The sequence below is a fragment of the Gopherus evgoodei genome, chromosome 1 (assembly GCF_007399415.2).
Source record: "Gopherus evgoodei ecotype Sinaloan lineage chromosome 1, rGopEvg1_v1.p, whole genome shotgun sequence".
NCBI lineage: Eukaryota > Metazoa > Chordata > Testudines > Testudinidae > Gopherus > Gopherus evgoodei.
In genome coordinates this window covers 264,211,401-264,499,758 of record NC_044322.1, presented here as the reverse complement: position 1 = coordinate 264,499,758, position 288,358 = coordinate 264,211,401, and the positions used below count along the sequence as shown (strand labels likewise).

The 288,358-nt window shown below is 42.3% G+C and overlaps 2 protein-coding genes across 8 annotated transcripts; one reads left to right on the top strand and one right to left on the bottom strand.

The window, feature by feature from the left end:
- Positions 1–167,483: 167,483 nt before the first annotated feature.
- APPL2 (adaptor protein, phosphotyrosine interacting with PH domain and leucine zipper 2) lies at positions 167,484–227,737 on the top strand. Of its 3 annotated transcripts, none has more exons than XM_030544849.1 (21): positions 167,485–167,822; positions 174,930–175,028; positions 187,941–188,000; positions 188,618–188,689; positions 194,401–194,488; positions 199,286–199,327; positions 199,437–199,495; positions 200,890–201,036; positions 203,912–203,994; positions 212,831–212,989; positions 214,579–214,767; positions 216,082–216,124; positions 216,206–216,262; positions 216,367–216,455; positions 218,277–218,435; positions 218,603–218,652; positions 222,105–222,279; positions 223,556–223,592; positions 223,750–223,890; positions 225,743–225,790; positions 226,643–227,737. In XM_030544849.1, exons 1-21 carry the CDS (start codon positions 167,769–167,771, stop codon positions 226,772–226,774), a joined length of 1,983 nt encoding a protein of 660 aa, XP_030400709.1. In that variant the 5' UTR covers positions 167,485–167,768; the 3' UTR covers positions 226,775–227,737. The 3 variants fall into 3 exon arrangements, with proteins under 3 accessions (XP_030400718.1, XP_030400709.1, XP_030400726.1); XM_030544866.1 differs by lacking the exon at positions 167,485–167,822 and adding an exon at positions 176,077–176,159 and having other exon boundaries at positions 174,943–175,028; XM_030544858.1 differs by lacking the exon at positions 174,930–175,028 and having other exon boundaries at positions 167,484–167,822.
- A 1,136-nt stretch (positions 227,738–228,873) lies between these two features.
- Positions 228,874–286,590, bottom strand: WASHC4 (WASH complex subunit 4). Of its 5 annotated transcripts, XM_030544808.1 has the most exons (34): positions 286,497–286,590; positions 281,587–281,726; positions 279,348–279,401; positions 279,114–279,179; positions 278,891–278,936; positions 275,921–275,988; positions 271,635–271,717; positions 269,699–269,741; positions 269,150–269,253; positions 266,865–266,985; positions 264,487–264,610; positions 264,246–264,373; positions 263,213–263,373; positions 260,699–260,825; positions 258,822–258,947; positions 258,187–258,294; positions 255,134–255,280; positions 254,885–254,964; positions 253,444–253,549; positions 252,314–252,430; positions 250,646–250,814; positions 247,779–247,933; positions 247,019–247,093; positions 246,820–246,924; positions 245,866–246,000; positions 244,925–245,033; positions 244,087–244,153; positions 242,644–242,730; positions 237,618–237,765; positions 235,892–235,988; positions 235,158–235,354; positions 234,208–234,307; positions 232,153–232,228; positions 228,874–230,416 (listed from the first exon to the last, which is right to left on the bottom strand). In XM_030544808.1, exons 1-33 carry the CDS (start codon positions 286,555–286,557, stop codon positions 232,161–232,163), a joined length of 3,522 nt encoding a protein of 1,173 aa, XP_030400668.1. In that variant the 5' UTR covers positions 286,558–286,590; the 3' UTR covers positions 228,874–230,416; positions 232,153–232,160. The 5 variants fall into 5 exon arrangements, with proteins under 5 accessions (XP_030400668.1, XP_030400658.1, XP_030400687.1 ...); XM_030544798.1 differs by having other exon boundaries at positions 228,874–232,228; XM_030544817.1 differs by lacking the exons at positions 228,874–230,416; positions 232,153–232,228; positions 234,208–234,307 and having other exon boundaries at positions 235,164–235,289.
- Between the last annotated feature and the right edge of the window lie 1,768 nt (positions 286,591–288,358).

Sequence of the window (288,358 nt, the reverse complement as noted above, 5' to 3'; positions counted from 1 at the left end):
CGGGTATTGTAGTTTTGAGAATGCTTGGTGGAGATTTTGTAGGTGTTGGTCTCTGTCTGAGGGGTTAGAGCAGATGCGGTTGTACCTCAGTGCTTGGCTGTAGACAATGGATCGTGTGATGTGCCTGGGATGGAAGCTGGAGGCATGAAGGTAGGCATAGCGGTCAGTAGGTTTTCGGTATAGGGTGGTGGTAACGTGACCATCACTTATTTGCACTGTGGTGTCTAGGAAGTGGACCTCCCATGTAGATTGGTCCAGGCTGAGGTTGATGGTGGGGTGGAAGCTGTTGAAATCGTGGTGGAATTTTTCCAGAGTCACCTTCCCATGGGTCCAGATGTTGAAGATGTCATCAGTGTAGCATAGGTAGAGAAGGGGCGTGAGTGGACGAGAGCTGAGGAAGCGTTGTTCCAGGTCAGCCATAAAAATGTTGGCATATTGTGGGGCCATACGGGTGCCCATAGCAGTGCCACTGATCTGGAGATATATATTGTCATCAAATTTGAAATAGTTGTGTGTGAGGATAAAGGCACAGAGCTCAGCAACCAGTTGTGCTGTGGCATCATTAGGGATACAGTTCCTGACAGCTTGTATTCCATCTGTGTGGGGATGCTTGTGTAGAAAGCCTCCACATCCATGGTGGCTAGGATGGTGTTTTCTGGAAGGTCACCAATGCATTGTAGTTTCCTCAGGAAATCAGTGGTGTCACGGAGATAGCTGGGAGTGCTGGTGGCATAGGGTCTGAGCAGAGAGTCCACAAATCCAGACAGTCCTTCAGTGAGAGTGCCAATGCCCTAGACGATGGATTTCCGGGTTTGTGGATCTTGGGTAGTAGATAGAATAACCCTGGTCGGGGTTGTAAGGGTATGTTGATTTGTTCCGGTGTTAGTATAGGGAGTGTCCTGAGTAGATGTTGCAGTTTCTTAGTGTATTCCTCAGTGGGATCTGAGGGAAGTGGCCTGTAGAATTTGGTATTGGAGAGTTGTCTGGCGGCCTCCTTTTGGTAGTCAGACCTGTTCATGATGACAACAGCACCTCCTTTATCAGCCTCTTTGATGATAATGTCAGGGTGGTTTCTGAGGCTGTGGATGGCATTGCGTTCTGCATGACTTAAGTTATGAGGCAAACAATATTGTTTTTCCACAATTTCTGCCTGCACACGTTGGCGGAAGCATTCAATATATAGATCCAGACTGTCATTTCGTTATTCATTATAACCAAATGGCACAGCTACTCCACTTATAAACATTACTTGCAGAAGGGCTGTCAGATGCCAGCGATCTCTCAGACATATTGGGAGCTCATTCCCAGGAGCATAGGGCTGGTAGCCATTTTCTCAGTTTGCCAAGACTACTGCCCCAGGGAGAAAGCCTCTCTCCACCCCTTGGAGTGCTAACATTTAGTGATTGGGGCGTCCTCTGCGTGGGGAATGATCACAAACAAATTATGAGAAAATGCATATGCCACCTAACATTCATGACGCTGATTTCATCTCTGGTGGAAGACAATAGAAGCAAGTGGAGTTATGTACATACTGAAATTGGTTGTTGAAGTTCTGCATTTCTGGTTTCTTATTTTTTTTCTTTTTTGTTAGTTCTACTTAGGGGTGGAAATGGTGACTGATAGACAATTGCAATACTGTAATCCCAGAGCTTGATCCAAAGCTCAAGGAAGTCAATGGAAAGCCTCTATTTTAATATCATGGGCTTTGGATCAGGTCCCCGTTATACACTGTGCACAATTTATTATGCTGCATTCCGTTTGGAATATTTAAATGCAGCCAATAAAGAGGATAAAGAAGAAAAGAAAATTGGCCCTTTGAGGATATTTTCTGCATGTCCCTCTTGCATTGTCTTTGTTGGTTCACAGGTGAAACACTTTTTATAGCTAATCAGTTCTTCAAATGTATAGTTGGTTAGGATTAAAAAAATTGGACAGTGCAACCCTGTGGTGAATTAATAACATTTCTAGCCTTGGTTGACACAATTAAATGCTATGATTTTCAACCACCATGAAAAGCTGCATAGTTGACTAAGGGCATTTTGACAAATGAGAAATGTATATATGGCCAGGATGAGGTAGTGCCCTACATTTTAAACAGTTAGAGTCAGAGGAGAAAAATGCAAAATTGATTCCTAGATAATAGTGTCTAATCTTTATTTTGATGGCACACTGCTATGCAATTAAGGCTGGCTCATGAAAGCTGTGCGTGAACACACTCTAGTTGCTTAACTAACTCATGGATGTCAGGCAGGAAAATAAATATCCTTCTGTTTATACTTTATAAAGTAAAAGCATTGATCTAAAAAGTGTGAGTCTGACAGGTGGGACTTCCTTAGTCTTAGATTAATGTATTCCTCATCAGCATCTGTGGCTGATAGCACTAAACTGTTGATGGAAGAAAAACATTGTTCAGATACTGACAAGAGTATAAATGCCTGGGTCTTAGAAGGGGCTGACTTGTGAATGTAAAGAATTTCAGACATTTTGTTACATGGGCATGTGGAAGAGACTACATTTGGAATAAAGGAAAATCATTCTTTTGCACATCTCTTGCTCCATGGATTCTGCTCAGCCCAGCATTGGCTTAGGGAGGATCGTAATGTAGATGCACAAAAACAGATTTGTGTTGAATCAAACCATGCTGGAGGAGATAGCAGTGGCCTGAGATTGTCATCATGACAGATTCCATACCTAGTTTGTTCTGCCCTTTGTGCATATAGAGGAGCCGGTAAGACCTATTGAGAACTTGGGATCCTGCCTTGATTAATCTCTGGCCCACAGGATTCAGGTGGTGGATAGGATGTGTTTCTGTCAGATTTGTAATCTGTCTAGAACTCCTTCCCTGCTGTCTAGTTGCAATGCTGCATTGCCATCAAAACTATCCTTATTTTTCAGTTTGGCTATTTATCTTATATATTACATACTTATGTGCATATCACCATGGGGGCTGGTCTCCTTTACATAATTAAAAAATGCACAGTTATCCTTAAACTAGTAATTATCTGATTCTAAACTGTATTGTTCTGAAATGCACACTCTCTGAAAGCGCACCCACCTGAATACTCGGAAATTAAGAAAAAGCCAAACAGAAAGGACGTCTTGTGCTGCATCCTAAACGTGGCCAGACATGGGCTCTGATAGGCTCCCAAGAGTAAACACGTTCCAGAGCCAAGAACCCCCAATGAAAATACCCTACCACCTGCTCTCTGAAGTTTGACCTTGGAGACAGACAGCATTCCAACCAATTATGATTGCTATGAAAGGGCAGAAAGGCATTTATAAAGCCACTTAAAGCTTTATAAATGCTAACCAAGTTCAACAGTTCCAACCACAACCTGAAGCAGACTGGGAGCCAGGGGTGAACACAAAGCACAAATATTGCACACTCAAATGAATCTACCCCTACTAAAAGGCAAGACATCACATTTTGCACACACTAAAGTTTCTGAAAGGTTTGCAAGAGCAAGCCCTCTGTAGTGGGGTGGCCACCCGCTCCGGCCTTAAAGGGCTTAAAACAGCCCAGGAGAGGGCAGTGGCTGGGAGCAAGCAGTTTCCAGGCTGAGTGGGGGAGTAAGCTCAGCTGAGGCCATGCCCCAATCAGGGCTCAGCTGGCCCTTATAAGAGGGCAGTGGGCTAGGAGTACAGACAGACTCTGTCTCCAGCCTGTTGACAGGGAGGGACCAGGCTGCTGGGAGTGTACCAAGATACCAGAGTTGGAGCTGGGCTGGGAGAAGGCCCGGGGGGGCTCCGGTCTGGAAACCCCCAGGCTGTCGCCTAGCAGAAGGCCAAATAGGTACTGGGGTTGCAGGGGGCAGCCCAAAAGGGGTAGGCAGAGGCAGCAGGTCCAAATCCCCTTGATGTGATGAGTGGCATTTATACTGCAGTCTTCCGCAGTGAACGGGGGCTCTATGGAGACTGGGCAGTAGCCATATACTAAGGCAAGGTGGGGATAGGGGTTCCCCTGGACTGTGGGATTACTACCAGGGGGCAGCACCCCAGTGGAAAGGGGCACTGGAGTCCAGGAGGGACATGAAGGCCCAGTGGTAGCGGGACAGAGGGCACTCCAGAGGCTGGAAGCTAATTCCCTGAGAGACCAGCAGGAGGTGCCACAGTGGTGAATCCCACATTGTTACCCCCTCAGTAGAGTGCTTTACGCTAGTCCAGCCTGGGGTTGGGGATGACCATGACAGGGGAGGATCTGGGCAAGATAATGGAGTGGCTGAAGGATAATGGAGGACTCAATTACCACAGAATTAAAGGAGGGCAATGTAATTAATGCTAATTGACATGGGTATATGGAAAATAGATCCCATCAAACTACCTTGCTATCTTTTTTGATAAGATAGTAACTTTGGTTGATAAAGATAAGAGTGTTGGTGTAATATTAGTGTTAGACGTCTATGAGGCACTTGACTTGGTACTGCATGACATTTTGCTTAAAAAAACCTAGAATGATATAAATGAACATGGCACATATTAAATCGATTAAAAACTGGCTAATTTATAGGTGTCAAAATGTAAGTGTAAATGGGGAACATTGTCAAGAGAGTCTTTTCAGTGTGGTCCCACAGATATCAGTTCTGGAATGAACAAACAAAATCACTGACAAAGTTTGCAGCTTCAACAAAAATCAGGGGAGTGTTGAATAACACACAATTCAAAGCAATCTGGATCCCTTGGTAATCTGGGTGCAAAGAAACAGTATAGCATTTTAATACAGCTAAATGTAAATGCATACATCTAGGAACAAAGAACGTAGGCCATACTTACAGGATGGGGGACTCTATTCTGGGAAGCAATGACTCAAAAACATTTGGGTGTCACGGTGGATAATCAGCTGAACATGAGCTCTCAATGTGATTCTGTGGCCAAAAGATCTAATGCAATCCTGGGATGCATGAACAGCGGAATCCCAGTAGGAGTTACTGGTGCAACTGCTGTTGAAATACTGTGTCCAGTTCTGGTGCCTACAACTCAAGAAGGATGTTGATAAATTGCAAAGGGTTCAGAGAAGAGCCACTGGAATGGTTAAAGGATTAAAAAACATGCCTTATAGTGACTGATTCAAAGAGCTCAGTCTATTTAGATGAACAAGAAGGAGTTAGTTGATTAGTCTATAAGTATCTACATGGGGAACAAATAGTTAATAACAGGCCCTTCAATCTAGCAGAAAAAGCTGTAAAATGAGCCAATGGCTGAAAGTTAAAGCTAGATGTAGTAAGACTGGAAATAAGACACACTCTTACTGCCAAAAATGTAATTAACCGTTCAAACAATTTACCAAGAGTCATGGTGGATTCTCCATAACTGACCATTTTTAAATCAAGATTGGATGTTTTTCTAAAAGATCTGGTCTAGGAACTATTTTGGAGAAGTTCTATGGCTTGTGTTATAGGAGAGGACAGCCTAGATGATCACAATGGTCCCTTCTGGCCTTAGAATCTATGAATCTGTCATAGAAGAATGGTTGACTTGCAAATTGCAACCTAATAGGACCAATGCTATTACCTGGGAATCCAGAAACAACAAGGGGTCCAAAAAGACCTTGAGATCATGAACTATTAAGGAAGTGAGTGTTCATATTCTATTAAGAGGGAGCAGCCATAGATCCCATAAATTGCTCAAGATGCTCTCTGTCACCCACAGGGCCATTCTGGGGAGGGGGGGGCAAGTGGGGCAATTTGCCCCGGAGCCCCCATGAGAATATAGTATTCTATAGTATTGCAACTTTTTCTTATGGCAGGGGCCCCCACAATTGCTTTGCCCAGGTTCCCTGAATCCTCTGGGCAGCCCTGCTCACCTAGCAAAATCACCTCCATCTTGTTTGGATTGAATTTAATCCAGCCAGCTTTCATCCAGTCCTTAACTCAGGCACTAGAACATCAAGGAGACTAGAGAATCCAGGTGCAATGAGAAGCAGCAGTACAATTAAGCTTCCTCGGAACACTGCTGGTACTGCAGCCAATAACAGCACCCTCTCCTCTAGTGTTCTCATATCTACATTGAACAGGAGGGGGTAACATGACTGTACCTTAAAAGGCCCACAGGCAAGAGAGCTGGGGAAAGAAGAGCATCTCATAGATACTTCAGGTTTCCGCAGGACTGCCAAATTCTAGGACCATGGGTAGGCAAGCAACCAAGTTTCCATCCATGACCAGCTCCTACATACTATGCTACACTGATATATTGATTAGATAAAATAGTGCTGAGCCCCATGGACTGTTTGTGGTGAAGAGGACCTGTAAAAAGAAACAACAACTCAAACATCTTAACACTTCCCTTATGGAAAAAACTTTTCAGTACAGTTGAGTGGCCTTCCCAGATGTTCTGATTAGTTCAAGTTTTTATGAATAATCGTCTGCCTAATCTTTTTTTCTTGAGAAGCCAATTTATATAGTAGTGGCAAGAATGTGTTCCATCAGGTCTCCCAACAGTGAGGGGAAACTGAAAATTGGCTCTGGAAACCTTTATCATTTCAGTTAGTAAATTATAAACATCCCAGAGGGAGGGAGAGGAGACTGGAAAGCTTACTGCATTATTCACCATGCAGCATGATTTAAGTTTAAAACAATGGAAAAATCTGGCTTAGACTGTGACTAAATTGCACAGGAGTCTAGAGCGCTCGTGCATGCACACACACACACACACGCACGTACACACACACACACACACGCTAGAAAACTGAAGACCAAATATGGGCTCCTCTCACTCCCATACATGATAACTAAGAGGAACAACCCTCTCTCCTTAAAGTACAATTTTACTTGGAAAAGTGGCTGAATAAAAGATCTGCTTCCTGGGTGTGTTCAGCATTGTTTACATCAGTGACAAAAATTAGTGTTTATTACTTTTTACCTCTGTGAGCATGGAGGAACAAATAGAGTCCTAAGAGTAAACTGGATATCATTCCATCACACATCAGTAGACTTGTTAACTAAATTCCAATAGATAAGGTCAGCTGGTGTTAATGGGACTGCCTAGGTATAACTGAAGACAATGTGGTTGCACGGTGTAACCCCAAGCTGAATTTGAGTAGCAGAATCCTTGTTGTCAGTACTGAGGCTCAAGCAGGAAAGCAACCACCATGACTTTCAGGTCTCTGACTGATCACACAGGGCTAGCAATTGGGGGCAAATCCTTGTATTTCTCCATTTAGCAAATTTAATCTGGACTCAGCACAGCACAAACATAGACCTCCACATTGCCATTTTTAACGAGACACTTTTCAGAGAAGAGCTGCATTTCAAAGTCAATGGCAAACATCTGACTGCAGTGATAGCAGGATCAGTCTCAATGCAAACAATATTGCCAAAGGAAATACACTAATTAACAGTGGTCGATACGCAACACGAGTCATTGTTAGAAATGTATATATTTCATCAGTTCTTTTCAACAATAAGCTGTATTATCAGTTTCCTCTCTAAACGTTTTCCCACTTCCATGGTTAATATACAGTGTGATTTTACTTTCCTGAGTTACAAAATTCAATCTTTGTATAAATTATCAAAAGGAAAGATGTGCTTATTTCTGTAAGATTATTTGAACCACATGGTAGATCAACCAGGCTCCAATGATAACTTCCAGTAGAAGGCTGGCATTTAATTTCAAGGCCCATGATAAGCAAATGGAATCAAATATTTGTTACACTTCCAGAAATGAGAAAATGTTAGAGATGGGGGAAGCGAAGAACCACCGTTGTGCACCACTGAGCCACAAAGCACACAGCTGAGATGGATCAAGAGAGTAGAATGGCTCCCCAGCCTAATATAAGAGGCATGTGTAGCAATGCTGGAGTTTTGCTGTAGTCATAAGCCATAAGGGTGCTTCCAGAATGTCTGAACCCAGAACTTGGCATGAGATATAGGAGCAGAGGGGAAAGGGAGGCAAGACAGGAGGAATGATTGGGGATTCAAAATGATCCCTTTTCAAAAAATCCTCTTCTCTCTTGCATAACAAGATGCATTGGATACTAGTAAATATCAACAGTGACATGCTCCAACTTCCTCCCCCATTCATGTTGACTTTAGCTGGTTTCCACATCATTTATCAGAAGGAAAAGGCTGCAGAGCTTTATTTAGAAAACATTATAAGTAACAAACCTGAAATAAGGAACATGACATCAGAACTACAATAACGACAACAACAGCGCAGGCTGCCAGGCACGCTTCTCTAGCTGGTCACAGCGCAGCACTCCAGCCCAACCTTACCACATGTGGCTGCCACCCTCCACTGATTCAGGCAGGGAACACTGGCCTCTTTCTCCATAAATAACATCAGACTCCAACTGAGTGTTGTTATTGAATTCTCCACTGTGTAATGTAAGTGTTTCCTGAGAAAGGATAAATAGGCTGATACTCAGACATGGGTGATCTTATAGAGTTTCAGGCTGGAACGGACCACCAGATCATCCAAGGGACCACCCTTCCTTGATCAGATGACTCTTGTAAAATTCAGAGAAAACTGCATAAAATAGAAGAGTGGTTTTTAAAGCAGAAGGAGGAATACCATATAAAGAAGCTACTCATGTGCCATCAACTGAAGTTACGTAACTGCTAATCTTAGGTTCCAGCACTGAAAAGTATTCAAGGAGCCACATATCAAATATTAACACGTTCAACAACACATGAACTTCTAACCAGTTCTGGTTTTTCTGCAATATGAGCAGTCATAGTAAACACCTTCTGCAGTCCCATCAAAGCAACCCCAAGTATTGTTCTCACACAGCCTACAGAGTATCTGTTTGTCTTGGCTGCAAACTGAACATAGATTCTGACAAAAGCATTCTCGAGAGAGAGCTAAGGTTGAGAATGTTTCCCTTTAAAGCAATATTAACAGAATGTTGTTATAATAATAATGAAAACCATAGATCTTAAAAACTTAGGAAATTTCCAGCTAAGTGTTCTTCAGTCACCAAGTTCTCTTCCTCCCCAGGTCCCTACCCAGTCTCCACTTGCAGGTTGGAAATTTGCACCAGATGCCATATTAAACATAGATCTGTCCTATGGAGTATATTAATTCCAGCACTGGGCATTAACTGTATGAGGAGATAACCCATGCCCCATCTTGTCAGCTCACATGAGATACAAGGCAGTCTCTGTCCACAAATTGGAAGGATGTCAGGGCAGATCTTTGTATCTTTGGGATCTGGATTTCCTTCTTGAGATGCAGGTTACATCATCTAACTCAATGACTGACGTGCGGGGGGGAATGTAGGGAGATGGCCAGCAGGATCTTCTGAGAGAAACACAGTGCTGCTGCTAAGTGGGGCCTCCAGGCATTCCAGCTCCTTTCTTTCCTCCATGAGGAGCAGGACAGAGATAAAACCCTCACTTAGGTGTGTGGTGCACCCTGAGGCCTGTGGCCATTAAGTGTCGAGAGGATGAGGTGATGGTGAATCTCTAGAGCGTGGGTCCTCTGATCCTTATTTAGAGGATGAATAGGCCATATATGGAGGGCGAGTGAGGCAGAGCATGTTTTCTGGAACATAGCAGAATGGTAGTTGATACGGGAACGTATAGTTTCTGGGCAATTAGTGAAGTGCAGTGGTGCAAGTGAAATCCATTTCTTACTGGTACTTGGGGGCAGCAGCCCTGCCCCCCAGCCCAGGGCCTTCACGCTCTCCCCATCCCCTCCCCGTGATCCACCCCTCTTACCTGGGCTCTCCCAGGAACTGCATGAACACCAGTAGCTCCTCCAGTGGCTGTACCCTCCCCAGCCCTGTCGTCTAGCGGGGCTGCTGCTGTATAAATGGAACCAGAGGAGACACAACTCCCTGGAAGGGCAGGGAGCGAGGCTGGGGGTTCTGCTGCTTTCCCCACTGCAATTCCCAGGAGAGCCCTGAACCACAGGGCTCTTCCAGGAACTGCAGCGGGGAATGGAGCAGAACATGGGGCCACTGAGCAGCCCCACACTGTCAGCTCTTCTGCTGCAGCTCTACCACCCCCTGCCCTGCCCCCAGCCCCATCCTCTGGCAGGGCTGCTATACAAACAGAGGAGGCCCTGCATGGAAGGGCTGGGGACAGTACAACTGTGCTGGAAGAGCTGCCAGCATTGCTCCTCCTGTGTCTTTCTGGTATGTCATACCAGCTATAAATATCTTGCTGGTATGGTACACCATACCAGCTATAAATATCTTGCTGGTATGGTGTACCATACCATACCATACCACCCTATTCTCCAGATCAGTGGCACTGCTATGGGCTATGTCTCATACTGGAAATATAGATAGAAAAGTGTCCACAGAGTAAAGACACATCTTCAGTCTACATGCAGGAATAAAGGGGCACAGTTCAGGATGTCATTAGAACCTTCATTGCAACTTTCCCCAAGTTCCCATCATGTAGTTGCTTTTCAACTGTAACATTCAAACAACAGTGCTATTTAACATGCACTATAGTGTCCATACTTAGCTCTCTGAAAGATTTTGCCTGAGAAATTCTTCAGGTTTTTGGTGTTTGGTTGTTTTTGTTTTTGTTTTTTTACAGTCAATTTTTCCCCCCCTTCTCATATCTCTTTCACAGTGCTCATGAAAGTCACAGGACCTGATTCTCATTTGTGTTAAGGCAACTTTACACTACTCTCTGAGAGTGTAAACAAGCCTTAAGGGGGATGTAAATATAATTTACTCGCTCTTTAAGGTCCTTTAACACTGCCAGAGGAATGTCAAGTGGTTCTAGTGTAAATGAGATTCTGAGCCTCTAAATCCTCTGATTCCTGCACACCCATTTCGCTGCACATACAATTCTCTCCTTGGGGAGAAGCTGAGAGAGAATGAAGCACACATGAGAGATGTTAGCCATGTCACTTAATGTACTACTGGAAGGTGCTCAGATAGGTTCTTATGACCTTCCTCACCCTATGTAGACCAGCTGTATAGAAATATTTTGCCTCTGCATTCCCTCTAGCATTGAGAACGGTGATGGGTCTTTGAAGATTCCACTGTGGGAGAAGATATATGGGAGAATATATGTGGTAGCCCTGGTATCCTACCTGTGAAAAGGACTGTTCCTGAGGCAGAGGGGAAGCTGTTTTACATGCACATTATAACTGCAGTGTAAATAATGTAGAGGTTTTTCTGGTGAGCAAAAATGCATCAGAAATTATAACTGGAGTTTGAGCATTCTATAGTTAGTGTGTGTTCATTAATTCAAACTAGCATTGTAGGTATTTTCCAACCCAAAAATGTTTTTCCAGAGTCTCATAAAACCTTGAACCCCAATGGGTATGCCTGCCCGTAACATTCTGCTATGGAAAAGAATAAAGTTGTATAAAGAACAAATAATGCAAACGTCTAGATACCCATTTTTTTCCTGCTAGCATTTTGTTTATCCACAGACCTACTTTGTTTTATTGGTAATTTAGATCTGTGGGCCAATTTTCAGCTGGTCTGAATTTGCATAGCTTCTTCAGTGGACCTATTCTGATCTACACCACCTAAGAATCTGGCCTCGTACAGAGAGTAGAAATATTGTATATCCTGTAGTCCGGCCCTGGGTCTCTGGGTTATTATTCATCAGAGATTTGCCACCTATTTTGATATAGCCTGCTCTCCACATACCAACTCCGGGGTCAGACAGAATAATTGTACTTTACAGGAGATTATTTTTACACACATTTTTCTGGTCCTTCCCCTCTCCCACCAGCATCTGTTGCCTTATCAGCTGCCCAAAATCATTTGCATAAATCTCCAGTAATAAGTTCCCGCCTTTCAGCGCTAAACACTACAGAGGCATCTGGTCTCGCTCACGCAGTGGCAACGAACTGGCCAACCAATGACTGAAAAACAAGAAACACTCTTCACTTCCAGGGGCCTGCTGTTGCTTGTCAGCCACTGTGGAACAAAGTAGCAGAACAACAGTTGTCCTGCCAAGAGGCCAAAAGGTTTGTAGAGGGCAGTGTGACAATGAAATTGGCTCCTTATTTACCACAACCTCGTCACCACTATGACTTTCCTTCATCTTACAGATTTCCAGCCAAAGAGCGCCTGGCTTTCTTCAGAAAATAAACCACTCACAGTGTGTCTGCTGTCAAATGTTACCCTGCCCCCATGTTACAATCCTGCAAAGGACTTTGCCAACATGTTTTAACAAATTACACAAATCTTGTACTTTTCCTCACTGATATTTATAAAAACTCCTTGGAAGCCAGAAAGTGAATCTGTTTCCTTATCAAATGGTCATGTTTCCCATTGTGAACGCTCATTGGTGTGTTATTGTAGGGTTGCTCAAGGGTGGCTGCTGGCATTTATTTCTTTAAGTTTTTTTTAAAAGTATATAGACCCCCAATTCAGGGATTAGTCCTGTACTTAAAGCTAAGTACACACGAGTGATGTGCTGAATGAAAGCCTAAAGCATTTGTTTTGAGAGAAAACCACACAAAGTACTGCATGAACTTTCCAGATAAACATAAACAAAACATCCAAGATGGAGCAAATACATGCAAAGCTAGTGTTCTGAGGACATGTAAGGGAGTTTTAAATTACAATCAGTAAGTTGATGTGAATCTAAATAAGTAACTATAAGAGAGTCTAGAGGAAATCTAAATTCATGTAACTTACATATCGAAGCTGGCAAGGCGTGAAAGAAGGTGTATATTATACCGTTACATATCGAAGCTGGACAGGTGTGAAAGAAGGTGTATATTATACTGTTAGATTCCCACTTAGGACCTGATTGTGCAACCTATACTCTGCTTAGCGAACACTGAGTTAAAAATGAATAGTCCCAATGAGTTCAATGGGACTACTCCATCTCAAGTACTCCGTGATGTCACCTCTGAATTTGGCCGTAACAAATTACTTGGAATAGTAAAACAAACTTTCTGTAAAGTCTAATCAAGCTCCCATGGAAGTCAATAAGATTTTCCATTGACTTCCCTGGAAGAAGGACTGGGACAGTAGAGATTAGTCATTTATTTCCTCAGTGCTCAAGAAAATCAATCTGGAATTCAGATTATCACAGAGGCTGATGAATCTGATTGGCTATGTTCATCTTGTTTCCTATATATAAAAAATAACTCTCCAAGTTTCCTTTTATTTTCTCATTTTCTTCTAGCATTTCTGGAGGGTAATTTTCTAACACTAAAGAATTTTGGAAGCCATTCTCCAAATCATAAAGTTGGCTGGATGGGTCTCTTTGACACATCCTCCAATACTGGTACTCATAGAGGATAATCGAAGAATGCTTAGCTCTTATATGATGTGGTAATGCATCATCAACTCATCTCCCTCCAGATATTACACGATTGGCGGGTTGTGCCACTCAAGTTATCCTCTCCTTCAAAACTACACAGCTCTGAACTTCCCAGCATCCCTGCTTTAATTTCTTCCTGTATCACCATATGTTTGCTCCATTCCTCTCCCCTAACCTTATCTCCTTCTCTCACTTACAGCTTTTCACAAGCTTTCATACTACATTATTTTTTGAAGCCTAATTTCTCATGTACTAAGTGCCCTTCCTCCCCTACTACCAGACTTTAATTTTTTTTTTGCTAAATCCTCCCTATGTTAATCTTCTCACCTCACTGCCTCTATTCCAGGACTTTTGTCCTTGAACTGTTGTCCTATATATCACACAATGCTCTCTTATGAAGTCAGTGGAAAACCTCCCATTAACATTAAGATTTTAGATTGTAAGCTCTTCAGGGCTATTGCATCTTGTACAAAGTGCAATGTACACTTAATGTGTTCTCTAAGTAACAATAAGAATTCAGAGTTTATTGAATTTGGGTGCAATAATTCCAACAATCAAATGCATTGTATCAAAGCTGTGTTAATATTTTTGATATCTTTGCAAAAAGGCTGTAAAAGCAGAGGTGGGTATGTGACTTGTGCCTTTTCTACAGCAGCTATTCGGTTTTAAATAGTTCATCCTGGAAAAAAAAAAAATCATCCCAGGGATAATTTTTCCTCTGCACATAATTAATGGCTTGCTGCCATCCTTTATGGCACAAAATCTTAGAAATATTTCTTTCTCTCATTTATAAACTTTTCCTCCAAAATGAAACAAAACTCAAAAAGTTAACTTAAAAGTTCAGAACTATCCAAACTATCCATCAATTTCAATGTGCTGCAAAGGAAGACAAACAAACTCTGGAATGAAACAACAATGGAATCTTTAAAATGCACCCAGTTTCCCCTGACTAACTGATACACGTTAAGGGACCTTCTTGGTTCAAACTCAAGCTTGATTGTAAAACTTTGACAGATAACTGAGCTTTTTTTTATACTTAAAGATAGTGATTTTAGTGCTATTTCCTGCTATGATTAAATAAGATGTGTTAACTGTGCCAGCTTTAATCTGCAATGTACTAGCTCTTGGGTTTTCCTTGGGGATTTAAACAGGATTGTTCTCTTCCTGTCTATTTCTTAATGGTGGACTTTCCCTTTACCTCCTCCTTAAAAGCTCCAAATTACAACTAGTTTCCTTGGATCAGGAGGGCTGGAGGGAACCCCCTATGAAGTTCATCACTGCTGCACTTTGCCAGAGACATCACTGCAGAGTGACTCCAGGTGCTCTCTTCTCACTGCAGCATTCCCAGTCACTGCTGGCTCAAGCAGAGCAAGGCCAGCTCCAGGAACACAACCTGAGATCTTGCACAGCATGGCGGAGTGCTAACACACAAACACCAGGCCAGCCTTACATTTAGTTTCTTGACTTCCGTGGGAATCACACCTGCTTATACAAGGGCTAAATTTATTCCAGAATTTCTGATGAGATACTGACACAGCCATTTTTCAAATACTTCATTTTATCCTCCTATCAGTTTGCACAACAGGTTTCTAGAGTGCACTCATTAGTTTTGTTCACCTATAGATTAACTTGGCAGGTAGGCCTTACACAATGAATCCTATTCATCACTGTCAGACAAATCTGGAGTAAGCCAATTGAACTGTGCAATTGTTCCACATTTATACCACCGTATGTAACTGATATCAGAAACTAGCCCCCAAAATAGACAAGGTACAGCTTTTTCCCAACCATAGAATCCTGAGTATGGCAGAAACACAGATGTGGTTGGGGTGTGAATAGTCTCATATCCTCTTCTCCTTTAAAGGGTCCTGCAGTACAATGGCAGGGTCATTATAGAATTGTCCATTCCTTGTATGTTTTTCCATTAAAGAAGGCATCTAGAAATGGTCAGAAGATGGTCAGAGATGTTTTTTCCTCAGGACAGTATGAATTGGGAAGATATCTTCTCCCTTTACAAGGACATGTGAAGAAGTTAGCGGAAAACATTCCTGGCATACCAAGTGCGTTTTTTACCCCAGTGTGATGCTAGCAGACCAGGTGCCAGCTCATACTAAGGTACCTAGGCTTCACTGAACACTTAAGTGCCTAAATGGATACCAATCTTGCTTATCTGTGTATTAGCATTATCAAAATAGATATTGCCATTATAGCAATGTGTTTAGTATTTAAACCTTATGGAATGTTTATAGGATGCTGAATCTATTAATCCTACTTATAATACCTGTATCCTGTGTTATAAGGCGGTGGTTTTCAACCTGTGGTCCACAGAGTCCTGGGGGTCCACAGACTATGTCTAAGATTTCCAAAAGGGGCTGCGCCTCCATTTGAAATTTTTAGGGGGTCCTCAAATGACAAAAGGTTGAAAACCACTGTTATAAGGTAATGATTACATGTTTGTTCTGTAACTATAAAAATGTTTAGAAAGATTGTACAATCTGGGGAGAAGCATTACCAAATGTGAAATATGAATGGACCCCAGGAGGTGTTATCTCCTGCACACCAAGAAGGACTGTTGAATCCAAACTAGTCATTGTGAAATAGAGACTGTCAATTGCTCCCCCCACATGCTAACAAAGAGATTATGTGCAGGAGTGCTCATTCCATCAGCCTGGATTCTGGAGCAAGGAGCAATAAAAATCCCTGTCAATGAGACACTGGATCTTTTTGCTGTCTGAATTCTGAGGGGAAAAGATTTGTAGACATAAGCAAGAGACCCCCCCCAAGGTGTTTGGCTTGGGTTAGTCCCAAAGGACATAAAAGCATGCTTATTATAGAAGCTTCTATTACCTTTTTTATTTAATTTATTTTTAAAATTTATTTATTCTACCTTATTTGAGTATGCATGCCTACCAGCTTTAATCTTGTAAATAATTCTCATTTATTTTGTTAGTTAATAAACCTTTAGTTAGTTTATTACAAAATTGGCTACAGGCATAGTCTTTGGGTTCAGGTCTGAATACAACTGAGCTGGGATAAGAGACTGGTCTGTTGGGACTTGGAGTAACCTGAATATTATTGTGATTTTTTGGTGTAAGGTGACCTATCACATATCCAACTCACCTGGGTGGTAAGACAGACTGGAATGCTCAAGGAGACTGTTTGTGTCTCCATTGTCAGACTGTTGCAGTGCTTTAGGAGTTCATTTTTTACTGGATTGGTGAAACCCAATTATAGAACACACAACCAGTTTGGGGTTTCTGCCCTGCTTTGTGACACTCTGCCTTGAGGTTGGCTCCCATGGTCATGAGCCACTCCAGACAACATGACACCAAGTTCCTGATTGCAACCTTATTTTAAGATGATAAGTTTCCAGTGGATAGTCTCACAAGGGCTATGTTCATATTTGTCTTGTCTTTCCATACTGGAGCAACTAAATGTCATTACTATCCCAAACTATACCTCTTGCGGCTAACCTCACAGCCAAGATCTATCCATCAAGCAGGGGACTTAAACAATGTCCTGAAAAGCTACGAGCTACCTTGCATTGTAGAGATTATTTATGAAAACACTGGGACAGATCCTCAGTTGATATAAATTAGGACAGCTCCATTGAAGTCAACAGGGATTCATCAATTTCCATCAGCTGATGATGTGGGACAATGAGTTTTAGAGATGTTTAAATGTGTTCAGATTTTCAGATTGCAAAGTCTCATGACATAACTATGTATTTTTTCCCAGAGCAATTTCAACTGCATATATCTGGTCTGTCAAAAATTTTGAAATGAAATATTGGAAAATAAGGTGCGACCTGAGGTGTGACCCAAGGTGCGTACGGTAGCCCACACTGAAAGTGCCAAGGATAGGGCAGGCTGCAAAAAGAAGAGCAGATTCTCCCAAGACTGGTGGTTAACACTATAGATAGATTCACTAACTAGTCACAAACTGTGCTCCTGATCCCCCACCCTGGTTGTCAAGAAGCTGAAAAAAGAAAAAAAAATTCACACAGTCCCTTTTATGGCATTCCACTCTCTGGCTCCCAATCAGCAAATAAGTCCAGTAAAGTGAGAAGTCACTTAAAACTCTATTCACTAAGACCTTACATTTGCCAGGCCTCTTCACAGCTATGGCATCATTCTTTCCTCTGAACTCCCCCTTATTTCCAACCTCTCTTTTGTTTGTTCAGTTATTGGCCATCTGTTACCACCTCCAAAGCATTGCCCAGGTATATCAGTGTCCCACCTATACCTATAGGTGTGCTTTCATCTTCTCTTGTCTTAACTATTGCAGCTCACACATTAGTGGTCTCCCCAAATACCAGATGATGACACATATGGATCATCCCTACCCACAGTGTTAAAAGAAACAGGACCACATCACCTTCACTCTCAACTAACTTCACTAGATTCTTATTCACTGCAGGATCCAGTTCAAAATTACCCTCCTTGGGGCAGATTGCCCTTTTCTGCAGTAAAGCCCATGGGAAAGGGCTCACAATAATGGGATTTCTGTGAAGTCCGGTTGCAGATATTCCCCAACATTGCACCAACAGAAAGGCAGGAGGGTGAGGTGGAGCAGAGTTTGACCTCTGTCGAGTAACTGATGTACCAAAGGAAGACAAAATGTATTCCTCCCCAACTCATATACTGAGATGACTCTTCCTCCAGCCCACCCTAATCCATGCCTCTTTCCCCATACATAGATCCCCAGTCTATGCCCCAAGAGAAGGGGAGATGATTTTGTAGAGGCAGCAGAGTCCCTCTTCTACTCAGAATGGGGGCACTCCATATCCAAAGATCTAATTTACACTGGGCTTCTACACTAATGGGATGGGGGGCTGGAAACAGTCCTGAGAAACACTGACAGAGGGGCATCCTGATCACATTCCTTTAAGTAGGTGATGCCATGCAAGTGACTATACTGGAGGATCTGACTTTGTTTTTATGCTCATGCAAAAGGGGTTCTGGCTTTGCTGTTCATTTAGCATTCAGACGATTCTGAGCACTTTCCCTGGCAGCAATAAATAAACGTCAGCATTCAGACAAACACTTGATTCAACTGTTTGATAGCCCAGAAGTAACATGCTTTCTACCATGTAAACTCACCCAAAGGATGAAGTGTTAGGACATGCTAAACAAATGGCCACGTCCATGACTTGGACACAGGAGCATGTCTGATCAAGAGCACGATGAAGGGCTTGGAGAAGCCTGGTAAGAGGTGTCAGTGTAAATACAATATGGCACTCATTGATTTAAGAGCTTCTGAGATGAGTTCAAATATCCAGCACTTGCGTGATGCCTAGCCAGACACGCAGTCACCTAATGGGATATAATGAAAGTATATTCACCAAAATAGCCAGCACACTTACCATCAACATTCCCTAATGACAAGTTGATGAATAGTGTATCTTCTGTTCAGTGCAGCTGGCTGAATTGTTGACATTTATCTTTGGTCCATTTAACATACATGATTATGATGATGAACAAAGGCTTATTTGCAACCAGTCTTTAAGCCGCAAGGAGACAGACAGTAATTAAAGCTTGATACACCTCAGAGCTCCAGTGGAAGGGCTCATAAGCCCTTTTAACAAGTCTGTTATACCAGCATGCTTATTAAATGTTCATTTTTAAAAAAAGTGCTGACAGTTCCAATATACTGGATCAGAGCTTGACACTTTTAAGGACAGACTCACTCATAAGTCAGCCTTTTGGTTTGCATGGGTGACCACAGTTTAAATCTGAGCTTCTCCTAACTGTCCATATTTAACAAGCTAAACAGCAGACTGTGTCAGTGAATTCCAAGAGCCCAGTCATGTCAGGACAAGGGGCGTCACCCCGTCTCAGTAATCTGGAGTTAACCTCTCAGAAAGGCAGGGAAAATGGCATACTACTTGGCTTTCCTGTGGGTTTGCACTAGTTTCACCCTCTACTCTGTCATGGTGATTACCAAGCAAACTTGGCAGGCAGAGGCCATTATTATATTGGAGAGTGGTACACAACTTTTATTGGGACCAGGCGCATTCAGAGATCAAGCTGGGACACATTACAGGAATATAATCTGATTCTCAGTTCACCATTATACTCTACATTCTGTATTTAAGTTGGACAAATAATTGCAGATTTTGCTCAGATTGCTTAAGGTTTGTTAAGAGGACAGGCATAAATATCTGTCCTGGACAAAATAGACACCTCTTGTTGGTGACTGTTCTTGACAGCGTCCGCCCAGTAGAAGCTCCAGAAGGAGTCTTTCCTACACAGCCCTAACGGGGAATCTCCTACCAAAAATGACCCCATGTTTCCCTGTAGCATTGATTGTGTACTGTGGCAAGCCTGATGGTATAAAAACAGACTGGCAGACAAGTATGCTTTTATGTTTCATTTAGAGTCAGGCATGTGTCATTTACCAACAGCAGAGTGTAATTCTTTATGTAGCACCTATCTTTTAGGAGGCAATTTGGGTGAGGGGGATAGAGCACTGGACCGGGAATCAGGAGTTCTGTGGAAGAAATAGTATGTGATCATCAAGTTTGAGATTGTACTCGAATATAGATATGGGGGGGGATGAATTAAGGCTACAAAGGCAACTGATTCTGGCATTTCCTAACTTTTGAGTGCTTGACCTTACAACTATATAGGTGATTTCTTTGCTATTTTAGAAGCCTAACTGAAAAAAAAAAAAAACAGAAATTCTATCGTGTGGAATCATACTGATCCCAGAGATTGGTCTTCAACAGAGTTGGAACCTTTAGATCTCTGCACAGAGCATGGCCACTTTGGCTAATGGAGACTGTCAAGGTTCCTTCCCCACTCTGAACTTTAGGGTACAGATGTGGGAACCTGCATGGACACTTCTAAGATTAATTACTAACTTAGATTTGGTATCGCCATCACCATCCAGAATTTCAGTGTTTGGAGCACTCCCTGTCCCCCTAAAACTTTCCGCTCCCTGGGTAGCCTTGAGGGACTTCACCAATTCCCTGGTGAACACTGATCCAAACCCCTTGGATCTTAAAACAAGGAGAAATTAACCATCCCCCCTCTTCCCTGCCCCCCACAATCCCTGGTGAGTCCAGATCCAGTCCCTTTGGATCTAAAAAAAACAAGGAAAAAATAATCAGGTATTAAGAAAAAAGGCTTTTAAATTAAAGAAAAGAAAGGTAAAAGAAAAATCTCTGGGAGAGATTAGCATACCAGCTACTCTCACTGACAACAGATTTAAAACACAGAAGATGTTCCCCTGGGCACAAATTTAATTACACACAAAAAAACCACACTCAAATACCCAATTTGATTCTACCTCAATTTACATAAGACAGGTTACAAAGAAATAAACATAAACCTATTTATTCCCTTCTAAACTTATTATTCTGATAAGAGGCTGGTTCCTTGATCTTTTCACTCTGGCTGAAACTGAAAACTCTAAACAAAGGAAAAACTTCCCTCCTTCCTTTTGAAGCATCTTGTTCCCCCATTGGTTCCTCTGGTCAGGTGTTAGCTAGGCTAGGTGAACTTTTTAACCCTTTACAGGTAAAGGAGGCATTAACCCTTAACCATCTGTTTATAACAGAGACACAGAGCAATAGTAGGTTGTCACCCTCTATGTGGATCAGCCACTACAAAGGCAGGAGGTATGTGCACCATCTGCTGAAAGCAGGTGAATCTTGAGAGTCAGGAATCTTGGGTTCCATTCCAGGTTCTGTAGGGGAGTGTGATCTAGTGGGCTGTCACCAGGGTTCACTCCACTCACCATTGTGGTGCCTCCTTGTGACTCATCTGGGGATTAGCTCACTTCTGGTTTGATGCCACCTTCTCTTGAGGATTCTTAGCCTCCTTGTCCTAATCTCTCACTCAGCAACCTCTCACACTCCCCACTCTGCAGTACTTCCTCTTTGTGGATTGGCCTTCAGGCCAAGTTTCACCTTTTTGGGGGTATCCAAGTTTCTCTAAACCAGAGTTTCTCCAACAGGGGTCGCCGCTGCTGTTGGGAAAGCCCCTGGTGGGCCGGACCAATGTGTTTACCTGCCTCATCCGCAGGTCTGGCCAATCGCAGCTCCCACTGGCTGCGGATTGCTGCTCCGGGCCAATGGGAGCTGCTGGAAGTGGAGGCGCCATGATCCACCTCAGGCAGTCTTCAAAGACCATTGTCCCATCCATGCCACTTTCCCATTTGATTCTTCATGAAGTTTAGAGAAGGCTTGAAAGGTGCAGGGGAGAGGTTTTCAGGATTTTCTTCTGCACGTCTTTACATTTAGAAATGTAATATTTTAGAGTTGTCAAGTTCCCTGATTTGCAGAAGGAACTCTTGAAGGGAGTTGGGCTAAGTAGAAGAACCTGTTTATTGCCAGCACTTTCCACCTTAAAAGGTGCCATGTTGAATCATTAACAAGGGCTTATTTTATCTACAGTCACTCATATGTTTTAACAACTTTTTACCTTAAAAAACGGAATTGTAATAAAAATCCCTTTCTCAGGTGCTCAGGTTTTTTGCTTGACTCTCATGGCTGTTTTCTTAGTTCTCCAGTCACCATAGGCTACGTTTACATTAGTCTGTCTTTATATGTACAATTCCCCACCTTTGTAGCTGCACCAGCATTTTAACCACCACATCATCTAATCCTGCAGCTTGGAGGCCTAGAAGAAATTATGGTTAATACACTGGCAGTCAACTTACACTAGCACTCACCCTTTGCTGACACTGTGGAGCTTAACAAAGGGCTGCAACAATATAATGCAGACATGACCAAAGAGTTTTGCAAGCTAGGCAGGGCCTGCATGTCCAATGTAATAAACAAAACAGACCTCCCTTCATATTCCCTCCCCCACATTTTTTTTTAAATATAATAAAAAATCTCTATTCATGAAAGAGAAAAGCACAAGCCCAAATTCTCTTCTTTTTCCTTTGCAGGCCAACTTTAAGCCAAGCTGTGGATCAAGAAACAAGGACTTCTGCCTCAACTCAGCAAAGCACTTGAGCACATGCTTAACTTTAAGCAAACACTTATGTGGCAGGGTCTCTGCTCCTTAGTAGGTTGATCCAGACCCTTACAGCCTTGGAGGAGGCAGGAATCACTTCAATGTACAGATCTAGGACTGCAGTGTTATAACAAAGCCCAGTACTTCCGTGCAGGCATAACAAATCCAAATTATCTAAAAGCAGCTCGACCTCCATCAGTCAAACTGTCTCAACTGCCCCTCTGGCCTCAGCAATTTAGTCCCAGATTAAGAAACTGCCTTCCCTTTGGGCCCATCTTTACATGCAGTGCAAGTTTAAAGACCACATGCTTGGGTTCCTTCATAGACCCAAGCCTGTCCTCCAGCCCTGAGCTCAGACTCTCAACCTGCAGCAGCCATGTGCGCCCTATCCTCCCACCTGTACAGTCCTTTCCTCTATGGCAACCCCATTCTCAAGTCAAAGAAGAGCTGGCAGCAGAGGGTACGGCCTGGCTTTCCTACCAGCACCTCAGCCAAACAGGACTTTGTGTGAGGAAAGGACAGCTAGGAGGGCAGGACCTACCTTCTCGCTACTGTTGCTGTTCTGTACAATGGGAGCTCCAAGATTAAACCCCCTGGACTTCAATAAGATTTGAGTACATGTTTAATGTCAATCTGGTTCATAAATCCCTTACATTGGTTAATCCGGGCATTTAGCAGGGCAAGATGGAGAAGGATGAGAGAGGGAGAGACTCATTGAGAAGGGGACAAGTCTATAAGCAGAAAAGAGGGCCGGCTGTACTGTTTTTGCTGCCCCAAGCAGCGCACCAAATTGCCGCCGCGGACGGCGGGGGCAGTCCATGTGCTGTTAGGGCAGCACGCGTGTTTCTGCGGCGGTGGCAATTCGGCAGCAGCTTCTGTCTTCAGCCGGAAGACAGAAGCTGCGCCATTGTGGACAGCTGAACATAGAAGCTGCTGCTGAATTGCCCCACCGCGGAAACGCACGTGCCGCCCTAACAGCACACGGACTGCCCCTGCCGTCCACAGATGCAGTTTGGCACGCGCTGCTTGAGGGCACAAAAACACACGGACTGCCGCCCCTTGCAGATTGCTGCCCCAAGCACCTGCTTGGAATGCTGGTGCCTGGAGCAGGCCCTGGCAGAAAAGTGGGATTTTCCAATGGACAGGGAGTGCTAACTGCCAAGGAGCTCAACATGGGATCTGACCTGATGATCTCATTGCTGAATAATTTAGTGAGTCCTTTCAATAGTCTTCAGAAAGGATGAGCAATCTTCAAGGGTACCAATGCTTAGTTGCAACCCTATAATAGCATTGTCACAGGTGTGTGTGGGGGAAGTTTGCTGACTATACCCTTTTATGTGGAGAAATTAAAAAGAAATCCACATGTCTGAGGTCACTAAACCTACTCTTGGAGATCTTCCATTGAATTGCTCTCTGCTTTATATCAGAAAGCATGGCAGTCTGTTATACTGGGATGTGATATTACTACAATATTTTTTTTAAAAACAAAAAACAAAGGCAGGTTTCTCATTTCCATATTATTTTTCTCCATTTTGTTTAAATCTTAGAAGCTGTTTGATTGTTTCTTTTAGTTTCATTTTGGCATACCGCACATTTACATAAACAGCTGCAGAGAAATTACAAACTAATCTCCTCTGTCTTCTCTTATTCTCTGTTAAATTATGTTGAGAAAATAAATATGAAGGGCACAGATGTTCCATTTTTCTCTCTGCATAAAATAGTTTATGACATGCTGCAAATGTTGCAGAAATATCTCTTTATCATTAAACAAATTACGTATCCAAATTGGTTAAAGAGGCTTTGGCAGGTTAAAATCATGGGGAGTGGGGACGGGGAAGGGGCGGGGAGAGAAGGATTAAAATGTTTTACTAGTAGCACCTTAGTTTATTAAAACAAACATTTTTAAATTAATTTTATTTGTCACTATTTGTGTTGTAAGTGCTGTTGAAGTTTTCAGGGTTACTGATCAGCACATACTTTACTTGTACCTCTCTCCAGATCTCCAAAATAAAATAAGACTCACAGAGAAGATAGTGTTCAGAACCCAAATCTATTCTGTGTGTCATGATAGATAGAATCACACTGTACATCTTAAAACAATTATTAAAGAAAACAGCAACAATTACAGACAAATGAACAGACAGACCTGCATACAACATCAGTTCCAGCTTTATCTCCTTCATTTACCAAGGAATATACCCTACCAGGTGTTCTCTAGAGCACATAAAAGAAACCTACAGGCTGAAAAGTAGAACTAGTCGGAAAACCATTCCAATGGAAAATTGCTAACAGAAAATGCTCTTTCCGCAAAATTTCAATTTTCTGTCAGGAAAACCAAAAAGACAGCATCTGAGCTGCCCACCTGGAAACTCCTGCAGGGAGAAAGTGTAACTGACAAGAGCCTTCCAAGTGGCAGCAGCCCCTGGGCTGAGAGGAGGTAGAAAGGGCAAGGGCCCCTCACCTCTCCCCCTCCTCCCAAGGCCAGCTACTGGGGTGTGTTTAGACTTCAGCGTCCCTCTCAAAGGCTCTTGTAAATTTCACTTGGTCTGCAGGGAGAAGATGCTATTGATAAAACCTTCTAGGCAGCCAGCCAGCAAGCTGAAAAATTCTGTTTCAGGTCTTTCCAAACAAAGTTTTTTTGAATTTCTGTCCCATGACAAATTGAGGTTTTTAGTTTTCATCCTGAATTGGGATGAATTTTGTTTCAAACCTCAAAAATGTCCACAGGAACAGAAATTCTATTTTCCGGTCAGCAATACTGATTGGTAAACTACAAGTAATTTCATCAGATAAACCACAATTTCATCACATTAGGCTGGAAATATTCAGTACATAAATCAATAAAACCTTTAGTTAAGGGGGCCCTCTTTATGGGTTCCCTCAGCAAGCAACTCGCTTTGTCTCTCCCATCACATTCAGTAATTGGGCTGTTCCCTCTTAATGGATCCTAACACATTTTGCCCTCCTCTGAGCGCTCCTCACAGAGTGCCTCCCTGACAGAGAGTGATCTGGCCCAGTGACAGTGCCTTTAATTTTTTTTTTTCTGCATCCATTTACCAGATTTCAGCAGCTTCTTACTGCTACTTAATTTAAGTGAACTATTTGCAATTCCCAATATTTCCAGACAGCTACACGTTTACACTTGTATGGCTGATTCCAGACTGGCATGTCATGGTGTAGTTCTGTATGGACCTATAAGCAAGTAAAGATCTGAAAAAACTCCTTTGCTATCTTGAGTGTCTTCTTGACAATCTGAACTGTTCATTTTGCTTCTCCGTTTCCAAACAAGTTAGCTAACATTGTCAGCAAGAACAGAACCATTTGTAATGACATCTTCTAATCTTGTTTTAATGCTGTTTACACTAGCTCAGTGCAACCGTGTTGGGGTTGCAGTCCCTTCTGGGGAATAATCATTGTTTCCACATTTCTTTAAAAAATTCTATTAATATTAGGTATTGAGAAGTGTTCTATGTGCGTACATTTGTTTTCTGCCTACGCAGCTGCTTTGGGGGATTTTGTAGAATAGGTCAGCAGCACTCTTTCTTACCAAGGAAAGCAAGAAGTCTTCCTTGAAGTATTTCCATATTCTCAGTAGGATGAGCTTGACCGTCATGTGCTCTCTGGCATTTTCACACTATAAAGTTCCTTAGGAATATCAGCAGTATGAGTCAATGACAACTCATATTTGGTTTCATAATCAGCACTGTTTTATATTTTAAATCAAATCTGAATCAACCCTGATATCAGGGTATTACAACATTGCTGGGGGGTGAGACTCCATTTTGAGGTGTACTGTAGTCCTTTTTTGAGATCAGAATACAGGGCCTGAACCAAAGACTTCTGAAGCCAATGGGAGTCTTTCTACCAGCTTCAATGGGCTTTGGATCAGACCACTATCATAGCTCTAGCTACAATCACTGTGAATATGGGCCTGGTCCCGCAATGCAGGGGTGAAAGTAAGATAGAAGACTTTCTGGTAGAGGGGGCAGGCTCCAGGGCCCCAGAAGAGGCGGGGCCTCGGGAGGAAGGGATGGGGCCCTCAGACAGAAGGGTCAGGGCTGGGGGTGGGAGTGTCAGCCTCCTCCAGCCTGCCCTTTCACACTGCCCAGGGCTCTGGTGGCAATTTAAAGGGCCCAGAGCTCCAGCTGCTGCCATGGTAGCAGCTGCCAGGAGCCCCATGATGTTTTAAATCACCAGGCCCCAGGGCAGCTGCCCCCTTTGCCACCCCACCTCCTGTTGGCAGCCTGGAACGGGGGGCAAAAGGAGCAGCAGCACTTTAACGTCGGCTGTGTACAGGCCAGTACTGGCAGCCACTTCTTACCGGTATGCCATACCGGTCTGTACCGGCCCACTTTCACCTCTGCCGCACTGGCACAGTCACGTGAAGTTAACCTACAGAACCAGTGGTGAGTTTGGTAACGTATAAGGGGAAGTCGATAGCTTAAATAAGCAATGCTTTTCCAAAATGGGAAGGATGGACAAAGGATTTTTTTTTAAACAACCATTATAACCAGGGAGCAAACAGGAAGGCGGAAGAGCTTCTTAAGATAAAGGACAATGTTGGCACAAGAACAAATGGATATAAATTGGCCATGAGTAAATTTAGGCTGGGAATTAGAAGAAGGTTTCTAACTCTTAGAGAAGCGAGGCTCTGAAACAGCCTCCAAATAGCAGATGTGAAGGCAAATGACCAAGCTGGTTTTAAGATGGAGTTTGATACATTTATGAATGGGATTATGAGACAGGGTTTTCTGTTATAGCAGGAGACTAAACTGATGACTCATGAGGTCCCTTCCAGCTCTGTGTTCCCACTATAAACTCTTCTGCTAATCAGGGAGTGAATGTGCGGTTAGGAGAATGTGAAACTAGCCATTCAGAATCATGGTGCTATACACAAAGTTCATGTGTCTTAAAATAAATCCCTGGAAAGAATGTAATTATAAAGGAAGGTTAAGCAATCACTAGACAGTGAGCCTTGAAAGATCTCACAAATTTCTCATTTTACAGTCAGCTGTGAGTTGGAGTTCACCACCACTGCAGTGATTCACTAACAAACAATGGAGGCAAGAAAAAGGCAGGATAAAAAGTGGTCTAGTGGATTGAGGCCCAGACTGATTTCTATTTCTTGGTTCTGCCACTAAAATGAATCACTTCCCCCCCTGTGCCTCAGTTTCCCCATCTGTAAAATGGGGATAATAAGTCTGACCTCCTTCATGAAGGTCTATAAAAATGCTATGTAAGAGTTTGGTATTACTGATCTTTCAGCTATTGCACAGAGTGTGAAGTGGGTTCTATGATCTTTTCTTGGCTCTGCTATAGGCTTCCTATATGACCACTTAACTTCTCTATGCCTTAGTGTTCCTATTATACAGATGGGAAAATTATTATTAAGATACCTTGTGCTGTTTGACTTAATTCATGCTTGTAAAGCCATTAGAAATCCTTAGTGCTGTAAGTGCAAATTGTTATTTATTCTTATGTTTGAAATAATTTAGCTTTCGAAGATGCGATCAAGTAGTCTCAGGGAGTGCAGCAGTTATTCTTAGTTTGCTCATCTGCAAGAAGAAATGCCAAAGAGGCCTTGTCAATCATGAGACATCTGGATTAGTACATGTACCAGTTGTTTACATCTTAAAAGAAACACCTTGTTTTGCTATAGGTATATCCTAATACAATTAGCAGGAAATTGAGCAGCTCTGCTAGAACCTTACTATCCAGTAGCATACTAGCCCAAGTGATTTATTCACAACTCCTTAATTCCCTTAAGAATATCTCTATCTTTAAAGCTGGTGGTAGCATTTTTTTATGAAAGCTTTCTGGAGACTTTTGCAGGTAATTAGACAACTAGTGCTGTGCAAAACCTTTGACGCAAAACATAAAACCAGATACCACTGAGCAGTTTCAATTGAATTTTGATTTGTTCTATTCAAGCCCTCACAGTAAAATGCAGCTCAAAACAGATTGCAACAACACAAAACAGCCCTGTGAACTGAAAGCAAGTTTCCCCAAATACTAGTTTATTACAAGCCAATCTGAAAGAATCTCCCAGATATACAACTTTCAAAAGCACCTAATTCACTTAGGAGCCTACATTCATTAAAAATCAATGGGAGTTCAGAGCCTAAGAGATTTAGATGCGTTTGAAAATTTTAGCTCTACAACCAAATGCAAAAGATGCAAAAGCATTTTCAAATTTAACCTGAATAATCTTTTCTAAAATCCCTTCTGTTGCACAAGAGGCGGATTCAGCTGTCTAATACCTTGATGTTGTTGAGGAATATGAGGAAGGATAGTCTTGTGGTTTAAACACCAGTCTGGGACTCATTTTGTGATCACTTCCCAGTTCTGCCATACTCCCTGGGAGCAAATCACTTGGGCCTAAATACCTTTAAGAATCTGGCCTTGATCTCTTTGTGGCTCAGTTCCCCATCTGTAAAATGAGGTTAATAATATCCCTTTCTCCCACCCTTTGTCTGTCTTATCCTCTTAGTTTGTAAGCTCTTCAGGGCCGGGACTGTCTCTCACTATGTGTCTGTACAGCATCTAGCACAATGGGCCCTGATCTCAGTTGAAGCCTCTAGATGCTACCATAATATAAAAATAAGGGCTCCTCGTTCATAACTAGGGCTACTACGTTCTGTGGTAGTACAAATTAATAATAATGTTATGAGCTGGGTGAAACCTTGTTATGAGATTGAGGTTGATAGGTGAGAACTCACCCTTCAGTTAACATAATTGTAAGCATACGCCCCACCTAAAATACAAGAGGTGTGTGAACCTGCCCAGAAACTTCTGCTGCACATCGGCTGGGTAGGTACGTTCCTATGGGAGGAAGGCACAACACAAAAACTGAGAACAGACAGGAAAGGCAGAGCGAGAGAGAGAGAGACAGGATGAAAGAGCAGCTGACAGCCCTAGGGCTGACCCCAGGGAGAGGTTTTTGGGTCAGGGCTGCAGGCTGAAAAAAGTGCTCTTTGTGCTGTGAGCAAAGGAAGCTGTTTCCTGCTATTTGTCTACTTCTGTGTTCAGAGACACCTGAGTTCGTACATTCTTTGTAAACAAAACAGCATCAAAGAATTACCTATCACCAATTTCTACTCCTGTGACGTTCCCTGGGGTACAATCTGGACTGATGGTCAACTATGTCCCCTCAATTCCCCAGCCTGGGGTGCTTTCTTACACTGCTTCACTGTCAGAGCAACCACTTCTAGTCTGCCCACTGTGGCAAAGTTCCTCATATACCTTGGTGGGTCCTGCGCTTATTGGCAGATTTGCTCACCTCAGAGATTCACAATGTGGGTTGGGGAACAGCCCAGAGACCTTCCCCTCTAGTGGAACCCACAATCCAGGTCAACACCTCATGTGCCTGATCACAAATTGGGAGATTTTGGGGGGGGGACCCAGGCCCACCCTCTACTCCAGGTTCCAGCCCAGGGCCCTGTGTACTGTAGTTGTCTAGAGTGCCTCCTGGAACAGATGCAGGACAGCTACAACTCCCTGGGCTACTTCCCCATGGCCTCCTCCCAACACCTTCTTTATCCTCACCACAGGACCTTTCTCCTGGTGTCTGATAATGCTTTTACTCCTCAGTCATCCAGCAATCTGCTATCTGACTCTCAGCTCCTAGTGCTTCTTGCTCCCAGCTCCTCACATGCACATCACAAACTGAAGGGAGGTCCTTTTTAAACTCAGATGCCCTGATTAGCCAGCCTGTCCTAACTGATTCTAGCAGTTTCTTCTTAATTGGCTCCAGGTGTCCTAATTAGTCTGTCTGCCTTAACTGGTTCTAGCAAGTTCCTGCTTGTTCTGAAACTGCCTGTGTTACCTTACCCAGGGAAAAGGGATCTACTTAACCTGGGACTAACACATCTGCCTTCTGACACTCTCCCGTAAGCCCCAGGCCCTGTGGACATTTTCATCAGGCCCCTGCCCCGTGGACCCAATTGTCCCCCTCACCCTTTCACTGTGAGCCAGCTGCACGATCTGCAGCCGGTTCTGTTCCAGGCCGTGCCACGGAAACACCTGTATACACTCGTGCTCCACACTCTCCACTACCTCACCCTCGCATCCCACCCTGATACCAAATGGCGGGACCTCTGCTACCTCTCGAGAGTGAGAGGCCCCGGTGGGCCAGCTTATACTCTGCCCTGGTCCCGAAGCCCGCCGGGGATGTCAGTTGGCAGCTCCTTCATGGGGCCATGAGCACGGGCGTGTACTTGGCGTGGTTTACCCGTCCTCAACACCTGCCCTTTTTGTGGCATGAAAGAGACCCTGGCGCACATTTATTTAGAGTGCCCCAGATTGCAGCCCCTGTTCTGGCTCCTCTTGAACCTTTTATTGTGTTTTTGGTTGCATTTTTCCCTGACACTCTCCTGTAACCTGGATACCAATAGGACACTCTCCTGTAACCATCTGGCCTGACCCTGTCACACCATACACAGCCTTTCTAGCTATATTGTAAGAGTGCTATAGCCAGTCACCCAGGAACTACACTGCAGGGCAACACCAGCAAACTCCCAGTCCCAGATGTCCACCCAGAAATGTGTCTTGTACCACACTGCACCCTCCTGGACAACACAAGCTCATATAAAGTCCATCATTTCATGAATAGAAAATGAAATGCACAAGCCTTGTTATCTCAAATTGAAGTTCCCAAACACCTCAGTCCAAACACACTGATTTAGTAAAACAATAAAACAAGAAAGATAGATTTTAAATGGATTACAAGTAACGAGCAGAGTTCTGTGTCCATCATGGAGGTCACCACGGATTCCATGACTTTCTGCGACCTCCGTGACTTCTGCAGAGGGCGGTGTGGCTGACCCCAGGGTCCCACAAGCAGCAGGATCACCCAAGGGCCAGCTGCTCAGGCAACCCAGGGAATAGCCACACCAGCTGCTGCTGAAGCAGCTCCACAGACAGCTGCACCGTCACTGCTGGAGTAGCCCCAGAGCCAGCCACACCAACTGCTGCTTTAATGGCCCCAGACAGCTGGCCCTGGGGACTGCCTGAGCAATGGTCCTGGGGGTGGTGGGAGCAGCAGCGGGTGGGTGACCCCAGGGGCAACCAGAGCAGCAGTTGCTCGGTGGCCCCTGGCAGCTGGTGCCATTGGCCCCTGAGCCCCACCAAAGCAGTGGTCCACTGGCCTCCCCCTGCCGGAGCAGTGCCCCACCTCAGAGCAACAAGCCGCTGGCCTGCCAGAGCAGCATCCCCCCTCAGCTAAGATTTAGTCAGGGGTATATAGTACAGGTCATGGACAGGTCACGGGCATGAATTTTTGTGTATTGCCCATGACCTGTCCATGACTTTTACAAAAAATACCCATGACTCAATCATAGCCTATCCTTCAGGCATTCTGGATGTTGTGGGCAGAGAGAAATGGAAAAGAAAAAAACTGGGGAGTTTGCTCCCCTTTTTTATAGCAACTTTCTTCTTTGAGAATCATCTTCAGCTGGGGTTCTGGCAACAGGAAGTCTGTTTGCACAGGTACCTCAAGCTGTTCTAATGCCAAGGTGTAAATTTCTCGCTCACACCCTTCTTCCTGCCACAGAATGGCCATTTAACTAGGGAATATCCATTTGATTTTGTTGTTACTTGGTTCACGCATGAGTTTTCCTTTTGTCTCTGAGGAACTGGTTTGTGTGCCTGCGTTTCTAAACTTGGAGCATGTTTCAGCAATGTCATTATATATATATATATATATATATATATATATATATATATATATATATATATATATATATATATAAATGGAGCTATACCAATCTCCTAGAACTGGAAGGGACCTTGAAAGGTCATCGAGTCCAGCCCCCTGCCTTCACTAGCAGGACCAAATACTGATTTTTGCCTCAGATCCCTAAGTGGCCCCCTCAGGGATTGAACTCACAACCCTGGGTAGAACTTCATAATTTTACATACAATGGTTCCACATCTATTTTACCAGGACAATAATGATCAGCACATTATGAGTTTTCATATGATATCTCACAAGGCAAACTTGGTACAAAATCCATTATAGTTCGTAAAAAGGGTGAACATAAGAATACAGACTGTCACAACTCCCAACTGGAACATCCCCAGGACTCCAAATGTTCACTAGCTGCTCACTTCGAAAGGGTCAACAATAATTATAATGCTTATGAATACAGTAATAGGTCACTAACATGTTCTGTCTGAGTTTTATAATGAAATCTACTGCGCTTCTATCCCCCCAAATTAACTATGGCATTATGCACAGAGCTATATCTGCCCTCCCTTGCCATAGGGTAGGAACTAGCAAGTATCTCTAGAAGTAGGGGCATCCAGTTATGTCTCTGAAAAGAGAGAAAAGACAAAGCTCTGAAGCACATATTTCCACAAGCAAGGCGAAAGAAAGTAGATTCAATACATTCCATGTACTAATATAGAAACCCACTTGGGCAATGGTGCAGCTTTTTGAAGTCAAAAGCACGGTCAATGCTGAAATAGCTCAGCTTCCTATCAAACAACATTTTTATTGAAAATTCCACTTATGTTTTCACTTTCCCCACTGATATTACACAGGAAATGTCAGTAGCTGTACTAGTCTTTGAAAGAGTAGATGGATAAAATAGGTGAGAGGACATATTTTACTGGACCAACATTTTAAAAATGTGTATTCTAGCTTTTATGTCAAGCCAGTAAAAAGGTAGCATACTTGCCTATATTGCCTTTTTCATCATTATCACTCTTTTTGATGTGTGCAGTTTTTCTCTCCCCCTTTTCTTGCCACCTGTGATTTGATGTGGCCATGTTAAATTGCACTATATACATTGTGATGAACGAGCAGGATGTCAACTTTTGTCTTTGTTAAGTAACATTGTTAAAATTAGTATTCACTAAGGTAAGGCTGGGATTAAAGCATACTGGGGCTCCAATATCCTGCCGGCCTTTGGGTAATTTGAAATTAAAAACTTGAAGTTATTTTTCATAAGATAGAACAATAGCTCTTAGATCTGTTGGCCCATGCTACTGACAGGGTGCTGGCAGCAGGCAACTTGCAATAGGGCTTGCCAATGCTTTCATACATACTTCTAAGAATAACTCAGTGTCCAAGAATTTGGCCTGTTATATTACAGGCCAGGGCCAGCCGACAGCTGTTTTAAATTACAGTAGACTGAATGATATTAGCTTTATTGTAGTTGGACTGACACTCTGCTCTCTCTTAATCGTCTTAATGTTCTGATTTGCCATTCGGCCAGCAGTTGTGTGGCATTTATTTAACACTCAAGGTTTTAGTCAAAAGTGACAGATTGGTTGGATCGTCTGTACACCTGGAACATGATCAGAATAAAGGACTATACAGTTAAGCTTCTTTGTGTAGGACTCCCTATAGATTCAAGGCTAAGGATTTTTGTTGCACAGAAGAAAAGACAGACTCTTAGACAGATCTATTCTAATTTTTCAAGGAAGAAAGACATTTCATTCTATGCTTTACAAGCTTGATCATATCCTACTTTGGTTTCTCTTTGAGTTCTGGGGAATTTCACAAAGCATCAGTCGTGAATCTCTAACTGTCGTGTACAGCAAGGAGTTCATAGACACCATCAAAACTCATTTACTGTATCCTGAACCCATTGAAGTACATAGCAAAACTTCCAATGACTTCATTAGGATCAGAGTCTGGCTTTTAGAATTTTGAATGAGCTTTTGGCAGTTCATTAGAAATTTCCTATTTCTTTATGAAAAAGAACTATTGGAAGTGGTTTTATTGCTTATTTGTCAAAATATTGATGAAAGAAGTAAGTCAACGAGAACTCATTTAAAAATTCAACACAGAATCTAATCCATTTTAGGCTTCTTAATATGCTGCTAGTGTGCTTGAATTTTAGATTGGCTAATTTTCATCCAGCCTCCATAACCAAAGTCAGTAAAATTGTAATAAAGCTGTATGCAATTTAAGAAAATATACCAAGTTCTCCTCTTTCATACTGGGGCAGACCAATGGGCCATCTAACTTAGTATACTGTCTTCCAGCAATGGCCAGTGCCAGATGCTTCATAAGGAATGAACAGAACAGGCCAATTTATCAAGTGATCCATCATCTATCATCCAGTCCCAGATTCTGCCAGTCAGACATTTAGAAACACCCACAGCATGGGGTTGTGTCTTTGAGCATCTTGGATAATAGCCACTGATGGACCTGTCCTCCTTGAACTTATCTAATTCTTTTTTGAACCCAGTTATAATTTTGGCCTCACAATATCCCCTGGCAATGAGTTCCACAGACTGGCTGTGTGTTGTGTGAAATACTGCCTTATGTTTGCTTTAAACCTGCTGCCTATTAATTTCATTGAGTGGACCTTGGTTCTTGTGTTACGTTAAGGGCTAAATAACACTTCCCTGTTCACTTTCTCTACACCAGTCATGATTTTATAGACTTCTGTCATTCCCCCCACCCCCTTAGACATCTCCTTTGTAAGCTGAACAGCCCCAGACTTTTTAATTGCTCCTTGTAAGGAAGCTGTTCCATACCCCTAATCATTTTTGTTGCCCTTCTCTGTACCTTTTGCAATTCTAATATATCTTTTTTTCAATGGTATGACCAGAACTGCACACAATATTCAAGGTGTGGGTATACCATGGCTTTATTTAGTGGCATTATGATATTTTCTGTCTTATTATCTATCCTTTACTAATGGTTCCTAACATTCTGTTGGCTTTTTTGACTGCTGCTGCACATTGAGCAGATGTTTTCAGAGAACTATCCACAATGACTCCCAAGATCTCTTTTTTGAGTGGTAACAGCTGGGGGAGGACAGATAGCTCAGTGGTTTGAGCATTGGCCTGCTAAATTGTGAGTTCAATCCTTGAGGGTGCCATATGGGGATTGGTCCTGCTTTGAGCAGGGGGTTGGACTAGATGATCTCCTGAGGTCCCTTCCAATCCTAATAATCTAATATATACCCCATCATTTTGTATATATAGTTGGGATTATGTTTTCTAATTTGTATTACTTTGCATTGATCAACACTGAATTTCATCTGCCATTTTGTTGCCCAGTCACTCAGTTTTGTAAGATCCCTTTGTAACTTTTTGCAGTCTGTTTTGGACTTAACTATCTTGAGTAATTTTGTATCAACTGAAAATTTACCTCACTGTTTATCCCTTTTTCCAGATCATTTATGAATATGTTGAACAGCACTGGTCCCCATACAGAAGAAACTGACCATTTCTTTCTACCCTTTGTTTCTTATCTTTTAACCAGTTATTGAGCTATGAGAGGACCTTCCTGCTTATCCCATGACTGCTTACTTTACTTAAAGGCCTTTAGTGAAGGGCTTTGTCAAAGGCTTTCAGAAAGTCCACGTTCACTATAGCCACTGGATTACCCTGATCCACATATTTATTGACCCCCCCCTCAAAAAAAAAAGAATTCTAGTAGATCTGTGAGGCATGATTTCCCTTCACAAAAGCCATGTTGACTCTTCCCCAATATATCATGTTCATCTGTGTGTTATAATTCTGTTCTTTACTATAGTTTCAACCAATTTGCTTGGTACTGAAGTTGGGTTTACCAGCCTATAATTGCCAGTCATGAGATAAGTGGTCCTGGTGACTTATTACTGTTTAATTTATCAATTTTTTCTAAAACCTTCTCTATTTACATCTCAATCTGGGACAGTTCCTCAGATTTGTCATCTAAAAAGAATGGCTCAGGGAGGGGCTCTCTCTCACATTCTCTGCAGTGAAGACTGATGCAAAGAATTCATTTAGTGTCTCTGCAATGGCCTTGTCTTCCCTGAATGCTCCTTTAGCAATCTGACTGATCAGTGGCCCCATTGATTGTTTGGCAGGCTTCCTGCTTCTGATGTACTTTAAAAAAAATTGCTGTTTAGTTTGTGTCTTTTTTGCTAGTTTCTCTTCAGATTCTTTGTTGGCCTGCCTAATTATGCTTTTACACTTGATTTGCCAGAGATTATGCTCCTTTCTATTTTCCTCAGAAGGATTTTATTTGACATTTTTATAAAATGGCTTTTTGTGTAACTGCCTGTCTTACTCTGTTGTTTAGCCATGGTGGCATTTTTTTGGTCCTCTTGAGTTTTTTAATTTGGGGTATGCACATAGTTTGAGCCTCTGTTATGGCATTTGAAAAAAGTCTCCATGCAGCTTGCAGGCACTTCACTCTTGTGACTGTTCCTTTTATTTTCCATTTAACCAGCCTCCTCATTTTTCTGTAGTTCCCCTTTTTGAAATTAAATGCTACTATGGTGGGTTTCTTTGTTTTTTACCCCTACAAACATGTTAAATTTAATTACATTATGGTTGCTATAACTTAGCAGTTCAGCTATATTCACTTCTTGGACCAGATCCTGCGTGACACTTATGAGTAAATAAATTATTGCCTCTTCCCTTGTGTGTTCTAGGACTAGCTTTTCCAAGAAGTCATTAATGGTGTTAAGAAATTTTATCTCTGTATCCTAGCGTCCATGAGCTTATTTAATACTTTTTTGAACCCAGTTATACTTTCGGACTCCCAACATTTTATCTTTGTATCCCATCCTGAGGTGACTCAGATGCCGTGACATACCAGGGTAAAATCCACACTAATGAGTAGCTGTGTCACCCCTGCCTATAACCTAGTGTGCCCTTTACAATGCTTTGCTGTTGTGGCCTCTAGCCTGGACTGCTCACAAGCAGCCTCCAGCATGTAAGTCACTTCCACGTACATCTGCATGTGTGCTGCAGCCTGCCAGCTATACCTTGGCTCTTACCAGCCTGGGTTATATTTCAGGGTGACCCCAACATACTCCAAGTCTTAGATTTTCCCCCAGAAAGGTATGTCCTGTACTGCCCAGCCCTCTCTGGACAATACAAGTTTATATGAAGTCCTTTGTTTCTTCAATAGAAATAATATGCACCCAACTTGCCACCTTAAACTGCATTTCCCAAACATATGGTTAGATAAAACAATAAAACAAGTGCGTTAACTACAAAAAGATAGATTTTACGTGAGTACAAGTCATGAGGCATAAACGTCAGAAATAGCTACAAGAAAAAGTTAAAATGTTATTGGTGCCTAATTTAACAAATTATATCAGATTCAAGCAAAGCTTCTCTCCACATGCTTTCAGCAGTCGTACTGACCAAACCCTGTAGGTCAGGATCCCTTCTCTCAGAGTTTGACAAATGTTTTTTTATCACTTCTAGTGCTGTGCATGGGATGGGCAGGGCGGGAGGAGAGCTTGGAGTGTTTATCACTCCTTTTTATAGTGTCAATTCCTCTCTTGAAAAACATTTCCAGCTGGATTCGGGAGAAAAAGCATCTATATGGAAGGATGTTCCCTGCTGCTTTCCCCTCACTTTTGTGAGCATCCTTTGTTTCCCTTGCCTTCTGTTTACTGCTTAAATGCAAATGAAGAACAGACAGATCTCTTTGCCAGTCTCAGTTTGGAACATGTGTTAATAGCACCATATAGTGGAATCTTACAACTTCACATATACATAAAATGTTGTTTCACATTTTATCAGGACAATACCTCACAAGGCATAAGTTGTACAAAGATTATTACAATAGTATGCGGGGTGTGGACATGGGTACATTCTCTCACAGCTGCTACATCACTGAAACTTGGTAGTTTTACTGGTGTAAAGAAAATAATTAGAACAAAATAAAGTAAGCAAAATACTGCACCAAGAGTCTGATTTTGCAACATCAAAACCAATAGAGAATGGCACTTGATTGCTCTGTCACAGCTTTCTGGATGTGGTTTCTCCATCAAGTATCTCCTACAACAGTGAATGCCCCAAGCCCAGCTACAGGCTGCATTGAGAGGAGAGGTTGAACTATAACATGATTTCAATAGAAGCAGTATCAGGACCCAACTTCTGTATTTCATTTTAATTTTTCATGAAGTTTACAATAAAAGTGTTAGCAAAAATGCAAGAAGGGAGTCAATATACTGACTGACCAGGAGAATGAGGACTTATACCTCTTTTATCTATGAGTACAATATTATGAAAGTGCTTTTCATGGTCCCATAGTTAAGGTTAAGAAACTTGAGGTTTGTATTTAAAGCAGTAATTTAGCCACTTTGTTATATATGAAGAATTCAGCATATCCTTCCCAAAATTATAAGCACTTATTGAGAACAGAATGAATTTTCTGAGAATATATAAGTAAATCTATTAATCAGTTTGAGTTAAAAATAAGTAAAAATGGGTCCTTTAAGAAATTTTGCATCCTCTACCAGACCATTTTTGTCCCGAATGTTAACATGAAAACAAAAGAGACCCTTCAAATGTCTCATAGTGTTACAATTCACTGGAATCCTGGGCATAGGCTACATTTCAATAATCTATTTAGGATTCCTGCCTTTTCTCCTTCTCCCTCCGCACCTTATTCTTCAGAACTGAAAGTTTCTACTTCAGCACCTGCTGACAAATAGTGATCAACCACCATTAATTCCATGAAAAACTGTCCTCTTTATACAAGGCTGCCTTCTTTCATTGTTGTTAATAGGACTGAAGCCACTGTAGTCTCCAGGTGGTGGCCATTTTGAAAAGACCATCTCTCTCCCATTGTTCTTGGAAGAAATCCAATGATATAGTGGGTGGAGGGGCAGGGGAAAATCTAGTGTATTTTTAAAAATCAGTTTAATCTAATCTGGGATTTAGGGACTAATCATAATCATATGGTTACTGATGGCATCACTCCAGTCAGTGCCCTTAACTGTGCATTGTGGCAAAGTACTGGCTTCTCCTCAGTAAGCTCAGTCTTTTCAGCCTTGGAGACACAAGCTTAGGCAAAGCAAAATCCTTTCAGTCGCACAGGGTCTGGCTGAGCCCTCCCTCAGTCAGTCCCTTGTGCTGGGTTTCTCCCCTTCTGGGACAGAGTGCACTCTTCCTTGCTAGAAGGGTTCAGAGCCTTGCTGCACCTAGCTTGCTGGCAACTTCTCTCACTCTTCCCCCTGCTTCCATGCCAGGGAGGGTTTAAAAAGGTCTCCACCAGTTGGGGCCAGCTGAACCTAATTAGTTCCCTGGTAACTCCTTTTCCAGCTGAACCTTATTTCCCCATGGCTATCTCTCCTCAGTGGATAGGGAAAGGCCTTTTAACCCCCCTGGGACTAATTACTACCCCTCCCTTTGTAGCCATTTGTCCTGGGTTTGCCACAGCATTCATATATTTTAACCTGTTTGGCTTTCTTTCAAGTTTAACTTTAATTCTGAATTTCCTGGGCCTGTAATGCTCTGCTTTTGGATAATTACAACATTCCTGTAACGTATTTTACCCTAAATTACTGATCTGTGCTCTCAACCATAACTCCATATTAATATAGTTTGTGTCTGGGAATATATAGGCCAAATTCTGGCATAACTGACTTAAATGGGCACATGCATATTTTGCAGCAGCAGGATTAATGTGCACTCATTTTGGCTGAGTCCACATATAGCCATCTTGTGGAATCTATTCCTAATCAGAGTAGGAATCTTCTATGCTGGGCTATTTGTGGAGGCTAATTCCAGCCAGGTCAGGAATCATATACACGAACATGCAAATTATTGCTTCCAGTCTGATAATGACACTATAACTGTTAAAGCCTCTCCATGGCTCCAGCCACAGAGAGTCTTCTCAATTATACTTTGATAGGGCAGCCAACTTCAGCCCTCTCTCCAACTGCTGACCATGGGCTAACAGGTGTTTAGCTATGAACAATAGCAACTGCCAAAAAACATGGTTGACTTTAAAACTTTGGAGGCCCCCAGCAAGCCTATTCCTGGAGGGAGGCCCATCTTCATCTCTTCTCTCGCAGAGCTTCTCAATTTATCCTCTCCTCACCCTCCTCGATCAACATGGTCAGACGGCAACAGATCCCACAACTTGGAGACTGTCTCATCAACTGGGGGCCTCAGGGACTCTGGATTTCATAGGTCTTAAAACCCAGTTCTGCATCAAACATCTTTAAAGGGTCAAATAACATTCAGTGGAATCCCCTAATATTGACCCAAAAAAACGAGCAACAGAGGCAGCATGCGCAGAGACCATGGTGATAACCTTATCAAAAGTTAGCTACACATTCTTAGTGATGCTAAGCAAACTCCTGCAAGGAACAGAAAGATAACAGCTGGCTCGCCACCTCAAACTCCATATTAGGTACTACTAGTGGCATCAGACATTTTAGCTCTATCCAGGAATGGCTTTATATAAATATCCAGTGGAGAGAGAAGACTGTAAATTCATGAGACATATTTGATATGTCATGTCCAAAAACAGTGCCACAAGTTTCACCCAATATCTGTTGTCCAGAGATAACAATAGCAGCACATACTTTTCATGACCTTTCTCTCCACCCACTCACTTTTTTTTTCTTCTCTCAATGTCTAATTTACCACTTCAGCCTGACTTCTATGGCCACACACACAGAGTAATTAACATTGTATTTATTCTATTATTCCACAGCCTTATGGGGATTCCCTCTAACTCAGTGTGTGGGGATTGCAAGGGATTAATAGTAAAGAGAGTTAAGTACCTAAATCCCCCATGATTCAAGAGGTGAATGATAAACCCCTTCATCTTTTCAACCATCTCACACTGACTTGTCCATTACAGTAACCGTACCATACTTCTCCCTTCTAAGAGCAATAGACTTTCTAAAGGGGTTATTTTTAATCAGTGTTAATCTATTATGGTCTATGGAGCATGCTCAGTAAAAAAGGGGGGGTAAATCTTCAAAGTGAAGTTCAAAATCTGTTAGTCATTATACAGATTTTGTGGGTGTACCTCCTGCATGCTATTTTGAAAACTTGCCCCTTAGCCCTTGGAGCCACCTGAGGAAATTTCCAAATCTGATGCATCATTGGAAATAATGTAGTGGACTGTGCACTAATGTCACTGTTTGAAATTTAATCATATCTGGCTTTCCATACCGAAAAAAAAAAGGAAGCAATTTCAAGGAATGCTTGGAATGTATTCAGCAAGGAAATATATTTAATTATATTGAAACAGAATCCTAACTTTGTTATAGATGACTACTCTTGCTGATAGCATGAGACAAAGAAGGACTTTAGGAAAGAATTGCAAAAGTATGTTTCAAGGGCACAAATGCTAAACAAGGGCAAGGAAAAGAGGTGCTAAAATTACTATAGTTAAGCCACATTAATCTTTTCATTAGTAAGTAAAAAAAATCATAACTTTCCTTCTTAAGTCATTATGTTGATGGGGCATCTTTGATCTGAAAAAGCAGCAATAATCCCAATGGGAAGCCAGAGGTGTTTTTGATTATTATCTTTAAAGTCTAAAATTCCTTAGGTGAAATTCAGTATGAAATGCATCCATGCAATGATGAAGGTGAGTGAATATGTCAACATCTGTGCTTTATTAAAGCTGAACTATTTTTACTGGGCACTGAACCAGAGAGACCAAATTCTCTGATAAAACCAGAAACTCCAGGAATGGATCTTTGAAGGCATTCCTTGATGTCTTCTTATTGCAAAATGCAACTTAGTTTTTATTTTATTACACTGTGTAAGACACCATTAGTTTGCCCAGTTGCACATCACTGTGATCTAAAACAGTCTTCTCCCAAAAATGCACAGGTCACAATATAAATTTCCTTCTGTCATCATCGGTACCAAACGGATCATCATGGATATTTTTTCTGTGGTTATGAGTGATGCCAGTTGTAATAAATTACAACTTGAATTAGTTCCAGGTCCAGAAATAAAAATCAGAACTGTATTTCTCTATGATTTAATCACCAATACCACAGTTTTACAGTTCTAGAGACGGTAACATTTTGAAGGCATAACATCAGAAAAATCTCAGAAATTAAGTTCAGCATCTTCTGTGAAAACATATTAATTGATTTTAAGGCAAGATGGGACTATTAAATAATCTATTGCAGGGGTTCTCAAACAAGGGATTGGGACCCCTCAGGGTGTCGCGAGGTTATTACATGGGGGGGTCGCGAGCTGTCAGCCTCCACCCCAAACCCGGCTTTGACTCCAGCATTTATAATGGTGTTAAATATATTTAAGTGTTTTTAATTTATAAGAGGGGGTCACATTCAGAGGCTTGCTATGCGAAAGGGGTCCCCAGTACAAAAGTTTGAGAATCACTGATCTAATATGATCTCCTGCATAAAACAGCCCGTAGAATTTCACCCCGTTCCTCCTGTACTGAGCCCACTAACTTGTTTGACTAAAGCATATCTTGCAGAAAGGCAACCAATATTGGTTTGAAGTCATCAAGAAGATGGAGAATCCACCACATACCATATTGAGCATGATGGCAGGAGCGACCTGATCTGATGACCATTAAAATCAATGGAAATTTGTCCACTGACTTCAATGGGCTTTAGATGAAGACCTAGACCCCCAACCTAAATTCACATTAACTTTTTCAAATACCAATAGCTCTGGAACACATTTGAATAACAGAACATATTTAGATCTGTAATTCATGGCTAGGTACAACATTTTGGAGAAAATTTTCACAAAACTCTATATTAATTTATTTCTCATCATTTCAAACACTCCACATTTTTTATTTTCATGAAGCTTATAGAAAACTGGAAAATTATTTACGATGAATAATATAGAAACCTCAAAATCCATTGTCAGAAAAGTCCTCACTATGCAATGTGAGAAAGATCCATTATAAAACACATGTTGATTAAGTAATTTTAATTAATCCATTACATTTCTCACGACTCTTTAGAGCTGTGATCTTTAGCTAAAGTACAAACTAGAGAGCTATTGTAAAATGGTAAGTTTTATTAGCCAAAATAGAATTAAAAGAATATGAAACTCTAGAGTTTGAAATCATAGAATATTAGGGTTGGAAGGGACCTCAGGAGATCATCTAGTTCAACCCCCTGCTCAAAGCAGGGCAAATCCCTAGACATTTTTTTTTAAAACCCTGTTCCTTAAATGGCCCCCTCAAAGACTGAACTCACAACCCTGGCTTTAGCAGACCAATGCTCAAACCACTGATCCTCATCAATTTTCAATCAAATATATATGCCAATGCAATTATGGGCCTGCCTTTGATAGTTCAAACTACTTGAAAAGTTAAAACTTCAAACTTTTAGACAAATAACTTAATTACTACAAATGTCAATTCAATATTACCTCCCCAAGTGGTATTCAATAGCCAAGCTTTTCCCATCATACAAACACAAAATTATCACACATTAAACCACAAATATGCAGATCATTTTTTCAACTATTGTAATTTCTCTGGCATGTCACCATACTGTAGATGCTTATGCCACTTTAACCACCAACTCAAACATTAGAAAAATCATTATCTTACAAGCCCATTCAAACCACACACCCACACACAAGCTGTCAATTTCTTTTGACCACAAAACGTGTAATTTCTAAGCACAATTTCCTATACAAACGTACTCAACTCATAGATTCCAAGGCCAGAAGGGACCATTGTGATCATCTAGTCTGATCTCCTGTACAACACAAGCCATGGAACTTCCCCAGAGTTCCTAAAACTCCTCTTTTAGGAAAATATCCAATCTCGTTTTAAAAATTTTCAGTGATGTACAATCTACCACAACCGTTAGCAAATTGATTCAATGGTTAAATACTCTCAGTGTTAAAAAATAATCCCTCATTTCCAGTTGACTTTATCTAGCTTCAACTTATACCTCCCTACACTGAAGAGCCCATTATTAAATATTTCTTCAGTATGTAGGTATTTATAGACTGTAATCAAGTTACCCCTAAACCATCTTTTTGTTAAGATAAACAAGATGAGCTTCTTGAGTCTATCACTAAAAGGTATATTTTCTAATACTTTAGAAATAGGCTTAGTGTAATAAATTTCTCCAGCCTCAACACTCTATTACTTATTGACTTAGCACAATTTCTAGACTGATAATTTGATAAATCTATTAATGTCTAAAGAAAAGTAATGTTATTGAAGATGAAAATTATCTGAACACAGAAGATCTTCTTAGCTATTCAACTGAGCCCCAAAGTCTTCATTTGATAACTTGACTCTAAAGGGCTGCAAATTAGGGGTCAATTCTGAAGCCAGTTCACACAGAGAACCCCTATGAAAGTACATATAGGTGCCAAACACAACATGACTACAAGATCAGGCCCTCAGTAGTAATTTGACCCATGAGATCAAACATCTCTCCATATTCAAAAACACATACACTTGATAAATATACATCTACCCTAATATAATATGGTCGTGGGGAGCCAAAAATCCCTACCACGTTATAGGTGAAACCCTGTTATATCAGAGTAGCGGTGGCAGAGCTATAGTGATGATTTAAGGAGCCCGGGGCGTTGGCCGAGGGGAGCCCCAGGCCCTTTAAATTGCCAGCAGAGCCCTGCTGCTGCAGCCCTGGGGTAGCAGCGGCAGGGCTCCAGTAGTGATTTAAAGAGTTCTGGGCTCCAGCCGCTGTGGGGATCCTGGGCCCTTTAAATCGCCAGCGAGCCCTGCTGCTGTAGGGAGGGCTCCAGTGGTGATTTAAAGGGCCCTGGGCTCCCTGCAGCAGTCAGAGCCCCAAACCCTTTAAAACACCGCTGGAGCCTCACTGCTACCACACTATACGCAAACCCATGTTATATCGGGTTGCATTATAGCGCATTATAGCGGGGTAGAGGTGTATAGAGTAAATCCACAAGTCAACAGTACGTAGGCCAATTTAATTGATCCAATGACTATCTTGCCAAACTGCATATTTTCTTCTTTAAAACTATTTATTGGCATTTTTAACAAACATATAATGTAACACAATTTTTTTTCTGTTTATCTTGACTCACTTCTGCAATGTTGCCTGAAGAACACTGTCAGATGAGATAAATGGTAGGCAGGTGTCCCACTGTATTGTGCTTACAACTAATCTACGTGAAAGTGTACAGGAACTCCTCCCTTAATGTTGTAGTTATGTTCCTGGAAAATGCGACTTTAAGCAAAATGATGTTAAGTGAATCCAATTTCCCCATAAGAATTAATGTAAATGAAGAGGTTAGGTTCCAGGGACATTTTTTCCACCAGACAAAAGACTATATTTCTCTCTCTCTCTCTCTTTATATATATAGAGTTTTAAACAAACAATTTAATACTGGTACACAGCGATGATGATTGTGAAGCTTGGTTGAGGTGGAGGAGTCAGAGGGTGGGATATTTCCCAAGGAATGCTATACTGCTAAATGAACTAGCAATTAACTGAGCCCTCAAGGGTTAACTCTCACAACACTCTACAAGTAGCCGGAAAGGAGAGAGGGCGGACCGAGACACACGCCCTGTGTGTGAGAAAAAAAATGTGCATTTTCCCTTTAAGTAGCTGACCCCAGGCTTAAGTACACTGCCTTGTTAATTAAATCAGCTTGCTGAGACCTGAGACCCCGCAGCTATTACCTAGAAGCTCCCTCCATCCGTCTTGTGTTCCCCCTGCACTATGGAAGATGGGGTAAGTGGGGTGCAGGCACAGGGGGGAGAGGGATACACCCTGACATTAGCCCCAGGGCGGGTGCAAAGATGTTTCGCACCCTAGGTGAAACTTCTACCTTGCATCCCCCCCCTGCGCCCCAGCCCTGAGCCCCCACCGCGGCAGCTCCCCCCTCCACCCTGAAGCACACCCCCCCACCGGAGCTATCCCCCTCCACCATGAGGTGCTTCCCTTGCCTATGTCTAATTTAGAACTTATCAACATGATGCTGTAGACTGGTCTGTAAGGTCTGAGGCCTTTTTCTGCAGTAAGCAGCAGCAGCCATGAACTAAGAAGCACAGCGACACATCCTCACATTCCATCTAAATTGCATCAAAACAATGTAATATTGGACTGTTAAGAAGGCACCCCTGTCCTAATAGAACCTGCCATCACCAGATAAAGAAACAGATCTTAAGATTTTTAAAGAAAACTTTGTTTGATAACATTCTGTTTGACAAGGAGCCACTTATCAACAGTTGTGATTGTGAAATCTCTACTTCTATTGTTTTGACCTGTGGTCCCTACTTCTCTATTGTTCGTCTGTATGGTCTCTGTATGAATCTTTAATTCTTTTTGTCGATTGCTTAACTAATTTTGCAAGATTTAAATCAGCTAAGCTGGTGGGGTATGATTGGTTAAATAATTGTTTCGTAATGGGCTAGGATTGGGGGAAAATACTGTTTTGTAGCACTTTGGTTTAAAATGACTAGTTAAGGTACTGCTAAGCAGACCTCAAGTTCTATATAAACTGGGTCCAAAGACAGATTTTTGGAACCTAACTCCAGGACACAGACCAAGATCAGAGCTGCCAGACCTCAACACCCTGCCAATCATACTGTGCAGAATCTGGAGTCCCCAGCCAATCTAATCTTGTCTGCCTTATTGGGAGAGGTGAGCATGTTATGCTTAGCATGCGTATTCTGTTTTGGTAACTGTTAATAAATAGAGGTTAAGGATATTACTGTGAAAGGCTCTTTCACTGGTAAAAGGCCCCACACACCTACGTAAGATTATGGTCTGAGCCCAAGAAACTGGGTATGGGTGTCCCTGAGGTCTAGGAATTGGGTAAGGTTAGGGGCCTTTTTCCCGGAACTTTAGGAACTGGGAAAGAGTGGGTTACGCCTGGAGCCCCCAGAAGGGTAAAGGTGGGGTGCCCTCAAGTGTGCGGGTAACAGCTCTATGGGGGTGTGAATTGCAGAGTGCTCTAACTGACCCTGTAGACCACATGTAGACCATGCCAACTAAAAGGCACTTAGTTTGCACTGATGTAGTCCCGTTAGACATTCTACTCTCTGGGCTGGGATCCTCATCTGGACTATGTCTTGCATAATGCACCACAGCCAGGGATTCCATGTTGCATAGATCACCCTGACCAGCTAGGGTGAGAGTGATGCACTTCAGGTTTTTTGGTCAAAGACTTGGTGGGAAAAAAATGAGTTTTTCTGCAGAAAGCAGGAATAGCTTTTAACAAAAAAAAAAGTGACCCCCCCCCTCCTCATTTTCTGTCATAAATCGTTTCAATGGACAAATTTTCAGCCAGTCCTACCAAAAATGGCTCAAAAGTCATCGTGACATAGCTGTATATTCACTTGTGGCAGTAAAAAAAAAATCATTGGGCTAGAATCTCCGTTAGTGTAAGGCTGCACTGTTGGGCTGACCTGATTTATGCCAGCTGAAGATCTGGTCCAACCTTCCCAGCCAAGTCAGTCTGACATCTTTCTAACACCATTCAAGACCCAGTTTTCCCAAGATACTCACTATCCATTTATCTTTATTAAGAAATGTACCTATATACATTCCACCTAAGTATTTTCTAGGATACAATTCTGGTTTGTGGTGAACTACAGTCTTTGTTTTCCAAGTATGAATTATGATATTAGTGGGGTGTAAATCTTTACATATTTTAAAGAAATACTCTCATGGGTGTCTGGTATTAGTAATAAATTGTTCTATATTTCCCCTGGGAATTAACATTCCATCTTTTAATTTTAAAGAATTCATCTCCGTCATACCAAAAATTATTAGGTACCAGTTTAAAATTTGGCAGTTTCATTCTCTTTTGTTACATTTCTTGTGCTTATTTTAATGTAGGGTCAGTTACTTTGTAACAAATAGGCTGAAATTTTTCTTTGATATTGATAAAGTTGTTTTTTCCCCAATAGGCATCATCAGGTACTGCCTCTTGGTTCTGTTTTTGTAACATGCCTTTCACAGTGGGATCCTGGTCCATGACTGGGACTCCTAGGTGAGGAAGTTATCCTGGAAAATTACTGAAAATTCAGAGGCTGGGGCATTGCTTAGATTGCAGCTGTGAGTGGGAAGTAGAAAGCAGCCAGTAAAGCCAGGAGAAACCCAGAGAAGCACTGGTGGAGTGGCCCTGGGAGGAAATCCAGTGAGAGAACTCCTTTTGGGTAGAGTGTAGGCTGGAAAGGCAAGGTAGGAATTCTGAGCAAGGAAACTGCCCCCTATTTATTCCTACTGTGTTCAGGGAAACAGGAATTTGTGTACAGGCTTTGTAAACAAACAGGATTGCACTAAAGAAATATTGGACTCCCAATGGAGTCTGTTGGAATGTTTTTTGCTCAAAATTCACTTCAGTGAAATATGCTGTTTCGTAGATACATATCAGCAGGCAGGTTTTTGGGTCTAGGGGAAGGAAGGGAAGAGTCTCTCTTTTTAGGGAGCAAGTATGCGCTGGAGGTGAGGGTTCTAGCCTGGTGTATAGAAAACTCAGATTTAAGTCCCTCCTCTGCCACATTTGGAGTGAGGAGGAATAAAAATTTCAGCTCTGAATCAGACACTTGAACCTGGGCCTCTTCTCATTCCCGAACAATAGCATAACCACCAGGTGATAGAATGCTCATACAGTGCCAGTCCTGTGCAAATGGCTGAAGGGTTTTGTTTCACTCCAATGTAGCATGAAAACAAATATTGAAACCTCAGAAGTTATCATGAGTAAGAATTATCATCCTCCAGTCAGCTCCACTCATAAAATCAATTTCTCCTCCCAAAGAAAACAACCTAGCAAGGCTCCAAACATTGGCAACTGCTTGAGCTAAAAAGGGGCAATATTATGTTTGTTCAACACAACCCAGACAGACTGCTGTACTTGAAATAAATGTAGCTAAGCAGAATTTAGATAGGGACAGGAATTCAGGTTCGTGTTATACTGTGTTATCTTTACCAAACTCCAACATTACTTACAAGACTTTGGTATCAAAAGAGTAGGATCCTGGGGCAGAAAGGGTCAGATCATCAGTTGTGTCAATGCTGCTGCTGGCACAGCTGCAGGGGACAGCTAGCTTTATGCCACCTGGTTTTGGTCCCCTGATTTTAGGACTGGCGAAGGGCTAGTCTGGCTCTCTGATACAACCTAGAGCAACCAAAGGCTGCATTAAATTGCACCTGGCTTCAACAGCCAAAGGTCCCTCAAGTTGGGGACAGGTGTGACTGAGAGCAGAATTAGGTTCATGGTGTCTTCCTATAGGTTGCCCAGATGACACATCCTACCATGGACAAAGGCCCAGAAGACCCATTTATATTTATTTATTTTTCGCTTGTAATGCCCACAAATCTGTAATGCCCAAACATTCAGTTTACATTATTCCAGCAATACTCTTATGCGGAGTGTAAACTGTATATTTAGAGTTTAGATTTATCACATGTAGGGACCATATTTTGATTCCAATCCTCCACTATCAATCTATAATTAAGATATACCCTATTCTTCACTTTTAGGTAGAAACAAGATGCTATCTATATTAAGTGTATATGTGTTAACTAGGGCTATTATGGATCCCTGTATTAGATATAGAGATAGCCCTGATGTGCACAGTTTGAAGCTAGCTCCAAACTCTTCCAAAGCTCAGGAAAAAATGTATAGATCAGGAGTTATTCAGGTTTCAGGTAAGGTTCACCTCTAATTTGTCAAATTGCTTTCAATATTATTTTCAACATCTTTATATGCTTTCACCATTTAAATTTCTAAGGACTTGGAAAACAATATTGATATTCATTTCTCTTTCCCTTGGAGTGTTGGAATTTTGTGTCATCTTTCTAGGAACCTTATCCAAATTCTGCTGGTGTCAACGGAGGTCTTTCCACTGACTTCAATGGGCTTTGGGTCAGACTCTTAGCAAAGGAGCTACAATGCAATATTATTAGAATTATCTCTTTTCACTGTGTTTTCTGAAGTAAGATAATGTTTGCTTTTTTATTACAAGTACGTTACTATCTTCAGTCTCTTAACATACCTATTAAGGTCTTGTATATTCCAGTGAAATTTGAAATAAGCAGTTCTTTACATGTAGGTCACAGCTCATTGTCAGAGGGTCCTAAACCCGCTCCCTTTCTTTGTCTCGGATCTCCCACTGAAGCAGATTTTACTTGTCATTGGTCCTTCTCAGTTCTCAGAAGCACTCTATAAATCATTATATCAGTTTCTGTAGTGATTACCATGGAAACCAACACAAAGATTCTGGGGAAGTCCATTTACCACTCACTTCTCCAACTGATCCACTGTGCATCCTTGAGTGAGTCGCTTGACCTTTCGCTGAGCTAGTTTCCCTGTAAAAGGGAGAGAGTGACAACCATATTTGTGAAGCCACATATAAAGGCAAAGTATTATAATAATTTTTTTCTCTGCGCTCCATGACCTAGTCTCAGACCATCATCTCCTGAAACTACCATGGCTGATCCTTGTTAGAATTATCAGTTCTTTGAAAAATGCCACTACTTAGTTGCTACTTCCTACTCCTTACGCTAGGACTTCTGGTTGTTTTCAAGTGAGGAACTGAATAAACAACAGTTGTTCTCTCAAACTGCCTCCCATTAGTCTTAAAAGGGAAGGTATTTCTAGTGGAAGCTTTGGCCTGCCAAAGGATGGACTTAATCAGTTAGCAGACTCTCCCATCTTGAAGTTGGATTCACTATAGTTCTGATTTTCCCCTCAGTGAATCAAATCTGCTGACTAGATTCACTGTTTTTACACTGCTGCAGCACTGATATGTTAATAAGTATAATGGTGACTACTGAAGACAGTCCTGGGACAGGGTATTGACCCAGATCATGTGACTGGGCCTGGAAATAATATCTAGGTTATTTCCAGGACTCCTGTGTATCAGATGCTTATTACAGGAGAGGAGGAGCAGTCCATATATTTACAACCGCCACTGCTGACAGAACTCAAACCAAGAGAGCCCAATAGGATCAAATTTGTCATATCTGTCAAACGGAAACTCCCCATGATTGAGTCAGCTGTGCAAAATACTCATTATAGCACTTACAGTTCTCTTAGAACATCATTAATTTTGTGTCAGAATTGTTCTGAAGAGTTTTCCTATTTCGACTTTGCTACTGAAATCAAAGACATCCTCCCAAACCTCACTGAGTGAAAAGCTATTGAGAATTCCAATTCCATAAAAGGAAGGGAGAGTAGTTATTTTTTTCCACAAACTAACACATAAAGTATAGTTTAGAGAAGAATCATATTCACAGCTTGCTTTAAAAAGTGTACAAAAAGAATGCATTTGCAGTAGCAAAGTTAAGCTACTGACACGCTTATGCAGTAAGTATTTTATCATTAAAACTGGTCTTTTTTTAAAGCATACTCCAGTTCACAGCCCTAGGACAGTATGTAATAACTTGTGGCACTGTTTTAAAAATAAAGTCTTTGAATATGCCAGCCACAATAACCTTAAGGTCTGCACTGGCTATTCTGGGAAACACACGTTATTTTGACATTTCTGAACATCTCAGCCAGAAATGCCTCATCCAGCAAAAAGTGCCGCTGTCTTGTTTTAAGTTGTTGTGAAAACTACTCCACTGGTAATTAGCTATATTGAATCTATTTAAAAATATATACACACAATATAATCATAGGGGAAAGTTACGTTAAACTCATTGTCATTGTACCCCAAATCCTGAAACTTGGGTAAAATGTTCAAAAACAAACACTTTAGATGTTAGAGCCTAAATCACTTGGGTGCTTTTGAAAAATGTTGCACTAGACAACAATGAGACTTTGCTAACTTATTAAATCTTTATTTTTCACTTGTTCTTTGGTTGAATCACAGTGTCAGACAGAGATCTGTCAGTACAGCTCATGGACCCCCCAGGAAGCCAATTTTTAAAAGGAAGCTATGAGAGAAAAAGAGAAAAATGTGTAGACCTCTCATGTTACTAGGGAGTGTTTCCCTGTGAAGCTGGAGGGTAGGAAGCTATGAAACCAAGGGAGCGTGAAAACAGTGCTGACCATCAAGCCAAGCTAACATGCTTGTAAATCTTTCAAGCAACAACTCAACTGACTAGGATTTTTCTTCATCTCTTTTGGTCTCTGGAGAAAGATTAAATTTGTGACTGTTTCAGTGGCTGACAGAGATAAAAAGGAAACATCTTTCTTGAGTAAACCATAATGAGATCTGACAGATCATCTCAGTGCGGAACCTTGTCAAAGAAATAAGCACAAGAACTATTTGTTTTTTTTTAATTAATGAAACTACATTCTCTATTGAGTCAAGTTACAAACTTGACTAGGTCTTCCTATACGAAATTGCTGCCCACATCCTGAACTCCATTAAGATTGCTTTATACTGCTTTGAAAAGTAGTCTTAAAGTCAGTTTGACAACTCCATGGCATTTCCCAGATATAGGAGAAATCAGCCACCCCCTCATCCTCTTGGCCTTAGCACAGGAGGCATCTTAAGGGGGTGGCTAGGGAAGGGATCCTCCAGGGGATCACTGCTGCTGGGTATAGTTTAGAACAGTCCTGAGGCAGAGCCAGAGATGTGGCCCTCTAAAGTTGTGATACAAAGCAGGACACAACAGCACTCCTGGGGCAATAAGGTGACAGTTTAGCCCTGAGAAGGAGGGGCAGCTATCCATTTAGGGTAGCAGTTGGGTGCAATTTAGAGCCGCTCCAAGAGACAGCTGAAGATCTGGCCCTCAAGCTTACTCCTCATTTAAAATTTGCATGGCTTTAACTAAATTCCTTTCAAAACTGATTTTAGTTAACCTGGCGCAAGTCCTGTGTGGGCACTAGCCCCACTCCTATCTGTGGACATGACAGAAGAGTTCCATCTCCAGGCACAGCTATAGGCCTAATTCTGCTCTCACTTCAACTGGTTTTGAACTACTGTAATTCCACTGACTTCCAGAGAATTATGCAGGACTCACATAGGTGAATATAAAGGGCCCGCTTTTCAGTCTCCAGGTGAGCTGCATTTGTCTGTGTGCCAAGATGTGCCTGCTTTGTATGTGCACACCTGGATGTAACCCATCCTACATGCACCTATTTAAATGCAATTCTCTTGTCAGACATGCACACAAAATAAGTGTGCATTTGTGCAATCCCATAGTGTCATTCATATTACAGTGCTCATACAAATCCATCCACCACAGGGAGAGCTGTTCCTTAATTGCATTTGATAATCCACCCCCAGGCAGATCATGATGGGTTCAAATGGGACTGAAGTGGCATAAAATCCTTGTGCTAGCTGTCTGCACAAGGATGAATTTCACTCGGAGAACTAAGGGCCTGATTTTCAAAGGTATTTAGGCACTAGAAGATGCAGATAGGCACATTGTGGTATTTTCAGAAGCATGTATGCAGATTAGGTACCTACGTGCCATTGAAGCTATCATTCAATACCTTTGAAAATCTGGCTCAAAGTAATAAAAACATCACATTTATACATATTAAAGTACACAGCCATTCAGAAGGTGGCTATTTTCTCTCATTGTGGTGCATTGAGTTTATAGTAGAAATTGTTTTCTTACAGGGTTATCTCTGCCCCTGGGCTGTTTTCGAAAAGCAATTAAAAAAGTTAACTGGGTTCTGCAAGTTACTACACACCAGTAGCCCCACAGTCCCAACAGTCTTTTATGCTGCTGCAAACTCTCTTCTTCTAGCCATTAACAATTACATATTAATCCATTCACAACCTTTCCCCGATTTTAATAACTCTTGTTTTGTTCATGCACCACCCAAATCAAAGTTCTGTCTGGTTTGTCATTTCCTTCCTATATTACTAGGCCATTACAAGTATTTATTGTCTTAAGTGCAGAGAAATTTAGAGCTTACAATTAACACCATTTTTTTTTTGTTACTGCAGTTATTTAGCTCCTTTCCTTTATGCTCTCAGGACAGACAAAGATAAGCATTAGAGAGTATATTTAAAAGTGCTTAGGAATGTTCACACAACCAGTTTGCTGGACTAGCTAATCAATGGAAGTGGCTACTATTGGACTCTTCCATATTAAGTGTATAAAGCTGGGAGTAAGAGGAATGAATTCCTTTTTCAAACTCGTGTTCCAATTGTATAAATGCAGTACAATAATCTTTAAAGATTTAAGAAAACTTAGCACTTACAAAGCATGTTTCATCTTTATATACTACTTAACTAACGAATCCAATCCTCCAACACCTCCTGTGAGGTCAGTATATATCAGTTAGTGGTATTCACGATTTTGCCAAGGGGGAAACTGTGTTGAGCAAGATTAAATGACTTGCTCAGATTCCAAAAAGTCAGTGTCAGCGGTAGCTCATATGTTCCTGGCTCCTGAGTCCTGTGTTGAAATCTTTAGACACCCACCATCCTTTATTTATATATTTAGCACCACAAAAAATAAAAAAACAAGAAAACAAGGCACTAGATAATTCAGGAAATGAAAAATGGAATACAGAGTGTTTCACCTCTAGATGATTAGTTTAAATCTGACCTTGGCAGCTAGAAGGCATTTCTTTCTGAAAGCTATTTGCATCGACAATCAATGTGAAATGAGTAGGTGACCTCTGAGCACTCTGAGTTTACTTCACAAAAGATAACACCCTTGCAGGCAGTCTTAGCAGAGAGCCCAAAGCACAGAGATTGAACTAGTAGTTTATGCTCAAATTTCCCAATTGAGGTTGTTGTGTGTTAAGAGAAGTACCAGGACAAAACTGGACATTACTTAAAACAATTGGAATTGCAAAAATGGAGCATTAAGACTGAAAACCAGTGCCCTGATTCTGATTTCACACAGGCTTTATGTTGGTTTCATTCCAAGTTACTCCAATTTTATTCCAGAACTGAGATCAGAATTAGGCCTAAAAATCACATTTCATAGGACCTATTGATCAACACGTTACATGTCTGCTTGAGTAATCCCATCAGAGAGACAGTCTGGAAGAAAAAGAACAAAAATATCACAAGTATCAGAGTATTTTAAGACTTAAAATGACAATAAGGATGAAATGAAAGGCAAGCTGTATTCTGACAAGCAACAACATGTAAAAGAAAGGAAGATCTTGGAACTAGATAATAAAGTAATTGTGCATCAGAACTGCCAAATGAACTATTAGCTTATTCAAACAAATGAGTGGTAGAGAAGAATGAGGATACCATCACTGTTGAAATCAAAGATGGCTTGAGGATCATGAAGAACTCCTCACAGGGAAAGTTTCAATGTCCATGAACCTAACTTGGGCAACATCCTGGAAACCCTTACACATAATTCTTACTCATGTAAAATTTCACTGAATTCAGTGGGATCACTCCTGTTAGTAAAAACTGTTCATGTGAATAATGGTTTGCAAAACTGCACATGTGAACTTGTAAGTAGTAACCAAAATGACCAGCAGGAAGATAAATTGCATTTAGAAATAAGTGAAGGCAGATAATAATGAAGAGAAATATTCCACTACAACAGGGGTAGGCAACCTCTGGCACACATGCTGAAAGCAGCACACAAGCTGATTTTTAGTGACACTCACACTGCCCGGGTCCTGGCCCCCGGTCTGGGGGGCTCTGCATTTTAATTTAATTTTAAATGAAGCTTCTTAAACATTTTGAAACCTTATTTGCTTTACATACAACAATAGTTTAGTTATATATTATAGACTTATAGAAAGAGACCTTCTAAAAAGGTTAAAATGTATTACTGGCATGCGAAACCTTAAATTAGAGTCAATAAATGAAGACTCGCCACACCACTTCTGAAAGGTTGCCGACCCCTGCACTACAATTATATCTACACTGCAATGTAAGCCCAGGGTCAGACTTTGGCTTGAACCCAAACCCCACTTCCATCAACACACAAATCTCTCAGTCTCTGGGGATGCAGGGTCCAAGTCAAGCTGGGACCCAGGGCTTGAGCCCTCTTGCTTTGCAGTGTAGATGCTCTCCCACAACTCTGGTCCTGGTAGTCAGCCAAGTGTCCCACAATTCCATGGGTCAACTTCCTTTATCTATCTCCAATCGATTACAGTGAAAATAGAAGCAACCCTCTCGCCTCCTATATTGCAGCAGCTCAGTGAGTCAGCATTCCCATACCACTTGTGATAGACTCAGGCCAGTTTGGTACAACAAAGTAATACAAGGCAGATATACTGGCCACTGGATTAGCAGTTTTCTGTTCCCTGACTGACCAGAGCAGGGGCTGCTCCAGACTAATGAGAACACCTGACTCCAATTAACCTGCAAAGAGTCAGGTGAGGCTATTAAGGTTATGTGAACACCTGACACTAATTAAGGCCCTTTTGATACTATCAGAGGGCTCACTCCAGTCAGGCAAAGGGGAGCCAGGGAGCCAGAGGAGAGGAAGTGCATCTGAAGGGCTGGTTAATGAAGACACCCTCAAGTCATTGGTGAGGGAGCCCTAAGGTAAGAGTGAAGAAGGGAGAAGTAGGAGGCCCAGGGAAATGTAGCAACTCTGGCAGTGAAAGGTCATCTGCCAACAGCTGCTACCATTAGGGTCCCTGGGCTGGAACCCAGAGTAGAGGGCAGGTTCCTCCCCCCTGCCACCTGCCACTACAGAAACACCTTCTGGAAAGGGAAGTTAGGCTCCTGTCAGGACAAGAGGCTAAACTGTTCTGAAATAAGCCCTAGGGACAACAGAGACTGTTGGAGTTCTCTCACCAACCTCCCTGCTGGCCTATGATGTAAAGGGCTCAGTAGACTGTAACCCTGGCCCTAGAGAGAGAAGGGCTATGTGGAGGTCACAGTGAGCCACTGAGGCTAGCATAAACCAACTAGAAGTGTGGGACCCACGGGGACAAGGTCAGAGCTCTACCACACACTGTTCTCTGACCACCAAGCTGCAAACACACCAAGAGCCTTCTGTGTTTGCAACAGAGACTGAACAGAAGCAGCTGTATGCAAAGCGCCCTGCTTCCTGGTCATGGGAGCACAGCCTGATTTTGGTAAATCTCTGGTGCAAGGCCAGTAAACAGTAGACTTGAGTAAGAGTATCAGGAGTGACTATGCATAACAGCAAATAGCAAAGAAGCTGGCAGTACTGCAAATTTATTAGACTGTGACCAGTGCTGGGAGCGGATTAAATGGCTCAAGACTGAGTACGGGAAAGCCAAGAACCAGAACTGCACCTTGGGCAACTCTCTGACATCATGCCCATTTGATAGGGAGTTTGACTGGGTGCTGGGCAGTGCGCTGAGCACAGAGCCAACAGTGGTGGATGACGATCTGGTCAGCTGGGATGGTGCTTTACTGACCCCAGAATCCAGCATGGGGACTGATGGGAACCAGCAGCAAGTGAGGACAGTGAAGTGATGCTGTTGCTGAAATTGGTCCTAAAGGAGGCTTTGGAGCAGAAGCAGCAGCAGCGCATCTTGGGGCCATAGTCAGAGGAGCTGTTTGATGCCCCCCATGAAGAATTATCCACTGTAGAGCCTGCAGCAGTCATGGAATGGACAGAAGTCACCCCAAGTCTGGTAAGTTTCTGAATTCATTTTAATGAATATGAAAACAGTAATGGGAGGGATTTCTGTTCTATGAACCAATGCAAACATTATCAGAAGCCCTGGCTAGCAGCGTATATCTACTAATGGCGGATTGTATGCCAGCGCCTTGTCAACCTCCCCACCCCCACCATGTGGTGTTCAAAATGGCAGCCAGAAAATGCAAACAATAAAGATGCCTTGAAAGTGAATTTTTATTGGAACAATGCAAATTTTTGCTAGGGCCATTTCTGTTTCTTAAAAATAACAACCTTACATTGCCATGCCTGTCAGTATGCCACTCTGTAACCACTCAATGCTCTATCAGCCCACCTGGAAACAGTGAACTATAGGGGGCAGATAGGGTGACCAGACAGCAAGTGTGAAAAATGGGGACAGGGTTGGTGGGTCATAAGTGCCTATATAAGACAAAGCCCTGAATATCAAGACTGTCCCTACAAAATCGAGACATCTGGTCACCCTAGGGGCAGATAGGAGGTGCAAATGTGTTCCATTTACAAATCTAGTCCATTTCAGTATAGGGGGGACAAAAATCATTTGTCCCAAATATGATTCGCATTTGAAATTTTGTGCAGAAATGTGATTAAGGAGGATGGCTGCGGAATTCTGTGTTTCCATGCAGCCATAATAGGCTAAGCCATGTGGAAGCTAACAGAGCATCCTGTTGATTCCCTCATGAATTCTGACCTAATCCTTGCTGCCAATAGCTGCAAATCCCGGATAAGTAGTCACTCTGCAGGGAAGGGCGTATTTCCCAGTGGCACTTTCATAGCTCGTCAGCCCACTCCACTAACAGATGCGCTGTTCAGTCACTATACATTTGACTACTTTGGTTGCATATGCTGCAGGCTTCCCACCAGCAACTTGGAATAACATCTCCCTTTGCCAATCAGGCACCAGAGAACCATTATGTCCTCAAAAATGTGAAAATAGCCTGAAATGATAGAAGCTTCTGTAGCACAGCCATGGAAAAAAATCCCACTTACCCTGATCTCTGCTCTTCTTTCAGTGCAATTAACCAGGCTGTAGCTTCTGTGTTCTGAAGCATCCCTCTGTCACAATATACTGAAGTTCAGTTTAGAAAAGTAACATTTTGTCCTTGACATTCCACAAGGATTTTTTCTGTGCTCCTGCACTGAGCTAGTTGAGATAATAGCCCTCTGTGTCTTGTCCTGTTCCAGGCCCCTCGGCCTCCACCGGCTGCGATACTTCCACAGCTCGCCCCCACCGCAGCAGAAGCCCTGGCCCAATGTACCTTCATGGACTGTTTCAAGAGCAAGCATTTCCATGATGAACTTATGGTTGAAGTTCTGGACAGGGCCAACAAGCTAAGCCAGTACCAAGAGAAAGGGACTTGCGGCTAGAAGAGAGCAGAGGTGAAAGTAGGCCCAGTACGGGCTAGTAAGGTGTTCCAGTAAGAAGTGGCCACCGACACTGGTCTGTACTCAGCTGATGTTAAAGTGCTGCTGTGGCAAAGGACCCTGCTTAAAGTGCTGCCGCAGCAGCGGCCAGAGCCCTGGGCCCTTTAAATCCCCGCTGGAGCCTCAGGCGGCACGGACCAGGCAGAGCAGAAAGGCTGGCTTGGGGATGCTGATCCCCCCAGCCCTGCCCGTTCCACCCAAGGTCCCACCCCTTCTGGGGGCCGGAGCTGGCCCCCATACCAGTAAGTGTGGAATGTTACTTTCACCCCTGGGGGAGAGGTATGATGAGAGGCAAGAGGAAAGACTCAGGCTGGCTACACACCTTGAGGATGTGTTTTCAGCACAGGAACAGGTACTCAATTCACAGCTCCTGGAATAGGAATAACAGTTAAGGGACAACTCAGAGCTCAGCAGAAAGAACTGAGAAGCTGGTATCACTAATGGCCACAGAAGTGTGGGCTCCCGAGTCACCTGTGTGGTAGGATGTGATGCAGTCCAGAAACAGCTTGGAAAACTCCATGGCTGGGTTGCCCATGCAATCAAACCCCAGGAGTGGCTGGGCAGAGCAACTTTACCCCGTGAAGCCCTCCATATTGATCCCCTCTCCTGGGGATGCCTCCACCCCAGCTTGAGCACCAAGTGCACAACAAATGGGGAAACAAAGAAAAAGACAATACAGGAGGAGGGGCAGAGCACATTCAATGGTAGGGGGTTCTGTCTTGTACCTGGTTTCACTGTTTGCATTTATTCATGAACATTTTATATATTTTTTTCTCTCTGTATGGTTCTGTTACTGATGTTTTGGTGTGGTAATGGCAGTGCGTGAATGTTGCACTTTTCTAATACATGTTTATAAATTGTGAATGTGAAGAACAGAGCAAGCCACAGTAAGGTGGACCTTTGACACTGATGGCATTGATGACACTGGCATCTAAATGGATCTGTCAACATCTCCAATGGGATTTTACTCTGCCAAAAGCACATTCAGCAACCATTCTGCCACTGCTGAGAGTGTAATTAAACTATCTGTTGCCAGGGCCTCATAAATCAAGGTACAGTTTCATAAGTAAAGGCCAAAGAAGGGATAGGGGGACCCCAGAATAACAGGGGACAGTAACTCGTTTTATAACAATGTAATTTAAAAGTGGGAATAGGGTTCCAGACAGCCAATAGCTATAGACTCCCAACCAGCGAAAATCCCTGATATTATGAACTTTCCCAGTCCAACCCATGTTGAAATTCATAAATTGCCCTCTGTGGTCCACAAAGGCCTGCAGAACAATGGAGAGGTACCCTTTGCAGTTTAAGTACTCATGTGCTCCTTGAGGAGGGCAAATTATGGGTACATGAGTTAGGAAACCCTATTCTCTGAAAGCCAATAATTACTTCAGGAATATCTTTTGTGCCCAATTGACTGTGAGTAAATTGGTGTTGGAGATTTGAGGCAACTTTCCAACACCAAATTGGTTGACAATGGACCTGTAGCAGTCTGGGGCAGCCAGCTTCCTGACTGTTATAGCAACCTAAACTGGCAAAGTACCCTCTTGCAGGTATCTTTATGCTGGAGGGTTGGAGCAAGCTACTCACAAAGCTTCAGAAATGTAGCTTTATTCATGTGAAAGTTCTGGACCCACTGCTAGTCATCTCAGGTCTGTATGATGATGTGAGTCCACTGAGTCCAATGTTTGTGGCCCTGCTTCAGAAAGACTGATCTCCATAGGGGGCATCAGCAGCTGTGTGTTATAAGCATCATCAGTCAGTTTGAGTCTGCCATGCCTGGGGACTACTCCTCTGCCTTCTGCTGCTCCATCAGAAGTTCTGCCAGGTGCCTTTGGTGGGTCAGAAGATGCTGCCAAAATGTCCACTCGTGTCACAAAGCTGTGACTGGTTCTTGACATAGAAGTGGAAGCAAAAGCAAGAGAAAATCTTCAAAAGGCGCTGCCTCCATGTTACTGACTCTGGTAGCTGGGAGCACACAGCATGGTAGGATGTGTTAGTGGCTGTTCAAACATCCTGTAATGTGCTGGGTAGAGAGTCAAGCTTTCCCACAGTGTGTCACAGTCAAAGGCCTACAATAGCTATGTTTTGGAAGGGTGCTAGGGAGTCTGAAGTATGGCTGGCTTGACTCAAGTCTGTGTCCTGCAGTGTGGACACCAGAGCTCTCTAACAATTTAGCATTTACTTTGTTTGAAGATATGGTGTGGTTACAGCTACAAGTTGTTCACCTGATATTATTTTACTTGTTTGCTTTTGTCAGGGCTGGCTCCGGCTTTTTTGCCACCTCAAGAGGCAAAACAAAAAAAAAGATAAAGCCATGATCAGTGGCACTTTGGTGGCAGCTCTACTGTGCCACTTCATTCTTCAGCGGTGGGTCCTTCCCTCCAAGAGGGACTGAGGTACCTGCTGCCGAATTGCCGCCAAAGACCTGGACGTGCTGCCCCTTTCCATTGGCCACCCCAAGCACCTGCTTCCTGCATGGGTGCCTGGAGCCGGCCTTGGCTTTTGTAACCCACACCTCCTGAGTGTGGTGTTCTGTCCTCTCTAGTGGCACCGAGACCACTTAGCTAAGGTTGCACTGCAGACTCATTAATCTCTAAGGGACAGTTGGCTTTTAGCTCATGTAGTAGAGGCTCATGCGCTAAGAGGTCCCAGATTCAATCCTGCCCACTGACAACCGGGGTCTGTCAGTGTTACAAGCTGGGACTCAGATGTTACAAGTTGGGGCTCGTCCAGGAGTTCAACTGAAAAGTCTCTGAAGCTCGGGATGTACTTCCTCAGCTAGGGGAAGTATGTAACCCACACACCTCCTGGGTGTGGTGTTCTGTCCCACCTAGTGGCACCGAGACCACTTAGAGAGAGATTAATGAGTTTGCTTTACAGCTTTAGCTAACAGCCATATGGTTTTTAGCTCATGCAGTAGAGGCTCATGCACGAAGTTCCAGAGGCCCCAGGTTCGATGACAACCAGCGTATGTCAGTGTTACACTTTCAATGGGCCAGTCATTAGAAAAAATTAAGGCAGTGAACTAATTTATCCAAAAGAAGAAAAGTATTGAATAGAGGAGACAACATGGCATATTGAACCTCCATATTATAGTGAAAGGACATAAAAGGTGAAGTGACACTGCAGTTAACTTTCACCTTGTATTCAGGGTATTCCAATATAAACCTTTTTTTCTCAGAGCCCATATATTAACAGGAGGGTAAGAGCCAGCAATAGATCATTAATTTAACATGCTCTGCTATGTCAGTTATTCAGAGTTCAATAGGACAAATGGTTACAAATGGGGGCATTTTTTTGGTAGGAAGAAAATCTAGCCATAGCATTCTTATCTTGCATGCAAGGTACTTCCTACTGCCCTGTCTGTGATACTAGGTTTTTGAAAACAGCCAGATCTGGGCACCCATTCTTGTTCTGTCTGGAAGAGGTCAGATAGTTATTTTTCCAGCAAAAGGGTACAGTTTTTCAAACTGGAAAGAGCTCAGCTCACGTAGTTTTATGGTGATGTTTGCTGGTGAAACAGAATTGTTTTTATGTTGGCATACTGCCCGTCATTCACTGTTATCTTTTGGTCATTACAAAAGGAGGCCTATAACCGTGACTTTTTTTTTTCCTTTATAAAATACCTTTGGTTCTGTTCTAAGGTAGCAACGATAGGCCTCCTGGGCTGGGCCTGAAGTAATCTGAAGGCATAGTGTGCAGAACGTATTTGTAACTTACTGTATGTTCTAAAGTCACAGTGCCAAGTACATGGGTGGACATTTGCCATCTTCAGTGTAATATTCACTGAGACATAGTGACAACACCATGCTGACTGAAGAACAGTCATCCTCCATGGCTCCAGCTTTCTCATCTTCACGCTTGACAGTTCTGCTTTACATTACAGAAGCCTCTGCTGGACAAGACTAGAGAGAGTAATTTCTTTAACTGCAGCGATCTGAGCTATACCTAAACCCTCACTATATTGGTTTTACTCTGTTATACACTGAATGTGGACTTGCATAAAATCGATGAAGACCAGTCACAGAAAAACAAACTCTTCAGCCTTGCTGTGAAGACACTTGCTCAGGAGAACATCCACTTTTCTCAGTATAATTACACACACAACATTATTATTGTGTGGATTCTGCTGAAAACAAAAAACACTCTCTTCTTTTCCCCACACACAGTTTAGGCTGGTAAAGAGGTGACAAACTGACAGTCCTATACAAAGAATAGAGAATTCCTCTTGTTGAGAGGGAAATGAAAGGCAGATGAGATTGCATCTGGTAGAAGGAAAATACTGATTGGATTTGGGGGAGTTTGGGCTTCCCTGAGTCTTAAATCCATCCTTCTGGGAATCACTCCCCCATTCTTACTCTAACCCCGTGCTTTTTCACTGGAATGTTTAAGATCTGTAATGCTCATGTGCAGGGCCGGCTCCAGGCCACAGCGCAACAAGCACGTGCTTGGGGCGGCACGCCACGGGGGGCACTCTGCCGGTTGCCGAGAGGGCGGCAGGCTGCTCCGGTGGACCTCCCGCAGGCATGCCTGCAGAGGGTCTGCTGGTCCCGTGGCTCCAGTGGAGCATCCGTAGGCATGCCTGCGGGAGGTCCACCAGAGCCGCGGGACCACTGGACCCCCCGCAGGGAAGCCTGTGGGAGGTCCACCGGAGCCGTGGGACTGGCAAGCGGCAAAGCGCCCCCTGTGGCGTGCCGCCGTGCTTGGGGTAGTGAAATTGCTAGAGCCAGCCCTGCTCACGTAACAGGATCAGCGTGTGTTTCCTATAGTGACCTCCATGATTGCTACTACACCGACTGTTTAAGGTTTCTCATTATAATGACTGAATAAACAAACAAAAACTTTTCAGCAACCCAGAGCTACTTATAGTTTGACAGGAAATCATCACTGTTCAAAATATTGAATTCTGTGTTTGTTTTCTGAACTAGACTACAGATTCATTGGACATACACCTAACCCTCATTAATATGCTATTGTCTGACTGATTAAAACTGATGACCACTATGCTGTTTTGTGACACTCATATTTTAATATTACGCTTGGTGCTATAAAATATATAAACCACAGTTACATCTATGTTGTATACCAAAATTCATTTGAGATGGAGATAGTTAATGTTTATGGCTCCATGACCGTTGCTGAAGTAAAAATTTGAAAATAGTCTGTTAAAATAGGTCTACTAAGAAGATTATTATGCATGGGGCCAGATTCTCAGTCCCACTAAAGCCCCCTTGCACTGCAAAGCTGTCTTAACCAGCTTCCAGAACATTACCCCTGCCCAAGAGGAATTCTGGAGTGGTGGGTGCAGAGGGCATTCTGTAAGAAAGGGGGCAAGGCCTGGGTTATTCTGTGCCCTCGGTATTCCCTGGCTGCTGGAATGGCTTCTTGAGGTCATTGGCAGCCAGGCACAACCTCAAGCACTATGGAGGCTTTTCCCTGGCTGGCTCAGCTCTGATGCACCATAATATTGCAGAACTGCCTCCACTCACCCCTCCACACTCAGTGCAACTGAGATGATCCACTGATGGCATTTTCAGATGGGCAAGTGGGCCAGATCACATGTAAAGTGTGCGCACTTAACAGGTACCATCATTTTAGTTTCAGGAGCTGATGTTCAGTTGCAACTTGAATCTAACATATCTGCAGGTAAAGTAGAAAACAAACATCAGTGGTGATTTTAAGCACTATGGGCATTTTATGAGGAGCTCCCCAAACTGGATAAGAGAACCTCAGAAGAACATTCAAGTTCACGCCCAAAAATGAACTGTCAAACATATATAATACCCTATAATTTACTTAATATGGTGCCTCAGCTGAGCCAGCCAGGGGCCAACTTGGCTTCCAGAACACCTAGAAACAGCCTCAGTACTGCTTTAGGTTGTGCCTCACTGCTATGGCCTCAAGGGCAACAAATATGATCAAGGGTTTGGAACAGCTTCCTCAGAAAGTGAGATTAAACAGTTTAGGGCTGTTCATCTTAGAAAAGAGACTAACGGGGGACATGATAGAGGTCTACAAAATCAGGAATGTTCTGGAAAATGTGAATTGAGAAGTGTTATTTACCCTTTCCCACAATACAAAAACCAGGGATCACCTGATGAAGTTAATATGCAGGAGGTTTAATGCAGATAAGAGGAAGTACTTTTTCCATCCAATATACAGTCAGCCTGTGGGACTCATTGCCATAGAATTTTGTGATGGCCAAAAGAATAACTGGACTCAAAAAAGAACTAGATAAGTTCACGGAGGATAGGTCCATTAATGGCTATTAGTCAAAATGGTCTGGGATCTAACCCCATGCTCAGAACATCCCTAAACCTCTGATGTCCAGAAGCTAGGAGTAGAAGGAAGGGGTGGATCACTTCAGAATTGCCCTGTCCTGTACACTGTCCATAAAACTCAGTTACTGGCCTCTGGGCCACATGGACCATTGCTCTGACCCAGTATGGCAGCTCTTATGTACTCCCAGTCCAATCACATAGCCTGGTATCCCACCCCCTTTTTTCATCTAGCCTTTAGTTCAGCAGAGCACTTAAACACACTGATTTGGGCCAGGAAAGCTCCTCTTTCCCCATCCTCTCCCACACAAGCCCCATATTTAATCCCAGGCAGACATAACCCAATTAAAAGCCTAAGGATCTAGCATCTGTCTAGTGTTCCCTGCTGGATCCACATGGTTTCTTCTTGTCTCACATCCCAGTGGAATGAAAAAAGAAACTAGTCTGGGCCCAACAGAGAAAGGATAGATCTACTGTGACTTCTTTACGGGTAAAGGAAACATGGCTAGAGAAGAGAAAAGATTCATTCAGTTGCATGGATTCAAAATATTTGCAGAGATTCTGGGTTACTTTGGGAATAAGACTAGTTCATGCATCCTACTCTATATCCCCCATAATATTTCAGAGAGATCAGATAAAATGTGTTTGAGCCAAAGTTTAAAGAGAGAGAGATAGACTAAGGTAAAACTCTTCTAACTCTGCTTCTCTGTCTTGTGTCACAAAGATGGGTAGAGTGGTTCAAAAATAATTTATTTGACCATGTTCTATCCCCTCCCCCCAAATAAAATACATTTGTTTAATTTGTGACTGAAATAAAATCTTGTGGGAAATTCTTGGGATAAAATTGCCACTTCTATCTCAAGTTAATATGGTAACTAATAATTGATGTTGATTTGCCCAGATTCCCTTGCTGATTAATTTTTCCATTTTTGTTCTGAAGATAATTCTGTTAATACCTTCTTCTTTTTTTGGCAGCCCATTCTAAGATGTTAAATCCTTGTTTCTTCAGCAGGGGTGCAATAGCTTCCCTTATTAAAAATACTGAAACACAAGCATGCCCAGAGGTATGTTTTATTTGATGTGAAGAGACCCAGTGAAAAATGCTGCCCTGGGACAGCTAGTGTTTCAGCCCATCCTGCAGAGATCTGGCAAGTTTTCTAAGAATTCTGGTGGGCTCTTTGGTTAGGATTTTATTAACCTTTTTCTAAAATGGTAGTTTTCCACTGATCTAGGGAAACATTCAAGTCTTCTTGGCTGAAGCTGCCCTACAGGCAAAGGGAAAGATCAAATCTCTTAATTAGTTAATGGGGAAAGCAGAAAGTAGAGATGTAGGGGTTATATATTTTAAAAAACTGACTGCAGTAAAAGCTTTTTGCAGACAGGCTGTGAATGTCCGCTCACAAATTAGTAACCACTAAAGCATTCTTGAGATCAGGGTTATCCTACTGTACAAACTGCTGATGGGTGGGCAAACCCCATCTGCAGTTGCTCAGGGAAGAAAATTATCCCTGGTGAAATTCCATCAGCTTCAATGGAAATATAACAGGGATCAATTTGGTCTCTGGTGTTTATGCCTTTATGGTTTTTTAGGACATATATGGAGGGAGGGGTGCATGGCTAGAACACACACTCCCTGCAACAGAAGAGGTGTCTGCCATAACATGGAGAACTTGAGGGAGAGAGGTTAGTGATTTGCCACAGGATTCAGAGCTCAGAGCCAGGATTATTATTCTAGAATCTGTGCTTAAACACTTTGGGCTCAATCCATCTCCCACAGAAGTCAATGAGAGTCTTTCCATTAAGTGGCAGTTGAATCAGGCCTCTAGATCATCTCTTTCTCTGTCTGCATTTACATCATGTATAGTCTTTGGGGTATTCACCTCTCTTAGAAATATTTTACTACCTTTGTTATGTGGTTAACATTTACTAATTTTAAGTAATTCTTAGTGAACAAATGTCTTGTCTTCCCAACATTCCATCCCTTTTTGTCTGGTTCTTCACCCACTGCCTATTGTCAAAATCCTAGCTGCTTGGCTTTCTGCGGCAAGGACTGTCTCATTTGTACAGTACCTCCTACAATGGGGCTCTGAATCCTCAATAGGCTCTTCAGGTACTGCCACAGAACACAATGGTCCCAATCCTGAGCCGGTATAAATCAGTGTAACACCATTGAAACCAATAGAGCTGCTATGTTGACATAGACTAGCTGATGGTCTGGCCCTATAAATACAATAATAATACTAGTAAGCCATTTTTATTTTCTTTGACAGACTATGACTGACTGCCTTTGTTTTCCTTATATCCACCATGTTGGCAAGTGAAGCAGCCATCATAATGTGTTTGAATTTAAACCTCACTCCCAGAGGCAAAATAAAGACATAAAGACACCCACCACTTTCTCTCTTGGCTTCTCGCTTCAACATGGAACACACATTTGCCATTTGTCTGGAAGACAGAATTGGCAGCATAAAAGATAACATTCTGGACACATTTCCTCACATTGTTTCACCTGCCCTAACTGCTTGCAGATGGTTTCTCCAAATCTATTTTGTAAATTGTAAGAAACAGCTATTTGTACCTTGAAGACCACACCCAGCTCCACAAGCATTCCAATTAAAGCTTAATTCTGCACCATACATAAGATTGCCTATGAAATTGCTTTCTAATATGCTGTTCTTTTCTCATTCAGCATCCTTGGAGTTTATTTTTATGACCTCTGACCTAAATTCCCTTCCCTCCAGTCCCTCTAAAAAATACATCTCATGCATTGGTCTATGTGATACACATAATAGGCCAGATTCTCAATCCAGGAAGCTATGCTGATATACATCCTCTAGGGGTCTGACCCATGCAACATGTGTAACTGAGTTCTGAGAGTCCCTAAGCACACCAACTTGAATTTAATTTTAAAAACCTTGACCACCATGGCATGGAAGTTGTCTCTCACCTATCTAAAATACATACTAAAAAAGACATACATAAAACAGCCAAATTTCTCATGTGGGATGCTGGGGAGAGCACTTCCGCATGTGGGTAAAAATGGTGCACTTGCTCTATAATGATTTCAAGCTATTTTATCAAATCTACATTTTTCATGTTCACCACAGAAGGGAATAGGAACATATATCTTGCTCTCTGAACATTTCCTTTTTTCCTAGTGGGGAAGTCCACAGACCTATTATGAGGTTCTTCTCTTTGCAGCTTACTGAAGGCAGAAGCCAGAGCAGTCAATCAAGGTAGGTTGGGTGTATATGTACCCTTGAAGGCGCCTGTCAGTTTAAGAGACTTCCAAAGCACCTTCACCAGAGTTATGTCTACTCACAAACTAACAGGAAAAAAACAGATAATATGTACATAAACACTTGCAAGTGCACAGTAACTTTAATTTTGGCTTCAGCTAGTGGCAAGCCATCAAATTTTGAATCCCCTTTGTCAGAATTTTTGGTCTACTGACCATCTGTTTGAATACCTTGGGATGCAGATTCCTGGATCTATCCTTTCTCTGCTCAGCCAATCTGCTCGGACATTCACCCTTGGTTGACTCCCACAATTCCTCATTGAATAGGGGTGAAGGGAATGCTGGGATATGTAGAATGATTTGGAATTCCTTTGTAGCCAATAAAGTATTTGATTTCTCAGATTGCTCTGCAGCTACTTGATCTGTAGGGTCCTGGGAAAGCCTACCTCCTGTATACTTTGCCATGACCAGCCACTGTTGATCTGAAGGTCTACTTTTCATGACTTCAGCCACAACTGATCTCACATCAAAGAGTGACACCCTATGGCACTCACCTTAGAGACCATCCATAGACATGTCCACCATGAAAACTGCTGCCAAAGGTTTTTCCTTATTGTGGCTCCCAGGCCAAAGGATTTTCTGGTCTTCAGTGCAACACCAAGAGAAAGAGCATGCATCCAGGCCAGAACAACTCCAGCAAAGGAAATGGATGCAGCTGAAGCATGTATAACGGGCAAAGTGACCTCAAAATTCATCCTTGAGGTTTCAGTTTTCCTTTCTGCCAAATCTTTAGGCAGGAAGTCCTTATCTACTGACATGCTTGTATCCTTAACTAATCAAAGGAGTTTCTCATCTCCTTTTGGGATCTTGACCGAGTCAGCTTTAGATCTGTGCACATTCCAGTGCTTTTTAGCTAGCCTTTCCAAATGCTCTGCTTTAGCTGGATTCTCCCAGTTTGCCTTAATCATTTCCTTCACAGGTGCATGGAGAGGGATGTATGCTTCTGATTCCAAACCTGGCGGAAAATACTTGCAGGTAGTCTCACTACCTGTCTTTTCTACTTCTTCTGGCACCTCAGCCGGAAGAAGATCCAACCCCTTTACTACCCGTCTTCCTTCCTTTCTCAGTTTCTAAGATTCATTGTGGGGGTGGGGGGAAAGAAGGGCAGAATGAATTTAAGGACTCAGCTGTGGAGTGTACTCTGATCTTATAAGGTTTTTCCCTTCTTTGTAGAACAAGCAGAATGGCCTCCATGTGCTGAGGTTACATGGAGTTCACTGTTTTGAGATGATCTCCAAGTAAGCTTTGAATTTTACAGATGCTTCCTAAGTCACCAGTCAAGTGAGGGACCGGGAAAGCCTGCATATGGAGCAGCCTTTTGGTCTCATTTGATCCCGCAGAGAACAAGACAACATTAAAAAAAAAGCAAAAAAACACATGGTCTCATTGAATCCCAGAGTAGATGGTAAGGCCAGTTACATTAGGACTGACTCACATACTGGTAATGGAGCAGGGGAAATGAACAGAAGTAAATGGTGGGCCAAGAGGTCCTTTACTGCCTGTCTGTCTGTTCCTCCATTTCCGAGCTGTGCTCCCTCTTGTCCTTCCATGGCCAGTTGGTTGGAGGAAAGAGGGAAGGAGTGGCAGCCCATGGACTGAGCATAGGGCCCAAGGAGCCCAGTCAGTGGGATATGGGGGGCTCACAGTGTCAACTGAGACTGGGTAACCCAGTCAATGAGGGGTGGCACTGGGGAGCTAGGGTGTACACCTGCTGGTCAACATCCTTGTTGAAGGATGAGGGAAGGAATGGGAAGTGTGGGCCTTTTTGCCCCTTACTGACTACCTGGTTCATGAAATTTGGGCCATCCTGGCATGCTGCCCTCCCAGTGAAAGAGCCTGATTGCTGAGGGTTGAGGGACAGGGCTTCAAGCAGCCTCAGCTGCAGCTGAATGCCCAGGCAACTTGATGTCTTTTCCGGGGGGGTTGAAAGCGGGCTTCTTGCCATCTGGGCTCTGCTCCTTGCTTCAACCCCATCCCATCCAGCCTGGTCCACAGTGGTGGTGGGAGAAGACATCAACCACACTGCGGGGCAGGGAGATGCCTGATCAACTGACTCTTCCCTGCTCCCATGCTTGTTCCTGCATCATCCTGGGGCCCTTCTTGGGTCAGATCTGCAGTGGGTTTTAGGAGTAGCAATTTGATCCCCAAGGAAAGGATGTAGTTCTCGGACCACACTCCACACTGAGGCAGTGGAGCACACCTGCTCTTTCCTGATATTAGAGTTTACCACATAGCTGAGGGAGAGGCTGCAGCCAGAGCCCACAAACAGAAAACAGAGACGCAGGGACAAAGTTCTCAAATGCCCTCTGTGGCTCTCGCACTGACAGGAACAGCTCTGAGAGCAGTCATATTGCACTTTGTTTGTTCTAAGTCCATTTTTTTAAGTTACTCTGTGCAGGGGGATGGAAGGGTTCATCAGTTCATTGCCTGCTACTAAAGGAAGCAGAATGAACTGGCAGGGAGTTCCAAGGTATGGCTACAGTGTGTCTTAATGGACAGGTCTCATTTCTGCCTCCATTAAATGGCAATAAAGGAGAGAGCACTGTAATCTCCAGACTTTCCCCTGCACAAAAGAATCATTCAAAACATACTGTACATGTCCAACTTTAAGGACATAACCCACATTCCATTGACTTCAGTGAGAGTTAGACCAAGTCCTATGACACCATTATGTAATTAACACTTATAACACCACTCTGAAGTAGGTAGGAAAGTATCATCTCCATTTTGCAGAAGGGGGAATGAGGCACAGATGTATTGGGTGTCTTAGGCCTACAAAACTTACGTGACTGAATAGGACCCCACTCTGTAGGCCCCAGCCACATGCATACATCCAACCCTGCCAGTGACAGCACCACTCCCAATTCCACATCTCTGGTTCTGTTTGACTCTGGTCAGTAAACCACAGTGGAGCAGGGCCGCCCAGAGGGGGAGTGGCAAGAGGGGCAATTTGCCCCAGACCCCCACGAGAGTTTTTCAGGACCCCTGGAGCGGGGTCCTTCACTCGCTCCAGGGGCCTCGGAAAACTCTCATGGGGCCCAGGGCCCCAGAGCTTCTTCCACTCCCAGTCTTCACCAGCAGGGGGTCCTTCCACTCCAGAGCAGAGGACCCCCCACCGGTGAATTATCACCGAAGTGGGACCCACCGCCGAAGTGCAGCCCAGTCTTTGGTGGTAATTCAGCAGCAAGGGGCCCTTCCATTCAGGGACTCGCCACCGAAGTTCCCCAAAGACCCATGGCGGGGCCCCGCCGTCGCCGAATTACCGCCGAAGCGGGACCACCGCCAAAGTGCAGCCGGGTCTTCGGCAGTAGGGTCTTCGGGGCACTTCGGCAGCAGGTCCCGGATTGGAAGGGACCCCTGCTGCCGAATTACCGCTGAAGCAGGGCCCCCCCGCCGCTGAAGACCCCAGGCCCCCGGAATCCTCTGGGCGGCCCTGCAGTGGAGGCTGGATTCCCCTACTGCCCTCCACCCCTGCCGAAATAGGAAATGGTTCTCTGGCTCCACCTCTTGGCTCTCCCAGTTCATGAAGGCATGGAAGGTCACCAGAGGCTATGGAGCCTGACAGACAAGAAAGAAAAGAAGTCACCACAGCTGCAGGTAGGTTACAGGTAGGCTGAAGACAGGTCAGACACATGTATGAGTATATGCAATAGCAGGGTTACCAAGCATGCAGCTGGCTGGGGTCTTGCACTTCACGTTTCACAGAGGACCTCCTCAAAGAATCTGAAGCCAGTATTGTGAAGATGTTAAATAACTCACCCAAGGTCACAGAAAAAAATCAGTGTTAGAGCCAAGATTAGAGTTCCTGGCTCCCAGTCCTGAACCCAGATCACTAGAACATGCTCTTAATTTACAGCTGTACTAATATGTGTAAGTCCAAATTCAGTTCGCAATAGCTTTCCGCTGCAGATGTAGTACATTTTCTTAATGGTTCATTTCTCCCCAAATATGGGATAAACAAAAGAACATATAAAAGTTATAAAAATACACAATTCCTTGTAAAATGAATTAAAATATGTAGCATCAAACAGACTTTCAAATGAATTCCTCTAGGGCTGCATTAAACAGGTGGCAAGTAAAAAGGCAGTAGTCTGAGGTAATGTAATGTGTTGACTCGAGGGAAGGAACAACTCTCCTCTGATATTTGAAGCCAGAGAGTCTCCATCTGTAATCATTATACGGCTCACATTTCCAATAGTTTTGACCACCCTTGAGCTACATTAAAACAGTACTGGTACTACCATTTGTATTATTGGACTTGTTAATCTTTCATGAAAATTACATAATGTATTAAGAAAATTGGTCCTAAAAAGCTTCCTTGTGATCTATTTTCTTAACAGATTAACTATAAATTAATAATATTTAACTCTTATATAGCACTTTGGAATTATAGATTCCAAAGCACTTTACCCAAGACTGTAATTTCTGCCCATTTTACAGATGAAGAAACTGAGACATAGAGAAGTTAAGTGACTTGTCCAAAGTGAAGCAGCGGGCCATTGGCAGAGCCTAGACTAGAATCCACATTTACTGACTCCAGATCAGTACCCTAGTCCAATGGAGTGCTAAATTTGAAGTAAGATTTTACAATGGGTATAATTTATTGGCTTTCCATTTGATATCCTTGGCATATAGAAACAGTATAGTAAGAGCTTGATTACACAAGGAGTTATTCTTAAATAGCTATTCCTGATTAACTCTATGTGGATGCTGTTATTCCAGAATAAAAGTGGAGTGCCTTATTCTGAATTAGCTTAATCCGTTTCATTTTAAATGGGTCCAGTTTGGAAGCAGATTAAGCTAATTTAGAATAAGGCTTTCTTATTCCGGAATAAGAGCATCCACACATGGGGTTAATCAGGAATACTTAATCCTCCTTACATTCATATCCTATCTTATTCTAGATTTACTGTCATGATGTGCAGACAAACCCTAAAATCTAAACCAACAAATGGTCTCCAAACTAGAATGTTTGCAAGTAGCTTGTTCTTATGTTTGACTACTAGAACTTGAGTAATGTTATATGCCCACGCACTTTGAAATAAATTTTAAAACACAGAATATTTCCCCATGAACTCATCTAAGAAAAAAGTTGTTGATGACTACTGAAGACCAAAAAAATTAAGAAACGAATACAGACTTTTTTGGTTAAGTATTGTAGCTCAGTTTTCCCATCTCCAGACTACATTTTCATCACACTTTTTGCTTGCCAAGAACAACATATCGAAGAGAGCATAGCAAGCATACAATTCCAAAGAAAGTAAAATACAGCTAATTTTTTTTAATTGGCATTTCAGCTCATTGTTGTATGCCCATAACAGAACTGATGAGTTCGCTGTCAGAAGCAGGTCTCTTCATCTAGAGAAAAGAAAAACTTAAAATTAACCTCAGATTCATAAAACTTTATTTGGTACAATGTGGATCATGAAACTGTTACTGCTCCAATTTTTAGTGTGCACAGTTATTTACAAACAGCAAGATCTGCTTTGGATGAACAAACCTCAAAGCCTCCTCCTTCCAGCTCTGCAGTCCCGCTGCCCAGGAAGGCAGAGGCCATGTAGATGGTGCATATCCTGTGCTGCTCACTAATGAGTGCTGCTTCAGAAGCTATATGCAGTGGCTCTTTGGGGGATGGGCAGTAAAGACACCTAGATCCATCAGCCGTTAACTGCCACCTGTGTGAGGTGGGTTCACAAAGACTATGGAAGTGACACCAGCACTGAGGCCATAGTGTGGTTCCTCTACTGCTCTGACAGCCAGCAGCAGGAATCCTGCATTAAGCCACTGCAGAGACCCTGAGCCCCGAGCCCATTTACTCAGTCTGAGTGCTGGGAACATAATTTGCCCCTAAATAATCCAACTCTTTATGAATACATTGGAGAGAAAAACATGACTGATCCTGTCAATGGGATCTGTGCCAAGGATTTCAATGGGTGCAGGATTGAGCCCTAGGAGCATATTTTAGATTGAAGCTGGAAAAGGCTCTTCCATCATGTTGTAAAAGCGCAGTTTCCTTTCTGAAGCAGGTGCACAGCAGTTGTTTACATGAGATGGATGTGAATATTCGATAATATATTTCTACCTAGTCTAACATACGCTTGGTTGTGCAATAGGTTCCCAGGCCAGCAAAGCATTGAAGCACATGCCTATCTTTAAGGCTACAAATAAGTCCCCTCTGTGTGCTTAAAGTTATGTGTGTGCTTGAGAGCTTTGCTGAACTGGAACCAGAATGCTCAGCACTCTGCAGGCTAATAAGGTCAAGACCGAACACATTTCTTCATACAAGTCTCCATCATCTATATATTATGTTTCAGTTCAGGATGGTCTGTTTCAAGCCCCTTCTGTTATATGTCTGCTCACTAGAACTAATGCAAGCAAACTATTGCACAGAAGACAGGGATTAAAAATGAGCAACATTCTGAATTCAATCCCAGTAATAGCATTAACCCTATGGTTATAGTATATTGGCTTTAACATTATCCACACGATGTGCTCTTGCTGGCATTTTCTCTGATATGCTTTGATTTCACCCCTCAATTGATCCTCTCATCCAATTGGAACATATGCCAAAATACTTACAAGACACTGTTCAGGTTCCATATTATAAAGAAAGCCACAGGAATGGTCTATTAGTACTAAAATTACAGAACCATTAGAACTCATTAAAGATAAACATGCCATCAACATGAGTCTATCAAATGTGCCACTACAACATAACCTTTCATACAGCCCAAACTCTTACCATATGTATAAACCTGTGATTATATACACAGTGCAAAACACCACCTTATATTTTCTAGACACTACATTTCCAATCTACCCCTGAGGATGTTCATTATGATCTAATGAGACGCAACTCAGGTTCACATGGCCCCCACGCTAAGGGAAGTATCAATAGCTTTCTGTCTGCTTCAATACACCATAACAGAAGAGTATTCCACTGAATCTTCTAGCTTGACACAATGGGGACTTCACAAATTAACTGGCCCATTTCAATATTTGTTGGAATCTGCTTTTATTTCTAAAGCAACTTTTTCCAAATATACTAATCTGGCTTTGAAACCAAAGCCAAAAAAACATCTCTCACCGTGGGTTTCTAAATATTTCCCAACAGTAATTGACAAAAGATCCCATTGTTGAAATTCTCCATTCCTCCCTGAATATTACATTGCCAGGTTTCTGTGTTCTGATTGCCATTCAACTGTCATAACCAATTGCATTAAGATGGGCCTATACTAGTTCAAGTGCTCAACAGCTAGTGAGTACATTGAGTACTTTCCTATCTTCATACCACCGATGGATCTATCAGTCCATACTGCTGATGGGTCTAGCCTTGAAAGATTTGTCTGAAGAAGCATCTTTCTCCATGAGCTTGATTTCCTTATGCCCTCACAACTGCCATTTTCCCTTGCCTCAATGTTTTAGAGACACTGACACATCAGTGAGAGTGGGTGAAGAAAACAATCAAGGGCAAGCCCAAGACCACTGAAGTCGACGGAAAGACCTCCATTTACTTCAATGGCATTGGATCAGGCCACAAATATATTGAAATATTTTTTAATTCGTAATTACTATGAGGGATATTATGTTTTTAAAATGCTATAACTAATAAATAGGTACCTCCAGAACAATTCTTTTAGAAAAACAGATTGGTTAGGAATTTGGGGATTCAAGGCCCAGAAGTTAAACCCAGTGGAGACAGAACCAGCTAGCTTGGAATTAGCTCCCCACAAGCAGCCAACTTGAAATCCTATTCAACAGGTCCTCGAACCCTGGATCACAGTGAGAAGAATGTCAGCTTGCTCTGCCTCTCTACCCCCCATCAATGTCTTCAAAGCTGTCTGCCATTCTCTCCACTGTGCTCTGGGGTTGGTAAATCCAGAGTGTAAAATTTGATGCTGGCCAGTCAACCCATTCCAGTCCTGATTTGCTTCAAAACTGGGGAACCTCCAGGCTCATGCAGTGAAGAGTACACTACCATACAATGTACCATCAGTGCTAAGAGTACATGGTTAACTGGGATATTGTGTTAAATCAGGCTTATACTTAACTGAACCTTGTCCCCAACACCCTTTTTCACATATCTGTAGACATTTCCCTTTTGCCTCAGGCTTCTTTTCCCTAGAATAAACATGGCCAGCTCTCTCAACCTGAATTCATTGATCTTAATTTCAAAAGCTTTTGCTATTTTTGTTGCTTTCCTCTGAGTTGTCTCAAATTGTTGTCCTCCATGTATGCAGTAAAGATAACCTGGATATCAAGAGCATGAAGATACTATGGTCACCTTGTCAATGAAGAAAAACGCAACAGGTACTGAAAGAATAATTCAGCTCAAGTTAAACAGTCCCATTTAGTAGTCTCAGTAAACATGAGACGCTAATGCTTAGGCTCTTGTTTTCTTGCTCAAAAAATGTGACTGAATTTGACAGCTAGAGGATCAGTGTTGTAGGAACACTAGAAGAAAACAAAAATGACTAAGCTGTCTATAAACTTCTGAATCAGTGAACTATTTGAAAGGGCAAGATGTGCATTGTCAACATTTGCTAGGCTACATCAAGAATGGAAATGAAATCATGTAAGTCTACCTCAGATAGGCCCATATTCTAGTAGTCTATCCCTATTCAGTGGAGTTGTGACAGTGTGGATGAGAACCATAAAGTGCTGACTGGAGTTTTGTAGGATTGCTTTCACTTTCCTCTCCCTCTGCACACAGTTTAGCTTATAGCTTTGGGTGGTTATAGCCCAAACATACTCACCTGGGAATCAGTAGTAGTGGTGTTAGCAAGGGCCACTAACAACTGCAGCAGGTCACCACGTTGAAGCTACAGGAAACGTATAAAGGGGTAGAGAGAACACAAAGCCAGTAAGGAGGATGAGGGAGTTACAATTACCCAGTAGGTCATAGTGTGAATGATGAGACCCCCAGAGTTGGAGGGGAGGGTGTTACTCAGTGTTATTCTGACCTTATTTCCTGCCCAAGCTGGGGACAGCAGAATCAGTAAAGAAACCAGTCTTTATCTGACTGATTAGCACACCAGGGTTATATCCAGTCAAGTTGTTCAGGTCCTTTGATAGGCTGTTGGAGTATCTTGTGTCTATTTTGCACGGGCTCTGGGGCAACTAGCTGACACTGGACAGTAGAGCAGTTAGGGAACTTGGTGTGTGATGGGAGGGGAACGTCAGAAAATGCTGATTTATCAAAACCAAAAACATTTTGCAGAAATTTACCAGTTTTGACCATAAACTTTACAGGAGGGGTGTGTCTGAGTCTCTGGAATAGCCCAGTGGTTAGGGCAGTCAGCTGCGAGACCCAGGTTTAAGTCCCTGCTCTGCCTAACTTAGCATAGGGACTTGAACCTGAGTTTCCTACAGCCCACGGGAGTGCCCAAGCTCCCAAGCTATTGGACATGCTGGGTCACACCTGTAAGTGCTCTTCCACTTTGTATATAGCCACTGGGCCAGAGAAAGCGAGGCTGACTCCATACCCAGTGGTCAGGGCCCTCAATCAGGCACAGAAGGACATGAATCCAGCTCTGCCACATGCCAGATGAGTGCCCCAGTAACCAAGCTATAAAGTCAGTCTCGTGTTCTAGCCTAATTACTATTTATACACAAGGGAACAACTCTGACTAGAAGAAGATGAGAGAGGCCCGCCCCTGAATAGACCTTAACCTGGTAGCTAGGGCATTCCTCTAGGATGTGAGAAATCAGTTCAATTCCTTGCTCTAAATCATGCTGAACAGAGTCTTGAACCTGGGAGACCCAGCTCCACCAGCAGAGACTGAGCAAGGCCCTACCCTGAAAAGCCATACATCCCAGGTAATGTGCCTGATCCCCTGGCTATTCTGGGGTGGGTCTCTCTCCATAAAACGTTTCCAAAGGTCTCAAATTTTTCTCTCCCTCTCCATGAACAACAAAACTAAACTCCAAAACCTCAGCATTTTTTTTACAAAATAGTTCTTGTTTTCCAGCCAGCCTTACTGGGCAGAAATTGTATCACATCAACACCTGCCCGAGACTCTGGGATACTTTATTTTAATTAAAACAGCTGGATTCCAGCTCTGCACCAGTTCTACATTGGCAGCCACGTGCCGCTCTACTCCATCTCCACAATGGGGACACAGGATGTGATTTCTGCCCAGAATGTCAGCTGGTTACTCTAGAGCCAGTTAGATACAGACACATTGATCTCACTGTCAGCCTCATACATCTAAACACATAGGGATGGCTTATAAGATTGGGGCTCCAGTCTTCCCTTTGACAAAAGCACTTAAGTACATGCTTAACTTTAGGCATGTGCTTAAGGGCTTTGCTGAATAGGGATGGGCATTTAAGCACAAGCTTCAATGCTGTGCAGAATTGGGACCACATGTAGACCCCAAAAGAACAGTCTCACAAGCAATTGCTAAAGGCCAAGTCATTGTCCACTTTTTTTCTTCTTCTCAACAGTCACAAAGTGTGAGTGAAGGTCCACAACTCTTCTAGAACAGCCCAGAGTACAAAAAGACCAGGGAGACAATGAACATACAAGCAGAAAAAATTCATGGACTGAGTTCATGGAGATGTGTGGATAACTGAGGTGATTCCTTAAAATAGAAAGGGGTATGGTTTTCCAGCTAACTCAATCAGCATTTAACTGTTGAAGAATATTTCTCAGAAGAAAGATTTATAGGTACTGGGGAAAACCTGTCAATGTTCCATACTGGTATTGGGAATGAAGAAGTAACAACAGCATTTTAATTGCTGTCATCTAATGTTGCTCAGGTCAAGTCCAGTTGACATTGTTGCTATTAGCCTTTTAAGCATTAACGGCCTGTCTGCATTGAGATTCCCAACTTCATTGGAGCTGAAATGGTGATTTGCAAAATATCTCTAGTCTATACTGGACTAGGGCTATAGATACGTTTAGTCACTCCTAGATGCAGACCAGCGGCAAGATTAGATTTTAAGCTGTGTGGGGAAAGTACCATCTATTTGTTCAGCTCTTGGCATAATGGGGTTCTGAGCCATGACTGGGACTGCTAGACACTACTGCAATACAAATAATCAACATTTGTTTTATTTCTTCCTAAAACATTCAGGAAGTTTTCCCTAATGCACTGTGCTGTTCCAAATATATACAGGAGTCCAGGCACACCAATACAATGAAATTCTAATTAATCGATATGTTGTAACTTTAAGAGGTTAGATCAGACTATTATTTTCAGTAGAATAGCAAAAGATTTTCAGTTCATGCTAACTGGAGTATTACTTGGCTATCTGTCTACGTCTAAGGCATTCAAGTGGTTACATTAATTGGAGCTAAATTTCAAAAAACCTTTGGCGACTAATTCACATTTAACATGTCAGAGCAGAAATAGCTGTTGTTTCCACTGGAGCATCAAATTAGGCCCATTAATTAGCCCCTATTAATACACAATCCCTTGGTGCCACTAGCACATTTCTGCTGGCAATTTATTCACAGAGACATTCACTAGTTCTAATTGCCCTAGCTGTTTCTAAAATATCTAACAGGTGCTGTTGGATGGAAATTAGACTGCAACAACAAGAAATCCCCAAAAGCCACACACTATCAGCACAGAACTTGGGTCTGATCCATCAGTCACTGAAGTCAAGAGAAAGATTTCCAGTGACATCAATGGTCTTTGGATTAGGCCCTTTCAGATGGGAATTTTGCAAAACTTTCAACTTTTTTTTTTGTAGGAGTGTTCACAAAACTATGCCATGTTCATTCTAATTGACACTGAAATGATAAAAGGTTTAGAAAAACCTGACCTACGAGGAAAGGTTAAAAAAGCAGGGTATGTTTAGTCTTGAGAAAAGAAGACTGATGGGGAACTGATAATCTTCAAATATGTTAAGGGCTGTTATACAGAGGATGGTGATCAATTGGTCACCATGTCCACTGAAGGTAGAACAAAAAGTAATGGGCTTAATCTGCAGCAAGGGAGATTTAGGGTAGATTTTAGGAAAAACTTTCTAACTATAAACGTAGTTTAGCTCTGGAATATGTGACCAGGAGAGGTTGTGGAATCCCCATCTGCGGAGGTTTTTCAGAACAGGTTGGACAAACACCTGTCGAGCATGGTTTAGGTTTATTTGGTCCTGTCTCAGCATAGGGAGCTGGACTTGGTGACTCCTTGAGGTCCCTTCCAGACCTATATTTCTGTGATATAGAGAGATTTTGCAGCTCATTCACATTGGGAAGCACTACCTTTAATGTGACTACTTGTGTGAGTCAATGGAACTGCTCACATGAGTAAGAGAGTCCCAACACCAGCAAGGGCTGTAAAGCCTAGCCATTAGTTTATAGGTAATATTACATCCACCAAGTGTTTTTCTCTGTATGAAAGTAAGTCTTTATCCTTTTCTACTAAGGACAGAGGTGAATTCAGCCTCCCAGTCTTGCTCCCACTGGAATTCCAATGGAACTGTTGGGCCAAACTGGTGCCCTAGATATGGTACAGCATTTTTATCTGAATCTGTCTCTTCCAGCCCTTATTCACATCCTCTCTGTTTTAGGTGTTCACTTTGCCCACTCTCTGACTCTTTTTCAGGCTAAATTCTCAGGCCTCAGACCTGTGATGTAACCACAAGACACTCTCTCCCAGTTTATCCATCCCTACTGATTAACTCTCATTATTTTCCAGGCAAATGGAGGTCTGTCTCTCCCACCCTCTATGCACCCACTCAAGCCTTAACTGCTATGCATTAGATTGTTCCATTTGCCCAGGGCTTAGGAGGCACAAGATCTCCTGTGGCTTATTCTCACACATAGTATTTGCCCTCTGCATCTCTCATTAGGATGGTGCAAATTGCACCCCTGGTGTGCCAGCCTTACTCTGCAGACTGGTGCGGGGTGAAGGGTAGGACGTGGCCCTGCATCTTCCCCACTCCTTTCTGAGTGATTTGCTCCCTGCAGGGACCAAGGACTGACCGTTCTCTGCCCATAGAGACTGCATTCTGATGTGCAAATCTTGCACAGGCTGCCTGAGATTGTGAGGAAGGGGAAGTTTCTTGCATGTGTCTCTGGTGCAAATCTAGGCAGGGGAATGGTCCCGCTATTGTGGGGAACTTTCCTGGCTTCTGCACTACCCCAGTGAAATGGGCTAGCAGAAGGATCTGAGTCCTCGCTCCCACTTCCTTTACTCAGAGGCCTCCCTGCCCTTGAGGACTCCCCTTCCACTCTCCTGTCTGGCAGAGTCCTCATAACCCCAACAAGGCTGGTCCCAGGATTCCTGGGGGGCTCGACTCCCAACCTTGCCGTGGTCACCTAGGTCAGGGGCTAGGATGTCCCCACTTCAAGGTACTCTCTCTGCACTGGATGCTTTCCTGACCCACTGATCATTACATGATTTAAAGCAATACCGTTTATTTAATTAACAATTAGTTTAAAAAGGAATAAGGAAAAACGGGAAAGGAAACACATCACCCCGCTCTGTGGCAGGGAACAGCACAAACAGCATCTCTGGAATGTCAGGACAATTCACAGTAGGTTTCTTGTAGGTCCCAGGCCTCCTTCTCAGGCCCTGGCTCTGCCGCAGGGATGCTGCGGCTTGGACACTTGCTCTGGTGGTGGCCACACGCTCTCAGGCGCTAGGTGGCAGGACTGCTCTTACCAGGGTTGCCCCCGTCCTGTCAGGGTTACGATCCCCCTCCAGGTCTGGCCTGCAGAGCCTCTTGGCTGAGGCGTCTCTCTGTGCTGGGCCCACTGCCCAGGGTCCCCCTTGCTCTCCCCAGCTGCACACCACACCTGGCTCTGGACTGCCCCACTCTGCCTCAGCATGGCTGCTGCTGCTGCTGCTCTGCCTCCAGCTCCCTGGGCTGCTTCTCTAGCCCCTCTGGTTCTGGTTGCTGCAGCTCTGCTCCCAGCACAGGTCTGCTCTCTCTGGGCTGTGCTCTGACTTTGAGGCAGCACCTCTGCTGCCAGGGCAGGTCTGCTCTCTCTGGGTGGTGCTCCGGCTTTGGGACTGCAGCTTGGGCCCCTGCTTTCTCCTTAGCTCGGCCCCACTCTATCTGACCCAGGCAATTCCAGCTCACACAGAGGACAGGACCCAGCCTGGCCTCCTGACTCCTTATTAGCCTGCCTGCCCTGTCAATCAGGCTGACCTGGAGCATTGGCCTCTCCACATTGCCCCTGGGGACTATCAGTCTCAGGGTCCTCATTTCCCATCAACCCTCCTGCTTTTGGTACTGGGAGCCAGCCAACCAGAACACCCCCACTGAATGTTAGTAAGGGAATAATAGTTCCCTTACACAAAGGCAAATGACAATCTTATCCTACAGATGCAAAACCCAACTCAGGCCTCCCGTAACTCCACTGTCATCAGTGAAGCGGCTTCCAGTACCAGAGCTGAACTTGGCCTACAAATTGCCAACTGCCTCAGTAGTGTAATTTACAGAAGTGGCTGTGAAGGTCAGTCCAACTCGGACAATGTGTGATGAGTGCAATAAAAGCACTTGTGCGTTTTCACAGACAAGATAATTATTTTTAAAAAATAGCACTTGGGAGCATATTGATATAGCATTGGGTGAGCAGACTAATCCAGCCATTAATTTAATATCACAAGCCTTACATCACTGACTGGCACTCTAATTAACTAATTCCCCCAAGGTTTCATTGAGTGCTCTTTCATGACCCCGAGTCTCTCCCATTTGGCACATTGCAGACTTTTACAGACCCCTTCATAAAAACACAGTGTGCGCTTTATGATTTAAAGACAGTGGAAGTGCTTTCTCTACTGAAAAACTAGCATAAACCTAGACAGCAGCCAAGGATTTTTTAAAAAGCCAAGATTTTATTAGGAGTTATTGAAATTCAGGGTGGTCTCTCTTCCCTACCAAATTTCTGGCTTTTTAGTTCCAGATTCCTTTTTTCCTCAAGGTATTTTGAGGATCAACAGAAAGCAAAGGAATTGCCATACTGGCTCAGACTAGTCTATCTGGTCCAGGATCCTGTCTCTGACAGCAGCCAGCCCCTGCTGCTTCAAAGGAATGGGATATCTTGCTTAATTACTTCTCTTTCACTTGGTCATTCTTTAATTTAAGAATCGCCTATCATATGGCCTGCGTTATACAGAAGACCAGACTACATGATCGTAGAGGTCCCTTCTGGCCTTATATAATCTATGAGCCTGATTTCCAAGTAATTTACAGGCATATTTATAAATGCTTTCCAAACGTTTGTTAGAACATATCATGGCAGCCTCTACTAGAACCACTGTAGTAAAGCTTGAGATAGTGTTTCTGCAATAAACTAATACTTTCAAGCAGAGGCACCGAGTTCCCAAGGGGTGCTCGACCCCTGCCCCTAGCACAGTCTCCAGTCCACCTCTTCCCCCAAACCACCACCTCCATCCCTCTTCCTGCCCTGTTCTACCCACTCCCCACATCTTCCGCCCCGCTCCTCCACCTCCCACCCAGTGCTTCCTGCTTGCCACTGAACAGCTGATCATGGTGAGTGGGATGCGCTGTGGGGAGGGAGAGGAGCTGATTTACGGGGCTGCCAGTGGGTGCTGGGCACCCACTATTTTTTTCCCGTGGATACTCTAGCCCCGGGGCACCCATGGAGCAGGGGCCTATGATTTCAAGTGTTTGCAATTTAGTGATAAAACACATCTTTTTCCTGAGTTGAAACTTGGCATACACCCCTTAGCTAAAATATAATTAAGACCTGGCAGATTCTCCCCCTCTCCCCTCCTCCCACAAATCAAACCAAGTTTAAGGTGCTTTTAACAAAATTGAGCTAACTTTTTTAAAAGATTTTTTCTCTCACACCTTATACTGTTCTACTGAGACCAATTATTGGAATTCATTGATCGGTAAGAAACCCAGAAAATAATCTAAGGTTGCTTCCAAGCTTCAGTTTAAGAGGTCCTGTTGCCTAGGGCCTGATCCAAAGCCTATTGACATTACTGGGGGATGGTCTGGGGTGGAACATACACACACACATATTGATTTCAAAGGATTTTGGATCAGGCCCCAAATCTTTTGTCTGTTACAGTGACACTGTCTTGCAGTCTGAAGGTAATCATACCACCTCATGTGTTGATTTCTATCAGAACTCAGAAATTAATCAGGGTTTACCCTGTTATGTGGCTAGTGGACCTCTACAGAAAACCAATGACAGTAAGGGAAGAGGTATTGATAATTCAGTAGTTAGTTTTCTTCCCCCTGCCCCATCACCTGAGTGAGAGTTAAGCCATTGTCCCAGCCCAATGCTTGATGGCATGATGATGGCAGACGTATTAACTTTAAAATGAGATGGAAGCATAAGGAGAAGTTCAGACTCAGAGGGTTGATCATTGGGTGAGGATTCTTTCAATGCTGCTCTATGCAGTGCTGTAGGACTCATGCAATTTCACTTGTAATCCTCCTCCTTACAAGAGAAAATGTTTTTGTGTTAATAAATCTCTGGAGAACCCTGTGCACTTGGCCTGATTCTCCTCTCACACATGCCACTGTAAAACAGGAGCAATCAGAATGAAGTAAATGGATTTCTATCTGTGTGAAAACAGTGTAAGAGAAGAATCAGAATCCCTGCAATTTTGAGAGACTTGGGATATTAAATTAACCCCAATATCCTGCTTAAATATTGATATGGGTTACAACATTTGTCTATTCCTGCTTTGGATAAGGCACTTTATATTCACTTCCTAACCTAATCTGTTGGGTAACAGTGCAGATACTGTTGCAAAAATCTATATTCTACATCGTTTTTTATACCATTCTTAATTTCATATTATGTGCACCTATGTGTGAGATGTGACTAATGTATATTACATGAAGTTTGTTCTTTCAGTCTTTTTACAGGGGGGAGAATTGCATGTGCAGTGTAGTGTTTTGTTATAGTAAGTTTTGGGGGTGGATGTTCAGCAGCACTATACGTGCATACATAACTAATGATAGCAACTGATGAGGGAAATGAAATAAAAAAAGAAGAACTTGCTAAGTGATCATGCAGGATTCTAGAGAGACCAGGTAGGTGAAGTAACAACTTTTACTGGACCAACTTCCATTGTTGGTGAGAGAGACAAGCCTCCGAGCTTACACAGAACTCTTCTTCAGGACTCTGAAATTTAGCTAGAGTATAGGGGAAGCTTTTGCACAGATTTCCTTGTATTGAAGTTCTGTATGTCTGGATACCAGTTGCCCTTGATAACATTTAATACAACAAGGCAGCTGCTATACAGTGTACTTAGTCTATGCTAAGATAAAAAAGAAAAACCTCCATGTAAATCATTCTTTTCCTATTAGCATCAAATGAGAACCCCCAAATATGTATGTCCATTCATTTCCTAGTTAAAAAGGCAGAATTCTCCCACTAGAATTATTTCTCCCAGTATCGTTAGATGCCACAGTGAGGAACTCCCTGGATGAGTTTTATTTATAAGCTGAAAGCTGACTGAAACAACCCAGCTCCTTTAATAGATTAGACAACTGAAGCGATGGGAAATGTCAGACAATAATATTTCTTATGCTCCCAAGGGAACTGGATGGCTCAGAGAAGTGGTGAGGCTGTACTGGAGTTTCATTCTAGGATGCCATTCAAATCCAGCCCAAATTGAGAGTGTACCTAAACAGTGGTCTATATGAAAAGAATTGGTTAGCTCTGTGGTCTATCTCACAAGCGCCACCAACACAACTGACCCCAGTTGTAAAACTTGACTTTGTGTATCAGGCAAAAATGGGTCTATTTTCACTATGAGATCCTCATCTGAACAACATTTTTTCTAGCCCCCTTGGTTTTCCATGGAAGCATCCCATTCACAGACTGACTGAGTTAGACTTGATTCATGATCGTGTGCTGGCAGCATCTCTCACATCTGCCAATGAGAGTTATAGAAGAACTAATAAATACCAGTGGGTGAACCAACCCCAGACTGTATTTAGGATTGGCAGTGAGGTAGGGAGAGGGTGGAAAGCCGTCTGCCTCCTTTCTTAAGAGCACTGAGCAGGCAAACCTAAAAATATGGGCTGATACAGGTAAAGCACCAAAAGTCTTTCAAATTTACTCTCCATCTGTTGACAAGATTCACATTTCAGCAGGTAGAACTGGCACTGTTACTGAAAGCAAAAGAGCAAGTGATCAGACAAATTAGTAGAGAAACCACCACAACAAAATGCTGAGGATACAAATAATTCTTATGCTAGATTTTTTTTAAAATGGTTCCATTTAGTGCAGTGGTCACCACTGAAAGTCATCATTTGCCAACTGTCACTGTACAAAGCACTTTAAGAAGAACTTCCCCAGTCAAAGGAATGAAGGTCTCAGATAGCATGATGTGGTAGCTGCAGGTGGATACTGACATTTTTGTTGGTAGCCACGACAGGCAAATACTGTTCACCGCATACCGCTACTGATGATGTAGTAATAGTAGTAATTTCCTCTCAGTCTACTCACCACCACATTTCTGAAGACAATGTTTTCAAACTAATCAGGTTCAATGCTAAGTTGGTATAATAATAAATGGAGATATACCTATCTCATAGAACTGGAAGGGACCCTGAAAGGTCATCAAGTCCAGCCTCCTACCTTCACTAGCAGGACCAAGTACTGATTTTACCCCAGATCCCTAAGTGGCCCCCTCAAGGATTGAACTCACAACCCTGGGATTTAGCAGGTCAATGTGCAAACCACTGGTCTTTCCATATGGAAGTTTTTTTAAAGCAAAAATTAAATTTAAAATAAGAGCCAGATGCTGTATTTACAGGTATATTATGCTTTACATTCTCTCTAACAATAAAAAGATTTGAAGTTGAGCTATGTTTTTTCCATACCACACTATTTCTGATTTTTAAATGGTATTAAGTCTTAAATGCTACATACGATCGTTTTTCTTTACATCCAAAAGCATATTTCCTTTCATCAGAAGTTGGAATACAGAATTGCATCAATGCAGACAAATGAAAAGATGCTGAAGCAATGCTTCCCTCTGGTGGGTAGCAAAGAATGTGCATTCTAAAGCCTCTGAAGCATCATATTCCTTTAGGAATTTTACTTCTGTGACTACAGTGGTGTCCCACAACTGGAGTAATCCTTCCTTTACATCTTTGAGTATAAAAGAGAGTAATGCTTGGTGGCTAACAGGCAACTTAATAGATGGTATTTATACAGTACGTGGTTTCCAGAGATGTCTGTGAATACACTAGAGCCATGGTTTTCAACCATGGGTATCCACAGACTATGTCTAAGATTTCCAAAGGGGTACACACCTCCATTTGAAATTTTTAGGGGTCTACAAATAAGAAAAGTTTGAAACCCGCTGCATTAGAGGAATCGCCTTCCAAAGAACTTTACGCTCAGCAGAAATGGGTCAATAAAAATACTCCTCCACTAAGTACAAATGTTCTTTCCTTTATGTAGCTTCCACATTCTGCCAGAAGTTTTGGGTTGGACACTCTCCCGAAAGAATGCTGGCTCTGATAATGACTCTTGCTGCATGGAGCCACCAGAGTTCTCTCCCATCTGGGGCACTTTGTGAGATGGTTTCTCATGTCCAGGGCAGCAGTTGATGATGATGATAGAGCTCCAGAACCAGTAAGTATAAATGCAGGCAACTCACCGGAGAGGCCAGGCCCCCTTACTCCATGCCTCAGGTGAAGGAGGCAGAGGCAGGCTGGAGCAAGCCTGCTGCAATAGTAATTTGTGAGAGCTTAACTGTGTGAGGATGTGAGTGGAAGGGTCACACCGTGGATGAAGAACAGCGAGGAGAAAAATTCCTAATGCCTAACACCAATACCAGCCAGTTCCAAGGCTAAACACAAAAAGTAAGTACTAGAGGGTTTATTTTTCTTGCCTTTATCATGGTGGAGAATAAGTGAGCCCCAATAACCATAGTTCTTGCCATAGGCAAAAACCTGGTTACAGAGTTGGCAAATTTGGTTTAGCCAAAACAAGGTTGATTTGAGGTTGCCTTCTCTGTATGTAGGAGATTGGAATTCTCTGTCAGACAGGGACTCAGCCCTATTTGCCTAGGAGGAGGAACTTCTAGCTGAGCCAACAGGACTGGAATTAAGGGACCCAGAGGGCAATGGCCCCCCATTCTTTAACATGGACAGAGGTTGTGGGCAGTGATCACCATTATCAGTTCCCCCACTGCAAAGCATAGCCCCTACCAGTGTCACACTCATAAACAGATAGTTAAGGGTTAATGTCTCTTTTACCTGTAAAGGGTTAAGAAGCTCAGTAAACCTGGCTGACACCTGACCAGAGGACCAATAGGGGGACAAGATACTTTCAAATATTGGTGGAGGGAAGTCTTTGTTTGTGCTCTTTGTTTTGGGTGTTGTTCACTCTTGGGACTAAGAGGGACCAGATGTCAATCCAGGCTCTCCAAATCTTTCTGAATCAGTCTCTCATGTTTTAAAATTGTAAGTAACAGCCAGGCAAGGCGGATTAGTTTTATTTTTGTTTTCTCAACCTGTAAATGTCCCTTTTTTGCAGAGAGGATTTTACCTCTGCTTGCTGTAACTTTGAACCTAAGGCTAGAGGGGGTTCCTCTGGGCTATATGAATCTCATTACCCTGTAAAGCATTTTCCATCCTGATTTTACAGAGATGATTTCTTTTTTACTTTTCTTTCTTTCTTTCTTTAAAAGCTTTCTTTTTAAGAACCTGATTGAGTTCTCCTTGTTTTAAGATCCAAGGGGATTGGATCTGGACTCACCAGGGAATTGGTGAAGCCTCTCAAGGCTGTCCAGGGAGGGGAAGGTTTTGGGGGGGACAAGAAGTGATCCAGACACCGAAATTTCTGGATGGTGGCAGAGTTACCAGATCTAAGCTAGTAATTAAGCTTAGAAGTGTCCATGCAGGTCCCCACATTTGTACCCTAAAGTTCAGAGTAGGGAAGGAACCTTGACAGCCACTCTACGCCTGCCCAATGCTTGCAGTTTGATGGGGCCAGTGCTGTAACAAGGGCTAGGCGAGTGAGGCACTTGCCTCGGGCACACAAAGCAGAGGGGCGCAGATCTACCGCGATTGGCAGCACTTCCGCGGTAGCTCTACCGCCACCGCTTCAGCGGCAATTAGGCAGTGGGTCCCTGAGTTCTTCTCAGAGAGAAGGACCAGCCGCCAAATTGCCGCCAAAGAATGAATCAAGTGGCGGCGGCAATTCGGTGGCAGGTCCTTCCCTCCGACAGGGACTCAGGGACCTGCGGCTGAATTGCCGAAGAGCCTGGAGCCTGCCCTTGCCTCGGGCACAAAAATTTCTTGTTAGCGCTCTGGAGGAGGCAATGCCTCCCAAACTATAGCCATGTTAAAGAGTAGGGTCATGGCCTAGAGCAGGGGTAGGCAACCTATGGCACGTGTGCCAAAGGTGGCACTCACACTGCCCAGGGCCTGGCCACCAGTCCGGGGGGCTCTGCATTTTAATTTAATTTTAAATGAAGTTTCTTAAACATTTTAAAAACCTTAGTTACTTTACATACAACAATAGTTTAGTTATATATTATAGACTTCTACAAAGAGATCTTCTAGAAGCATTAAAATGTATTACTGGCATACGAAACCTTAAATTGGAGTGAATAAATGAAGACTCGGCACACCACTTTTGAAAGGTTGCCGAACCCTGGCCTAGAGGCTATTGCAGCCAGCAAACTGAGTCATTTGGGCGCAGGCAGGCATCTCTCACATCAGGGGCTAGGTCTCTGCTTGCTGCATGGGTGTGTGGAGGAGGAGGGAGATATAAACCTCTCCTAGCCAGCATGGGGCCTGTCTGATGCAGCACACCAATACTTATTATGAATTAATTCCACTGTCAGAGAATCCACAAGCCTAGTTTCTGAGCCAGTCAAACCTACTGACTGTAGCAGTGCTCAAGCTGTAATGAGAGAGGTGCTGGAGCTCAAACAATTCATTTAGTTTCATAACTGACGTGGCAAGCCCAGAACTGCCAAGGCTCAGCCCTGGCATAAATTAAGCCCAGGACTGCAGTGAGAGCAGAACTGGGAATTCATGCCAGTCTACAAAGTTTTTACTTGCACTAAAAGTCACAGAAAAATGCAGGTTAAACTTTGTAGGCATTTTCTATACTCAGGTACTTACAGATTTGTGGCTACTCATCCCAGTACTCTGGGCACAGCTGGCCTTTTTTCTGCTGACTGAAAGAAAGGAGGCTCCAAGAGCAATAACATGGGCCCAGATCCTCAAAGTTATTTAGGCATCTAATTCCCATTGACTGGAGTGTCTGGGCCATGGTGTAGAAATGTGAGTATGTACACATCACTGCTAGTTTGTGAGTTTGCACTAGGCCTGTGTACGGTGTACTCCTTAAACCAGGGCTTAGCTGGGTATATTTTACCAAAATTTACAAAGAAGTGAATACAGTCAAATGGGGAAATCATGAGTGCTCAGTGTTTCCTAAATCTAATTTCCAGATTATTTCTAAAAATCATGTGATAGCCCTCCCACCCACAAGGTTTTAAACACACACACTGTGTGCTTTTGGGCTCTGATCACAGTTTATGGGGGAAAGGTTAAGTTGAGCTACCGCTTTTGTTTGTCCAATCAAGAAGAGAGTCATTTCTGACAAAAAGTGCAGTGAGCAGTGCCTCACCATGACATGGCAATTAATCAGTCCGCCATCATGACATGACCTTAAAAGCAACCCATTTATCATCAAGTGAGACTCTCCTTTTCCATTGGGTCATTCATTAAGACTCTAAATGCACACTCTCTAGTTGACTTTAGCCACGGAAGGGTTGAATTTTTCAGATGAGATGACCACCCCAAATCCCACTGACTTGAATTGGAGAAGAAGTACTCACCAGCTTTTTTTATTTTATTTTTTTTTATAAAAAGACTCCTAGGTGTCTAAAGCTGGGCATACAAAATTGGAAGCCATTTTTTTAAAGTTGGGCCAGAGTGATGTAGCCAAGACTAATATGCCTGTGTCACAACAAAGAATGGAGCTCCTAATTCCCAGTCCCATATGACCTGGTTTGGCATTGATATAACACCACCCTAGTGAAGAATAGGTGCTATGTCTTTGTAGCTCCCCCTCTTCTCACTCCCATGTGTAAATAACTTTAAACAAAAAATGTTTTAAAAGTGCAAGTGCCAGACAGTAAAAGTAAGCAATCACTTACACTGTTAGAGGGATCTTCTCAGGTCTTCTGACAGAAGAGGTACATTTGTAATACTCCTCTTACAGAAGGGTGACTTTCTTCCAATCAAGGGTGTTACATGACTTTCTCCAGACCCATTTGATCCCATGATGCACCTTAGCCATAATAAAAAGAATGAGGAGTACTTGTGGCACCTTAGAGACTAACAAATTTATTTGAGCATAAGCTAAAATCCACTTCATCGGATGCATGCAGTGGAAAATACAGTAGGAAGATATATATACACAGAGAACATGAAAAAATGGGTGTTGCCATACCAACTATAACGAGACTAATCAATTAAGGTGGGTTATTATCAGCAGGAGAAAAAAAACTTTTGTAGTGATAATTAGGATGGCCCATTTCCAACAGTTGACAAGAAGGTGTGAGTAACAGTAGGGGAAAAATTAGCAAGGGGAAATAGTTTTAATGTTGTGTAATGACCCTTCCACTCCCAGTCTTTATTCAAGCCTAATTTATGGTGTCCAGTTTGCAAATTAATTCCAATTCTGCAGTTTCTCATTGGAATCTGTTTTTGAAGTTTTGTTGTTGAAGAATTGTGACTTTTAGGTCTGTAATTAAGTGACCAGGGAGGTTGAAGTGTTCTCCGACTGGTTTTTGAATGTTATAATTCTTGCGTCTGATGTGGGTCCATTTATTCTTTTGAGTAAAGACTGTCCAATTTGCCCAATGTACATTGCTGGCACATGATGGCATATATCACATTGGTAGATGTGCAGGTGAACTTGCCTCTGATGATGTGGCTGATGTGATTAGGTCCTATAAAGGTGTCCCTTGAATAGATATGTGGACAGAGTTGGCAATGGGCTTTGTTGCAAGGATAGGTTCCTGGATTAGTGTTTTTGTTGTGTGGTGTGTGGTTGCTGGTGATTATTTGCTTCAGGTTGGGAGGCTGTCTGTAAGTGAGGACTGGCCTGCCTCCCAAGATCTGTGAGTGATGGATCATCCTTCAGGATAGGTTGTAGATCCTTGATGATGCGCTGGAGAGGTTTTAGTTGGGGGCTAAAGGTGACAGCTAGTGGTGTCCTGTTACTTTTTTTGTTGGGCGTGTCCTGGAGTAGGTGACTTCTGGGTCTGTCAAATGATTTTCTGCAGAGCAATGCAAATGCTGGCTTGGCTCTTCTTTTTTAAGACTATGTTAATCCATTTAATAGTATGATTGAGAACTTTGAATTCCCAGGAAATTAGGATTAGGGCTACACAAAATATCTTCAAAATAACAGAGCCTTCAAGTTGGATGTTTTTGCATTTTCAGTTGGGGTTTGAGACGGCAGCCCAGTTGTTTCTTTCTAATTTTGCACTCAATAGATAGGATTGTTTTGAGTGAACAAGAAGCGCACATTGAGTATTCAGACAAAGATAATTGTTGCATCAAAATAAGCAAATATTTGAATTTTTATCTTTTGCATCTAATTTGTGATTATGTCTCAAAAAGCAAATGTCTAGGTACTGAAGTGGCAGAGAGCAAATTGCAAAGAGAAAAAATGCATTTATTTTCATACCTAAATTACTACAGTCTGTTTTAAAATACTTGCAAGTATTAATTAGCAAGGGTCCTGTAGAACAAGACAGTTTGTGATCATGTAATTAGAGATTGTATTGTGGCTCCTCATTTATTTACAAGGAATGTACAAAGTCCTGCTTCTGTGAACACAGGAGGAACCAGATAGCTGGTGATAGCTTCTTTGCTTAGCCAGCGCCAGAGCCCCAAACTCTCCCTTCTAGCTTCAACGAACACACTATGCTTATGAGCCGCTGCTTAGCTCTCCTCTCAGACTCACAAGACCTTTGAGTTACAAACATATAGCAAAAGTTCATAACTCCAAACACAATGTTGATACACACAATACTCAGCATGTTATAAATTTTGCCTTGTAAGGTATCATTGGAATACTTTGTTCAAGATTTAACACAATTTTGTAACAGTGGTGACCATACTAGTGTAGTCACCTTCCCCTGTAGACAGCATCACACCCTTACCACAGTATTAATGAAGGATGGCAAGGTTTAACCCAGCTCATAACTGTATCATAATGCACATGCACAAGAAGGCTTAATCAAGTTGAATGGGCAATGATAATTCTGTCATTCCCTAACTTTTGAACACTTGACTTTGCAGCTTTACCTTTATTTTAACAGAGGAGAGGGTTTGTAATGTAGTTATTTATAGTGCCCAGACTGGCCTAGCTGCTGCACAAACATGTAACAGGAGGCTCTTATCTGAAGAGTCACCTTGCTCTTACTGAGCTCCCAAGAGCACCCCAGAAAGGGGTGGCTGTATTAACAGTGGAGTCCAGAATATATAGTTATAAGAGATCACCTTTAAGCTATACAGCAGAAAGGGTTTCAAATAAAAAGTCAACATTTACAGACATTTTCTTGGCTTGTACAACAATCCAAAGTATATAAATGTAGTCCAACTATAATGACATTTATAAGCCTGTAACACTTACACTGCAGATTTCATATTTCATTGAAAGAAGCAGCAATGTTCTAGAATCTAATTTGATTTTGTTATAACTATAGCTCATGATATAATGTTGCCATATTTAAGTGATATTACTTATCCTGCTCAGTTGCTAAAAGTTTTGTAAAATGAAATAATTTCTCATTTGGCTATTCCCAGCTGGTTTATCAAATATCCATATTCAGGTCCATTTATTATTTTTAATAACCTAAAGACTAAAATAACTAACTAGATGCCCAGAAGTCAATTATTTTAATCAGACTAGTTCTTCTGGAAAAATGAGGTCTTATGTTCACTGTTACCATTTATTTTTCAAAATTTGAAAGAAATATTATATAGATATAGATGAAGAGATTTTTATCCACTAACATTTTTTGCTGGCATATTTGTAAGAGGTTCAGGATGTCTAACATTTCTGCAACATAAAAGGCAGAGAGAATTTTGGGAATTATTTCTCAGGATGAAATTAGGTTTGGTTTTGTTGTTTAAAAACAAAAAACAAAAAACCCACTTTCTAGAACTTGGTTTACAACCTTTAAGGAAAAGCCCTATAGACCACTGTCACGTTGGCAGTCCAGACCAGTGAAGAATTGTGTCACAACCTACCTGATAACCCTGGATGCCTCAAATGCTCAGCTGCTGTGGCTCACAGCCTGGACACCAGCACCCAGCAGACAAGGATGCAGGTCACATCCCAAGAGTCTGTGTGCAGCACATCCTTGGATCAACAACTCTGACTCCGACATCCTGCCTTGGTTATGAATTGCAGGGGGACCCACACAAGATGTCCAGCCCAGTCCTGGAACATTCAGAAATAATAAGGTTCATTTTCCCCTTTAAAGAGACAAAAACACATTACAGCTTATTAACTTAACTGGATAAATACACTCATCCTTTCAAACACAACACTGAATTGATCTGTAATAAAAGTAAAACAAATGTATTAATAATAGGACATAGGTTAAGTGATGCCATGTAAAAAAGCAAATAAAAGTGAAAATGCATCTAGAAGTCTAAAACTAAACCTAACAAGGCACAAACTTTGTCCAATCAGTCCTTCCCAGCTAGGCAGGATCTTTCACAGAAGTACAAGGTGTTTGTTTCCCTTGTCTTCTTAAGGGAAAGACCTTTGCATAAGCAGGTTTCTCATCTTTATTCAGTTCCCAGAGACTTCAACCCCATTGGTTGAACAGCCCATCTTTCTGAGCTTGCAAAACCTCTGACCACCCTCCGCCCCCATGTCTGCCTAGTGATGATCCCCAAATATGGCTCCTGTCCTTACTTATCTCTCCCAAAGTTCAGTGACTTTATTTCAAGAGGCAGGATGACCTCATGCTGTTCTTAACCTTCCTGTGGTCTTCTCATTCCCCTGCTGATCTCAACCTAAATGGGGCTTCCATTGTTTTTGGTCAGACCTTGCTTAATTTTACTGGAGACAGGTAGATAGCTACTTTCCCTCCTGTGTGGAAGAGGCCTGTTTCTTCCTTTCTTTGGTGTCAGATTATAAAGCACGATATCAATGAGTCTCCATAATTCCTTGTGTAGTTTTAGTACATACAATTCACAATATCAACCACCACTGTGTCATAGGCTTTCCTAAAACACCCCACTGATTACGCTATTATAATACAGGAATATTGTATACAATCAGCGAATTCAGTTGTTTGTCACTTGAGGTTCACGTCCCGTCTTCATAGCCCAGATAAAGTTTCTCTTCCCCACCGCGGTGTAGATGCCAAGCTGTTTCTTCCTCTGCTTGTTGCCTTGACAGCTTTGTTTACCTAATATGTAAATAGACCTTCATTGTCAGAGGTGACATGGGGGAGGTGGGCACATGGGGACACGTGCTCCCTCAGACTTCTGCCTTCCATTTAGGAACAGCCCCTACCCAGAGGTTTTCAAACTGTGGGACATGGCCCCCTAGGGGGGCACAGAGGAACGTTTGGGGCTGGGGATCTGAGAGGGAGTGCCACCTCCACCTTCTGACTCACCTCAACAATGGACCAGCCCTGCACAGCTCAGGATAAGAGCACCACCTCCACCCCCAACTCACCTCAGCAGTCCATTGAGGTAAGTCAGGGAGTTGAAGTGGCGCTCCCTCCCGAGCCCTGCCTGGCACCACCAGCCTGGGCTGCTAAACATTTCTCTGCGCCCCGTTTGAAAACCTCAGTTCTAGATCCGGAGACAACGCATGGGGCAGTCACGTGGCTCCTGCAGAGCCCTTAAAATTGTGCCTTCCCCCTATCAACGGTTACGTGTCACCTCTGTTCATTGTCTTTGCCTGACCACCAGGCTGCTCAGTGAAGGAAACACATTCCTTTGTCTAGTGCAGACCTGTTTGCCAACTCCCCCTGAGATGCATGGTTTAAACATACAATCGTAATTCCAGCATATATCCATAACACTTAATGCACACCCCATACACACATCACACAAAAATATTATTGATCAGTGAATTATTAATTTGCCAGTGACATATTACAGGATATCTTTTAGATACAGATTATAAACATAGTGAGTTGAATTGGGTGGGGTGTGGGTATGCTGTTTGGACAAGCTGAAATTCTTTACCTTCTGGCACCAGGATGCCCTTAGCGTCACAAATATATAAATTGTGATGAAAATAGAAATGTAGAAGAGTTCTTTAGAAATCTACTGAATTTATTAGAGAAAGACATCCTTTTATATGTTTTCTTAAATCATCCTTTATAATTCTTTAGCTGGGGCAAAGTAGTGCCATCAAATTCTACAGGAGGGCCCAAAATATTCTATAGGAACTTAATATTTTTCTATTCCATTTTATAGTTTTTTTCCCCATCATAAAACTGTGATTTTCACAAAGACAAGCACTCCAGGCAATCACACTGTTCCTCTAGACCCCATTAACACAAGGGCCAGGAATTTGCTAGCTTACTTCCATGTTTGAACACAGTTGTTGCTAGCAGAGCTCAAGCATGGCGCTATTATTGTTATTATTTACATTGCTTTAGTGTGCCTAGGAGCTCCTATCCTGGGCAAGGAGGGGGATCCCTTTAAGCTAGGCACCACACAAACAAAACAAAAAGACAATCCTTGCCCCCCCAGAGAGTTTTCCCACTTCCAAATTAATTTCTGAGAAGTGTGCTACAGAGTGCCTCCCCTTATGGCCGGCCTACACTTTGCTACCAACAGAATCCCCCATGAAGCCTGCCAAAGAGATGGTCACAAATTTGGAGACTGTCATAAACATTTTCATGAAAACATGACTGGCTCAACAAATTGCCTTGCAAGCGCAGTTGTCACACTTGAGTTCTGTTACTGGGAGAGTGCAAGTGAGTACGCTCACCAGTAGGCACCTCCTCAGGGCCGAGTTTGGTGTGGCAGCTCTCTTGCTGGGCTAGTGTCCCCCAATCTCCAACAGTTACTTCAGCAGTTCCTCTTCCAATGACTCAGCCCTGCAGCATGATCACCATCTTAAGTTCAACACTTCCAGGGTCACAATTATCAAAGTGAAAATCCCAAAAATGTCTTTAAAACAAACAAAAATCCTTCCCCCCTCTCTGGGGCGCTCCCTTAGCCTGTCTTCCGCTCAGCCTCTAGCCCTCTTGTTGGGTTCAGCTTGTACAGCCCCTTCCTTGGGGTAAGTAGGGGAATCCAGTCTAGGTTCTAGCACAGAGCACTGTACTAAACAGCTAGGTTTGTTCCTTTACCTTTGCTGCAGTTTTCCCTGGGCCACTTCCTACCCAGACTCTTAAATTCTCTCTCTCTCTCTTCCCTGCTTAATCAGAGTCTCTCCCAGGCCTCTCTGTCTGAAGAGCTTTTCCCAATCTCTTCCCTATTTTCATCAGGGCCTCTCCCTACTGGAGAGTGAGACATACTCTCTGAGCTTTTGCCAAGGGGAGGCCTAGTTGGGTTGTGGCCCACCCACTTAGCATCCAGGCCAACCCAAATCTGAGCAGGGGTGTAGTGCTGCCACAGCAGCCCAGAGCATCACTCAGGCACCTAAAATCCAGAACGGAGATATACACCCACCCTTCAGAAAGCTATGCTCCAGCAGCTCTGCCTTGTCATTTTCTGAGCCGCCCCATGCATGAGCCAAGCTCCGAAGGGGAAGCCCTGTATCTGGGGGCATCAGAGCTAGGAAGAGCATATGGCATCAAAGGAGAAGCTGAACTAGCACAGTTTGCCATTGCCCATCCACCCGAAAGTCAGGGCCCACCCAAATTTCCACTCCTAGCTATGCCACTAGCTTTCACTGACACTCACCCTCTTCCCCAGCCAGTCTTCCTCACCACATAAGGTTGGTTCTCTCCCTCCCTTCCACTGCTGCCACCTTCTGCTCTTTCTGGATAATTGCCTGATTCTCCTCAGGAGGATTCATTCAGTAATTAGCCCCAGGCTCCCCAGCCCATGGGGAAGGCATCCTATTACAGAGAAGGATGAGAACAGAACAGAGAACCCAAACATCTTTCAAGCTTTCAGCAAAAGCAAGTTACAGAATCAAAGTTCTCTACTATGATGGGGCCGTATTGTATCTGTAAACTGGCTTAACCAGCTATGGGAAGATGGGTTCCCTGTTATGTTGATCCTCTAGTGCCATTGAGCCAATATAGTAGGTGTTTGTATGCCACTGCTCCTCCCCACTACCAGCACAGCATAGAAAATAGAGTGTGTGGCTAGTAGAAAGAGTATGTGGTAAAATATTCTTTCACCACACTAATCCTCAGCTGCTCTTCTAGCCATTAGCACTGGAGTAAATTAGAGCAGTCTTTTGACTGTTACAGCAGTGCACGGGAACTGGCACTTCAGCAGGATCAGGGAGTGCAAAGGGGAACTTTAAGCCACCTTTGTAACCTGACTTGCACTCTGTACAGATCAGTCACACCTCAGGATCTGGTCCACAGAATCCATGGGCCAGGTGCTCAGCTGGTGTAAAATTAGCATAACTCCATTGTGGAGTTGGAGGATGTGGTTGTTTGAAATTACTACAAGGTTGCAATTACTTCCTTTTTAACTGCATTGCCAGAACAAAAGTCTTGGTAATGTGTTATGAAAGCTAACGTGTGTATTTATGATACTGAACCTGAGGTCTGACTGCCCCCGCTTTGCATCTTTTGTCACAATTTCCCCCTGTGCAAAGTGAATGTACAATGCTCTGTACCAGCAATAGTGTTTTATACTCCCTTTGCACATTTCCCCTTATACAGTAAGCAGTAGAGAATCAGGCCCATGATTTTGTACCTTATAACCTTAGAAGAGAGAGCAGGCCTCAAGGATGAATCTTAGAAAAAGCCACAGTAGACGGATTATTAAAGAAAAAAATAATGCAAGGAGCTTTGAAAAATAACACTCTAAACCATGTACAACTGATATTTTGAGCAAGAATGTTTTCCACACAACTTTTAATAGGAGGGAATGGCAGGCAAAGAAGGACTAAAGACATGTTTTGTTACAAAATCAAGATTCTCCTTGAAAGCTAGGGGCAGGTTAGACTAGAGATGGGAGAAATTTTTCAGCTAATGGTTGTTTTTTGTTTTTTGTTTTTTGTTTTTGGGGGGGGGGGGGCTTGAAAAAATTCAGATTTGGCAACACCAAACATGTCAGTTTTGCCAAAATGTTCATTGGGGGTGGGGGGGGGGGAGAAAAAGAAAAATCCAAAAAGAGTCAAAACATTTTGCTTTGACATTTTCAAAATGAAACATTTCGATTTTTTAATTTTGTTTGGATGTTTCCCTCAAATTTTATTTTTAAAAATTTAAAAATTTTTAAAATGCTCAAGCTTGAAAAACTGGTTTTGACTTTTTGATTTCCCAAAAATTTAATGGGGGTCACCCAAAACAATTTCCCTCCCAGAATTGCCAGTAAACTGTCAAATCAGTTAATCACACACAGCTCTAGTTGAGCATGAGACCTATTATAGTTCGTTAAAGAGTGAGAGTTTTTAAAATGTGTGCATGCATATTTTACATGCTCTTGTTACGCAACTGGTGATTAGCATTAAACTTTACCACAGTATCTCTGGAATTATAATTGGGAATGTTTCCATGTCTGAAGGTGAATGTGCCCCTCTACTTTACTAGTTCATAAGAAAAATTCGTTTCCTTGTCAAAATCTGAGGGATTTAAGCCTAAAACATGGTACTGCTCTTGGCACATTATTACCATAAATCAGAGATTCTTTCCGCATTACAGAGTTTTAGAGTCTTTTCACTGGAATTTTTATGCTTCTCAAGAAGTAATTATTATACTAACAATGTCTTGAGTAAGGCTTCTCTAACTGGTTAAATTCTCCAAAACTTATGCATTCCATTAAGCAGGATATGGAATTTATAGTGGCTCCATCCCCTTGACTAGTACAGTCTCCTTATTAAAAACAAATTCCCTGCCAAAATTAGTTTACTTTTATCTGATGATCCACTGCAGTTTCCTCAATAAAGCAGGGAAAGTATTTAACCATTGTTTATGACTTTTTTTTTTTGCAATTTGAAAACACTGCAGGGGTCTATTTTTTCCAAGATAAAAAGACTTTATTATTAAAACCAGATATTTGGAGCTTGCTATATCTGTGATACTGTGTAAGATCTAAGTAAATCTTTCTTCAGGAAAGACTGTGGGTTGATTTCCCAACAGTGCGCAGATCGTCAATGGACAGGCAAGACAGTGGAAATCAATCCACGTTCTTCTTTCCTTACAACAATGCTGATCTTGTGTGTGCAAACCTGACTACGAGAGAGGTTCCCAGACCCACACTGCTCGAAGACCTGGTCAGCCCTCAATTAATATCTAGACACATATGTTGGGCTAGATTTAAACCTGTTTAAACTAGCTCCCTTCTTTTATTTATAAACTTGGTAAATTCTGTCAAGTGAATTCTGGTAGTGTGTTTAAACCAGTCTAAGAGGTAGACTTTCTAAGTTTGAGTTCCTCTTGAGCTGCAAGAAACAGTTTTACATTTTCCTTTGCTACACTTCTCTCCTTCTGATATTCAAGACTATTATTGAAAGTGAGCTGTCTGAAAATCATATCTCCCTCTGAATCTCAGCCTCATGTCTAGATTCCATGAGCTCCACTCCTGTGGTGGTGACGCTTTCCTGCAGACTCTAAGTTGTTCACTAAGACTTTCGCCATCATAAAATCCAGACATCAAAAAGAGTGGATCAAATTCAGAGTTTTCTGCCTCACCAATACCTCCTTTAACATTGGACTCAAATGCCAAAAAGAAAACTATATATTTTTTATATATATGATTGGACTGCTAATCCCCAGAGAAGGCATTAGGATGCTTGTCACAGAAATCAACTCCTTGGGCAATGATATATATATAAATAAAAGAAATGTTGACATAGATGGCCTAACTATAAACTAAAGGAATTGTAATAATGTCCAGATAACTTACAGATGCATTACAGGCCACATAATGGGAGTTACAGATCTTTTATGTTCTCCTACTCTCTCTTCAGCTATTTAAATGCTTTTAAACACTTCTTTAACTAGTATTTTAAATTATGATTCTCTTGGTGTAAATAGTTTCCATGACCAGCCTGTCTATTGTTCAGATATAACCCTTCATTCTCTTTTGCCTGTTTTGCCCTCTACTTTGTCTCTTCTGCCTCCAAAAGTGAATGATTTTTATCTCTCACAAATGGCATCCATCTACCAAATTGAGTTTCAAAAGTGAGTTAATTTTCCCAAGTAAATAACACACTCAAATATGAGCAGACTGCTGTCAGCACAATTAACACAGTTGATAGAAGTAGTAAATATTTATGGTGTTCCTGTGCCAAAAGGCCACAATTCTAAATTGGGATTCATTGTGCAGGGCATTATACAAACAGAAAATTAACAATCTCTGCTCCAGTGGGTTTGCAATCTAAAAGAACTGAGAGTTAGTTTGAACCAATCAGCTAAACTCATTTTCTCAGCTGCCAAGTCCATTTCACGGTGCTCTCCCACTATTTTCAAGGGTTGAGATAATCAGGAAATTGGAATGGAATAGATATGCATATCAATCTATTCTCTATTTCTTTGTTTATATAATTCTACCTTTCCCAACTCACTATGGCATCTTCTACCCTGACCTACGAACAGGCCCCCGGCACTGAGCCCAGTGACGTCAGTGCTGCAACCGGTGTTTCAACACAGCGACTGAAGAGCGCTGTGAATGGGGCATTGTCATGACTAGTATGCCCCACACACTCCAATAAGGTCACTGTGCTGGTCACTGGCCGTGCTGCCACTGCGGTGCCGCAGACGATGGTGCAGGTTCCAGTGCCCAATCTCGCTGGTGGGACCTGGGTGATGGGCTGAACTGTCCCCCCCATGCCGGACGAATCACATTCCGGTGACCAGGGAGAGGCCGTTGACCCTTGGGTTTTTATACTGGTCGTGGCTACCGGCGACCGAAGACCAGATGTGGGAGATCGGTACCAGGGAGATCAGTACCAGTACCCGGGAGACTGGTGCTGAGATGGGGAACGCGCTCACTGCACTGGCAGTCAGGACGGATGTTGAGAGGGTGACCAACAGGAGCATGACTGGTGCCGGAAATAGTATGGGGAATGTCGACCCCATACAAATGGATAACACCGAGGGGATCTCGATGCTAGTCTGGGCAAACGATGAAGAGTCTCGGATCTGTCCCGGAATCCTTGGCGCAGCGGAGAGGATCGTCGCCTCTTCTCTGGTGACTGGCAGTGTTCCCTTACTCCTTGAGGAGTCTTAGCGACTGGCTTGCCCTCTTGGGGAGCCTTAGCCTAGTCCTGTGGCACCAGAGTCATCATCGGAGCAGGTGGAGACCTGTGCTCTCTTTGCCCCTGGGGAGCCTAGGAGGAAGACGGTGCCGGCAGGGGTGTGGGTCCCATATTGTTCCCAGGAGACAGTAGCAGACCTTTGAGGGGGCTGGGGGCCCCATCCAGGAAGGCATGAACACGTGGCTCCAGAGTAGCCTGGTGGCTAATGACCCTTGGACCTTTTTGCTCGGTGCCAGAGAGCTGCGCTTTTTCAGCATGGGCGATGGCAATTGGTGCTGGGAAGAGCCAGGTGCTGGCAGCATGCTGCGCATGGAGGCTATGGATATCACTAAGGCAAAAATCTCCAACGACTGCGCATGTGGGCATGCGCACACCTCGAATGGAATCAACATGAACAAGCACTCAAAGAAGAACAATCTTTTTCACAATCAGGATCCAATTTTCAAATATCACTGCCTTTATAATAGTAACATAGGCACTTAGGTGTATAATTGTTCAATTAATATGGTTACAAGCCAAAATAAGCATCTAGAAGCAGGATTTGGCTGATCTATTAAGGCCCCTATGTTTGAAAATTGGGGTCTTAGTACAAGTTATATGACCAGGCAGGGTGAAATTATTCTGTTATGCCTCTTCTCAGTCACATGCAGTTATCTACTAGAAAATGGTTAAAGACCCTCAGGGCCATTTGTTTCATTCTAGAAATTTTTGCTGAAATTTGCCATAGAACTGCTTTGTGGAGCTGAAAATACAATACTACATTTTTTTTTTATTTTAAATGCATTGTAGTCAGAAAATATGCACTAGAGCCAGTCCTCCTCCACGCATCCAGGACCAATTATTTCGAAGTACTCAAATCGCTGACAATAGGAAGTGATGATTAAATACTGCAAACCTCTGTGGAACTATAGCCATATGAAAGCTTTTTTATTGGGCTCATACTTTAGAGGAATTGGAGTAGCAATCTGAAATAATTGTTGCTTCTGATTACCATGGGAACTAGACAGAGGTCTGGCTTTTTCAAAAGACAGACTGGTTGTGACTCACCTACTGCTTAGAAAGCATGATTGAGAACATAGGCTCCAACTCTGTGGATCTTCCAGGGCTGGAGCACTCACAGGGAAAAATTGGTGGGTGCTCTGTACCCACCAGAAGTGCTCCGCCCTGCCCCCCGCCCCAGCTCACCTCCGCCTCTGCTCCGCTTCCTCCCCGAGCGCTCCGCTTCTCCCCCTAGCTCCCAGTGTTTGCCACCGCAAAACAGCTGTTTTGCAGCAGTAAGCGCTGGGAGGAAGGGGGGAGGAGGGGGAACGTAGCACACTTGGGGAAGAGGTGGAACTGGGGAGGGGATTTGGGGAAGGAGTCCAATAGGGGCAGGGAGGAGGTGGAGTTGGGGCGGGGACTTTGAGGGAGGGGTTGGAATGGGGGCAGGGCAGGAGAGGGGCATGAGTGGAGTGGGGGGGGGGGGGTGCGCAAGCACCCTCTGGTGCTGGGAAAAGTTGGAGTCCATGATTGAGAATCTGAAGGCTTGTGTGGGTGAAGGAGAAATACTCTGGCAGTTTACTAAAATAACGTATCCCATTTCAACCATGCCTGATACTTCAAAGTCTCTTTCATTAGAGACACAAGGTGAAATCAAGTCAATGGGAGTTTTACTATTGACTTCAATAAAGCCAGGATTTTACCCACACATTTTCCTTATTGGGGTGAAATTCACCTCTAGGTAGAGATCCCACACAAGGCCTATGCCCCAAGAAAGTCCTATGTGAGATCTATTTTAAGGCCATACATTATTATTTATTGTTTGCATTACCACAGCACCTAGGAGCCCTAGTCATGTACTAGGGCCCTACTGTGCTAGGTGCAGTACAAACACAGAACAAAAAGAAGGTCCCTACCACAAACAGCTTACAATCTAAGTGGGGCTAAACTGGGAAATAGACCTCACATTACCCATCTCCAGAAGGGTGAATTTCACCCACGGGTGCCTATTTGACCACAGAGATTTAGATCTAAGCTTCAAAGAATTCAGCAGGACGCTACAAAACTGTTTGATCTTTCAAGATGCTACTTATCTTACAATAGTTCATTGGTATTGGTGGTAACATGTCACCACAAAAATAACATATTAATAAAAAATTCAGTATATATAGGTATGTGCTACTGTATTTTTATTACAGATGGCTAAAAGTGGATTCAGCTGCCCAGTCAAAGCTGACTGTTACAAATAACAGGCCTGATTGGTCATTTATTTACACCTCTGAAAAGCTGCTTAAAAAATCTGAATGGTAGCATTTTACATCCACTCTGCACTAACTTAACAAAAGTGTAAATGATAACACAGGGGCATGACAATTGAAAAACCATGCCTGATGGAAATGCAGTCCAGCCTGCTCAATAAGGAGAACATCATTACTATGCAATAAGTTTTTTACAACATCCAGGATTTTCCAATATGCAATCGGTTTGCTCCGAGCTGAAAGCCAAAACACCAAAGAGGACATCATCAGTCCAGTATAAACTAAACCGAATGCATATAATCTTAGAGTATTATACACCGAGAACCCTGTTGGACTGGATGGGCACAAGGCATTTAAATAATAGACATTATGGGCTAGATTGTGACTCAGATAGCAGACCACACAAGGTAAGGGAGTACACTCCCACATGGACTCCCCACATATTGGATCTGAGTGTACAGCTGTTGTGATAAATGAATGGGGGGGAAGGGGGGTAGCTCCCTGTTTTGGACACTCAGCCAGCCAGTTACTTATAAAATCCCTCTTAGTAGCTATTCTCTACTTGCTTTACCTGTAAAGGGTTAAAAAGTATCACTGCTATGCGTAAGTAAAAGGAAGTGAGTGGGCATCTGTGGATGAGCGAACTCACCTGCTGGTGACTTCTGGGAATTAGCTTGATTCAACTCCAGAGCGCCCTCTGCAGGCTGGTGATCTGCCTGTCATCTGGTCCCCCGTGTTCCTCCCTGGACCCGGTGCCCTTTTTACATGGGGCACTGCCCTCTGGCAGTAACCCCTTCCTCTCAGGGTCTCCCCTCCCCAGGGAACCCCCACCCTCTATCCCCACCTCACCTCAGTATATGGCTACTGCCAGTCATCATCTAGCCCCATACCCTGGGGCAGACTGCAGCATCAGCTTACTCATCACTGGCAAGAAGGGTTTGGACCTGCTGCCTTGGCCTACCCCTGGGCAGCCCCCTGCAACCCCAGTACCTTTTAGCCCAATGCTAGGACGCAACTTGGGACTTTCCAGGCTAGAGCTCCCCAGCTCCTCTGCCTTTCCTCAGCCTTGCTTCACTTAGGTAGCCTGTGTCCAGCTCCCTGCAGCCAGGCCCTTCTCACTCTACAGCTAGAGAGTGACTGATTGGCTTCCGGCTCACTGCCTCTTATAGGAGCCAACTGGGCCTGACTGGGACCTGGCGACAGCTGAGCCTAGTTTCCCCAGTCAGGCCAGGCTTCTTGCCCCTGCCACAGCCCTCTTCTGGGTTGTTTTAAGTCCACCAGGGCAGGAGCAGGGGACCACCCTACTATACCATCTGACCAAAAGAGCCAATGAGAAGGCTAGAACTTTTTAAAATTGAGAAAAACTTCCCCTGTGTGTCTGTCTATTGTTCTTCAGAGAGTGGGAACAGAGCAGTGATGCTGTAAGAAGCTTTGGGCTAGGTATGAAAAATCATCAGATTATACCTAGAAACTACTCATTTGAAACCCCAGATATGTAAGTAGATCAGGAAATGTCTAGGAAGGCACGGTTAGGTTTATCTCTTTTCTATTTTTTTATGGTTTGTGGACTCCTCTGTGCTAACCCCAAATGCTTTTGTTTTACTTGTAACCTTTAAGCTGGACCTCAAGAAAGTTATTCTTGATGCTTAATCTTTATAAGTGTTTTTTTTAATCTAGCAATAGTCTGAGTTTCCAGATGTATTTTCTTTCTGTTTTTAATAACATTTACCTTTTTTAAAAAAACAAGACTGGATTTTTGTGTCGTAAGAGATTTGTGCACATATTGTTTAATTAGCTGGTGGCAACAGCTGATTTCCTTTGTTTTTCTATCTCAGCTCTTCCCCGGAGAGGAGGTGAAAGGGCTTGAGGGTACCCCACAGGAAGGAATTCCCAAGTGCACCTTCCTGAGTTCTCAAAGGGATTTTGCACTTGAGTGGTGGCAGCATCTACCCATCCAAGGTCAGAGAAAAGCTATAACATAGGGAGTTTAATACAAGCCTGGAGTGACCAGTATTAATTTTCACAATACTTGCGGACCCCCACCTTCTGCACTTAAAGTGCCAGAGTGGGGAATCACAGCAACCTGATTTTCTTCTGGTATAATAGGCCAGCAGCAATTATTACCTCCACTCCTGTAGCAAAGAGAAAGCAGAGTAGGATTTGTGACTTAGAGGTATATCTTTGAGGCACAGTTTTCCTGGTGCTATTCCTGGGGAGGTGCACCTGACATATCGTCTCTTGCTCAAGATTGGACCTAAAATCATAATCTGTTTGAAGCAGAAAGTCTGATTTTTTAGCTGAAAGAAAGAAGAAATTGTTTGGTGTCAATTAACAAAAAACAAGCCAAACTGCACCAAACCATTTAGACTAAACTCAGTATAATGGGATTTTCCCCTCCCCCAATTTTGGGAAACTTTCCATTAACTGACACAAATGAGCTCAGGTGTAAGGTTTTTGGGCTCTTCCAAAACTCCCCTCTTTTTCTTCTCCTTTCTAAATTAAACAATCCCAAGCTCTTTGATCTCTCTTTTTAAAGAGTTTTTCCCCAGGTCCTTAATCATTCTTGTCATCCTTTTCCAAGCCCCCTCTAATTCTGCATTCTTCTTTTTAGATAGGGAGTCCAGCAGTGCACTAGTGTTCTAGCTGAGGCTATAACATTAATTTCTGTTATCCTCCATACCATTCTTATTCATCCTAACATTATATAGTGACCAGAAAAATGGGTTCATGTGCTCATATAGCAGTGCACATGAGTAATGCATCCTACCGTCTCCAGCTGCCTAGGACATTGTCCACAAGGACGCGATGTAGTGTCTTAGGCAGCTGGAGACGGTAGGATGCATTACTCAGGGACACTGCTTTATGAGATTGGAGAGTATGTCTACACTAACGCTGGAGATGCAATTCCCAGTTCTAGTAAATGTACATGCACTAGCTTTCATCAAGCTGGCATGCTAAAAATAGCAGCATAGCTGTGGCAGTGTGGACAGCAGCATGCACTAGCCATCCAAGTACTTATCTAGAGTCTTGGCTGGGATTGTATTTGCCCAACTTAGCACCTGAACCACTATTTTTAGTATGCTAGCTCCATCAAAGCTAGTGCATGTACATTTACTCAAACTGGGAATTGCACCTCTAGCTGAAGTGTAAACATATCCTCTGTGTTAGCAAGGAATCTGGGAGAACTCCTAAATTGTGGACTGACTGGACTAATTATGAGTGTATGTTTTTGACCGGAGAACATGGCACTGTATCTACAAATTGTTCAAAATGTTTTTCACTGCAAATAAGAGTCTCTACATTTTGTTCTTCTAAAGTTAACTTCCAAAGTTTCTTTAAATCACCCTTGGATGGAAAACTTCAGTGCTGGGAATATGTCATCTATATGAATATAAAGTGCCATGTAAATTTTACAGTGCTCTAAGATTAATAATAGAAGTAATTTAAAAAAACCAGCTCTTTAGCTGCATATAGCAACATATACAACATTTTAGGAGAGAAAGCAAAGTGAACTATTTTATTCAACTGAAACTGCAAGAGGAATGTTGATGGGGCAGAATGCACTTCCCTAAATTGGGATTTAGCCAGAAAAATGTGATTAAACATCTATTCTTGCAAAAAGTACCATTAGATCTTTAAGTCACTGTTACAAACATTAAGAACCTGTATTATGTTCCTTTTGATAGAGACAATCTATAATAGCACAGTTCCTAGATGTATAGGTCTTTGGAAAAGTGAAAGAAGAAACCTGCAATTCAAATTAAAGGACATACACCCAGGTCCTCAACTGGTATAAATTGGTGCAGCTCCTTTGAATTACTTTAGCTGAAGTTCTGTGTAACTGTTGGCCAATAAATTGTGAAGAAAAAAAGATGAAGAGGAACAAAAACATTAAGAAACAAAGAAAACCCCTCAATATTGAGAGTCTGAATCCCCAAAAGGATGATCCTGTAAGGAACTGAATTGAATGCCTTCTGAGAGGATCTGAAAAAAAAAATTAAACAACATATGAAAACAGGAAATGGTAACATAGCAACAGAAACACATATGAACAATATGAATTTTGTAAATATCACTCTCCCAAGAGGAGTTTATCCCTGTCTCTTATTTTCTGAGCCATGTGTGTGGTCTAGGATGCTGGTATAAGACAAGTGCTGATGGAGTTTAGTAGCCTCCGTTCTCTTGATGATTCTTCCTAGAAACAGGATGGAGATGGGCTAGTAGTTAATGAAGTTATTGGCATCCAGTGATGGCTTCTTGAGCACTGGCTGAACTACCGTGTGCTTCAGGGTGACTGGCAGATTTCCTCCTTCAGGAAAGGCATTCATGATCTAGGTCCAGGACCGGCTCCACGCACCAGCTTAGCAAGCAGGTGCTTGGGGCAGCCACTCCGAAGAGGGGCGGCACGTCTAGGTATTTGGCGGCAGGTCCCTCGCTCCCGCTCAGAGCGGGGGGGGCTGCTTGGGGTGGCAAAACCCCTGGAGCCGGCCCTGTGTAGGTCAGAAGTGGGCCTAACTGTCCTCTGCCATCTGAACAAATCTGGTATTACCCAAGCTGCTTAAATAATAGGAATCCTTATGTGATAGGTGATGTAATAGCTATATCCATATATTAAACCAGTAATGAGCAGATCAGAAAGTTTCTTATCAAGTGTTAGTAGAGTTCTCAGCGGGAAACTTTCTTCAGCTTATAAGTAAGCAGATCTAATTTACTTTTCCAGACATTTATTATTACAATTCTATTTTTAACCCCCAAACCTACTGACTATTTACTATAGAGCAAAGAGCTCAAATGAGTGAATTTTTTTGCCTTTGGGGTGGGAAGGTGGGGGTGGAAGCATGGAATCCTTTCAAAGATTCCTTTTTTTTGCAGGCCTGTCTCCCAATAAATTACTGTATACTTTAAAGCCAAGTGCTCTAAATTGTTGTGACTCAAATTGAATGGTCATGTACTGACCTTCATACGTTTTGGTTAAATCAGTGGGAATTTGCACACGATGACTGAGCGTATGGTATAGCTTTTAATAGCTTACTTCTGGATGTCCAAATGTTCCTGTTTTGTTTTTTGTTTTTAAAAGTAGACTTTACTTTATTGAAACATATTAATGGTTTGGCTTTTTGGATGTATGCCATATTATGTTCTGTTAGAAAAAGAACTTGACTAAAGAATTATGCAAAATGCTTTAATCATTTTAAAACATTCAGCCATGTGGAAATGTACAATTAGTTTGGTGTTTTGTGGAAAACTTACAGTAGTTATGAAGCTAATGGGTTTTTAATGACCTATCCATCATTTAACACTATAGTACACAGAAATAACAGAACATTTACCTTATTGCAATTTACCATACATACTGAAATGCTCAGAGACAGACAAACTTGAGGTACAAAACTTGAAGACTAATCAAACCTCCTCTCTAGAGTTTAGGAATGTGCAGATTTGAGGTTTAGTCCCGCTATCTCTGGCAACATCATCCCTATCATCTTTGTATGAGAAAATATCATTGATATTACACAAAAGGGAAGACATAACACAATAATGTGGTTAGGCAGTAGTTATATTTTTCCTTTAATGCTTTGTAAAGAAATAAAGCTGAAAGAAATAATGACACGCAAAAATTAGCATTCCATTCAAAAATATTGCAATGAAGTACATTATTCCTATGTAGATAAATGTCCTTGAGCAATAATACATTTTAAAAGGTGAAACTTAGATGTCAATAGTTGGTTCACTATATAACAGTGACATCTATAAGAATCGGATGATCTTATGCCCAGCTGATCCTACTCACAGCAAAAATATCCTTAAAATCTGCAGCAGTACTAAAAAGATGCAAACATGTCAAATATATTACTCTGAAGTCAATTAATAATTATTTTTCAGTAACCTACCATAGGAACAAGTAGTAATGATATTATATAAAAACTATCAAAAATTGTTGGAGAAAATATACGTAGTGTAGTTGATTAAATCTGCAACGTGGCCAGAGAGAAGTATGCTGCAGATTGTCAAATTAGCTCTTGTGAAGAAATATCCACCATAAGTTTAACTCATTTTTCACTGGAGGACAGCAGAAAGTTCCATAATGCAACCATCATAGTCCAGTTGATTCCATGCTGTACCATTAAACTTTACCCATAGTTGTACCTTGCAACAGGTAAGATTTTTGGTGCTCTGAACTTTCTTGCTGGCTGGACTTATAAAAATCTTCAGCGGAAAGACAGATGTCCCTTAAGTTTAGATGACTGATCTATGCCAAGGACTGATTCAAAGGAAAAAAATAGTTTTAGATGGACTGATAACAATAATATAAGACATTAGCACTTTTAAAACAGAATCTGTTAAACATTAACTATGTCTTTGTTAGAAATGCACTAGGGGCTTCAGCGCCCAGATACTGCAAACATAGGTATACGTGAGCAGTCCTGTAAAATTCAGTGGGACGCTTTACATGTGTAAAGTTGCACATGTGTAAGTCTTCCCAACATGAGGCACTGATTCAGCAAACAAGGGCTTGATCCTGCACCATTCAAGTCAATAGCAATTTTTCCATTGGTTTGAATGGGAAAGGATCAAACTCCAAGAAATATATTTTTAAGTATATGAGTAGTCCCGATGAAGCCAAAGGGAATCATTCACATGCTTTAACTAACCACGTGCTTTAGTGCTTTGCTGGATTGCAGTCAAAGTGCTTAACACTGCTCAAAACTATTCTGTTTAAACTGTTTTTGGTAGAAAAAATTGGGTTTTGATTAAACTGAAGTGTCTGCTTTCTATGGAAATTTTATTATTTTGAGAAACCCATCATTTGAAAACCAAAAATATTTTAGTTTTCAGATTAAATGTTTGAAATTTGAATTCCCACTGAAACATCTAAATTTCCCATGGAAAATTTTAATGAAAAATATTTTTTCCCTTTTCACTGAAATTTTCTGTGGGAAAGCCCCCCCCCTTTTTTTTTAAACCATCTCTACCCAGTATCTCGGAAGATCAAGCCATAGATATCTTATATATTATTAAGACAGCTCCATGGAAATAGTCTAATACCTCACTTTTATGTATTTGGTGCCAAACCATGCCCTGCCCCTTGCATTTGGGCTAAATCTGAAAATAAGTATTATAATCGCAAATGACCTGCTTCCATTAAAACCTTCTTCGAGTCTACTGGCCTGATTCTACCAAAGTACTAAATACCTTTACTCTCATTAAAGTAAATGGGAATTGAGGGCACCCAACTTCTCACCACAGGCTCTCAGTAACACTACAAGATCAGACCTTATTTCAGCCAGTACATTTATAATGAGGTTGTCAGTATTGTAAAGTAAGTCCAAAAACACATGATAGCAACATAAGAAATGTAGTTATTGAATTCTTTTCTTTTTATTTAAAAATTCTACACATATAAAAAATTTTAAATCATACTGTACCTCCTGATGATTGAATCTTGGTACATTATTTTCCTCTAATCTTAAAGGGGAAAAAATATAGCATATTATTAATTTTAAACACAATGGAATGTAATACAATGCAACAGGTTTTCTATATCAACTGAATTTATTATCTGCTTGCATAGTGGTAGCATCTAGACCTCCCCAATCAGGGATCAGAACCCCATGTGTCAGAACACAGACACTGTTTTATTAAGTATAAAAATATAAGATATATATATTTGTCATATCATTCTTTTGTTATCAAGCAAGAACCTTTAAAGCTAATGTATGTTCTCTCTGCCTCAAGAAAAAAAATATCAAATTGTGATGGGTTAGGCATAAGACAGAACAGAACTAAATCTGAAATCAAGAAATCACTGCCTTGCTACTGTTGAAATTAAGCATAATTTAAGCAAATACATTCAGAACTATAAAGAGCACTAAAACTCCCTAAATATACAGGCAAGTCTCATCTTACGCTGAGGTTACGTTCTGCTGTCAGCGCGTAAAGCGAAAATCACATATAGTCAAAATTACATTGAGTGTAATGGGTAAAGTTACTCGTGAGAGACAAAATATTGCACACATATCATGGTCAGAAGCAGATTGTTGCTTTATGATTACTACAGTAGATGGAAGGAAATTTAAACTAATAGGAAAAATGACCATAGCTACTGTAAATAATTCCATGCAATTAAATTGTTCTCTATGCTGGTCAGTCTTAGTGAAATAATATATATTGTAAAAAAGATTAAAATGAATGGGGAAAGCAGAGGAAATACAATAAGCAATCTACAAGTACCTTCAGGTTCAGTCTTTGTCTGACTGGGAGCCATGGTAGCAGCCTCTGATGGCAGACCAACGTATACACCACCATAGTTCCTTATTTGAAGAGAAATCATGTCTTAGTGTTAATGATTTCCCAAAGAATGTCTACGTAAAACAGCCACATTAGAAAGGGCATACACGGACAAACGGAGGATGCTTTGTAACTACTTTTATAAAAGAATCCCTTGTTTCCAATGCATATTAAGAGGCTGAAATTTTAAATTAATTTTTTTTATTAAAACTGAGCCCTCGCTTGACAAAAATAAATTTAGGCTGGCCATTGATTTTTAAAGAGAACCTATGCTAGGAAGGGAGCACAGAGCTAATGGGTCCTCAACCAAGTTCTTCATACTTTCCATCAAAACCCAACCTTTTCATGGCAACAAATACCCTCTGACACTCTTCTTTCTTACCCCCAAAGTTGTCCAGTGTTTACCTGATGGGAGATTTAATCTGCTAGTAATGTACGCTATTGAGACAATTTACGCAATTCACTTGCATGATGCAAGTAAAAAAAGAGGGCAATGTGTTGTCCCACTCCCATTTAGTAAAAAAGGGCCTGGGATCCCCCTCCACACAGCCATGCATGGGGAAGGGCCTGTCTACATGCAGAAGGCTTATGGGTGCCAAATGCCTCCACAGTCCATCCTCCTCCCTCTGTGAGCCCAGGGGCTAAGATCTGACTGGGAGGATGGGGAAAACATGAGGTGGGCAAGGGCAGGAATGGGTGAGGTGGAACATACATCTTTCTTCTCCCTTCCAGCCTAGGAGAGATTCCTGAGAAATGATAATACAGCTTATATGATGTATTATCTTTCTGCAGAGCACCCACACTCAAGCCCAGGGTCCCTAGTGACCCGACTCTAATAAAGCCAGGAGCCAGAGTTGATGTGAAGGCAGAGGTCTTCTGCACCAAATAGTCTTTTTTCCACTGGCAGATCCCTTGAGATCTGCAAGGTTTGGGGGCTGGGCTCAGTGGCCTATTTTGTCAGTAAGCAAAACCCCTTCCACAACAAAATGCAAGGGAGGAATTCTACAGAGGGATCCTCATAGAGATTTCTTCCCCCATATCCCCTCCTTTTGTTTTTTTTCCAGGTGATCCTCATTTGATAGCAGAATTCTGTCTGAGCTATTCGAATTAAAGCCATTCTCAGTACAAATCCTACCTCCTTTTGTCATCTTCTGACACTGATTCTTCTGTTCTATAATTTTCAAAAACATGTAAAACTCATTAGCAATCAGTTTATTACAATTGCTCCATTCATCTAATGTTTAGTTTCAGTGGGAGGCAGAAAAAGAGAATGATCAATCAGAGGATAATCTAGAGTTACTATGCAGTATTTGGTGCCTACCACACCTACCTATATTAGAGAAAAAAAAACAACATTACTTAACAACGTATAATGTGTATAAGAGAGGACAGGACTTGACAACAGAATGAACTAAAGCTTTTATAAAATGTCCTGTCAGAAGATCTTATAGAACTTTTTTGTAAAACAAAATGTTAAATTTCTTTGAAGCAAAAGAAAAGCTGAATAATCTAATTTGAATTCAGTTATTTAAACCTTTATAAATAGACTACGACTTTTATTAGACACTTAGGGCAAGATTATGGCTTGTCTTATGCATCCACAGGGAGTGGGTGAACTTTTGCCTCTGCCCATCAGTGCACCAGCCAGCACAGCTGGTCTGATGTGGAGGGCAGAGTAATTAGCATCAGGTACAGGGTTGGCACAGATTACTTCACCCTTCAACCAAGGTGGAAAACAGAGACTAAACTGTTACTCTATGAGTTACCATTTAGACCCTGGTCTGCTGCTAGAGCAACAGAACTGTGTTGCCCCTTACTCAGCCCCAGTGATAAATCCACAATCTAGCCCTCAGAAGGCATTTCTGAATGACAGTATTAAAAAGTGGCATAACATTTATCATTACTAATCACATTTAAAAAATATAAATGTGCTGTCAGTTCAGTAGGCAAAGCCATATCCTGCATTTGATGCATTAAGCCCATGGGAGTTTGATAGATGGCAGGAAATGGGATATGGCCTTAAATACAGACAAAACTTTTTTGGACAGTAAAAATATTTGGATAGTAATAATTTCCTACCATTTCAATCTTCCTTCCACTCAGCTATCTATTGCTTTGAGGATATAACGTATAATACAAAGATAAACTATCTTCTTCCCCACCAATGGAGCACCAGCAAAGAAGGGAGCAGAATTCAGAACTTCAATCAACTTAGCATATAATTAGCATGGCTTTATGGAGTCTCTGATATTACTCTGACCCAGTTCATCCCCTCCTACAGAAAACCCAGCAGGAGAGGCCCAAGGCGAGGCAGTCTCTAGGGGAATTCTCTCACACGTATTTTCTGCCCTTTCACACTGTCCTGTTGTGGGGGTGGGAGGAAGGGGAATCACCCCCAGAGAATAAGTCATAGGATACCTCATCCTGGGTAGCCTGGGCTGTTTGCATGAAGAACAAGTGCCTCTATACCAGCTATGGTCCCCAACACCTTGGCAAACAAAAATTGCAGTCAAATAGAACCATACAACCAAAAATTACCCCCATGACCCAGGAGACTTGTCTAGTGGGCTCCTGGGGCTGTATCATCTTTTCTAATTATCTTCCGAAGGTGGTGGGAACTGTGTACCTCCTTACAACCCTGCCTCAGCCTGCCTATTCCTCTTCCAGCCCACCGAGTCTCCCCTAGTTCCCTCAGACAAACCCCAGACTGTTCAGAAGGGACTCTACAAGGTCTGGAGGATAGGAGATAGCGCCATGGAGATGACTAAGACACCCCCACCCCCAGTCAGCACAGAAGGAGGAGATGTGCGCAGTATGGATCCTTTGCCCGTGTGTCTGCTAGATATCAATTTGTATCTTTTTCTGATAGTCAGCTGGCTGAAGTGAAAGAGAGGAGACTCCAGAATTCTAAAAGGGGAAACTGGCAGTTTTGTGGACCAACAGCTATTAACTTGCCTGATAGTTTTCTTGCCCTTAGAAAGGCTTTACACTTTGCTTTCCCCCCTGCCATACATAGCTAATAGGGTAATAATTTGTGCATGCAAAAGAAATCATCCAGATGGAAGATCAAGGTTGAGAGTCTTAAGGACTCAACTAAACATGATCTTTTTCAGCAGTGCCTCACCGAGAAACTGATAAATATCAAAACTGAGATGGAAAGCTCCAAAGATCACTGGAAAGTGCTCAGATTGGCCATCCATGCTGCATGTGAGGGAACACTGGGCTTCTCAACCAGGAAGCACCAAGACTGCTTTGATAAGAACGATCAGGAAACCCAAGACCTGATCGACCACAAGCACAAGGCTTTCTGTGCTTGGCAGAATGACATCAATTCCAAGGCAAAGTAATACATCAACCATTAACCTCAAAATTGAGGTTCAAAGGCAAATCCACGAAAAGGTGGGAGAACAAAGAGAAGAAGAACAAGTGGTGGGAGAACAAAGATCCAGGTCCTTCCAGAATTGCAATGTGCTTTCAGACCACCTTGTGGTACCGCCGACATGATCTTCACTGCCCATCAACCTCAGGAAGTGCCACAAACAACACTGACCACTGTACATCGCCTTCATCAACCTCACAAAAGCATTCAAGGCTCTGTGAAGAATTCTCCTTAAATTTGGATGCCCACCAAAATTTGTTGCTGTCCTCTGACTCCTCCACAACATGTCTGTGACGGTTGTCAACAATGGATCCAAAACAGAACCCTTCTAGTCAAGAAAGGAGTTAAGCAAGGCTATGTCATCACTCCAGTTCTTTTCTCTATCTTCTTTGCTGTCATCCTCCTTCTCATCGCTGACAAGCTTCCCTGCAGACTTGACATCCAATGCAGAATGGACAGCAAGTTCTTCAGTTTCAGTTACCTCTGATCCAAGGCAAAGACTATCGCTAAATCACTGAACTCCGATACGCACAACTGGGCCCTGTGCGCCGACTCAGAAGATCTTCAAATAGTCACCACTTTCTCTGAGGCCTAAAACCAACACTCAACACCAAGAAAATTAAAGTACTCCACCAACAGGCTCTGAATCACCAGGATCCTGCTCCCATAATTCAGAGCAATAAAGAGATCTTGGAGAACCTTGAGCACTTCCTTTACCTCAGCAGCTAAATGGCACAGAAAGCTGACATTGACAAGGAAATGCAACAGCATCTTAAATGTGCCAGTACAGTTTTGGGACTCTTGAGAAAATGTCTTCGAAGATCATGACATCAAGAATCAAACCAAGCTTCTCATGTACCAAGCAGTTGTTATCCTGCTCTCTTGTACGGTGCCAAAACCTGGGTCACGTACTGTAGACACCTCAATGTTATTGAGCAATACCATCAATGGTACCTCCCACAAGATCTTCTGAATCAAATGGAATAACTGACACACCAACAGCTGTGTTCTGTCCCAACCCAAAACCTGCAGCATTGAAACTATGATCATCCATCACCAACTCTGTAGGGCTGGTCATGTTCTTTGAATGCCACAAAATCGACTCCCAAAGCAGGTCATGTTCTCACAACTGAGCCATGGCCAACGGACGATGAGCGGGTAAAAATAACACTTCAAAGACACCCTCAAAGCCAACATGAAGTGCAATATTGACATAAACTCATGGGAAACCCAAGTCCTCGACCAACCAAAAAGAAAAAGGACCTTGCGGCAAGGATCCCAGTATTTCGAGATCCAACGGAGACAACAGGAAATGGAGAAATAGGAAAGAATGCACCACAGCCTGACTGAACAATCCAGATCTGCCCCTTCCATTGGGAAATGTCTGCCCCAGTAATGACAAGATCTATGGATCCCAGATCAGTCTCATTAGCCACCTGAGGATTCACTGGCGATAACCAGCTATCATTTTATAGAAGATTATTGTTGAGCTCTGAGGGATGGCAGATGATGATCATCAGTGTAATGTTGTTACATAGTGTTAAGTATTGCAAATAGCAGTATCTGTACTGAGCTAGTCTATCATCTTTACCCGTGTCTTAGTTTGCAAAAGGTCAGCAATATAATCTGTATGCCTCGAGCTCTCTGTCTATTCCCTAAGGGGCTTATGCAGTTTCCAAAGTCACATTCCCTCTCCCACCTGCCTCTGGAAGGTCTAGGCCATTATGGAATTCTATGTATCCCATCACTGGAAAGCACAATAAACAAGTCACAACACTCTAGCCCAGAAAAACTATGGATCCAATTCTACCCACATTTACTCTCTGCAACTCCCAGTGAAGTCAGTCTGAGGTGTGTGTACATATCAGAGGGTGGAACTGAGCCATATGCTTCTAGCACCATCTGACAACACTTGTGAAGCGACTTTGGGGCCCAAAAAATTATAAATGATACCTCCAACTGGATCAGCAGAAACTATCACAGTATTTATCTTGTCATATTCCCATATATTAAAGATGGCCCTTATTCAAGAGCATCACACTCCCTGATGACAAGGACAATTATGTGTCCATATCAAAAGATCAGTTCTTAAAGTTTCATTCAAAATAATGATTGAATTAGACCAAAAGGAAATATAAAGCACTGGGTCAAAAGTTTAGAACGGGGTAGACAACCTATGGCATGCGTGCCAAAGGCAGCACGCGAGCTGATTTTCAGTGGCCCTCACACTGCCCGGGTCCTGGCCACCAGTCTGGGTGGCTCTGCATTTGAATATAATTTTAAATGAAGCTTCTTAAACATTTTTAAAACCTTATTTACTTTACTTACAACAATAGTTTAGTTATATATTATAGACTTATAGAAAGAGACCTTCTAAAAACATTAAAATGTATTACTGGCATGCAAAACCTTAAATTAGAGTGAATAAATGAAGACTCGGCACAGCACTTCTGAAAGGTTGATGACCCCTGGTTTAGAAAATAACTTTTGCTGGCAGATTCTATATTAGGGTGACCCATTGCACTGTATCTTTTTGAAAAATAAAAATAATAAAAGATTTGCTGCTACCCCAGAAATGTTTTATAGCTAAGCATCATCTGGACCATTATTGACATCCTTTGGCCAGACAGAATATTAACAGTAATAATAATAATAATAATAAAGAGAGGAAGGATGGTCCAGTGTTTGGGGCACTGGCAAAACCTGGGTTCAATTCCCTGCTCCACCATGGACTTCCTGTGACATCTTGAGCAAGTCACTTACCCAATCTGTGCCTCAGTTCCCTGATATGTAATCTGCAGAGTGAGTTTTTAAACTCCCTGCTTTGCTCCTTCCTTTCAATATTTTAATAGTTACAAATTAAGTTCTATTTCTTGTAATCACTCCTCTACTGAACTCCCAACACCAAAAATAGCCTGGGAATTGGAGTGACTACCTCTAGCTTTCTTGACTGTAATTTCTTATAGTTCCTCTGGGAGAGAGAGGAGACAGGCATAACAGAGATGTGGAAGGGAGAGACAAAGGAAGAGTGCTGGGGACGATAGAGGGGGAAGCAGCCACGCATCATTGCATTCTCCTCTGGGGTCCCTTTTATTAGCACTATGGGACTTAATACTGCTCCAATTTATTGCACAACATATAGTTATACACTTGTTGCCTTTACAGTTTAAAGACCAACATAATTTTGTGTGCTGAAATTTTTGGGCACAAATATAGACTCAGACTCATAGACTCATAGGTCAGAAGGGACCAATCTGATCATCTAGTCTGACCTCCTGCACAAGGCAGGCCACAGAACCCCACCCATCCAGTTTTATAACAACCCCTATCCCAGGATCGAGTTATTGAAATCTTCAAAACTGGTTTGAAGACCTCAAGCTGCAGAGAAACCACCAGCAAGTGACCCGTGCCCCACGCTGCAGGGGAAGGCGAAAAACCTCCAGGGCCCCTGCCAATCCGCCCTGGAGGAAAATTCCTTCCCGACCCCAAATATGGCGATCAGCTAAACCCTGAGCATGTGGGCAAGAGTCACCAGCCAGCACCCAAGAAGGAATTCTCTGCAGTAACTCAGTTCCCATGCCATCCAACATCTCCCCGCAGATCATTGAGCAGACCTATCTGGTGGTAATCCAAGATCAATTGCCCAAATTAACAATCCTATCATAACATCCCCTCCATATACTTATCAAGCTTTGTCTTAAAGCCAGGAAAGTCTTTTGCCCCCACTACTTCCCTCGGAAGGCTGTTCCAGAACTTCACTCCCCTAATGGTTAGAAACCTTCGTCTAATTTCAAGTCTAAACTTCCTAATATCCAGTTTATACCCATTCGTCCTCGTGCCTACATTAGTACTAAACTTAAATAATTCCTCTCCCTCCCTAACGTTAACCCCCCTGATATATTTATATAGAGCAAGCATATCCCCCCGCAGCCTTCTTTTGGCCAGGCTAAACAAGCCAAGCTCTTTGAGTCTCCTTTCATAAGGCAGTTTTTCCATTCCTCGGATCATCCTTGTAGCCCGTCTCTGAACCTGTTCCAGTTTGAATTCATCCTTCTTGAACATGGGACACCAGAACTGCACACAGTATTCCAGATGGGGTCTCACCAACGCCTTGTATAACGGTACTAACACCTCCTTATCCTTGCAGGAAATACCCCGCCTGATGCATCCCAAAATCGCATTTGCTTTTTTAACAGCCGTATCACATTGGCGACTCATAGTCATCCTGCTATCAACCAGCACCCCAAGGTCCTTCTCCTCCTCCGTCGCTTCCAACTGATGCGCCCCCAACGTATATCCAAAATTCTTATTATTAGTTCCTAAATGCATAACCTTGCACTTTTCACTATTGTATTTCATCCTATTTCTATTACTCCAGTTTACAAGGTGGTTCAGATCTTCCTGAATAGTATCCCTGTCCTTCTCCGTGTTAGCAATACCCCCCAGCTTCGTGTCATCCGCAAACTTTATTAGCACATTCCCGCTCTTTGTGCCAAGGTCAGTAATAAAAAGGTTAAATAAGATCGGTCCCAAAACCGATCCTTGAGGGACTCCACTAGTGACCTCCTTCCAGCCTGACAATTCACCTTTCAATACGACCCTCTGGAGTCTCCCCTTTAACCAGTTCCTTATCCACCTTACAACTTTCATATTCATGCCCATCTTTTCCAATTTGACTAACAGTTCCCCGTGCGGAACCGTGTCGAACGCCTTACTGAAATCTAGGTAAATTATATCTACCGCATTTCCTTTATCTAAGTAATCCGTCACCTTCTCAAAGAAGGAGATCAGATTGGTTTGGCACGATCTACCTTTACTAAATCCGTGTTGCAATTCGTCCCAATTACCATTGACCTCTATGTCCTTGACTACTTTCTCCCTTAAAATTTTTTCCAAGACCTTGCATACACACAAGGCCTGATTCTCATTCTGTGCTCAGATATAATGGCCTTTAGGGGCTGCTGTGAGCTGGTTACAGCTCTCTGATCCTCAATCACTTGGCCTCAGTGAAAGTTACAGCAAAAAGCTGCCTCCTCTGACTTCTGCCATTAGCATAAATGCCAGATCTTACACCAGAAAGGGATCAGACATAATAGAGCTTGGCTTTACTACCCCCTTTCCTGTCCTGCCCCACAATCCACCCCATTGTGCTCCTACCTACTGCTTACACTGGCCATGAGTGGGGCAGCTGGTGTAAAAGGCAGGTATGGTGCCTCTGCCAGTTTTACACGAGGGGAGATTTCCCCCTAAATAGGGGGAATCTCGAGCTGGTTTAAGTTCATTTCGTGCCATGTTAGTAACAAATAGGGAACCTAGTAGATCGCATCCAGTCAAAGTGTTCAGTGCTGGTCTGCTTTTGTGCCACTACATCTTTCCTCAGAAACTAGCATCTATTGCAAGGAAAATAGGATTATATTTTTAAATTGGTATCTTAGATGGAAAGGAGTTCCATAGCTGTTAGAGGGATTTAACATCAATGCCATGTAACAGTATTCTCTTTTCAACTAGAAGAAATTCCTCTTCCGGTGAGACTTTTCTTTTCCTGGAAAGCCTCGTCATACTGTTATGTTTGGAAGGTACAGTTAAGACCTGATATTGGTTCTTTAGTCATCATTTTCCATATTCCATGTCCATTTCCTGACACACACAAGCTGCCATTTTTCAAATATTTGAGTTTAAAATCTCTTGGATTCACAATACTACTGTCCATTCATTTTTTCCTTATCTCAACATTTCTGATTTTATTAATTTGTATCCAGTCGTCACACTCTATAACATTCTCTATTAAAGTTCCTTTCATTCAGTCCTCCTGCTCAACCCAGATGGTTCATTGCACTACACACGCTGACAGTTTCAGCTCTTTAATTTCTAAATGTTTCTTGGGAGGATGAGACTACTCTTACACAACCTTTGTATTTTTGTCTTACATTTTGAAACAGCTTTTAGTCCTTAAGTATGTCTACACAGCATTTTTGAGCCCATGACAGCAAGTCTCTCAGTCCAGGTTGACAGACTTGGGCCCGTAGGTCTCAGGCCACCACTGCGAAAATAGTTGTATAGACAGCACTTTGAAGTTGTGGCTCCAAGTTGAGCTGCAACTTTTAAGTGCTGTTACACACAGCTATATTTAGAGCACTGGTGCGAACCTTGCTAACTCATGTCTATTGACCCAGGCTGGGAGATTCGCTACCACTGGGGTCCAAAATGCTGTGTAGACATACCACTTGTGTCCTGAAATGTTACTACTGCTTATCATCAGAAGAATTAAGCCACGTTTCTGTGCATAACTGTCATCACTTTATTTTCCAGTACATACTTTTCCACTATCGCAAAGTGACAGATGATGTATATAAATGAATAGCATTTTCCTCATGTAAGTCCTAAGGCACCTGAACCTGCAAACACATTCACAAGTATCTTTATGCACTTGAGTAGTTCCACTGAACTCATTTTCATAGTGTTTGCACTTCTGGGGTCCAAAACTAAAGGAAGAGCAAGGCCAACAATTTATTTCTCAAATAGACAAACTCTTGAATGAAAAACTCACAGGTTCTTATCAAATCCAAAATCAGAATATATCCAAATTTAATTAACTGGCTTAATTAATTGTACAATGCTTTAAAATTCATTAAAAGTGCTAGGTGATAAATGTTATATAATACACCATTTCTGATTTGTAAAGAGAGACTTTTTATTATTTAACAAAAAATATGCTGCCATTTATGGAAAGTTATTTTTAGGCCTGGTTCTCATTTACACCAAGGACCTTTACAATGCTTTGGCAGTGTAAACGCAGCCTTCAAATGGGTGCAAATTTAATTTATGCACACTTTAAGGCACCTTTATACTATCAAAGTTGTGTAAAGAGGCCTTAGTGTAAATAAAGGCTAGTTCATATTATATATTATTAAAGGCATGGGTCCACTAGGCTATGTCAAGAGGATGTTCCCCCATAAACCTGCCCTAAGTAGTCCATTCATTTTCCAATCAGAAACCATGAAAATTTAGAAAATAAATTACATGTTCAAGTAGATTTTGAGATTACCTATGACATCAGTATTCATCTGTTACATTGTCCATTTTTGGTTCTTGGCTCTAATCTGTGGCAGCAGACTCAGAGCTATTGTTATGCATTTATCTACTGTTATTTAGATGTGACGGCAGCACTCATTTCTATACTGGGATTCTTCTACCTACTCAAAGGAGTTAGTCTAAAAAATTTGAATTAAATTTAAGAATGTTTTTTACTTAACAACAACAACAACTTTTGTTTGGGTTACTTGGACTCAAGGCAAAGCTCAAATTATGTAATAAAAGGTTTCTCCCCTGCAACAGAGGGAAGCAAGAGTTAGGCCTTGGGAGGCCTTCCTTAATACCTTCTCCCATTGAAGGAGACATGGTTGAGGAAGGCCACTCCTGAAAATTTTTGCTTGAGTGGGTGATACTTGGCTGTGAGAGACTACCGCCTGCTTCCCTTTTTCACTGAGGCAGGAATGAGAGCAAAGGAGGTTCAGGCCTTCTCCTCTTCATTGGGAATGTGGGGTGGGGGAAGCAGTACAGGGTGAGAATGTCCTCAGTGCTAATCACCAAGGCTGATGGAGAAGAGAGAAGCTGCCAATTACAATCTTCAATGTGGAGAGGAATTAGGCCATGAAAAGCAATCCCTTTTTGCTCTCTCAGTGGCAGAGGAGACCTCGTCTAGAGCTGAGAATGGGGATGCTGGATGTTTTTGCAGGGCAGTCAGTATGAGGTGCCAAGTGTCTGTCAAAGAAAGTGAAGTACGTGAGTTGTTCCCTAAATGTCTTATAAGCAGTGGGAGAGACATACGGACATTGTATTTCTCACAAATGGAGAAACATGCTTTGGGGTGTACCAGTACATGGTAGGGATGAGTAAACACAAGGGGACTGGGCAGGCATGGGAGACAGATGTCTCACAAGTCAGAAAAAGAGGGAGAGTTTTTGTTATATATGTATAAAGGGAAATTGTATCTGCAGGGGTAAGTGAACCACCTGCAGTCCCTTCACTCTGATTCTGCTGTCTCTATGTGGGCGATGGAAGCAGGCTATCAATTGATGACATCTAGATCAGGCTATAGGGGGTCTAACATATTGGGTAGCTAGTGAACCACATATAACAAAATGAACTATTGTGCTAATGTGCTTATAAATAACCCTTGAGTTATGTTGCTGAAGGTGTACAGCCTATTGTAAATACTTACACATCTTTAGCTGTCCCTGAAGTACCTAGAATAAAAAAGAAAGTGTGTTTTACTGTGTGATGGTGTGATCATGCTCAAGCTAACCAAAATGACACTAAACATTTTTCTACTCTTCTCCCCTCTTGTTCCCACAAACAATCCCCTCATACAAACCCCAAAAATGGATGGACATGGTAAAGGACACTTGTTATTATCATGATTAGCTACTTTCTCCTTAATTCTGTCACACTCGTACCTCTCTTTCCAAGCCAAATCCTCAGCGGATGTAAATGGTAAACTACATGTAAAACTTCCGTGGAGCAGTGCCCATTTACACCAGCTGCGGATGATATCTGTATTTTTTTACTTTCTACATGAATTAAATTGCAATATTCTGCATTTTGGGGCTTTTCCAGTTGTAAGTTGCCACAACTAACTAAGCAATTATCCTTAAATGTCTATTTATTTTGTGAACATGCTGTTTGATTCTGTTACAGGCTTGGCACTGCATGTAAAATGCTGTGGCGTAAAATAATTTTTTTATTTTTTTTTTATAAAACTACTAGTCTGACATAACTTTAACATTAGGACACAAACCACCCAGAAATCCCAGACATCTACAAAATCAGGTTCTTCCTAATTCAGCTTGTAATTTAAAAAATAAGGGACAAAAATTATAACCATGCTCTGTGATTCTAAGAGTTGAATTTTCACGACTCAGCCACCACATGGTGGGAGAGCCAGAATCACTTAAGGATGACCTACTTCTTGGTCCTCCCAAGTTACTAAAGACTGTATTGTTGTTGCAGGTATGCAATTCAGTTGCACAGTCAGTAAAACATCCCTTCCATGAACTACAAGTGCTGACAAAGGCATTAGAAACGCCTTTCACTCTTCCATCTCCTCTCAGGAGAAATTCAAGGTTAGCTCACTCTAAAGAAGCTACAGGTTTAGTCACAGCCTGAAAGGTTTTGCAGCATTTTCCTCCTAACGCTCTTTGTTTCTTGGAAAAGATTTTTTTCTGGTGTGAAATTGCTGCAAGAACTAATACAGCTCTTCCCTCATTATCATGGCTGGAAGCTGAAGCTAGACAAATTCGTACCGGAAATAAAGCACAAATGATAGTAATAAATAAACAAACAAATAACAATGATAGTAATAAAGCACTGAAAATTTACCAAGGGTTGTGGTGGATTCTCCATCACTGACAATTTTAAATCCAAGATTAGATATTTTTCTAAAAATTATGCTCTAGGACTTATTTGGGGGAAGTTCTAAGGCCTGTGATATACAGGAGGTCAGACTAGGTGATCACAATGGTCCCTTCTGGCTTTGGAATCTATGATCTATGAATTGCATGGGAGAATGTGTAGTTTGTGCCCTCACTTTAAAACTACAATTGAGCAGGCAGGGTTCTGAGACTTCCTAGAACCAGGCTCTTGTATGAGCACATGAATATTAAATATGTAAGGAAAGCCTCTCTCTCCAACTAAGTCCTGTATGTAATTTTGGTTCCAGCATCTATTACTTTGCTATCCCTCACACTGATATCACCACCAATAAAGATTTAAATTACAGTGCTTGCAGAACAAACCTCCTTTATATGATATTGTTTCCAAGATCTCTTTGGGTCTCCTCACTGTACAGTAGGCCCAACTGTAATGCATCACTGGAGAAAACCCTCTGTAAGTGTATCTATTGGGTATCTGAGAGGTGGGCAGGCAGAAGCCTGCCCACTGCTAAAGGATCCCTCCCCAGCCTAAGGGGAGGATCCACAGGACTTCAGAAACCCACTAATTCCGGGGGACAACTAATAAAAGAACAGGGACAGGAGTGCGGTCAAAGGGTCATAAGAAGGGAACCGGATGGGGACACTGAGCAGAGAACCCCAGACAGCGCCCAGTGCTCCTCGAAGGCGTCAAGGGAGCCAGCGGACGCCGCCCAAAGGAACTCCGCCCAGATTTGTGAACGGACCATGGAGCGGAAACAAGCCCCACAGTCACCGGAGTCTCCATCGGCCAACCTTCTCTCCCTGGTCATGTAGATGGCCTTTTTAGCCAGCGCGAGGAGGAGGTTGACCAGGAGGTCCCGAGACTTTGTGGGGACATGGATAGGGAGTGCATAGAGAAGGAGGTGAGGGGAAAAGTGCAGCCAGAAATGTAATAGGATGTTAATGAGGAGCCGGTGTAGGGGCTGCAACCTGGTGCACTCTAAGTAAACATGCGCCAGGGTCTCCCTCACGCCGCAGAAGGGGCAGGTGTCCGGGACAGGGGTAAACCGTGCCAAGGACATGCCCGTGCTCACGGCCCCATGGAGGAGCCGCCAACTGATATCCCCAGTGGGCCTTGGGACCAGGGTGGAGTAGAGGCTGGCCCACCGGGGCTCCTCACCCTCCAGAGGTGGCAGGAGGTCCCACCACTTCATATCAGGGCGGGACATGAGGGTGAGGAAGTGAAGGGTGTGGAGCACGAGCGTGTAGAGTTGTTTCCTCGGCACGGTTTGGAAACGGACCGGCTGCAGGTTGTGCAGCCGGCTTGCTGAGAAGGGGCGGGGGGGGGGCTGGTCGGTAATTGAAGGTTTTCTGATGTGAAGTCACTTTTCCTTGATTGGTAATTGAACGCAGGCCATTGCAGTGAAAGTGCTAAATCCAAACCACTAGACCACCAGGGAGGCCCTTTGTTAGTGTACCTATTGGGTGTCTGGGAAGTGGGCGGGCAAAGCCCGCCCACTGCTAAAGGATCCTCCCCCAGCCTAAGGGGAGGAACCACAGGGCCACAGAACCCACTGAGTGCGGGGGACAACTAATAAAAGAACAGGGACGGGAGTGAGGTCAAAGGGTCAGAAGGAGGGAACCTAACGGGGACACCGAGCAGAGAACCCCGGACAGCACCCACTGCTCCTCAAAGGCGTCAAGGGAGCCAGTGGACGCCGCCCAGAGGAACTCCGCCCGGATGCGTGATCGGACCAAGGAGCGGAAGCAAGCCCCACAGTCACCGGAGTCTCCATCGGCCAACCTCCCCTCCCTGGTCGCGTGGATGGCCTTTTTCACCAGGGCGAGGAGGAGGTTGACCAGGAGGTCCCGGGACTTCGTAGGGCCACGGATAGGGAGTGCGTACAAAAGGAGGTGAGGGGAAAAGTGTAACCAGAAATGTAAGAGGATGGCTGTGAGGAGCCGGTGTAGGGGCTGCAACCTGGCGCACTCTAAGTAAACATGCGCCAGGGTCTCCCTCACGCCGCAGAAGGGGCAGGTGTCCGGGACAGGGGTAAACCGCGCCAAGGACACGCCCGTGCTCACGGCCCCATGGAGGAGCCGCCAACTGATATCCCCAGTGGGCCTTGGGACCAGGGTGGAGTAGAGGCTGGCCCACCGGGGCTCCTCACCCTCCAGAGGTGGCAGGAGGTCCCGCCACTTCGTATCAGGGCGGGACATGAGGGTGAGGAAGTGAAGGGTGTGGAGCACGAGCGTGTAGAGTTGTTTCCTCGGCGCGGTTTGGAAACGGACCGGCTGCAGGTTGTGCAGCCGGCTTGCTGAGAAGGGGCGGGGGGGGGGGGGGGGGGGGGGCCGGTCGGTAATTGAAGGTTTTCTGATGTGAAGTCACTTTTCCTTGATTGGTAATTGAACCCAGGCCATTGCAGTGAAAGTGCTAAATCCAAACCACTAGACCACCAGGGAGGCCCTTTGTTAGTGTAGTGGGGAAATTACCCCGCTCCTGCCATGAAGAGCTTAAAACAGCCCTGGGGGAAGGTTGTGGCTGGGGGCTACTAAGCTGGGCTGACTGGGAAGTGGCTGCAGTAGTGGCCACACCCCAAACGGACTCAGCTGGCCTGTATAAAGAGGCTGTGAGCCAGGTAGGTGCTCAAGAGCCTCTCTCTCTGTTTGTAGAGGGAGGAGAGCCTGGCTGCAGGGAGCTAGAGGCAGGGTACCTGAGTGGAGCAGGGTTGGGGAAAGGCAGAGGAGCTGGGGAGCCCCAGCCTGGAAAGCCCCAGACTGTGGCCTAGCATTGGGCTAACAGGTACTGGGAGTTGCAGAGGGCAGCCCTGGGCAGGCCAAGGCAGCAGGTCCAAACCCAACCTTGCCAGTGATGAGTAGGCTGATACTTCAGTCTGCCCCAGGACATGGGGCTAGATGATGAGTGGCAGTAGCTTTATACTGAGGTGAGACGGGACTAGTGGGTGAGGGTTCCCCAGGGAGGGGAGACCCTACGATTGTGAGGATTACTGCTAGGAAGCAGCACCCCAGGTAAAAAGGTACCAGGTCCAGGGAGGGACACGGGGGCCAGAGGACAGGCTGATCACCAGCCTGCAGAGGGTGCTCTGGAGATGGAATGAGCTAATTCCCAAAAGTTACCAGCAGGAGGTGCTGCATGGGGTGAGTCTGCATATCTACAGTAAGGTTTTAGAGAGCTCCTCGCTTGGGATCTGGTTGAGGTCCTGACTTTGAAACTTCATTAAACCAGCAGTGTTCTGAGGGGCCCCAGCTCTATATGCTGGCAATGACTCTCAAATAACCACCATGTTGGAAAAGCCCACTGTGACAGTTCTCTGGGTACTCAGGATTGAGAGTCACTTTGTTATCCCCTGCCTCCAGCAAGAGGAAATCTCTCACATTGTGGCTAGGTTTAGCTCCCTAACACCACTAGCCTATCAGCCACTCCAGCACACTCCTCTGGGCTATGCCAGCTCTGGTTAAAGGGGAGACTACAACGGGTCGTACTGAAAGGTGAACTGTCAGGCTGGAAGGAGGTTACTAGTGGAGTTCCTCAGGGATTGGTTCTGGGACCAATCTTTTTATTATTGACCTTTGCACGAAAGGTGGAAGTGTGCTAATAAAGTTTGCGGATGACACAAAGCTGGGAGTACTGCTAATACAGAGAAGGACTGGGATATCATACAGAAATATCTGGATGACCTCGTAAACTGGAGTAATAGTAATAGGATGAAATTTAATAGTGAAAAGTACAAGGTCATGCATTTAGGCATTAATAACACTGCTCTACAGCCAAAATCCTTCTGAAATAAATGTAGTCCAACTTCACTAATTCTGGATCACTACGACTCTTGACTTGGGAATGGCGGAGGATAAGTGAGTTATAAAGGGAAGGGATCTCTATTTAAACCAGAAGTGACTAAAATACATCTTTGACTGGATCTATGAATAAATCTATGACTGGGTTTGGACAGTACTTGCTTTTTAGGCAAAACAATGAATGATGCAATCTGAAGCTGGTATTGCGTCATACATGATATGAATTGCATCAAGTTATTCCTAGAAGTCATGGATGATGCAATCATAACGAAGCTTACATCACTCTGCTGAACAAATTGCCCTATATCACTCTAGAAATCATACAGTGTCGTGCTCTCTTATTTGTCAGCGTTTGATTTTGCAAAAAGACACATTTCTGTTTAGCCAAAGTGAGTAGAGATGCCTCGTACTTGTGTGAACAGTGCAGATAACTTCTGCAATGTTTGTGGTGAAGTGACTTTTGCATCACAAAAGCGCAGTATAACCACTATGGTTAAGAAAGCCTATCACCTTTATTTTGGCTGCAAAATTGGAGATCAGGACAAGAGGTAGGCCCCACACATATGCTGCAACACTTGTGCAAAAAATCTTCACCAGTGGTTGAACAGGAAAAGGAAATCTATGCCTTTTGCAGTGCCAATGATTTGGAGAGAGCCAACAGATCATACCAGCAATTGTTACTTCTGCATGGTGCCTCCAGTTGGGAAAGGTGTGTCAAAGAAGAAAAAGTGGACTGTGCATTATCCAAACATTCCATCAGCTATACGCTCAGTACCCCACGGAGAAGGACTGCCGGTTCCTGATGCACCAGAATCATTCTCATTTGAGTCAGATGAGGAAGAGGAAGAGGATGAAACTTCTGGTCCTGAACCATCAATGTCACAGGACCCACATTTTCTCCCATCCTCCTCTGAACCACACCTCATAACACAAGGTGAACTGAATGACCTTGTTAGGGATTTGGAACTACCCAAGAGTAAGGCAGAGCTGTTGGGCTCCAGACTACAGCAGCGGAATCTCCTGGCAGGCTATCAGGGCAAATGGAGCCCATCACTGCTTGCAGACTATTGCTGGACAGTGACAAGAGATGCTCCATTTAATGAATACAAGAGACAAGCCAAGAAGTGCCGAGTAGACACTGAATAGGACTAAACTATGTACACAATAGTTTTTTGCCTTTTGTTTCATAATAAATTTTATTTATATAACCCTTTTGCTGATTTTTAAAGTGTTCCATAAACAGGACAGGTGAAATATTATCATGTAAAGCAACCAAAAACACATGAAAAGACCTAGGTTTACAATTTATGTCTAAAACTCTACTATCTACACAATATACATAGACATAAAATGTAAAAACATAAAAATCTTAGAAACAGTAGCCAGTTGTTTTAATTGTCATATTTGAATTCAGCACATCAAAACACATAATAAATAGCACATTTTATCTCTGAAGCAGACGACTTCTCAAAAATTGTAGACCAGTGTTATATATTATTTTTAAATGGGAAGTGTGTGTACCCCAGATTACTAGTTTTACCTTAAACTACCATTTCTGTATAACACACACCATTTGCGAGCACTTATAATGAAACAAAAGTAGAGAGAGTGATGAAAACAAATGGTTACAATACAAAACAAAATAATAAAATAAGCACTAGAACCTACAGTTAATAGTTACGTTTCCTAGCTAATAAAGTACACTTTCCCCCCCAAAGTTCAGTCAGTTGCAGAGCTCGCTGGCTTTACAGAAACAAGGATCCAAACTCTCATGAAAACACCTCTGCTTCTCAAGATGTTTCCACTGTGAATGGATACAGAGTGCCTCGCCTCACTCTGTGTTATACTGCAACATTCTTTTGTGTCTATTCATACACTATTCTATTCTATAAAATCCCACCTGTTGTAATGTTCTGTTTTTACCTCCAAGTGGTTTCGGATTCTTTGCAGTTGTCTCTGATGGTTTTCCATTGATAGTCTTGGGATGGAGCAAGGCTAGAAAACTGAGCCTTGCATTATATCACTAACTAACCAGGGATGGTGACAGCTCCCTTGTGCTTGAATGGGCCATCACCCATTCACTATTCATCACCAAGCCATATTATCCTCTGGTGACTAACTTTTATGCCAAGTCCATAAAGTATACTTTCACTATAGTTACATTATTCTTTAAATATTACCTGTAAGTACATCTCACAATGATTGAGTCTTGTTAAGGTCTGAGCTTTCTGTAGGTACCTTACATGTGATCTCTTATTGATAAATACCTTGCAAGACATGTGTTTGGTATAGTGAGTTTGTTGGGCCTGGGACAAGAATTGTTTGCAAAGAACAGAGCACTTATTGCCAAGAATCCTCTGTGTCACATCTATCTATGTGGCTATATCTAGGGAAAGCACCTCTTTAGTGACTACTCCCAAGGGGTAAGATACATCCATCTCTCCTTCCATTCCTGTATGATCACCTTCCGGCATCATTCAGTCTCCGTCTGTCTGGAACTTGGCAGCTCCTGCAGTACAGAGTTATCCTACAGTATCATTTCATTTAGGTTCACATTGATTCCAAAAGGTAGGTAAACAAAACCTGAAACCCAAGGGAAAACTGGAAAAACTGTCAAATGTCGCCTGGTTTTGCCTCCCCCTTCACGTAAAGACAGGTGCAGGACACCTGAGGCATCACTATGAAGCCACTATTACAAGCACTACACTTCACTACCTAACAACTCTGTGGCTGGTGCAGTCATATAGTGTGGATCCCCTGACCATGTTCATCTTACTCTTCCAGCCCCTCCCAAAACCACTTCACATGCACTCATGGATTGGGGCCAGCCACATATTTTGACTCCACAAGAGCAGGAGGCATACCATTCCCTCGCATGACCTCTGTGCTTCTTGCCTCCACCCATACACAGTAGGACCACAGCTGCATTTTAGCCCTTCTACAGCTGCAGAAGGAAGAGGGGGACCAGGATTTCACCCTTATGAATAAATAAGGCATGTTCAGATCTTCTGTACATTGAATGCAAGTTACTATTAAAGAATAACATTCAGGATACTGTATCTGCAACCCCCCCCCCCCCCGAGTACATATCATTTAAACAGTTGCATGTGAAGGACAAAAATGTATCTTGGGGGCATTTTTCACTGATCAAGACAGTTACTGTAGTTTTAAAACAACAGATGCTTGGTACGGAGCATCACCACAGAATGTTAGTAAGTTGACTCTGAATGCAGAAGACTGTTGAAAGAATTTTACATACATATTTTTCTGAGCTGAAGAAATGCATTATGAGTGACTGCATATAAGAGGGAGCATGGCTTCAGGGAAAAAATATTAAGAAGGATAAGAGATGACCAAACATTGACTTAATGGAATATATACATTAGAGATAGCAGAGTCTCTTTTTCTATAGTATAGATATCTGGCTATCAGAGTTGGTCAGGAAATAAGTTTTTCCCATGAAAAATTTTGACAAAAATAAAAATGTTCTTAGAGAAACTTCTTACAATATTTTTGGGGGTTTTAACAAAAACTCAAAATCAAAAAATGAAAATGAAAATTATGTGGGCTAGCAGCTTCTCTCTTTTTTTACATGAAAGCTTAGGTTTCCAGCAGCCATTGAGCACCCTCATTTAAGGCTGTCATTGCTCCCACCATTACTCCCAACAGTGGCAGTGCAAAGATGGGACATTCTAAGAAAATTGCTACTACGGACAGTGCTGGAATGGTGGGACATTCTCTAACATGGGACAAACTTAACAAACTAATGTTTAAGGACACATTTCTTATGGGCAAAAAAGAAAAGCCACTTTGGAGCTTCTAAAACCCATCAAAAAATAAAAAGGAAAATAAGGATTTGTTAGTAAAAACTCCTTATGGATAATAGGAAAGTTTAAAAATAAACATCCTCTATAACTAAGGGTATGGCTATACTACAGCTTAAATCAACATAAGTTATGTCGCTCAAGGGTGTGAATTAGCCACATACACCCCGAGCAACATAACTTATATCAACATAAGCACTGGTGTGGACAATACTATGTTGGTGAGAGAGCTTCTCCCACTGAGATAGCTGCCACAGCTTGTTGGGAGTGGATTAATTAATTCGACAGGAGAGCTCTCTCCCATCAGCTTAGAGCGGCTACATAGAGAGTTTACAGTGGTGCAGCTGCACTGATTCTCTAATGTACCTTAGCCTAGTGTACCATAGCCTAAGACTTAAAACTGTGGGGCTATAAAAAAAGAGGGCGTACACTTCAGTTTACTTGGATCACAGAAATTGCCATGTTGCAACAGACCAATGATCCATTTAGTCTTGAATCCTGCCTCCAATGCTTGAAAGAAGATTTAAACACCCCATAATATACTTTATTGTGAAATACTATATTTTGGGTGGTAATTTTGTTCTTAATCCCACTTGTCTATTCATTTACTTCCTCCTGACTCATGAGGATTGATAGCTCTTCTAGTGCTATACTAGCTAGCATAACTGAAGGTGCTGTTATTCTATGCATTGGACAGATGGTATAATTACATATGCCTTACTCAGACAAAACTCACATTGACATCAATGGTTATTTTACCTAAAGAAGGAAAGAGGTATTGGGCCGATACATGCCTAAGCCTTTTTGTGAAATTTACTACAGCATTAGCTTCTGTAACAGTGTATGACAGAGCATGTTTCAGGTTAATTATGTCATGCAATGCTAGCTTTGCTATTCCCGATTACAGCACAGTGATATCTTTAGTCTTCAAAGATGCAGTGTTACTGTACAAAATACAAAACTAATTTGTTTGTAAATATGGTGTGATTTTTATTTGTAATGTGATGGGAATTATTTTTTTCTTTATAACTTCAGCATGATGATAGAAAGCTATATCTCTGTCCTTTCCTTAAATAAAACATCATTTTATTTTAATTAGACCTGCTTTTAAAAGTATGTTTGCCTTTCAGGACATGTACTCTTCTTATATGATTTTATAAAGAAAATTAAATGCTAGGAACCTGATTCTCTGATCACTTATGCCATGTTTACCCTAGTGCAACTTCATTGACTTCACTGAAGTTATTCCAGACGTACATTGGTGTTAGTGAAAGGAGTACTGGTCCTAGGAGATCTGTTTTTTCTTTTAGGCTTGTCTATACACATAAATTCCACTAGTATAAAAGTTACATTGGTTTATAGACATAAATGTATCTAAACTGTACTCAATCTGGGTCTGTCCAGACTGGCGTTTTTAACCCATTACTTGATTGCCACTTAAACTTGAGCTAGCTAACATGTATCCATTTGTGGTTTACCTGTTTGTATCCTGAAACAAAAGTTTGTGGTGTGTCCAAGCTAGCATTTACAAACAGATTGCCAGTTAAATTAGATAATTAACCTCAATTACAAAAATTTTTTATTCTAGACAAACCCTCTGTTACACTTGCACCAGTGTTTGCTTCTAGTTAAATCAGAAGTGGGATGTGCTCACACTGCCACTAGCCTGATTAACTCACCTCAGTATGAAGTTGTGTCAGCTGTGAACTGGAATGACTTCTAGCAACTGCTGCCTAGAGAACCATTGATGGGAGAGAAAGTGTGAAGGAGGCATGGCAGCTCCCACTAATAGATGTGAAACGATCCTGGTGCAATTTTTGAATATAGATAAGGCCTCTGATGTTTACATTCATTATATTAATGAATGTAAATACAGGTGCCACACAAGCATTAATGGGATAAAAAAGTCCTAAACAATTAACATATAGTCCAGGGTTTTGTTAGAAGACCAGCAACTACAGCACACAAATATAATTACATGCAGTTCAGAGAGCATATGACCAACATAATTTACACTCACAAACTATGTCTACACTGCACTGTAGTGAGGGGTGTGAATTGCAGAGCACACCGAAGTGTGGCAATCTAGCTGCCCCACGTGGATCCTGCTGGAGTGAACTGAAAGGTACCTAGTTCATGTTAATGTAGTCCTCTTGCAAACAAAATTATGTTAACCACACTAAGTACCTTTTAATTCACTCCAGCAGCATCCACATGGGGCAGTTAGAGCACAACACATTTATGCACTCTTCAATTCATAGTCCTTAGTCTGCACTGCAGCACGGTGTAGATAAATCCTTAGTTAGACACACCTCTGTAATTCAGGTGAACTCCATTAAAGTCAATGGAATTAGATCAATGTAAAACTGGTGTAAATGTCAAGAGAATCAGGCCCCACATTTCTAACAGACTCTGCCTCTACTTTATTGGATGGTTTCAAATTATTGTGAATACCCTAATAACAAATAAATAAGAGAGGGGAAAGCACTTAAATATATTGCTTAATGTTTACCAAATGATTTGAAGATGAAAAGTGCTATATAACCGCTCACTATTATTACCAGTTTTAAATTATCATAGTCCTTTTTTTCACTCCAGCAGCACTGACAAACATCAAATCTTTTTTTAAAATAATACAAGCTGTGGATGGATCACTTAGTAACACATATTAACATGAGGACAACCTCCATGAAGGAACAACTTCTCAGACAAGCAGAGAGTACACAAAGGTGCATGATCTGATTACAGAAATGGTGTTCTTAGTCCTTGTGGGAAGTGAAGAGGATACAAGTTACATCTCTAGCTGCATGTCCACATGTAGCTTTTGACTCCTGCTGCCTATGGCTGCAGGATGTAAATGCTCTTGAGACCTGAAGAAGAGCTCTGTGTAAGATTGAAAGCCTGTTTCTCACCAACAGAAGTTGTTCCAATAAAAGATATTATCTCTCCCACTTTTTGTCTCTCTAATGTTTTATGGGGCTGATCTAAAGCTTGCCAATGCCAATGGAAAGACTGTCAGTGATTTCAATGGGCTTTTGGGATCCTTTATGAAAGGAAACTGGAACATTGTTAGGGATAAAGATGCCATTCAGAATGAGAAGAATGTGAAGTCAAAGATCCCCACCCTGATCAATCAGCATTCACGGATCCAATAACAAAAAGGCCTGTTGTCTTATTGGTTGGACAAAAAACGCTTGAAGTTCCAGCCAGCCACCAAACACAGAAAGTGTTTATTACCAGAAATACACAAATCATAGTTAAAGGACAGGTGCAAACACTTCACCTAAGAAACATTTACTATTAGTCTCCTTATACTTTTATTACTCTTTAGAATCTTACTACTTGATCAACACTGGCTCAAGTATGGTATTATTTATTAGCCTAGAGGAATAATTTCCCCGGTAAGCTGGATCCTTTGATCCAGCGTATTTTGCACAATTTGTTCTGAACTGCTAACGTGCCTTCTCTAGCCTCAGCATTTTAACAGCTATGTGGAATGCAGTTGGGGAGCCTGTAAAAAGCACTAGTTTAAAACAATATCTCCCCTCTAAAAAGATAAAGCCTGTGCGCTGCATCCTGAAGCAGCTGGGGAGAGTCTCTTGTTCAGCATAAGAGCAGCCCTGGCGAAGTGAAGTGTAGTTTCCAGTTCTAGAAACGCCCGGTCTCCTCTTCTTTAAGGAAAGAAAAGCCTCTTCTCCCTGAGTCTGAACCCAGGAACAGCTTCTCAGCCCTGCCTCCCCTCCTCCCCGTTCCAGACCCTCCTCCTCCGTCCTCGGCTCCCACCTACCGCCCCCGGCCCCTCCCTGCCACTCCTGCCCTTACCCCCACCAACCCCATCTCCTATCCCTACCCCTCCCTCTTCCGCGCCGCCCTCACCTCGGCTGCCCGCGCTGGCAGCAGTGGAGTTCCCGCAGCCCATGGCCCGGGGGGCGCCGCGAGCCCGACCGCGGGATGGAGCCAGCGGGGCGGCAGCAGCAGACGGGCTCGGGAAGGAAGATGCTGGGGTGGTGGGGACGACTCGGAGACTCACCTCCCCGCCCATCGCCTGGGTAATGGCGGAGACCAATCAGCGCTGCAGGCAGCTCAGCGGGCCCTGAGGGGAGCGGGACACGCCTCCCTCCCCCCCCCGCCTGGTGCTAGAGAGAGGAGGCGATGCGCCCAGCCCCCGGCCTGCACAGGTGTCTCCTCCGTGGTAGCTCCGGCTCCCCCTGGCTCTCTGCTTCTCCTTCCTCTCCCCGCAGCCCAGCCCCTACCGCCTCCCGCGGGCAACTGTGCCCTGCTCCCAGCTGCAGGGTGTGTGTGTGGGGGGGGGGATCCAGTTCCCTCTACTCTCATCCTCACCTCTGCCCTCCGCGGTGCCCACCTCCAGAGACTACAGACTTTACTGGCAGGGAAGGTGCTGGGAGACACCCCTGCTCTTCCACCTAGCCTGACAGGATGAGGTTGGGAAGGAGGTGAGACCACCTGGCAGAAGGATGATGTCCTTTGTTCAAAGTTTGTGCAAATCTGACAGATGTGTTGCCTTGAAACCCTGCCGATTGCTCACACTGCTCAGCTTCCCAAGGCAGACCTGCCATCTCACACCCTGTGACCATTAAGCCACTATGCAAAGATTAGAGAGGGAGATTTAGCCATCTGCTAATAAAAGCCTTATGGAAAAACAAAACCACAGATTTCTTGGGTATCATGAGAAATTCTGATCCCTTTCCAATTAAAATATGTCCACTGTAGCATAAGTGATATGCCTGCCAATCAGCTACCCTCAAGGTAATACAGTATATCTGTGTGCAATGTTCTGTTTAGACCAGGGGTCTGCAACCTTTCAGAAGTGGTGTGCTGAGTCTTCATATATACACTCTAATTTAAGGCTTCGCGTGCCAGTAATACATTAGAACATTTTTTTAGAAGGTCTCTCTATAAGTCTACAATATATAACCAAACTGTTATATGTAAAGTAAACAAGGTTTTCAAAATGTTTCAGAAGCTTTATTTAAAATTAAATTAAAATGCAGATCTTATTAGTTTAGTGTGATCCTTGCCCTTGCTTTTCCTTGCTGAGTTTTCCAATGTCTGGTGACACTTATTTAGATACTTTAAGCTGCATACAGGCTTCTGAGTTATAACCAACCAGCTGGCAGGAGGTCAGCGGCGGGAACCCCAGATCGGCAGCTAAGGTGAGCGGAGCTGGCAGCTGGTAGGGCTGAGCGGGGCCGGAAGCCTGGACCCTGTCTGGCAGGTGGCCTGCACTGGAACTCCAACTGGAAGCAAGGTGAGTGGGTCTGCAGAGGGGATCCTGGCTGGCAAGGGGCCAGCAGCCAGAACCCCAGAGCAGTGGGGGGCTGACCACCACTGCTCTGGGGTTTCCACCACCGGCTCCTGCCAGCTGGGATCTCAGCCCACTGCCAGCCTGGGGTTCCTTTCCCCAGGCCAGCAGCAAGGGCTGAGTGGGGCTGCAGCGGGGGGGGACCCCAGCTGGCAAGGGGCCAGCAGCAGGAACCCTAGAGCGGCAGTGGGCTGAGCAGCTCAGCCCGCCATTGCTCTGGGGTTTCCACCACAGGTTCCTGCCACCTGGGGTCTCAGCCCACTGCCAGCCTGGGGTTCCTTCCCCCAGGCCAGCAGCTGGCGCTGAGTGGGACCAGCGGCAGGACCCCAGCTGGCAGGAGCTGGCGGTGGAAACCCCAGAGCGGCGGCAGGCTGAGCAGCTTAGCCCGACCCCACTCTGGAGTTTCAGCTGCTGGCTTCTTGCCAGCTGGGGTCTCAGCCCGCTGTCAAACGGGGGTTCCTTCCCCCAGGCTAGCAGCGGGTGCTGAGTGAGACCAGGTGGGACCCTGGCTAGTAAGGGGCCAGCAGTGGGAACCCCAGAGCGGCGGCGAGCTGAGCAGCTCAGCCTGCCCTGTGTGCCATCAAAAATTGGCTCGCGTGCCACCTTTGACACTCGTCCCGTAGGTTGCCGACCCCTGATTTAGACATTTATTCTGTGGCCATTGCTGTAGTATCTGAGTAATATTGAGCCTGTCTCCTCATCTGAGAGACATCTTCAGATAGGATTATGTGTCCTACGCCTCTGAACACTTTCCCCATTTTTCTAATGTATGCATTTAGAACTTTTAACTTTGAGATATGATTAAATAAATACATAGGTATATATAAATCCTGTTCAGTCTTACCCCCAACAGTATGCAGAAAACAATGTAGCTTCACATATTCTACAAATATGTAGTGTGCCTCATGCAGTTCCATGGTATGCCTCAGTCCAATCTCCATTCACTGCAAGTGGACACTTGTAACTATAATAAAACACAAAATCCAGCTTAACTTTACAAGCTTTCTTCTGACAGCATTTCTAGTTTTATAGCAGTTTATATACAACATAAAGTCCTCTTGGGCTGATTAAAAGCACAGATTTACTTTCCCTAACAAATCCCACTAGCCAAGACAATAGAAAGCTGCAAGATGATTTTTGAAAAGTCTGCAAGTGATTTTTTTTATCCCCAAATCTGCATTGTTCCCACAGGAAGTTTTATTTTTATTTTCTTTGTTATTTGGCCCTACTTTCATGCAGAGCAGTTGAGCATTTCCAAAATTTACAGCCTTAATCCTGTATAATCCTTTCAAATGAAAGGAAAGTGAGAACGTGAGAGATACTCCAGTGGAGCTGGATGTAACACACTAGCTGAATGTTCCTGTTACAACAAATCAGCACTGAAAGAGTTGACAATGCTGCCATTTAAGTGCTCATAAGCAGGCTTCAACTCTGCCCGTGCTGGTCCCAAGCTTGGATCAAAAAGGAGGAGGCTTGGTCGATGGGGCGGCTTCCTGTCACCATAAAAAAAAGGGTTCTAGCTACAGACACTACTCGCATCAACCACACAATCCAAAAATCATGGCCTGAGGAGGATGGAAAGCATTCAGGTGCACATATGACAGTGGATGATCAAATCCATTGGGAAGTCACCCCCTCCATGGTCCAAATTCTGACGGCCAAAAAGAGTAGATCCATAGCTACCTGGAATGTACGAAGTCTAAAAAGAGCAGGAAAATTAGCACAGGTAATCAAAGAAATTGATAGATATAAAATTGATATCCTAGGACTTTGTGAAGTTAGATAGAAAGATCAAAGTATGATAACATCTGAAGAAAAAACAATGATATATTCAAGTGGAACCAAACATGAGGTGTAGGAATCATCATGAATAACACTGCAGAGAAATCACACACGAATTGGCAGCCAATATCAGATAAGCTACTAGCAGCTAGATTCCACTCTCGGCACATTAAGTGCACCATAGTCCAGGCATATGCTCCAACAAATGATGCAGATGAAGAGGACAGAGATTCGATGCAGAATTGAACAATGTAATGAAAGAAATAGCAAACCACAATCTTGTCCTGGTTATGGGAGATTTTAATGTACAGACTGGAAATGAAAGAAGAGGTTGGGAAACAGTCATTGGCCCACATACAAACGGAACAATGACAGACAACGGCACACGATTTCTTGAATTTAGCATCTGCAATTCTTTCTTCCAACATAAAAACATACACAAAAAGACATGGATTTCAACAGATAGTCATACACAAAATGAGATCAACGATATCTGTGTTAGTCAGAGGTAGAAAACATCAATGTTAAACACAAGAGTATTTAGAGGAGCAGATATAGGGAGCGATCACTATTTGCTGAACACAAACATCAAATTGAAGTTTAAAGTGTTTAATAAGAAAGAACACAGACTTAGATTATTCAATACACAGAAACTACAAGATTGCAGGATACGAAAATAGATAGAGGTCAAGATTAGGTTTGAGACCCTTAAAGATCTTGAAGAAACTGAAGTGGAAAAATACTGGGGTCTTTTCAAAACAGCTATGCTAGAAGCAGCTGGAAAGATAATTGGTAGAGAGAGAGGAAGCAATAATGAACCGTAGATCTCAGAAGAAACATGGAAAATTATAGACAAAAGAAGAAGAAAAAAGGCTCTAGTATGGGAGGGGGCAAATTTTTGGCCTGAGGGCCACATCTCTGTATGGAAATTGTATGGAGGGCTGGCTCCGTCTGGGGGTGCAGACTCTGAAGTAGGGCTGGGGATGAGGGGTTTGGGATGCAGGAGGGTGCTCCGGGCTGGGATCAAAGGGTTTGGAGGGTGATCAGGACTGGGGTAGGCAGTTGGGGAGCTGGATGGTGGGGGAGACTCAGGATCCGGGTGGCTCTTACCAGAAGCGGCACCTGGAAACAGCAGCCCATCCCCCCTTTGGCTCCCACGCAGAGACAGGGCCACGTCGCTCTGCGTGCAGCCCTGTCCATAGCCACTGTCCCTGCAGCTCCCATTGGCCGCAGTTCCCAGCCAATGGGAGCTGCAGAGCCGGTGTTTGGGGCGGAGGCAGTGTGTGGAGCCCCTGGCTGCCCCTGCTTCTGGGAGCTGTGCGGAGCTGCTGCACATGCAGAGTGGAGCAAGGCAAGACCCTGACCCCACTCCTGGGCTAGAGCCCCAGAGCGGGGAAAGCTCCCAAACCTGCTCCATAGATTGCCCACCCCTGCTCTAGTACGACTGAAGAAACAAAACAAACCTACAGGAACCTTGACAAAGCAGTAAAGAAACAATGCAAAAAAACAAAAGCAAAATTGCATAGAAAGTAAATCTAGTGAAGCATGCATCTGACAAAGTGGGTATTCACCCACGAAAGCTCATGCTCCAAAACGTCTGCTAGTCTATAAGGTGCCACAGGATTCTTTGCTGCTTTTACAGATCCAGAATAACACGGCTACCCCTCTGATACTAGGGAAGCTGAAGAAGCAAGGAAAAAAACGATACAAGAACATTCTAAATGATCCTGAAACAGTTAACAGGATATGGATCAAAATTCAGGAGTGTCCCAGTGAAAGGGAAACAAGGAGAAATTTTGAAAACACAGGAGGAACAAGAAGATAGATGGGTGGAACACTTCAAAAAAGTGCTAAACCAACCAGAACCAATTACAAGACTGGAATTTAGCAAGGATAAACCATTAGACCTAGATATAGATGTATCTGAAGTAAAAATCGAAGAAGAAAAAAAAGCATTGCAGAAGCTGAAAAACAACAAAATCTGGTTTGGATGGCATTCATCCTGAGATGCTTAAATATGGAGGCGAAGATGTGGAATCAGTCACCTGTTTGCTGTGCAACAAAATATGGACAGAGGAGAAAGTGCCAGAAGAATGGACCCTCAATATCATATTCAAGTTACCAAAGAAAGGTGATCTAAACAATTGTTCAAATTGGAGGGGAGTAATACTTCTATCTATCACAGGAAAAGTCACCCTGAACAGAATGAAAGGAAAGATGGATACCATCCTTGATGAATAACAATCTGGATTTAGACAAAGGAGATCGTGCACAGATGCTATTTTCACCCTGAGATGAATTATTAAGAACACAATTTAATTCCAAGGCAGTCTTTCCATCAATTTTGTGGACCTTCAAAAGGTATTCAATAGTGTAAACACAGAAACAATGTGGAAAATTGTGGAACAATATGGAATTCCAACAAAATTAATTAACATTAAGAAGGCATTCTATGCCAACTCACAATGCTGAATTAAAATGGAAAATGGATTGAGTAAGCCATTCAGCATCAAGATAGGTGTAAGGCAGGATTGTGTCCTGTCTCCTTTTTTGTTTATGCTAGTCATCAACTATGGATTAAAACAATGCAACAGTGATACTTATGGCCTAACATGGAACAATGCAAGGCTATTTGATCTAGACTTTGCTGACGACATTGTTCTTATCAATGAAGATGCCAGCGGACTACAAAAATGCACAAGCCAAGTAAAAGAAATAATGGATAAGATAGGTTTGAGATACAATGCAAAGAAATGTAAAGTCATGTTAATGGGGACTATAGGGACAGAAATCAAAACTGAAGAAGAGAAACTGGAGAAAGTGGACAATTTTACATACCTTGGAAGTACCATCAGTCAAGATGGCACTAGTTCTGAGAAAATAAGAAGAAGAATCGGGAAGACAAATGCTGCATTTGGAAGACTCAAAAACATCTGGCAACTCAAAAACATCTCCCTCAAGACAAAACTGAATGTGTACAAAGCAATTGTCATTGCCATCACAACATATAGCAGTGAGACATGGCAAGTTACCAAGAGAGATATGAAAAAGCTGGATGCATTTCATCACAAATGTCTGAGAAGAATATTGGGAATAACATATAGAGATAGGAAGATGAATGAAGAAGTCAGAAAAATTACTGGACAAGGCACTCTCTCACAAATAATCTACAAAAGAAGATGTAAATAAAAATATAAAATATATGGAGATATATCTATCTCATAGAGCTGGAAGGGACCCTGAAAGGTCAGTGAGTCCAGACCCCTGCCTTCACTAGCAGGACCAAATACTGATTTTGCCCCAGATCCCTAAGTGGCCCCCTCAAGTACTGAGCTCACAATCCTGGGTTTAGCAGGCCAATGCTCAAACCACTGAGCTATCCCTCCCCCAAAATTAAATCTTTGCTGGTTTATGATCACAGACTATCAGGATTGGAAAGGACCTCAAAAGTTCATCTAGTCCAAGCCCCTGCTCAAAGCAGGACCAATTCCCCAGACAGATTTTTGCCCCAGATCCCTAAATGGCCCCCTCAAGGCTTGAACTCATAACCCTGGGTTTAGCAGGCCAATGCTCAAGCACCTCAACATGAAATGGGAAGATCTGGAGAAAAGGGCAGTTGACAGGCAAAGATGGCAAATGTGGGTAGCCTAATGTGCAGCAAAGCAGGGGATGGACTAAGATCTAAGGAAAGCAGGCTTCACAGCCATCATCCAGTCGCCCATGGAAGACTGTTATGTGAACACTCAGGTGTACATTGGACATGCATACTTTTTACATCAGCGTTTTCTACAAGAGGATGAGAGAACCAATAGCTGTTGCCAGGTTTCTCACCACCTCTCACTAATGCAAGGCAGGATATCACTTTTTTAGGAGCAACATAAAAAAATACCCAAACAGTTAATTATTTCATTCATCTATTCTATATGGTTTCTTACACTGTGCTCACCACTGTAGTATCTGGGCAGCTTCCAATAGGGCATTGAGCAATGTGGCTAACATCAGCCATATGTTGTTTGTTCCCTCATCCTCTCCCCAGTGGGAGAACTGTGTGCAGTGCACTGTCTTGTTTTGGTAGGTGTTTTGGGGGACTGGTTGGATTTTTTGTTTGTTTCAGAGGGGGCGGATTGTTGCAAGGGGTTTTTGCTTATTTGGTTTGTTTTTATGTTGGCTAAGAGCTGGTAGTTCTGCATTTGTTCTATGGTGTTCTGACACCCACTCTTCCCCTGTGGTGGTAGCTGGGGCTCATGAGTTCACAGTGGCTCTAGCAGTTTGTCATAGCAATGCTGGAGCAGATTCTTGTCTAGAACAATGGGGGGGAGGGCGTATGTTGTGCAGGCCTGGTGTAAGGCATAGTTATCTGTATCACTCACAATGGTCTCTGTCAATGCAGTATCTTGGAGCCTAGCTGCACATCAGCAAGTATGCCATGCACACACACACGTGTATTTATGTTAGAGAAGGCAAGAAGAAATGTGTTTTGCACTTGGAGTGAAAGGTGGTAAGGTTTGAGATGGTCCTTATATTCCTTAGATGGTCTTTAGATATCTTAGATGGCTAGACTTTTTGAAAATGTATAAAAGAAAAATGAATTGCTAGGCTGAGACTCCGTATACCAAGCTTCAGTCCAAAGTGAATTTTTATGGCAAAGTTATAAATCCCTAGGAAAAAAGGGGTATTATGAAGGCCAGGCTGAAAGGCATGTTACTTAATATCTAAGGGACACCATTATGAAATCTTAATGAATGTGCAAGTAAGTACTACCCAGTAGTGATTCCCCAATACAAAACGATACCAGATCACAAATTTGCCATTTTTTGGAATAAAGCTGAATATGGTTTTAATATGCAGTATATAAGGTGTGAAGCTTAACTGCAAATCACAGAGGGCTGGATCATCTTGGTAAAAATTAAAACCAGTGGAAGGGGGCTTTTGGGGTAAAAATCTAATGCAGAGCTGCCCTGCCTCACATGGAAGACAGCATTAGATCCACTTACAAATCTGGAAGATTCTCGGGGACTGCCAGGCCATTCATGGGAAAGCCTTGTGACTCAGTACTGGCTCTGGTCCCTGGTTGCCCATCTGGAAGGATGGCTCAGTAGTCCCACACTAACAGGGACGCTATAAAGATCAAACCCCAGAACTGGTGTAGTGTTGTTTACTTCAGTCAGGAACTTTGAAAATAAACAGAAGAGGCCATGGCTACACTAGAGAGTTGCAGCGCTGGTGAGGGGGTTACAGCGCTGCAACTTAGGATGTGGCCACACTTGCAAAGCACGGCCAGCGCTGCAACTCCCTGGTTGCAGCGCTGGCTGTACACCCGGTCGAGCCTCGGGTGTAGGGATTCCAGCGCTGGTGATCCAGCGCTGGTCAGCAAGTGTGGACGCCCACCAGCGCTTTTATTGACCTCCAGGGTATAAGGAGGTATCCCAGAATTCCTGTCCACAACAAACTGGAAGAAAGGGAGAGCTTGGAGTTCAGCCAAACTGCTTATTTAAAAAACAAACACAGCTCCTGTTTGCTGAGCGAGCGGAGGCAGGCAGGGGAATTACTTTGGAATGTTCACAGCTGTTTGCTTGAAGAGAGAAACAGCACGCTCACACGGCAGAGGGGGAGGGGGAAGTCCGTGTTGAGCAGTTGCTTAGCTGGTCTGATGGGTATTTAGAATTACATAATTTGCATTTAGTGAATGAGAGAGGAGTGGGGGAAGGGAGTTAGAACTTTTAAAATGATTGAAGGTAGGCACTGTGTGTCTTCCAGTCCTTAGAACTCGCAAGGCAGGGAGCTGAGAACAGTGTCAACTCCAAAAATCCATTCTGTCTGTCTCCTCCACGCTCCCTGTCACATTCCACTCCACCCCCCTCTTTTGAAAAGCACGTTCAGCCATTTGAATGCTGGGATAGCTGCCCACAATGCACCACTCCCAACAGCGCTGCAAGTGCTGCAAATGTGGCCACACTGCAGCGCTGGTAGCTGTCAGTGTGGCCACACTGCAGCGCTGGCCCTACACAGCTGTACGAACACAGCTGTAACTACCAGCGCTGCAAAACTGTGAGTGTAGACATGGCCTAAAGAATGTCTGGGCATACCTCTCAAATGTCTCTCATTTTAAGGGACATGACTCATTTTAGTTACAAAGTTATCTATGTTTCATACAAGTGGGATGTCCTCTTACTTTTATTATTAAAAATTATTTACAGCAAAAATAAAATAGCATGAAATAGAGATTATAAAAAGAGTTGTTTATGCGAAAGGAACAAATCCTTCTGAATTGTAAATTTCCTACATGAGCTTTTTTTGGGGTGGGGAGGGGGAATCTGCCATCATGTTAAGGCTTTGTTGCACATTGTGTTCTACCTTTTGACTTGGGAAAGTTGAGAGGAATTTCATAGGGGTCTTCTCTAAACAAAAACGGAAATTGACCAAATTATACTGACAGCCAAGTGGTAGATCTCAAATACATGAGATTTTAAGAAAAAGTAGTGCTAAAGAGACCTTTCAAATTCTGGTTTTTGCCTTTTTTACCCTTTCCACTAGTTTGGTAGGAAACCCAAACAATCTACTGCTATTATTTGTGCTGGGCTGCAGGCTTAGGGAAGGAGGAGGTCATATGAGGTCAAGAAGTAATTTGTGTGTATTAAGAAATGCCCCCTAATAGCACTGAAAAGTTAAAAATATATTATTTTCTTGATTTCTCTCATACTATAAGCTATCTACAGAGAGAATCTTATGCACCATCCCATGACATAATACTAAAACACAATGCTTCTAATGGTTTGTGCCTCAATTTACGCAAGCATACAAAAATGTTAATTTATAATCTACATTCCCACACACACACACCTTAAAGGCTGTTGGCAGGTGCAGAACAGACACATCTGTTCTCAAATCTATAATATCCCTGAAAAATCTTGTTCCTTCATCAGTAGTTAATATCCTGGGATTAATCTTGTCCAAAAGAAGCTGACAAATGCAATTCATTTTGAACAAAACTTTTCCGCTCTGATCATTGCTTTACAAATATGTTCAACCGAAAGGTAACAATTTTAGCATGTTGGATTCTCAATTCTAGCATGTCTATAGTTCAGCTACTAGATCACCAATCATCCAGATTTCTCCTGGATAGCCTTAAATTCCTGCTATGGCATCCTAGCATTATGGCTAGCAGACCCAAATTACTAAGGCTTAGGAAGCTAGCCACTGCTGTTATTTTAACATTTTTGTTGTTGTTGTTTTTAAACTAATTGCATCATTGTGAGCATCTGGTGCTATGGTGATGATGGTACAAAACATCTGGTGGTTATCTGGTTTTGGGGAGCTTAGCCAGGCATTCCAAATAAACCTGAAAGGGGGGGTGGTTCTTTTAGGGCAGGATCACCAATGAAAGTCCCTAGTCCAAGTCAAGTAGGCACAAAGGCAATGAGTTTAGGGTCAGCTGGAGGGCATTTGGTGTACCAATCATTTGGTGATGGGCCTTGATTCTGAGTTTCATACAACAAAGATCTGTAGCTTCCTTTGACAGAGTGCGGATGAGGGGACTGGGTGCTAGACTAGGGCTCAGGAAACCAGAGTTTTATTCCTTGTTGTGGCTCTATATTGCTGGATGACTTTGGGCAAGTCACTTCCCACTCTGTACCTAAGTGTTCCCATCTGTAAAACGGGAAAAATTATACTGATCTCTTTTGTAAAGTGCTTTGAGATTTAGGGATGAAAAGAACTTGACATTACGTTTTTCAGAACACCACTTCATTGCTAAAGATACCTTTCATTTTTAATGGAAACAAAAAACAATTAAAAAAGGAAACAGATAGCACAAACAGAATCCAAAGAACCATCACAACAAAAATAAGCTAATAACAAAAAATGAGTCTGAAAAAGAACCCCAAGTTGTTATAAGTATTATTATTATTAACATTTTTATCGCATTAGTGCTTCAAGGCCACACCAGTTGGGACACCATACTGCCTGCTGTATAAACACAAAATAAATGATAATCCCTGCCTCAAAGAGCTTGCAGTCTAGAAGACAAAACAAAACAAGTGGAGGAGATAAAAAAGTGACCCTGGGGAGGGGAAAGGAGGCAGTGGGACAGGGAAATAAATGTAATGGATGTGGTCAATTCTTAGTCAGTCTGTAGCAGAGATCACAACTTGCCAACTGCCTAGCTGCTATCAGGTATAGTTAATCCCTTCCAAAGTATTTTAACTGTTAAAATATTTTTTAAAATATATTTAAAGCACTGGATCATGCTAACAGTACTTAGCTTACAGTAAGGGACATTGCAGAGCTCCCCTGTCTCAGGGAGATAACTGCAGCTTGGAGTACAGGGCAGCTCACAAACTGCTGCACCTTTCTGAGGGGTGTAGGACGCTCCCTTCTCTGTATGCCCAGCATGCATTCGTTGCTGGCAACAAGGTAACAGTGGACACATAGCTGCCCGTATTCTCCTCGCTACCCCTTTCTTTCCCCGTGGGATGACACACATTCCACTGAGTTCCGGAGCTACAGTTCTGGCCAGCCCTTGCTTCGCTCACTCCACTGCTCAGCCACACAAGGGCTAACTACAACCTAACCCTAAACGATTTACACAATGTTATTTAAAATGGCAACATAACAAAAACAGCACCAAACTGCAAGAACAGTACACAAGAGGAAAAAAAGGATCAGTTCTCCCCTCCTCCAAAATAACGTAAATTATAGGTTCATATTCCACTCATCCCTCCTCCCCCCAGAAAGGTGACATCTGATCTTTTATTTAAGAAAAACCCACAAACATGCAGGGGACTGGACTGGAAGACGGCTCAAGGTCCCTTCCAGTCCTACAATTCTATGACTCTATGATTACTTCATTTGCCCCAAAATTATCCATTAAAACCATTTTTTTTAAAAATCACATCTTTTCAAACCACTCTTAAAAAAACCTAAAAGAAATGGCAAGAAGCCAGTAAGGATTTCCTTTTTAAAGGCCTATTCTTTTAGAAGGGTTTATTCCTGCTAGAGTCAGAGATAAAATTCCTAACCTTGGGTCAAATTTTCAGCAGCTGTAAATAGGACACGGATTTACATCGGCTGAGGATCTGGTTCATTAAGTCCCAGACAGGAGCAATTCCTAAATCACTAGGCAGAAGTTATCAAGCAATCCTGTGATCAGCAATGAACAAGTCAGGTGCCATTTACGTACTGATTGGACGGATCTGGAACTACTGAATGAAGAGTTTTACTGATTGTCTGAGGAAATTAGCAATTTAAATCTCTTGTTAGCTAAAGTAACTGCTTTAAAAAACACACACAAAATGAAGAGTAAAGAAACTGACAATCTGTCAGAACTTGATTGTTGTATTTAATTGCCAAAATCATCTTTGTTTTTAAAAACTAACACTCACAGTATCTGATTCTTAGCTGTTTTACAAAGGTAACAAGCACGTTCAAGACACAAGACAGATTGTTCTCTTGGGAGAGGAAAACAAATCCAACACTATTATTCAAAGATCAGTGTCTTCGTAGTAATTGACTGGCCCATGATCTGTTGACATTTCTAAGATTTAGCATGTACAGCAGCAGATGGGCTTGCAAGGAATATGCCAGGAGATAAGGAACTCTATGAATTTTATTTTAAAACCTTAACAAATACTTAGTTCGGAGCCCAATCATCCAGCTCTCACTGAGTTCATGGGAGTTTTGCCTGAGCAAGGGCTGCGGTCGGTACCAAGACCACAGCAGACTTCAAATTCTACATTCTACAAATATGGATGATAACGAAACATGTTTCCGGTGTTTACAGCATATTCAGACTTAAGAGAGTGAGTGCTGTTATCAGCTCTCAAATGTGGTTACATTTGGGCTGGCAGAGTTCTTCCAGGGAAAGATTGTGGATGGGAGGAAGAAGGATCAAATCGTCCCTTCAGACAACCTCTATGGACATCTTTACGAGGATCCATGTTCTGATCACTTATGGGTGGATCCCATAATTCCAACTTGAGTAATAAATCTTTAAATTGCTCTTGCAACTTTAATTGGATGCAGTTTCTTGTTCTTCTTGTTCCAAAGGTGCGTGTAGTGTTGGTATATATGGCTACTATGTCCCATCCCTGAGGTAGGTGCCTTTCAGTGATGGGCAAAGAAATTCTTACACTGTACATACAGGGAACACTTCTGAATTCTTTCTGCACCCAAAAGTTTTGTTTCTATGGCATGTTGGGATCCCTTGGGATGAATGGTACTATACAAATATAAGATATTTCTAAGGGGCCTTCTACCCCTTAGGTCATTCAGCCTTCCTAGTGCCTACACTGGTAATCAAAAGTCAATCTATGGCAGCTTCTCTTGTCTTTAACCTAATACGCAAGCAGAGCAATCGCCACTTTCCTCTGCCTCCCTCAAGAGTTCAGTCAAACCCAGCAACTGCCCACAATAAGTTCAGCTGCAACAAAATCAGCTGTTACTGACAAAGAGACAATCATAAAATAAAAAGATAATCACATACACACCTAGATATATACAACAGAAAGAATCACTGGGTTGGCACTAAGCTCCCAATTCAAATCCCTATTGAACAAAACACTTAGAATCATTATAGAATATCAGGGTTGGAAGGGACCTCAGGAGGTCATCTAGTCCAACCCCCTGCTCAAAGCAGGACCAATCCCCAGGCAGATTTTTGCTCCAGATCCCTAAATGGCACCCCTCAAGGAATGAACTCACAGCCCTGGGTTTAACAGGCCAATGCTCAAACCACACTTGAGCATATGCTTAAATTTAGGCACAGTCTTAAGTCCCATTGACTTGGACTTAAGAACTCTTAAATCTTTTGATGGTTTTGGGCTTACGTTAGTAATAGCATATTGTAAGATTACTTCATCCAGATAGCTGCAGGAAAATCTCTTCTTGCCTGGGAGAAGTACATTTAAAAAGGCATGCTCCTCAGAGAAAGATGCTTTGGACAGCGTCGGAGTGTAACTCCAACCATTCAGTTAGAGGTTTTCTTCTCATGAGATCATCTCCTTGTACACAAGATGGTTGACTGACAAAAGGAAAAGTGCATTTTAACACTGTATTTTAAGAAGAATGCAAGGTTTTAATCAATTGTTATATAGTAGTTGATCTTGAGGAAAAGCATTTAAATAAAGTATTTATTTATCAGACATTAACTATTTATTATACCAGCAAGGGTATAAATGTACAGTGAAATTACACTATGCCTGCATGTTGTTCTCAAAATAGATATGTCATCTCTTAACTACTACATATAGGGACAGATTGGAATGATTCATTGTTTTTTGTGACACAGTGACATCTGGTGGACTCCACATGCAGCTAATAGGAAATGTAAAAGCACAAGGAAGTAGGCTAGAGAGAGACATGGAAACAGACTTGAGGGTACGTCTACACTACAGGGTAATTTTGAATTAACTTAAACCATTTTTATAAAACAGATATTATAAAGTCGATTGCACAGGTCCACACTAGGCACATTAATTCGGCGGTGTGCGTCCATGGTCCGAGGCTAGCATCGATTTCTGGAGTGTTGCACTGTGGGTAGCTATCCCGTAGCTATCCCATAGTTCCCGCAGTCTCCCCTGACCCTTGGAATTCTGGGTTGAGACCCCAGTGCCTGATGGGGCAAAAATCATTGTCGCAGGTGGTTCTGGGTACAGCCTCACCCCTCCCTTCCTGAAAGCAGCAGACAGCCATTTCGCACCTTTTTTCCTGGGTGAACTGAGCAAATGCCATAGCACAGCAAGTATGGACCTTGCTCAGCTCAATAGCGCAATCGTGGACGTTGTAAACACCTCGCGCATTCTCGTGCTGTCTATGGTGAACCATGAACTGCAAATGCAGGAGAGGAGGAGGCAGCTATGGCAGCGCAGCGACGACAGTGATGAGGATATGGACACTGAATTCTCCCTAACTGCGGGCCCCTGCACTTTGGAGCTCCTGCTGGTAATGGGGGAGGTTCTACCCATTCAACGCCGATTTTGGGCCCGGGAAACAAGCACAGACTGGTGGGACCGCATAGTTTTGCAGGTGTGGGACGATTCGCAGTGGCTGTGAAACTTTCGCATGCGTAAGAGCACTTTCTTTGAACTTTGTGACTTGCTTTCTCCTGCCCTGAAACGCCACAATACCAAGATGAGAGCAGCCCTCACAGTGGAGAAGCGAGTGGCAATAGCGTTCTGGAAGCTTGCAACGCCAGACAGCTACTGGTCAGTCGGGAATCAATTTAGAGTGGGAAAATCTACTGTGGGGGCTGCTGTGCTGCAAGTAGCCAAAGCAATCATTAAGCTGCTGCTACGAAAGGTTGTTACTCTGGGAAACGTGCAGGTCATAGTGGATGGCTTTGCTACAATGGGATTCCCTAACTGTGGGGGGGTGATAGGTGGAACCCATATCCCTATCTTGGCACCAGAGCACCAGGGCACCCAGTACATAAACCGCAAGGGGTACTTTTCAATGGTGCTGCAAGCACTGGTGGATCACAAGGGACGTTTCACCAACATCCACGTGGGATGGCCAGGAAGGGTTCATGACACTTGCGTCTTCAGAAGCACTGTTCTGTTTAAACGGCTGCAGCAAGGGAATTACTTCCTGGACCAGAAAACAACAGTTGGGGATGTTGAAATGCCTGTCGTTATCCTGGGTGACCCAGCCTACCCCTTGATGCCATGGCTTATGAAGCCATACACAGGCAGCCTGGACAGTGGTCAGAAGCTCATAGACTCATAGACTCCAGGACTGGAAGGGACCTTGAGAGGTCATCGAGTCCAGTCCCCTGCCCTCATGGCAGGACCAAATACTGTCTAGACCATCCCTAATAGACATTTATCTAACCTACTCTTAAATATCTCCAGAGATGGAGATTCCACAACTTCCCTAGGCAATCTATTCCAGTGTTTAACTACCTTGACAGTTAGGAACTTTTTCCTAACGTCCAACCTAAATCTCCCTTGCTGCAGTTTAAGCCCATTGCTTCTTGTTCTATCATTGGAGGCTAGGGTGAACAAGTTTTCTCCCTCCTCCTGATGACACCCTTTTAGATACCTGAAAATGCTATCATGTCCCCTCTCAGTCTTCTCTTCTCCAAACTAAACAAACCCAATTCCTTCAGCCATCCTTCATAGGTCATGTTCTCAATACCTTTAATCATTCTTGTTGCTCTTCTCTGGACCCTCTCCAGTTTCTCCACATCTTTCTTGAAATGCGGTGCCCAGAACTGGACACAATACTCCAGCTGAGGCCTGACCAGCGCAGAGTAAAGCGGAAGAATGACTTCTCGTGTCTTGTTTACAACACACCTGTTAATGCATCCCAGAATCACGTTTGCTTTTTTTGCAACAGTATCACACTGTTGACTCATATTAAGCTTGTGGTCTACTATGACCCCTAGATCTCTTTCTGCCATACTCCTTCCTAGACAGTCTCTTCCCATTCTGTATGTGTGAAACTGATTGTTCCTTCCTAAGTGGAGCACTTTGCATTTATCTTTATTGAACTTCATCCTGTTTACCTCAGACCATTTCTCCAACTTGTCCAGATCATTTTGAATTTTGACCCTGTCCTCCAAAGCAGTTGTAATCCCTCCCAGTTTGGTATCGTCCGCAAACTTAATAAGCGTACTTTCTATGCCAACATCTAAATCGTTGATGAAGATATTGAACAGAACCGGCCCCAAAACAGACCCCTGCGGAACCCCACTTGTACCTTTCCAGCAGGATTGGGAGCCATTAACAACTACTCTCTGAGTACGGTTATCCAGCCAGTTATGCACCCACCTTATTGTAGCCCCATCTAAATTGTACTTTCCTAGTTTATCTATAAGAATATCATGCGAGCTGTTCAACTACAGGCTGAGCAAGTGCAAGATGGTGGTAGAATGTGCATTTGGCCATTTAAAAGCCCACTGGCGAACGTTACTCACTCGTTCAGACCTCAGCCAAACCAATGTCCCCTTTGTTATTGCTGCTTGCTGTGTGCTCCACAATCTCTGTGAAAGTAAGGGGGAGACCTTTATGGCGGGGTGGGAGGCTGAGGCAAATCACCTGGCCGCTGATTACGCGCAGCCAGACACCAGGGCGATTAGAAGAGCTCACCAGGAAGCGGTGCACATCAGAGAAGCCTTGAAAATGAGTTTCATCATGGGCCAGGGTACGGTGTGAGTGCTGTGTTTGTTTCCCCTTCATGAACCTCCCCCCCTTTATTGACTCCTCCTCAATTAAGGATTATAGCTTGCTTATGAAAGTAAAGTTACTATCGTTTAAAAAGCATGTATTCTTTATTAAAAGTCATTCCCTGTAAGCAACCCACCCTCCCCCTTCGATTGCAGCTTGCTTAAGGAAGTAAAGTCACTATCGTTTAAAAAGCATGTATTCTTTATAAAAAGTCATTCCCTGTAAGCAACCCACCCTCCCCCTTCGATTACAGCTTGCTTATGGAAATAAAGTTATTATCGTTTAAAAAGCATGTATTCTTTATTAAAAGTCATTCCCTGTAAGCAACCCACCCTCCCCCTTCGATTGCAGCTTGCTTAAGGAAATAAAGCCACTATTGTTTAAAAAGCATGTAATTATAAAAAAAGGCAGAGAATTAACAAGGTATCCCGGGTGTGGTTTGGGAGGAGGATAGGAGGGAAGGAAAAGCCAATTAAGCACATTTCAATGTAATGACAGCCTTTTGGTTGGACTGTCCACGGGGGTGGAGTGGGCTGGTGCACAAACCCCTCCCCCACGCGTTCTTACACATCTGGGTGTGGAAGGTAGGGAATATGGTGAGTACTGAGGGTGGTTAAACATGGGCTGGAGCGGCATTCTGTGACCCCACTGCTCTTCCTGAAGATCCACCAGACGTCGGAGGATATCAGTTTGATCACGGAGCAGCTCCAGCGTTGCATCCCGCCACCTCTGATCTTCCTGCCTACACCTCTGATCTTCCTGCTGCCACCTCTCATCTCGAGCGTCTCTCCTATCCTCACATTCACTGGCATCTTTCCTGTACTTTGCTACCATGTCCTTCCACTCCCTCAGATGAGCTCTTTCATTGCGGGTTACTTCCATGATTTCTGAGAACATTTCATCTCATGTCCTCTTCTTCCTCCGCCTTATCTGAGCTAGCCTTCGGGATGGAGTAGGGAGGCTTGAAAAATGTGCAGCTGCATGAGTGGGGGAAAATAGTGATAGAAGGATTATAAAAGATACATTTCACAGAACAATGGTTATACTCTTTCACAGTGAACAACACTATTCACCTTACATAGCACATGTGATTTCACTACAAGGTTGCATTTGGATTCTTTTAGTATTAAGTGCCTGCGGCTCTGGTGTAACAGATCAACACAGAAGCAGGTCCGGGCAGCACAATTCAGCTTGCATGCTGTCATGGTAAGGCATATAAAAAGGCATATAGCTTCTCCCTGTGCTGCTTCTTTCCTCTTAACAAGGAGCAGCAGACGCCAAACCCTCCCATCCCCAATCCAATTCTCTAAAATTGCTTTACCCCTCCCCCCACCGCATGGCTGGTATAATGGAAGATCACTGCTAATCTCCCCCCTTTCTCCTCCCACCCCCGCCCCCCACCGCGTGGCTGGTAGCTGGGAAGATTCCTGCTGGCCAAACGCTAAAAAGCTCAGCGCTATCCTTTCTCCCCTCCCCCATCTCTCTGCCCCCTTACTTAAATTCCAACCAGGTTACCATGAACGATATCACTCTGCTGAGGATAACAGAGCGAGATAAAGAACGGATGTTTCTTGAATGCCTGCAATCACTGGGACCATACGCAGCTAGGCTTTGTCATGCAATGATACCCGATTACTTGCTACATGCATGGCATGGTAAAGTGTCCTACCATGGTGGACGGAACAAGGCTGCCTTGCCCAGAAACCTTCTGCAAAGGCTTTTGGAGTACCTCCAGGAGCGCTTCATGGAGATGTCCCTGGAGGATTTCCGCTCCATCCCCAGACATGTTAACAAACTGTTCCAGTAACTTTAATGCCTGCTAATGCATGCCAAGCCCTCATGGCAAATCAATCATTAAAAAACGCTTGCTTTTAAACCATGTTTTATATTTACAAAGGTACACTCACCAGAGATGGCTTCCATGGCTTCACTGTCTGGGCTAGTGGCTTGGGAGGGCTGGGAGGGTAATTCCGTCTGGGTCACAAAAAGCTCCTGGCTGTTGGGGAGAATGGAGTGCTGTGTGCTCTCTGCAAGCTCTTCCTCCTCTTCCTCCTTGTCATCTTCCCCCTCCGCTGAATCCTCATCCATAGTTGAGATTATAACCCCCACCTCGGAATCCACGGACAAGGGGGGGTAGTGGTGGCGCAGGCCCCTAAAATTGCATGCAGCTTAGCGTAGAACCTGCATGTTTTTGGCCCTGATCCGGATCTTCCATTTGCTGCTTTGGTTTTCTGGTAGGCTTGTCTGAGCTCCTTCACTTTCACTCTGCACTGTACTGAGTCCCTGGTGTGGCCTCTCTCCCTCATGGTATTGGAAATTTTTTCAAAATTTTTTTCATTTCGTCTTTTGGAACGCAGTTCTGTTAGCACTGAATCCTCTCCCCATATAGCAATAAGATCCAGTACCTCCCGTGCAGTCCATGCTGGTGCTCTTTTTCTACTCTCAGGAGACTGCATTGTTACCTATGCTGATGAGCTCTGCGTGGTCACCTGTGCTGATGAGAGCTCCACGCTGGCCAAACAGGAAATGCAATTCAAAAGTTCGTGGGGCTTTTCCTGTATACCTGGCCAGTGCATTAGAGTTCAGTTACCTGTCCAGAGCAGCCAGTAGTGCACTGTGGGTTACCGCCCGGAGGCCAATAACTTCAATTTGCGGCCACACTAACCCTAAATCGATATGTTAATATCGATTTTAGCGTTACTCCTCTCTTTGGGGAGGAGTACAGAAATCAATTTAAAGAGCCCTTTAAATCGATTTAAAGTGCATTGTAGTGTGGACGGGTGCAGCCTTAAATCGATTTAACGCTGTTAAAATCGGTTTAACAGTGTAGTGTGGACCAGGCCTGAGTTTTGTGACTGCGTGGAAAAACTAAATCCACTTGCATCCATTATGCTCTTGATGTAATAATAGAAGCAATTTACTGAAACCTGATACTCCCTGCTTCCTTCAAAACTTATGTGGCATTACTGCCAGTATTGGCAACCCCATGTTTTCAAAAATCATGACTTGAGACCTCAAAAAATCATGAAAGAAGCTTAGAAAATAATAAATTTGGTGGAAGAGATAGAGGGAGAGGTCTTCTGGTTTTTGACCTTTTAGATTACATTTTGGTCAAATTTTCCAGCTTTTTCTCTGCAATCAGAAGGGCTAGAAATTTACTTTAGAAAAATTAAAACTGAGATTCTCGTGTAATCACATGACTCCAGGAACTGGGACTTAATGCAAATACCATGACACTCACAATAAAACTCCAAGAGTTGGCAACGCTGTGTAGTGTAATTGAGAGGAGACGCTGATCCCAGGTAGTTTCTTAGAAACTAATTCAATATTTGTTTATTTATTTGTCCAAGAATTGAAAATTATTAGCCTTGGCAATGTTCTCATGCTATGGTGCAGTGTAAATCAAACATAGTATGACTTTTTCTGAAATACCAGATGTATTTTCAGCTCCTTCGAGGTAATGGCTGCAGGATTTCTAAAACTGTTTTAATGCATATTCTTACTTAAAAGAGAATAAACGTTATTTAAATACTCAAGAGTGTATCACATTAATTAATTTATTTTAATATTCTACCTTAAAGACATGCATTTTTGGTTTTGTCTTTCTGTTTTTCTTCGTGTTTACTGCACTTCAGTATGGTTTGTGTTTGGGAGAATTTAGGGACTAGCTAGAAACTGGGGCCCCAATACAGGAAACATTTAAGCAGATGCTTAGTCTAAGAATCTGCTTAAATCCAACTGACTTCAACTGAAATTAAAGTTAAGTATGTGCTTCAGGTCTTTCCCAAATTAAGGTGCTTTCCTGAACTGGTGTCTTGGTTATACTCCTATCTGTGGAGGGTGCCTGGATAATAATTTTATGTAGCCTTGTAACTAAATACGTTATTTTTAAATTTTTAATTGTGTTTTTTTCTTTTTAGTGAAAGCAAAACAAAGGCAAGCACTATTTTTTCATAAATAACACTCACTAGGGTTTGAACTGATGTAAGCAGAGTCAGGATGAGCTCTGTCCTGACATCTAGTGGTGAATTGTGGTGAGTTGTGGAAAAGAACTTCAGGGGCTGATCTTGTTTGCATAGGCACAGCCACCTCACCTAGCATGAGCCTACAGCAGCCCAAGTGGTCACTTTGGCTGCTGTGGGATCCCCATTTTCTCTGTCATTGTGACAGGAAGAATAAAGTGTTGTTACCCTGATTCTGTGAATCAAGGACAATGAAACTGTTTTATGACAGAGAGACTCACCATCAACTAAGAAGCACTTGCTACACAAGGGACATGGGTTCCAAAACTCAGTGAATTGAGAGAGGTTGGGGATAGGTATTTGTACCTGAGGGTATGGGTCCTCTTTAAGGGCCTGAAATACTAATTGCATCTCCTTTCCACACACACCCCCTTACTGTGGAATATCAGTGCTAGTTTTAATTTTATTAGGAGTCTAGTTATAGGCTGCTGAGCTGAATTCACTTTGGGCCATTGGTGCACCAGCCCTGGGGTGGTGCTACAATCTGAAATCACTGAGTGCTGTAGGGGGGCCTGAAGATATGTTGCTGAGCAGCTGGTGGAGCAGAGCTGTTTGCGGGATGACTGGAGTGGCTCATGGGACAGTTGACAGAGCAGAGCCATTTGTAGAACAGCTGGAGCAGCTCGTAGAATGGCTGGAGTGGCTCACAGGAAGGCTGGTGGAGGGGAGCGACTGATGGAGTGGTTCATGGTGAAGGCTGCAGCAGAACCTCACAGAGAGGTGGAGCAGTCAGCCTCGGACCACGTAAGGTTCCCCTTAACACTGCTGCGCCGCACCGCCCCCCCAGGGCTGGGAGGTAAAACTCTGCAGATAAACTTTTGAACTCTGGGGCTGCACTGACAGGGACAGAGACTTCTGTGTTAGACTTTTGGGTGATTTTTGGGTTGCTGGACTTAAGACCCTGAGGGGATAAGTATACTGCCAAACTTACTTGGGGTAGGGGGTCTTTTGCTCATGGTTTGTGTTATGAATTCTGTTTGTGGTGTTTCCCCAACATAATGCCACATTGTTTCCCTCCTTTATTAAAAGAATTTTGCTACAGTCAGACTCTGTGCTTGCGAGAGGGGAAGTATCACCTCTTAGAGGCGCCTGGGGGATGGTATGTAATTGTCCCAGATCACTGGGTGGGGGATGGAGGGGGTGTTGCATTGTGTTATTGAAACAGAACCCCTAGATACTGAACCCGGCCCTTGTTGCTGCCAACTCAGATGGGCAGAAGGGTTACACTAGAATAGGATATATCTACAGTGCCCAAGCCACCCTTTCTGTCCACACACAAATCAGTCCAATTTGGATCAGTAAGCACTCAAGACCCAATTCGTAGGACCCTGTTTGTGGGGTTGGTCAGACTCAGGTTCAAGCCCTGTCATTTTGCAGTGTGGATGCAGGTCAAGCCATAGACCCAAGTCAGAAAGTCTGCATAGTGCAGTGTGGACATGTTAGCATGGCTGCATGACCCAGGTCCAGCATCTGTAGACCTGGGTCCAGCATCTGTAAACCCAGATTTACAATGCAACAGCGATTGTGGGCACTCAAATGCTGGCTTGGAAACACCAAGTCCCCAAGCCCAGGTCCCACAGGCTCGGATTTACAATACAGCATAGATATACCCTTACTGGCCCTGCAGACACTTATGCATAGGGTGACCAGATGTCCCGATTTTATAAGGACAGTCCCCATTTTGGGGTCTTTTTCATATATAGGCTCCTATTACCCCCTCATCCCCATCCCGATTTTTCACACTTGCTGTCTGGTCACCCTACTTATGCACATGAACAACTTCATGCACATGACTAGTCCCCATGAACTCCATGTGTCTACACACAGGAGTAGAGTTAACCACATGTGTAAGTATCTGTGGAATCAGGGGCTACAGGTCAGATTTTTAAAGTTACTATTTAGGCACCTCACTCCCATTGAAATAAATGAGTTACGTGCCCAAATACCTTTAAAAATCTGGTAAATTTCTAAACATACATTTAATTTAAAGTATTACCCTAGTATAATTCCAATATACTGCAGGGAAGAAAACATTCACCTACATCACCAATCAGGAGAACAAGACAGAGCAGTTCCTCCAGCAGGGGAAGAGGTTCTGGGGAACTCAGTGTCTGGGGCTCATAGTCAAATGCAAGAAGGACCATGTAACTAACCCCAATGTTCTTCATCAGTGAGGCTCAAACACTCAGGCAGGTAGCAATGTGGCTCTATTAGCATGCCAGTGCATGCTCACACACACATATTTTGGTGGCATTATCTATCTAGCTTCACTAGAAGAGCCATATTCCCTTCCCTAACTCAAGATAGCAGATAAGCCAATTCATTTTTTTAAATTATTCTAAGATTATTTTATTTTCAACTTAAAATAAATCACAGAAAAGACAGGCTTCCTCTTAGCAGTCTGTATATGTTGGCTGTTCCTTGAAGAAGGTATTCTGGCGGGGAGGGAGGTAAAACAGATAGATACTGACAAGTGCTTTTGAAGTCATATACTTTGCAAAATGCACCTTATTTGCACATAATCAATGCAAATTATATACAGGATAAACATGTTTATTGAAATCAAGTGCATCTGTAAACATCAATTTTAGGAGATTACTAACAGGTTTAATGGAAATAAATAAAGCCATGTGCTTTACATTAAAATGAAAATAAGACCTTGTTTACATGGAAATCATAAATCTCAATGGTATTTTATTTTGTCTTGGTATTGTTTTGTGATTCATAACAAAAAAAATCACAAGATAGTGTTCCTTTCTCTCAACAGGTAAAATTCCCTGCACAGTGCATGCTTTGTTATTTTTTTCAAATCCACCATTTTGCAGCAAACCTGTTGACTAAAACATCAAAGCTATAATATTAGGTTGTTTAACCTTTTTATTTATCCAGGATAGTTACAGTGTTTAGGAGAGATTATTACCCAAAAAACCCACCCCTAGTCCAAAGACCTCACAGTGTCCCATTGTTTTGGGGGGAAGTTATATGGCCTGTGTATACAGGAGGTCAGCCTAGATGATCACAATGGTTCCTTCTGGCCTTGGAATCTACAAATCTCCTTGTTATTAAGCACATAGCTCAAGAATATGAAGCACTCTGTGTTTAAATACATAAATAGACTCGGCTACCTTAGCACATGTGATCTGTATATTACTACTCAGCCATTTCTCGTAGTGCTAAGTATGAGATATGCAGCTGAAAAGGAAGTATGATGCCATCTGCTCTTTAAAGTTATAATGGGATATGTGAAGGAGAAAACACAGTGATATGAGTTCCTCTAAAACTAATGTAGCTGGAAAAAATCATCATTAGATTTGCAAAATTACTTAAAACCCTGTTTCATACAAAGAGCATGGCATATATTTAATGAAAACCATAATGCTACTTAGCAACAAATCCAGAATAAATATTTCACAAAATGCTAATACAAGCTTTACATAAATAGCTATGGTACTTTAAAAATAAATATTGCAGTGTTCAGTATCATTATAGCTAATTATAATGATTAGACTTTGCTATAATAAAACAATTTAGAACAATCAGGACTAGAGAGGACTCCTAGGGGATCTAAGAAAACTAGGTAAGTGGAAGATTAATTTCGGTGTTCACAAATACAAGGGAACAAACCTTGTGGAAGAAGCAATTTAGGTTATTATTATGCATTGCTAATTTCTAAATTAACTATAACCATTCAGGAAAAGGACCCTGACATCACTGTCTGCAGTTCAATGAAAATCTCTGATGAATGTGCGAAGGGCAATCAAAAAATATTAAGATATATATAAAGAATGGGATAGACAATGTTACAATGCCCTTATACAAGTCAATAGTTCACCCACCTATTGAATCAAATATTCAGTTCTGGTCAAGCTATCTCAAAAAAAAGCCTCAGCAGAAATGGAAGGATTCTAGAGATGGCCAATGAAATGTATAGAGAGGCATGGAAAAATTAAGGATAAACTTTTGAAAAAGGCTTGTGACACTTAGGAAGATAATTCCCATTTTCAAATGTGATTTAGGCACTTGGGAGCCTAACTCTTAATGATACACTGAGATTTGCATTTCTAAGGGCCAGATATTCAAAATCTCATTGATTTCAATGGATGTTAGGCATCTAACCTACTGAAGTGATTTTGAAAATCCCAGTAGTTGTCTATCTTTAGGGACTTAGGCTCCTATGTCACTTAACGTGCTTTTGAAAAATTTACCCAAGGGCTGTTAAATTTAGAGAGGAGACAAGTAAGAAGTGCCATGAAAGAAGTACAGGTCTGTTGCATCTTACACGCATTTAACATGTGCGATTTCAGCTTTATGTGGTTGGCAAAACCAAAACTAAAAGAAAAACAATTTTAATACTGTACCTGTAGTGCGGGCAATTCCGCTAGCCATTCAACTCAATGTAATTTTGACTATACGCAGTTTTCGCTTTACGTGCTAACCGCAGAACGGAACCCCCGCAGAGGATGAGACTCGCCTGTACACAAAACAATGAGAAGGTAAGTAGGCACAAGGAAACTTTCAATTAAGTTGAAAGGCAGCAAAATAAAAATAATACAAGAAATTCCGTTTTTATACAACATATTGTTAAGCTATGGAACTCATTGAAACAATATGCCATTGATTGCAAGAGTTTAGCACGATTCAAAAAAGGATTAGACATTTATATGGATAAAATAAACTCCACCTGTTTGATAAAAGATAATATTAAGAGGTACAAACTCTCATGCTTTAGGGACCAAGCCAACTGCTAACTGCCTAACTTCCCCTATGGATACACTACTCCCTAACTAGCCATTATTTAGATTCTTACACCTTCCTCCAAATGGTAATAGCCTCAGTCAGAGACAGGATACCGGACCAGATGAACCGCGGGTATGATCCATTAGGACAATTTATGCTCTTTGGGGCAGAGTCTGCCTTTTTGTTCTGTATTTGTATAATGACTAGCACAATGGGGTCCTAGCCCATGACTGGGGCTTCTATGTGGTTTGAGAATACAAAGTAACAATTCTTATGCCTCTATTTTTAAAAGGGTTTTGGTTACCAATTTCAAAAGAGACTGTTGAATTTGGATGCATTGATTGGGGGTGGGGGGCTCAACCTGATACATTAAATGTAATTTATAGCAAGTCTGTCCACTGGTACTGCTGCTTTGACTGATTGTGTAACTTTTCTTTATTGTGCTTCTAAGTTTATGTCAAGCATGCTCAGAGCTCTGGAACTTAAATATTGAGTCTTAAAATCTATATAAAATAGAGGGGCCTGATTTTCAGAAGCGCTGAGCATCCTCAGAAAGACAGGAGTATTTAAAGTGACTTGAATTGGGCACCCAAAAATTAAGACACCAAAAATTGCTAGTCACTTATGACAATTTAGGCCTTTCTTTAAAAAGGTCTACTTTCTCTATGATTTTGCAGTTTTTATTTTTTACATTAAAATAGTTACACTACGCTTCACTAGAACTGAAGGCAAAGTTACTCCATTCATGAAGCTGAATAATCCCTGTTACACACAATTATGAAAAAATTAGTTCTCTCTCCAGTGATCATGTACACGCTAAATACCTTTGAGTCCTGTTTGCACAGAACTAGCAGAACCAGTCATACCAAGTAAGTATGGTGCAGCACTGGAAAGATAATTATAGGCTTCCGAACTTGAATCATTAACTAAACAAAGCCACCAAGAAAAACAGGTGAGCTCTCAAAGGTTGTGTTCTCGAGAGTGTCGAAGACACGAAGCAAAGTCATGGGTGTTACCTTGGTTTGGGAAGTATTTCAGAGTACTTTGTTGTTGAACTACTCCCCCATATGCAAAACCATGAGGAAAAAGAAGTGGACAGTTATCAGAGGAAGGAAGTGGCCTGCTAGACACAGTTAAGAAATCATCCACAAATGTCCTGAAGCTAATTTAAGAGGCATGAATACCCTCTGGCCATAGCATGGAGTCTGAGATTCAAATGGGGTTTTAAACAAATTTTAACAAAAAAATGCCAGGACTCCAAGACAAATGGAGACAGACTCTATCACATGCTAGCATGACAGGTTCAAAAGGGTCTTCTTTACAGAAGTTTTCTTCACAGGTTACCACACCATCTTAAAGACCTCTGTAACACAATTAATATTTAAAACTTTGTTATTTCTGTTTTCTCCAGACATGAATGTATTGATTCTGTCTCTTATACTTGATACATGTGAAATACTAGCTGATTATCTTTGTTGCTATGCGGTCTCTTTCCTGAGGGAGGCAAAGTGAAGTCAACGTGACAATCCAGTTTGCTGATTTTAATTAAAGGACTGGAACAGAGAGTCCAACTTCAGCACTGGCAGAGCAAAGCCATGCCAAGGCAGACTTGGCACATTGGGTTAAACGGTCATATCAGAAGCAACACCGTTCAACATCAGACCAACATAAATTCCAAAGCAATATAACTTAGCCAGAAGTACAGTGCCTGATGACTGTTTGTCAAACTTAATTAACGTTAACCGTCTTTCAGTTGATTTGCAAAATTTTCCTTATGCCCTACCGCTTATGTACTTTCTGCAATCAGGAGGACAGACTGCTTTAGCAGTCACCTTGTTTGCATTTTAAGGTGTTTATAATGTTTTAAGAAACACAAAAGCAGCAAAATTAACAGATTTAGATGCAACAGATGGGCACTGAGATTAATGGGAGCAGAGTTAGGCCAATACTGAGCAGTTTTGAAATTTCCACCCTGTATGTACTTAAAAAAGAAAAAGGCGAGAGCAACATCATAACCATATGAACAGAGTGGAAACTTCTCTGTGGGGCCAGTGTCAGATCATTTTAGACCTACAATTGTAATGTTTCCTGTTTGATCAATGTGTAGTTCCTCTGGACACTTAAAGCCATTCTTTTTAAAGGGGCTGCTGATTTTGGTTGCCTCAGTTACTGGTCTTCAGACACCTTGGATCAATGAGAGATACAGCTCTTGGGCACCTTTGAAAAATCAGAAAAGTCATTAGCCTTGGTCACAAAATGCTTCATGGCATGTCCAAATGTGGAATTTAGACACCCCATGCAATTAAGATACCCCTGGTTAAAAATTTGCCCTTGTTAGTAAGGGATGAAGCACTCAGCACATTCCCTCTCAGGGTAGAAGCGAGCCATGAGCACTCTGCTTCTGTAATTTTGGGCTGCCAAGTAGACAGACAAGAAAGGCTGCTCTAACTTACACGAGGGGCTGCACTCAGGGGCGGCTCCAGGCCCCAGCACGCCAAGCGCGTGCTTGGGGCGACAAGCCACTGGGGGCTCTCTGCCAGTAGGCACGAGGGTAGCAGGCAGGCTGCTTTTGGCGGCTTGCCTGCGGAGGGTCCGCTGGTCCCGCGGCTTCGGTGGTCCTCCCACAGGCGTGCCTGTGGAGGGTCTCCTGGTTTTGCGGCTGCGGGACCAGTGGACCCTCTGCAGGCAAGCTCCTGAAGGCAGCCTGCCTGCCATGTTTGGGGCAGCAAAATGCCTAGAGCAGACCCTGGCTGCACTGGCCCTACAGAGTAACCCATAGAATCTGGGAGCCCCCTTCACTTCCACTCTTGGGCTGTGACTTCTGTGCAGCACTGCTTGAAAAGCAGAGCACAGAATCTGGCCCACACAAGACAGACAACAATATATCTAAACACAAAGTGTGTGGGGACAGACAGGATGTATGAGTTTCACAACATCACCAAGGGGGACAACCCTAGGAGAATTAAAAAGTTGGAGGGGGAGGGGAAACGTCTCCTCATGCCCCTTACTGCTTGTGCCAGTGGACAGGCCTGCGGATGCGAGAGTGGGGAGAACAGATCACTGAAACCTCAGGAGAGTGACTGTCAGATTTATGTTCTAATAAATCCTCTGAAGATAGAGTGACCAGATGTCCCGATTTTATAGGGACAGTCCTGATTTTAGGGACTTTTTCTTATATAGGCTCCTATTACCCCCCACCCCATCCTGATTTTTTACACTTGCTATCTGGTCACCCAATCTGAAGCTGTGTTCCATGGGGAAGTTGTAGACAGGTCACTGGCCTGGTACAGCTGGAGGTCCAAGGGGGGATTGGAGTGTTGGAGAGCAAATCCCCTGCACTCCTCCCAGAGGCAGCTTCTGTGCTGGAGGCTTGGGGCTGGCTTTGCGTGCTGTGCATTGTGCCCCACTCCAGGCCACCCCTCCATCATGACAAAATGCAGATGGTGGTTTGGCACTGCTCTAAAGGCTGACCACTGGATTTGCTATTAAACTAATTTTATTGTCGCATTTAATTCAGTTGGGAAGTGAGGCCAGCAACTCAAAGTGTCAGTGCATATCTAGCAGCCATCCCTCATTTCCAGGCACATCCCTCAGTTTAGTCCCCAAGTTCCACTCAACTGTAGCATCCCCTCACTTTTCTTGGCCTTCCCACCGGATACAGGGACACACGAAAGTGAAAGTATTGGAACCCCCCCCCTCCCCCGGTTACTTTAGGTGTCCTGTGCGTGAATAATTTCCCCGGGTCCCTCATTTTATGTCTTGGTCACGCACTGAGCCACCCACCCGGGCGTGACAGGGAGTTCCGCGCCTGTGGCGCTGCAAAGAGTTAACCCAGGCAGGAAGCGCTCGGCAGCCACACTTCCTGCCAGGGGAGCTCCCCAGCTGTCGCTCTTCCTCGTGACTCGCTGCCTTTCGGGAGGAGGAGGAGGAGGAGCGCTCCTGCCTCGGGGCCCGGGTGGCAGGCTCGGCTGGGGCGTCCGGCTGTGTTTACCCGACTCCCGCAGAAAGCAGCCGCGGGGAGGGGGCAGAAGCCCAGGCTGGAAACCCCGCTCTCCGCTGCAGCCGGCCGAGCAATACGTGTCGGGGCCGGGAGGCGCTGCAGCCGCGGAGTTCATCCGGCTCAGTTACTCCCGCTCCGCGGAGAGCCACCATGCCCGCCGTGGACAAACTCCTCCTGGAAGAGGCTTTGCAAGACAGCCCGCAGGTACCCGCCCCCCACCTCTGCCTTATCGCTGCTCTTGAGCTTTCCCTCCGGGGAGCCCCCCAGCCCGAGCCGGTCTCAGGCTGGCGGGAGGTGCCTCTGCTGCGGGTGCCGCGCGGCGTTTCACAGGCCAGTTCGGGGCTGGGGGGGGGGGGTCACTAATCCCGCCGTGCTCAGGGGCTAGCCCTGCTCGGGCCGTGCAGCGCCGATGCCCGTGACGCACCTGCATTTACAGCGGAGTGAAGGCCACACGGGATTCAGCAGGCCCGAGCAAAGGGAGGAGGGGTGTGAAACCTCCAAGCCTGGCCGGTGGTTTTGGGTGGTGGTGAGTCGCGGAGCAAGAATAACAAATGGTAACAACAGGAGTTAGTGTTATACCATGTTGTGTTTCTGCTGCGCTTTTCAGCTGCAGCTCACAGTGCGCATGGAAAAAGGTGGGTGGGGGGCATGCCACCATTTTACAGGTTGGGGAAATTGAGGCACGGCGGGCGTTAAGGGGTTTACAGCGACCTAGTGAACATCATCTTTTTGCTGTGGGGAAGTAGCCACCCAGGAGTAGGCTGAGCAGATTCTCAAAGTGGAGAAATTAGATCAGCTGTCACTGGGGGCAGGACTGCAGGGGAGGGTTTTATAGACCGTCTGGGAGGGGTTGGCACCTGGGATGAGAAAAGGGTGCCCTGCCCTCTTTTCTCTGTCAAATTATCCCCTCCCTCTCACTGGTTGGATGCAAGCTCCAAGGATTTCCCAGCAGAGGGACCTGTGGGGGGAAAATAAGGTGTCAGCCTGTGACATGTCTTACAGGCAATGGTGCTTGAGGTGCATGTACACTTAGCCAGCCTGCTGTTGGTTTCCCTAGCTCCTCTGACCACGGTGCTGAGAAACTTCAGGATTTATAAAACTGGGACAAAATATTGTTTGTTGTAAAACTGACAGAGACACTAGGGGAGTTGCTGAAAACAGGGATGATTCTGGGCTTTAGGGACACAGTCGCTGAGTGGATTCATAGCACTAGATCCGTACTCTTACTGCCCTCTCCACTTCCACCCTTGGGGGCTGGAGAAGAATTTTCTTGTATTAGACTAGATACTTTCCCTTCTGTCTAGCATGCTCTGCACCAGGGGTGGGCAAACTTTTTGGCCTGAGGGCCATATTGGGTTTCCAAAATAGTATGGAGGACCGGTTAGCAGAGGCTGTACCTCCCCAAACAGCCAGGCATGGTGTGGCCTGGCCCCTCCTCCTATCTGACCCCTCCTGCTTCTTGCCCCCTGATGGCCCCCCAAGGACTCCTGCCTCATCCAAACCTCCCTGTTTCCTGACAGCCCCTGGAACCCCCACCACCCCATCCAACCCCTCCTCTCATTCCTGACTGTCCCCCAGGGACCCCTGCACCATCCAACCACCCCTTCTCCCTGTCCTCTGACTGCCCCCAGAATCCCTGCCCTTGACTGCTCCCCACTGCCCCATCCAACCCCTCCTCTCCTTCCTGATTGCCTCCCGGGGATGCCTGCCCCATTCAACCCCCCTGTTCCCTGCCCTCTGACCACCCCAACCCCTATTCACACCCCTGACCACCACCCTGAACTCCCCTGCCTTCTATCCAACCCCGCCCCCCACTTCTGCTGCCTTACTGCACTGCCTGGAGCACCGATGGATGGCAGTGCTACAGCTACGCCACCCAGAGCGCTGGGACAGGCAGCTGTGCCGCTCGGCTGGAGCCAGCCGCACCGCTGCGCAGCTCATAGCACCAGGTCAGGCACCAGCTCTGCAGCTGTACTGCCCCAGGAACTCACAGCTCTGCTGCCCAGAGCGTTGTGCCAGCAGCAGAGCAAGCTAAGGCTGCGGGGGAGGGGGAACAGTTGGGGAGGGGCTGGGGGCTAGCATCCCAGGGCAGGAGCTTGGGGGCTGGGCAGGAGGGTCCCCAGTGGCCTGCAGGCTGTAGTTTGCCTGCCTCTGCTGTAGACCACACAATGAGCTCCATGTTAGGCCAGCTGCAGCCAATGCTGCATCCTGGGCCGGCTTTATGAAGTGCGGGGACCAATTGGAACATTTTTGGCGGGGCCCTGGCAGGGATGACTTAAAAAAAATGTAAAAAAAAGGGGGGGGGCTGGCTGGATATAGGGGCTGGCTGTGGACAGTGCAGGTGGTGCGGGGCTGGTGTGGGCAGGGGGTGTGGGTACAGGGGGTACAGCCCACCCTGTACAGTAAGTGCCCCCTGCTCCTCCCTCTCCCACTGGGGTAGCAGCAGCAGCCTGGGGCTCGGGGGATATTTAAAGGGCCCAGGGCTCCCCTGCTTCTACTGCCCTAGCCCTTTAAATAGCCTCAGTAGCCCTGGGGTATTGGGGGGCTCCCGGGGCTATTTAAAGGACCGGGGCAGCAGAGGCAGCTGCAGCCCCGGCCCTTTAGATCGTTCCCAGAGCCCCCCACGACCCCAGGGCTCTGGGGGCTAAAGGGCCCGGGGCTCCCCTGCTTCTAACTGCCCCAGCCCTTTAAATAGCCCCCAGAGCCCTGGGGAAGTGAGGGGACTCCCACGGCTATTTAAAGGTCTAGGGTGGCAGAAGCAGTGAGAGCCTGGACTTTTTAAATAGCCCCCAGAACCCCACAGCCCTACCCCAGGGCTCCAGCAGTGGGGCTCTGGTGGCAATTTAAAGGGCCTGGGGCTCCAGCCCCTGCTGGGAGTCCAAGGCCCTTTAAATGGCCTCCTGGGGAAGTCGGGCCACGCCGGTGCCGCGCACTGTCTCTTGCTGGTATGCTGTACCGGGGCTTGGGCGTGGTGTCTGATTCAGGGGAATCGGGTGAATTGGCCTAAAGCCAGCCCTGGCTGCATCCCTATTGGAAAAGCAAACCATGGACCTGGGGAATGCTCCACACAGAGGAGAGGCTAGCATATGGCCTGTATTGTTGGTGAGAGGGAGAGAAGGAGGAGCCCCGAAAGTTGAGGCAAAAAGAATGGGGAGGGGAAAATTGGGGAAGGCAGGGAGATTCTATGGGGGCCTAGGGAGGAAAAGGGAAAGGTCTGGGGAAACAGAAGTCAGAGGATGTGGTTTATGGGTGGGGAAGAGAGGAGACTTCACCAAGGGATGGGAAGAGGGGCACTTGTGGGAAGGGGAGTGTGTGTGTAAGGCATGATGAAGAAAGAGAAACAAAAGGAAGTGGCAGTATAGGGAGGAAAGAAAGGAGGACAGGGTGAGTGGTAATTAGGAGAGGAGTAAAGTCCTAGATCCATGGCAAGGAGAAGCAGTAGTCTCCCCAGGATGGACCTACTGAGCCTCTGCGACCCCCATTCTACTACCACCCCAAATTGGCTGGTCCTTGACCAGCAGGAGGAAGGAAATCAGTGCTTGGAGGAATCACAGCCTCCTTCCTTTTGATACAGAGGGCACCCCACAATTTACTGAACTAGAGTAGATTTATTATTAATATTACTTATGGTGTTTACATCTCCAAGGCTCAATACAAATATTAATTTTGAAGAACTTTATACAGCTACTAAGTAAACTCATTTTTCTGCTCCGTCAACACCATCTCACATGATTAAAAATTTAACAAAAACTGAAAGCAACCAAAGAAAGCACAGACTAGGGTTTATAAGTCTTTCCACTCTTTCATGGCCTGAAACAAAGGAGCTTTTCCTTTACAATAAGTGGAAATACTGGAAGAGTAAAAACTAATAAACCTAACTTTTGCAGGACATTTTTCACCAGATTTCTTCATCATTTGTTGTTTAATCTAGGTTTCTGGAAAAATAATTTCACTTTTGCATAATTGCCATATGGTCCTGATTTTTTTAAATAATAAATTATTCATTCATATGAATTTTTAATTCACAAAAGTAATTACATTTTCAATATAGTAACTTTTTGCATGCAAGAGGCCTGATTCTCTGCTGTCTTACTAATTTGTGTTGTGGTAACACCTAGGAACCTGTCATGGACCAGGACCCCATTTTGCTGGACGCTGTACAAACACAGAACAAAAAGACTGTCTCTGCCCCCAAAGAGCTTAATGTCTAGCACCTTGTATAGTAATTGACTCCTGAACAAAGTGGGCCTGATCCTCTTTTGGGCTGTACCTTGTATAATCGTTTTCAGAAAGGCAAAGAGAGAACAAAATGGACATAAAACAATTCCTTTTCGACAAGGTGCCAGGCAGTGGAGAATTAGGCATAAGTTATTTATTAATAAGGTTTGCAAAGCTCACTTTCTCTCCAAGAGTAATGTAATTATATCTTCATTGTCCCCAAGCACTATACAAAAAAGCCACCGCCTGAATGTATTCCATTTAAAGTGTTTGACTGCAAATTAGGAGACAGACTGACCCAAGTAGCCATGCTGAATTCAAAAGTTACTCATGTGAAGACTGGATTTGGCCCTGTGTTCCAGCAGCAAGGGTGGTGGCATGATTAATGAAGCCTCCAGAGAAATGTTAAAAGGTTATGTTTGGATTACCATGGGTTCACTGGTGCAGCATTATTTATTATGTAAGAATTTGACAAAACAGCAACAAGTAAATTATACATCTGTTTTAAACCAGTGTAACTAACAAATGGTGATTTTAAAGAGAAACATCATAAAGATTTTTGAACCTTAACATCCAAACTATTTGAATCATTTGTAGGGCTTATTATTTTTGAACAAAAGTGCTAATTGAGGTCAAGATTTAATGAATAAATAAATGGGTATATAAAATTAAGTCACATATTTAGGCATCTGAATAAATAAAGCTGGGATTTTTCAAGGCACCTATGCTAATTTCAATAGGATATAGGCTTCCTTCAGCCATCTGTGCCCCATATTATAAAAATATATACTTAGGAGCCTAACTTTAGGCATATATTTTTTGGAAAATCTTCGCCTGAGAATTTTCTTGCTTAACATTTCCCATAATTCTGTTGCTTTATCCTGTAACCACAATCCTTTGTTTATTGTGTCTGGTGAATCAGTCTTTTGTCACAGCACAGTATAATGATATTCAGTGCTAGGTAAAGGAAAAGATGGGGTTATAGAGAATAGACGTTTTAAATTAGCAAAACTATAGTCAGTGATTGCAACAATTCAAATCTAAGTATTTTTGCAAATTAGTATATGTTTCAATTATTAAAATCCAGGCTAGGGCCCTGTTCTGGAAACTCTCAGAACATGGGGCTCCCATTGAAAGGAAGTGCTGCATGCCAAGCGCTTGCAGGATCAGGCCTTATGTGACTTTCTATTGGTGAGTTTTGAATTCTTTCCCTCTTTGATTTGTGTGCGCTGGTGTTTTAATGAAAACAATATTTTGCACTTCTAATGCTCCTTTTTATCCTGCCATCTTAAAGTTCTTTCCAAGTATCAGTTATCTCCCACAATAGGTAGTAATATACCAATTTAACATTAATAAACTGAGGTGTTGTGAGATTAAGTGATTTACCCAAGGTAAGCAAGTACAGCCATGCAGAATCTAAAATAAGACCTCCAGTCACCTGTTTTAATTACTAGACCAGGGCTCGGCAACCTTTCAGAAGTGGTGTGCTGAGTCTTCATTTAGTCACTCTAATTTAAGGTTTCATGTGCCAGTAATACATTTTAACGTTTTTAGAAGGTCTCTTTCTAGAAGTCTATAATATATAACTAAACTATTGTTGTATACAAAGTAAATAAGGTTTTTAAAATGTTTAAGAAGCTTCATTTAAAATTAAATTAAAATGCAGAGCCCCCCGGACTGGTGGCCAGGACCCAGGCAGTGTGAGTGCCGCTGAAAATCAGCTTGTGTGCCGCCTTCGGCACACATGCCATAGGTTGCCTACCGCTGTACTAGAAAATGCTACTTCACACCATAAATAGACACTTCTCAGCAGAGATGAAATCAGACATTGTCTTAGTCCAAAAATCTCAGCAGAGGTGGTTTGAATCTCTCAGAAGCAATGTAAAATCTCTGCAAGGAGATTTGCAAAGAAAAGTAAATGTCCTGGAGAAGCAAGGTTGCATCCTCCCAAATAGGGATGCTTCTTATAGCTTTCCTGATACTATAAAATAAATTCCCATGATTAGCATCTAGATACTTCAGGCACATTAGAGATGACTAAGATAGGATGGATGAAACACTGACTAGGTATCAGGTCTAATATGGTTATTAAAGTACTAGAGTTTATGGTAGACAGATGGAACTAATGCAGAGTAATTTAGCTGTGCAGATAGGGAAGACCTTTTCATTTAGTGTCAAACAGATTGGATTGACCAGTTAGGACACTTTGAATTACCAAGATGCAGAATGACTTTCTGAAAGAGACACTGTCAAAGTTGCACTGCCAGCCCAACTTTTTACCTCCCCTTTACTTGTATTATCCTGATCTATTAAATTCACTTGCCTAGCACTAATCCCTGGCCTTGGTTTCTTCCTTTGCATGTAGCACTGCAACAATGTAATTTGCTGTCCCTGGCAATTCCACTGAAACAAGCCAAATGGATGCATTTCTCCAAGATAACACAAGTTATGTTTTCCTCTCTGCTGCTCCTCTGCTCACAAGAACAAAACAGAATGGCAGAGTGAAGAAACCATGCTTAGAGGCATGCAGAACTAAGTGTATATGTATGACTGTTGTCACAATCCAACATACTGCTGTTGGGTCTAATTTTAAGTCTACCAGTTTTGTCAGTGTTCTTTTAAAAGTTGTTCAACACAGAAGCCTCCTGAGATGGCATAATGGAAGATAATTTGTTCTGTTACCAAGGGGTGCTTTTAATTAATTCTAAGAGTAGAGAAATAAAACCAGCGATGGTGTTTTAACTACAGGACCTTGGCATGGTTTGATTACTGTAATCAGCAAGAGGAATTTCAAGATTTGTTACATTCCTGGCTATGCTGGAAGAAGTGTTTACCAATTAGAGCAAGAAGGTGTTTGTCAGGAGGACTCTGCCATTGTTTTGCAGTGTAAACTTCTAGTCACATCATTTGTGCATCAGTTTACCCATCTCATTCTAGTGATCAATTGTTGTTTTTTACATTGTTGGATAAAAGAAGCTGTACACTGTATATTCAAAGTCTTATTATGCTGACTGATTTGTTTTGCTACAGTTTAATTTTTTTTTTAATATTTCCATTTAGGAGTAAAACCTTTTGCTTTTTCTTTTATTAAAGACTCGCTCCTTGCTTAGTGTATTTGAAGAAGATGCAGGAACCCTTACAGATTATACAAACCAGTTGCTTCAAGCAATGCAGCGGGTCTATGGGGCTCAGGTAATCTTTCATTTGTGTTGACTTTGTTTGGCAAGCAGTAGAGGCAACCTTATTAATCTGCTCCTAACAGATGCACTGATTTGCAGAGGTGCAGAACATCTGCAGCTCCCTTTGATCTGTGCAGAAGTTGTGTGGTTGCTCTGCTCCTTTGAAAATCAGTCTCGATGATATTGTCACTCATTCCTGTCTTGGTGTTCCTCCACTTATTCAGAAAACTGAAATAAAATAAAATAAGGATCATGGCACACACTTACTCTTGTGTATACTGCAAGGTCAACATTTTCAAACTTGGCTGACTAAAGTTAGGGTTAAATTTTCACTTAGATGCCCATATTCCCTTTGAAAATTGGATTTAGGCATGTGTGTCATTCATATGCTTTTGAAAATTTACCCTAAATCCCACTGAATTGTAGTGAAATTTAAGGATTTTCTGCACAGGGAGCTATTCTGGAATATCTATTCCTGATTAATTCAATGTGTGGACAGTCTTAATCCAGAATAAGAGTGTTTTCTTCTGAATTAGCTAGTTCCACTGGATTCCTTGGATTAGTTTGATCCACTGAAATAAACTAATTTGGAATAGGGCACTCTTGTTTCAGAATAAGAGTGTCCACACATGGAATTAATCAGGAATCGTTAATCTAATTTAAATTAATATCCTACCTTAGTCCAGATTAATTTTTGTATCCAGACAAACCTTTAGGCTCTTGAGTGCCTAAGGGACAGTTTTTTAAAGGTATTTAGGCACCTAAAGGTGCAGATAGACACTTAGTGGGATTTTCAAAAGTGCCTAGGTACCTAACTAATTTAAATGTTTTTTGAAAATCCCACTAGACATCTTTCTGCATCTTTAGGCAACAAAATACTTTTGAAAAGGTGCACATTTTCCTTTTGAAAGTGACACCCAAACTTCCAAATCACTTCGGCACCTTCAAATTTACCCCCTTGATCCTTATTTAGGTACTTTTATTAGGACCCTACATATAGATTTAGATGCCTAATTTTAAGCAATCAAATTTAAAAATCCCTGCCCTAATATTCTGAACAGGAAACAGAATCCACATCTTGGGCCCAAACCTGCACCATTCCACTCTCACAAGAAGTCTCTTTGACCATAATTGGACTATGTAGGTAAGTAAGGCTTGAATGAGTAAGGGTTTGCAGAATCAGACATCTTATTCTATTTTTTTCCTTAAACTTAAGTGACTTTATATTCAAATGAATGCTCAGAATCTTTATAGGAGGGAAAAAAAGGGTCCAGTGTTGCCAGCTCTCCCAATTTGATTGCAAGTCATATTTGAGATATTTGATGTTTTACTTAAAGCCCCAGCTCCAACAGACAAATGATGAAAAGAAAATCTCAGCTTTCATTAAAAAGTAAATTTCTAGCCCTTGTACTTGTGGAGCAAAGACAGAAATTATGACCCAAGTGCACCTTGAAAGCTCAAATCTCACAATGCGAATAAAATACCCAGATCTACAAAGATATTCAGGCTCCTAAATTTCATTGATTTCAATGGAAATTAGGAGCCAAAATACCTTTATGTATTGGGGCCAAAGAAAACAAGATTTCTTACTTAGATTTTAAAAATCAGTAGGGTTTTTTAAAATTTTGTGATTTTGGTGGGCCTAACCCCTGATTTTTCAAGAGTTGTGGTTGGCAAAACCCGCTGCCCTTGTTTTTGACTTCCACAGCTCAGAGGTAAGTGACTTTAATAGCTGTGTAAACATTGATTTACAGTATTCATGGGAAGCAGGTAAATATAACCCTTATTTTAGAGATAAGAAAACTAAAGCAAAGGGAATTGACTTGCCTTAGGCAAGTCAGTAGAAAAGCTGGGTTCAGAACTCAAGGCTCCCTACTTTTGTGCTTATTCTTCTTCTATATCATATTCCTTCTTAAAAAGGAACAGGACTGCTAGGACTTCCTAGTGGGCTGTCAGTGAGGCCAACCATGGTGTTTTGTAATGAAACAACTGCTAAAGTGTGTTTGGCTCCTCACACAGGTAGCAATTAGCAATTAATATTATGAACCTGATTTATTTAGATTATTCACAGCTGAGGAATTCGTAATAAAACGTGAACATACAACAGATATCACTGACAGACTCCACTACATATTAGCATTCCACACAGAGATTTTCAGGACATTCTCTTGGAACCAAAATAAATCCTCTTACACATCACTATTCCCCTTCCCCATTGAGGCAAGCAAACATTCATTTTGCAACAAGAGGTGTATGGCTCAAAAGAGCTGCCTTAAAAGTCTAGTATGATATTTTCAATGCTCAGTTGCTATTACAATGAATTGGACCTGGTTTTCAGATGTTCTGTGCAGCTCTGAAATTCTCAGCCATGCTACGTTACCTTTAATTAAAAAAAAGAATCAGGATCTATATAAACCATCACATATTCTTTAAGATTACATGCAAAGAATATAAGGACCTGAGTATAAAGATTTACAGCAAAACTGTGCAAAACAAGCTATTTTATTGTGGTTGTCTCTCTCACAGACAATATAATACTCTGAACATTAGTATTTTCTTGCTACTGATCCAGGGTTCATTTCAAACTGCATTTCTGGGCACTCAAACCCAATCTGATGCCATAGGATATTTGTTCCCCAGGACAACACACTGTCCACTAAGAGGTCATTAGCAATGCTGCTCACATTAGATGCAAGAAGCAATACTGAAAGCAGCTAGCAGTAGGACATTATCATTGACAGTGCTTCCAACATTAGCCACTAGGACCTGACTTTTACAAGTGACTGATTTTGCATTCCCAACTTTAAATGACTTAAAGCAGTGGTTCTCAACCAGGGGTATGTGATCTTCCAGGGGGTACATCAGCTCACCTAGATATTTGCCTAGTTTTACGACAGGCTACATAAAAAGCCACAGTGAAGTCAGTACAAACTAAAATTTCATACAGACAAAATGAGAAAGTGAGCAATTTTTCATTAATAGTGGCTGTGACACTTTTTTGTATTTTTATGTCTGATTTGTAAACAAGTAGTTTTTAAATGAGGTGACACTTGGGGGTATGCAAGACAAATGTGACTCCCGATAGTGGTACAGTAGTCTGGAAAGGCAGAGAATCACTGCCTTAAGGGAGCCTGATTTGCAAAAAAGATTAAGCACCTGCCCCCTGAAAATGAGATTTCTCAAGTCGGGCACTCAAAATCAGTAGTCATTGACAAAAATGTGGAGCCCAAAGCAGCCAATGCAAGAAGTGCTTTGGAGGAGAATGGCCAAGGAGGAAGGGGGAAATAGGTCTGGCAAGGAGTAGGAGACTCAGTAATATAGCAAAGCATGGGTAGAGTGTAGTGAGAAGAAGAAAAGTTATGGGGAAGCAAGAAATAGAGAAGACAGAAAACAGAGACTGAAGAGAAAAGCAAAGGAATGTGTCTCACCAGAGACAGCAAGTTTCTTGAGTCACAGTCAGTGATGGATGGAGCCTCCCAATTCAATGGGTGTACTCATGTACTCAGCTGTTCTGCCTCTTCTTCCTCGCCGAACCAAAGGGGCACCAACCACATAGAGTATCCTGGTACCACAACCGAAATCCTGGCCCGATGTGGAGTGGATGCTTGGGAAGGGGTGGGTGTCACAGCAATGGCTCCTGCCTCAGGGAGGTGGGCCTGGCTCCCTGAGAAGAGGTGTAGGGGCAGAGGATGCTGCTGCAAGTGGTCACTAACCCCAGATCACAATGCCTAGAGGGAGGAACCAGGCCCAGCCCCGGAGGACAAAAGCCACCACTGGGGTTTCTGTGTGTGCAACTGAGCCCGTAAGTCTCTGCTAAAGCCGCCCTGACCACAGGCAAGAATCACTGTCTCTGGAAAAGCCAAATGAGGCATCAGGAAGTAGTAGAAGGCCCCAGAGCTTGAGTTCATATATGCCCACATTGCCTTCTCCAAACCATCTTACTCCTTACTGCCCCTTTGTGTCCCCTGAGTCACACCTCCCATGCTACCTCCTCTGTTTGGGACTGCCTCTCAGTTCTCATATATCCATGCTCCTGTCTGCTCTCCACTTGTCATACTTAAAACCCGGTTCTTTTGTGAGCCAGCCAACACTGACCTTGTTGGAGTGTTAATCTCACCCCACCTTTACTGTACTGCTTCCTGTGGGTAGCAATCAGCACCAAATGCAAGCTGTTATCCATCCAGAAACATGTTTGTAGTTGCCCAGAAATACTGCTGTATGTGCAAAGCATTCATTTAATTGGCTGCTAGCTTATAAACTGCCAGTCACAGTTTTATTTAAAGATTTGTCAGATGGCTTGAAAATCATGTAAGGAGAAACTGGAAGTATTTCCCCAGTACGGATGGCTTTTTTCTTTTTTTTTTCTTTTCTTTTTTTAAGATAATAATTTTATCATAACTAGAAGGGTGTGCAATTTGTGGGTTTTGTTGTTGTTTTAATTTTTTTAAGCTACAGGATCCTGTTAGGCAGTAGTGGGGCCTCTTGTATCAACCAACTTAACCATGTTTGTTAATGCCTATTTTTGGCATGTCTATTTTTGGTGCCTCTTGTATCAATCAACTTAATCATGTTTATTAATGCCATTTCTAGTTGCAAGCACTAGAAACTGTTTAATATCTTGTTAGGTGTTCAGTAAACATGCACTAGCATATGGATACAAATACAGAGAAGCACCTGATTTTGGTCATATAAGATAAATAAATAACATCTCTGAGTTCAGATTATACTTCCTGCTTTATTTATATGCTCCTGCCTGTGCATTGTAGCTAGAAGCAATTTAGCTTTGTGATTTTCTGATTGAAGAAAACTTCCCAATAGAGTCTGTCCCAGCTGCCCATTTAAGGGTTGCCAATATTGCCAACCCCAAATGTTCAAAAATCATGAGTCAGGCTCACTAAAAATAATGAGATTGGCTTTAAAATCATGAGATTATGTAAAAATAATAGATGTGGTGTTCTTTTTATTTGCCTTCTACTTTTTGAGCCTTCAGGATGCACTGGGATCACATTTTGAAGCTTTCTCCACAGCCACGAGGGCTGCAAACGTACTTTTTCTTTAAGAATGAAGGCTGAAATGATCACACATCCACTTGACTCCAGGAACTGGGGCTTTAAGGAAAACAGTATTTATCATGAGACTCATGACAAAATCATGCGAGTTGGCAACACTGCTGCTTCATTTCTATTGAGGGCTGAACTGACAGAAGTGACTGTGCCATTAGCAGTAGTGATAGGTCAGACAGGATGAATTGTAGGAAAGAGATCTTTCTTAAGTGAAGCTAGTGTTCACATGATAAGGCTGTAGAGTTAAAACCAAGCAGCCTGGGCCCCAGCTTGCATTTCCAATCACCAGGTGCTGTGCCACACTGAATGAAGTCCCTCCTGAAATCTGAACGTAATTCTCCAGTTCCACTCATCATGCCAGTAATGGCCCAATGGGGACCTTCATATGCCAAGAATAAAGAAAAGAAGACACCACAAAATAAACATGATTTTTTTAAAAATAAGTAATTCCATTTCATTCCACAGTTGACTAAAGTGTATCTACCAGGCACCTGAAAGGGAATCCTGGAAATAAGTTATAGTGCAATAAGGTGCTGAACATCGTCAGTACTGTGGCATTTTCTTTAGCAGTTCCAATAAATATATTTGTATACTGACAGTGTTTGTAGCTGCTGGGGAGCAAGGCGGGAGAGAACTAGAAGTAAACTAACGCTGCCTTTAGCAGTGCAGAAAGAAAATATTTTTGTGCAAAGACCCATTGGGGAAAATGTCCTGAGGATTAGGTAGGTGCTGTCAAGTAAAGTGACAGCACTGAGCATGAGTTATGTAATTTGGAGCTGCCTAGTATTATTTTAGTTTGTTCTTCAAACTAGTTTCATTCCACCATCCCCCATATTTAATTCATGAATCCTTATTTTTACACCCTCTCAGTGATGCCTCTTTTTGGCTCTAAGACCACTCCTGGGGCTCAGAGAGCCTGATTTAAAGCCCTTTGGAGTCCATGGGAGTCTTTTTATTGATTTCGTAAGGTTTTGGATCCTTGAATGAATTTCCAGCTCTCTGGGAACATAGATTTTGTTACTTATTATTTTTACAGTACTGCAATCTGAAACATCCAAATATTGCGAGTCAGGCTCTACAAAATCATGAGTGGTTTAAAATCATGGGTATTTATTATTAATAATAATAGTATTATAATAATAGTATATGTGTTCCTTTTATTTGCCTTCTGGTTTTTAAGCTTTGTGACTGCACTCTGGTCATCTTTTCAAGCTTTTCTCTGCAACCATAAGTGCGTTTGTTTTCAATGAAAGTTGAGATTCTTGCGTAACCTCATGTGGCTTTAAGTCTGATATCATATAACATGAGACTTGCAATAAAATCAGTGGAGTTGGCAACATTGATTTTGTAAAGCACCGTGTACATTTATGATGCCGTATTGATCACAAGTGTGCATTATTTATATGAGGAGCACTTCCTGTGATGTAGTCTCTACATGTAAATAAGAAGACAGTTAAAGGTAAACAGCATTTAAGGGGAGGGGTAGCTCAGTGGTTTGAGCATTGGCCTGCTAAACCCAGGGTTGTGAGTTCAATCCTTGTAGGGGGCCATTTAGGGATCTGGGGCAAAAATCTGCCTGGGGATTGTTCCTGCTTTGAGCAGGGGGTTGGACTAGGTGACTTCCTGAGGTCCCTTCTAACCCAGATATTCTATGATAGGAGGATGAATATTGTATTTACAATGCCGTGGAATTCCATTTCATTGTTGCTGGTCAGCGAAGCAAGTTTATGTCCATAGTCTGCAGAGCAGAATTTGGAGATCTGAGTGTTACAGAGAGGAGAACACATCATAACCGTTCAGCTGATAGCTGGTTTGCAGGGAAACTGTAAAGATTTTTTTTCTCTCCAGAACTAAAATCCTCCTGTAGCTGCTCGCACTGTTTTATAGCAGAGCCATGACTTGTATCTTTTCTCTTCCTGTCCGATGATCCTTCATCAAGCCATTCATTACTTGTGAGGACTGAACACGCCATTGTGAATCAGCTTAAACAGGGAATGCTATAAAATAGCCTGATCCTGTGAGCTACTGATCACTCTGAACACTAGGGGATCTCAGCATCTCCCAGCATTGGGACCTTAATTTCTAAAGCATTCTCTCTGCAAAGTTAAATCATTACAATGGTAGCATTTTCCCGATTGCCAGACAGCTGAGTGCTTCAGAAGGAGGAGACATATAGACAGAGCTGGGCAACACATTCATCTCAAGCTTCAGCTCCATTTGAACTGAGCCTGGGTTTAAAGTTGGATACTTCCCATGATCTCAGAAGATGGAAAATCCATAAATCCCTTGTGGACATCCTCCCCTAGCTACCCACCCCTCCTCTTCCTATGTGTGAGCAATTAGGTATCCCAAAAGCATACAAATTAAAACTTTATTGCACACCGTTGTGTATACAGGGTGTGTGTGTTTATATTTCCCCTCTGTATCTGCCATTGCTATGCAAAGTAGTTTTGTATTACTCCATGCTCGTTTGCATGCAAAGTTTAAAAAATGCCGTCCTCAGCACAGAGAAGTAGATATGCTGAAAGATTCATCATACTAGGGTTGGACAAGATGGCTCAATGCCTTTAAAGCTAAGTATATAGCTCAGTTGAATCCTTTTACAGGTACTCTTATCTGGAATCTTGTAGACAATTATATGTTACTATCCACTATTAAATAATAAAGATTAATTCCAATTTTAATTAAATCTGACTGATGTTTTTACCACAGAACTTATTTAGAAAGAAAAGATGTTGACAAATGATGGACTATCTCACAAATAAATTGTATGTAAGTGCAGTTGAGTTTTCATTATGAACTGGAGGGAGGAAGAGCCTATTCGTGCATCAGGTAACTAGCTTTGTCCATGACAGATGATGATAAAAGGTAGAGTCATACCAAAAGCCCAGATATGAACACTTTGACACTTTGGGGAAGTTCAGATCCAAAAATTAATAAATGGGAATTTTGCCATTGACTCAAATGAAAGCGGCATCAGACCCAGAGTTGACTAAAGTGTTGAAATAGTGCATTTCAAGTACAGGCCTCTTTTCACTTAAGTATGGTAAAGAGAGGATTTAGATGGATTATGTTGTCTTCTTTATCACATCCATGTAATCTGATGCTGGTAGATTTTTGAAAAGGTTTTCCGTTACAGCTCTGAGCACTTGGAAGCTAGGCTCAAAACTAAATGAAATAATTCATCCAGGGTTATCACTCGTTAATTAGAACGGATTTCTGTCTAGTCCTCTCTTCCTCCCAATAAACATTTGTACATGATTTCCCTGGGGATTTTTTCCCTCTATAAAATCAGCTAACAAAAATACATGTGTTTTATGTGTATAGCACTAACGAAAATGAATTTTGCCCTCACTTATATTTATCAGGCTGCTCAGGCTTTCAATATGTTTTCTAGTTGGAAATCTGTCCTTACTGACTTTCCCACTACAGAAGCGTTTGTTTAACTCTGAAATTTCAAAAGGAGCTGTGGAGTATTGTGACAGAGAGTAATTTGAACAGTTGGAAAAAATTTTATTATAGTCTTTATTTTGCTTTGCTCCACCATTTTCTAAGAGATTTTCTAATGTTGTGTTTAATTATTTAATGGGAAAAGTACATTTACATACAAATAATGTTTGTTCTTCAACTTGAACACATTATTTTCAGTCAGTTCAGGATAATAGTATGTTGCTGTATATGGAATTGAACTAACTGCTAGAATGGATCCCAAGGGCTTAATGGATCTGTAAATACAAGCAATGCAAACAATAACTTTAAACCCTTCAGCTGATTAATGGTGGCAAGAGAGGAAGGGGGCACAAGACAGTGCCAGAGAGAAGCCTGGCGGAGAACAAATTGGAGGAGGGTTAAGCTGGAGTTCCTCAAAAAAGTGTTTTTAACTAAGCAGTGTTACCACAGGCTGAGCAGAGCGTTTTGTCCCTGGGTAATATGGCAGTATTTATACCTGTCTGATTAACTTGATTTGTGTGCTAATGTTTTGTTTCTTTAGTTTGGAAATGACACAATTAAAATTTTATACCTAGAATAGCGTCACAATCTGGCAGGTAGGGAGGTGTGTGTGTGTGAGAAACTAAGCATTAACAGCCTCAAATGGATTCACATGTACGCGCTTGTAGTGTTCACTGTATTCTGACAGGATGACACTCACCTTGGTGCACATAGCCAGCCCTAAGGCCTATGCACCACTGAAAGCACCATCTATTGGCTTCAGTGGTATTTCAGTGTATGGAAGGCTTGTGCTTGCTGTCTATCAGGGTAACTTTCAGCCCTCTCCACCTGTTCTCGCTATTCCTGCCGAGAGTATGAATACTCTTTATGGGGTCTGCATATGGCAGCCATTGCTGGGGGGGGGGGGGGATAGCTCAGTGGTTTGAGCATTGGCCTGCTAAACCCAGGGTTGTGAATTCAATTCTTGAGGGGGCCATTTGGGGAACTGGGGTAAAAATCTGAGGATTGGTCCTGCTTTGAGCAGTGGGTTGGACTAGATGACCTCCTGAGGTCCCTTCCAACCCTAATATTCTATGATTTTATGTAATAGACACCATTTAACACAGGTATCAGGCCCCAAGCCCTTGGTTATGCCCTAGAACAGCTCTCTGAACTCACTGCTTCAATCACTTAGGGCCTTGAAAAACAATATTCATGATGTTCTAAGGGGGCCAGAACTAGGAGAGCCAACGTCTGCCTTGTGCTTGCATTGCAGCCATTCATGTAGATACCCTGCTAGACAGAATATGGCCTTTGTTTTTTTCATGGCTGAACATGACTTTACTACTCCTCATCGCCTGCAGACAGTGACTCTGCTGAGGAATTAAGATGTATATCAGGGTGTTAAGATGCTGCAGAGGCCCATGCAAAGACTGTTTCTAGAGTCTTTCACCCAGATTCTGTCCTATACCAGGATGTGCTTGCACAGAGGGGCAGAGGAAGGCATCAGGGAGCAGGTTGTGCCTCCCTGATTCTAATGGTGCTTCTGTTCTAGCTCTGGCCTATTGATGTAAATTAGAGCAGCTTAGAGGCTGCTCTGACTTACACAAACAAGCTATGGTTTTATTTTTTTTGTTTTCTTTTTCTTTTTTTAAATCTGAACTCTAAAATAGAAATAATTCAGAGGACTAATAATTGGAGAAAGGAGGGACCTAGCCAGGGAAAATATATAGGACCTGATTCCTCATTTTTTTTACACCAGTTTTATGGCAGTGAAACAAACCAGACCTATCTGGCTACTGACAAAGCTTCTGCTGTTGAAATCTTTAGTCTCTCTCTTACATATCCCAAGCCAAATCCTGCTCTCATTTACACAGATATAAATATAGGTTATCTCTACTGCTTTAGCTGAGAGTAGAACTTGTGTCCTTTCCTATGCCTGCCTGCCTGCCTTCCCCTACTCGCTGGGTTTCTGATACACAAAGGAAGACACTGAGGGCAAATAGCAGAGGTGTGAGGGTGTTTCAAGCCCAGCATCTTCACATTTACCTGTTGATGCTGTCACAATACTAATAGCAACATGGGGTTGCGGGAGCTTCCATTGTTTTCTTAGTACTATTTGTTGTTGAAATCTTCTATCTGAGAACAGCCCCACTACTTCACCAGGCTGTGGAAGGGAGTTTGGGTGTGGGATGCAGGCTGTGGGAGGGAGTTTGGGTGCAAGCTCTGAGAGGGAGTTTGGGTGTGGGGGGGCTCAGGGCTGGGGCAGGGGGTTGGGGTGTGGGAGGAGGTTTGGGGTGCAGGCTCTGTATGGGAGTTTGGGTGTGAGAGGGGGCTCAGGGCTGGGGCAGGGGGTTGGGGTGCAGGAGAAGGTCAGAGTCTCTGTGCTTACCTCCGGTGGCTTCCAAAAGCAACCAGCGCACCCCTCTAGCAGCAACCCTTAGGCGAGGGGCCAAGGAGTCTCAGCGTGCCGCTGCCCACAGACACCGCCTCCGCAGCTCCCATTGGCTGCAGTTCCCAGCCAATGGGAGCTGTGGGGTCGGCGCTTGGGGAGGGGAGAGCACGTGGAGATCCCTCCCCAGAGGCCACAGGAATGTGCTGGCCACTTCCAGGAGTGGCATGGAGCGAAGGCGGGCAGGAAGCCTGCCTTAGCCCTGCTGCACTGCGGCTGGGGGGCCCTTGGGCCCTTTTAAATCACCCCCTCACCCCGTTGATGGGCCTGCTAACTAAAGACATACAAAATCTCTGTGAGTGAAAAGTCCTTGAGACTGTGGGGTTCAGTTTGTGCCTGTCTTCAGGCTGCAAAATGAGCACTGCAGACCAGAAATTGCTAGCAGCACCAAAATAATGGTGGTGCTTTAAATTGGCCTTAGGGTTCAGTGGCTAAACCAGTTCCCCTCTCTGGCTTAGATTGATTGATTTCACCTGTTCTGGGGCTACTTTCCCACCCATTCTCGTTATTCCTCCCTGTTCTTTCCACTAGTTCTTCCTCTGGATTGCAGATTTCAAGTGGGAAGTTATAACTTGTGACTTCTTTAGAAGCTGCTGTTTAATGCATTCTGTGGGAGGATCAGGCATAGTTTGTGACCTTTTCAATGTACCTTGCCGCAGAGTTACTCCCAGACTAGCCATGTGTCAGCAAATCACCTATTCTTTTTATTCTTGAATTTGGACTCAGTCCTGCAATCCATCCATTATGAATATACTTATATAGATGCATGTTAATAGTTCCACTGGCTCGTTTGGAGTTGCTCTAAGCATTGCTCTACACACAACTTTGTACGGGTACCACAGTTTGAATAGTTATACCAGTACAACCCCTTCTGTGGATGCAGTGATACCTGTATAACTGGTATAACCTGTATATTGGCACAGCTTATTCCAGTTAATTTAGGCAAATAAGCTATACTAGTATAAGGCACCTTTTTAAACTAGTAAAACTGCATCCATGTACCAATGTAATTATTTCAGTAAAAAACTCATACTTCTAACCAAACAGTTAAATTTATACTAAAACTGAATGTAGACCAAGCCTCATTCACATCAACTGGCCCTGGGTCGTATGAATTGGTGTAGTGCAGGGATCGGCAACCTTTCGGGAGTGGCGTGCCGAGTCTTCATTTATTCACTCTAATCTATGGTTTCACGTGCCAGTAATACATTTTAACGTTTTTAGAAGGTCTCTTTCTACAAGTCTATAATATATAACTAAACTATTGTTGTATGTAACATAAATAAGGTTTTTAAAATGTTTAAGAAGCTTCATTTAAAATTCAATTAAAATGCAGAGCCTCCGGACCAGTGGCCAGGACCCGGGCAGTGTGAGTGCCACTGAAAATCAGCTCGCGTGCCGCCTTCGGCATGCATGCCATAGATTGCCTACTGCTGATGTAGTGCTTTGGGACTTCTCATGCACACAGAATTAAGCATGTGCTTGAGTAATTGCAGAATCAGAGCCATACGGCACATCTACACTGCAATAAAAGACCCACAGCATGGCCAAGGCTGGCCCAGGTGAGCTGACTTGGGCTTGCGGGGCTCTGGCTGCAGGGTTAGAAAATCGCAGTGTAAATGTTTGGGCTCAGGCTGATAGGATCTCAGAGCCTAGGCTTCACCCGAGCCCAGACATCTACGCTGCTATTTGTAGCCCCACAGTCCCAGGCCCATGAGCCTGAGACAGCTGACCTGGACTCTAAGACTTGGTGCTGTGTTTGTTTTCTTTTATCACAGTGTAGACAGACCCATAGACTGAGAGATCTATGAGGCAGGGAACGTCACTTGCAGTGTGTGTATATCCCCCAGGGTCCTGGTCCTGGTCCTGTTTGTGGCCTATAAGCACTACCACTATCCAAATAATAAAGTAGTAACAACAGTAATCCTAAATATTTTTGGTTACCTCTACTAAACTCTCCTTTTTATTTTTTGTTTTGTAGAATGAAATGTGTCTAGCCACACAACAGCTTTCCAAGCAGCTTCTTGCATATGAAAAACAGGTACATGTAAAATTCTGTGTTTGCAAGGGTGACAGTCTCAACATTCAGCTGATTAGATGGTGCATGTGAAAATCTATTCAAAGGGTAGGATTTTCAAAACAGCTCATCTTTGGCCTAACTCAGGTCTCACTGACACCATTGGGGAAAATCGGCTGTTGACTTCAGTGGGAGCAGCGCTGAGTATTTTTGAAAATCCCATCCAAAATGTTTACATTAGTAAAGTAATGAAGACGCAAAGCAGCCTATTCTTGGTACAACCATTCCTTTTAAATAAATCGGATAAACTTCATTCCTCTAGACAAGGAAATTAAAATATAAAGTGCATGTATGAAAGTAGTATATGATTTATACATGTATGTACACTTCTACCCTGATATAACGCGAGCCAATACAACACAAATTCGGATATAACGTGGTAAAGCAGTGCTCGGGGGAGAGGGAGCTGCGCACTCTGGTGGATCAAAGCAAGTTCAATATAACGCGGTTTCACCTATAATGCGGTAAGATTTTTTTGGCTCCTGAGGACAGCGTTCTATCGAGGTAGCGGTGTAGTAGGACATATTGTCTGTATCATGACCTTGTTGACTTACAGTATCAATATATATCTTTATTTTCAGAATTTTGCCCTGGGTAAAGGAGATGAAGAAGTGATATCCACCCTTCATTACTTTTCAAAAGTAGTGGATGAGGTAATTTAAATGGCCTGTAGCAGTATCATCATGTTCTCTGTGTCTTTATCCATTTGCCTCTGACTACTACTAAAAGCTAAATTCTGCCTGGCCTTTGTGCAACCATGTAATGGAGGGGAAGGAGTAATAAATCTCACTCCCTTTATATAACCCTTGTGTTGGAATTATTAATATTTGAAAATATTAGTAAGGGAAACCACCAAACACTAATTTAACCATAAATTCCTTTATTAAATCCAAAGGCCAAATGGTACTGATCCAATTGCTCTAAACATGCCTTAAAAGCCTAAATAATACACAATTTACTATAGTCAAACAGTAACAGAACATTTATAAGCATTTTATCAAGATACTTACAAATAGGCTAATCCCAGCAGTGCTTAGATCTGTATTGGCTGGTTCCAGCATAGTCAGGAATTAGCAATGAACCCTTGAAGAGTTCACTTTTTATACCCTTTAACAAACAAGTGATGTCATTGCCAGTTACGGGCTGCAGCTGAAAATGAAGTTGAGACAGTTCACCCTTATTTCCAGTCTTAATCCAGATAAGATTTACAACCTCCTTTTTTCCCTAGGCCGTTCCTTCTTATTTCCTTCCCTACTTCCTGCTGACCAACAGCTTTTTCGTTGCACCTGGGATCACATAGGACATAACACTGGTAGGTGGGGTGGGAACGTCCATGTTGGCTCCTTTTAAGAGAAATTATTTTTCTCTTATTGCCTATAGTCATCCCTATCAGTCAGAGGCCTTCCTTTTAGAAACTTCCCCTTATTTCATTAGTTATTCTTTGAACCAGACATCCTTCCTACTTCATTCAATTTGGGCTTATAACTCATTATTTTTAAGGCCTTCCTTCTATGTGCTGTTGAGGTCCTTTTTTACCACACCTATGTTTTGCCTTAACCAATAAGCTAACTTTCCTTCTTTAATTCGATACTTATCCTACACCAGGTAAGGATTGGATAGAGTTGCAACCCCAGTGCACAGGGGAGTATAGAGCTGCTACTGGGATGCTCCCAAGTGGAAGCATACTGCTCCAAGTGGGAGAACAATGCCCCAGCCCTGCACCCCACTTCCATATATGTGAGGGGGAGTAGATTGCATCCCTTAAAAGATGTGCCAATTTGTATTACTAGGGGAGTGCTGGGAATATTGGCTCAGATCCACAAAAGCTATTTAGACTCATAACTTCTATTGAAAGTCCTGGTGTGACTCTGGGCCATTCAACCTCTTTGAGCCTCTCTCCCTTCCCTCTCCCCCCTCCCACCCCCCCGCATCATGCTCAATGCAAGGCTGTGCCAAACAGGCAGGGGAATTAAGGGAGATTCCCAAAATAGATCAAGTATCAACCGGATTGGGCTAGTTTATGATTTTCTGCTAGAAAAGGCCTTTATATTATTAAGCATTAAATTCTGCAATTGGTGCCCAGATTTTCCGGGGAAAGGAGCAGCACAAGCAACAGTTAATGAAGTTTCAAATAGTCATCACAAGATGACAAGAGTTTTATGCTGCAGGATTGAGCAGGAGTTTGATGGCAAGAGGATTGGTTTAAATCAGTCTGCAGAGTTGAGTATACAATGCTTTTGTTCTCGCCAAGCAGTGCATGTCACTTCTAAGGAATGCGAGTATTTCTACATATGGCCTCAGTGGGCATGAAATAGTGTTTCCCGGGTGGTCTGAGTATCTAGGTACTTATATGACCTTACTGTCGGAGTGTTTTTTTTGGTCTTACCTCATCCCTTCTGGGTTCCATGGGGTCTGTGCTTGTATAATCAGAAATACACTGCTACCCATTTGCTTAGTTTAAACTTTTGTTTGCCGTTAAAGTAAAAAGGCAAAGGGTTGTATTGCGGCCTAATTTAGACAGAATAACAAAACTTGGTAAATAAGCTAAAATATTAGCTTGAGGTAACTCCATTGACTTAATCAAAGTTACCCCAAAGATTAGTTTAGCCCTTACATGCTTCCTGCCATGCCATTTCTTTCTGGTGATCTTTAAAAGGACCGATGGTTAATGTCACACAACAGGGCTGTCTCAGAACACACACAAAGCATTGCCCCCTCTTACTGCAGTAGAAATAGGTCAATAATCAACGTTTTCTCCCTTCCAAGGTACAAGCAAAGCCCTCCTCTGTGCTGGCTGTGAGCACAGAATCCATTTTGTTGAATCTAGGCTTTTCCTCTTAAGTTGCCCACTCCTTCCTTTCCTCAGCCTCCCGCTAGGCATGTCAGCTGTGCCCCTGGAGTTTACTGAATCCCAGTTAGGGCTACTCTACAGCCACTTAACCCCTCCAATCTGGTTCCCTGCCTCTGCAGACTTGACAGAAAGAACAACTTTGCAGAACTTGGCCTTACCGTGCAGCCATGTCTAGGGATCCCGACAAGTAGCATCCTGGGTCTCAGTGCTCCCTGACAGTATATAGAACATCACATCTTTGGTCTCATGTATGGAACCTTTTGCCAAGCCCCAGCGTGATCATGGGTATCCTAGCTGAGCCCAGTCTGACCCTTTCTCCCTGCTGCTATCAACATGGAAAAAGGGATCTCCCCATCCATATATAACAACATGCCACAAAACATGTCTTTATGTGCTGGATCACATTCTTGCCTGGATTTTAAAGAGACACCTACAGAAATTGGGGCAGGGGGGATAGACTTACCATGAGAGTAAAGCATTTATGAATAGGGTCCTTTATTTGTAATGGTTCCTACTGTGGATACATTTCAGTTTACAAGAATGAAAGGAAAGAGAAGCTCTAGCAGTGGGAAATGGTCCTGACTCGGTTGTGTAGAAGCATTAACAAAGAACATGGCTAATAGAGGCTAATTACTAATGAAATCTTTTCAAAGGCTCAAGTGTGAAGGAACTGAAATGCTCTTTGAATCCAAAGATCAGGCAAGGATTAAATTAAGCATTTAGGCTGAAATCCTCATCAACTATGCACATCTTGAGTAAATGAGCTTTGGGGACTCGTTTATCCTCTCACCCAGCCCACTGAACTCAGGTGCAGAAGCTGTGGCCACTGCTATGGTGTGTGGGTTGTGGTAGCAGCTGTAACTCACTGTGACACTCCTCCCTACCTATGTGGCTTTTCCCTGGATCACTGCTCAGGGACTTGCACTGGTTGAATGGCTCTACTTATCTCCTCCGTAATCCACCCCTACACCCCATTCCATGTATTAAAGAAGATGACGATGAATTTTTAATTTGCACTGTAGTAGCAGCCTAGCGGTTTCAGTCACACATCATGGCCCCACTGTGCTAGGCATTGTACAAACACAGAATTAAAAAGACAGTCCCTGCTTCTAAGAGCTGATAGACTAAGAGTTTGTCCACAGGGGAAAGTTTTTCCAATAAAGGTTAAACATAGCTACTGAATGAATCAAAAAAATAACTTTTATGTGTGGGTGCAAGGCAGTTTGTGCCGAGAAAATGAAAGGTACACTGAAAAATATTTGTTGTGTAGACAAACCCTTAAGTATAAGATGAGACAACAGATAAGTACAACAGACAGATGGGAAACACAAGGTAACAGTGAGATGATTATGACCAACACACCTGCTACCCAACCATTGTTGCATTTCATTGGGAGTCACTCCAAATGGGGACAGTTGGGGAAAGACATATTGAATCAGTGTTCATTTAAGCAGTGATTAAATCACTCTCTCCCTGATCTTGCAGTCCATACTCAGGCAAAACTCCCGTTGCCTTCTATAGAGAGAGTTGCATGAATCAAGAGTGTAGGATCCATTGATCTTAATACGAGCTCAACAGTTATTAAAATCAGGAGATGCCTAAATGTGGCTTTTAGAAGTCTAATTTGATGCTGCTGCTGCTGCTTTTTAAAAAAAATATTGGCCTTAATCCATTTCCCTCCCCCGCACCAAAAAGGGGAAAAATCAATCCAAATAAATAAGAAAATATTGATAAAATGTGAAGTATTTTAAAATTAAAACATTAAAAATATAAAGAACAACACTTGTTTACAATTTAATTGGGAACTGAGACTAAATTGAGTTAATGTTCAAGGACTTTTTTCTTTTTGTTTGTGCAAAGTGGATGTACTGTGCCAGGTGCAGCCCAAGTGAGAAACCAGTATTTAGACAGTAAATAGTGTGGCAGTAACCTTTTTGCTTCAAAGCCTCTCCTTGAGCAAGCTTAATTTATGGGGTCCTGGGGAACTGTTGGGCATTTACCACTGTCATTTTTGTTGAAGCTGTTAAAACTGTTGATGACTACAGATCTGATCCAGTTCCTAGTACAGTCAGTGGCAGGCTTTCCACTGACTTCAGTGGCAGCTGATTTTGCATTATATTCAGTAGTGCTGTGCATTCAGTTTCCAGAGGAAAATGCTTAAAACCAAACACTATTTGGGTTGACTCAGTATTTGTTTTTGGTGGGTTTTTAATATTCCAGGTAGCAAGGTATAAGGTCAAAATTATTAATAATAATAAATTAATGACACCTGGTCTTTCCCTTCATCTGGGATCAGAAATATCATACGACCACCAAACCTGGCATTATTTGGCCCAGTAACTAGTTCCCTGATAAATTTTTAAATTCCAAGAGAAATGTAAACACAAATAATTGAAATACACTTGGAGAGACAAGGTGGGTGAGGTAATACCTTTTATTGGATCATCTTCTGTCGTGGGGACATGGTAATTGTGAGTGGTGTCATTCTGGTGAAAGAATTATTTGAAGTGGAGACAGGTGGAAGAATTCTTCTAGTTCTCCACAAGTTAGTATGGTGTCAGGTTCTGAGATAGGGCAAAAGTTCAGTCCCTTAGAACACAGATAATGCATCTCCAGTGAGAGTTAGTCTTGATAAACTGATGATGTTTGGGTGTCGTGCAGTGTCTACTTAGTGGGTACTGGTGCCATGGTTTATCCCAGAGGTGGTGTTCTGTGGTTGTGGAGTACTTGTAGTTGGTTCCACTTTTTGTTGTTGGGGTTTGTTTGTTTGTTTGTTTGTTTGTTTGTTTGTTTGTTTGTTTGTTTGTTTGTTTGTTTGTTTGTTTGTTTGTTTGTTTTTAGAGTTGTTTTGGATTTCTTGCATGATTTCCAAGTAACTTTACAGACACTCCCCAACTTACACAAGTGTTCCGTTCCGGAACACCTTGTGTAACTCGAATTTTGCGTAAGTTGGAAACGTATACCCGACAATTACGCTGCTCCCCCCCCCCAAAAAAAAAAACAAAAACAAAAAACCCAACCCTCCGTCAGTGCAAATTTGCGTAACCCGGGGGCAGGCACCTGTACGTTTTTTTTATAAACTCCAGTGTGAGGGAGCATTTGTTGATTTCTTGTTTGAGGTGGTCCCTTCTGGGGCATGTAAAGTGCAGTAAATGGTGCCTCAATTTCTCTGAAGTCTGCTGCAGAGCTGTACAGCATATTTGCAGTTGTTTGTAGTGGTCACACAGTTATAGAACGTGAGACCTCTGGGGATGCTTTTTCTTCATGTTGTGGCGTTTCCATTTCAGATGACTAAATTTGATACCTTCCATTGTTGTATGCAATGTAGTTGTAGTAGTAGTAGTAATAATAAATATTTATTTACCTCACCCACCTTGTGTCTCTCAGATCCTTGACCGGCACAGTTACAGCTACACTGCAGACAGAGGCCTATATGGCTCACAGGCTGATGACAGTGTGTCTGTAGTAATCTGTGCACAATGCAGTATTTTAGATCATTTCTCTCCCTTTCAGCTTAACATTCTCCATTCTGAGCTGGCAAAACAGCTTGCGGACACAATGATTCTCCCGATCATACAATTTCGAGAAAAAGATCTTACAGGTAAGTTTTGGTTAGATTCCAAATTACTATCAACTCATAACTTTTGATTCCTGACATATTTTGTTGTAAGCTGTTGACTATTTATCAATTTGTCATTAGGAAACTTGGTTTTGTATTAATTGCCAGAAAAATCTGATATTTTCTTACTTGCTGCTAGACTGAGCATTTTTGAGCAGACATAAATTTGTAGAAGTCCAGCACGCATGGTCCCTGTTTTTAAAATACAAGGCCACATTTTCCATCATATGATCTATTTTTATACCACTGTGACTTAAATGAATTCGGTGGTGTCATACTTGCATAAAACTGGTGGAATGCAGTGGTGCACCAGGCTTGTGAACATCTGAAAGGAGAGGTAATATTAACCCTACTGTGAGATCCTGCCCCTGTTTTCCCCTGGTTTAGACAAATCTTTTTAACTCTGTGCTACGCATGGAAAGATCCAGATGGCAGGATGGTACAAAACTGGAAATTCCTTGCTCACAAAGAAAAATAACAGTGCAAATATTTGGAATAATTTTGAAAGCAGGCTGCTGTGCAAGTTCAGAGAGAGTCTAACCAGCACATGCAAGAGAAGCATTAGATGTTATTGACTGTATCTCAACTTTAAATAGTTCCCATGCTCAGCTTACCTCAGCAGGCATTTAGGTGCCTACATTTGTTTGAACTGGTTTTATTGGAAGAGAATTGTATAATCACAGTATAATTGTGAAAGAAAACATGCTTTGGAGAAATTATGATTTTCAGCCTGTGTCATTTCCATACATCGCTGTAGAGCAGTTAGACTATGTTGACATGAATGGGCCTGTCACAAATGCGTGTTTTTTATAATAGTTCTGTGGTAGACAAGAGGCACATAATGTCCAAATACCAAGATCTTCGTCCAGCAGATGCTTTCATATCTGCTTAACTTTGCTCACTTGATTTCAGTGAGACCACTCACATGCTTACAGTTAAACACGTACGTAAGTGTTTGCATGGCTAGAGCTTCAGGGGTTAAATTTTTCTATTCTATATGTACAGTAACTCCTCACTTAAAGTCCTCTGGGTTAACATTGTTTCATTGTTACCTTGCTGATCAATTAGGGAACTGCTTGTTTAAAGTTGTGCAATGCTCCCTTCTAACATTGTTTGGCAGCCGCATGCTTTGTCCACTGCAGCTGGAAAAGCAGCCTGTTGCAGCTAGCAGGTGGGGGCGTGGCACCAGGGTGAACCAGCAGTCCCCCCATCAGCTCCCTGCTCCCCTAAGTAGCAGCTGCCAGCAGGCTAGCAATTGCAGCTATCCCTCATCCCACTGCCATGTGCTGCTCCTGCCCTCTGCCTTGAGACTCCTGCTTGCTGTGTGGGAAGGGGGCAGGAGTAGAGGGTTGTCTCATGTCAGGGTGTCCCCCTCCCCCTTGCTCCTACACCCCGCTTACCCCTTCTTCTCCATATAGAACAGGGTGCAGACATGGAGGGAGAGAGACAGAGAGCCTGGGGCAGCAGCTGCTGTCTCAACTTCCTGATCCACTTAAAAAGACAATGCACTTAAGACTGATTAGCTTTCTTAAAGGGGCAGTGTGCATCTCTCTCTCTCCCACACACAAGGTGTGTGTCTGTATCTGCTATGCTGTCTCCCCTCCTCTCCATTCCTGCTGCCTTGTAGAGTGTGAGGCTACATTCACAATGTGTTAACCCTTTAGGGTGACCAGACGTCCCGATTTTATCGGGACTGTCCCAATATTTGCTTGTTTGTCGTGCGTCCCGACTGATGTTTGGTCGGGACACTGGACAAACAAATAATTTTGCCCTCCGCTCCGGCACACAGGCGGAGCCTGGAGGGGCTCTCGCCCCCTGCCCTGACTCCGCCCCTTTCTTCCCCCATTGGATCCCTCCCCAAATTCTCACCCCCAGCCCTGACCCCCTCACTGCTCCATTGGATCCTCCAGTCCTGGGGAGGAGACGCCCCTGTGCAGCAGCCTGGGCACACGGGCCATGGCTGGCTGGGGCTGGGAGCGCTGCAGTGCAGCGCGGAGGCTGCTCCAACCTTACAGCCCATGGGGCAGCGCGGAGTGGGCAGGGTCCAGGTGGGCAGCACGGCCTGGGGGCGTGGGCTGCCGGAGACATGCGGCGGAGAGGGGCTGCAAGGGCAGGAATTGTCCCAGGTGGGGCAGACGGCAGACAGAGGCAAGGAGCCAGTGGGGGTCTCCCAAACTGATAAACTCCCCCGTCGCTGCCGGGGAACCCCGTGCCTTTGCCGCTCGGCTGTGCTCCAGTGATCGCACGGCCCCTGTGAAACTTTTTTTTTTTTTTTTTTTTTGCTCGGACCCCCCCATCCTCCCTCCGGCGTCCTGATATTTCATCCCTGTGATCTGGTCTCCCTAAAACCCTTGAGGGCTCAGCTGAGTGCTAGTTCATCATTTAGCACAGGGGTTCTCAAATTGGGGGATGGGACCCCTCAGGGGATCACGAGGTTATTACATGTGGGGTTGCGAGCTGTCATCCTCTACCCCAAACCCCGCTTTGCCTCCAGCATTTATAATAGTGTTAAATATTTTTTATTTATATGCGGGGGTCGCACTCAGAGGCTTGCTGTGTGAAAGGGGTCACCAGTACAAAAGTGTGAGAACCACTGATTTAGCAGCAAGGCATTTCCTGGGAAGTATCCCACCCTCTTCCACCCTCTAACTTCACTACCTCAACTAAGCTTCACAATCATCATAGCTGTGGACAGTATTAAATTGTTTGTTTAAAACGTATAGTGTGTGTGTGTGTGTGTGTGTGTGTCTATATATATATGGAGAGAGAGAGAGAGAGAGAGAGAGTTTTCTTTCTGGTGAAAAAAATTTCCCTGGAACCTGACCCCCCCATTTACATTAATTCTTATGGGGAAATTGGATTAGCTTAACATCGTTTCGTTTAAAGTCGCATTTTTCAGGAACATAACTACAACATTAAGTGAGAAGTTACTGTATTCATCATAGTATCTGAGTGCCTTTCAGTAGTGCATTATGCAACATGACTAATACCTGTCACATGTTTGTTCTCATCCTTTTCCCAGGGGGAAAAGTGTGTATGCACAGCAGTGCGTCTTATTTTTAATTAACACATACAAACATATAGCATTGTGTGTGAGTCAGAGAAGGGAAGGCAAAAGAAAGGCATCTTGCACTTGGAGCAGAAGATGGTGAGGTTTGTGATGGTCTTTAGTTCCTGGGGGAGTTCATTCCATAGTCTTGGGCCAGCCCCTCAGAAAGCTCCAGTCTCTCTTCATACCGATGGCCGTGTGTGTGTGTGTGTGTGTAATTTGCACCCCAAATTTCAAATCACCTCTGCCCTTGTACATAGGAGGGGAGAGGACAAGGAGATATATCTCATCCCCACTATCTAAAGCCCCAGAGGTGTCAAGAACCCAAACTCTCTCCCAATTCTGTGGATGCCAAAGTCCCAACTATTACCTGTCCAGCTGTCAAAATCCCTTGCTCCCCCACCGAGCTTCCCTAGAGCAGCTATGCATTTTCAGTACAGAAATCTGTTGCCCACTGAAAATTTGGTGTAGGAAAAAAATTAATAATAATAACAGTACAAGCGATTCTCTACTTACAGCCTTATTTTTCGTATTTGATGCAATAAAAACCTCCATGTACTAGTTTATTTGAAGCTGCCTCAGAATTCCCACGCTGTTGCACTAGAGGAATGCAGACACTGTGGGAGCCTTGAGCTACAGCACAGTTTTGGTCTTGCTCATCCAAGAGCACATGGTACCTTGGTGAGGAACACAAATCCTGCAGTTTCTCTCTAAGCTTTTCACAATTTCCTTCTGGGTATTCTTATTGAAGAGATTAGTGCAAGTTACGGTGCACAGGGAGGGTGCAGTGAGAGCAGCATCTTTGAAAATCAGCTTATTTACTTAGCTACCTTTCCTCAGCCCAATCAGAACATTTTGCCCAATATCCTTAATATTGGCCCCAACCCAGCAATCGCATCCACATTGATGTTACTGTGGCTCTGCAAAGGCACAAAGGTCTGCTGGAATAGGTCTGATCCAGTTACAGGATCAGGGCCCTAGTTCATATGCTGTTGCAGTCACTGGTGGGCACACAGCTTCTATGTGTCATATAAGCACTGACAATATGTTGTTCAAAACAGATTTTTTAGGCAAAGAAGAGCTTCTCTTTGGTAATGGACAAAGGAATCGGCAGGTTCCTTGTATAAATTACACCTGTACATATGGGATCTTTTCCCATTGTCAGAGCTTGTACAGTAAAGCAAGTTTAGCTAAACCTTACCTACATGCATGTACAGGTGCTTTCTTCCATGCTTCCTTTCCGGAGCTCCTAGCAAGGGACTGGCAGTGGAGCATCATGTGACCAAGTGGTACACTGGAGGAAGAGAAATGTTTTTCTTGCAGTAAGGAGGGAAGTGGATCAGTAATGTGATTAGTAAAGCACAGCAGAGCATGAGGGTGGGAATTATTTATATTGCAGTTGACTCCCCAAAGGCCTTGTTAGGATTGGGAACTCATTTGGGCTTGCCTGGAGGTGTTTATAATTTAAGACAAGCCCCAAATGCATGAAACAAACGGGGCGTAGGAGATGCCAGCGACTCATTGCAAATATTTTGTAAGTGCTGCTCTTCATTTATTATTTTCAAGACATGAACATAAATTACATATTTCTGTTTGTAGGAGTAAAATGACGTAGGCAACTGTCCTTCAAGTACCTATAAAGGGAGTTAGTTTTGTTGTGATTCTGCTTGAATAAGCAATGTATATGGCCCTCTCTTCATTCTGAAGTGTTGACTTGTTTTTTATTTCAGAAGTAAGCACTTTAAAGGATCTTTTCGGCCTTGCTAGCAATGGTATGTTTCATATTTTTGTTTGTTTCTAATGGCATGCACTAATTATGTCACAGGAGACATGTTGTGTGTATACCCATGCCATGATGCTGAAAATGCTTCTTGTTTTTAGAGCATGATCTCTCCATGGCAAAGTATAGCCGATTACCGAAAAAAAGAGAAAATGAAAAGGTAAAAAAATCTTATAGTTTGGTTCTTAATGTAAGGAAAGTTTTTAATCAGCGGCTCTGCCTACATATTCATTTTTAACTACAACATTGACAAATGTACAAACTTCTGGGTTTTGTGGATTGAATCCACAGTAGCTCAAGACTCCCAGTGATTGCCTTTTGAGTCAGTGACAAAGCTTTTAGGCCTCAGTTGAGAAAGGTACTGAAGCATGTGCCTAACTTGAAGGAACTATTTACATGCTTCAAATCAGGCATGTTGTGCTGCTTCTCGTAACACCCAGGACTGTGAGTCAGCCTCAGTGTCACACATGTGTGCTTAAGTGTTTTATTGAATTTGAGCCCATAAAGCAGCAAGGGGAGCTGAAGGATGAATTCTTCATGACAGAAGAAATCCAGAATGACCACAAAGATTTTTATAGGCCTCCTGCTGTTAAACCCATCTGTCTTCTAAAGGGAGGATGCTGTACTAGAGGATTATTGATGCAGGGTGTTTGCACCTGAAGTGATGTAATAATGCCATATATCTGCTGTGCTTAAAGGACTACATTCTCCTCTTCAGTATGCCTGGCAGGTCTCTGGATATTGATTCTCATTCCACCTACAGCAAATGAATGTGATAACAGTGGGACTGATCCTGCATTCTTTGCACATCCAGGCCTCCCACTCAGTACAAAGTGTGCAAAGAATGTAAGATTGGGCCAATAGGGGGCTTAACACTTTTAGAAAGATCAGAAGATCATTTAAGGGATCTGCAGATCAGAATGCAATGTTTAGCTCCTGTATCGGATGCATGTGCTTGGAGATGCAGCAGATTGTGACTTGTCCCCAGAATTATTAGTTCTATGAATTACACACACATAGGACCAAGTTCTGATCTCCGCTACAGTGAAATTACTCCAGACTTACGCTGTTGTAACTGAAGTCATAACCTGATGCTTACAATTTAAAATATGTAGTAGTTGTGCTATTTATAGCTTGAAGAGAGAGCAGGTGAAACTTCTGTTGGTGAGAGAGACAAGCTTTTGAGCCACGCAGAGCTTTTCTTCAGGTCTTTGAAAGTTTCTCTCTCTCACCAACAAAAGTCAGTCCAATAAAATATATTACCACAACCCCCTTGTCTCCCTAAAACTCTGAGACCAACACAGCTATAACTGCACTGCATAGATCAATTAAAGTTAGAGAGGCAGTTAAATATGTTGCCAGGTAGAGCCTGTATTAATTGTTTTACTTCTAATGCTTGTTTTTATCTTGTCATGGAGATATTGTTTCCCATAATGAAAAATAAATATTTAATGATGACATTAAAATAATCAGTAAGTGATCTGGATATATCTATAACATGATTGTGCATTACACGACTGTCAGTTTTAACGTTCTGCACAAATTTTTATTCAGTTAAAGACAGAAGTTGTAAAGGAGGTGGCAAATGCAAGGAGGAAGCAGCATCTTTCATCATTACAGTATTACTGTGCCCTGAATGCTCTGCAGTACAGGAAGAGAATTGCAATGATGGAACCTATGCTAGGATACACACAAGGACAGGTATGTACAGTAAAGCCAGGCTAGTGGATATGTCACTTAAAGGAACATGTCTCTGGGATATGAGAGACATTTTGGCATAGAAGGAGTTGTGGCAGCTGACATGAAAATAGGGAAAACCTTATTCAAAATGTTTTCTGTTAATCTGTGTGAACTTGTATATTTCCTCTCTCTAGTCAAACAACATGCATATTGAGCCAAATTTTGCAAGGCCTTACTCAAGTTGTTCTTTATTTATGGTCAGGTAGTTGGACATTTAGCTATTCAAAAAGATACTGCTTTAAAAAACACACACACAAAAGCAAAATCAGCACATTGTAGGCTGAATGGTATGAACACTAAACTGTCATCACAACAAAATTTACTCCCATGTCATTGTTCACTTTGTGCTTTTATAAGTTCACCTGTGCAACAGTTTACTTCCCAGCATGAGAGATTCAGCATGCTGATGAGGAGTCTAGTGTGAACAGGAACTGGAACATGTGTTGGAGAATAAGAGAGAGAATATAGTCTAGTGGGTTGAGCACTTGGAAATCCTTGCTCAGTCAGTGATTTGCTGTGTGGCTTTGGCCAAGTCTCTGTCTTGGTTTCTAAGTCCATAAAATGTGGTAGTAATACTAAAAACCTACTGCCCAGGAGTGTTGGGAGGATTAATTGATATTTGTACAGCTCTTTGAGCACTCTATTTTAAGGTCCATTTGCACTGCCAGAATGATGTAAGAGGTCCTTAATGTAAATGAGAACCAGGACCTGAAACTACTGAGTGTAAATAATAGGTCTATGCCAGAGGTTCCCAAACTGTGGGGCATACCCCCTTGAGGCAGAGAGGAACGTTGGGCAGGGGGAGGCATGGCTGGGGCCTGGGCCAGCCCCCGCAGGGGGCAGGGAGGAAGTGCCACCTATCTCCGCTCCTGGCCCCGGCCACCAGCCCTGCGCCTGGGGGCCCCAGCTGCTGGTCTTGGCCTGTGGCTGAGGCTCCACCCCTTCCCCCAGCTATGGCCCCAGCGTCAGTCTCCTTACCCGTGTCCACATCCCTCTCTCCTGGAGCCACATACTTGATCCTGGCCCTGGCTCCGGAGGGGGTGGGGGTGTGGACAGGAGCAAGGGATGGGTCGCAAGGTAAAAAGTTTGGGGACCACTGGTCTATGCAGTATTATCCAATGAGGGGGAAACCACAAAAAAACTCAAATAAAAGTCAAGTAATTCAAGGCCTTCTCTGCAAATTATCCACACTGCTTTAGTCTGCAAAACTGCTGGAAATCTCATGAGAACAGGCCTTTGCATGAGATTTCTGATGCTTCATACTTCCACTTGGGACAAAAATAGAGTGGGTCTGTTTCTTAACTCTCTTGTACTTTGCATATTGATCTCCACCTGTGCAAAAAGTGTGAAACATAAGAATTCTCTGTCCATTTACACCAGTAGAGAGAGTTTACTCCCTCTTGGCACAGGTGTCAATCACAGCCGGGGAAGACTGCACTGATTTTCCCCAACTAAAATCAAATGATGTTTCCTCTTCCTGTCTAGAGTGAGTAGTGTTTTCTCACAGTTCCCCTTCCTGGGCTGATGCAGCAAGCGCTTCCCTTCCTGTTTCGATCTACTTTAACCACTGAGGCCTCTCTGCAGAGTAACACAAGGCATTCCCATTTATCTGCTTGTATGGAAACAAAGTGCCAAGCTGGAATTGTGGACTTTGGATGCCCTATATGGCAATGCCTTGTTTCTGTGAGAATGCAAAGTGTCAGGCCAGCCCGAAGCTACTCGTATTCATACGTAAGAAGCTGTAAAGTGCCTATCTGTCTTTGTACTGTAAGTTGTCCTTATTAATCGGTCAGCTAAAATGTGCACACCTTGTGTTTCATGTTTCCAAAGAGAGAATGAGTATGAGGCTTAGCATATTGGAAATAATTTGGTGGGAGGAGCAACTGTTTGTCTATATGCTGTAGCTGCTTACTCCCATCTCCATGCACAGGATGAAGATAAGATATGGGATCTAATATGAACCAATAGTTAATGCATGAATAGTGTTTGTTTCTTTAGTAATGAAGTAACACTTGATTTTATAGGTTTCCATCTAACTCAAGAGCCACTAACTAAAATAGTCTTTCTGAACTCTTCTTAGGAAGGGTAGTTGGTCAGAATGAGTAGGGTTTGTTTTCCTTGCCCCCTATCCATTTCTTCCATAGCAGTCATCTGGTTACACTGATTAAGAGCACAGATGCTAGGGAGGATCATCTCAGGCCAGGTCAACACTAGGAGTACCTTTGCGGTGTAGCTATATGGGTATCCTATACCAGCAAAGCGCTCCTAGTATGGACACAGCTTATACCAGCAAAACTGCCAGCCCTCTCTCCCACCTGCTATACCAGTAAAAGCACAGGTTTATTGGTATAACTGCAGGTACAGTAGGGGCTTTTGCTGCCACAGCTATGTTGGTCATGGATACACATCTTTACACCCCATGCCAGCAGATGTCTCTAATGTAGACCTGGCCTAATAAACATAATTAAGGGGGAAAATCCTGGCCCCGGCTTGTGCAGCAGTACGGAGCACATTAGTGCATACTGCCACATAACTAGGTTGTGCACAGTGTTGACAAATCTGGAGTATAGAAGAGGGGTGACATGGTTCTTTAGGCCAGTTAATAGCGTTAATATTAGTAATTTGACTGTCAGTGGTCACTAACCTTCAAGTTTGGGGGGCAGAGGGGAAGAGGTGGGAAAGGAGAGGTTGGTGTTTCAGTAATGCCTTAGATTTGAATGGCAGTCTGTGACGTCAGTCACCACAGGATCATGTTCAGCACCTGCCCCACCATTCATTATTTGATTGACAAACCTTTCTTAGATAATTTCCAGAATACCCTTATTATATTTTTCAGATTAACTTTTTTAAGAAGGGAGCAGAGATGTTTTCCAAAAGAATGGACAGCTTTTTATCATCAGTTTCAAACATGGTTCAAAGGTAACACAACACCTAGGTTTCAGTTTGGTTTTCTGTATTTATTTGTGTTAAATTCAAGCAAGATTACTAACGTCCTTCCGTGCCTGGATGGGGCTTGCCCCACATAGGGCCCAGTCCTGCAGTCTTTACTCAGGAAAGGAGTTCCACCAGATGGCTGCAGGGTTGGGCTCAGACTAACAGAGTTTATTGATATGTTTTTTTTCATTTGCACTTCACTGTGTGAAAGAACAGATGGGTAGGGAGGGGTGTGTTTGTGTGTGTGTATAAAAGGAATATACTATCTGCATTGCAGATAATACGTGCATAGCAGAGCCAGAAATTTTTTTTCAATGGCAGTTGAGGATCTTTGGAATAAAGCCCAAATACTGTACATTAAATAAGACCATACGCCCAATTTTTAAAATCTGAGTACCTTTAAAGGACATCCAAAACTCCATTTTTGGACACACAAATCGGCATTTCGGAGCATAAAGAGGGTAAATAAACACCTGATTCCTTTCATGAGCACAGAAATTCAGGAGTTGAACACCTGTGTTGGAAAAGGATGTCCTGTATGTGATATCACTTAGAAACTTTTAAATGGGGAAAAGTGTAGTCTAAGCCAAAAAAACCCCAACCCCCTAACCATTTTAATAACATTGTTTTATATCATCTGTATTGTTTGATTTCTGTTTTTCTAATAGTTTAGGGCCTGATGTAAAGCCTATTTAGTATTAATGAATATAATATTATGGTAGTGCCCAAACTTAGGATTGGGGCCCCATTATGCTCGGTACTGAATAAACATACAAGAAAGACAATCCTTGCCCTAACTAGCTTAGAATCTACATTGAAATTGATGGGCGTCTTTCTATTGAGTTCAGTGTGATTTGGATCAAACCCTTACTGAATATTTTCCCAATTTTGTCCTTATGCATTTGGCAAACATTTGTTTTTGCTTGCATTTCTAATGGAGATGGAAATTGGTTTCCTTATAATGAATGCTCATCAGACCAGAACTTGAGAGTGAAATCCAAATGTATAGACAGTCCTGAAAACATTTTAAATCTTACATTCTAACTGGGACAGATCAGATAAAGCACTAAACAGACTTTTAGGTGGACACTAAATTGTAAAAAGCAAATAAGGGTTCCAGTTTTTTAACAAAGGCATATCCAAATCCCTGCCTCTTCTGGGCTTGGTAGCCTTCTAAGTATAGATTGATGTGAGAGCAAAGGTCATAAATAACCTGGAATATGTACTAGAAAGGAGTTGCTGTACAGAATTGATCAGTGGTTCATCTACTCTGGTATCTTGAATGTGATAGAGACTAATGCCAGCTGGTTCAAAAGAAGGGATAAACCCCCTCCAATGCACTTGCCCAACTGTTTTATACTATACTAAGATTGGAAAATTTGTTCCTGATCCCAGCTGGCAGACAATCCTCATGCTTCAGGACATAAGTTGGATAGTCATAATTTTACCTGCAGTCACATAACTGCAGCTGCCATTCTTGTTCATAGAAGTGTCTAATTTTTCAGTTTCATGAAGCCATTCCCTTTAATAAAATCCCGCAATAGTGTGTTCTCTTTACAGTTCACACAAATGTATTTTCTTTTTCAGCTTCAATTTTGCTGCCTTCTAACTTCCAACGAGCGCCTGTCTTGTTTCTGGACTGTTCGAAAAAGCATATAAAAGCGTGTGATTGGCTTTCACTAAACTGTTGCTTATTTTATATACCTTTTTCCTACTTTGACTTACTTTTATCCTTTCCACATTAAACAGTCCTTAGAAAGATCCCTCCCTATGGTTCAAATCATTCATGTTGGCTAACGTTCATTTTTTAAACTCCCCAGAGATAGCATGTACCTTCTATTTATGAGATGCCACAATGTTTTGTCTATATACAGTAGATCTGTTTATACAGGGCACTTTTCACACTCTAGTTTAGACCATAGAAACATGTTATAGAGTAAGCCCGGGTTTCCCAAAGTCCAGTGGACAGTGGCGTAGCCAGGTTCTAAGAGCAGGGGAAGTGAAAACATAACAAAAGGCGCCACCTGCTGCAAAGCAGCGAAGGGGGGAAAAAAAAGAAAAACCCAAGTCTTGCTGCCAAAGACTTAAAAGTATCATCATCTGCATCTCGGTAACTCGTTGAGATGAATAGTGCTATTCATGCCTCTTCAAGATATTATTTCACTCTTTCTGCAAACTCAGGCAGACACTACTGAACTGGTTACAGTTGGGCTTTGTTTTCAAGCTTCTATTTTAGCATCTATTCTAATCACAACAGCTAGACTTTGTTTTTAAAGAACCTGCCGCCCTGAATTACCGACTGCCGAAGACCCGGAGTGACTGAAGCACCCGCCGCCGAAGACCCAGAGCTGCCTGCTGAGAGACACCCGCACTGGATTAGTCCTTAGCCAAGCACAGCCGGAGCCGCAAGGTAGCAGGTGCCCCCCAGCAGGCATAAGGAGGAGCGTCACCCGGCCACCACAAAGCGAGGGTCGGGGGAGCAGGAGAAGCGCCAGCTGCAGGAGCCGCCGCCACAAGATGCACGCAGCGGAGCCCAAAGTGAGTGCCTCCGAAGACCCGGACGTGCTGGGAAGCGCCGAGTGAGTGCTTAGGGGAGCAGCTGCTCCCCTGTTCCCGCCCAGCTACACTACTGCCAGGCAGGGCCAGCTCTAGCCATTTCGCTGCCCCAAGCACGGCGGCACGCTGCGGGGGGTGCTCTGTCGCTCGCCGGTCCTGCGGCTCCGATGGACCTCCCGCAGGCGTCCCTGCGGATGCTCCACCAGAGCCGCAGGACCAGCGGACCCTCCGCAGGGATGCCTGCGGGAGGTCCACTGGAGCTGCCTGCTGCCTTCCCGGCAATCAGCAGAGCGCCCCCCGTGGCATGCCGCCCCAAGCATGCGCTTGGCGTGCTGGGGCCTGGAGCTGGCCCTGCTGCCAGGGGACACTCCTATGAGGAAGCACAAAGGACTAGCTGGAGGCAGATGGGACTCTCACTTGTGCTCCGGAGTCTCAGCTTTCATTTAAAAAAAAGTCTCTAGCTGTTGTGATTAGAATAGAAGCTTGAATAGAAGCTTGAAAACACAACCCAAGCATAACCAGTTCAGTGGTGTCTGCCTGAGTTTGCAGAAAGACTGAAACAATATCTTGAAGAGGCATGAATAGCACCATTCATCTCAATGAGTTACCAAGATGCAGATGATGATACTTTTAAATAGCAATACTGTTAACTATTTGAGTGATCAAAGCCTATAAAAAAAAGAAAAGAATCCTCATACATCCTCCAAGTGATCCATATTTTTTGGTGCCACAAGTGGGTGGGCTTAGGAGATGCCAGCCTTTCCCTCCCAACCCACCCTGCGATTAGGGAGGAGACAAGCCCCAGGAGCCCAGCAGAGCCCCACTGAATGGAAGCCCAGCCTGAGGCCCTGCATAAACTCCATATAGGAGAGGTGATTTATTAGAGGAAAAATATTAGTGTTTCCTCAATCACTTCTGTTAAAAAAAAAACAACAAAAAAAAACCCACTAAGCAACACTGTTCTAAACATAGAAAGTAATGTTCTATTTCATGTTTAAATATAATTTAAATAATGTATTCAGGCGTCTCATATCCAATATTGACTTCCATTCCTTACACTAAAAAGCTCACACATTTTAAAATACAATCTAACTTAGTTAAAATTCAAATCTATTGATCAGCCTTTAACCTTGCTTCATGGGATTGAAGGGAACACAGTTGGTTTTATTTTTCTGGGAGTGGGGCTTTTCAAAGTTTGGAAGTCCTGGAAATGAGCCATTGCAAAGCAGAGCTATAACACTATGTAAGAATGAATATGTCTTTAGTCAGTCAGATCCTGCCTAACCTGGACTAAAATGCAATGTTCTTCATCCAGGTTACTATCACTGCTATGACCCCCAAAAGAACAGCAGCAACTACAGGAGCTATAAAGTTTAGTCTCCGAAGCAGCAGATCAAGTGTAGGGTTGTGGTCTCAGTAGTGAAAGAATTGGCCCCAAATGCAGTTGAAGCAGCTTGCTGTCTGGCTCAGGTAGGCAGTCGCCAGCTCTATGGGTGCCATATTTCATATGGGCTGTAGGGTTACTCTGAGTATTTGTTATGTCTTTGAGGCATTAAAGGAGTTCCTGCTGCCTCTCACATTCAGAGGTTTCCCACACAAGCTGTGAGGGAATCCCAGCCAGCAGAAGTCCAAACATTCCAATAAGCATAAATTATATGTGCAGGTCCAGATGATTTTCTTTTTGAAAGCTACGTGACAACTATTTGATGCCTCCTTCTCTTGCTTCTCCTTGCCATCTATTGGGTGTTGTCAGTAACTCCTGGAGGGCTTGGAAAACCGAATAGAAAAATCCGATGTTTCATGCTGTTAGTTTTTCTGAAAGGAGGGAATGTCTTCTAGCATATTGTCCTTGCAAGGTGCCTACCCAGCTGCAGAAGGCTGACTATTTGTTCTCATATCTTCAGCCTATGTTTTGAAAACAGCTTTCCGTAGCTGAAAAAGGGAAGAACTTTTTCTTCATTCCATCTAGCCAGAGTTTTGCTCTAGGGGAAGTGAAATGACACAAGTATTCGGACCCTCCTCTGTAATTCCAGGTTCATCATTCTATTAGCTGTAGAACCTGCTCTCGTCCCTTTGTTTGTTAGGACAATCAGAGGCCTTGTCTACACCACAAAGTTGCAGCGCTGGTGAGGGAGTTATAGCGCTGCAACTTAGGAGGTGTACACATCTGCAGGGCATCACCAGTGCTGCAACTCCCTGTTTGCAGCGCTGGCCGTACACCTGTTGAAACTTGGGTGTAGAGGATCCAGCGCTGGTCATCAGGTGTAAACACTCGCCAGCATTTTTCTTGACCTCCGTGGAATAAACAGGTATCCCAGCATACCAGAGGAAGCCTCTCTGGTAATCAAGCAGGTCTCCTTCCCCGCGGTTTGCAGGGGAGTTCAGGGAACGCGAGAGCAAACTGCGGGGAAGCAGGTCTCCTTCCCCACGGTTTGCTCTCGCGTTCCCCTAACCCCCGTGCAAGCAGATCTCCTTCCCCGCGGTTTGCGGGGGGGTTCGGGGAACGCGACAGCACACCGCAGGAAAGGAGATCTGCTTGCATGGGGGTTCAAAAAACACCGGAGCAAACCGCTGGGAAGGAGACCTGCTTGCAGGGGGGTTCGGGGAACACCGGAGCAAACCGCTGGGAAGGAGACCTGCTTGCATGGGGGTTCGGGGAACACCGGAGCAAACCGCTGGGAAGGAGACCTGCTTGCAGGGGGGTTCGGGGAACACCGGAGCAAACCGCTGGGAAGGAGACCTGCTTGCAGGGGGGTTCGGGGAACACCGGAGCAAACCGCTGGGAAGGAGACCTGCTTGCACGGGGGTTCGGGGAACGCGAGAACAAACCGCGGGGAAGGAGACCTGCTTGGAGGGGGTGTTCGGGGAACACTGGAGCAAACCGCGGGGAAGGAGACCTGCTTCCCCGCGGTTTGCTCTCGCGTTCCCCTAACCCCCCTTGAAGCCGCCCAACAGCGCTGCAGTGTGGCCACATCTAACACCACTTGCAGCGCTGGTTGCTGTAAGTGTGACCACTCTGCAGCGCTGGCCCTATACAGCTGTACTAATACAGCTGTAACAACCAGCGCTGCAAAATTGTAGATGTAGACATACCCTCAGAGTAAGAGCTGCATAGGTCAGGGATAGCTATAGCTCCTTTTCCCATTTGATGGCCTCTACAGATCAGAAGGCTGCTTGGTGTTTACAGATTCCCACGTCTCCAGCAACAGCTACCAAAACATCAGAAGGCCACAAAGGATTAAAAGTCCCATTTTAGCAACAAACCCTATTATAAGGGATCCTCTTTGTTCATTTTTCTTAGAAGACAGGCTTAAATAGGTACCATTTTTGACCCTGAATGTTAATAGTGCTCCATAATATACCTTGTTCTTAATATAAACTGCTTTCTTCTTTCCCATTCTGAAAACAGTGACCTTCCTTGTTCATTATTTTAGAACGACACTGGTTAGAACATCATCCGCTGCTGCTGTTTTGATCCTCTGAGGATTAGCCTGCACTATGGGAATTCTCAGCGGAATAGGGCTGGCAGACCCCAGGATCAGGAACCAGAGGGTGGAGGAAGGTGGTGTGAAGTCACCTATAGTCTTTTTCTCCCCAAGTGAGCCAAACGCTGTTGCGGTGCACCTGGGGATCGAGCCCATTGTGTCTCACTTTTAGCTAACCACCATTTTTATAACCGGGGAAGAATATCATCAAACTTATCCTGTCGATCTTTAAGGCTTTTTCAGAATGGCCAGCCCCACACAGAAGGGCATACAGACCCACAATCACTTCCTGACTAAGCCCAGAATGGCTCTTTGGGCAGGAGGGATGTCTGGCCAAATATGAGCTTCTAATGGAGGCATTGCAGAGGCAGGACTTTTAGACTAATCATATGTCTGATTGGTCCATCCGGTCATGGAAATCGGTCAAAATGTTGCCTTCTGATTGGTTCAAGCACTAGGACTAAAAAGACAGTATAGAGGTAGTCTGCTAGTATTTAATGACACAGACCTCTCAGCTTTCTTTTCACATTAGTACAGGCAGCATCAGTTAATGGGAATTTACTCCGAAGCTGAAAATGCATAGTAGTGAAACTTTGGATCCACGTTTGTACAGCACTGTAGTGTGTCTGTTGCTGCATCTGTGTGTGTGTTTGTTTTTTTCTCTAGGTTGAATTTGATACTTAGAGACCCTTTTGCAGTTACCATTCACCACAATGGGAGTTACATAGGGATGTGAGGACAGATTTGGGTTCTGCTTGTTTAATTCTAACCATGTCTGTTTTCTAAATCATGTCTAGGTGGAAGATTTTATTATTTTAAAGTTGTTACAAATGTGAAAGACTTGACTTCACTGGAAGGGACACTGTCAAGAGGAAAATAGAAATTTAAAAAAAAAATCTTATTGGTGTTTCCAATAACAGTGTTAAAATGGAAAGAATTTTTAAAATCTAACATACTTCCCTTTTCCCATTTCTTTAATATTGAACAATGAATCTAGAATGGCCAGACTTTTGTTTAGTCTGTGTCAGTTTCTGGTTTTCATGCACTAACCAGTATGGAGGGTTAGGGTTTCCAGTAATGCAGGGGAATGTTTTAACCCACTCTGTCCCTCCTTTTTACAATGATTTTTAAAAAAGTCTATTTGTAAGCCCCTACAAAAAGAGTGAACTTAAGTTTTAGCCCCAAATCACTTGTTTTTCCTTAAGTAGCAATTCCTTGTGTTGTTCCTCCAAGACCTCTGTAGATAAAACAGTTGTGGCAGCTTCAGATTGGGTCAGATTCTGCAAACCATACTCACATGGAATAACACTAAGGTGAGTAAATCATGGAAGTCAACTCAGTGTGAATAAGTGTGAAAAATCTGGCCCTTTGAGTCCAGGCCTTTGTGACTGATGGAGGACTCTGCTGCCCTTCCTTAGGCTGACAGCTGCCACCAGAGCATTTCTGAAAGTGGGGAGCGCTTTTGAAAGGCTCTGATCAACTAATCAGTGGTTCAGTGACAGGAACTCCAGTTAATCATGCAGTTCTCAGAAATAACCAAACCCGTTCTACGAAAGCCAAGACACATTATTATAAAGCCCAGCAGGAACATTACTAGGAACATACCGATTTAGTATTAATGACTGCATCTGTTTGCTCAGCTTCAATCACAATGCATATGCACAATGCTGTTTGGCTGCTTGAAGCTTTGTTTGTGTCTCAAAAAACCAAATCAACCCAGCCTGAGTTTCACAGTTAATGTTTAGCGTTTCGCATTCCTCACAGTCTCTTCACCTCAGCTTCCTGCCCTGTCCCCTTCAGCCCCTTCCCTTTTCTTTCCATGTAGCTTATCCCCTTCTAATTAAACTGCTCACTCTCCCCCCCCCCCCCCCCGCCTCCACTGCTATCACAATGCTCGGTCTGCTTGTGTATTCCACCCCTTCCCCCGCCCTGTGCCTATCATTTCTGTTTAGACGGTAACTTCTTTCGGGCCTGGACTGTGTACTGCGCTATGTTTGTGCCTACCACAATGGGGCTCCTTTATTAGCTGTTCCTTGGGCACCGCTGTGAAAAACAGAATATAATCCTGCCATCATTTCATGATTTTTGGTCATTTTCATATCTCCTCTCTCCGTATCACTCTCCTTTATAATGTTCGGGGAAGAAAACCGCTATCCTTGGTACAAACAGTACTCATTCCAAGAAAAAACACAGTACTGTTTGAAATACGTTCACAGTAAATGCTGTTTTTGTAGAAATGCTGTAAATGTGTTTGTACAGCATGCCTACAGTAAACTAGCTGCCAAGCGCACATGTTCTTAAACACCAGTATTTCAGGACAAACACCAAGTGAAGAACCTGGCGATACTTTAATTTGCTACCAAATTAAAAACACAGCCTTACCTGTGCTACACAAGTTTTCAATGTCTCTTTTGCAGGTGCATTTTGTTTCTGTAATCCCAGATTAATTTACTGGGAGTAATTCCTTAATCTTCATCTCTTCTCTCCATTCTTTCATTCCTTCCTGTATTTATTGACCAAGTGCTCATAGAGATCCTTTCATGTGTATTCTTGTAACTATTTTTCCTCTTAAATCCATGTAAAAATCCACTTTATCTTTCCACTGCTCCAAACCAGCAGGGAACTGTGTGTAAACACCTTTTGTGCATTTAATCCAGTTGTGCCACAGTAGCATACAATGTATTTAACATAAATATTTTTGTTCTTGCAGGATTACATACATGTTAGATGTGTCCCTGGGTTAACTGACTGACAGTAAAACGACTTTGATTTTTTTCCAGCATACAGGGAGAGTTGGATGCTGAAGCTGACGCCATGAGAGTATCCCAGCAGGACTTGCTTTCAGTTAATGAGTCTGTTTACACCCCTGATTCTGATGTCACCTCACCAGCAATCAACAGAAACCTTATTCAGAAGGCTGGTTACCTTAATCTTAGAAAGTAAGAAGAATAGTCCACCTTGTTTGTCTGTGTGACTGGCAGCTGATTTCTGCATTATAACTACCATGAAGATTCTTTGAGTAAAATTTTCAAAAGCGCTTAAGTGATTTCAGGGCCAAGTCTCACTGAAAATCAGTGGGATTAAGACTGCTAAATCATTTAGGCACTTTTGAAAAGTTTACCTTTCAGTTCCTAAATCACCTTAGAAAATGGGATTTAGAAGCCTAAGACATTTTAGGGACTTTTGAAAGTCTTCCTCTTTGTGACTAACTGGTTTTCCCTCTAGCTGAATTCAACTACAAGGCCTGAATTCATGCATTTGAGTGTCTAAAAATAAAATGTCATGTTGGATTGAGGTCTGCAGCTCAGACCTCTGAGACTGAGATCAGGATGATCTCTCTTTTATGGGCTAATGAAAATGCAATACTGTTTACAAGGAGGAGCTAGATTTTTGATTTTAGGGTTTTCATCACAAATTTCCCTTTACACCAACAGGAGTTGTACAGAGAAACCAGGTTTATGGTGTTGAACATATACCCCACTAGAGCTCAGTCCTGCAGAGTTTCTTATTACTAACCCTCCCATTGACTTCAGCAGGAGTTATATATATGGAAGAGAAGCAGAGGTGGATGGGGTCTGATTACTGTGTTTTTGAAATAACTTAAATGGAAACCTACATTTGAACAGTTTTTGATAGTTAACTGGATTACAAATGTAACGGTTTAACAGCAGTGAAAGAGATGGGTTACAGCATCATGTAAATGACTCCATAGAAGAATGTACTTTCAATATAAGATTCTGCTTGTAGAAGTGTAACTTTTCAAAATGTATGCCCATTTGTGTTGAAATTTCTGCTGCTCCTGATCGCTCAAAAGTACAGTAGAACCTCATTTGGAACTGGAAGTTTGCAATCAGGCCAGCAGCAAGGACAAAAAAAGGCCAGTACAGTAGTTAAATGAAAAAATAAAAATAAAAAAAAGATTTGACAAGGTTAAGGAAAATGTTTCTGTACTTGTTTCATTTAAATTACTATGGTTAAAAGCAGCATTTTACTTCTGCAGAGTAAAGGTTTCAAAGCTATTAAGTCAATATTCAGTTGTAAACTTTTGAAAGAACAACCATAATGTTTTGTTCAGAGTTATAAACAACCTCCAATCCCAAAGTGTTCATAACTCTGAGGTTCTACTGCATCTTTTTTTTTAATAGAGTACAATAAAATTCCATGCAGCCTCATCTCAGTTGTTTGCCCTAAACCTTCTGCTGTTCGCAGCTAGGAAATACTGCAAATGATTGTTCATTTTAAACTTGGATCACTCAAAACCAGCTGCTCCTTAACCCTTCCGCTTGCCCTGGGAATGCGTCTCCATTGTGGTTGGGTGTCTTTTGACATGTTTGTTGAAATTTAGTTTACAAGTTACAAAGATCCATGTTTGACAATAAGGATCAGCCCTGCATCTGCAGCAGGACCTGCTCAGAGTTTGGCAGGGGTGGTTTCTGATCCAGGAATTGAATTTGGGGTTATTTCTAACTAGAAATATTGTGCTAACTGGTCTTAATTCGGTGTAGTAAATTCTCTTAATTCTCTATAGTAAAACAGGCCTGGTGACTACAACCTGGGACAGACTCTATTTCTTCACTCAAGGAGGAAACCTGATGTGCCAACCCAGGGGAGCAGTAGCTGGAGGACTGATTCAGGACTTGGATAACTGCTCTGTAATGGCAGTGGACTGTGAAGACCGACGATATTGCTTTCAAATCACCACTCCTACAGGAAAATCGTATGGGTCACAAGTTTTCTGTTAGAGAGCAACCAGTCATGTCCGGTGTACCAGATGGGGTTTCAGAATGCCTAATTGTTGTGTGAACACAGGTCCCTAGTGACAGCCATTTTAACAGAGCTGGATTGCCATCATAACGCTGACCTACAGGAAATAAGAGTACTTGTGCACATTTAAATCAAGTGCACACCTTGCATAAATGATGAATGTTGTCTCCTTTAGGAATAGGGTATTCACACAACTCGGGTTGCTGGCTGCCCACAGAGAGGCACCGTTTAGTAGCCTGAGTGTAGGACTTTGGAATCAGGTACTCCAGAATGCCAGCTCTGACATTCATTGCCTCTGTAGATTTATGATAGCTCAGTTCTCTATGTGCAAAATGTGAATAATACTGACTTGCCTACCTCAGAGTGCTGTGAAAGCTTCATTAGCTGAAGTACTCGTGAGTACCATCAACATGAGTGCAGAGCCAAGTGTCCAGTATAACCCTATGGATTAAGGCTGTAACAGTCATGATTTTTTTGGTGCAAAAGTTGCAGCCGTGGCTTGTTAAAGCTAAGCTGTGGTTTTGGTGTGGTCAGTTCAAGTACCACAAAACAAATAACCGCACACAAAAATAGAAACAGATACACCCCCATGTAAGCTGCAGCACCTTCTGCCAAGGTACGCAGCTTGCCTTTCTGAGCAGGGCAGCAGCACAGAAGGGACAACGTGTGTCCCACCTGGCTCTCAAAGCCAGCATGATGGAAGGGCAGCTGAGCCAGGTTTGAGTGGCATTGCAACCCTGCACAGCAGCTCGCAAAGCTGAGCAAGTGGTATTGCAACCTGGCGCACTGGCTCACAACGCCACTCAAATTCATGGCAACTATAGAAAGTTGTGGTGTGTGTTTAAAAGATGCGGTTTCCCCAGCGAAATAACGGCTTGTGATTTTCTTACAGCCTTATCTATGATATAGAATCGCAGTAGTTAAAGATCAATTTATGAGATTATTGAAAAAAGCGACAGAGTCCTGTGGCACCTTATAGACAAACAGAAGTATTGGAGCATGAGCTTTTGTGGGTGAATACCCACTTGCATCTGACGAAGTGGGTATTCACCCACGAAAGCTCATGCTCCAATACGTCTGTTAGTCTATAGGGTGCCACAGGACTGTCATTTTTTACAGATCCAAACTAACACGGCTACCCCTCTGATACTTGAGATTATTGAGTCTCCCCCCTTGAAACTAACTGTCTCTGTGTGCAGGGAGAGTGAGTGCATGTAATATAACAGTGATACCAGAAAAACATGAAGCTAATGTATTTGTGTTTTAGGGGGATAACCCTTCAAGCAGAAAGTAAAAAAGAATACGAGGAGGTAAAATATTTCATTGGTTAACATTTTTACTTTCTTATCCCTTAAATAGTTTGGAGTGTTCAGTTTCTTTTCTCCTTACAGTGGATATGTGCAATCAACAACATCTCCAGGCAGATCTATCTCACCGACAATCCCGAGGTGAGCGCTTGTTTGTTTTCATCTGTTCTTTCCAACTTGCTTTGTTGGCGTAGCACAGGACCTATAGCGTTGCTGTAAGGGTGAAATGTCATTTTGTTTTGTAGGCTGTTGCAATCAAGTTAAATCAGACAGCCCTTCAGGCAGTGACTCCCATCACAAGCTTTGGAAAAAAACATGAAAGTTTGCGTCCCAGGTAACACTCACTTTTCTGTAGGAGTGATTTTTGCGGTTGTGCAGTCAGTCAGACTCCGCTTATGGGGCAAGACCGATGTGGGAAGCCCTGACCCTGCAACTCTGTCCATTCCAGCAGATCCCTGGGCCTGTGTGGAATCCCAGTGAAGGCAATGGGATCCAATATGAGTTCAGGGCTCTGCTGCAATACAGTCCAGCTTGCAGGATTAGGGCCCCAGCCACTTCCAATTTTAACATACAGGTGGGGTTTCTCCTATTCATTTGTTATGAAACAGACACAGTACTTAGATTGTAAACTCTTCTGGGCAGGGACAGTTTTGTTATATGCTTGTATAGTGCCTAGTACAATGGGGTCCTGATTGCTAATTGGGGGCCCTTGAATGCTGTCACCATACAAATTCGATGTAGACTGCCTTTCCCTATTCCTGTCTGTACTCTGAAACGAGCACAAGGAGTCGTCTTGCAGTCTTTGCTGGGTCTGATCCTGGACCCATTCAAGTCAGGTGTTAAAGCCTCTATCCCCAAATAGAGGTTGTTAGTGAAGCTGTGTGCACCTGGATGTAAAAAAACAAACAAATGTTTTCCATTGAACTTTTCTTGAGAAATCCAGCCTCTTGACCAGCAAGAACTCCTCAGTCTCTGTGACGGGTCCAAAACCAGCTCCAGAGACTGACTGACTGACTATTTTCATGCTCTGAGTGCATGATCCTAAAAGCAGAGCACTAAATAAAGTAGAGCAAATTAGAGTAGAGTGGGCAGTCAGAGGTGGGGAAAAGGGGGGTTGAATGGGGGCAAGGGTCTTGGGGGAGCAGTCAGGAAGGAGGGGGGGCTGGATGGGTCGGTGGGAGGCAATCAGCTCATCACTGGGTAGAGTTGTACTTGAGCAGATAGACTGGCGCAGTTCTGATTATAACCAATAGAGGGCAGTGGTGTGCACATCAGTCACCATGGTAACATGTAACCAAGAGCAGGCACTGGCTTTCATTTGGAATTTGGCCTTGTCTACACTACAAAGTTGCAGCGCTGGTGAGGGGGTTACAGCACTGCAACTTAGGATGTGTACACACCTACAGGGCATTACCCGCGCTGCAACTCCCTGTTTGCAGCGCTGGCCTTACACCCAGTCGTGCCTCGGGTGTAGAGGATCCAGCGCTGGATCACCAGCGCTGGTCATCAGGTGTAGACACTCACCAGCGTTTTTGTTGACCTCCGTGGAATAAGCAGGTATCCCAGCATACCTGAGGAAGCCTCTCTGGTAATTAAGCAAACTCCACTGCCCTCCAAGCAGGTCTCCTTCCCCGCGGTGTGCTCTGGCGTTCCCCGACCCCCCCCCCCCAAGCAGTCTCCTTCCCCGTGGTGTGCTCTGGCGTTCCCCGACCCCCCCTCCAAGCAGGTATCCAGCCCCGCGGTGTGCTCTGGCGTTCCCCGACCCCCCCTCCAAGCAGGTCTCCTTCCTCGCGGTGTGCAACAGCGCTGCAGCGTGGCCACATCTAACACCACTTGCAACGCTGGTTGCTGTAAGTGTGGCCACTCTGCAGCGCTGGCCCTATACAGCTGTAACAACCAGCGCTGCAAAATTGTAGATGTAGACATACTCTTTGTTCCTTCTTTTCGGATGTAGCAACATTTCTTTTCACTAGTAAGTGATTTTATTTATGACGATGAAGAGGAAGAGAAATTCAGTTAGTAGCCTCAGTGATGTGTTAATATTGCAGTTTGCTTATTGGGGGCAATGAACACTGGGATTTGGTGTAAACCTGTCTTCCTTCCAATGTTACGACATTACATTTTCATTCAAAACCTTTCTCCATTTTCCATGTAGCCAGAATGTGAAGAATATGGAGATGGTGAGTGACAGGATCATCCCTAAAGAACTGTCCACCAAACCCGATTGCACAGAGTTAATTGCACCTGGAACACCAATTCAGTTTGACATGGTACTTCCTGCAACTGAATTCCTGGATCAAAACAGAGGTGGCAGGTACAACCAGCTAATGTTCAACAACTTTGACCAGACAGTTTGAGAGGAAAGGGCTATTCCCTTTCCGACGTTTGTGTGTGATCATTCAAACCGATGAGAATTTTCGTAAAATCAGTCAGCTGTTCTGAGCACATATGTGATTAGATTTTCTTAAAAATATTTTTCAGGCGCACAAACCCATTTGGAGAATCTGAAGACAGCAAGAACGATGAGGAAGGTAAACACTTTTTTTTGGCTCATTATAATGGGGTAATAGTCCCAAGTGTATGTATAGTGGTATTAACGGCTTTATAGATGGTTTTTCAGCCCAGTGCTGGGTGCCCGACCAGCAGCCGCTGTTGTCGCTACCTCCCTACAAATCTTGCAACCCCCTTTTGGGTTGGGACCCCCCCAGTTTGAGAAATGCTGACCTAATATAAGGGGCCTCTGATCCTGACTGAGGCTTATGGGTAGGGCTCTACCCAAATAAAGGACGTGAAAAACACATCACAGACCCTGAAATCTAGCTATTGGAGGGGGGGAAGGGGGCAGGGCTGGGATGCCCCAGCCGGGAGCTCCTACCAAGCACCAGGCTCCAGCTGCTAGTCCCGGCAGGGATGGAACTTCCTCTTCCCCTGTATAGCTATTACTGGGGGGAGAGATCAGACCCACCTCCAGGTACCTCTGCTGACTGCAGCAAGCTCTGTGGCTGAAGATAGTACAGAAGCAAGCGTAGCAATCCCATGACTCCCTTGCAACAGCTTTGCGACTCCTCCCAATGACACCACTTGCCCCCAGTTACAGTATGGTGACATTTCAGATGTAAACATCTGAAAGCATGAAATGGAGTAATTTTACAATCCTACCACTGGAATTAACCAAAATAGACCATGCATTTGGTAGGGCCCTACAGTTCTGGGTGCTGCTGTATAGTACAGATAGTAAATAAGAGCTTGTGATGGAGATGGGCACTTAGCTTAGTATGCAGTAAGCACGGAAGGCTTACAAGGGCCTCATTAGAACAGGAAAGCAGCCATTGAAGTCTGAGAGGACCACAGACAAAGGAGAAACTCACCATGCTCTCTTGCTCTTGCCACCCCACAGAGCAAACCATCAAGAATAGAACAAATCCGAAAACGGAAATTTTACCACGAGATTAGAACCTGAGGCTTTATGCAAAATTATTGTATAATTTTTAAGAGTGATAAATAAATAGTCAGTCCAACTACTTAATAGAGCTGGAGCAGCAGTGAGAGAGAGACAGGGGGTATTATTACAAGAAGTCAAAAAGAAAAAATTTTAATCAGTTACAAAAATTTCAATATATATTTTTCTGCTATAATTCTTATTTGTTACACTTGCATGCAATCCAAGTGTTTGGTAAAGCTGAGTCAGACTAAAACCCTGTGCCTTTCACATCATTTCCTCTTCAATCATATTCCTGATTAGCCAGGTATGTCTACACTATGGGATTATTCTGATTTTACATAAACCGGTTTTGTAAAACAGATTGTATAAAGTCGAGTGCACGCAGCCACACTAAGCACATTAATTTGGCAGTGTGCATTCATGTACCGAGTCTAGCGTCGATTTCCGGAGCGTTGCACTGTGGGTAGCTATGCCATAGCTATCCCATAGTTCCCGCAGTCTCCCCTGCCCACTGGAATTCTGGGTTGAGATCCCAGTGCAAAAACAGTGTCGCGGGTGATTCTGGGTAAATGTCGTCTTCAATCCTTCCTCCGTGAAAGCAGAGGCAGACAATCATTTCACGCCCTTTTTGCCTGGATTGCCCTGGCAGACGCCATAGCATGACAACCATGGAGCCTGTTTAGCCTTTTGTCACAGTCACCATATGTGTACTGGATGCTGCTGATAGACGCGGTAGTGCAGTGCTACACAGCAGCATTCATTTGCCTTTGCAAGGTAGCAGACGGTTACCATCCCGATTGCACTGTCTGCCATGCCATTGTAAATTGGCGATGAGATGACGGTTATTAGTCGTTCTGTACTGTCTACTGCTGTTATGGGTGCTCCTGGCTGGCCTCGCTGAGCTTGGCCGGGGGCGCACGGACAAAAATGGGAATGACTCCCCGGGTCATTCCCTTCTTTATGTTTTGTCTAAAAATAGTCAGTTCTGCCTAGAATATGGGGCAAGTGTATTCGAGAACCAGAGGGCACAGCCGCTCTGTGTCAGAGCCCCAGAGATCCCGCAGAAATGATGAGCTTCATGCCATTCTAGGGGGTGCCCCTGCAACAACCCCACCCGTTGCTTCTTTCCTCCCCCAACCCTCCTAAGCTACGGTGGCAGTGTCCCCCTATTTGTGTGATGAAGTAATAAAGAATGAAGGAATAAGAAACACTGACTTTTTAGTGAGATAAAATGAGGGGGAGGAAGCCTCCAGCTGCTATGATAGTCCAGGCAGGACATTAAAGGGTGACGAGGGAGAGGAGCCCAGCCTCCCGGTGCTGTGATAGTCCAGGGAGTACAGAATCTTTTCTTTAGACATGAAAGGGGGGGGCGGGGCTGATGGAGCTCAGCCTCCAGTTGCTATGATGAAGGCGGTTACCAGCCATTCTGTACCATCTGCTGGGGATGACCGGGAGTCATTCCCATTTTTACTCAGGCGCCCCTGGCCGACCTCACCGAGGCCAGCCAGGAGCACTCATGAGCTGATGATGAAGATGGATATCAGTCATATTGTACCATCTGCCATCGGGAAGGGGATGCTGGTGTTCAGCACTGCAGCACCCCATCTGCCAGCAGCATGCAGTAGACATAGGGTGACATTGAAAAAAGGCGAGAAACGTTTTTTTCCCTTTTCTTTCGGCCAGGGGGAAGGGTGTAAATTGACAACATATACCCTGAAACACCCGGGAAAATGTTTTTGACCCTTCAGGCATTGGGAGCTCAGCCAAGAATGCAAATACTTTTCGGAGACTGCGGGGACTATGGGATAGCTGGAGTCCTCAGTACCCCCGCCCTCCCTCTATGAGCGCCCATTTCGTTCTTTGGCTTTCCGTTATGCACTGTGCTGTGGATTGTATCATAGCCTGGAGATTTTTTCAAATGCTTTGTCATTTCGTCTTCTGTAACGGAGCTCTGATAGAACAGATTTGTCTCCCCATACAGCCATCAGATCGAGTATCTCCCGTATGGTCCATGCTGGAGCTCTTTTTGGATTTGGGACTGCATCGCCACCCATGCTGATCAGAGCTCCACGCTGGGCAAGCAGAAAATGCAATTCAAAAGTTCGCGGGGCTTTTCCTGTCTCCCTGGCCAGTGCATCCGAGTTCAGATCGCTTTCCAGAGCGGTCACAGTGATGCACTGTGGGATACCGCCTGGAGCCCCGTATTGTCGATTTGCGGCCACACTAACCCTAATCCGACATGGCAATACCGATTTCAGTGCTACTCCCCTCGTCGGGGAGGAGTACAGAAACCGGTATAAAGAGGCCATTATATCGATATAAAGGGCCTCGTTGTGTGGATGGGTGCAGGGTTAAATCGGTTTAACGCTGCTAAATTCTGTTTAAAGGCGTAGTGTAGACCAGGCCACAGTTATCCCAAGTTACGACCCGGTAATTGACCACAGTTTTTCAGAACAGTTCTAGTAGTAATTAGATTTTTGGTAAACTCTGAACACAGGCGTGAATCAATGTAGTATAGGAGATCATTCCTTTGTTTTCCAGATTCACTCTTGCAACAGATGTTTGTAGTTCGGTTTTTAGGATCTATGGCTGTTCAATCAGATGATACAAATGAGGTGATTTATGAAGCTATGAGGCAAGTGTTGGCTGCTCGTGCCATCCATAACATCTTCCGCACAACTGAATCCCATCTAATGGTCACCACCAAGAGTCTCAGGTAGAGTAAAATTCTTAACACTCTCAGCCCTACTGTTCTGTTTTCCATCTGAGGTATCTATAGGCGACAGGGTGTTTTTAAATACACCACCTTCCTTTCCCCAAAGGGTAGGAGACTTGCACATATGGATCTCTACAAACAAAACAGCAAAAGCCTCATTGTTACAGGCATAATTTTTTTTAATTATAAAGCCAATTGTGTCACTACAGTGGAGGGGGTTCTAGCAGCCACACTGTAACCATTGCCTTTTGTAACAGACCAATGACTGGGCCTCTCATTCAGATCTCTTTAGAGTGAGACTATAAATTATAGCAATAAACAAATCCAAAAGTTGCTCCAGTATCATCTAAAAGTTTGAAATTGGGGGTTTCTCCTTACCTGGGTGGGCCCCAGCTTCTGGGACTTGCTGTTGTAGAGGACTCCAACTCACGCAAGTTAGAAATCATCCCATCCAAACTTTCAGGATGCAATAAGGCTGCATGTTAGTTCATGAACAGTAGCAGAGAGGTCTAGAAAGATCACCTCTGTGCAGACACTCCTCCTTCACTTTGAATTTGAAACACAATACAGCAAAACAGATCACTTGTCCAATTTTATTGCTTTAAAATAAGTGTCAAAGCTGCCTTCCCATCAAAACTTTCAGATAGGTGAGCCAGTGCACAAGTCAGGGCTCACGCACACACACTTGGGGAGAAAAAAACTCTATTTTGGGTGTTTTTGTGAATTTGATAATGTACAAGTACAAACCTGTGTAGTACTAGTTCATGGCACATAGACTATCCAAGTTTCCTGTGTCATCAGAAAGGCAGCATGGCCCAGGGCAAAGGGCACTGGGCTGGGAGTCAGGGGAGCTGAATTCCATTCCTGGCTTTGCCACTGACCTACTGCAAGACTTTAGGCAAATCAATTCAAGTGTGTGCCTCAGTTTCCTCCTGTGTTAAATAGATATAATGATCCTCTTTCTTTTGTACAAGGTTTAAGCCAGTAGCTCTCTCACTTTTGTACTGGTGACCCCTTTCACATAGCAAGCCTTTGAATGTGACTCTCCCTTATAAATTAAAAAAACTTTTTAATATATTTAACACAATTATAAATGCTGGAGGCAAAGTGGGGTTTGGGGTGGAAGTTGACAGCTCGTGACCCCCCCCATGTAATAACTTCACAACCCCCTGAGGTGTCCCGCCCCCCCCGTTTGAGAACCCCTGGGTTAAGCTATATGGCTGAAGTCATTACAAAAGTGCTCAATATTCTTACTTAAAACTTTTTATAATTGCAGGTTAATAGATCCTCAAACCCAAGTTACACGAACAACTGTAAGTAATTCTTCGTGTTGATAGTAAAGTTTAAATAATTGCAACATCTCTTTGATTGTTTCCCTCTGCACTGATAACAGTTAATCCCAGAGAGGATTGGTCTCCCACCCTAGTTGAGCTTTTGCTATTTTTAAAGCTCTCTAATATGCTTTTCCAGTTTGAACTTGCCAGCGTGACGCAGTTTGCTGCCCATCAGGATAACAAGAGACTGCTTGGTTTTGTGGTCCGTGTCACCGAGTCACTGGGGGAAGAATTCATGAGTGCGAATATTTTTGAGAGCAACACAGAAGGCGAAAAGGTCTTGTGTTTTATATTGTATTTTTTATACAGTTTTTTTTTAAAAAATGAATCATAGTGTCAGTTTGCCTTTTGGAAGCCTCTTATAGGGGGAGTGTTACAGAAACAGAGTCAGATGGTTTCCTTTATTCTTAATCTAATGATTGAGGGACATGTGATGGCATAAGACAGCACATAGTAGGATCAGCATTCACATAAGTTCCTTTCTATCTAAGGTCTTAGGAGTCAGTGTCCAGCACCAATCCTGGCAAAAGCAAGGTTGTCACTTGTATTGTGACAGCTACCTTTAAGTTGTTGCATGCAGAATAGTTGTAGCTGTCAGTCCCAGGCTATTAGAGAGAGAAGTTGCATAAGGTAATTTCTTTTATTGGACCAATATGTAATCGTGAGAGACAAGCTTTTGAGCTGCCCAGAGCTCTTCTTCCGGTCTGGGAAAGGTGCATCCAGTGTCACAGCTAAACGCAAGGTGGAACAGATTGTTTTGCATAAGTAATCAACACACATTCTAAGGGACTATTCAAGCCCTGAAAAGCACTGTGTGGCTCGAAAGCTTCTCTCTCTCGCTAACCAGCTGTGGGCCAATAGAAAATCTTCCCATACCCATATTTTCTCTCCAACTACCTTTAAGAAAACATGAATTGTGGGATAGTTGAAATAGATTGACAGCGGAGTAGGAGTGTTAACTCATTTCCTAATCTCTCAGACTTTACAACTTCTTATAGAGAAGACAATGCAGAATATGTCTCTGGTTTGATACTAATGGATACAGCTGCACATGAGGTAACAGAAGGCTGTCCAAAAAACAAGTAGTAAAGATGGGAGAGACCAAGCCCACCATTTTGTTTTGCATTCTTAAGACCACTACTGATGTGGAAGAATTTTCATTTGTAACTACGACCCCTGCCTCCCAGTTGATGTGGGTGTTTCTCTGTCTCCTGTTGAAGTTGTTCAACTGTGGATGAATAATTAGTCCATGAAAGCAGGGAGACTGGAGCTTAGTCTCCCACCTCCCAGGTACATAGCCTAACCACTGAACTACAGCATCATTCTCTCTTGCCCAATGACTTAAGTATTTATCCAAAATGGAACAGCTTCAACAGGAGAAACTGGGGGAGCCCACATCCGAATAACCCACAACTCAGTAGTTAGAGCTCTGGTGAGAGATGGGAGATCTTCAGTCAAATCCTCTCCCTATCTGTCTAGGGGGCAGACTGAACCTGGGTCTCCCTCATCTTATGCAAGTGCTCTAACCATTGGGCTAGAAGTTGAGGTGGTTACCACCACCACATCCTCCAGCTGTTTTGTGCAGAGTGAGGCAGTGCTTAATCCCTTCGCCCAGGAAACAAGTTAGGTGCCAGGTTCCTGCTTGTGAATCGTAAGCAGAGCTAGGCACCTCCCTATAGCCTGGAATTAGGTGTCTATCTCCATGAGGGAGCTGTTCTTAGGATACACCCCTCTCGTTGGCACCTCTCCACCTAGCGTGCTGGTTTTTTGTGGCTCTCCCTGTTCTTTGTACAGGGAGTCTAGATGCCTGACTTAGGCTTTGTGGAGCTGAGTGGTGTTCCTGTGATTTCCCAAGCATCTAAAAAGCTGAGTGTCATAATGCTTTGGGTCACTAAGGGTCCATTGAAGCCACTAGTCTTTCCATTGACTTCATTGAACATTGGAGCAGATGCTAGCTTTGTAAAACAGACAGATTTAGACATGCAGTCCTATGATAATAGGCTTCAAGAGAGATACTCTAGCTATACAAACAGTCTGAGATGTATGAAGCATCATCAATGAAAATTCATCAAGTTAGCATAGATTTTTAAAGTTTTACTAGAAACTCAGTCCACTTTTTTTTTTTTCAGATTTGTTATGCAATAAGCTTGGGAAAGGAAATTATTGAGGCTCAAAAGGTGAAGTATACTTGTTCTGTTTTGATTTTCTCTCACCAATCTCTCATTGTAATGCTCATTTATTTCCTGTAAATTTGACTGCACTGTTTGGCTGTGTATATAAAACACAATACGATACAGACTACTGCTGCTACTGAACATCGAGCAAGGACATGCATTTAACTCAGTCATCAGCTAAACAGTACAAGTTTACATTTAATCTGATTCTGCACCAACGTAAATCGAATTTATAGATATGCAATTGTCCACTGCAGGGACAAGTTTAAAAATAAGCCCTCTCAGTTAGTGAAAAAAGCACCTAAAAATGAAAAATTGAGATTTCTGCACTAATACTTCACAGTAACTATCCCCAACTCTTCTCCTCGGGGCTGAAAAGTTACGATGTGTTTTCTCCACCCAAAATAAATGAAAGTTACAATTGTGAAGATTCATATCAAAATCTCATCCTTTACCAAAATTTTCCTACACATTTCTGGTGTCACTGGAGTTCCAAAGCATGTTAGATGTATCAGTAGTTTACACAATAAGCAAAGTACCCTTTCTCCCAGAAAACAGGGTAAACTCATTTCTTCAGTGTTGACAAGTTACCCACAATTTTCACCAAATATTTCAAGGGCTGGAGTAGTAATTCTAGGCAAGAGCAGCAAATAAAAGCTCTAATCCTGAAAACAGTCATGCATGTGTCTAATTTTGCACAAGTAGTCTCTCACTGTACCGCAAAGTTGGGGCCAAAATCTCATTTACATATATAGCTATATTTTAAAATATGTCATGCAGAGAAGCTCTGTATGCTAAAAAAAGAAAGGTACCACAGCTTGTTGAACTTAATGTTCGTTAACATCTTCATTTCAGGATCCAGAAGCACTAGCTCAGTTAATGATGTCCATGCCGCTAACAAATGATGGCAAATTCAAATTATTGAATGACCACTCAGAAGAGGATGGAGCCGTACCTGAAGAGAGGGGGGAAGAGTCAGAAGCATAAACTTTTCATTCCTTGTGTGTTGGTTGGGAAGGTGGAAAGCAGGGAGTCGTTTTTTGCAGATCTCAAATGTTTGTGCACACCTTGGGCCACATTCTGTTTTCTCTTATAGTAATGAGAATAAGGAGTAACTGAGTGCAGTTTCTCTTGACTTACAATGGAGTGAGAACAGAATTTTGCCTTCTGGGTTTGTTTGGAATAGCTGACAATCTTTTGTGGAGTGTTTCAATGTTAGCTCCTTGATGCTGACTGTTCGAAGCGAAGGGTTAATGTCACATTCTTCAGATTTATACACTTTTAGTTAGTTTGGAGGTGCTGATCACCTTATCATTGACTTCAGTTGGAGTTGTGGATGCCCAGTCTCTCTGAAAATCAGGCCACTGTAAAAATTTTGTACCTGTAGTGATCAGTAATTTCCATAGTTTGCATGATATAGTGTATCTGAGTGAAGGTTAAGAAAAATGCACTATTTACTTTATTTTCAAATGAAGTTTTTTAGTTTCTAGTGTACTTTAAGTGTTACAAGAATTTATCTTTTGTGCTAGTCTATTTACAGAACTATTTGATAAACACTAATTTTTTCCTATTAATCTATTTTTGTATTGCACCTAGAATAAGCTTACAAAGTAAATTTAAGTGCCTATTCATCTTCATAGGGACCACACTTACTCAATTACAGAATGTCTAAATCCTGGATATAACAACTCCTGGATTTGTTAGTTTTAAATACAACCAAAATGCAAACAGAATCCAGAAATAGTCAAGGAGTTTGCATGTTTGTGTGTGGTTTTTATATGGTTAAGCTTCTTGAAAGTAGCAGCCTGGGATAACGGTCATAAGTCAGTATGTTTATTGCATTAAGTATGGTTGTAAGTTTAACATTAATTTTATGGTGAAATATAAAGTCTGACAGTCTGCAAAAGTCTTCAATAAAAAAAAGCTTACCAATAAAATGCTAGATTATAAGTCTGTGTGTTAGTGACTGGTAGCTTGCCTAAACGGAGGTACTTTGTGCACTGGCTAGGGCGTTTTCTCCAGTTTCATCTGCAATAAGTTATACAGGACTTGCTTATGGAGGCTTTGCCATTTTGTGTTGCATAGTCAAGAAGCAGCTGGTCAGTTGGATTACTGAAGACTGTATGCAGTGGCAAATACTTTAACGATAGACATCACAGGAAAACCCATACAGCATTGGTTCATGCTGTTCTCTATCTCTAGTTTCATTTAAAAACTTAGCTGGAATAGCTGATTGAGTAAAACTGATTGAATTAAATCTAAATTTCTTTTGGGCACTTAAGAAATTAGCTTTTCTGATACTAGTACAGGGATCGGCCACCTTTAGCAAGTGGCGGGCCAGGCCGTCTGCAGGTGTGGCTGATCACAGCTCCCACTGGCTGCAGTTCGCTGGTCAGGGGCTATGGGAAGCGGTGTGGGCCGAGGGATGTGCTGGCCACAGCTTCCCACAGCCTCCATTGGCCTGGAGCGGTGAATCGCGGCCAGTAGGAGCCGCAATCGGCCAAACCTGCGTATGCGGCACATAACCAAACTGGCCCGCTCGGGTGCTTACCCTGGCGGGCTGCGTGGCAAAGGTTGCCGATCCCTATACTAGAGAGCTTACGGTTAACTAGAACATGACAAGGAGGATAATCTTCCAAAATCTTTGCAGATGCCCGTTTTGCCTGGAATCAGTATGGCAGAAGGCCAGACACCCGTCAGTCATCACTAAATGTTTGAATGTTAACACCATGCAAGTTAATTATAATTAGAATGAAGTATTAGTTCTCCAACCCTCTGTGTATTGATTTGGTCACATTACTACTGACACATAAGCCACTGCACTGTAAGAACGGTCACACTGTTGGTGTGAGCATTAGCCTGCTAAACCCAGGGTTGTGAGTTCAATCCTTGAGGGGCCACTTAAGAATCTGGGGCAAAATCAGTACTTGGTCCTGGACTCAATGACCTTTCAGGGTCCCTTCCTGTTCTATGAGATAAATATATGGAGATACAGTATACCTATTTATTTAAATTTTTACTAATGGAGAACTGAAACCTGCTTATAGTTCAGAGGACACCTGTTACTGAAGACAAAAATCAAAGAATGATGTTCTCAAAATTACATTTATTAACTTTCTGTACATAATGTACTCTACTCACAAAACCAAAAAAAAGACTAAGGTAACAAAATACCCTTTTTGTAAAATGAGTTAGATAATACATGTTACATTTGGTCCTTCATACCTGAGAAATTGAAAATGGTTGTCATCAATGGCCATCCGATGAAAAGTTCAAATTTCCCTCCAGCTTACAGAATGCAGTAGGATCTCAGGAATCTGCACTTCAGCAGCCTACAGCTATACACTGGAAGCATATTAGCTGCTCACTTAAGTGCAGATGGGTCAGCTCTTAGTGGAATCTCTCCCCCCAACCCAGCCAATGGAAAGGGCACATGAGATTAGTCCTGGCTTTCAGTAAGTCCCTGAAATCAGATGGGTGAGGAGTCTAGAGCGCACATTAGACTCCACACCCAGTACTGGTGTTGTGGGGGAAGGAAAATGGGGGTGGGAAGAGGTATTTGTAAGGCTGGGCTCTCACTACTGTTTGATTGAAGAATGAGACAGCCATGAGCTTTTAAAAGGGCTGTTGCTACACATCTGTTTCCTGTAACACTCAGCCCACCCACAGGAACAAGTGAAAGATGGCAGCTGCTGCTTTCTTGCTAGACAGGCAGCTTTCAGCAATGCCCCCTGGTTCCTGACTGAAAGGAAAAGGGGAGCTATAAAGCTGGTCTATCAGTCCTCAGCAAAATGAAGCCAGCTGTAGCCATCCTTGTTCTCTTGCTACCAATGGATTTTTTGAGTGAAGTGGCAACAGTAGCTTTCCTAAGATTCTCCCTTCTCCAGCCCAGAGCCTCATTTCCATAATTGTGCCCAAGCTGCAAGAGCTGCTGGTCCAGGTTCCCACTGTAGTAGCACCACATGCAGTTGTAATGCCTAGTGAAATGGACGAGTTTCATGTGGCGCTCTCCCCCACTGGCACAGGTGGGTTTGTGCCCCACTACTCCAGCTTGAAACTGAATGAATCCATACAATGGTTCCCTCCATTAGTGAGATTCTACTGCATAGTGAGATGTTCCAAATACATTAACTACAATCCTTTATTAACGAGAAGAGCTATATCATTGTACATATGTATATATTCACACATACATTACACAGCCACATATGCTATCTCTAAACAGGGTACTAAAAATAGCCTGTAGTCCTTTCTGTGGAATTTCGGTCATCAAAACCACATTAATCTGTTAGCAGTGTACAGATCAGGCATATACACTATCCAAGATTAACTGAAAAGTATTAAGTGTTTGTAATAGCATTCTTCCAAATTACAGGGCAAAAGGGAAAAATGCAGACTTTATTATAGCATAGGTGTGCCATGAATGTACATGTTTACATAGTCAATCTACAGGAGAAGTGAGAGACTCTAGCCATAGATTCTTCAGACCCCCAAGAACCTATGAACTATATGACTGAAGATTGGTCTAGAACAGGGATATATGTATATGCACATACAGGAGCAGGGAAGTTAGCAGTAGTAGTAGCAGCAGCACTGCTGAAAATGTTTGCTACAGGCCCAGAGGTCAAACTAGACACAAATAATTAAAAATAACGTATGAAAGTCTCATTGAAATAAAACAGCACTTCAAACAAATACAAATTAGGGTCTTCAGCACTCTTTAGGGCCATCTCAGCAATTATGATGAATTGCAAATAAAGGATTTAATGAGTGCAGCCAAGTAAACAGTTTGTGATGCTTCTGCGTCATGTTTTCAGCATTAGGGAAAAAAATTTCATGCCAGTCTGGTCCCTTCAGTTTCAACAAATCATCATTTGTCCTAGATTTCTACATGAATCAGTGACTGACAGGGGCAAATATCAGGTGTGTCACACTTTATATTAGTCATATATACATAATCAGTGACCAGCTTTGGAGTAATTATGAAATATTTATAAAACAGCATCTTGCACTGTAATTAGGAGATGAGGCTGGCAACTGTGGTCCAATAAAATATACCATATGTGCCAAAAAACTGCAAGTCACAGTTAAACTAAATGATGTGTTATTTAGCTAGCAAGATATTGTTTTATGTTCTGGGTGATTAAAACATAACAGTACCTTTTCATAGTTAGTGGTAACTGGCACTTAATTTTAAGATAAGACTAGCCATTTGCTTGAGTCAGGAATCTGGATAACTACTGTCTAACTCTTGCACAATCTGCAAAACTGTAGCAAGCACATGTTTAAGTTGTATGGAATTCTCACAGTGTACAGCAGCTTTTAGAGCCTGCAGTGTAATTATTGTTGATCATAAAGCATGTAAGACTACGTCTGGACATCACAAAGGGTGTAACAGACCTACAGACTTGAGGCTGAAACTTGTGCTTAGGTACTACAGCATTCATGAAATGTAAGTTTACTTAATATTCACAGGCACCCATTCATACAGTGCCTGGTCATAAGAGGAAGCACTAATTCTGGTTTTCTCTTCTCTGAATTTCCTTACTTTTGTAGATGAAAGTCAGGCCTTCAGTGTAAACCTAAAGCAGTTTCATTAGCGTAGTCTCTCTACCCCTGACCCCACCTTCTTTGGTATGAAAGAAAAAAAGGCAGGGAAAGTGAGCTAAATCCCCTTAGGTCAGCTGATATGCCAATGGATCAGAATCAATGAAGAATACTGGCTTTGTGAGATATGCTAACATTAATAAGGGTTTCTGAACTATGTATTAGTCTCAATTTACATTCACAAGGTATGCCGAGCATTATTATAGTATGATATGTGACTATGGTATTAGGTGCCACATATACTCTGAATATGATGCATTCCCAGCACCCAAATTATTTTTCAGACAATAGATACTAGAAATGCAAATGTCTGTCTGTCTTTAATTGTTCTTCCTGGTTAAAAAGATCAAAATGCCCTAGTGCAAACCATGGAACAAAGGCCTACAAGGTTTTTAAGTGATGTTTTAAAGCTAGCGATGCAAGAAAACATTTGAAATTAGTGAATTACTAATTCTGATCTGCACTTCTGTAACTTAAGATAACGGTTGTTCCTAAGTCAAGTTTTACATGCTACGTTTCAGCTCAGACCAAAATTTTGTAAATAATGTAATAAACTCCTGAAAAAACAGGGTTTTCCAAAGGAAATATGGACACAAACTCAGCTATAGTAGCCCACTGGGTATTGCTACAGTATTGTACCATTTCCTATCCATTTTAACACAAGAGGTAAATCAAATCTAGGATTTTATCCCTACAAAAAGTTATTGGCAGGAACAGGATAATTAATAATTCTGATAGCTCATACAAATAATGCATACCAGCAATATCATTTCACAACGGGATCTGCAGGTGCAGCGGTGGAGAGGTCTCCATTGCTTGTTTTAACAGATTCTTCTACAGAAGAAAAAAAAGAAAAAAAGTTGAAATTGATATATTATATTGAAAACAATAATTTGTTTTAACCAGACATTATAAAAAGTAAGCTTGCTGTATGCCAGGAATGTTCCAGTTCTAGTCTCTTGGCTGAGATATCCTTAGTGACTCTGCAAAGCACTTACAGGCACAACTTTGCTCCTGTGGTTAGTCCCTGTCAATAAGACTACTCATATGAGCGAAGTTGGAGTGCTGGACTGCTTTGCAGAATTAAAGTCTAAAGACTGAAGCCTACGATATTGCTTCTCACAGCTAAACTTTCAAGCCTTGACTACTGCAGAACACACTTTGCACACGATTGGCACGTTTACCATGACTGTGAATACTTATTCAGAGGAATACTCTATATAATTGTGGCTGGTTAACTCAAAGTTACCACAGTATTTGTCCTTTTCTATTAACTTTTTTTTTCCGTTTAAGTCTGAATAGTAATTTGAGCATCTCCACTCCGAGTGAATAGAAATTTTAAAATGTACATGAAAAACTAATGCTATTTCATCCTAAAAAAAGTTTCCTTAGTGAACTTGCCAGCTTCCCTTGGTAGAAACAACAACAGGTCCTTTCAGGATGGTCCCCTTGATCTGTTTACTCCCGTTATGTTTCTGGCAGACTTACAGTGGCACATTTTATGTACATTTTTTAAATGAAAAATTGTGTGTTTTTAGCCAAAAACTCATAACATCTGTGATAAGAACCTACCAGAACTACAGACAGACAAGAAGTTTATGTTGTATTATCTCTAAAAGAGGCATTTCTGGCCAAATGCTACTAATTCTGTTTTCAACTTCACTACATTCACCTGTGTGGGATTAGCTATAACAATTTTCCTAAATCCGTTGGGACAACCATATATCTACCTCACAATCCTTGTGAGCACTTCTCATTTTTTAAAGAGACAGGCTTTCAACCACACATGCTAACTCTCCCTGCGCAAGAGAGACTAGAGAAATTTGTGTGGTAGGATTATTCTCCTGACACTGAATATATAACATGCCTATTAATGTTAATTGGGCACTTCACCTAAACCATGAATTAACATATTCCCTAAATCCTATATTAGCAGTTCATTTGCCAAGACAAAACACACTGTGAGCATCTGCATGTTAGAAGTATAATATGTTCAAGCTTTTATCTCCCTGCATGTTGCCAATGATCTCTGTATGAGTGTTTAAAAATAGTTCCTTAATCACAGCTAAGGCTACAATTTAGTCATGGGAATTTTTAGTATAAGCCATGGTCAGGTAACGAGCAATAAACAAAAATTCATAGCCTGTGACCTGGCCCTGATTGTACTATAAATACCCATGACTAAATCTTAGCTGTGGGGCCGCTCCAGCAGCGACCAGTGTGGCTGTCCCCAGGGCCGCCAGAGCAGCTGTCCCTGAGGCCAGCTGCTTGGGTGGCCCTGGGGTCAGCCACTATGGCCGCTGCTGAAGTCCCAGAATCTGTGACTTCTGCGACCTCCGTGACAGACATGGAGCCCTAATCACTGCCACTGAACTGTAGCTAGTAGCAATGATGAATAATTCAAATGGAATTCTTTCAAAAAGAGCCTATCATAAAGACAGTGGAGGGAAGGAGTATAACATTACCAAACTGGTGATGGTGAGAATGATAATGCATTTAGCCCATTAAGTGATATTACTGTTATTTGTCTTCCTCCCCTATCACTGGCTTTTGGGCTCAATAGTCCATCTTAAAATTCACTCCACTCCAGATATCATCACCATCAGCTGTCCTTGAGTCCTGAATCACTATTAGGTTCTGACAACATTTGGAGTTCTGCTGAATCAGCTGACAGTAAGAAGAATGTAGTTACACAGGACAAGGAGAGTGCAAGTCTTTGAGTCATTGCACAGGAAACCACAAAATCCTAATCAGGGTATCTCTGAAGATACAAGAATGTCAAGTTCTAAAAAAGTTCTACAACATTCACTAACCTTCTCTCTCTTTCTTTTCCTGGTTTTCTTCTGCTGCAGTTTTGTCTGCTCTAAAAAATATTCTTGCACTGCTTAGCGAGAAATAAAGCAGTTCAAACTCCTAATTAAAAATATTGAGACAAGAAAGAGACTTTCAGTAAGCAGTAGTATATCACAGAATTATTATCTACAGCATATGTGAATGGGATCTGCAGAAGCACTTAAGTGAAAGTCAATGGGATTTGTGCTTTTAAGTCACTTAGGTGCTTTTGGAAATCCTACTTTATACCTTGTTCACATGTGTTTTACAAAGCACTTAGACTGGCCAAAAGAACTTTATATTAGTTTATCAAATAGATTAAGTCTTGGGTCACATGTATTACTTCTATACATTTGAATTACTGATTTTCCATGTTACCTTACAGATATAAGGGATGGTACTACCTACATAAGGCAGAAAGAATTGTAATTTTTTGTGCCTTGAAGTTAAAACTACTATATTTCAAGATACAGAATAAGGCTTGCCTTTCCTTGGTTTGATAGCTGAGACATTATTCATCTTCACAATTCACAGAAGTCATAATATCCAATGCTATGAACCAAGCTCCTTTGACTCTCTATACACAAATATACATCATATTATTTATTGCTACCTACCTCCTAATTCCATGGTCAGTCATTCTCTCTCAAGTTAGCCATCTATTGTAGATTTCTGCTCTTAGGAGCAAGGTATTTCTCTTCTAGCATATCTTAAAGCACCAAGCATGCTTACATCATTAAATATATAATTAATACCACCCAGCTCATCCCTTCTTTTGAGGGGGGCATTTTTTTTGTGCTAGGCAGCAGGGAATAATTTAATGGTCTCTACAAATTCTTGATGGTGCCTTCTATAGTGCTAATAACCAGCTGAACCAAGACAAGCAAATGTGGAGTTCAATACACGTCATAGAACTGGAACCATAATGTACCTGTAAACAAACTTCCAGTCGCTTGTGGGTAAGGTTCATAGTCTGTAGTAGCTTTTCATCTTGACTAGTTGATTGCACATTCTGTTGCTTAGCTACCGCTCTTATCTCCTTCACATACTTCTCCCTGACTGACTGGAACCAGTGAAGTGAATCAAACTCCTGGTACTGATTCAAAAGCTTTAGAATGTAAGCCACACCTGCAGTCATTAACAAACCATTTACCAAAGTCAAAGTGAACAAATGCAGGTACATATTCTATATATACCCCCTTGAATATCCTTTAATATTAGTATTGCGACTATTCACTTTATATGCTACATTACAATTAAGTCTTAACTATGAAGCTACAATAAAGAGCAAGTTTTACTTTATAAAACATCACAGCTATATGTGCTTTTATGCATGCACCCCTGAAAATAAAAATGTTGAAATAAATAAAATTGCTAAAACACCCAACAAATGATGAAACAGACTTGTGTAAAATTCCATTTTCCTGTGGTGAAGTGTGGTCTGTCCTAGTAGTGTGCACAGAGAAGTAAGAGAACTAAGTACACCACATTGAAACTGGAAAGCAATAATCTACACAAGTCCGTCATGCTGAAGTAAGGACAACTCAAATTTTAAAATCACAAATAATGAGCAATGCTAAACATAAAAGTTACGGCAAATTATTATTTTGTAAAGCCTTAATCACGCCAATTGACTGGAAGACAAGACAGTATGCTCAAACTTACCCATGGCAAAACCATCATCAGTGAAAGCTGCTCCACCTTTGTTCTTTTTATTCAGCTTCTCTTTACAGCTAATTGAATGTTCTACGAAGTTGAGAGTCTGAAACGAAGGAAAGGCAGTTGTCCCAAAGATTGTCATTTCAGGCTTGGTCTACACTAGCACTTTTGTTGGCAAAACTTGTGTCAGGGGTGTGAAAAAAACACCTCTTACTGACGGAAGTTTCACCGACAAAAGCTCCAGTGTGGACAGCGATAAGACGACAGGAGAACTCTCTCTCGCCGGCACAGAATGGCTACAGGGAGACCCTACAGCGGTGCAGCTGCAGTGGTACAGCTGCAAGATCTGTAGTGTAGACATAACCTGAGAGTAAGATTTGGTAAAATAAAAGGTGTTCATTTGCAATTTTGTCAGTTGTAAAATATAATTACATCCAAAAACCCAACCTAAATTCCGAGTCCCTGATTTATAAGGGTTTTGGATGGACAGCCCATCTGTTTCCTAGGCTCTGGGGGAGATGGTCAGCTGAGGATTGGAGGGTTCTGAGTTTGCATAATATAATTAATAATGTATGGTATAATTTTCATTATATTTGCTGGTGATGTCAAGTTCTTTACATTAATATAAGGGACAGAGAATAGGAGCACAGAACAGGTGTCCAATGGAGGTTTAAGTGAAGCTAAATATAAACAAAATAAATGACTTTTCTTAAACCTAACCCAAAGATCTAAGATTTTTTTGAAAGCTCACTAAAGACAATGTTTTAAATTAGTATTGAATTACTCACACAGGAAAGTCTCATGCAGTTTTATTACTGTTTAAAAGGAGCTACACTTTCATATATCATTGTAGCACTACCACACAATGGACGTGTTTTAGGCAAAAGGCCAATTCTCTTCAATTACCCAGTGGGCAAACCAATAGTTTATTAATACACACACACCAGAGTTGTCCATTCATTACAATGTAGTTCAATATAGTTAAATGTTCAAAAAGATATTTAATGAAGCTTTCTGAAATGCAGCCATCTCTGAAAAACAGCTGAAAGATGTAGGGAGAAGGAGAGAAACGTTCCCCCAACTTGTTTGCATATATTCATTCATGATTTTTCTAGACTTTCCTTGGATTATGTTGCCCCCTTTTCCTCATTTTCATCACCCATGATGCCAGCTCATCTTCCACAATCACAGCTGGAGGTTCAGCCACCTTCAGCTAATTTTCTATTATAAAAGCTAGTTCTGGAATGGTGAACAGTTCCCAATTTTGGCCTTGATCGTGCAATCGATCGAAGTGGGCAGAACCCTGCTGAAGTCAGTGGGGCTCTGCATGGAGGCAAGGATCTTCCTGACCAGATCCAACTGCAGGATGAGGGCCTTAGAGTTTATACACTAGAATTTGGAGTTAAAAGCGGTTGGAGGTCCCCAAGCTGCTGCTGAAAGGACACTTTTGGGGAAGAGGCATTTAATATCATTGCTTTTTCTCCTTTCATCACATTATCCCAGATGCCTCTCTTCTCTCTCTGCCCCATTAAGATTCCTCCACTGACTTAATTTAATGGATGGAAAGGTTTTTTAAAGTTACTCTTCCAGTAAAGAGGTCCCATCTATGCACTGTTGGGAGTTGGTGCCTAAGTCGGCTTGAATAGCCTACTACACATGTACTTGTGGTTTAATGCTATGCATCATAGATCAAAAAAAAATTCACATCAATATATGCGGCAAAAATACTAACCAGTGGGGGAACAATAATGTAAAAGTTGCGCAAGTGCATATTCTTTGGACTGCGGAATTCGGGAGCAAACACGTCGACAAGCATTTTGAAGTACTCTGTCCCTTCTGCAGAATTACGTGTGAGATCAGTGAGGACAGAATCCAACTGCCTGCAAAGAATGAGAAAATTTCTTATCTGATCATTTTCTGTGGCACAGCTCTTCTCCTCATTCATCACTAATAGTTAGTACCCACCTATGGGATTTGGAGGCAGTCCAATGTTTGTTGCTGGAGGCTCCAGGAGTAGACCCAGCCCTTCAGTCCAGGGAACCAGAAGAGCTGTTCTACAGTTGTAGAAACACTCCAGCAACTGATTATTAGTATTAAGACAACTGGGTATAATGTATTAAATAACTTAAAACAATTGTATGTCTAAATCTCCCTTAAGAGAAAAATGACCAAAATACAAAATGGAATTTATCAGATTGCCAGGGTGGCTGAATGAGGAAAGAAACTGCTAACAGAAAGAAAACGATGAGGTGAGAAATTTCTCATTCTGTTGCACAACTTCTCTCCTAATTCATCACTAACAGGAAGTAGCCAACAGTGAATCTTAGAAGTGGGGGTTGGGGGGGAAGAAAATCCAGAGTTTATTATCATTACATTAGAACAAAAGACAGGAACGGAAAGATTTCCCCAAATACAAGGCAAGGAATAAGGTAGAAACCAAACCAGAAGCACCCTCCTACCAAAGGCTCTCCTCTACAGACAAATGGAAACTTACTTCGCAACTCTTCAGATGAGGCTCATACACGTTTTCCGCAATATTCCAAGAGATTTCTGTGGGGGAGGGATATCTCAGCGGTCTGAGCATTGGCCGGCTAAACCCAGGGTTGTAAGCTCAATCCTTGAGGGGGCCATTTGGGGATTGGTCCTGCTTTCCCAGATTCCTAACATGCCAACTGGTGCAGGAGTCTAACATCTTGCCTGCAGCAACTTTGAGGCCCTAGAGCCTTGGCATTTTGGACAGAGTGAGCTGAACAGGGTACCCTTAGCTTTTGTACTCCATATGCTTGAAATATATCTTCTGAGTACTAGGAATGTCCATGTATGCCACAAACTTCCAAAGGGATGGCTACGGGTTAGAACAAAATTTTAGCTTAACATTTGGTTTCAAATCAGTAGTCTGTCCTCATTTGGATCTTATGATAGCCTCAAAGGAGACATCTACAGAAAATAATCTATTTAATAATGCTTCAAAGGGAAGATATTTTAGAGTACCTTGCAAGCCACTGGCATCCTGGCCTGGAAAAGTCCTGCAGATGAGGGGTTTTTTAATTTTGGTTTTGTTTGTTTTTCAGTAGTGTGTGTGTGGTACTCCTCTACCCTGATATAATGCGAATTCGGATATAACATGGTAAAACAGTAGTCCGGCAGATGGGGCAGCTTTACAGCATTATATCCGAATGTGTGTTGCCGCAAGTGGTTCCTCTGCACCCGCCCGTTACTTGCTATGAGCCTCCCCACGGGCCCCAGCCCAAGCTCACCTCCACTCTGTCTCCTCCCACAAGTGTGCTGCAGCTCCGCCTCTCCTCCCTCCCAGGCTTGCTGCGCCAATCAGCTGTTTGGCACGCCAAGCCTGGGGGGGAGGAGAAGCGGAGCTGTGGCGCGCTCGTGGGAGGAGGCAGAGGCAGAGCAGAGGTGAGCTAGGGCAGGGGGGCTGCAAGGAAGGGGGGGTGCAGAGGAACAGCTTCCCGCCCCAGCTCACCTCCGCTCCACCACCTCCTCCTCCCATGAGCACGCCACTCTGCTCCGCTTCTCCTCCCTCCCAGGCTTGCCATGCCAAACAGCTGAATGGTGCAGCAAGCCTGGGAGGGAGGGGGGAGAAGCAGAGCTGCGGCGCACTTATGGGAAGAGGCGGAACAGAGGTGGGCTGGGGCGATGTGCCCTGAGGAGGGCAACAGCAAGTAACAGGGGGCGCAGAGGAACCACTTCCCACTCCAGCTCATCTCTGCTTCCTCCCCTGAGCACGCCGCCACCGCCGCTCCGCTTCTTCCTGCCCCTCCCCCCCCGGCTTGACGAGCCAAATAGCTGATTGGCGTGGCAAGCCTGGAAGGAAGGAGGGAGGAAGAAGCGGAGCAGCGGTGGTGCGCTCAGGGAGGAGGTAGAGGTGAGCTGGGGCGGGGAGCGGTTCCTCTCCCTACCCTGATATAACGCGGTCTCACCTGTAACAGTGAGATTTTTTGGCTCCTGAGGACCACGTTATATCGGGGTAGAGGTGTAGTTCCTCTACCAATTTACAGGTGGAAGATAGCATGCTATTTATCCTGGTCTGAGGATCTCTCAACCAATGAGAAGTGCTAGTACAAATACCTCGATTGTAGAAGTCACTTTTTAGATGTCCGCATGATAGGTTGCCTGCCTGCTCCGCAAGGCTGGCTAGCTCTGCTGTTTGGCCTGGCACCCCGTACCACTCAGGGCTTTACTCGGTAACAGGATCATTTTGAACATGGGAAGGAATTTCTCACTTAATCCCATGATGGTGCAACTCCATGGGAAGCAGAATCCTCAGAAGCCTCTGTTCTGGTCACAGGCTGCTTAAAGTGCTCCTTACACTCTAATGAGCAGCCAGCCAGCAGAGGGTGACAGGGAGCAAGAGAGGGAGAGAAAACCCTTTCCCTGGCAGAGCAAGGTTTTATTACTATGATAAGCAGGCACAATTTCCATTCTGCTGCTGCCTGAAATCTGCACCCCTTTCCTCGCTGTGAGTGAGGGTCCTTGGACTGAAATTTCCACTATGCAGCAATCCAAGGGAGGGCTTCCTGGGAACGACAGGCTTTCCCACAGGGCCAGACATACTGTTGGGTGGGAAAGGGGCAGTGAGCTTGATACAGAACACAGACTCTGTGTAGGAGAAAAGCACCAGCAAACACTCCCTCAAGGGAACAGTGTGGTGAAGTCAAAGGAGATGGGGTTTGACCCTGGATTTTCACCCCACTTGCTCATCAGTAATACTAATTGCTGCCTTGCAAAAGGTGATGCTAGCTTTTGATTTTTGGGATTCCAGAATCTCAGGGTTTGCTAGACCTTCCCCTGAGTACCAGGAGAATGCCCCAGTTCCTAGGGGAAAGAAGGGGAATGGTGAAGGAACCCCACTTCTTTTCCCAGGGAGCAGAGGACCCACTTCAGTATCTGGAGGATGGGACTTTGGGATCATTTGGAAGGAGGTGGACGGGCAGACAGTTCCCTCCTGTCTTTTGGAGGACTTACCCCAAGCTGGCTGGATAGCATCCTACTCATAGCATCCTTAGACTCTGCATTAGAGTTGCAGCTCTTGGGATGGGGGGATCTGACATACCGGTCCGGTCTGAGCCCCATGCCCTGACAGAGAACAGGCAGGGCATACTTTGCCCTGTGAAGAGCCTGTAAATGGTGCCTTGCATGGAAAACACTGCTTAGATTTAGTCTGCTGTTTTGAGGATAGCTCTGCCATGCCTGAATGGGGCAGAGGTGTCCTAGAGAGGAGGGTGCTTCATTGGTGGAGCTCGGTGGTTGAAACCATCTCACTGTCAAATACTCAATCCAGGGGAAGAAGAGGAAGAGAAGGAAGATAAATTGCTGCCGCATGAACAAAGAAAGAAGAGGAAACCGAACCACCAACTTGTTCCATTGCTAGAGACAGAAAATCTAGAGCCCTGAGCTGAAGGGCTAGGCTTAGTCCTGGAGCCTCCAGCAGCAACATTGGACTGCCTCCAAATTCCATAGGTGTGGGGTATTAACCATTACTGGTGATGCAGAAAGAAGCTATGCACCAGAAAATTATACATATACACTCTTTAAAAGTTCAGAATTATTGGAATACATTTTCTGGAGATTCACTCCAAGCAAAGAGAGCTCCCTTCAATGACAAAGATATAGGGAGAAAACGAGTGCAAAGTTTTATTAGTTTACATCTCAAATCAGAAAGCGTATAGCAAGGAAATAAGCCAGACCTGTATAGCAAGTTTAACTGCACTAAAGGTTGTGGAACTCTATGGCAACATGGTAAAACTTTCCTCGACCTCCTCAAAACACCACTCTAACTCTCAATTTCCACCTGGATGAAGAGACAACAAATCTAGTATTCGCTCACAGCAGAAATGATAAAGAAAGCTCATGTTTTGTTAACTGGATCTATAGCCAGCTAACAGGTGAGCAGAATACAGTTATATCCACAGACTTAGAACAAGAAGGGGCTTATTTTAGCAGCAGGGAAAGAGTACGGGCTATAAAGCAGAAGATTTGCTTGTTTCCCATCCATAGCCCCAAAAGGGCAGTTTAAGGTTCAGTTTTAAGACAGGCTTTGATAGATGACTATCAGAACATTTTGCCAATTGAGATATTCCCTGTACCCACTGTTGGTCATACTCTGATGCCTTTAAACAAGGAAAGAAAACCCAACAGAAATCTAAGCTTGAATCACTTAAAATACATCAGTGTTCAGAACACATTTTAGCAAGTATGGTTCAGATAGGCCACCACCAGCTATTGCTATTCTCTGGATGAGAGAATGCTTTTGAGAAGGGCAAAATATAGCTGAAAGCAATGGTTTCCTCCTATACATTTCACCAGTGTATTCCAAATGGAAAATGCTCATTTTCCTCCATTCCTTCCACTACACAAGCCAAGGTGGCCAGGTGGTGTTTTCCCCAGAGTCCTCAATGATATCTGAACAGGCCTTGGAATAGGATTAGCGAAGCAGGTTTGTTTTTAAAGTCTCTGTAACCAGAAAGGAGATTTCTAAAACTTAAGACATTTACAAGCTAAAGAACTTTCCTCACCAAATGACAATTTTACAGAGCAGCTGAGTTCCAAATGGATCCAATTGGTACAAATCTCATTTTCAGTTTAGCATCTTTAAAGCAATAGTGCCTATTGTTTCTGATTAAACAAAGACATTTTAACTCTTGTAAAGCATTTGAATTTTTTAAATAAGAAAGGCACGAAACACAAGTTTAAAAACAAAGACGCTTGCCTCCCCCACATCTCAAAACACAATGTCAGGATACCTGGCTGCTTTTTGTGTTTCTTCTGAGAGTCCTTCTTCTTTCACTAGTTCCTCAAAATTAACAATATCTTCAAGGTCAGGAACAAACCTGCACAATCATTGTGTGTTAGGTTTACATTTAACTATAGTTTACTCACTGATGCATCAATTAAGTTAAATTATAAATAAATTACACAATGAACCACCCTTGCCTTCAAGGCTCTGACACTGCTCTGCATACATCTTCTCTCTCTTTCTCACCCAGGGTCTGTTAATTCCACTACCAGCCTTGTTCCCTTCCTATCTTTCTTCCACAAGAATCTCTGTGCTCTCTTCCATGCTGCCCTGCTATGCCTGCAGTGTCCTTCCCAATCCCGTATGCTACACAAGCTCCCACTCCTCCAAAAGCATCTTTCAACCATGACCCGTACTTCCACACCATCCAAATAAAATCATAGCTAACAAACAAAAGGAAACATGATGCACACCTTGAGAAAACAGACAGCCTCATAATAAACCACCCACTTCCCTCACCTGATGCCATCAATTAAGACAATTTTTCTGCCATATACCATATGGTACAACATCTAGCTTGTAAACTTTGCAGAGTACAAACTGTATCCTGTTCTCTCTGTAAAATGTTATGTACACTATGGCACTATATGCAATGATAAATAATCATTTTGGTCTGTAAGAGCTCACCTACGTAATGTGCCATACTTTACAAAAGGTTATTGTTTTGTAGTTAAAGGAACTCCAATTAGTCAATTTTGCAATGTAAGGGATTCTGAACTAGTTTGCAGGACAAAAGATGCAATTCCTTTGTAGCCTTATACAGTCCTTAACACATGGTATCAGACACTTTTCCAAACTCAATAGTTATCTAAACAGAAAGGAATGGGTTAACTGTGTTTGTAAACTCTTAAGGGCAGGAATAATGTCTACTTGTGTCCTCAGAATGTACAACACTCTTATGGAGGTTCAAAAACGTTCAATACATAGGACTAATACATATACAATACATATAAACGAAGTTCGCTCCCTTCAAGTCCTGCGAGTGCGTCTTTTGCCGTTAGGGGCAGCGACTGTCTCATTTGTACAGTGCCTAGAATACTGCTTGAACTATTTTATTATTCCATAACTTTATTCCACAATCCTTCATGGTGCAGGGCTCCTTAGCTCCCATTGACATGAATGGGACCCAGGGGCACTTAGGGCCTCACAAGTTCACTGCCAAATAATGTGCTAGCTGGACTTTTCTGTAGGACTTCTCTTAAAAACATTAATATAAAATACAGAGCTGGTATCCTGGAAAATGTCACGCTTATTCTTAATACTCTTCGCACTTCTGAGTCAAATGATGAATATGTGGGGAAAAAACAGACCTTCCTAAGGGAATATCAGTATGAATGGGTAGCACAAGGATATAAAATAGTAGCAGCATGAAATATATTCATGTAGGTACCTAATTGCACTACTACAGCAGTGAAGTCCACCAGATCTTATCATTCGCACATAGCCCATTGCATTGCCTTTAAAAACAAGAAAAACAGGAACATACCTAAGTTAGATATTTACATGTACACATTTCAAAATCCCTGATATTCTGATGCCCTGGGGTAGCCAGAATGGTTTTACAAGAGAAATATTCTGAAACTAACTACACGGAGAAAAAAATGCAGATACTTTAGAGTTTAATGGCACAAAGTCCAACTAGAGGAATGAAACATGAGCCATGACTGGCTTCATCTAAGGAGATTGTGCTCACACGTGCTACATTTTTAAACTCCTTAACTAAGGTCCAAAAGCTGCAGTAAGATACAGGAAATGTTCATAAGATCAGGCTTTAGATGCCTACACCACTGGTGGCATCAGTGTGCCAAAAGTATTACTCAACTAGTAAATCAAATTTAACTATTATAATATATGCACACATTTGTATTTGATTCAAAACACCTTTTGAAGTATCTGAGTCTAACAGAACTGTACTTCTCATTTAGTGGGAAAGATACTCAACCTGGATGAATGTTGCCTCAGTCAAACAAATAAAAATTGAACCCAAAGCAAATAAAAAAACATTCATACAAGCTCTAGATACATCTTATATTAAAACATTTAGGATCCATTCTTGTATAATTAGATAAAACTCCAATTACTTCAATGGAAATGCATCTGCTTATATCAGGCTTGAATTTGAGATTCAACCTTAAAATATAGGTAAAATAAGCAGTGTAGTTATAGGATTACAAAGACCTCTGCCACTAAAATGTTTGTACCATATTTTTAGATACAGTGATGCATACCTATCTGACTTATGAGCTGCCTGAATTGGTCAAGGTAACTTTGTCCATCAGGCGTCATTCCAAGCTTTCTGATGCCCCGGTTGAACTTCTCTGCTCTCTCAAAGGGATACTACAGAAACAATTTTTGCAGTTTGTGAGAATACTGATCTTTGAAGAATCTACTTGACTTTTCATGTTAAACATCATTTTACCTTCTACCACCACCTCACAAACATTCACACACATTCCTTGTTCAATCTTTGAAAGTGTAACCCTGTCTGTGCATAGTAGTTTGTGAAAGTGTCATTTGACCAGGTCATTTGCAAAGACAAGATCTGTCACTGCTATATATAAATAAGAAAGCACTCTTCTTATAAGAGCAAACTACATACAAAGAACATTCCAGTACATTTTTATTCCAAACATTAAACCTCAATTTTTTTAAAATTAGACATGCAATGGTGGAAGATGAGAATTAGGCACAAGGCCTTGAGAAAGGGATAGCTACTGTACTCATATACCAAGTTTGTGCATTAATGTCAACAGTGACCTCTATTACAAAATAGGAATATTTATTGTAACTTTGGTAACCTTGATTTGGACTGGAGGTTTAGAACAATACTAGACTAAATCTGCACTTAGCATCATTATCAGGTTAACAAGAGAATAAACGGACCCCATCCTATAATACAAAGGAGTGCCATGTTGTGTCTGCTGATGAGTACCATCTAGTGTTCAGTAAGCAATTAGAATCAGATCGACCAGTCTCAATGCAGGAATTTGTATAAACTGCAACACTGTATTTTGATAGACCAGAAGGTTCCACTTGTCTATAAACATATCATTTTCCTTCTATTTAAAAACTGACATTTGCAGTTCACTGCATATCAGCTTTTCAGTGCAAAGGCAGCACAGTTTTTAATCAAGTTATTGTTGATCCAAGAACACCGCATGTAGTGTACCTTATGATCATTTTGATCCTTGACTTCCCTGAAGAATCGGATATCTTTGATTAATCTGGATTTGATATGTTCATCATACATGAACTGGCTAAAGATATAGAACTTTTTCCTCAGGAACTGGTAAGTGAAATTAACCTGGAGTAAAATTAAAAATTCAGAATTAGAAAACCCCCTTCAAATTAACATGATTCTCTAGTGACTATCATTCAGTAGCTTCTTGAAGCTTTTATTCCATATTATGACATTTTTTGTAGGTGGAAAGTTCAACACAGCTTGCCCCATTTTGTGGATGTCAAAGAGACTCAACCTGAGCAACTTTCTTCCTAAAGAAAGGTAAATCTTTTGTTGGAAGGTTTAATTTCCTTTAGAAAGGCCAATAAGGCGGCAATAGGCTGATCTTTTAAAACCCACGACTAGTTAGGAACTAGTTCTGGAGTATCCAGTTGGTGTCCCTCTTCTTAGCATATGGGCAACATGCCTCAGGTGGTTCATGACTAGGATTCATAACAGTGGGGCAACAGTGAAGCTCACTGAATGTCTGCTTTCATTGTAGTAAATTCTATAGCTAAGATTACATGCAAAGTTTCATTATAAACCTTCCCACCTTTTTTTTACTTGCTCAAAATTTTCTAAAATATTGTCCCTTGGAATTAACTGCCCCTTCCTTTTTTTCCCCCAAGTCACAATTCATTCCCTGGTCTGCATGGACAATTCAGACCAGGGGTGGGCAAACTTTTTGGACCAAGGGCCACATCTGGATAGGGAAATTGTATGCAGGGTCGGGACAGGGGTGCGAGGTGTATGAGGGTGCTCAGGAAAGAGGGTTGAGTTGCAGGAGGGTGCGGGGTGCAGGAAAGGGCTCATGGCACAGTTAAAAACTCAAAGGTCAGGAAATGCAGGAGTTCCAACACTGTTCTGTACATATTAAAAAGAAACAATCCAGAAGATACTTACTGTTGTGTTCATGATTCCTGTGCCGTGAGTTCGAATTGAATTAGCAATGTGTCGGATATTGATAGTGTTCAAATGCTTATTATTACTAGTTCTCTCAATGAAGATCTGCAAAGAAAAGGTCATCATATACCCCATATCAAAACCAAACCTTATAAAAATTAGATATGAACTACCCATAGAAGTACAGAATACACCTCACCTGATTATTGAGATTGTAGAGGTAGCGTGATACAAAAACATGAATATTTCTCATGATTTCCAAAACATCCAAACCCTGAAACAATATGGCAAAAATCCTTAATGGATCAGAACAGCGTCCTGGGAGTCATTCAAATGTATTCAAAGTAACTGCTAATAATGCAAATGAATCTCTTGAAAGTCTTTTGGAAGCAAAGTAATTAGTTATGTATGAAAATCATCACCTTTTCCTTTCAATTTTGTGAAAATATCTTTTCAATTTGTTCTGGGCTACTTCAGGGCCTAGATTTATTTTATAGTTTGTTTTGTTTTAAATTTTATAGTCAGAGTCACATTAAAATTCAGGTTTTTTGCTTGTATCTTTTAACATTTTTGACTGTCAAGGTTCGTTAGCCACATCTAATAAGTGCAAAGCAAAAAGGGAAAAATTGGACCATTTTCTCAGCTTCCAAATAAAAATGTAAAAGCCTCCATATTCAAGGTTCACAAATTAAAGGCTACTTTTTAAAAAAAAAACATTTATTTACTGTTAATTACACTATTTCACTGCTCAAAATGAAGAAGTATGGGTCTGGGAATCAGGAGTTTTACCATGGTTATGCCACAGACTTGCTAGTCTGGGTAAATCATCCAGGCCAAAATTTTAGAAAATGGCTGCTAATTTTGGGTTCCTCGGTTTCTGTACCTTGTTAATGCCTTGAATAATTATCTAGGACTTCCAGAATAAAGTGACACATACAATACCCACACATATACCTCACCTGTTCTAATGTCTGACTGGGAAGATGTGCTTCTGTCATAATTAAGCCATAGCGCTGACTTGCTAAATTCCTCATTTCACTGTATGTGGCCCAGTCATGAAGAGCTACAGTTGTCAGGTTGTAGAAGGTCTTGTCTAGGTAGTGTGTTACATAAACTGTAAAAATCAAGAATAATAAAATATGCATTAAACTACTAACTGCAGCTCTTAAATTGCTAGGGAGTAGCAAAGAAACAAAAAAGGAAAATCCATAAATTCTTGCATTGGCACTTAAAACTGGGTTCTCTCGAAGAAAAGACTGTAACAATAGCCCTAGTGGGGTCATCTGTGGGGACTGAACCCAGGACCTCTGGATCTAAAACCCATGAGCCTTTACTAACTTGAGCGAAGGACCAAGCCCACTAGCTCAGAGGCAACAAACTCCTAAACCTCTCTATGGCCTGGTCTACACTACGCGTTTAAACCGAATTTAGCAGCGTTAAACCAAATTAACCATGCACCCATCCACACAATGAAGCCCTTTATATCAATTTAAAGGGCTCTTTAAACTGATTTCTGTACTCCTCCCCAACGAGGGGAGTAGTGCTGAAATCGGTATTGCCATGTCGGATTGGGGTTAGCGTGGTCGCAATTCGACAGTATTGGCCTCCAGGCGGTATCTCACAGTGCACCATTGTGACCGCTCTGGAAAGCAATCTGAACTCAGATGCACGGGGCTTTTCCTGTCTACCTACAGGAAAAGCCCCGCGAACTTTTGAATTTCGTTTCCTGTTTGCCCAGCGTGGAGCTCTGATCAGCATGGGTGGCGATGCAGTCCCAAAACCAAAAAGAGCTCCAGCCTGGACTGTATGGGAGATACTGGATCTGATGGCTGTACAGGGAGACAAATCTGTTCTATCAGAGCTCCCTTACAGAAGACGAAATAACAAAGCATTTGAAAAAATCTCCAGGCTATGGTAGACAAGAGGCCACAGCAGGGAATCAGCACAGTGCTGTGTGACAAGTGTAACGGAAAGCCAAAGAATCAAATGGACACTTATGGAGGGAGGGAGGGACAGAAGGAGTACTGTGGACTCCAGCTATCCCACAGTCCCCGCAGTCTCCGAAAAGCATTTGCATTCTTGGCTGAGCTCCCAATGCCTGAAGCATCAAAAACATTTTCCCAGGTGTTTCAGGGTGTATGTCGTCAATTTACACCCTTCCCCCCCGAAAGAAAAGGGAAAAAAATCGTTTCTCGCCTTTTTTCAATGTCACCCTATGTCTACTGCATGCTGGTGGTAGACGGGGTGCTGCAGCGCTGAACACCAGCATCTCCTTCCCAGTGGCAGATGGTGCAAAGTGACTGGTAGCCATCGTGATCATCAGCCCGTGAGTGCTCCTGGCTGGCCTCGGTGAGGTCGGCCGGGGGCGCCTGGGTAAAAATGGGAATGACTCCTGGTCATTCCTAACAGATGGTTCAAAAGGCTTGGTAACCGTCCTCATCATAGCAGCTGGAGGCTGAGCTCTATCAGCCCCCCGCCCCCTCTTTCATGTCTAAAGAAGAGTCTGTACTCCCTGGACTATCATAGCAGCGGGAGGCTGCGCTCCTCTTCTCCCCACCCATTAATGTCCTGCCTGGACTATTATAGCAGCTGGAGGCTGCCTCCCCCTCATTTTATCTCACTAAAACTCAGTGTTTCTTATTCCTGCGTTCTTTATTATTTCATGACACAAATGGGGGGACACTGCCACGGTAGCCCAGGAGGGTTGGGGGAGGAGGGAAGCAACAGGTGGGGTTGTTGCAGGGGCACCCCCTAGAATGGCATGCAGCTCATCATTTCTGCAGGATATCTGGGGCTCTGAGCCAGAGCAGCTGTGCTCTCTGGTTCTCTAGTACACTTGCCCCATATTCTAGGCATGACTGACTATTTTTAGACAAAACATAAGGGAATGACCTGGGGAGTCATTCCCATTTTTGTCCATGCGCCCCCGGCTGACCTCAGCGAGGCCAGCCGGGAGCACCCATGACAGCAGCAGACAGTACAAAAGGATTGATAACCGTCATCGCCAATTTCCAATTGCAAACGGTACAAAATGACTGATAACCATCATCTCATTGCCAATTTACAATGGCAGACGGTGCAGTAGGGATAGTAACCGTCTCTGCTACCGTGCAAAGGCAAATGAATGCTGCTGTGTAGTGCTGCAATACCGCCTCTGTCAGCAGCATCCAGTACACATACGGTGACAGTGACAAAAGGCAAAACAGGCTCAATGGTTGCCATGCTAAGGCGTCTGCCAGGGCAATCCAGGGAAAAAGGGCGCGAAATGATTGTCTGCCGCTGCTTTCACGGAGGAAGGATTGAGTGCCGACATTTACCCAGAATCACCCACAACACTGTTTTTGCACCATCATGCATTGGGATCTCACCCCAGAATTCCAATGGGCGAGGGAGACTGCGGGAACTATGGCAGAGCTGCGGGATAGCTATCCACAGTGCAATGCTCCAGAAATTGACACTAGCCTCGGTACATGGACGCACACCACCGAATTAATCTGCTTAGTGTGTCCGTGTGCACTTGACTTTATACAATCTGTTTTACAAAACCGGTTTCTGTAAAATCTAAATAATTCTGTAGTGTAGACATACCCTATGTAAGCTAGCCACTAGAGGTGGGTAAAGAGCCACAACATTAACAACTATGGATTATGCTTGCAATGCCACTTTTGTATATCTAAGCTATTATTAGGGTGCAACTGAGATCACAGAAATCCATAAAGGAAATAGTTAAGCAAAAAGAAAATAAAGGAATACCAGAAGGATTATCAGAGAAACTAAACAGATGTGAAGTGCTGAGGGAAAAAAAGGTATATTAAATGCAACCTACCTTTGATGTCAATGAACCGATTGAAAAATCGAATTGGATTCAGAGAGAAAAAGTGGGCCAGATCCTTCATCCCAACTCTGTAAGGATTTCTGTCATCGAGCTTCAAGTGTGTGTGCACAGAAAGGCGTAGATCCTTTTCTATTTCTTTACACAATTTGTCCAGCAAGTGCTGTTCAAGGGAGTGACAAAAATGATGCTAAGAGTCCATTCAAAATCCTATTTTAATAGAGATGAAATTTGCCTACAGAGCAAGAAGGCTAATGACACTAGTGACTGTGACTACATCTTAGCAATAGGTGAGCTGCAGCATAAAGTCCTTGTCTGAAAATTTCAGAGAGTTCCAGGGATTGAAACTAGCACTAGCAAAAGAAATCATGTTGATGCCCTAGTAGTCAAACAGAGGACTAATTCAGAAACTACATGGATAACTACCTGTTATTAGGGATAATATGAGATGCCCAACTTCTAAATCAGGGGTAGGCAATCTATGGCACGTGTGCCGAAGGTGGCATGCAAGCTGATTTTCAGTGGCACTCACACTGCTCAGGCCCTGGCCACCGGTCCAGGGGGGCTCTGAATTTTAATTTAATTTTAAATGAAGCTTCTTAAACATTTTAAAAACCTTAGTTACTTTACATACAACAATAGTTTAGTTATATATTATAGACTTGTAGAAAGAGCCCTTCTAAACATGTTAAAATGTATTACTGGCATGCAAAACCTTAAATTAGAGTGACTATATGAAGACTCGGCACACCACTTCTGAAAGGTTCTAAATGAACAGTGTCAGTTCTAGGACACCCATTTACATTGACTAATCAGGAGGATTTAGAATGTTTTTGTGGCCAAGTGAGACTTCTACAATTTTTTACACCAGTGCGGTTCCTACCTAGATTTAAGCAGAGGCCCATCCATTCCCTGCAAACACACACATCCATCACTGTGACCATTCAAACTAATTAAAAAACCCATTTGGCTTCAACTAAATTCAAACCATGTTTGTTGCAACAGCTCAGATGGGACCAATAATATGTGATGGACAGGGTGGTTGCAAGCCACCAGTGCCTGTTTGCAATCCTAGGTTGAGAACCCCTGGTTTATATAATGAGTCTACAACAGATGTGACTTACTAAGAAAGGTGTGGTTCATTTCCAATAAGACTTCATACAGTTTAGAAAAACCTTCAATATATTATTTTGTCTGAGATTTCTCTAGAATCCCAGAATAGATTACATTTGCTGTGGGACTGGACAGAGAGGAAGAGTGGTCCAGTGGTTAAATCACTAGCTAAGGACTTGAGAGATCTGGGTTCAATTCCTTGCTCTTCCTGTGTGACCCCGAGCAAGTTACTTAGTCTCTCTGTGTGTCAGTATCTGTAAAATGGGGGTAATATTCTCTCTCTAACTCACAGGGATACTGTGAAAGTTGATATATTAAAAGACTAAAGTATTCAGATACTATGGTAACAAGGCCAGGTAAGAACATGAGATTGAGAAAATGTTCATTTTCTCATTTATCACCATACGTCACAGCAGTCTCAAAGACTTCTATATAGGTTTTATAGAAAATCCTAAATTTCAGTCAATAAAAGCTGACTTTAATACACAATCCAAATAAACTGTCACCATTAGACCCCATTCCCAGTAAACCCCAAACTTGTACAATTACCTCATTTAAGACTTCCATGATTTCTTTGTCATAGCACTCCAGAAGTACCTCATAGGACTCCAAGTGTCTTGAATGCATCATAGCAGGAACACAGTCCCGTAATGCACTAAACATGTACTAAAAAGCCAGAAAGAAGCTAATATGCAAACCATAAGACAGTCACGTCAAACAAACATCGCAAAATATTTACAACGTAAAGGCTAAAATCTGCCCAATTTAAACAGTTTAAAATCTCAAATCCAAAGAACAAGGATCACTTTCTAGTTGATTTCATATGAATAGTCACTACAATAATGTAAAACCTAACAGACTGTAGCTTTAAGCTTTTTAAAAATAATCTATGTGACTGGAAGACTGATGGATTCAGTTATCCTAAAACAATGAAGGAAATAAGTACCGTAAACCAATTTGAATTGACTATCTGTTGTTATCGACCCCACCCCCAATCATAAGATTAACTAACAAGTATTCAGTTCCAGCCTTTTGCAAGTCCATTATTTAAAACAGCGATTAAACATAAATTAGTCAGAGTGGATCACACAAGTGATTCATCAAGTTTAACATCCTGGACCAGTGGTTTGTCCCAGTAAAAGCCAGCATCGGATGCTTGTGAGTCAGTTTTAAAAAAAAGTTATAATGCAATTATCTAGTTATGCAATATTGCACAAGGAGAGAATAAAACTCCAGTATGGCCCCTACAGCAATCCTTTGGAACCCAGGTAATAAGTACCTTATAAATACCTAAGTACAAAAATAGATGCACACTGAACCAAAAGATTACTAAGATTTTTCCAATTTTTGTTTTAAATCTGCCAAAGACCTTAATTTAAAAATGAAATGACTGAAGGGCAGGGTAAGAAGAGAGACAAACCATTGTAAGTGATGCCTCCTATTTAAAGTACTGGTTGAGATTTACAGAGCAATTTATCAGACATGCCTTTATTAATTTTAAAAGGAAGATAAACTTATCTAAACCCCTTTAATGCTCTGAAAAATCTCAGCCACAATTATTTGTAACTGACACTGGACTTGTGATTTTTAACTGTTTTACAATTTTAGGGGTTTTCTTCCCCCATCTCCCCAGTTCAGTAAGCCACTCTAACGAACAATTAGGGGTATTTTGTATTTACCTGCAATCTAGATGCATCAACTGCATTTTCATACACATCATCTAAATAAATTGGGAAGACTGCTCGATGCCAGTACAAGAAGCAACAATCACACTGTGTTCGGATGCTAAAATGCAAGATACTAGTTATTAAACAAAACCCGAAGCAGCGCAAAAGAACATGTCAAGGATGGTGAACTGCTCGTCAGCAAGACTATATTTTTGTAGCTTTGCCCCCGTTTCTGTTTTTTACAATCATCTACGCCACAGGTTATTTCATAGCACTAATGCTCAAGATACACATGTACATGGTATTTATTATTTTTCCACTGATCTTCAAAAGAAAATGTAAGCTCTTTGATAAATGGATGCCCATTTTCACTATCATATCTCTAAGCACCATATCAAGTTACTGAAATGCTGTTTCAAGGTATACCATACCTAACCTCTGTAATGATATCTTTATGCTTCCTACAGCAATATTATAGTAAAGGAATTATTCTTGTCTCTGATTATATGATGTACACCACCAGGGCTGGTTCCGCCCCAAGCAGCAAAGTGAGGGGAGAAAAAAAAAAAAATAAAGCCGATCGGTGCCACTTTGGCGGCAGCTAAATCACGTCGCTTCGTTCTTCGGGGCAATTCAGCAGCAGGTCCTTCGCTCCCTCTCTTCCTCTTCGGCGGCAGCTCAAAGAGGAAGAGAGGAACTGAGGGGCCTGCCGCTGAAGACCTGGACGTGCCGCCTCTTTCCATTGGCCGCCCCAAGCACCTGCTTTTTTCGCTGTTGCCTGGAGCCAGCCTGTACACCATTGCCAAAATGCTGAGCCACATGCAGACAAGCATCTTCCTCACTGATGCTGGTAGTAGATACTGAACTAGAAAATGCTGACAATTTATAAAGCATTAAGAAGGTACAGTGTCACGGTACAAATGTATTGACATTACTGGAGTTTATATGACATGCCGAAAGTATATAGGTAGGTCCACATACCATCAAGGTTCTATGAATAAAATTTGTGTTTGCACAAAATCACTGCTGAACATTTCACAGCCAGTTATACTTTATAGCATCTTAGGTGTTTATGTAAAATGCAACATACGTCAGGAAACCTAATATTTAATATGGAGGTATAAAAACCAAGGAGGTCATAGGTTCCAAAAGTGATGGTCCATGGTCCATGTCAAATCAAACAAAAATCAGGGTGCACCAGTCAACAAGACCTGCATTTCTGCAAGCTACTCCTCCTTATTAAAGATTAGGGAAGCCACAGACTTAATTATAGAACTCTGTGGCCCACATGCTGGCCAATGCTGGTCTTCAATGTACATGAAAACAGTCAATTATATGTGGCTAAGTGTAGAACACAGCACATCCCGAAAGATTTCATAAACTGCATCATGAAATCTCAACACACAAGTTGACACTGCTTTCTCCCCTCCCCCCATCCTTTCGTGCTGCTTACCGCTCCTTAAGTTCACTGATTAAGTCCAGTTTCTTCATAACTACTTGGAGGGGAAGCAGCTCTTCATCTTTAAATGTTTTCTGTTAAGAGAAAAAAAACAGCAGAGGAAAATGGGCAGAGTCTTTTATTGCTTAACTGGAAAATAACAATTACTTTTAAAGTTGTCACAACAGTTGAGTGACAAAGCTCTTTATTACAGCTAACAAGGTAACACACAGTAGTGAGGGTTTGAGCAATAGCTGCACTTACCATCTGTGTGCCCACACTCAGTGCAAGGGAAACAATAAGGCGCCTCTGTTTTGTACTTGGCCCGTTGAGGGTATTCTCAGCCAATACCAGAGCAGAGAGCACATCCAGGCACTGCTCACTGTATTTTTTGTCGGAAATTACTCTTTTCTTGATGGGAGAAACAAAAATAGCAGCTCACGTTTCATATTCATGGAAAAGTTATCAAAGACCAAAAGCAGCAGCCTATTCTTTTATTTGAAAATCTGGGCACTTGTCACACCATTTCCAATAATGTTTTATAAATTAGGCTTTTTGAACCAAGCTAAATGAATCCAGATTACTTTCTCTCCCAAATTTAATTGGATTCTCTATTGTAAGTGCTGGTAAATATACATAACTTAGCACAGGCATAAGACAGGTATACAGTAAGCTGGCATTGTGCAAGCGTGCACATAGCTTTGCATGTACACATCACTTCTGTTGTGTACACCATCCCTAGTGTTCCTGTAGAAGCGCTTTCTTTCACTAGGAAGAAATTCAGCAATGCCCAACTTTATGGGCTGAAGCGCACATGTGAAGAAAGTCCCCAAGACAACCTGCACTTTTCTATGATATTGTGTAAGTGGAAAAACATAGCAAGGACCAACTGCCAAAGTGAGCTCCCAGTTCTGCTCTCACTGCAGTATGTGGAATTTTTTGCAATGGACTTCAATGGGAATGTGATCAGTGACTGGTTAGGAAGCTAAGCTCATATTTAGGAGTATGGATTTGTTTCAGAAGAGGTATGACTCCCTGCAAGATTTGGTGCAACAGGAGAGAATTCCTTCTCTGGTTATAAGGATATATGCTCAGCTTGAAACTCTTCCCCTTCTGTGCTGTCAGATGCTCCAGGAACATGCAGCAAAACAACTGCTGTGCTGCGGAATACACTAGGTACACCCTGACGCTGCATTAATTGGAAAAGCACATTAACAGATTAGCAGGTACCACAGAGGGCTTACAGTACATGACTTTATGCTGCTTACTGATATGAGCCTTTTGTTTACCTTTTAAAAAGGGAATTAAACAAACATCAATCGATTCATACAATGTGGGGAGTGGTAATCTCCTGGTATCTGTTTGACATACAAATCTTTTAGTGTGCTTGGATCATATTGCTATTTTTTAAGCTTGGAATTTATTTAAAGCTGTAAAAAACACTACAGAACAATTATCTGATCATATGGGTATTGCCCATTTTTAAAGCATGTGTAATTTTCATAGCAGCTTTATTGTTTCAGACAGGTTTGCTGGTTCTCTGTTCAACAGTGATACCCTTGAAATGTGTTCGATCTGTTTATTAAACTAAAACAAACATTTTCTATATACTCAAAATGTGATAGAGGAGATGCGCTAGATTACAGCTAAGTTTCTACTGCATATATTAAGTAAGAATCTGAAAAATATGCACATCTACTGTTTAAATATGTAATGTATTTAACACTGAGCAGAATTATGTGCACAAACAGGAGAAATGGAAAATCCAATAGCACCATTTACATCATGCATGTATCTTCCTTTGGAGTTCAGCTGCAAGAGAACATATATACTAGCATTTCACATCAGAGAGCTAAACTGAAATCCCGTTTTTCCCTTTGCCCACATAACGTAGTTCAGAAATCCAAGGACAGCAAGTGTTCCAAGTGAGGTGCATTAGTCCCACTTCTGGGGAAGCTTGCACAGCACCTGTGTACATTTTATATCAGACAACTGGCACTTCCATAAGCATTAAATTTTTCCTACCCTTTCCTTTCCAAGAAGTTTAACATTATACAGTAATCATTGAAAGTACTGAACATGTGAAGCCCTAAAACTGTAACAGTCAGCATGCTTATACATACCATCACAAATCACTTTAATAAAGTAATAAAGTAACAAAGAATAGGCAGGTTAAATGAACAAACAGCACCATGTGATTAACTAAAAAAATTAATTGCAATTAAAAAATTAATTGTGATTAATCGCAATTTTAATCATATTGTTAAACAATAGACTACCAATTGAAATTTATTACACATTTTGGATATTTTTCTACATTTTCATATACACTGTATTCTGAGTTGTAATTGAAATCCAAGTGTACACATTTTTATTACCAATATTTGCACTGTACAAATGACAAAAACAAAATAAATAGTATTTTTCAATTCACCTCATACAAATACTGTAGTGCAATCTCTGTTGTGAAAATGTAACTTCAAAAAGTATATTTTTATTTTGTTACATAACTGCATTCAAAAACAAAACAATGTAAAGTTTCAGCGCCTACAAGAAGCGGGCAGCATTATCTCCTGCAAATGTAAACAAACTTGTTTGTCTGCGCGATTGGCTGAACGAGAAGTAGGACTGAGTGGACTCGCAGGCTCTAAAATTTTACATTGTTTTATTTTTGAATGCAGGGTTTTTTGTACATAATTCTATATTTGTAAGTTCAACTTTCATGATAAAGAGATTGTACTACAGTATTTGTATTAGGTGAATTGAAAAATACTATTTTTTTTATAGCACAAATACTTGTAATAAAAAATAAATAAAAAGTGAGCATTGTACACTTTGTATTCTGTGTTGTAACTGAAATTAATATATTTGAAAATGTAGGAAACATCCAAAAATATTTAAATAAATGGTATTCTATTATTGTTTAACAGCGCGATTAATCGCAAATTAAATTTTTTAATCACTTGATAGCCCTAGTCACAGGAAATTATCAGAAGGCAGCCAAGATAAGAGGAGCAAGTGAATAGAAGAATGTAGAGAGAGAGTGTACCACTGGAGGAAGAAAGAGGAGCGACATAACAAGATTATCATCTTTGTTGCATCTCAGTACAGTGCCTAGAACAATGGGGTCCTCATTCTTGACTGGGGTTCTTAAATGCTATAATAATAATAGCAGCAATAGAAATCATAATAGACAGGGTGGAGCGAGACCACAGACAGTTTCAAATCAGGTGAATAATTTTGATTTGGAATGAGAGATTACATAAAACTATTGAGGGTGACGTAGGATTCCATACCTTGAAACTTGGATTACATACCTTGGCTACAGAAATAGAGTTAAGAGCCTGATGCTGGAGATGCTGAGTTATGTGAGTCACAGAATCTGCCACAACCATACTTCTTCTATAAAATGTATGTTCTATTGCCTGCAGTCAGTTCCAAAACACAGTGGTTCATATTAATTATAATTTGACAATCTAAGCAATTTCTTTCTATACTAACCACACCATCCACCTGACAATATAGGATTTCCCTTCACCACCCTTGTATTTTATATTAACTGGAGATGCTGAACATCCAAAACTTTTGCAAAAAATCAGGCCACTTATTAAGACATCCATATATGGTTTTCAGACTTTAACTAGAGGTAACCATTTCTCTTTAAAAATCTGAGCCCTGTGTGTTTTCTCTATTTCAGCTCAACTTTCAAAAGATACTCTTCAAAACAGTGAACATCTTTCCCTGCAAAAAAAAAATAGGATTGAGATAAAAAGCAAACTGTGGAGGTGTTTAGAAAATACATAAATATACTTTCCCTTTCTCTCCTCCATCCCATCCAATCTTTTAGAAGTCACTTTGACACATTTTATCACTCCGTTCTTTGAACGTGGTGTCTCACAGCAGCTGTCTGATGATACTCAGATGAAATCATAATGCCAATCCTATAACCTACCTTGAGAAGTTCCACAAGTCTGCATAATGCTTTCACTGAAGTTTTGGTCATTGGTTTTTGCATTGACATGTAGAGATTCATCGTGGTTTTAATGATGGTGCTAAGGCTGTAAGCATAAAGAAACCCCTAGAAACAAATTGGGGGGAAAAAAGAATCTCCAAAGTAATTCCAGACAAGTAAATATTCTCTATTGCTTTTATTACCATACAGAACATAAATTCCTGCCTTTTCGCTAGCCCTCCAGAGCATGCGCCACTCTCTCATAGACAGTCCAAGCTTGTATAGGTCACATGAAAATGGAAGTGAAGATCTGTCAGTTAGTTTGTAATTATGAAGCAGCAAAGGAATCTGCAAGTCATTAAGACAGCTAACTATAGCTTTAGAAACAATCAACACAATTAAATCACAAGCCAATGAAACAAGCATTCAGACATACTAATCACAGTTCAAGTTCACTGTAACCCAACTAGGGTAACCAGATGTCCCAATATTAGAGGCTGTGTCTTATATACGCAACTAGACTGCCCTGCCACCCCCACCCCCAAAAAAAGTGTACTGATTTTTCACATTTGCTATCTGGTCATGCTAAACCCAACCAAGAGAGGCATCAAGATGGAGAAACTGAACTTGGATGAGCAAAAACAGTTGCAAAGTCCCCAAGAGATAAGTGAAATCAGCAAGATATGAAGTCCTTGTAAAGCTCTACAACTTCTTTAAAAATCCAAATTTCATAATAAAAAATAAAGGAAGGGAAAACTGAAAAAAACCCAAAGAATATCATTAACATAGACATTAAAATGTGCCAAACTCTTTACACCAATTTAGGATACATCCAGAACAGCATCTAAGTATTCAAAACACAATTTTCAAATGGAATACAGCAAAAACTTGGAGAAATATAGCAAGTTAAAAGGTGAAACTTTCAATTTGGTATAGAGAAAAATATCACAGCATATTAAAAGTAACTAATCAAAATGAGAATAGATTCTCCCATTGGGATATCTTCAGATATTTATTTATTCTCATTTTAAGGAGAGTTTAAGTATAAAAAAATAAACTTTTCATGTATACTATGAGCCCAGAAGGAAAAAATTCAGTTGATACTGAAGCCGGGAACTAGCAGTATCCATCAACAAAGGTAGAAGTGAGGACAGAGTTGCTACAAATTAATGGGGAAGACACTAGTGTTGTGTGTCTATTGTACATTCTCTATTAAACTTGCATTTATATTCAGTTAATGTTTTGTCAGGAAGCTGCATACAAAATGTGCAAGACATAAATGCAGAAATCATGTACACATGCAGCAAAACTATGCACTCTTACCAGAAAAGAAAATTAACTGTATCAGATACTAAAGAGATTATCCCAAAACACTGTTGTTGAGTGCAACACAATTAGGCAATAGCCTGGAACTTGTCAGAAATAAGAATATGATAAATACAACTAAATTAGACCCCCCGTCCCCGCCGCAATGTAAGCATCTCAGCATTGACAGTATACTTGAGAAAGACTACTTGAACGGGAAATGGGAACTACCTTGGGAAATCACTGAAGCTTCATTGGAAAGATTCCAGCTTCAGCCCATGAAGATTCAGTCAGACATCATATTACTTTTTTCACTTCCCGGAAAGCCCCATTTCTACTATTCTATTCTATACCATTCTAGTTCCATTAAGAACTAGACTGGACGACACATTTGAGAACATATTGCAGGGAAAAACCCTGCATTTGCAAGGAAATGCCGAGACAATCACATAACTTCTATGATTCGTTTTCAATACTCACTAGCTTCCTTCTAATCACCCAGTCCCTAATGCAAAAAGCAGCACAAATACACTAATATAATTCAGCTAGCAGCATGGTAAGAAATAACCCACCTGTATAAAGACATTACATCTGTTAGAAAGGTCTTCAGAAAACTTATCCATCCGCTGTTCCTTAGACAAGATAGATTCCATTTTTGTCATCCATGAGCTCACAAAGACATAATATGACTGCATCTCTCTGGAGAAAAAAAAATAAGTTACTCATTCCAGAGAGCAGTTGAATGCCGTTTCCTCTTTTCCATACCAAGCATCGATGGCTAGTCCCTCTCAAGGAAAATGCATAGGAATATTCAGTCTCCAAATGCAATACTTTGCTCCCTTTGCAATGGGTACTAGAGTGCCTCAAACACAACCTTAAATGCTCCATAAGGTAAGTATTAGCCTGCATGTGACAAGTGGGGTAACTAAGAAACAGAAGTTAAGAGACTTGCACAAGCTCGAACAATGAATCCAAGGCAGAGTCAGAATTAAAACTTAGATCTCCTGGTATTTCAGTCCTCCAATTTTCTTAACAGAAGGCCATGTTGCATAAGATCTCATTGTTAATACCTTGAATGAATAGCCCACTAAATGCACTACATTTTTTTTTAAATTAAAGTAGTGAATAAATCTGCAAAAATAAACTCTGCAAAAAAAAAATTAAGTTATTTCAGGGTTAAAAGCTTTACCAAGTTTAAACCATAAAATAAAGATTCTATATCATCTGTTACCATATCAATGTCTGACTCAGTATTGTACAGTTTGTTTTAAATACTGTAGTTGTAGAGGATGGATATACTGATTACACTGGATATTATTAAAAAATCATTAAAAGTTAAGAACATAAGAATGGCTACACTGGGTCAGACCAATGGTCCAACTGGCCTGGTATCCTGTCTTCCAACAGTAGCCAGTGCCAGATGCTTCAGGGCAAATGATCAGAACAGGGCAATTATCAAATGACCTATCTCCTTTCATCCACTCCCAGCTTCTGGCAGTCAGAAGTTTAAGAACACCCAGAGCATGCGGCTGCATCTCTGATCGTCTTGGTTAATAGTCAATGATGGACATGTCCTCCATTATTTAGTTCTTTTTTGAGCCCAGTTCCACTTTTGGCCTTCACAACATCCACAGGCAAGGAGTTCCACAGGTTGACTGTGCATTGTATGAAGTACATCCTTACGTTTGTTTTAAACCTGCTGCCTATTAATTTCACTGGGTGACCGTGGTTTTTGCATTAAGTGAAGGATTAAGTAACACTTCCCCTATGTATCCAGTGGTGGTATAGCCATGTTGGTCCCAGGGTATTAGAGAAACAAGGTGGGTGAGGTAATATATTTTACTGGACCAACTTCGGTAGGGCAGAGACTCAAGCTTTTGAACTTACACAGAGCTCTTCTTCAGGTCTGGGAAATATACTCAGTGCATCACAACTGAGTGGACACCCTGAGTACGTTTCTCAGACCTGAAGAAGGGCTCTGTGTAAGCTCAAAAGCTCGTCTCTCTCACCAACTGCAGTGGGTCCAATAAAAAAAATATTACTTTCCCTATTCACTTTCTCCACGCCATTCATAATTTTATAGACCTCTATCATATTCCCCCCTTAATTATCTCTTTTGTAAACTGAACAGTCCCAGTCTTTTTAATCACTTCTCCTCATACAGAAGCTGTCCATACTCCTAATCAGTTTTGTCGCCCTTCTCCGTAACATTCCCAATATTAATATATCTTTTTTGAGATGGAGTGACCAGAACTGGACACCGCATTCAAGGTGTGAACGTACAGTGGATTTATAGAGTGGCATTATATTATCTAAGTCCTTTCCTAATAGTTCCTAAAATTCTGTTAACTTTTTTTTTGACTGGCGCTCACCATTGAGCAGATATTTTCAGAGAAGTATCCATAATCACTCAAAGATCTTTCTTGCGTAGTAACAGCTAATCTGGAGCCCATCATTTTGTATGTCTTATTGGAATTAATTTTTCCAAAGTGCATTACATTTTGCATTTATCAACATTGAATTTTACCTGCCATTTTGTTGCCCAGTCACCTAGTTTTGTGAGATCCCATTGCAACTCTTCACAGACAGCTTTGGACTTAACTATCGAGTCATTTTGTATTGTCTGAAAACTTTGCCACCTGTTTACCCCCTTTTCCAGCTCTTTTATGAATATGTTGTATAGCATTGGTCCCAGTACAGATCCTTGGGGGACCCTGCTATTTCACCTCTCTCCATTGGGAAAATTGACTGTTTATTCCTATACTTTGTTTCCTATCCTTTAACTAGTTATGGATCCACGAAGGGCCTTCCCTCCTATCCCATGACTGCTTAATTTGCTTAAGAGTGTTTGATGTGGGACCTTATAAAAGGCTTTCAGAAAGTCCAAGTACACTATTATCAAGTGGATCTCCCTGCCCACATGCTTGTTGAAACCCTCAAAAAATTCTAACAGACTGAGGCATGATTTCCCATTGTAAAAGGCACGTTGACTTTTCTCCAGTATATCATGTTCATCTATGTTCTTCTAAGTTTGTAAATGATAATAAGCAGTATCTCAAAAAGGTGCAGTCCTTTATAAAACCTACTTGGTAAGTAACTGAGCCTTCTGTTGTAGAAAATTCTCCCTTTGAGTTTTAATCGCATGATGGCTTCTCCTATCCAGAAGTTTGGCAGCAGCTGGCATTTTCTGGATCAGAAAGTTATCAGCAAACCAAATAATATTAGCAGTTAACGTGATGGCTGGCACCTAGAGCACCAAAAGAGGAGAAAAATTAAAATCAAACAAACAAATAAATTATTAGCAATTCCTAATAATTATATATAATTATGGTTGAATTAATGAAATTAATTCCAGTTACAAAAATCTAAAAATCAACATTATACCCCCCCACAAGCTCAGAATCTGTTTACTTGAACTATTTGTTATACGTCAGAAAGAATGCAAAACTTTAAAAGTATTAATCAACTATTCCTTGTATGCAGCACAAGTGCTATGTGGAAAAAAAAAAGTTCCTGCCCTGAAAAGCATATATTTACATCAATATGTAGAATTATTATTGTAAATGTTTCTCAGGTGTGTTATGCCATGCACTGCTCATGTGCTCATGTATTTTGAATGAGCTACAATAAATTCTACAGTAGCCAAGATTTTTCATTTTCCACTAATGCCAGGAAACGGTAACATCTTATGGCCAAAATGTTAAGGTACAAAGTCTTTCCTCAATCCCCTAATGTACTAGAAAAAATACACATACAGAAACCACAATAAAAAATATTTTCTCTCAAGAACATTAACTATCTTTAATAAAATCAAAACATTTCACTTTTGTAACTTAGCCAAGCTTGTAACCCAATCTAAAACCAGCAAGAGAGAAAATAAGTTAACTTATCCAAAATTAAGCTTTTAAAAAGTTAGAATAAAATTAAAGCTGATACATCAAATACTGATAGCAAAGAAATAGAGATGAGATAGATACAACCTCCTTTTGTACTCAGAATTATGTTTTACTCCTGAAAAACCTAACCATACTGCATTTTAATAAAAACTAAAATATATTTAATTTCATTTTGCTTTTAATATATTTTTAAAATTATTAAAGGAAACAGTAAAATCTTCACCTTTTTGCCAATGTCCAGTAACGATTTGTAAAATTTCTTGTCTACTGTCCGAAAAATCTGAAAATGCAGTACAAAGAGACCACAAATTCCTACGTACTTATCTCTCTGGTCAATTTCTGAGGGTTCACCTTGTATAAATACATACAGAAGAAAATATTTTTGAAATCTGTTTCTAGACAAACAATATAAAAACTTATACAAACAATGAAGTCTGCATGAAAAAAAGCACATCTTGAATTACCAAGTTTAGCTTCAACATTTGCAAAAATTGTGCGAATGCTATGTGCAAACTCTTCAGCAAAAGTGCTATTCTTCGAGACAGCCACTCCTCCATTGAGAGAGTCAAACTGTTGTTCTATACAGGCCTGAAAGAAAACAAGACTCATTTACAATGCTAAATCCATGAAGTCTGGGCATCCAATGAATATTGTTATTGCAAATAGGTTGTCTCATAACATGAATCTGTAAAGTCACAGCTTCAGTTTAAAACACAGCTGAAGTCAATGTTCAAATGTGTTTTGTCTGGTTCATTACACTGAATGAATTTTAGTATTAGGGGATAAGAATTTTTTTTTTAGCAAGAATGTGGGCTTTATGCTCTGTTATTGATTGGTTTTGCTTATGTAAGGCACTCACACAACTCAAGTTATGGGAGACTATATACATTTCCAGAATAAAATACATTACTAAAAAGCTCTTGGCTGATCAAGGATATTGCCTCATTTGTTTTTAGGATGTGAATCATGAAGCTGAAATGTTCAACAACAGGACAGACATGATATTGTAACCTTAGTAAGGAAAGAGCAAAAGTATGTTGGTGGATATATTGGAAAATATTTACTAGATTTATAATTTTGTTTTAATATTTTCTTCACGTTCTTTGTTCTGGTCAAGGAGGAAGAAAGCTGTCTTGCTTGCATAGCGGACAAATTCCCATTGAGCCATCCAAATTAAACATACAATAAAGTCTTTGTGTAAGTGTGACATCGGAGAGAATTAAAATGGAAAATTCTTCTTAGATAGCTGGCAATATGATTCCATGAAGAACCATTTCTCGCTGAATAAACTGAACTATGTTTGACAATAAATTGTACTTATAATTAGCATCTAGGAGGTTATTTGTAGGAGGAGAGGACTGAAATTAATTAGGATATAACAATTAGAAAAGACCTAAATGTAACATAACGTACGTTTATCTTGTTTCAATTTCAAATTTAAGTATTAAGGGCCAGATCCTCAGTATAGTGTATTTCAGCATAGTTCCACTGACACAATGCAGCTACACTGATTCCCACCATCTGAGCCCCTTTAATTTCCATATTTAAAGTTTACGAGAGATTTTACTTAAAACAAAGATCTCCATGCCAGCAGCCCACCCTACCCACCCAAACGAGGAATGAGAACTCAGCCGGATCGATGCCGTAAGTCTAGCCAACTGCCTGTTTAGGAGGTAAGGAAGGAACTTTTCCTCCAATTGGTGGAGGACCAGGGAGTTTTGTGCCTGGCTCGCAGCACCTGCAAGCCACAGTGGGTTAAGTAGGAACGTGCATGATACCTAACTGAGGTACTGGGTGGTGCTGTTTACTTGTTGCAACTTGAAGCTGGTTTCCAGTACAGATGAGAGAATACAATGAATGGTTCCCAGAGGTAACAGACCTGGGATTTTGGCCATGGGCCTTAGGCTCATGTGATAAGTGGAGACCTTGTGGTCTTCATGGTCCCCATCCTGCTGCACCTGAAAGGGGGAGGGTGCTTGGACTCAGAGCAGAATCGTGGGGGATAGACTCAAGAGTGTTACCCAGCATAATGGGTTATACAGTTAGAAGCCCTGTAACTCCCACACTGGAACCATTTAAATGCCTGGTATAGGAGAATGTAGGTGATGGGCAAGTAGCACCCCACACTTGTGTTCAAGTTTAATAAAAGTTGCAACCTCTCGCTTAATTCCATGATGTGTGTTTTCATTTTTCCACTGTGTCCACATCAATGAAATTCTTCTTACAAACCTGATTGCAGTATGGCATTTCTTACTCAGCAAAAAACTCCCAGTGACTACAACAGAAATGCAGGTCTTGGCTCTTTATTGGCACTGATCTGTGACTTCATAATTTACTGTTCAGTGCGCCAACTAGTTTGATCAACAAACAATTTTCCCTGTGCTCTGTCAATACCATAAATCTGGCTAAAACTTCAGTGTCACAAATGCAATCACTTTTCAGTAAGACAGATACCAGCAGGCTTGTACACAATATGTATTTAAAATGTATTTTCAAACACATTTCAGGTTTTTCTCCATGGCAAGAAATACTAGCTATGAACTTGTGCATTTCTGGGCAGAACAAGAAAGGTGCAATTACCTTTTAGCCACAAGTTATTTTGTCATATGTACAAGCCTGGTAATGATTAAGGGGTATGATTCATGTTTTAACAAATACTTTCAAAATCAGAAATATTGTAGCTGTAAGGAAAATATCTAAAGTTAAATCATATCCAGTTTAAAGAAAATCAAAGCACTTACAGAAGATCAATATCCTATCATACAACATTTTAGAAATTATGTCCCTAGGATACAGCTTCCCCACAATACCGTGGAATGTGTGTTAATCTAAATTTATTTACCTGGAATATCATCCCATCGAGTAACTGGCCTTCCAGTTTCAATAACAACTTCTCAAATGGCTTCAGTTTATCTTCCTGAATACCAAACTTTGAAGGGTTGTGATGGACAGATTTTAGTAGCCTTGAGAAAGAACATACACAATCCAATTAAAACAAAATAATACCGTTTGTATCACATCTTATACTTGTTTCAAGGAGTTCTCCATTCTAAGGGTATATCTACACTGCAGCGGAGTGTGCTTCCCAGCACAGGTAGGCAGACACGAGCTAGCTCTGCTCAAGCTAGTGTGCTACAAATTGCAGTGCAGCCCGGGGTTGCTTGGGCCAGCCACCTGAGTTCAAACCTGCCCCGACTCTCTGAGTATATACTTGGGTGACTAGCCTGAGCCGCCACCTATGCTACCCTGGCTGCACTGCTATTGTAAGGCTCCATTAAAGCTAGCATGTCTGCCTACCTGCACTGGGAAGCACACTCCCAGCCGCAGTATAGGTCATAGAATCATAGATTATTAGGGTTGGAAGGGACTTCTGAAGATCATCTAGTCCAATCCCCTGCTCAAAGCAGGACCAATCCCCAATTAAATCCCCAAATGGCCCCCTCAAGGATTGAACTCACAACCCTGGGTTTAGCAGGTCAATGCTCAAACCACTGAGCTATCTCTCCCTCCCTTAGATGTGTCCTAAGAGTCTAGAGTCACTAACACATAGATTGCAAACTGTGAGTTGTGACCCCAAATGGGGTCACACCATCAGCAGATGGGGTTCTGGGTCCAACAGGCCAGATTCAGCCTGTGAGACGATGCTGCCTGCCCCTAAACCTGTCCAGACCTGCTCCACAAATGCTGCACCAGGAAGTCACCCTTTTGATCTACAGAATGGCACCGTCTGCACAGCGCAAACTCACACGTACAGCATGTGCAGAGGGTGCTATTCTGTAGATCAAAACAGCTGCTTCCTGGTGCAGCATTTGTGGAGCAGGTCTGAACATATTGGCCGCGTGGAGGTGGCTGTGCAGATGCCAATTTGGCCATTTGCACCATCCGGCTGTGTAAGCACCCAGCTGAGGGACTTGAATGCAGAAGATCCTTATCAACAGCCTCATCAACAGAGCATCCTATCTGCTTGAGCTGATAAGAGCCTGTGGTAGCCTTTTCTGAGACGCAAATCTGCAGTGGCTTGTAAGCTCCTTAAGGCAGCGCTCATATCTTCTTTTATGCCACCCTGAGTACCCTGTTGGTATTCAAGGATAAAGAATTCTAGTAAGTCACTGTCTCCATGCTGCCCCAGTATCAGCATACAGGGCCTTCCTAAGTCGTGGCCTCATTTGTTTAACAGTGAATTCCTCTTTCTTATTTGTGATAAGAGGCACAATGCATTCATTTTTACACAGAGTAGCTGCTTCAACCTCCCACAGCAAGTCTAGTAATACAGTTATTAATGGAAAACAAGTGTCTGAGAAACCTGCTTGCAAATATAATGAGACTTTCTTTAATTACGGCTTCACCAGTGTTTTGGTCAAGAATGAAGAAAGGCCTTAATGCCTGCTGTGTCACACAGTGTTATCTAGTAAAGAGCATTAGAAAACATACTTAATGTGTGGATTCCTTGGTCACTGTGTTGCCTTGTTGCTGTCTGGAGTGGCAGGAAATAAGCCTCAAAACACGTTCATGTAGGCCCCCAGCACTAAGCTATCCCTAACAGAATCCGTGTCTGCCCTTCACAAGCTAATAATTTAAAGGTCACTGTGTCAGCAAAGGCAAATTGCAGAAGAACAATCCATCCCTATTGGAAGATTTCTATGATCTCAACTGATTTTGCACTACAGTAATATCGCACAGCACTTGATCCTGCAATCCTTACTCAAGCAAATATTTCTATGCAAGTCCACAGGACTACTCTCAAGTAAGGGTGACAGGATACTGTTCTTTTAGCCACAGTTCACACTTCCCTTTAAGATAAGATTTCTTATCAAATACATTCTCTCTCAAACATCAGCAGCCATTACCCTTCTACTCAAAGTTGTATCAGCAGCCCAAGTTAACAGGCTGAGTTTGTAGGAGTTTCGATCTGGCACTGTACATATTAACATGCGCCAGTAAGATGACAAAATGAAGACCCAACTCCACTCCCACTGAAGTCAGTGGCAACTCTCATTGACACAGGCTTAAGCCCTAGAAGTTTAGCAAATACCAGGGCTTTCAAACTCATTTTCTTTAGACCAAAATGTATCTACCTGTTTTTAATATTTACACTGTGGGAACATGTGCAAGGCTCCACTTGCATACCTTTTGTACATGGTCCAGTGGTCTTTCAGAGTAGCATGATTGTCAACTATTTCATCCAGCGTGAGTAAGACTGTAAGCAGCTCCCCTAGATGCTCATACATAGTCTGGAAAAGAAGTTCCAGTAGTTACTCAAAGGTTTCATGCAATGCAAACAGATTTTTTTTTAGTGGTTTTTTAGTGTTCTTTCACTACAGAGAAGGAATGTTACAGTTACCATGGAGGTGCCACTCAAACTAGCTGACCTGTCTTGACAATGAAGGTAGGATTCTCAAAAAGGATTTGTGACACAGAAGCACAAGTCCCATCCACTTTTGATCGAAGAAAGTTAGCATTTGCCATATCTGGATGTAATGAGCATTTCCACATAAGAAGAAGAAACAGTGACTAAACAAGTCTGTCCTGAGAGTAGGTTTCCAACACACACTGAAAATGATGCTTTAATTCATTTTAATCCTCTCACAAGAAAACTTAGAAATGTTTCAGATTTGTTTATAAAACTAAAAGAACTTTTTAAATCCTCTAAACCAATGCTGCTTTAAATCATCTCACCTGAAAATGAACTCCGGATGTCTCTATAATTTTAGGTGCATTCCTGCAGTAGAAAAGGAAACAAAACAATATCTTATTTTTCCATTATTAGCTAGAACTTATTTATTTTGCACATTTTAATTGTTGTTAGAGGTATCAGTCCCTTAAAGGTTTTTCTTGCACATTTTGCTTCCAGAAAGTCATTGTGGTAATTGTTATCAGTAATGAAAAATACAGTCCAACATATAATAAAAATGCATATTAAAAATTGGTTTTGACAACCAATGTAACAATATCTTAGAATCATAGAATATCAGGGTTGGAAGGGACCTCAGGAGGTAAATCTAGTCCCTGCTCAAAGCAGGACCAATCCTCAACTAAATCAGGTTGATAACATTTTCCAAATCATAATGAACCATTGGTTTGTTAAATTGTAGGTCTAGTCTGTTGCGCATGTGTATTAAGTCCCAGTGACATTAATAATTAGCATTTTTATAGTGTCTTTCATCCCAAAGGTCCCAAAACACTTTACAAACTTAACCAACTGATAAGCAAGCTAGACACCCAGCTTCACTTCATTCACCACTGAAACAGAGCAGCTGTGTAGAGATGCAAAGTACTGTGAAATGGCAGCCTTGGGTAGAAGAATACCAGAACTAATTAAAACAGCAGAGGAAACTTAGGCAAAAAGAATTAACCTATTTAGAATATGGCCAAAGCTCTAGCATTCACATCCCTAACTCTAAGACATCATGAGGTCTTTCAACGACCAAGTCCCATTCTTTTATTTTACATCCGATTTGTAAGATAACAGTTCCAGTAGTACAGTGGCCCCTACCACAGTAACATTGCATTGATTTAGTACCAACTCATTTATAGTACTGACTCACAATAGAAGTTATGCACATATCATGCAGGGTGCATGTCCCCTTCAATAGCATGTGTTGTATGCATACTTTTTTCAGACATTTTATAAACTGCATGATTTTTAAAAATTTTATAAACTGCAAAAATTCAGTCTAAATATGCTTCCCATATGACTTTAGCCTAGGAGTGTTGCTAGTACATTGAGAATAGATATACAAATTGGCTTGAGTTTCAGAGGTGTCAAGCACCCACAGCTCCCACTCACTTCAACTGGAGTTTCATGTCTGAAAACCATGCCCTTAATCTCTCAAATGATATATAAACTAAAACTGATAATACAAAAATGAGTAACTAAGACTAATTAGCAATCATAGCATCTCCACCTGAAAACATAAGCTCTAAATCTTACAGATGAAACCAAAGACAAAGTAAATACTCAAGACTCTCTGACGTAAGACACTGCCTCCCAAATACCTGACATCATTACTGTCAAATTGGCATATGAAGCCATAAAGCCTTACTCAAGACAATACCTATGATACTAATGTTTAAATAAAACTGATCAAGTTTGCTCAAGTACATATTATGATCACACATTTATAATATTAAAATTAAATAATGTGACCTAATATTTTTAAGCTTCTGAAGCTATTTGATTTTACCATTTCTTCAAAATGTTAGACTAGTATCTCCACAGCATCTCTCAGCTATCATAAGACATCTATTCCTTCTGTCAGTAGGGCAGGGACTAAGTCCAATAATTAGAGGCATAAAGATATAAAGGTCAGCCACATTAACATCAAGATTTGTTCCTTCTGAAAAGAGACAGCTCTCCTGAAATATGCCTTTTAGTTTAAAAGACATTCTTGTATCTCATCACAAAAAAGCATTTAAAGTAGACTATGATTCTTTTAATAAATAAAATCCTTTTAAAAAGTAGCTTATGTGGGCACATACAGCTGCATTAAAAACCACTCTCCACATTTGGTGACCAGAGTATGACAATGTTTACCATGCTTTAGGGAGATCATAACATCTTGCACTTTCTTTAATAACAAAAAGGGGATATAGCATTTCTGCCAATAATTACTTGTTGCTGGTATAGAGAACAGCCAGCTGATGAATTACATTCATCACCACTTCATAGCACCGTGTAACAAAACAAGACAGCTCCTGAAATGACAAAGTTTGCATACATTGGTATTATTTCCAAGACAGTGAACAACAATCATGCAACCAAAACCCCAAGTTCAGCTTCCTTATTTCAGCCTGAGGCTGCTCACAACTGCAGCCTGGACAGGAAGTCAAACATTTCCTGAAGCGTGTTTCTTTAGGATTTAAGGTTAATGAAGCTACACAGAGGCATAAGAGGGAGTAAGGATCCTTCTCCTTATTGAGTGGCCAGCAATAGGGCTAGCTAGGACCACAGTTCTGATGCTCAGGGGAGCTTCACGCAGATGCTTCCTCCCAGAATAAATATGCAGACACTGCACAAGGCATTGCTTCTCCTCATCCATGCAATGGCCAAGAGCTGGCTGGTTGCTTGGAGGAGTATAGCACACCTTTAAAAAGGATATAATAAGTTACAGCCCACCCCAAACAAAGAGCCCTAGAAGGCATTATGATTCTAAGGCACAAGGCCTCTTACAACTCTCCCTCAGGCAGTGTGTGTAAGCACCACCGCTTTCCATGAACTCCATGACAAAAGCATGCTCTAGCCCAGTGGTTTTCAAACTGGGTTACGTGTATCCCTAAAGGTATGCGAGCTCTTGTCAAGGGGTACGCGGAAAAATCCTGTAATGGCAGACAATGCATTTTATTTAGTACAGAGGTTTTCAAACTCTGGGCTGCACCCCCAGAGGGGGACTCAGGCCAGTGATGCTGGACAGGACTTGGGGAGAGAATGCCACCTCCACCCCCGATCACCTCAATAGCGCCACCCAGCCCTCTGGATTGGCCTTGGGGGGACCCACAATTGTTACTCAGCACTGAGACCACCCTTTGAGTTAGAATTTTTGGTTGTAACAGGCTGGGTGGCCAATGAGGTGAGTCAGAGGGTGGAGGTGGTGCTCCCTTCCCTGAGCACTACCATGCAGAGCTGGCCTGAGGCACCTAGCATCACCACTTACTCCACCAAACATTCCTCCACACCCACCTAGGGAGGTGCATCCCCCCTTTTGAAAACCTCTAGAAGCTGTTGCTAAATGGAAAGCAGAAATCTGGGGGGCACGTGACTCCGCGTGTCCCTCCATGTGTCGCCTCTATCTCAGATGGGGATGCGCAGTAGACTACATTATTTGGAAAGGGGTACATAGCCTAATGTTTGAAAACCACTGCTCTCTTTGAAGCCACGCCAAGCTTAAGCCACCAATCAGACAGATTACAGATCAACAGCTACAGTTACAGACATGCTGGATTTAAAACTGAAAGTGGAGAGGACAGAGAATTCAGCAAGGGACACAAAAACAGGAGTGAACATTTGAAATGCAACCGCAAAACTGGACAGGATTATGAAGTCATCTGGCACATCTCCACTAGTGACGATACACACTGGAATCAATGGTGGAGTGGTAAATAATGAGGACAGGACAGTCATACAGAGCGATCTGGATCACTTGGTAAGCTGGTCCCATTCAAACAGAATTCACTTCAATACAGCCAAAAGTAAATACATCTAGATACAAGGAATGCAGGCCATGGCTATAAAATGGGGATTGTATCCTGGAAAGCAGTGACTTTGAAATGATCTGGGGTCCTAGTGCACAAGCAAATAAACAGTGTGATACTGTGGCAAAAAGGTCTAATGTGATCCTTGAGTGCATAAACACGGGAGTTGGGAGTAGGAGGTGATTGTTACCTTTTTAATACAGCATGGGTGAGACCAATACTGGAATGCTGTGTCCAGTTCAAATATCCACATTTTCAAAAGGATGTTGAAAAACTGAGGAGGGGGCAGAAAAGAGCCACAAAAAAGTGACTCTAGGGCTGGAGAAAATGCTTTACAGTGAGATTTAAACAGCTCAATCTGTTTTGCTTGTCAAAAGGAGATTGAGAGGTGACTTGATTACAGTGCATAAGTACCTTCATGTGGAGAAAATACCAGGTACTAAAGTGCTCTTTAATCTAATGGAGACAGGTATAACAAGAACCAATGGCTGGAGGCTGAAGCCAGACAAATTCAAGTTAGAAATATGGGGGAAGGGGATTCAAAATGCAGGTAATTAACAATTAGAACAAATTACCAAGGGAAGTGGTGGACAGTCTTCAACTCAAGACTAGATGCCATTTTGGAAGATTTGTTTGGCTAAAACACAAGTTACTGGGCTCAATGCATGGATAACTGGGTGAAACGTAATGGCCTGTTGTATTCAGGTCAAACTAGATGACCTGTTGGTACTTTCTGGCTTTAAACTATACCAATCTACAGAAGAGTTAAAAAAATCTAAATTGGCTTTTTGTCATAAATGCAGTTGGTTTACATTTTGCATTTCACTCATCCTGGACATGCAAACAGCCTAGTCAATTTCACTTTCTGCTTTTCCTTTGCTTAAAAACGTTGCTTGGGTTTTAACTTCATTTTCATTTAAACATTCTTTCTGTATTTGGCTTTCAGGTTTCTAGGTTTTTAAAAACGGAACCTAAATTTTAGGCCTAGAACCAGTTAACATTGCCCCTTTAAACCCTTAATGCAGAAAGTCCAATTTCATGGCACATATCCAACTGTCAGCAATAGACTATACTGCAAATTGACAGATTTTGAAAATCTTTTAAGTATATTAAACATTATGTGGTTTAATCCTGCAGAGGGTAGTGAAACATTGGCAGGTATTCCTAAATTAGTATCATAGTTTGTCTCTTTAATATCACCTCAGTAAATATGTAGCTGTTACATCTGTTGAAAACAATCTCTGGATACCAAGAACTGTCAAATCCACAACAAATAGCCAATATGTTTATGTAGCAGCTATATGAAAACAGCATTTTCTGATTCCCCTGCCAGCTCTGCGCAACATTGACTATGTCAGTGTTTCTCAGATGGCAGACACTGCCACCAGCCCATTCCTACTGGGGAATAGAAAGTGGAGCACAGAGTAGAAACAGGACAGGCTCAGTAAGGAGAGATTCCCATAAAGCAGGAATTACATAGTTATTTGAAAGCTCCCCAACCTTCCCTCTATGGTCCTGGGGTGATATCTTACACACAGGAGTGTAAGCAAACACCTGCTCAGCCACTCTCTCCTCCTGGCTCCCAGAACCCTCAGCTGAGACACAGGAGCACATGTAGCATGGGCCCACAGAGCCATTAACAAATCTTCTCCTCTGAACAGACGATTAGAAGAAATTGGGAGGTGAAAAGTGAAAGAAAGTTGATGGCTGGGTTGAAGAGAACAAAGATCAAGAGACAGAAAGTGGACAAGAAAAGGCAGAGATATTAGCAACTGCATGCAGGAGAGCTTAGCAAGTATTTTCCTCTGGTATTTGATCTACTAAAGGGGACCACTAAGAATCTGATACACAATATTTACAAGACAGTAAATAAAGTCCTGTTTAATGAAGACTGAAATTACATTTTCTAAACACAGTTTTGCTTAGACAGTATATATATTCCATTTTTTACTACAAGTACATTTTTCATAACAGGATCCTGTTTGTGATTGCACAATCACTTGCTATGGAAATCATGCCAGAAAAAGATTTATAACTTCTAGTGTAGAATGAACACCAAGAACAAAGGAAATCCTCAGAAACAAATATCCTGTTTTCATTCAAATGTCCTTGGTAATAAGCACAATTGTTCCTAAAAGGCATGTTATTCCCCAGAAATTTTTTTTGTGAGGCATCAATTTTTTTTAAAAATCACTTGTTTTAATCTTACCTCATTCTATGAGGTGAAGGAAGATGAACAAACAAATGGTTTATTCCATGCTAGCACTACCTCTTTTTATATTATTCAACGGCAAACTAAAATTTACCATCAGAAACATGCAACAGAATGCTAGACCTTTAACATAAAATGACAGAGTCCCATTAATTTTTTTCCTGTTGAAGTCTGTTTAGGAAAACTAGTTTATTTGGGCACTGAATCTGAAAATCTTTTAGACTTCTCACACTGGGCTTACAGTGCTTGAAACAGCTTCAAGTGCAGAAACACAATAGTGAACAAACTGCACCTAACAGCTCTCTATTTGAAAGGATAAGTGAAGGAGGTTGGTTGTGATAGCTGTGCAGGCAAGAAGTTGTAATCTGCATACAAAAGCGACTCTCAAAATCTTTGAATGGGATGTAAATAAGATACTGTAACTGATGAGTCCACTTGACAAGCAGAGAAAAAAAAAAAAAGTTACAACTGCTCCAAAGCCAAGATACTCTCTTTACCTGTAAAAATGAAATAAATCTTCCCATCTGTATTTGGGAATCACCTTCCACCATGCTGGAATCTGTGGCTTGAAAGATAAACAAAAGCTTCACTGACTTTAGGAATATCAGACAAACCTATTCATTACACTGAAGCCTGGATGACAAAACAATTTTGTTTGACCTTTAATTAAAGCACACTGCTATAAGGCAATTTATTTCCAATGAATCCTTAACAAAGACTTGACTGTGCTTTGCTAAACAAAGAACATCTTCTCTTTCTGTATTTCTACAGGACCTAGTACCATGGAGTCCTGGTCCATGACTGGGGCTCCAGAGCACTAGCCTCAACATAAATAATAGGATGTTATAAAGTACAAAGTTTTCTGGAGCACCAGTTTAACATTGTATCAGCATTTATGTCTGTAAACGCATTTGAGCAATTATAATTGGCCATAAAATTTCATCTGACAAAATCTGGCATACAGGGTCTTAAAATGCATCAACCTGGGAGTTATTAAAAACTTAACATGTAAGACTTTTATACAAGACCACTATGAATAACAATAGCTTTAATTTTAAAAATTAAATTGGGTAAGAAGTTAATCCACAATAGGGATTAAGCACCTGTGGTATTGTGGATTTAATTTGAAACCTTACTACAATATGCACAATAATTGCTTTCCTAATGGCAGTCTGGAGGGGGCTTGTGCAAGTCCTTTGTTAAAAGAGTTGACTTCAGGTCCAGTGAAAGAAAAATCTCAGCCTTTTTAAGTTTTACCCCCTTTGCTTTAAGAAGATAGCCTTGAAAATCTACGTCAATATAACACCATCAATGGGGATGAAAGGCACAAGCAGCTAGGCTCCACTCTTCTGTAGTAGGAGGCTCTGAGATTCCTAAAGATTGTATCTTTCCCCACCACACACTTTTTAATGTACAAGTCACTCTTAAATTTGATGTGTACCCCAAATAAACATCTCACTGACACCACCTCTTGGCCAGCCCTACGCATAGTGATGTGATGGTGGAGGACAGGAATTTGTCACATCGGGAGAGGAGGACAGAATTTTTTTCCCCCCCGAGAGGCCAACTTAAAAATGCTCTGCCCCCTATTTTCAGACCCCACTGAGACAGGGACTTAGCTAGCTGCTGCTCACCTAGGTAAGCCTACAATTGTTATGGCAGCTGCTACAAGAGGAACAGCTGGCTCTCATGCATCTAGAGGTGTTGGTTGGAGGACTGCATTTCCATCCATTCCCTGTTGCTGGCTTCTCCAGGAGGAAGAGGAGAAACAGCAGGACTAAACTGCTGTCACAGAATAAGAAGCTTACAGCTGCTGCAGCCCTCTTTTCTCCCTACCAATGAGGCAGAACATTTTTGAGGGAGACCTTTGTTACAGTTTGGCAGTATGTCACTATGATTCAAAAGGCTTTAAACACATGTCTGATAGAAGTCTGCTTTAAAAAGTTATATGCAGTTAGAGAAATGATTCATCAAAAGAACCAAGACAGTCATATTTTACATAGCACCTAGAATATGCTAGACACGGTCTGAACCTTAAAGAGTTTACACACTTCTATAGCCCCATCTATCCAAGGATTTCAAAAGGATTTACAAAACTCTAATGAACTGAGCTTCACAAGGCTACTGTAAAAGAGGCATTATCTTCCCCATCTTTCTGATGGGAAAAACAGAAGTTTAGTGATTAGCCCTGAGGTCACACAGGAAGTCAATAGCACAGTCAGGAGGAGAATTCAGATCTCCTAAGTCCTGTGCTTTAACCCCAAATACTGTGCTTAAAAGCAAGATGTCACTAGTAACCCCTTCATGTACGAGATATCAGTTTTACGCTGTTTAAAAAAATAAATAAATAAATAAATAACTTTCACCCAGAGTGAGATCTTATGACCTACCAATTGGAAAAAAGCCTATGACCATGTTTACATAAGCAGAGTTCTGTGTTATGTCAATATAATATACACACAGGCCTGAGACACTGTAACCCACCCCTTACTACTTTTAAAAAAGTGTCTATGTTAAAGTGTTACAATTTGGCTTACACTAACTTAACATGCAGAAACTGAGAATTAAGTATAGGCCTCCATCCTTCAGTAGCATCACGGCCTTAAATCCATTGCCACCAGTGGTTTTCATGCCAAGATGATGACTCAAGTGATTAACCAGCACTAATATATGCCTGTGTTTTGACAGCACAAGCAGTATCAACCCCTGCTCACTTTACTCATGAAGTACTGAAGCCAATATTGCTCTTCATGAGTAAGGTAAGCAGGATTTGGTCCATAGTATATATTGCCACATGTTGTCTGAAGACTCCTTGCAAAAAATCTATCCACTAGGGAGGAGGAGTTGGATACGAGTTTTAGGACTAATTACTTATATTCAATATATAAACCTTGAAAAATAAGTGCACTAGTACCTGTGCTCACAAAGTAGTTTTTTAAAATACAAGACAGTGTGACTCTGCATTAAAGGTTTCAGCATTTAAAGGGAAGATTAAATATATTTTTTTAAAAGCCTCATGCTGCACTTTCTGAAAGAAACACTCTCCCTGTCTTTGTATGCCTAGTGCCTTGCCCTCTCTCCAAATCCTTCCTTAAAAGCCAAAAGTGTTTAAATACTCTCTTGTCATCAGTCCCCATTTTCTGCCTCTCACATAAGCAGTCAACACATACATAAAAACAGAGACAAAATATCAAAGAAGTTCCCACTATTATACCAGTGCTTCACCGCAGATAATGGCTATTTCTAGCTAAAATCTTAATGATGTTTGATGTTAATTCAGTGTCTTTACAAGACACTGATATGCAGGGCTTGTATTGTAATAGAGACCAGGAGTTTGCAGTTTTCATCAATAGACAAAATGTTGTAAAAGTACATTTCTAAGCTTAGAACATGAGACTGCAATTATTTTAATATAAGGAGAAGCAACAGCATAAGAAAACACTGACACTATAAAGGGAACTACTTACCTCCTTCTCCATAAAACAAGAGGCCATTGTAAAATTTAGTTTCCGCCTACCAACAAAAGGAGAGATTTTTTCCAAATTAAAAGATATGCTCAATTTACAAAAATACATGGCTTATGTTTGCAGGATTAGAAGCTAAAAAAAGCCACGATGTAAAAGCTATATTTCAGTTTGTTAAGCTGTAAACATTTTTATAATAGTAATAAAGACAGGGTGTAGGAATTACCTCATATTTTAACTTCTTGATTTCACAGCAAAGGGCAGCATACACAGTTATTACTTTGTTCAAAACCTAGACTCATCAAGGAAAACACACAGAATTACACGTGTAGTATAAAAGTGTAATAAACATATTTGGCACATTTTTCATGTTCAAAACGCTCTACAGGAAAAAAAAACATTTACAGATTTTACTACAGAGGTCTTGTAATTAAAAAATTCTAAATTTAAAGCATTTTACCTTGTTTTCTGTATTTATGAGCTCCAGCAGGGAAGACTGTTCATAGGGCAAAAGCTAAATATTAATTAAAAATAGAAATATTAGAAGACTTTCTTTACAAAAGCATATGTTTAATTACTAAAAGGAATCACCACTTAGGTGATTATGCTAAGCAACTTAATTTTTTCAATCTAGTTCCAAATGCAGTCAGTACCAAAAAGACACTAAGTGTATGCTACTGGTAGGCTACCGTGGAGAAAATATCCAGTTCTCCTATTACATGGACTCATCAAGTCCTGTCTCATGAAGGTATGTAAGGATAAAAGACAAAATGAACTATGTGAAATTTATAACAATTATAGAAATATTAAAGCAAAAAGGTTATGACTGCTATAAGATATCTACTGGGCCCAATTTTTAAATGGCTTCCAATTTTGTAATCACAAAAATGTGTGCATACCTATTTGCACAGGCAGGACATGTATTTGCATAGATAAATACTTATTTTGGATTTGAAAATCAGCCAAGAGATTTTCTACCCCATATGTGCACACTAACACTGAGTCTGGATGCACACGTTCAAAGTTTAGCCCTCTAAGCTCTAAGACTTCTGAGCAGGCATGTTCCAGAAGGGGATAAAAGTTAAGTTCTGTTTTTAAATAATGCCTGTAAATTCAACACAAGAAGAGAACTAACATTTTATACTTCATGAAGGACAGGAAGTCTGTGACCAGGGAAATAACTGGCTTTAGAGGGAGGAGGACTATTATGTGGGTTTTTTGCCCTCCTTTAAAATGCAATCACTGAGGCTAGTGAGCCAAAACGTAACCTAACTTGTACTTTAGTTACAAGTATATCTATGCATGGCTCAGTTTACACCACTGTACTCAAAAATTCTGTTCTGCTGTACAGAACAAGAACTGTATGCAAGAATTTGGTTCCCTGAACTGCTCAGAATGTAGAATTCTTTTAAGTTTCACTAAGCTCCAAAGGACAGAGAAAAAATAATAATGTGAAATGATATTATCCGACAATCAACAATGATTTGCTATTTTATGGTTAAAATGGGTTAGGGAAATTTTTTTTGGCAAAACTAAAAAACTGAATATAAGGGCACAATTGCATGGACCTTTATCCTTCCAGGGTACAAGGAAAATATATATTAGTGACCGTTTGATTAGAGTGCAATCTTAACCTCAAAAATATTTTTGTTTTAGCTTTTTTAAAACATCTTAATGCTAATATACTTTTAAATATTTTACCTGAAGGTAACTTTACTAGAAAGATATTTGAAACAGTTTTCTGTAACTTGTAAGATTCAAAAAAGTTTATAGTTCTATTAGGTCTACCAACAGAAGCATCACTATAAATAAATCACAACTAAAAAAGGCTTCAGGTCCAGTCCAGACAAAAGGCACAATAGCTGCTGGCCCACAGAAGTGCCATGAACATCCTAGACTCTACATACAGTGGTTACTAACTCTTCTAAAAGGTTTGAACAGGGTATAAGAAAGAGATGGTGTACACTTTTTCCAGCAGCTGTAGAATGCCAAATTAGACATCCTGCAAGCACCCGTTTCCCAAGAGTTTGTGTCTGACCAATACAATCGCTATCTAGGCTCCAAAAAGCCTAATTATCAATGATGGAGGGACAGGACTCATAGCACCCCAACATTATCAGAAAACAACTTGTCCTAGATCATTTGGGGAAGAATACTCTAAAGCCTGAAATATGCAGGCAAAGCTTGGCTGACAAGGGCATTCCACTAATCAGAGATAAAGAGGCCATTAGGCCAAGACCATAACCTCAGGGTGACTCGACTCTACTCTCTCATAAATGCAACTCAGAAATCTGATTAGTAGAGTTCAATGGCAGAGACCTTGCAATGTCTTCAAACTCTCTTCCAACTATACAACTAATTTGCAAGTGAGAGATTTTTTTGGCTTCCAGATTGGCACACCATGATACCAGCAGCTTCAGCCTTATGGTTCTCATGCAGTCCAGGAGAGAATAAGTATTGTATTCTGAAATGAGGGCTCAATCTCTGAAGGCTTTTAACAGCTGCTTGGTAACAGAACTATGAGCCACTAGACAATTAAATTTCTCCATTTGACAGTTTTGTATTGATTGAATATGAAAACATTTGCCCAATAAATCTGATTATTCCAGAGATTCATTAGTGAAATCATAACTGAATTCCTCTGAAATGCATTATTCTAATTTGTAGAAGACAGATAATTCCAATAAATATATACAGACCTTTAATGCTATAGGATCAAGATTGAAGTCCCAAACATCTCCAACTGAATCATCCAATGCATCTTCTATTCTCCTCAGCTGAGACGTGTATTCCTCAAGAAATTTCCCATAATTCTTCAACTGTACTTCAGCATGAATTTCTAAGAGTAAATAGTAATATTTATGTAGTATCATAAAGTTAAAGTATTTTACAGGATACTCACTGAACTGCAATATACTACAGATTATTTAAAGTAAAATCTAGTTTAATCCGTTATTTAGTTTACAACATTGTCTCCTTAAATCACTTTCAGTTAACAAGGTTGATACCAAGAAGATGCAAGTTTTCCCCTTCGCTTATAATGAGATTTTAAACTCAAAAGTATCAATTTAAAGGGAAGTTATGTTATTTGCCAGAAGCCGCAAAACAGTTATGTCATTTTTTAGTTTATGCGTATTCTCAAGACTGATCTCAAACAAGCTAAATTACCAGAGATGTCAATTTTACAACATGAAGATACTAAGTAGACAGCATATATAGACAACACAAATTATGACATCTGTCACTTAATATTGCACATTAGTTGAAAGAGCGATCCCTAACCAAACATCTATGGTAATATTATACCCTTGAGGGAATGAGTGTTTTATCACTTCTTATAACTCACTGGTAACTGCATTAAAAATAGCTGTTCCCACCACTAGCTTCTACTTTGATTGCAGGATTATGTTGGCTTAAGTCACCACCCAGAATTCTAACCTCTTCAAGCTAACTTTCCCTCTGTCAGAGCATTCTGCTCTACCACCACTCAGAAATTGGATAGCCAAATGAAGCATGGCAGCCCACTCACTGCCAAAAGTGGTGATACATTCAAGCAACATTCCATTGGGCAAATATCAAGAATATTTGTGTTAGTTGGTAATTTAAGTATGAAGGTCACTGATCTTTATAAGTGCTGCTGCCTTATTGCGTACTTCTGGCTCCAAATAAAGTGCATGGTGACTGGTCAGTTAATAACTCTGGTGTTCATAACTTGAAGGTTCTACTATAGTTAAAATGCCCCAAAGAAATTGAATGCTTGTCCCAAAGAGTTTACAGCCTAGATCAGTGGTTCTCAAACTTACTTGACTGTACCCGCCTTTTTACTGTCTGTAGTAGTTTATGCCTCGACTCCCACCACACAAATACATATACCAATAAAAAAAAAAAATCAACATGCAACTCTCACTTTTAAAAACAGTATGGCATTGATTCAAACAGAGCTAACGATCCATTGTAATAACAGCAAAAGCAAAACTGCAATTGTGGTTGATGCTTACAATTAAATGTGCACACCGCATCATAGCAAACGGATTATCACACAGATGGCAACAATGTTGTGTAATACTATGCGAGCTTAAAAAATCCATCAAAATGCACAGTGACCTATGAGGACCTGATATGTCTGAAAGAATCACTTTTGCTAGTTATTCATTGCTGTGGGTAAAATGTGTAGTAATTTTTTTCCCCCTGGGAGCCAGTGCAGAGAAAATACTTTGTAATTGATATTAATACCCTTTATAATGTTCCACCACTGATGTGCAACCGTAAAATAGAAAAATAGCTGTTCTATCTTGTCCCAATAAAAAACAATTAAGTGGACAAAAATATACACTTTGATGCAGCAAACACACATACAAAAGCATTAAGCATATAAGCAGTCCCATTGATTTCAATGGGGCTACTCATGAGAATAAATTTAAGCACATAAATAGATGTTTTCAGGATCAGGACCAGAGTAGTTTCAATTGGATACAGAAGGAATTCTGTAGCTACCTCAGTATTTGAAAAAAATCATTCAAAAGAGGCAAGTAGGAAGCTTACCACTTCCTGGTAGTGGGGCAGATACCCACTGGTTTCTATAGGATGTAAGCTTTAACTGAATATAAACATTTCTAGCTCTTATGATTGTGAAATGGCAAAAGTTACAATGCTAGGCTATATGCTTACCCCTGAAGCGGCTGGTGTGTTACAATGATATCTACTAATCAGCTCTCAATCACGCCAACAATTTAGAAGTACCTGTTGTTGGCTGCCAAATTTAGAGAAATGTTCAACCAGTGAACTGGTAGAAGCTGTTTGCCAGCCAGTTGTAGAAAGAGTTTGAAGTAATAAGGCAACTGTTATTTGTAGCCACTCATGTAGGTTCAAAGATACTATTTTCCTCACTTGGACAAGTTCACTCATTTGAGAAACTAATTGGAAGTACAGCAGAGAATGCAGTAAATCTTATTTTGTCATTTCCACGCAATGAACAAAAATCGTAATTCAGAAGATATAGATATTATACAGAAGGATAGGAAGTCAGTGCAGAGACAACATTTTATAAACTGTACTCAGATTTGATTGATTCAATTTCCTCTTAGCCATTAAAATGAAACCACTAAGATTTGAGGAATGCAAAACCTTACTCAATAGTGAAGATTATAAAATTTCTATTCTTTAATAGGCAGTAGTTCTATACTGGGTATACATCATCCCATGAGGATTCATGAATGATAACTGCATTGTTACATATAGGCATGGAAAGATTAGATTTTATTGGTAATAGGTTGGTAAACATGAATTTCACCGTACACACACAAACCAACAAAAAATATTTCCATCGATAACCAAAATTTACAAATAGACCAAGTACTTCTTAGCATTTTAGAACTTCTTGAGAACTTCTTAGCATTTGATATAAGGATATTTACTTTGTTTATTTGACATGTGAGGTTGACAATTTCTGTTTTAATGGTTATCCAGCCTTAACCCTTTTAATCTCAACATCTACTGTAATTAACGAATTACTGTCTGACCCTCCCACAATTTCCTGTAACAGTGAAAATTTAAACAGAAAAAATGCTTAAAAATAAACATCAATATTATCTGTCAAAATTAGAAGAAAACAAAAGAATTCTGCCAAGCCTAGCTATATACGTGACATTAATGCAACATTAAGAGCAGGTTAGACAAACACCTGTCGGGGTGGTCTAGATAATATTTAGTCCTGCCTTGAGTGCAGAGGACTGGACTAGAAGACCTCTCGAGGTTCTTTCCAGTCCTACACTTCTATGAATCTATGATTTTAAACCAGACTGACCTGCCTCTTCCTCCCCGTTTCCTCTGTTTAAGCAAATCTAATACTTAATTAGTTAGCTATAAGACTTAGTTGTAAAGTTAAATGAGACTAACTTTAAAAAGAAATCTTTCATATTGTGGATTTCTATCCAGCTTGCTTGGAATACAAGAAACTTCCTTTTAAAAACAGGCATACCCATTTTGTTTTCCTATCATTTTGCTCACTGACAAGTAAGCTGCTTGTACTCTATCAAGCTGGTGTGAAAGAAGTACCTCATGTCAGAGCTTCTCAGCTTCACACACCTGCTAATGCCTGGGAAACAGTGAGTAGGCACCATTTTATGAAAATCTATACCTTAAACTTTCCTTTTTCAGTGCATACAATTGTTACAAATCATAAATAAGTCGTCAGTTTTCACTGAAAGTAAATAAAATATATATGGCATGAACAGACAACCACTTGGGAAACATTCTGTATATGTGAAACAGCAGCTCATGACAGACGTATTTGCTCAGTAATAACTGGTGTAATTAATTCAGCTTGACTGTTCATTTTACAACACATACACTCTCTGTTTAGCAAGTAAACTGTCTACAACGATTGAGAAAGAATGGAGTTTTGACAGGCACACAAGCAGGCTGACAAAGAGTTAAGCATCATTTAAAAAAAAGTTGAAGTGAAATTGCAAGTGAATGCCCTACTTAGTTCCCTTTGAGCCACAATAAAAACACATCACGGAACTAATTTATTCCAGCATGACTTATCTGGCTAATCAAGACAGCAACTGCAATAAAAGAGACTTCACTGTTTCGGCAGGAAAAATCCCCAATTCATGCAAGTACACCAGACAAAAATCAGTGTCTCCCCATGTTTGATTCCCACCTTAGTGTTTGGCATATTTGCTAAAACCTCAAATAGCTATAGGGGATGTGGAGGGAGAAGAAACAAAAGGAAGATGAACCTTTGAACCACAAATTGAATATGAGTCAACAATGTGATGCAATTGTGAAGAAAGTTAATATTCTGAGGGGTATTGTCAGTGTGGTATGTAACACAAAGGAGCTACTTGTCTTGCTTTACTTAGGACTGGTGATGCCTCAGCTGGAGGACTGTGTCTAATTCTGGGTGTCAGGGTTTAGGAAAGATGTAGACAAATTGGAGAGCCCAGACCAGAGCAACAAAAATGATAAAAGGTTTAAAAGGAAAGGTCATGTTTAATCTTGAAAAACAGATCACGGAGAGGAGAACTGATAATTTTAAAATACATTAAGAGATGCTGTTCAGAGGAAGTTGATCAATTGCCCTCCATAGCCACTGAAGCCAGGATAAGGAGTAAATTGCCTTACACTGCAGCAGGGGAGGTCCAGGTTACATACCAGGAACAACTTTCGGACAGTAAGAGAAGCGAAGCTCTGGAACGGGCTTCCCAGGGAGGCGGTGGAATCCCCATCGCTGGCGGGCTGTAGGAGCCGGTGGGGCAGACGCCAGCCAGGGCTGGGCCAGGACAGGTTACCTGGCCCTGCCGCAGCGCAGGGGGCTGGAGGCGGTGACCTCTCCAGGCCGGACCTTGCTACGATCGCAACCCCGCCCTCAACCCAGGCGGCCGGACACAGCAGGGACAGCGACACTGAGACGCGGGGGAGAGGCCCAGGGCTGGGCCGGTCGCTCGCTCCCCGGCCCCGCCGGCAGGGCAGGGCACGCGCGAGCCAGGGAGCCGCTGGAGCACCGGGCGCGACCGACCCCCACCGCGCGCTGGCCCTTTGGCTCCTGCCCGCGCCCCGCTGCTGACGGGAGGGGCCCGGCTCTCGCCCCCCCTCCCCCGCTTACTCTGGGAGCCGTCGTCGAAGCGGTCGAACTCCCAGTCCGGAGAGAGGGTCTCCAGCGCCATGGCAGCAGCAGCGCCTGGCCTCCGACACCGGACTTCCGGCAGCGCGCGCGCGCTGCACGCCGGGAAATGGAGTGTGGCGGGACGGGCGCGCGGCAGCGGGGGGCGCAGGGCTGGAACCGCCAAGGGAGCCTGGGCACGGCCCGGAACGGCCGCCGCAGCAGCGCCCCCTCCTGGGGCAGCCGCGGGAACTGCAGCAGCCGCAAGCCCCACAGCTCGGCCGGAGACCGCGGTGCCAGCCAGGGCAGGTCCCGCAAGAGCCCCGCCAGGAACCGCGCCACACGGACAGCGGGGGCCGGTGCGCCTGGCGCTGGCTTGGGTTTAGGAGCCCTGGATGCTATTCCCGGCTCTGACACTGAGCTGAGCTCCTGGGTGACCGTGGGCAGGTGACACCGCCCCTGTGCCTCAGTTTCCCCACCCGGTGTCTAGCTTGTCTACTTACATTGTAAAGTTCTTCAAGCGCAGGGAGTTCGTGCCATATTTGTACAATATACACGGGGGTCCGGACTCCAGCCTCTAGGGGGCAAATAACACATCCGCAAGTGGAGCGGCCCAGAGCAGCAGCAGGGACAATCGCAACAGCATTTGCAATAATAATAGGTTTAAGAATAGCAGTAGTGGGGAGCACCTAAGGTTCCAGCAGGTGCAGCAAGAATCGGACCACCCAGGCCAGCAGCGCCACCATCCAGTGTACCAGCAGCCCAGATAGCAATAACAATAAGAGCAATGGTAGCAGAAATTTCAATAGAAAGAATATCAGCCCCAAAGGGGACAGCAGCAGCAGTAGCAATACTCTCTAGAGCAAAGAGAACAATTGCAATAGCATCAGCAGCACCAGCGGGTATAGAAAGAGCAGCAGCAGATTTGCTCCATGTTGCACTTATCTGGGTGAAGACAGCAAATCCACCATTTGGTATTTATTCATTCAAAAGCTGTTTCTGGGGAAGACACATTTTGTTGTGTTTCATTAAGACATCTGAAATCTCCCTGACAGAGCCACCCAGAGGATTATGGGGACCTGGGGCAAAACAATTTCGGGGGCCCCTTCCATAAAAAAAAGTTGCAATCCTATAGAATACTATATTCTTGTGGGGGCCCCTGTGGTACCCAGGGCAAATTGCCCCACTTGTCCCCACCCCCCGGGTGGCCCTGGGAAAAATAAACATTTTAAAACCTTCCACATCTCGGCACAAACCTAGTTTTGAGAAAACTTCTTTTTGTAGGGAGGGATAGTTCAGTGGTTTGAGCATTGGCTTGCTAAACCCAGGATTGTGAGTTCAATCCTTAAGGGGGCCATTTAGGGAACTAGGGTAAAATTCTATCTGGGGGTTGGTCCTGCTTTGAGCAGGGGCTTGGACTAGATGATTTCCTGAAGTCCCTTCCAATCCTGATATTCTAAGTCACCTTTACAAAGTATCACTGGTTTTCAGCATCAGTTAGAACTAAAGCTCATTAAAAGGGTTGGACAAATATTTTCCAACAAAACTTTTTTTGGATCAAAAACTAGGAGTTTTTAAAAAGCAGAAAAAATCACGGACAATGTCTGCTTTCCTTCAAAATGTGTTGTGTTTTTTTTAATTGAAAAGCTTAAATTAGTCTGCCAAAACCTGGACATGGTTTGGGGTTTCAGAAGTGTGTAGCCAAATATTTGCTGCTTGCTGTGTTTGATTGTTTAAAGAAACAATAAAAAAAATTCTACTTAAAAAAATATCTGAAACTTTTGAACCACCTCAGCATGTGACCAAACACCTGAGCCCATCCAGTCAGAGATTTTTCCAGGTTTCTGATACTCTTCTGGCTTCCT

Bases quoted from the DNA above. Each gene is read 5' to 3' on its own strand.
- WASHC4 (XM_030544798.1), bottom strand. From the start codon at position 286,557: ATGGCGCTGGAGACCCTCTCTCCGGACTGGGAGTTCGACCGCTTCGAC. The intron at 264,374-264,486 runs GTAATTCAAGAT...TATTTATACAAG, and splicing joins AAATGTTGAAGCTAAACTTG to GTGAACCCTCAGAAATTGAC. The intron at 237,766-242,643 runs GTATCCTGACAT...CATTCTTTGCAG, and splicing joins GAAACACAAAAAGCAGCCAG to GCAGTTGGATTCTGTCCTCA.
- APPL2 (XM_030544849.1), top strand. From the start codon at position 167,769: ATGCCCGCCGTGGACAAACTCCTCCTGGAAGAGGCTTTGCAAGACAGC. The intron at 216,125-216,205 runs GTAAAATATTTC...TTCTCCTTACAG, and splicing joins GTAAAAAAGAATACGAGGAG to TGGATATGTGCAATCAACAA. The intron at 216,263-216,366 runs GTGAGCGCTTGT...TTTGTTTTGTAG, and splicing joins ATCTCACCGACAATCCCGAG to GCTGTTGCAATCAAGTTAAA.